The sequence below is a fragment of the Manis pentadactyla genome, chromosome 12 (genome assembly GCF_030020395.1).
Source record: "Manis pentadactyla isolate mManPen7 chromosome 12, mManPen7.hap1, whole genome shotgun sequence".
Lineage (NCBI taxonomy): Eukaryota > Metazoa > Chordata > Mammalia > Pholidota > Manidae > Manis > Manis pentadactyla.
In genome coordinates, this window is record NC_080030.1 from 107,206,311 (window position 1) to 107,494,668 (window position 288,358).

Genomic DNA, 288,358 nt, shown 5'->3' on the forward strand with positions numbered 1-288,358 from the left:
CTGGTGAGATAAAACAAAATTTAAACCTTCCTTAAATAGGGAACAATACATTTTCACCTTTCTCAAACAGGAACTAATGATCATAATGGTTCATAAAGAGTATTTTGCAAAGACATTTCAAAAGGATTTTTCATACTAATGGACATTCTGAAAGGGTATCTCGCCGCGACCCTCCTTACCCAGAATGACTCAGGAGACACGGGCCCACGCAAGAGACTTTATTATCTGAAGGAAAAAGTTGCTGCCCCAGATGGGGGTCGGTGGGGGGGGAGAGAGAGGGAGCAGCAGAGACAGGGGGCAGCGTGGTGCCTTTTATTGTGGCGGATCCGCTCGGCCTGTTGCTTTGGGGGAGGGTCGGGATGCCCAGAGAGAAGGCGGGGGAAGCCCAGCAAGCCCCAGGCATAATTCTCACCGGCTTATGTGCTTGGGACCATGGGGTAAATGGAGGATAAATTACTATATTCTTACATTCCTCCCTTTTCTGTTTTATAAGTGGTAGAGGACTTGGGAAGGGGTGCAGGTCAGTCTTCAGTAACTGTTTCCTGCTGATTAGGGGCGATGGAGTTCACTTTTGTATCGATGGGGGGTGGGCCTCAGATGAGCCCTTGGTCTGCAGTGGCGATGGCATTTTCCAGGTTCAATAAGGGCCATTGTCTTTGGAGAGGGGTTGGTCATCCTGTAATATAAGCTGGTTAAAGGTTTGGTCAGAAATTTTTTGCATTTGGGCTGATTGCTGTTTACATAGGGTGGCTGAATTAATAGCATCTTTGGGGACCTATGTGTAGGCAGCAAAGCAACCTGTAGGGCAAAGGGAATCCTTGATGGTGCAATCTTTTGGACAGTCTGAAAGAGAAGAAAGGGCTGGTGTTGGGAAGATAGGTCTGGTGAGAGAGTAAGTGTTGAGACCAGGGTTAACTATCCTGAAGCATGACGCATGGCGGTTGCAAGGGAGGTCTTAGGACTCTGTGCTGGAAGGAACTTCTTCAGTGATGAGTGGAAGTGGAGATGAGCAGCGCGAAATGCGGAGAGTAAGAGGTCCCATCAGGGTGGGGGAGTAGGAACCTGTGGGAGATTTGGGGGGAGGGGAGTAAGGGGAGACAAACGGCTTAAGGTGGGAGTTGTGTATCCAATGGGGAAGACCCTGGAGTTTAACTGCAGTTGGCGTGGAAAGGATTACTGTGTATGGTCTTTGCCATTTGGAGTTAGGGATGGTGTTGCTTGGTGTTTGGAACGGGCATGGTTTGGAGAAGTTTTTTCCTGTCTGTGGTAATGGCCTTGTAGCGCGGGGAGAGCTGAACTCCCAGGTTCGTGACCTGAGCGGCAGACAGCTGAACTTTGGAGCGTGAGACCCGGTAGCCGTGTTCTGAGAGAAAGTGTAAAAGGAGAAGAGTATCCTGTTGAGAGGTTTGTAGGGAGGGACTGCACAGAAGATCATCTACATATTGAAGGAGGGTGGAGCTCGAGAGAGTAAGGGATTTGAGGTCCTGTGCTAGAGCCTGTCCAAAAAGGTGGGGACTATCCCTAAAGCCTTGGGGAAGGACTTGTTAAGTGTTCTCTGAATATTAAAAATTAACTTAACGTAAGGAATCTCCTGCCTTGATTTTTCTCTGGGATACCGGCGTCTTGGTCTGGGAGCATATCACAAGGCTGCCTGCTCAGCTCCCAGGTGGGCTGAGGTATTGTCTATTTGCTAAAGAATCCTGCCTTTCACTATGCCGTCTACAGCTGGGTCTGCAGGCTAAGTTAGTTGCTCAGCTTGCAAAATTACCTCCTCAGATCTGAAGGAGGAAAGACAGCACATAGGCCTGGGCCTTTTAGTATGCTAAAGTGAATTTTACACATGGTTACAAATTATTAGCATAATAAAACATGTGCTACTCTTCTTTATCTGGGGAACATTAACTGATCTCACTGAAGAATGATTCTAGAGCTTTATGTTCAACATAGTTTTAGTAGGGGGGGGGTTCCTAGCCTGTAGTTACATAGCTCTGACTGCAGATATCCTGCCTTGCTTTCTTCAGAGGCTCTCACCTTATTCTAAAGCCTATGGTCCCTGTCTCATCCTCCCCTCTACAGATGGAGACTCTAGCTGCTGCTAGGGAAAGGGGGCGACGACCGCTTTGGCTGCTTCATGCTGAGAGGGGGCGCAGTAAAGGGTGCAGCTAGGTCTCCATCACTGGTCAGTTGAGAGAGCCTCGGAAGGTTGGCACTTCTATTCTGAGTTTCATTTCTATTACTATTTGCAGTTTTGTGGCTTCTAGGCAAGATAGAACAAATTGTTATTAGGTTAAGTAGCAACACCTGGAGTTGGATTTTCCATTCTGGAAGGACAAACTTGACGAGATTAAGAATGCATGGCTGAATATGAGAACTAGAAATATGAAGAGTCTAATTGAGAATCATAGCCAGGTATCATGAGGAAACTAGAATTCTTGATCGAGTTTGCATCTCAATGACTAGTATTAGGATTTAGTATAGATAAGACTGCATTATTGAAACAATACTTTTCTCTAAAATCACCCTCATTTTTATTAAAAGTAGCCAGATTAAGAAAATAATTAACAGTTGGCTTGATTATTTGCATAAGTGCAGCAAGAAGAGTAATTGATAACATGGGATCTTTTAAATGTGCTTTGCTGGAACTTTTTGTAAGGAATTTCAGATTGAACTTTTAAGGACTTCTTGAGGCCAGAAAGCTAAGCCAGACTTGCCATCAGGTTGTGCCTGCAGTACCTGTAGATTTGGGTGAATTCCTCTCTTCTTGAAGTTCCCAAGACATTCGAGGTTCCTGCACCTGCTAGGAAGTGACCTTCCTTACCTGGTCAGGCTGCTGGGAACCCTGTAAGCAAGGTACCAGGCCAGTTCTTCCAAGGGGCTTTGTTGGCTTTATAAAGTCAATCTTAGTTCCTTAAAGCTGTCTGTTCATATCTGAGTTTACACACATGTCTCTCAGGTATTACGTTCCAGTCAAAGCCTTGGTAATATAACCAGTGTTTTTAATTAGTCCTCTTACAAGGAAAGCAGATTCTTATTGAACTTGTGCAAATAAACATACTGTCATGAAATATAAAAATAGTCACTGAGAGTTTTTAAATTCTGGAGGGATCAGGTAGAGAGAAAGATAAAGTTTCAATTCTGCTTATAAAGGCAGTCATTTACTAAACTGTTGTCAGCTTAAGAGAAAAAACTTAAAACACTTTATCAACAACATTTGAAACAAAAGCCACTAAATCATCTTCCTTAGTTTACTTAATCTTATGTAACTAAAACCTGTTCTGCTGAAATCTAGTTTTTTACTAGTTTAGGAGTAATAAAACACTGAGTATAGATGACAGAAGACTTACAAATGACAATGGTTAAAGATCTGATGAGAGCTTACTGTAAGACAGTTGTCATAGGAAATGTGGATATTTTTGTAACACAAAACATTCAGTAACACAGTTTAACATCATTCCCTGTGACAGTGCCTTCTAGGTAATTAAGCAGGTAAATAAGCTAAATTAGGCAAATATTTTCTCCAATGAGAAAAAATTCCTCTGACGTGTTCCAGGGGCCCTCTGGAAAATATCAGAGTGAACTAGAGGTAAAAAGTACTTTTTTGCATTTGATTTGGGGAAGCTGTTAAAAGTTTTAAGGCACTTGCTTGAACAGTTACTCAGATTAGACAAAGCTACACTTCACTTGAAGCATTTTTCTTTGAAAGATTTAACAGATACCATCAACTTAAATGACTTTAGGTAAACTTAGGCAGCTGATAACCATAAGGACATGTCTATTTCAGTTCAGTTCAACTTAAAGTAGCATTAATGCTTAATATCTTCTATTAGAATTTTCTGGAAGTTTTAGAATGCCCAATTTTTACAAGCACTTGTCTTTAAATCAATTTTTATTAATATCATCCGCAGGTAGAAAAATATTTTTCATTTACACACTTAGACACAAACATACAGATTGAGACATAATGATACAGTGAGAGGACAGACAGAGCTCCTGGCGTGAGCCAGGAGGGGACAAGAGAGCCCGTGGTGGTGCATTGTCTAGGGGTTTTATAGGCAGTTGAGGATATTTGGGAACGTGAAAAAAGCTTAGGGGTGTGGACTTTAAGGCAAGTAGTAGGTGTTTAGGATTGCACAGGGGACAGAGAGAGGGCTTAGTTCGGAGGTAGGAGAAAGCCTGGATATATGGGATCTCTTTCCATTTGCCTGTATGCTCACAGAAGTTGTATAAGTCGCAGAGAATTTTAGGATCTAAAGAGCCGTTTGGGGGCCATTTAGACTGATTGTCCAAGGGATATTGTGGCCAGATCTCATTACAGTAGCGAACAGGTTTGAGGTCTGGAGTGAGGTGGAGGGGCTTTAGATTATTGAGTAAGCACCCCAGCGGTGAATCTGTGGGAACAGAGGGGCCAGATCCCATGGTGAGAACGAGACCATTCAGAAGTCACTGAGGCATCCCTGAGCAATTGAGAAGGTCGCAGAGAAGACCAGGCACAGTTAGGGGGTCGTCACCACCTCTAACTGTGGGGTCGAGGTGAAAACGGTGGGGAGGCTCGGTACCTGGTACCAGGAGTTTTCGAGTCAAGTAGAAACATAGATAAAGGGAGACCAGGCCTCAGTGAATGAGGATTCTCACCATGGGGAGGCAGAGAAGGGTTGACTATGGGGATCAACCGTGACTCTGAAAGTCGTGGTTGGGGGTGCCCCTGTCCCAGAGGAGCTCTTGGGGGTGCCAGACACTCAACGGTCACTTCCCAGGTTCCAAAGGGACGTTTAAGTCGACCATGAAGGGGAGACTCACCAAATCGAAGGCTGGTGTTGGGTGAGAAGACGAGCGACCGGGGAAATGGATGGTGAGCCCGTGGAGGAGGATCGGGCAGTGAGGGTTCCCAGAGCAGCTCAGGTTCCCAGAGGAAGAGCAGAGTCAATGGGAGAGCCTCAGCCGAGTCACAGCACCAATGAGAGGGTATCTCGCCGCGACCCTCCTTACCCAGAACGACTCAGGAGACACGGGCCCACGCAAGAGACTTTATTATCTGAAGGAAAAAGTGGCTGCCCCGGGGGTGGGGGGAGAGAGAGAGAGAGAGAGAGAGAGAGAGAGAGAGAGAGAGAGAGAGAGAGAGAGAGGGAGAGAGAGCGGGGAGAGCAGGGGGACAGAGACAGAGACAAAGAGAGAGAGGGCGGCAGAGAGACAGAGAGAGAGACAGAGAGAGAGACAGCAGAGACAGGGCAGCAGCGTGGTGCCTTTTATTGTGGCGGATCCACTCGGCCTGTTGCCTTGGGGGAGGGTCGGGATGTTTAGAGAGAAGGCGGGGTAAGCCCAGCAAGCCCCAGGCAAGCCCAGGCATAATTCTCACCGGCTTCTGTGCTTGGGACCATGGGTAAATGGAGGATAAATTACTATATTCTTACACATTCTATTTCCTTTGATGGCTGTCAGGAGGATAAAGTCACATAAAATATAAATGCCTCTGGACCAACAGACTGGGGTGACATGACGACACTGCCATTTTTAAAGTCAACATGCCATGTGCCACTTTTCATTATCTTTATGATAATTTATATACAAAGCAGAGAACATAAAATAATCTGAGAGGAAGAACATCACATTTGGAAAGTCAGGAGTAAATAAATCGCCTTGGTTTTCAGGGCTATCGATTTTATTCCAAATGCCCCCAAATAGTAAAATGCAAGTTAAAGCAAATAGTTATTAGCTGGTTGAACAGAAGTGCAAATAGATTTCAACTTGTGTGCTGGCTCTGATACATTAAATAGTGACTTCCTGAAGTGCTGTGTTGAGGAGGATTTTGAGGTTCTAGAGGGAAAGGGGCTGTGATGAGGAGCAAACATCTGGGCGGGCTGCGAGGGAGACTCAAAGGTAAGAGCCTGCTTCAACGAACCGAGGGATGTGCTTAGCTCAAAGCACCCAAATACAAACTTTACATTTATATTGGTCTTACATTTTTATATAAAGTGGATGCAAATCTTACATTCAATTTCCTAAAATATATTTGGTATGCTATAGAAGTTTAAAAAATCATTTGTAATTAAGTTACCTAATTTCACTTTGTGGGGAAAAATATGTTTAGACAATGTGTGTTCATTCTATGGCTTCCCATAGCACCTGACAGGCTGCTGACTATCAGAATGGACAAGAGGCCTAAACGTGGGAGAAAAGAACACTGTGGGTAATGTTTTGAGACTTTGGGTTAGGCAAAGATTCCTTAGATATGACACCAAAAACATGATCTATAAGAGAAAAAATTGATGAATAGGACTTCATCAAAATTAAAGATTCTGCACTTCAAAAGACATCATCATGAAAATGAGGTTAAGCCATAGACTGGGAGCAAATATTTGCACATCATATATCTGATAAGGACTTGTATCCATAATATATAAAGAACGCTTACAACTCAATAATAAGAAAAACAACCCAGTTAAAACATAGACAAAAGATCTGAACAGACATTTCAGCAAAGAAGATATATAAGTGGCTGATATACTCAAGATGCTTAACATCATTATTCATTAAAGAAATGCAAATAAAAATCACAGTGAGACACCATCTCATTCCAACTAGAATAGCTGTAATAAAAAAGAGAATACCAAGGGTTGGCAAGGATGTGAAGAAACTGGAACCCACATATGTTGCTGGTGGAAATGTAAAATGATATAGCTACTTTGGAGAATAGTTTGTCACTTTCTAAAAAGTTACATTTCGTATAAAAAACAAACTTACTCTTAAGTTTTACTCCTGGGGATCTACTCAAGAAAAATGAAAACTTACGCCCACACACAGACTTGTACCCGGATGTTCATAGCAGCATTATTCATAATATATAAAAAGTTGAAAAACCCAAATGCCAATCACCTGGTAAATGGATAACCTAAGGTGGTCCATCCCTACAATGGGATACTGTTTAGTAATACAAAGGATTAAGGATACAACGTGGATAAATCTCAGAAACCTACTTACTGATACAAACCAGATGCAAAAATCTAAGTACTGCATAATTCCATTTATATAAAATGTCTAGAGAAGGCAAATGTATACATAGAGAGAGTAGATTAGTGGCTGCCTAGGATTGAGTGTAGGAGTAAGGGTGATTGCAAATGGGCACAAGGGACCTCTAAAACCGAATTGTAGCGATGTTTGCACAATTTTGCAAATTTACTAATCATAGGGTTGTGTACTTAAACTAGGTGAACTTTTAGGGTATGTAAATTATACCTCAATAAAGCTGCTCTTAAAAAAGAAAGCACTTAAAGCAGTACTTATCTTCAAAAAAAGAAGGAGAAAAGGAAAGAGAAGCCTGTTACAGAACTGTGTAAATAAGGAGCAATTAGGAAGGTCACAATAAATTGATCATATTCTGCATGAACAAGTAAGTTTAAGTTACCTTGCAGTTCATGATAGCTGGAGGCATCGTTCAAATCCCTAGAAAGGGCAAAGTAACGAAAACAGTAGTTACAATGATTAATTTAAGGAAGGAGGGTTCAAATGTAGTTTAATTCGTAGAGGATGATGTTTTCTAGTTCATTTGAAGGCTTAAAAAAAAAAGACCCCAAGCAAAGCAAGATAACAGCACACATAATAAGCTCACACTGCTCTGAGAGATTTGCTCAGATGAGGGTTATTTTGTTTCCCTTTTTCCCTTCTAGGTTGTTTGACTGGCCTAATAACTAAATTGACATAAGACAGATAAACAGTGGAAAAACAAATTTAATTTCGCATGTACAGGAGCCCATAAAAATAGGAGACTCAAAGACGTGACCAAAAGCAGGCAGCTTTTACACCTTCTAGAAAAAGAACAAATAACATTTGTGAAGAACTGACAAGACAACGGGGTTGGGGCCAGGGTGTGAATCGGAGCAGCGGCCCTGCATCCCGCTCCCTCGGGCACAGGGAGGGCGCCTCCCCGCGGGACACCCGTTCCTGCTTCCAGGGGCCAAGGGAGGGGCGGGGAGTCCACCCCCACTCCGAAGGAGCCCAGGCGGCTGCTCATCTCTTACAAAACGCTCTCTCCGTGGTGTTGGCCCATAGCAGAAACCACGACAACTGGCCGAGAAGCCTTCCCTCCCGAGGAGCCTGTGACCTTCAGTGGGCAGAAGTCAGCCTAGTGACGTGTGGCTGCCTGAGCACCTGCAGTGGAGCAAGAGGGAAACATGCAGAGGTGGGAGTCCATCTTGGGCGCCACCGTGCAGGAATGGGGACCACCAGCCGAAAAGGTGAACCATTTAGGTTGAAGAATTTTAAGGGAATTTGTTCCGCATCTTTCACCTGCGGTTGTGGAGAATCTGCAGGGGCATTTTTACCAAGTCAAAGACTTTCTTGGTTGCAGGCTGGGAGGCTGACTTAGGAAGTGTTTTCTGCACACTCCTGGCACCACAGAAACCAGTCGGGAATAGGAATTCAGATACCTTGTTGAGAACGTAAGCTACGTAGTAACAGTGGTTATGAAGACGGCAGCAGCACAGGGAAATGTCCACGATGGGTCAGACGGAGACAGCAGAGCCCGAAGTCGAATCTGTACGATAATTACAACCATGCAAAAAAAAGATACGCGTGGAAGAAAACGCCGGGAGAGAGACAATGAAATGGTGATACCGATTATGCTGGCACAGGGAAGTTGTGAAGGATCAATTTTTTTGTTTTCCAAGATTTCTTTAAGGGGGTTATTTACTTAAATGTGTTCAAAAAGTTAAATTTAAGCCACACCAGCAGCCAAGGCAGCGGAGAGCCCGCTTGTTTGCACGTGGGCCGCACAGCGAGGAGCACGCAGCCTGAGGAGTGGGCAGAACAGGCTGGGAGAAGGCCCTGCAGCTTTTCCATGAAGACGAGTCACCGTCTCCAGAAAGAGAGAATAAAAGCCTTTTCTAAAGAAAAGAAAGAAATACATATCAAGGCAGAACTTTGCTCCACCAGGAGGTGGGGTGCGGGGAGGGGACGCGCTCCCCCCTCTCAGGGGTGGTCCTCCTGGGGTCTCCCACGTGCCCTTTGACTTCAGTCACTCTAGAAGTACCTGATCTCCCTTATGGGAAGGCAGGGCCCACTCTAAAAGAAGGTTAAGTTGAGAGGGAATCAGGACCCGACGTAGAAAAAGAGAAAGAGGGAAATGATTATCTTGTTATATTGATTGCTTTGTTTTTAAAAGAAAGCGCAAATAACTTTATTATTACTAAACACGATGAACAATAATGGAAACTGTTGTTACTACTAATGGAATAACAACGGTGTCCTCACACTTACATGGCTTCAAAAGCCAATCCCATCTATTTCTGCCCTTGTGGGTTTTAGTAAAGGTGTGGCTCATCTTTTCTAGATTGAGAGGCAGTCATGACAGATTCTAAAGATAAGGCCTAGAGCTTCTTTTGGTAAAAAGGCGATCTTCAAAATAGGACTTCAAAGTAGGAAGACAAATGAAGAGGCAGGAAGGGCTCTTACTGAAACTGAGAACTCCGGGGAGGAGCTTGAAAAGGGTTTTCTGAAAAGCCAGGTTCTCCTTATCAGGAATGAAACTGCTGATTAGATAGTCTAAGAAAGAGAAAGAGGAAGAGGAACCAGGCAGCTGCAGTTCTGGTGATGAAGCACAGTTCTCCCAAACCTACCTGCCCACGGGCACCCGCTGTGGCCATCCGTCTGGTTTTGGAAGGAGCGCATCACGATTCTCCAGGTTACTTCCTGGTGACCTGCGTCGTGGGTGTTGTAGCTACTGGGCCTCAAATGGTCTGTTTTCGTGGAGCATGTTGCACTACCGTCCGTACACGTGTCTCTGACCCCGTTTGCAGGTCAGCCACGTTCTGGGCAGTAGCAATAGTGCTGTGGGGTAAGAGAAAGTCTCAAGGGCTGGAGAGGGAGACCTGGACGGGCAAACAGCGGCACCGGGAAGTCAGTCTTAGGTGTGGCTGGATAACCACATTATATGACAAGAACGCAGGACGAGGATTTAGTCTTATCCTCAAGGACAATCTGCAACCAAGTTCCAGGAGAGCCACAATCCTTATTCTCTTTCAGGGCAATTGTCAATGGCCGATAGCGCCCTGCCTATGTCTAATTGATGTTGTTTTTTTAATGCCAGAAAACAGTTTTTTTTTAAAGCAGACTTAGTGGGGCAGGAAACTGCTTTACAGTTTCTGGGGAAATACAGTTAAATGTTTAGACAAATCCCTGGGGGTGGGACTAAGATGTGTCAGCCAGGATCCTCGGACCGCAGGATGGTCAGAGAAGAGGGGACGAACAGAGGCGGGTCACCGATGGGGGGCGTGTTGTCCGCAGCTGCACTGGGCAACGGGAAACGCTGCTGGAGGTCTGCGTGGGGGGTCCGGCTCCCAGCATCCCAGCAGGGCCCTGAGGGAGGGGCACGGACACTCTGTATTTAACACAGAGCGAATGAGCCAATGGGCGAGGCTTAACAAGCTTTCCGGGCCGAGGAAGCGAGAACCCCGCTGAGTAAGAGGCCAGCGGAGGGGCGGGCGAGGCGCACAGTCAGTCCACCGTCAGGGCGGCGCCGTGGGAAGGGGTGCAGGACTTGAAGGCGGTGAGAGGTGGAAGGGAGGGAGCGAGGCCCCCAGGGAAGCAGACAGCCTTTCTTGAAACAGAAGATTCCAGGACGACACGTTATGCAAAGGAGGGCTGGGAATACGGCGGGTCTAAGGCAGCTCAGTCGGAAGCCCGCCACGGAGTTCTGTGGTTCCCCCATCGCCTCTCCGGGTTCTACTCTCTTCCCTGAATCTCACGTAGATGGTCAGAAACGGCAAATTTTAGAAAGTAAAACAAATCTGGAAGGGCTTTCATACATTCTCCTGTTCAGCCTTATTTTGCAGATGGGGAAATTGAGGCTCAGGGGGAAGTGACTTGCTCAAGATCACACAGCAAGCCAGCCGCCAACCCGGAATTCCCAGAGCCCTGGGATCCTGCCTTGCGCCCTGAAGTACACCCCCAGCCCGCCTAAGCCCCCGCACGCCCAGAGAGCAAAGCAGGGCTCCTCCTTCGTGGAGGTTAATGATTAAAACCTAGTCTGATCTAAAGCATCGAGCCCTAGTTACTAATTAAGCCAATGTCTGTGAGAAAAGGCATTTCAAACAGAAGAGTGGAGTGTTCTCTTAAGCTAAATCCTTAGACCTTCAAATTGTAGCAGCATAAACTATACAATTATAATATTGCAAGTATATCAAATATTTCCTAACACAATACCTTAACTCTGCAGCTGACATTTCCTCTTCATTGCGTGCCACATGCTGGGTCCTGATAAAAAGGTTTTGTAACTTTTGTGGGGGAGGAATTTAACTAAAATAACTTCACTCAGTGTTTGAGTGAATGAGGTAATAAAATCTGTTTGCTGGGCTCCAGATAGGGCTGTAATTACACCACACAAGGAAGAAAGGTGGCTGCGTCTCCACCTAGATCATTTATGTAAACTCAACCTTCTTGTCAACGGGATTCTCGTGTTGCAAGCCTGCAAACCGCGAAAACCATCTCCTATGAACCACACGGAGCCCGGGTCTGATCGCAGGCCTGTGAGATGGTTTACATGCTTTCTGCAACTGGATGTCTGTGGTTCAAGACCAAAATCTGACATCCTGAGGTTAAATATGTACCACCAATGAATTATGTACAATTATGTACAATTATGTAGCTGACACTTGTAAAAATTAAAGATAGTTGCTACACCAAAGTAATACAGACGAACACATTTTCTTTGGAAAAAGCACCCTGCTCAGCTTTAAAAAAAAAAAATTTTGATTCTTTGAAATGTGTTTGACAAAAAATTGGTCTTTAAGAAAGGAAAACAGGCATTTCCTACCACAACCAAGTTCACATTTGATAACTTTTAATTCCTGCTTCCAATATTTGGCATTATTTTTTTCAGTATTTTTTCTCCCCCCCAATCTTATGAAAACCAGGAAGCACCAAGTATATTCATACCGTATCTACAAACACACAGACATGGCAAGGAGACGAGGCACATTTTTCTTAATCACTGAAGTACTCCGTGATGAGAAACTGGTCACAAGTCTTGGATCTGACAGTCCCCCTGGCCGGCACCGGTAGTGCCTCTCCTGACACCCGGAGCCTCCAGCCTGCTCTGTCCTCTCTGGAAGGAAAACCACAGGCCGCCGCCCTGGAGCCATCGCTGGTTCAGTTCAATCAATAAGGACTTATTTCCTGTCCATTTGCTGAGGTCACAAGAGCGAATCTCATGAATTATTTCTGCCCCCACGGCCTCCGGAGCGCTCCTGGCATGACAAGCGAATGCTGCTTGACCTTTTCCCTTCTGATTTTGTTTGCAGCAGTTCCAAAAAGGAGTCAGTACTCATTTAGCAATGTGATAAAAGGAAGGAAAAAATAGTATATGTTTTTAAAGTCATTAACACATTCAGGCATTTCGTCGCGGAAGCCCTCCCGATCACCTTGTTCCCAGTTTTTTCAGCTCCTGAACAGCAGTGTCTTTTTAATTTGGTGTCACGAAAATCTGGTCACAGCAAACACCATGTTTTGTAAAGCGGATCTGGCCTCCGAGGGAGGAAAGCTCTCCAGGGCCGAGAGGGCCTTGTTTCCATGGTGACGACACAGGTCAATAGCTGAAGTCACACCTTTGCCAGCTTTGACCGTTTCTCGCAACTGTTAAGAAACAAACGCACAATAAGTCAGTTTTTAAGGTACCACAATTAAATCGGGGAGGGGAGGTGGGAAACAAAGACGGGGAGAAACAGTACAGATGCATCGTTTCTGCGGTTCTGTGGACACTCACTCCAGTCCCCAGCCAGTCTGAGACGCTGATGCCCCCTCAGGCTGCATGCAAGGGGTCTCTGGCCTGCTCATCACACCCCCTCCCCGACTCCCACCCCCTGAAGCCTTGACAAGTGCCCTGCTGGGGGCGGCAGCGACGAAGGCGGAGGCGGTTACATCTCTGGCATTCGAAATTCAGCGGCCTGAGCAAGGCTTCGTTAACGGCCTAGTTAAGAACCATTTTTTTAGCCTATGTTGACACAATAGTCCATGTGAAAAATTCAAGGACGACAGAGTACTAGATCCGAGTGCTACGTTTTTAAAACTAAAAAGCTTTGTTTGGGAAGGATGAACTAAAACGCCTTTAGTAAAAAGTAAAGGCAACTCTAGCCAACAAATGGAGTTTGTTTCCCTCCGTCCAGTGGTGGGAAAGGAAGGACCGACAGAATAGCTACACTTCAGAGCTGGAAAGTACCTGGAGCGCTTTGCCCCGTCTGCGCCCCCTGCCCTGATTCCATCTTCCCTCCCGAAACCAGAAGCCTGGGAGGCCCCCTCCATCCCCTCCTAGCGAGTTGGGCACCAGGCAGATCAACTGTTGGTCGCCCAGGATTGAATTTTTTGCCCCCGGCCCCCCAGGTTGGGCGCGGCCAGGTGACAAGTTCTAGTCCATGGGCTGGGAAAGATGCGTGTCACTTCCGGCTGCAGCGTTGAACTGCCCATGTGAGTCCCCCTGAGCCTTCGCTCTGGCATATCACCCAGGCCGCCTCAGGGAGGCTCCCCAGGCCGCAGCCCTGGGTGGCCACGATGGGCACATAGTGCCTCTTCAGTCAGACACGCAGCCTGGGCAGGACACACGTATTGGAAGCCACAGAGATTGTGAGGTCGTCTGCAGCCATCTCTGCTGAGACAGCCACTGAGTCCCAGCCATTTCATCTCCTCTCTAGCCCTCCCATCTGGCCTCCGCTCCTCATTCTCGTTGCCACTATGCTGCTCCGGCTGTCTCCATCCCAGCCTGGTTACCTGGCAATCACCCCTGAAGAGTCTGCCCACCACCAGTCCTTGGCCCCTGGACTCCATCTGTCCCACTGCCAGGAGGGGGTCTCTATCAAATGCAAATACGGTCTTGCTTAAACCCTTCACTGCCTTCCAAATAGCCCTAAGAAGGAAGCCCCGCCTCCTTCCCGAGGCAGGGCGGTCCTTTTGCCATCCAGCTCCTGTCCGGACTGTTTTCTCCCTTCGCCCTGTTCATCATTTTTGGGGGAGACAAATTGCAGCTCTCTTTCTCCTGAGACTGTCTCCACCCCACCACGAAGCTCCCCAAATTCCACGTGGGTGGAATGCACTCGGCCCAGGATGACACCTTGAGAGGCCAGATGCCCCACCTTGCAGAGCTCCCGGAGTGCCCTGTGCATTTCTGGGGCACAGCATCACTACTACACACTGTTGTACTTTAAGTCTCTGTTTATGAACCTCTCTTCATTAGACTTTAAACTGCTGCATAAAAACCGGAGGAGCAAAACAGCAGTCGACTCACAGACTCCAGGAAGGGACCAGTGGTTACCAAAGGGGAGGGGTGGGGGAAGGGGACTGAGGGGTGTTATATTTAGTACACATGGTGTGGGGGGTTACGGGGAAGACAGTGTAGCTCAGAGAAGTGGCTCTGTGGCATCTTACTACACTGATGGACAGTGATTGCAATGGGGTATGGGGGGGACTTGGTAACAGGGGTGAATGTAGTAACCACATTGTTTTTCATGTGAAACATTCACAAGAGTGTATATTAATACCTTAATTTTAAAAAAGAAAAAAAAGCTACTGCATAATGCACAAAATGGAAAGGAATAAAAGGAATAACCTGCTTTATTCCTCTAATTATGCAGATGAGAGAGCAGAGTCCAGGGAAGCTCAGCCGCTCACCCAAGATCACAGATGGATGGTGGCAAAGCCCTGATCAGAAGCCAGGTTTTCTGATACGCAATCCAGTGGTGCTTAATACTGTACTTCACCAGACTCTCAGCACTCCCAGATATTTCCACTCTTTGGGACAATTTCAGCCCAGTCTCATGCCAATCATTGAATGCACGAATGCACTAAAATGATGCTGGGCATCAGAAGTAACAAGATTCAAACTTCCATTCTAGCTTTATAATCTCAGGGAAGCCATATTAGTGCTCTGAGTTCTAAAAGGGAATAATATCAATCTTGTAAACTGTTGGGGGGACTACATGAGACACCAGTGAGTACTTGACAGTGTTTAAAACACCACAGATATTCAGAATGACTTAATTCTTCTTCCTCCTCCAGCCCTTAGCTATTGCCAAGAAAGTCACCCATCCAAGAAGATCACATCTATTTCAGCTGATGCACAACCTCAAAGGTAGCAGGAGTTGAATAAGAAGAGTCTTAAATATAAGAAAGGAAGGAAGAAGGAAAGAAGGAAGAGCATGCCACCAATTTCCATGATCTTTAATGCCCTCAAATCTAAATTACACATTTTCTCTGCTAGATTTCAAGGTTGGTACCTGCGGGCATATGGATATGTGCATGACTGGATTTCAATTTACAAATATAATTGAGCACCGATTATGTACCGCAAAGAGTCCAGTGATCCTTCTCTGCTTTATGGATCAGGAACTAATTAAGGGTATACTGCGAAAGGCAGCAAAGCCGAGGAACAAATGTAGGACTGCAGATGATCAGAGAAATGAGAGATCAGATTTAATTAGTAGAGATTCAAGAATCCTTACAGAATCAGTGGGATTTGAAGCATGTCCTGAGAATGTTGACAAGTAGTTTTGCAACCCTGGGGGTTGCAAGGGAATGACAGGGAGAGAGAAGAGCTTGAGCGAGGGCGCGGAGGACACCAGAGTACAGTGAGTGGGAAATAAAAACAGACGGTGCGGCACATGTTGCAGGAGGAGGTGTCAGGACACCCAGGAGGGCTCTGGGAACCAGGCTAAGAAATCTGAACTTCACTAAAAAATTTTTTTTTATTGTCAAATATTTAAAAAATATAGAAAAGTTGAAAAACTAGCACAGAAGTTGGCAAACCATGGCCCTGGGCCAAATCTAGCCCCTATTTTTATAAACAAAATCTTGTTGGACTGTAACCTCTCAGTTCCGTACTGCCCATGGCTGCTCTTTGCTCTAATGACAGAGCTGCAGAGTCGTGGGGCCGCCCGCAAAGCCTGAAATTGGACCAGGTGGACCTTTATAGAGAAAGTCCTGGAATGAATGACCACATGTCTTCTACCTAGATTCAACAACTGTTAATGTCTGGCCATTTCTGTTCTATCTACTTGATGTGTGTGTTTTCTGAACCATTTGACTGTAAGCACTGGGCCGTGGTGTGCTAGTGAATTAGCTCTCGAGGGGAGGAAAAGAGCCCTATTTGTAGCATTTGCTGATTTTTGTGGTATAAACACTCTCATCATGGTTGATTCACCCTACCAGGGGTTGTGGAATCTCAGACTCTTGTGTATTTAACAACAGGCTCTGAGCTGGTAGGATTTGGCTTGGACATACCAAGGGCTGCGGGATGCCTCGCTCTGGCTTTGAAATGCACCTCCTGAGATAAGAACATTCTTCTACATCAGAATACTATTATCGCAGCTAGGAAAGCTAACAGTAATGCATCTAGCCCATGCACAAATTTCTCCAGTTGGTTCCCAAATATCTTTCTTAGCTTCTTTTCTTCCCCAAACCAGGAAGAACCCTGGTTCCCACACTGTATCTTTTAGTTATGAAACTTTAATTTCCCTCTGACGATGTTGCCATTTTGAAATGACCAGGCTGTACTGTACAATGTTCTACCTTCTGCATTTCTCTGATGCCTTCATTTAGTTTGTTACTGTATAAACTTATTCAGATAGGCTCAACTGAATATTTGATGGTGATTTACCCTTCAGATTAGGGCAAAACGGAAGCCAGGAGGGCATCATGGAAAGTTACCCCAGCCTGTGGGTCAGTTTCTCTTACCCAGTGGCTGCTGTATTTCCAGCCAATACTCAGATCTGCTCCACAGAGTTGGGCTCACAGAGCTTTGCATACCAAGGGACCTGGTTCTTCCATGTGCAAAATGCCCATTTCATGGCTACCAGTAATCTAAACCTTCACGGGAGGTATTCCTCACAGACATCGGCGCACACTTCCACCAACTGAACATAAACCACTGCTTCCAAAAATATCCTTTAGATACAATTAATAGCCCATAAATGAGACTCATTGTTACCATGAATTAGAATGGACAACGGGTCTATCCTGACAAAACAATCTTGTCCCTTGTAAATAAATGTGACAAAAAATATATAAAGCTGGAGTTCCTAAACTTGGCTGACTGTAAGATTCACCTGGGAAACTTTAAAATGCAGATACCTAGGCCCAATTCCTGGAGATGGATTCCATTAAGGCCTAAAAAATGCTCCTTAGGTCATTCCAGTGATTAGCCAGATCTGGGAGTGCCTCACGAGGTAGGGCTTGGATTTTGAGTTACTGTATTTTAAAATACTTGTGTTGGGTTTATACTGTTTTAATCACACTTCCAACTGGCTGTCTTTACAATGATCAAATTCAATTCAACCAGCATTTATTGGGTACTTACGAGGCCTGGGCATATAGGGGGGGCTGGAGATGCAGAGAAAACCCCAGCTGCTATCTCCCAGGACCACCTGGCAGAGGGACGGTCACAGACCTGAAGAAACACAGAGGGCTGAAGGGAACACGGGGAGGGGGTTGGACCCATGACCTTGGTTCTAATAGCTGAAGGAGAAAAGACCACTGCTAAAACAATTCTTTTTCCCGCTTTTGCCTTCACCTATGCTTTGATTCAGAAATCCCAAATGGATGCATAGACAGGACTTTCCATATCAGGATGGGGCTAGAGGTGCTAGTGTGCCCACTCTGGACTTTAGAGCTTGAAAAACACTTCAGCCAGATGGTAAATAGCACAAGAACAAAAAGGTGAATTATCAGGCTGTGTTTTATTTCCCTGATATAGCACTTTGGAGCACTAATATAATCACATCTGTAATGAAGTCAGCTGAACAACTGTGTAAGTGAAGCATCACCTGAAATAAATTAAGCCCAAATCCCCTGCTACAGGATCCAATTAAAGATATGAACACAGAGAGGGGGATGCAGGGTACTTAAAGTTAAGTGCATTATTACTTAACATTTATTAAAACGTGTTATTAAACGCCTTTTCAGTGGTAAACATTGCTTTTATGAGACCCTTTTGAGAAATCACTGCATGCCCCTGAAACTGGTTCAAAGTCCTCTTAAAGTACTAAAGACAAGCCCCTGCCGGGAGGGCTCAGTGGCTTTAGGAGGGGAGGCAGTGGCCCGTCTCTCCAGCGCCACCAGAAGACCAAGACCTAGAAGAAACCCCTGGCACGATCTCATCTTCTCACCTCGCTGTACAGGAGAAACTGGGATGAGAGAGGGTATGTGATGTGGACAAGAACCAACAGCAAATTCTGGGGAATAGCCTGGGCTTCATTCTGCACGCCCAGAGCCCACCCATCGACAGCACTGGAAATGACCTGGAGATAAGCCCCTGTTTTCTTTCACCCGCGCAGGGAGAAAAGGATGCTAGAACTCGTCCGGAACGCAGGCTAGATCTTGCTCTGAAGAAGCTGTGCAACACAGAGAAGGGCGTATAAAACAGCATGTCAAAGCTTCTCTAAGGGCTGAGAACACCTGAATAAGGGCAAAGGGAAATGGACAGGGACCACCTGCTGTGGGAGGAGACCACATGCTCCGAACCTATCAAGATCATGACTCTGGCAGAAGGTGAGACGCAGTGATGACAGGGGACTTCACATCTGAACGTCTAAAACTCGCCTTCCGTGGCTGACGCGTTCTTGGTGCGGCTGACTGGTGGACAACCGTACGGGTCAGAAGACAGATGCCGCCCCCTTTGCTTACCTACGTCAATACAACTGGATGTAAAGGTGACAGGAACCTGGCAGAAAAGGAGGGCCAATGCCATGCCCTTGGCGTCAGAAGAAGGGAACGAGAGGACTGGCGAGCATGGCTTTGGGACCCCCAGCCCGCACACGGGGCAAGTGCGCGGCAAGAACAGTTCCTGGGACCGGCCTGGCACGGATCCCAGGGACCCTGGGTGGCGATGTCGTTCAAGGGCGGCCGGAGCCTCTGGTTAACTGGATTCCAACAGCGGCCATAATTAATGACGGAAGAGACCGAAGTCGGCGGCCACAGAGTAAGTTCTCCCAGGGCTCGGACCCGACACGGTCCAGGAGTGAAGGGAGGGCCGCCCAGCCCCTCGACGCCGGCCCCGGGGACGGAACGCTCTCCCTGATCCGACGGAGCCGCGATGGGGAGGCACGAGGCCGCCAGGACCGTGGGCATTGCCCGCAGGTCTGTTTCGGCGCCAGCACTCTCGTCCCAGGGGTCGTGGAAGTGCCGCTTCCTGCAGCAAGACGTTCACAGGCCAAACGCCTGGTCAGAACCTGCTGAGGGCAAACTGGGGCGCACGGGGGGGGGGGAGGCGAGGGCAAAACTCAGGGGCGCCGGAATGTAAGGGCCGAATGTCAGATAAGAACAAACGTGCTCGAAGATCTGCAAAAGATGTAGATTATTAAGAGAAGACAAAGAGGACACAGAACAACTAACGAATGGGTAAAAAAAAACATTGTAGAGATGCAAATAAATGGCACGAAGAGGGGCCCTCAAGGATGACACGGGGTCCCACAGCGCATCGCGGGTTGCGAGGGGGCCGCGGAAGCAGCTGCCGTCCTGGCTTTCATCGGGCGGCGGGTGCCCTTTGTTTCCCGAGGCCGCCCAGCCTCCCATCCAAAGGCCGGGTCCTCCTGGCGGGCATGCGGGGCGCTGGCCCCACGCCCGCCCCCACGCCCAGCAGTTTCCCTCTTCTGTTGTCTGAGCTCCCGCGGCGCCTCCTGCTGGCACCGGCCGGCTCGGTCTTCCTTCCCCCTCTGGGGACCTGATTGCCAGGCTCGAACCGGGACAGAGGGACCCGCCCGCTCCCGGCCCGCTCCTCCTGCTTAGAACGCACGGAAACGTCCTCCCAGCCACAGGCCGGAGCCTGGGAAAGCCCAGGGCGAGTCAGCTGACGGTCTGCGAACACAGGACGGAGGGAAATAACGAAGACAGAGGTGCATTCTGGAGCGCAGACCTGTCAATTCGGGGACAATTACGGCAAAATTCCGGGAAAGGTTGTCAAGTAGATGGTGTGTGAGCTCCAGAGAAAAGGTGTGGTGATCACAGCCCTAGGATAAGAGGGTCCCAATGAGGAAATCATGACAAAACACTAATTTTCCTTTCAATTTGGCTCCTTGGCTGTTAGCTCAGGAAGTACAGATGGATTATACTCCGATTTTGGAAATGTAGTCCTTCCTGGATAAAACAGAGAAATGGTTCTGGACTAGAATATGGTAATATGGATCCACATGTAAAACTCTGGCTCCGAAGAAAACGGTTTATGGATTTACACACTTAGCAGAAAAGTGACCTCTGGAGTTGTGCTCAGGACCCAAGACTTGGTCTCTTTCCCTTATCAGAGCAGAGCTCTATGCACCACTTGAATGAAGACAGAGAAGACATGAGTATTAAATTTTAATTTTTAGATGTCATACAGCCGAGAGAGAAAGCTGACACACAGTCAGTGTCACAATTTTCATGACTTTGACATGCTGAAGACTGATGTCAGCAGAAAAATGTAACAGAGAGAGTTGAATCGTTGTACATTTAGGTTGCAGAAATTAATTGTTAAAGTGTAAGCCTCAGTTTGGCAGTGACTCATAACAAAGGGCTGAGAATCTTTGAGAACCACATTCTTTATATAAGCCAAGACTGTAGATACAAAAAAAAAACAAACCCAAAAACAAAACAAAATACAAACTTTGGCAATATCAACAGATGTCTGTGCCCAAAACCCAGGCGGGAAGGGCCCCACAGCACTGTTTGGTGGGAGCTCATGTTCAGAAAACTATGTTCAGTCCTGGGCACCGTGGCCATGTGTCAAGAGGGGCATTCGAGAGACACTGGGTCTGCATTAGGATGAAGAAGTGTTTGGAACACGTCCCCTAAGGAATGTTCAACCTGGAGGGAAGGATTAATGGAGGGCATGGCCGCTACCTTCAAGCACCCACAGCAGAGAAATGCAAGGGACAGTGTCCTTCTCCTGTGCTTCGGGGGACAGAACGAAGAGCAGCGGGTGACATTTCTGGGAAGCAGATTTCAACTACGAATAAGAAAGAGCTTTCAAATGACTAGAGTTGTCTAACAACAAAAAAATTATTTTTTGACAAGCTACGAACTCCCTATTATTGCAAGTCCCCAGGGACTGGACGGCCATGTGAGGAAAAGCGTGGATGAGGCTGCAGACGGAGAAGGGAGAGGAGCCCCGTCCAACTCCAAGTTCTCGCTGTCGGCGCTCAGTGGAGCCAACATCTGAGTGGTGAGACTCGGTACAGAAGGAAAAGCTACAATTAAAACCTTTCTCCCAAATAAACTGTGAAATTGTATTGCAAACAACATAACAAGCAATCCTTTTCACAAATTATTTGCAAGAGTCTATAGAAAAAAAACCTACAGACCTTAAATATCTCCTTTTAGCAAAAGGGGAAGTGTCCTCAATCACATGAATTTGCGTGTGAAAACACCACCAACAGTAGTGCTTCTCAATATTAAAATGGCAAATATAATAATAGCAATACAAACAGGGCAACGAAGTCAACTCGTGTATAGTGCTTTTGTGTGTCCAGCGCTGGTCTAAGATATATATAAATAACAAACACCTTCAATCCTCCTACGGATGAGGCGGACACTACTCTTCCCATTTAATGGATGAACAAACTTAGCAAGAGAAGCTGCCTACGGTGACACAGAAGGTCAGTACTGGAGCGGAGATTCCGCTTTGCTCTTAGCCAATGACGCTATAATTCCTTTTCTCTTGCTCCAACATAACTGGAAAGCATTACAGTTTTATCTGAGAAGACAACACATACCTATGTCAAAAATATCTGTCCTGTGTATGCCTATGCACAAGGGCAACATTTTCTAATACACATCACGAATTTTTAAAAATACACTGAGTCAAGTGACCTTGGATAAAACCATATTTACAGAGATGACAGAGAACTGAAGCCATCATTAGGTATGGACCTCTATTACAATACACAGCCACAACTAAAACTGCCATATGGTTGGAGAACCAAAGTCAGTAAGAATGAGAAGTGGAAAATGTCCACCTTTGTTGCTAAGAAAAAGGCCAGAAATATCTCAACTGATGAGTATATTCTTCTAGCATACTTTTTTTTTTGAAAAACAAGGCACTGAACAAGACTCAGGTATTGAGTCTTATCTCATTATATCCGCTATTGAGTCACAAAACAAAACTAGTGTGTTTTTACTTGAATTCTTAATAATAAAAATTTATTTTTACTAAGAATCTTAACCAAAGACTGACTGTAGTAAAAGTAGTTGGGGTTTTACACAATCATAGGCTATTACCCCACGTCCTTTTCAGTATTTTTGAAATCCAGTTTCAGGGTTCAACCTACTATATTTAAGTCATTGGGATAAAGGATTAATGGGTTCAAAATGACAAATGTAATTTAGCTCGTGCTTTCACATTTTTACTGTTCTCTAATAAAATATCAGAGTATTTTTATTTTGTAAAATAGCCTGTAAAATTCCTGTGATACAGATTTGCATTGAGTTTTAAGATACTCACTTACCAACTTCTACTTATTCTTCTGCAGAATTAGAACCATGCTGGGTAACTGTGAAAACACATGACACCGGGGCCATTTGTTATGTGGCTCCCCTTCTCCTGTGCTGAGTCACAACCTGAAGCCCATGCAGAAGGGAGGTAAGTGCAAGGTGGGCCCTGCGAGGGAAGAAATGCTAATATTTCCAGTCACCATGGCATTTCAAGTATCTTGTAACAGATCTCCAAGATGAAGCCACACAAGAAGTTTTTTTTTTTCTTTATCTTATAATGGGATGAGGCTTCCCCCCCCATAACTTATTAATTCATTTCTGCTCTTTCACAATAATATAAAAATAACTGTAGAGAGGCAGCAAGCAAGCATTAGTAGGGATGTAACAGTGAAAAAACCTGGCATCTCTGCCTTCACACTGTATCTGCCTCCTTTGCTGTCTTAATCTTTGGGTAAAAAAGCTTCTGCTCAGCCCTACAGCCCTGCATGTAGGCTTGTTAATCATCAAAAGGAATTTTGCTCATGACTTAAGATTGATGCAACCAGCCCCTTACCCGAAACTCCCCTCCCCCGAGGAGATAAGGGGGTATGTGCAAAAATGAAGGCTGGCTAGTCAAGGACTTACACGCACATCATGGCCAGACCCACGTCAACAAAATGACTGGAGACAACTACACAAGGACAGGAGTGTCACCTCCTCCTCAGACCCTTGCTGACGTCCAGACGGCTGAGTTGATCATCACGTCCTGACCTCAACCGCCTCCTGGTCCCCCTCTTCCCTAATAGAAAAGAAGCTTGAAATCAACCCTAAGTTAAGACGGTGTTTTAGGGCATGGGTCTACCACCTTCTCGGACTGCTGGCTTTCCGAGTGAAGCCGCTTTCCTTGCTCCAACAGCTTAGCTTGTCTTGTGACCTACTGGCACATAATGCGGCAAGTGGTACGAGCGTGGACTCGGTGATGGGGACTCTGGACCTGGATGACATGTGCGACCTTGGGCAAAGCAACTTCTCTAAGCCCAACCCACTGTAAAATGAGAAGGATAACATGTATGCCACATGGAGCTATCATGAGGAACAAATAAGAGAGTACATGCAATTCCTTTGACATCAATAAAATGCTAGACGAATGCAAGGTCTGAAGAGGAAGGGAGCATGGAGTTCACTGCAGAGCTTACATTTAACATTTGCATAAGGCACTTGGCTTAATTATAAACATTCACAGATCGTTTTACATAGATGCATGAAGGTGTTTTAAATGCTATTTTAAATCGCAGATGACTAGTGAATTGGAAACATGCTTGTTTTTGGAAAATGAATTTCCAAATCATCTTGACCACTTAAAATTTAATCTATTCCTCTTAGAAGAAACAATATGAAAAAGACAGTTCTGTTGTGGTTTTCTTGCTCTCTCCTCCACATGTATCACTTCGGGCCGGTCTAGGTGGTGTGTGGCCTCCTGTTGAAAGTGAGCTATGAGTCTAGGGCCGCACTGCCCCAAACACGCCCGGTCGCATTGGATCTCAGATGCTTAGCGGGGCTGGGGCTGCTTAGCACTTGGACGGGAGAGTGAGATTTCAGAACTGAATTCAAGGCTCAGCCTCTCAGTTAAGTGCATTTCTGAGCCCGTGCTGTGGATGACCACCCACAAAACGCTTTATAACTGATAGCTCATTTCATGCAGATTGTGGTGTCTGAATGCATATATCCCTATTCTCTGTCTAAATAACCCTAAACCACATCTACATACATAAAAATACATATAAACCCATAGGGATTATTAGGGATATTTTCATGTAGTTAAAAACATTTTACTGGCATACTCAAAACTGCCCTAAATAGTTGACTCCACAGCAGAGAATTCAGGCCAAGCAGTGCCTGCTACTTAAGAAACCGAGGTCAACTTCTAGCTCAGGGTGTGAGCAGATGGGCCCGATTTAACAACGTAATTAACTGGGACAGAATGACAGTTTACTTTTTAATCTACAAACTTCCATTAACATCTGGCAGGTTAGGTCTTCAAGGTTAGTAATATGGAATTACATTAAGTTGAGGCTTAATTCCGTAGGAAAAGTGACCACTGCTTCTTGGTTATGTTTTCTGAAGGAAAATTTAACAACTTATAAATCATCTCAGATTATCCATAATCTGGTTCAAAGCTAATTTTTAATTTTACTATCATATTCCAAAAAGGAACTTAGTTCCACACATTGAAATTCAAAAAGCAAAATGGCCCCTGTGAAGCTTTTTAGCAAACGTAATAGAAATGCAGCCGGCAGAACAGATCGGAGGTTGTCGACCGCAGCAACAAGCCCGTTCTGCCTGCAGCTTTCTGAGGAGTGAATCAATAAACAGTAGGCTCTGTAACCTCAGGACAAACACTATGCTGGTTATTTAATTAAAAAGAACACTGTGGGACAAAAGCCCTTGCATCGTGTAGGTATCCAACAGTCCCAGGGTTATTCAAGAAATACATAAACTACGGAAGACTGAATTCGGGTTCTGCTATTGTACTTGAGTCCATGTCTTACTTACATATTTCTTAAATCCTCTTCCTGTCCCAATTTTTCATCTGCTTTAGTATCTGACTCCTGGGGATCACTTACGTCAAACTACCCCTACCACTGGCACCCACAGGACCCCCTATTCCTAACATCCTAACATGCGTCCAGATACTACACGAGCTTAAAGCCCATGTATGACTCCCTCCCTCACTAGGAAGCACTTCAAACAGGAAGACTATGTATCCACTGAGAATAATGATAATGAAATAAATGTTTATCTCAGCTGCCTTAAAGGCAGGTTGCATCAGACTGGGGGCTGTCGCAGGAAGCAATGTATGGGGTGAAGAAATTTCTCTCTCTGCCATATAAATGTAATCATATGGCAGGATTACACCTCTTCAGGTGTGGGAGGTCTCCTGCTATGATGGTACGGAAGCTGTACTTGTTAACACAGATCCTTGTCTCCTTGAAGAGGATGGTGATGAGAACATATTTTAAATGGTTGTATCTATGAAACTTTCTTGGGAGAGTCAAGAACGCTTACCAGTTAAAAAAAAAAAAAAAGATAAAGATATCACAATAATTACTGTACAGGTTCGGGAAACGTAAACCTGAAGACACTTACTAGACAATCACTATTTCTGACACCAGAACTGTTAGATTTTGTAAGACCAGCGTCTGCATACAAATCCCCTTGCTTTTTGCAGTATGTCTGGGGCACCTTGAGAAGCAGTATGGTGGCAAAGATTACAGTGAAGTCGGCAGATCTGGACGGAATCATGATTTTGTGAGATAGTAACTGTGTGAACACTGTTAGGTCACTCAGTCTCTTCTCCATAAAAGGAAGGTATTCAGATAAGATCTGATAGAACCATTTGACTGAAGCGCTTAGTGTGTGTCACAAACACAGTGCACACTGAAAAGCATGCAGATGACGGCTTATGTCATCAAGAGATCGTGGCACATTAGAAGGCCTATAGCCTTTCCTAACAGGGGCACACAAATCTCATTAGCAATGAATCAAAGATAAACATTAGCACAATTTTCTTAAATCTTGAACAGGGAGAACTTCCCCAGGGGGCACCGTTGCACCATGCACGAATCAATCTTTGGAGGAACATCCTTGGCTTTACTTTGATCTGGTGACTAGGTAAGCTCTTTCACCAAGCCAGAAGGTCAAGGACCTGGGGGATGGGGACAGGATCCACTCACGCATGACCTTTAGGAGCATCTTACTAACCAGTGTTGCTGGTCCTGTGATCTCTATGGTTATTTCAGTGATTCTGTTTGAATATCGAGGTGGCACTACATCCTGCTATGTCAGGGAAGGTGGTTACACACATCCAGGATCAATACTCTGCCTGATGTGGTATTGGGGAGGCTGAGCAGTGCTTAGGAAGCATGGAAAATGGCTTCAGATACACCAACTACACAAACTGCAGCTTGCTGATGGATCAATTATCCTGAAATCACAAAAATCCTCAATTCTGTATGAAATCAGGCTAAGATTAGTGTATGAGTTTGGAAATATCAGTTTGGTAATGATGAAGACTTCTAATTCACAAAACCACATTCTGCATCTGCACAGTTTGCTTCCCTTTTCTTTCTCTTCAAAAATACCGTTTTGGAAAACCGGTGCCTCTGCCCTGCTTTTTTATGACAAGGAAGGATGAGTCTTCCCTTCAGCCCTACTGAAACACTGTTTTGGGGGACAGAAGGCTCCGCCCTCTACATAAAGGCATATAGGCTCTGCCTGCGCACAGGTGGCCCCTGAGGCCACCAACTGGGAGCAGTAATTGAATCCAGCTGCCCCACAGTGCACAGCCTTCACCTGCAGAGCCGGCCCAGAGGGCATTTTTAGTTGGCTTTCTAGACTCAGATTCAAAAAGTTACCCCGATTGAATCTTTGTTTCAACTCAGGGAGGGCAAGGCATTGAGGATATAAGCATTTGATTAAAAATATACTTGGTGCGGAAATAAGAGGAACAGGGTGGAGTCACATGCCTTAAGAATGAAAAGAACAGAATGTAGTCACAAACATTCGGCCTGTCTCGGGTCATTCATCCATTCATTCAACAGGAACTCACCACACACTGACTGGGCGCCCAGCATGTGCTGGCACCATGTCGGGCCCTCAGAGATAACGCTGGGCAGACGCAGACACCATTCCGGCCTTGCAGCTAAGGACTGGTCTTCTCCAGCGATCTACGTCTGCCTTATTACCTTCCTGATAAACAGTAGATATCATGCAGACATGTAATTTCTTAGGGGCTAGTAATTCAAGATGGCAAACTTAAGAATGGGAAAGATTTGCCCCAGTAAATATTACTGTTATGAATAATTTAATATTTCATATATAAAATTAGAAACCAAAGATTAACAAGCTAGCAATATATGATTTGAAGAAAAATAAAAAGATCTACAACTGCCTGGAGGATTGAATTCAAATAGTATCAGTAGTATTTGGACTGATGACTGAGAGGGTAGCATATTTTATGATGTTATAAAGAGAATTATCATTTTTATCATTTAATAATTTTATTTATGGTCCACAAGGGAAGAGATCACAATCATTAATCTGTTGATGCCACTGAGGTGTGTGGGACTGCTAACACTTCAGAGAACAGAATCTGATTTTAAAATAACATTAAGAAATTAGAGGAATAGATCATCAAAGCAAGATGATAGTCACTGGGGACAAATGCAAAATAATATACTCGGAGACTTAAGGCAGAAAAAACACTAGCCTGATGCTGGCGAAGGAATGAACGACCAGAGGGCACCTGTTCTGCAAAATAGACTTGAGGGCTCAAGAAGGCCACATTCTGGTCCAAAATTCTAACTACTGCATGTGTGATTAGACTTTATTTTTGATGAGAAGTTTCACATAGTACAAAAGCTCCTGTACATTATTGTGAACAGAAATTCATCAATGATTATTTTCCATCATTAATAATTGTGTTTTGAAGGAGATCTGAAATTGAAGCAGTAGTTGCAAAAAAACCCCTGACTTTAATAAGTTGTTTTGAAAAACAGATTAAACAAAATCTATTTGTTATTGCTGCAAGGGAAAACATGCGTTGGAAATGTGTCTGCCAAAAGGAAAGAACTGGCTGTGTGAGATTTTAAGGAAATGAGGAGTGGGGGGTTTGAAGCTTTCGGACGGCAGGCCTGTGCTGCGGTGGGGTCATGAGACCCACCCCTGCAGTGTCCACTCGGGGCCCTGGGTTCCCGCCTTCCTCGACGGCCACCCAGAACGGCAACCACTTGCTTGAGGCCTCGCAGAAAATTCACAGTGTAAAAAAATTATTTTTCCCAAATGGTCATTTCTGTCTATTGCCATAGAAGCAAGCGATTGTTTAGGAGCCCACAATTAAATTCTGGCTCTGTCACTGAAAACACGACTTCATGCAATGTATTTTTCAATTCTTAGTAGCTCAGGTCATAATCTGAAAAAAATCCAGTTCAAATTAGAGTCTACACTTTCAAAACAATTTTTAAAAATTACAATGTATTTCTTCTTTAAAATGTGCTTAAATGTTATCACCTTGAAGCCCCTATTTACATTTTTACATGTTGTCTTCTAGTCTTTATCAAGCATATGAAACTTTCCATGGTTGCATCCCTGTCATGATGGCATTTGGATTTTTTTCTTTAAATTTTATTATAAACATCTTGCAAGTCCTTTATGGAGAAAGACGGGAGAGGGGGGAACTCGATGCTTCCACAGAGTCTCCATTATTATCATTACAACAGAAATCCTAACGTTAAGACAACACCAAGAGGTTAGAGGGAACAGGGATCAGCGCACACAGAGATGCTGCATGGATAGTTGGACCCAGGAGCTCATGAAAAGCCCCAGCACCTGCCCGGGGAAGGGTGCAGGGAAAAGAAGACGCGCCAACATCTGGCCTCTCCCTGTGCCAACGGGAAAGACTCCCAGAGCCGGGCAGCTGGGGTTGTAGGAAAGAACGGGCAGGCAAAAATGGTCTGCCAGAAAAAAGAGGGCACGAGCCTGGCTTTGTCAGTGAAGAAAGGACAATAATATGTACAGAAAATCTTCTATACTTAAGGTTCCACAAAGTAGAATTTTGGACTGAGTATGCAGCAAAATGGCTGGGGCAGTTTAGGTATAAGGAGAGAAAAAATGGCTACAAGGGGCAACTGGGGAAAGGAGACCATGATGTAAAAGGAAAGGCTCCTCGCTGTCCTTAGAGCGCAGGGAGGGCAGGTGGCTACGCCAGGGCAAATGTCCGTGCGCTGCCTGCTGGTGGGAGAGAATTCTAAGTGTACTCCATGCAAACATGCTTTATAATAAAGCTAAACATGCAGGGCCTTCAGAGGGTGGAGGGGAAGCACGGGGCAGCTCTGGACGCCGTGCCCAAGCAGCGGGCAGCTCTGGATGCCGTGCCAGGAGCCTGCCACCCCAAAAACCCACTCCTTTGCCAGATCTTTCATACGTTTGACTGAGAACTGGATGCCTAAAGAATGAACATCTGCAAGATCTTCCTTTACCTGGTGCTGAACCTTGAGCACTTCTCTGTGCTTAGAGTGAACCTCACTCAGTAAGGAGACATTTAAAAAAACTCTCTTTTCTGTACTGAGTCATGGGGAAAATTATAAGAACTGCACATAAAGACTGGGGATGAATATAAAGAATGCCCCTGTAAACCATTGAGAGTCTTTGTGTCAAAACTAGATGAAAGTCAAAGCCCATTTACAGCCTAGTCTAGGCGCTTGAGGGAGAAAAAGTGGGAGGCTGACTCGTGAGTTGACAGAGTCTGGTTTTGACCAAATGACTTTTATTCATCTCTGAACATCTGAAGCAGTTATTAAAAAGAAATTGGGAAAAGGTCTGTGCTTCTGTGATGGAGATACTGAAGCAAGCCATTTTGAAAGTGTTAAAAAAATTAAAATTGTGGAAAACCAAGCCCTAGGTGCCACATTTTGCCTGAAAGTGGGAAAAACGCCACCTGCCTCCTGTCTCTTAGCAGCGTGCCCACGTCAGCAGCAGTAGGCTGAGCGGCAGGCACACGCTAGGCTCCAGCTGGGGGAGACACATGGACATTTGTAGATGTTTTTCTAAGCAAGAGTAGCCAACATATTCATTTTCTTTCAGACAATATATATACTCCATGGCAAACCAAGTGTGAACGTGGTCACAGGATTTAGCCATCGGCCCCCAACACAGATCTATGAGTCCCTGCGATTCAACAGGTGTTTTCTCCCACCTCTAGCACTGAATCGAGCCAGGTGTGCTTACTGTGGGGCCAGAAGCCCAGGGAACATGGAACAGCCTGAGAGAGTGACACTGAGGGCTGCAGACCAGTCAGTGTAATTAGGACCAGCTCTGTGCACAGGAGCAGAACCATCAGCACCAGCCGTGTGACCATAGCTCACATCCAGGGGTTCTGTTCTCTGGCAGAGCCCCTGCAGGTCTATGTAGGCATGATGATCCTTGTTTTCCCAGTTTTGGAAGCTACTGGGTGGAATCACCTCCATCACACCCCCACCCCTGCCAGCTCCCAGGGGCACCAATTTCAGCACTGGGGACAATGCCCTTGTGCCGTGCTCCCCGCCTCCCAGAGGCCACAGAGATGCAAGGAATGACCAGCTGTCAAGCATGTTGTGGCTGAAGATGACAGGGCTGCCACAGTTGCTGCCTCTACGGCCAGGCTCTGGCGCAACGGGAACTCAACTGAAAGGTAATTTGGTGTCTCATCTGAGTGTTTGAGCACCGGCCAGTGTTTTGCTGAAGGTGACAGACATCCTCAAGGTCCAGCGGAGGCTGGTGTTGAAAAGACCCCTCCTCTGCCCCTCCCCCACTTCCTCGCCAAGCTGAGACTGACAAAATCTGAGAGATGTCCCATAAAGCCACAGCACACACAGCCGGAATAATTCTCCATAGTTCTTGAAATCTGATTTTTCAGATAAAGTTTGGCTTTTGAGTAAATACTCACCACCTAGAAATAATGACATTTTTGCACAAATACATTTCATGACAGTCTCCAGAAATGGCTGCCGAGGTTTTTCAAATGTGGTTTTACAGATAAACCCACCTAGGGGAACCCAAAGCCACTAAGCATGCCACCCACCTCAGTCGCAAGAGCACCATGGACGTGATACATTGTTACTATGGGCACGAGACACCACCTAAGGGACAGTAAAGAGCTGCACCCTGCAGACATCTCCCCGATACTCAGTAGAGCTGGATGTAACCTTTTCTCCCCAGGTTACTGGGGTTCAGTAAGTCTGTGTAAGGGACAGTCTGGAGGCAGTGCCTAGGTCAAGAAGGGCACCACATGTCCCAGGAGGGTGGATTTCTATTCACTGGCATGAGAAATACGGTCACTGAGCACATGAGAAGGCAACCTTAGGGCTCCCGGACATTGGGATGGGCTGCGTTATATAGCTGACATTTTCTTTCAGTGGCTAACTGCTGTCCACAAGCCTCGATTCCAGACCTCTCCCAGCCCCCTGCCCATCTTGCATGACACTAATGCAACCGCCATCTGCACGCGCTCAGCAAGCACTTCTGCATGTGGGCCTGGGCCGGCACAGACGGTGCAACCCTGAACGAGGCCGTCAAGGCCCTGTGCTCAGGGCACTTACATTCTAGTGGACGAGGAAAACAGAAACAAGCAATAGAAATGACAGCTTTAGAGATGATAAACGTCAAGAAGAGAAGAGCAGGACACAGGGGGAGTGGCTGCTTTGGCTGGGGGGTCTGAGTCGAGCAGCGGGATGGCAACACCTGCCTCGGTTTTGCTGGTGGTGGTGGTCAGCACTGGCCCAGAGCCTCATGTGTGCTGCATACAAACAGTGGCTGGGGGTGACGTGGATGAAGGGACGCACGGACCTCAGCGCGCTCAAGAGCATGAAGTACCAGACCCCAGTGGTACACAGAACAGATGGCAGCCTCCCCGCCAAGAATGTCTCCTTGCAAACCCGCAGTGGGCCTACAGGGTGGGAAGGTACTACTCTAACCTGCTTCTTGCACACTCAGGACCTGAAGGAAGGCCCCCGAGGGTAAGAGATCGACACTAGGTTTGGCAGTGAGATGCTAGTAGAACCACCGCTGGGTCCGGGGTGCTCTGTGTGCCACATTTTTGTTTTCTTTAAATCTCATCAGCTGTCACGTGCCTCTGCAGTAAGAGACAGCAGGGGCGCTCTCCGAGTCACCCACAGGCGTCAACGACCAACAGGCAGGTGATCGGGAACTGGGATGACTTTCCCTTACTTCCTTGTTCACAATTAGCTCTCTTCTACCCTCCCAGTGAAATCCCAGCCTTTCTCTCCAAGCTTGTCGATTATAATCGTCTTAAGCAATCTTTTTAACCCCATTGGTACCTGTGACATGTGTCAAAAGCTCTTTCTTCTGAGGTCAAAAACCCCAGGCCAGATTTTCTCCTGCACCTAACCTCACGTGTCTTTGGTTCTCTTCCCTGGCCTCGCTATCTCTCCATTTATGGAGCCCTAAGCGCTGTGTTAGGTGCCAAGTATTCAAAGAAAGTAAGACACGGTCGCCGACCTCAAAGAGCTCACTGTCTGCGGTCTGTCTCATAAATGGTCATTCCAATACAACGGAGGAAGTGCAGTGACTGAGGGAGGCAGTGTAGCAAAGGATGGAGGACACCCCCTGATCCGGGGAGCTGGGGAGGACCTCCTGTAGGACATGATCCTAACGGGGCCTTACACGAGGCGCAGAGGCAGCTGGATAAAGGCGAAGGGCATTCCGAGCACTGGGGCGTGAGTCAGGCAGAGAACAGAAGCGGTAGGTTTTGAGTGATGCGGTGCCACTGGAGCACAGGGTGGGAGGGTGCAAGCTGGGGAGTCACTCTGGGAGACAGGATCCCATGGGGCTTTCTCCGCCCATCCGGCAAGCTTTCAATGTGCCGCAGAGACAACGCGGAGCCACCGAAGGGTTTTAAACTGGAGTGCGAAACTTCTGGATTTGTGGTTTTAATAGACATTCTGGTTGGTAATGGATTTGTGGGGACAAAAGGGAGGCAGGGAGACCAGTCAGTAGCTTTCCAGAGGTTCCGATGAAGAGACTCAACATGAACAACGGAATAGAGGCCAAGGGGAGGGGCTGGATTCAAGGAAACCTGGGCCATAGGACTGGCGTGCCTCGGGCATGGAGCGTGGGGTGAGTGAGCAGGGGCAGTCAGGGGAGACTTCCCAGGTTCTCACGGGGCTGCCTGGTGGGTGACAGTGCCAACATCAGGACAGAGAGTAAGTAAAGAGGACCAGAGAGTCGACACCAAGAGTGACCCTAATGCGAACCATGCACTTTGGCTGATAATGACGTGTCAGTGTAGGGTCATCGATGCCACGAGTGTCCTGCTCTGGTGGGGGCTGCGGATAGTCAGGGAGGCTGGGCTGCAGGTGGTCGGGGAGGCTGGGCTGCGGGTGGTTGGAGAGGCTGGGCTGCGGGTGGTTGGGGAGACTGGTCTGCAGACAGTTGGGGAGGCTGTGTGCGTGCACATGTGGGGTCAGGGTGAAGCGGGAACTCTCTGCACTTCTTGTTAAATTTTGCTGTGAACCTAAAACTCCTCTAAAAAATTCAAGTCTATTACAAAAAAGACCAAAGATGTCATGGAGGATGGTGAGTTCAGTTTAAGACACACTGACCTTCTCTGCTTGTGGGAGGCCCGAGAGGACAGGCCCACAGGCCGTGTTTGGGAATATGATCCAGTTCAGGGGGACGCCTGAGACAGAGCGGCAGACACGGAAGCCCTCGGTTCAGAGGGGCTCCTATCGCCTAGGTTTTCTTGGAGGAGGCAGTACTCAGACAGAGCAGGAGGGCCTGCACTCCTGTCAAGGAGAAGGGCTGGGGGGCCGGCAGGCAGCGCGGTGTGCGCCTCGCGGCTGCAGGGAGGGCACAGCCGCAAGCACCGAGGGTTTCACGGTCCCACTACGAGCAGGGCCCTTCCAGGGCACATCCCCTCGTCTTTGGGGCGCAGGCGTGCTTGCACCTGGTCACTCCTGACTGCTGGGTAAGCCAGATGGCTAGCATGCTCCCTCAGCCAAGAGCTGCATGTGTCCCACACACCCGCTACATGTGCCATTTGTCCCCGAGGCGAAAACAGAATGTCACCTCAGTGTGTTCATGGGCGTGCACTGTGAACTCCGTGGTAGTTTTTAAACAGGACTGTGTCAGGACTGCCTGTGGAGCCCCTTTCAGCCCTTCCCTCCTGCCCCCACGCTGCTCTCCCCACCAGGCGACGCTGGTCCTGCTGAGAGAGGGTGCTATCTGTGGGCACCAGGCGCGCGCGGTGTCCAAAGCCCCACAGGCGAGGGGAAAACAGTGCCTCTGGGCGTCCGGCTCTGCCCTGTGCGGTGCTCTCAGGTGCTAAGAGCTGGTTTCTACCCAGAGGCCAAGGGCATCTTTCCAGCAATGGTGAGTGATTTCACTGTTTCTTCACAGCACTCGCCACCCCATGGCATTGCATCATGCACCCATTCAACTGTTCCTTCGCTATCTGTCTCCCGCACTAGACTGTAATGTCCTGAGGGGAGAGGCTTCACTGGGGTTCTACTGAACCCCCACACCAACGCAGTGTCTGGTGGAAGCAGGCACCCGGCAAGGACCACTGCTGTGGAGTGAGCCTCACTTTCCCTGCGAATGCCTGTTACTCGACAGGGAATATCCCTCAGCTTTGATGGCGATGATTTTCTTTTGACTTTTCAAATATGAAAAACCGAACACCAAACTTAAATGTATAAACCCGTGTAGTAGATGTAAAATCCACCTACCTTAGCATAGTTTAATCTTCCTTTCTCTTGAGCCTAAAATAGAAAAGGGGGGGAAATTAATTCACTTGTCCTTTAAAAATTACTTAGTGCTTCTATAACTTTTGCTTCTGAAAGAATAAAAGTCAAGCCTCTCCCTGTCATATACGCACCTAAAGATCTGTCCCGAGAACTGTGCGGGCAGACCGTGGAGACGCGGCGGGTGGGGCTCACACACACCGCCAAGTGTGTATGAAGTGACGTTTACACTACACTGCAGTCCGCTGGGTGTGCAACAGCACCCTGTCTGAACAATGTACATACCTTCATTAACAAATATTTTACTGCTGAAAATGCGGGCCATCAGATGAGCTGTCAGAGACCGTAATCGTTTTGCTGGTGGAGGCCCTGCCTTCCTGCCGCGGACAGATCAGGGTGGCGGATGCTGTTGGCCGGGAAGGCTGGGGCACTGATCCCTCCTCCACAGGCGGTTTCTCTGCGGCCTGCGAAGCTCTGCGATGGCACCGCACCCACAGTAGTTCCTTCACGATTAGTCAGTCCCCTCAAACGCTGCCACCGCCTCATCAGCTAAGTTCACGTCATATTCTAACCCTCTGTCATTTCAGCGAAGCTGTCTGAGAACCTGCTGCTTAGTGCCACCTTCATGAATGACGCGAGCTGGGTCCGCGGGGTGACTCGGTGCAGCTTGCCCCTCAGCACCCGCTGCTCCACCTGCTCTTTCCCGTCACGGAGGAGCTGACTTCTCTCCGTAAACCTCGCGAACCAACCTCTGCGGGCTTCGACTTTTCTCCTGGAGCTCCCCCGCCTCTCTCAGCCCTCGGGGAATTGGAGAGGGTTGACATTAAGCTTCGGCTAGAGGGGATGCTGTGGCTGGTCTGACCCTCTACCCAGGCCGCTCAGCCTTCCTCTGTATCGGCAATAAGGCCGTTCCGCTCCCGTACCATTCGTGTCTGCACCGGAGGAGCACTTTTAATTGCTCTGGAGCACCTGCCCTTTGCGTTCACAGCGTGGCTGTCTGTCTCAAGAGGCCCAGCCCCGGGCCTGCCGTGGCTTTCCATGACTTCCTCACTGAGCTGACTCATTTCTGGTTTCTGAGTTAAAGTGAGAGATGTTATTTCTTTCACTTGAACACTGAATGGCTGTTGTAGGGTGATTATTTGGCCCACTTTCAATATTGTTTTGTCCCAGGGAACAGGGAGGCCCGGGGACAGGCAGAGAGACGGGAACGGGCAGCCGACGGAGCAGCCAGACACACGCATTGCCCGTTAGCCTCACTGCCTCACACGGGAGGGCTTGCGGCTCTCCAGACAATCGCAGTAGTGACATCAAGGGTCACTGATCACAGGTCACCATAACAAATACAAAAGAAAGAAAATCTACTAAATATCAAGGATACTGATTAAATAATTAAAAATATTAAAGTATAAAAAAATATGATAATGAAAAAGTTAAAAATATTGTGAGAATTCCAAAAATGTGACACAGACACATTTTGTCACATTTTGGGAGTAAAATGCTGCTGGGAAAATGGTGCTGACAGACTTACTTGACATAGGGTTGCCACAAGCCTTCAATTTGTTAAAAACGCGGTATCTGTGAAGTGCAGGAAAGCAAAGCGCAGTAAAATGAGGCAGGCCTGCATATACACACGTCAGACCCCGTTGTCCTGAGCGGTGAACGGGCAGCACACGGAGCACCCGGACGCTCTCCGCCGAGGTCTCAGAGTGGCACACAGCATGAGTTCACTCTCCCATGCCTCAGTGCGTCCCCCTGCAAGCACAGGACATCTCATGCATGACCATGTGGCCACCACGAGATTAAAAGCCTAACAATAATGACTCACCACCTAACATACAATCCTTATTCACATTTCTCCAACTGTCCCAAGTGCATCTTTTCCCCCAAAACAGAATTAATCAAGATTCACTCATTGCATTTCGTTTCTGTCTCTGGTTAGACTTCTAAGCCCTAACTAGCCCCTCCCCATTTTTCAAGAAGTGAAAATAAAAGCCACTAACTTTTTTCATGAAAACCATTGACTTTTTGAGGAGACCAGGGCAGCTGTCTTAAAATTTAAAAATGTCTTTCTGGATTTGTCATATTCTTTCTTTCTTGTGTCATTTAACTTATTCCTGCTCTGCTTGCAAACTGTTAAGTTGGATCTGAGGATCGTTTAGATGTAGGTTAAACACTTTTGGCAAGAATGCTTTATGTGGGACATTATGCACTTTATATTTCACTGATCCACAAGGAACAAAATGTCAGGCTCTCCCGCAACCCTTCAGAATGCTATGAACCTGATCCTTTGGTTAAGGTGGCAACTATCAGATGGTTCCATTGTAGTGACGTGTTTGCTCTTGTATAATTAGTTCAGTCACCTGTGGGGTCAGTTTTTTTTCCCAACTTCTTTTGGCATAATTTTTATTGTGTTATTATGTCAAGAGACTCCCACCTCCACTCACCCTGACCAGGGATGAGGATAAGACGTGAAGGTAATAACCTGCATGAGGTCAGATTTTATCTAAAAAATGTTTTTCATTATTAAAAACAATGAAAAATTATCACATAAACTCAAATGTGTGACATATAAAATCTCAACGCAATAGAGAAAACCCATGTGTTAGTCTTTGCTAACGGGTCAGTTCTTTGCAGACTTCGGAATAAAATTTGAGACCATTTTGTTTCTGGGTCCAAAATAGTGAAATAGATAATGAAGGCAGGCAGGTTACTTTCATGAGAGAAAAGGAGACGTTTATAACCTTGGCAGGGCCCCCAATTTGTGCAGCATGTGGGACTCTTTTTGCTTCTATATAATCCTTCAAAAATTTATCCAAAGATGCCTGCATTTCGTTTTTCTTAATAATAAGCAACTTACAGGAAGCCACTAGTCACACACAGCTGTTGGCACCACTGCAAACAAATTCTAAGTGAAAATTGTGACTTGAAGGTTTTCTATGAGACAAAAGGCCTCTGCAACCAATGAACTGTAAAAAAGAATTTGAGGTTTTCAATCTGCTTTTCAAATGTTTTAGGGATCTAGGACATTCAGTGAACTAAGAAGAGTTCAAACTTAGCCCTGAGGTGCATCACACCAAAAGGAGTATGAATCAGGTTCTTACAGAAATGTAAAAACAGGCTTACTCTGCCTGCATAGACACTGTTTGTGGGTCTATGGACATCTTTTCCCAAAGTAGTTTTGTCTGCACTGAAAATCCCCCCCACCAGCACCGTGGCACCTGCAGTTGAGGGAGGCCCGTCTGTATGGCGCGCTCATGATGTGGCTACTGAAAGCTGTTACCGTGCAAATATGAACTGGTCTTGATCCCGTGAATAATCCACAGCTTGCGACCAAAATCTCAGCAGTAGCATCTCACATACGCCCCGTCTAAAAGCTCGCTGGCCCCCCGCTCCCTCTTGGACCCACTCTAGGTTAAGAGATGTCTGCCACAGACTGACCCTGGGCTGGCACCTTTCCCGCCCTCGCCTCACCTCTTGCTGGTCAGCATGCTTTGCTCAAGCACAGCACCTCCCACGTGCTGCACAAACTGGGGGCCCTGAGGGATGCCTCCTGCTGTCAAACACCTCACTGCTGAAACACAGTGGCCATTTCCTCACCACGGTCAGTTCTACTTCCGTTCTAAGCAGCTCTTCATTCTAGCTTTTTCAACGTGCTCATCTTTCAGTGTTTCACCCAAAGGATGGGTTAAAAGTGTTGCAAGTGGCACTTGTTCAAAGTTGGGATGCTGAGCAGCCTGTGTGCCTCAGCTGCGAGGTAGGGTGCGGAGGGCCGATGTGACCCCCCATGCAGGGTGGACTTGTGCCTGGACGGATACTGTGCTGCTTCCCAGTTTGTCTCATTAAAGAAAAACGCAACAGCAGTTTCTTCCGGTGGGAAGAACGAACACAACGCTGTGAATGCTAAAGTCACCTAGAGTAGCAATATCACAGTTTTTTGTAAAACCATTTTCCCATCACATATTTTGTTCATAAACTAATTATCTTAGAGAATTCTGTTAATTTGAAGTACTTGTACTTCATCAGTCATAAACTATTTTCAAACTCTCTCATTTTGTTTTATATTTCTGGCCTGGCCACCACCCTTTCACCCAAGAGAAATATACTCAGCTGAGGATGACAGCAGGTATGTAACCATATCTGTTCAATATTAGCCCTTAAATGTTCTGAAAGCTGAGAGATCAGGTGCTTACATAGAATGACAGCACGATTATCACAACCTGAACACATTGTAACCGCTGACAGGCAGCTCACCTGATGCCCCCTTTTTTTTTTATCACAACAAACATCCTACTTGGGAAACCATTTCAGCTTGTACATAAAAGTATAAACTATTTTTTAAAGCAAATATTATAAATACTTAAATTGTTATGGGGATATAATATACAGTTCCAACTACCATCTGGGTTAATATCTATAGATGTCATTTACACATCTGAGAGTACACATTTTGAAATAAAACTTTTTTTTCACAAAAAGCTTTTAGAACTTACAAAAATACAGCAATTTATAGCAGATGCAAATGATGGTGTGATCCCCTACATAAATAATCCTTCTCATTAAACATCTCCTATTCGATTTCTTTTTGTAAAATAGTTAAATTTGGGAGGTGCCATAGTTTCACCAGACAGTTGCTTATTCGTGAAACAATCACCCACTGCACACCTGTTACATGTCCAGCATTGCGTAGGTACCAGAGACGGAACCATGAGCAGAACAGATAAAAATCTGCCCTCAAGGGAGATATACTCTGCGGGGCTGCACGGTTTTGTTTTAGACAGGCTTTGCATACAACCTCCCTCTACAACTTAAGTGCCATGAGAGCAGAGAGCTGTTCTTTCCTGTTCACAACTGTACCCATGGTCAGAGCAGTGCTGGTACATAGCAGATGCTCAATAATACCTGGTGAATGAACAGGTGGATAGATTTGAACTAAGCTTTCAACTATAACCACTACAAGAGGCACTGTGACCTCCTAGGAAGACGGATATGCTAGGAGCCAGGAACTGGTTTCTAGTCCATAATAAGGGAATGCCTTGAATAGTTTTAAAATTTTAAGTGGGTCATTTTCTTATCTGTAAAATAAGAGTACTGGGCCAGACCAGATGTTCCCAAATGCTGGGTTTTTACAAATGCTGGGTTGACTGTATCTGTCACCTGGGTAGGTTGTTAAAAATGCAGGTAACATCCTAGCCCTGGGATTTTGACTCATTTGAGGGTCACTGCTTTGGTCCATGCCTAACGTACTTTTCAATTTATGCTTCTGTAGGTATCAGCATTTACATCAAAGGCTAAAGGAGCACAACCATATAAACTCCTTAAGTCTCAAGGAGAACAGAGCGCTGTGACTTTCTCCCTTTTTCTGACATCTGCCACTTATCATGTATATTTCTAGCAGAGGAAGATATTATTAAAATAACTTTCTCACTGGGGCCCAAAAATAAGCTGATATAAAATAAACGCAGTGTGTATTTCAGCAGCCAGCAGTCTTGAACCTCTTTCTGCCACACTGCTCACCCCAAGAAGCCACTGTAGTTTCTACCGTACATGGCGATTCCCTGAGGGCTTCATTATGAGGGTGTTTAAGAGGGACTCACTCATCTTTCTGTCTCTTGTAGGTGTGCTCCTTGTCAGGCCGGGTCATGAGAAAGGAAAGTCTTTTTTCCAGTCTTTAGCAGTTCACAGAGAATGTGTGGTTTGAACCTTGTTTTATCTTAAAAAAAAAAAAAAAAGTGAAAACAGACAGGATGCTGGGCCAGTGCTCAATGACACCGGGGGCCTCCTCAGAGAGCTGCGCGGAGCGCCTGAGACAGTGTTCCGCACAAAAGCAGAGAAGCCAGCACCCCGACACGCACAGAGGGATGGATTCCGCAGGTTCACACGCCAGGCTCGGCCGACCAAAGGCAGATGGAGTCCCTGTTGGTAAGTAATGGAATGTACAATGTGGCCTTTTACTTGAAGAAACAAATGCTTTTATATAAGTCTGTTAACAAAGAAGATTGGATGACATAAATGAACTGTTGCCAATTTTCAACTACTGTTATCTGGACCTGAAAGCTGGTTATGGAGAAACCTTTTCGTAAAGCTAGAAAACTAGTATTCCGCAGCAAGGGGTCTGGCAATTGCTAAAGACAGCGCATCTCTACTTATTACCACATTGCTTTTCCCAAATGCTACAAGCTGTATTTTGGAATAACAGTCTTTTGTTTTTTTCTTTTTAAAGATTCTCTTTATAAACCTTCAAGCCTTAAAGGAAAACTACCTTTCTCTTCAAATTTTCCTGCTGAAAGAACACAACGAGCCCCCATTCGCCCCCCTCCTGGGTCAACCAGTTGCTGATGTGCCGTCCTTGTCTTCTCTCCAGACGTCCCAGTACACACTCTTTGAGAGTCAGCAGGACGCATCGTGATGCCTCATCCTGAACTACTTCAGCACCCGCCTCCGAGGAACGAGTCATCATACCCACAAACCCACGATCACACCTAACGAGTTTTAAACGCTTCCTGTAATATTAAAGATATAAAGTCCATATTCAAAATATCCAAGTCCAACTAACAGTGTCCTTTAGAGCTGTTCCGATCCCATGTCAAGATGAAATTAAAAATCATAAAGTTTTAACCTCTTTAATCCCACAACACTCACACCTCCGCTTTTTCTGCTCTTCATCATATTGGCATTTTTTAAGAGTTCAGGTCAGTCACCCTGCAGAAAGTCCCTTATCCTGGATTTGTCTGATTGTTTTTTTTCATGTTTAGATTAAGATCAAAACACTTCTGGCAAGAAAACTATATAAGTGATGTTGTACACTGCCTATCACGTCAGGAGTGACACAGTATGGGTGTGTCTCATCACCAGTGAGGCTACGTCTGTTCTGTTCGCTGCTGCCCTTTGCATTTAGGACATAACCGGTGGGGGTGCTTTGAGGCCGTATGAATAGTTGGTTCCCTACTAACCGTTCACCCAGTTGTCTTAATTGACTGCCCATTAACGATCCTATTGGATTAAAAGATTACATTGGTGGCTGCAAAAATAATGACATTTTAAAGGTCTTCCGCCTCAGCACTCATAGCACCATCATTGGTTTCTTTAGGGAAAACAGGTCTTCTGAAAATAAACTCTGCATTTCTATCGGTATTGAGAGATGGAGTTAGTTTACATATAAAAAGGTTTGCTGGGGGTCAGAGGAAGGGTGGAAAGACACCTCCAACCTCATCCCAGAATGGTTTGGGTGTATGGGGATTTAAAAAAAAATCACAATCAGAAATGTCCCAGCTCTGTTAGTCCAGAAGTTGAAGCAGCCAGTTGAGTCTTGGTTTGAGAGGAAGTATGCCTTGTATTGCCGCCTCTCTCATTACAGAGCTGGAAAGTTATCAGAACATAAAGGAACAGGGGAGGCTCTTTGTTACCTTGACCATTCTTGCTGACGCTAATGAGAGAGCACAGAAGGTGCCTGCCAGGAGGTCCTCATGCAGAACAGGGCCGCGTGCGTCCCTGACTTCACCATTCCTTTTACCTGGCAGAGCTAATCTGTGGAGGCAAATGTGGTCTATGGAATTAACCTTCACATATTCCCTTCCTTTGGTTCACTGGGAAGAGAGCAAGCAACAGACAGGTGCAGAAGACGTGGGGGCCCAGTTAAAAGAAGAGGAGGGCTTGTGTTATCTACATAGTAAGTCTTTCTCTGTCCAGAAGTCCTGTTATCCCTTTGCAAACCATTTTTCTTGCCATGCTCCTGGAAACGGAAGACCCATGAAATTTAAAATTGCACAGTTTGATCAAGAGAAGAGACTCTATCCAGACCCCAGAGAGGTCATGGGCAGGGAAATCAGGCTGAGACAGAGCGAGCTGTTCCCCCAGGGGCGGAGCCCCAAGGCGGGTGCCATCAACCTTGATGGAGCACCTCAAGCGCACCATGTCAAAAACAAAACTCACACCAGTTTTTTCCATTTAACTTTCCTATTTCTACTGATAACACAATTCTTCCTGTTATCCAAGTTCAAGACCCTGGTTTTTGCTCTGACTGCCCCTCCCCAGTACACACCTGCCAGCTTCCCCCGTCACGTCCCTTCCCAGGTCCTAATTATCTTTTCTCTGAAATGAGTTTTATGTTTAACCTCCTTATCTTCCCGTTCTTGTTGCCAACACTCTGAAAGGGACTTTTCTCCTGCCCTTAACAAAAGGTTCCTAAAACTTCCTAATGCATCTCTTTTTCTCTGGTATTTCCTTGTCCCTTAAGACCTATAATGTAGCCAGATACACCTCCCTAAAACACATTTCAGACCTTGACATTACCTGGTTTAAAAGGGTTTAAAGTCTGTTTCAGGACTTGTGACTCCAGTTCATTTTCCTCAGGCAAATATCCCAAAGTCTTTTTTTTTTTAATTGTGGTAAAAGTCACATAACATAAAATTCCTCATAATTTAGTGCATTTAGTACATTCCCAATGTTGTGCAACCATCACTACTGTCTAGTTCTGGAACGTTTTGGTCATGTTGTAGCATGAATCAATACTTTATTCTTTTTTGTGGCTGGATAATATTCCATTGTATGGATATATCACATTTTCTGTTCATCATTTGATGGAAATTGGGTCATTTCCATTTTTTTGGCTACTGTAAATATTGTTTACCTGAACATTCATGTAAATGTTTGGTTTGAACCAAAGTCTTTAAATACATTACATGTGATTTAAATACATTATGTATGTTATGTACTACTTCCAAGCAGTTCTTCCTATGTCCCTATTCTACCCCATATTTTTCACACTGTATCTAAATCATAACACTTTTTTTCCTTTGAATTCATGGTCCACCTGCCTATCTGTGCACCTTTCTCATGGTTTCCATTGCCGAGGAAACCCTTCATTCCCATCTTTGCTGTTGAGCTCTTCACGGTCTGTCCCAGGTACCAACTACTGCGCAAGACTTTGTTGACTTTCTCAGCTTGGACCCCTCTTCTTCTGAGCTCCCCAAACGGCACGACTACAGAATTCCTTGTATTTGTGTTCTTCTTATCCTCTCTTTCCAAGGCCACAGACAACCTTCAAGGCAACTGACTGCTTTCGCCTCCTGTAGTCAAGTGCTTTGTTTCCTTAAGTGCAACAGAAAACCTTAAGACATTTTAATTTAGGAGACATCTAGACGCATCTCAGAGTCTGCAGGGTCTCACATACAATCCTCTCAAATGCCCGCACTCTACATCCTCTGTGGTAGAGGACGTCAACATTATTCCTTCTGAAACAACTCAAAGACTATAACGTGGCCTTAAAGAGGGCTCTCTGAACGTGCACTTTTTTCTTTTAAGAATATACATGTGTTATGTTCATGCAAAACACCTTGCCTAAAAACCTTTGCTTCACTTTTTGACTAAGAAGTAATATTAGGATATATGGGGACAAGTGAGTTATAACTTAGTGTTGATAATGTCACTTGAAGTATTTTATGGCGGGTTATGACAGTGTCAGAATGTCATAAGCCTAAGTGACATTTCAGTATTTTCGGAAATAGCCAGGAAAACATAATCATGATTCTTGTTTCTTCAGGTGACTTACAATGGCAGCAGAAAGCAAGAAGGGTTATTAAAATAAGGCTTGCTGACCTGCCAAAGCCCGGGACTCCCCGACAGGCAGAGCTCTGTGGTTCTCTGAAGGATTCTACTTCATTTTATTAGGAACCAAAATGATACCTGAGTAATGACTTCACCTCCCCAGCCTGAATCACCCATTTACTATCAGTATTTTCCCCTGATCATTATTTTTTAGCAGCCACAATTTTAAATTTAAAACTAAGAAGGGGGAACTATAGAATTTAGTATGGAGACATCGCTCAACAAATATTTTTTAGCTATTTCATGTCTGGCCTAGTGCTCTTAACTGCCTCTTGTGAGAAGGCATGGTGTGTGTGTGCCCAGGGGTGTGACACAAGAGTGCTACCTAGGCTTAAGATTTTGTGAAATGGGGAGGAGGCTGTCTTCCTCCTGGCTACACAGCGATGCGGAACGGGCACTAATGATGTGATTTCCTCCTCCCTTCCTTGTCTAGCCATTAATTCTCACTCTCCCGAAGCAGGAAATCAAAAGGATAGACGGGATAGAAACCTGTCTGAGCACAGCAAGTAATTTTACATGTGATAATAAGAAATCATAGGTGACTTCCATCATTGGGAGCAAGACTTTTCTATTTCTCAGTGTCAAAACTAGTATTAAACTTCTAATAGAGATAAATATTTTTCTTATAATGCATTTCCTACCTAAGAGACCTATTTCTAGATTTATTTGAGAGCTGAAAGGGATCTCAGAAATGATCTAGTTCAATACCATCATTTCACAGAAAATAGTAACAAGGACATACAAGGTGATTAAGGTCATATAGCTGCTAGCAGAGCCGGAACCAGAATCCAGGTCCCCCAAATCCTGGTCCTCTGTGGGCCGTTTCTGTTATACCAGCTTGACTCTACTTAACGAAACCGGGCTGCCACCCAACAGCCGGACCCTGTGATGGCCGTACCACACGCGCGTGCTGACAGATGTTGACTGGATGCCTGACCACCCCAGGTCAGTCACTCTGCCAGGACCTAAGGGGGGTCCAAAGGTGAATTCACTCGTGTCCCGAAGGAACTTGCAACATAACAAAACCCAAAACCTTGGGGAGGCAAGCATCACAAAAATGCAGTGGAGGTAAATATCATGAAAAATTGGAAAGAGAGACGGGAACTATTTTCAGGATTAATAAGCAACCTCCCCGAGATTTAGGACAGACTGTCTGTCCCGCTCAAGCGTCATGCAAAGTGTTTTCCCTAATTCTGAGTAAGTTGCCATTTAGAAGATTAAAATGAACTCAAGTAAGGAGTCTTCCACCTGAAGATGTTTCCCTGTGCGTGACCGAGACCGACTTGTTTCACACTGTTTGCGATGAATTCACCTTCTCCTCGCGGGCGCCCCGCTCCTGACTCAGACCTGCAGATGGAAGAAGGGCCTGAAGGCGCGGGAGCGAACCCGGGGCGGGCCCCACAGGTGGGCGATGCCCCGCAGGCTTTTCCTGAGGGTTGAGGGTTGAGGGAGGACCGCAGGGGATCCGGGCTGGGGGGCAGGACCCCGTCTGCTCGCAGACCGCGGCTCGCAGGGCTTACTGGTCTCTGGACGAATCTATCCGGTTTACTTGAGTTACCGCCTAACGCATAGACTATTCGGAAGGGATGTCCCTTTGAATCTAAGATCAAGTTGGAGACAATGATTTGGGAATACTTCCCCCGCTGTTTGGGAAATCCTGGACTCTCATGTTGTCTGTATTTATGACTTTGTATACTTGCAAAGAAACTAAGAGTTAAATATGTCCCTTTTGTGTAAAGCTTCTTGAAAATTCGTATCTATGCCACTCCTATATGTGTGTGTATATGCATATGCGTATGTGTATGTGTATATGCACAGCCAAGGGAAAGTTGGTAGCTTTCATTCAACATATTTAGCTGGATCTTTTCAACCAAAATGTAAATCTGCAATGTATCTAATGTAACCCAATTAGAGCAACTAACACCATCTGTATATATATTTTTGGTTCAGCTGTCAAAAACACACAAATACAAATACAATATTCAGTAGTGGTGTGATGCTTCATTGTACTATACATCATTTAACCGTTCCTTATTTTTAAATGGGTCAATTTTCACTTTTCCCTTTTAGAATTAGTATTTCAGTACATATTTTAATGTGTCTTTGTCCATATTTCTGGTATTTTTCTTGGGCTGGATTATTAGAAATAGGATTACTACAGCGAAGTACATAAAATTTTAAACTAAAAGTTTTAAAATAAAAACAACCATGTACAGTATCTAAAAAGTCAAATAATACAAGACTTCTAACAAAACAGCCTAGTACTCATGCCATGTCCCTCTCTCTAGCCGTTTCTTCTGTTGTTTACCTTCAAATATTGCTCTTCCATGATTTAAAAATTTTAGACATTATGTATTGATCCTACCATGAAAGGAATAATTACATTTCTTATATTATGAAACATACTTATCCCCCCCTACCCTCCTCCCATTGGTACACTTTTTGGTTTAAGTCAAAAGCCCTGTAGCGTATTATGATTACACATTTTAAATATTTTCACTATAGCTAATAACTGCCTCGCTTGCTCTGTATGTTTGGTGTGGCCCCCAGATTCTTTGATACCCTTCCCATTGATAGGTGAGGTCTACAGCCCCTGTCCTTAATTCTGGCTGGGCTTGTGAGTGTTTCGATGGGGGGTCATGGACATGGCTGCGTGACCTCTGCGGGGTCACAGAAGATGCAGCCTCTGCCCTGTTTGCTGGAACACCTGTGATGGAGTCCTGAGTGAGCACGTACGAAGTGTGAACGCTCTGAGGCTGCCACGCTGTGAGGAAGCCAAGCTACACGGAGGGGCCGCGTGTGACACGCTCAGGTTGGTCAGCAGCCCGAGCTGCCCGACGCCCCGGCCCAGGTGCCAGGTGTGAGTGGGGTCTCCGGAAGATTCCCGTCTCCGGCACTGCTGAGTCGCCTCCACCCTCTGGTTCTTCCCAGCTGAGGACCCAGACATCACGGAACAGCCATCTCCTCTGTGTGCTGTCCAAATTCCTGACCCACAACATCCATGATCATAATAAAATGGTCACTTTAAGCAGCTAAGTTTTAGGGTTATACAGCAACAGTAATGGGAACTCTTAGTTTTCCGGGTACCCATCATTAGTTGGTCTTTAAATTCTCCGTATGGTCCAGCACACTGGTTCCATTTTCTCCTGAGAGGTATTCTCCCGGAGATCTCTGTCCCCTGGTCCCAGTCCAGACTGGACGCACAGCCATCAGCCTGGGACTTGCCTGGGTGACAGACAGAGCAGCATGTTACTTAAGGACGCGGGCCCTGCGGCCAGGCTGCCTGGGTCTGAATCCTGGCCCCACACTTGCTTAGTTCTGTGACTGGGCACAAGTTAGTTAATCTCTGTGCCTCAGATTCCTCCTTAGAAGTGTGCCCAGCACACAGTAAGTGCTCTCGGTGTTGGCATTATTGTTTTTATTGTTGTTTATTCCTCTTCCCTTCACACTTGATAATATGACAGGTATAAAGTTCTGAGTTGGAAACAATTTTCTCTTCCAATGTTGAAGGCGTTTTTCATTGTCTTGAAGTTAACAGCGTGAAGTTGAGTGCTGAAAGGCCATTCTGACTCCTGACCCTTTGCATGAAAGTTTTTCTTTTTCTACCTGGAGGTATTAGGATCTCTTCTTTACCCCCATTGTTTCAAAATTTGATAATGATGTGACTTGTTGTGTGTCTTTAAAAATTCATGATTTAGGGTATCATTTTAATTTGGAAATAGGTCCTTCAAGTCTCAGAATTTTTGTTTTAAAAAGATTGCTAATTTTCTCACCTTCATTTTCAGTTTTCTGTTTCTGGACTCATAAAAGGTATATAGGATCTGTTCAAGTGGTTCTCAAATGTTCTTATTTTTTCTGTTCTCTGCTGTCTTTTTGCTCAATTTCCCATGAGATGTTCTCATTTGTCCCTCCCATTCTTCTGATTTTTAAAAAGAAACCTGCTCTCATGTTTTATGTTTTATAAACTGATTTATTCTTGGGTTGTCCCCTTTTATGTATCACCTGTTCTTACTTCACGGGCGTGACACCTTTTCTCCCTGAAAGCACCGCTTACAGTACGTCTGGTTTGTCTTTCTGTCCTTCCATTGTCCGTTTCCTCCAAGTTCCCTTTTTATCAGCTTGCTTTTGGCCCATCTTCCACGGCAGGGGCTCTTCTCAAAGCCCAGGGCCCCACTGTTACTCCTCCTACTTCAGTTAGACGCTCTGTGCTCCGGACGCTCCGCGGCCTGTCAGCTCGGCGCCCAAGTGCTGGTCAGGCACAGGGCACGCTTGCTGGGGGTGGCCCAGACACCCCCCTCTGTGCGTCTTTTCGCCTGGGTTTGATGGTCATCCTGAAAAGGAATCCTCTTGGTTTCCGCCTGGTGAATATGAGGGACTTTAAGCTGGCTGCCAGCATTTTGAAAGCCAAGAAGGGAAGCGGGTTGGGAGAGGGGAAATCTGACCTTTCCAAATGCAGATACCACTCCGGCTCCCTCTGCTCTAAGTTTGGCGGCTACCCCCACCCTCCGTTGTGCCTGGTTCCCCACGTCCAGAGCCTCAGATGAACCCAATCAGTCAGAACCAGGAACTTAAAAGAAATTCCATTAAGCTTTGGATGAAAGGGCAAGAACTTTTTGACCTGAGTTTCTGGATTAAATGCAAACCAGAATAGCTCCCTCTCACCTTCTATACCTTCCCTCCTACCAAAGAGGGGGAAATCTACCCAATTCAAGCCCCTGTATCCCTCCCACTTGCCCATGCTTTTTTCTCTTGATAATGCCGTATTCAGGGTCCAAGTTTGTTTTAAAATAACCCAATGAGCTGACAGACGGAGCTCCTGGAATTCTGCGGCTTGTGCTTAAGTCTCCAGATGGGAAGTTGTTGTCAGTTAAAGGGTGGTGCTGTTACCAAAGCCCAGTTTCTCAAAGGCATTAGGAAAAAAAAATCATCTAAGCTAATTAGCATTCACCACAGGCACTAGCTTTATGATGCAGTATTCTAAGAACTCAAATAACAAAAAAACACAGTATTGCAATAACTTTTAACTAACATTTTTGCCCTTTAAAAGTGCAGACTATAAAGTGAGAATTTTACCTGTTACATGAATATGGCTGATCTATGGTCTTAGATCATCAGGAAATACAAATTATGTTCTAAAATTGACTAAATACTACTGGTACCTTAAACAGGAGTAATTTCATTTTACCTCTCTGATCTGCTTAATCCACAAATCTCTTCCAAGAAGCTCCTGGTGTAAGATTACAGGAGCTGAATTTAGATTGAAAGTCATATAGTCGCTGGTCTTTTCTCTAACAAAAGGCTGGAGATCAGAATGTATCTAAAAGGAGAATTCAAAAAGTTAAAATCAGTGAAATGCATACATATGAGTACATTTCACTCATATTCCGAAAGCACCAGTTCATGCAATGAAAAATGAAAGCATGCAGTTTTTAGATATACTTTAATAAGCAGTTTGTATGATTAACAATAAATCTTTTAAATTCTTTAAAATAATTTTTCCCTTGCACATTCCTTTTTTATTTGGCAGTGGCCTTTTTTTTTTTTTTCACTTTTTAAGTTAAACACAAGGATTTAGGGAAAGTGTTGATAAATACAATTGCTTAATAAACAAATACAAGAATTAATAAAAAACATAAAAAGCTCATCTGGAGATATTATATATGTATATATTTTCCCCTTTATGAGATATTTAAGTAACATTTGAGAAATATGTATTAAATGGAATTTTAAAATTACATATACATAGAGGCAACTGTATAACAGCTAATCTGGGGTTATTCTGTATTCGGTATGCCCATTCAAAAGAGCCAGTTATTAGAATTAAAGCTTTCAATTTGAATCAGTATATTTCTAAATTTCATTAACTTTCCACAATTTGTTTTACATAAGGAACCATACAGGAACTGTAACAAAAATGTAAATATTCTTTCATTCTGTGAATGTTTAATAATTTGCAAGAGTTCTCTCAAGAACCCTTTCAGGTGGTGAGAAAGGACAATCACCACAAATATGGTTTAAGTAAGCTGGAGCTTTCTAGCAAATTGCACAGGAGTCACCACTCAAATGGTTTATATTATACAACAATCACCATCTCTGGCTGACAGATTTTAGGCACACAATAAGCATTTTTTGAGATATAAAAGCAGCTTATTAAATGGCAAAAGGTTTTCCGTGTCCCATCTTAGCTGTTTAAGTACTGGAGAAAGAAAATGCACGAATACCTTATGACTCATGGCCATGTGCTCCCCATACTGGAAGGCCATGTCCTGGACCTCAGCACCATGCTTTGCTAGTTCCATTGCAGCCCGGCAGCTCTTTGCTAGCAAGGCACCGTGGGAGAGAAATGCCTGCTCCTTCCAAGTCGCTATACCAATATCATCGGTAATACAATTTTTCTAAAAAATGCAACAAAAGCCAACATAAAAAAAGGCATTAGGAATAAGTTAATTGTTCTGGTTTTTGAAGAATAAAAGAGTGAAGAAATGAACTATGCAAAACACTCAGACGATTGTAGCAAGACAGAACTAAAAGGTGCGGAAACTCGGCTTTATCTAAAAAGAACCAAGGGAGTGGGAACTGCTTTTTTGGGGTAGTAGGGAAAAAAATGGAACAAATGCTGAAGCAAATTTCATTCTGAGCTGGGGGACTTCCATTAAAATATTATTTGGAGGATAAGGCAAAATCAGAAACTCGGACCTCCTTACTAACCCCCGCACCCCCTCACGTCAGCTCCTGAGCGCTGCGGCTGGTCCCAAGCACAAGAAGCCCACTGCCTTTACCTTGCGTGGAAACGTCAAGGGCATAACAGACGAACCACATTCTCTTAGAAACGGTCAAAGAGAAAAGCCGCAGAGGAGGTAGCCCATCATAATGGAGTGTGATCAGGCTATTTATTCACCAAAACTTATTCCCATAAGAAGAAACAAGGAGAAAAAGAAGGATATAACTGTAGTTTATTTAATTTCATCTTTTAAAATTATGAAAATCATTATAGTACCTGTAAGTATACATACTCCTACTGCCTTTAGACCAGTGATATCCAATAAAAATATAATGTAGGCCATGTAGCAAATGAAGATTTGCTAGTAGCTATAGTAAGAAGTTAAAAAAACAGGTGAAATTTATCCTAATGATGTATTTTATCTATCTCAATATATCCAAAATATTTCAATATATAATCTATATAAAATTGTTGAGATATTTTGCCTTCTTTTTTTATTCCAAGTTTCCAAAATCAGTGTGTGTTTTACCCTTAGAGCGCCTCACCCACCCACCTGCCCACCTGAGGTGCTCAACAGGCACGAGGAACCGCAGCCGCCGCAGGGAGCAGACTCTCAAGGGGACGCACAGAGCACTGTCCATCCCATGGGGTTTCTTCGAAACCTGAAGCTAACAGGACCTCCCCAGAAGGACTGACTGCCTGTACTTCCTGCTGCCCACACCGTAATCCTCCTTCCATCATTGGAGGATAAAGTAAAAAATAATAAGAAAACTTAAACAGGGGCCATTAACAGGAGAGCTCAGATTTAGCCCGGTTCTTTCACCTCGCTGATAAGGGATCTTTGGTCCACTGGTCAGATCGAATTCTCAGATTCGCTTTATTACGCCCTTAAACAAAAAGAAAGCTCCACTTACAGCAACAGTTACAAATGTGCAACATTGCATTATGTAATAATTAAAAGAGCTACCCAGGGGACAAACAATGCATAAACTGCTTTACAAAACAGGCACAAACAATAACGTATTTAATTTTAGGAACCCGAGGATGTATTTTTAAAATGTGCCAAGTTAATGTGTCATATTAATAAACCTAAGATAAAAGCCATGTTATCTTTCCACATATACTAAAGAGGCATTTGACAAAATTCAACTTCTATTTTTGATGGGAAAAAGCCCTGAATAAAATAAGAAAAGATGTGCATTTCTTTCATATGATGTGTGTTTGCGTGTTTGTGTGTCTCAGTGTGTCAACCTGAAAGTCAGCAAATGCTTTATGAGGAAATACATAAGCTTTTCTTGCTAAAGTCAGGAACAAGAGAGACACAAAACCACTGTTATTTAGAAGGACAGACGTATAAAAATCAGAAAGGAAGAGTTTAACTATCACTGTTTGAAGACAATATAACTGTATATTGGAAAAAAGTGAGAAACTTAAATAGAAAACTCTTATAAACAAGAAGATAATCCAGTAAGGCATCAGCCTATAAAATTAATATAATTTATAACCAATATAATAAATGTATTAACCATAGCTTTCATGCATAAAAATAATCAGAAAGTATTATAGAGGGTATTTTCTTTCATTATATCTATGAAAAGAAATGTTAAAAAGCTGGGAATAAACTTAGTAATGCGCAAAATTAATATGAACAAAATGCCAAAATACTCCTGAAGGAACAAAAAGGGAAACTGAATGAATTAAAAAAAATGTGTCATGTTTAAAGACAGTAAGATACTCCTGAAGGAACAAAAAGGGAAACTGAATGAATAAAAAAAAATGTGTCATGTTTAAAGACAGTAAGATCCAACCTCATAAAAGTTTACCTCAATAGATTAAAAAGACCTTTTTGCCCCCTGAAACCAAGCAAGCAGATTCTAAAGAACAAACAATAGGCAGGTAAAACATGAAAAAGAAGAGAGTGTGTGTGGGGAGAGGGCAGGGGGTGAGTGGTGGGGTGGCAGACAGTGACAGTGATAGATATCTAGACCTACCGGGTATTATAACACTACAAAGCCTCAGTAATTAAAAAAAAAAGAGTATACTTTCGAGAGAAAAAGATAACTGGATAAAATATCATCAAGTCAAACTAGTTGCAGGAATTCACTGTATTTTAGTGAAAAGCTGGACTTTTCAGTAAATGGTGCTAGTACACCCAAACAGCCATCTGGGAAAAAAAAAAAATCCAAAACGCGGATATGCATTTCACGCCATTTACCAGGATCAACTCCAAGTGGCAGAAACAACGACAAAGCAAAGCACCGCAGAGCCCAAGCAACGCGAGTGGATGGACGCAAGGCGATGACAAATAGTTGTGTGTCCCCCATGCCTTGCTGGAGCCTGTGACGGTCACCTTACGTGTAAGGGACATCACAGATGTGATCACACTCAGGATGCTGGGACTGCCCCCGGGTCACAGACGGCCCGAGGCAGTCACAGCATCCTTCTGGGAGGAGGGCGGCGGAGGCTGGGGGACCCTGGGCTGTCCGGGCGCCAAGGATAAAGGGGCAGGTCAGAGAAGACGGGGAGACGCAGTCCTGCCTAGAGCCTCCAGAAGGAAGGCGGCCCTGCTGACATCTTGATTTGGGGGCATCTGACTGTTAAAAAGGTTCTCCGAAGCTTCACCAAGTGTCGGTGAGGCTGTGAAGCGACGGGCCTCCACACATGGCCAGTGGGAGGACGGCCTGATGGACACCGACAGGCTGGCAGGGAAATGACAAACCCGTTTATCTGCCCCAGGGCCCGGGACTCCTACGGGCAGGATTAATCCTACATACAGGGCCCCACCCGTGTGACAGGAAACACACACACACGTTTGCAGTCTGTTGCTCGCCCAGCTGCCACGAATATCCTTCTAAAACTCAAGGCAGACACACCCCAGGGCCTCCCTGCCTCCCAGACCCCAGCAGGTTCCTCGGAGGCCGCCGTGCGCTCTCCCAGACGTGTGCACCGTTTGGCCCCTCACTACTTCTGCATCTCTGTTCAATAATTTCAACCCATTTTTAACAGCCCACGTCCTTTGCCCCTTCATTTCCTGTTTACTCTGCTTTGTGCACTTCTTGCCTGACGCCGCTGGGCTCCCGAGAGTTACTTGTTTGATGCTTTTGCTGCCTGCCCCCCCTCACAAGACGGGGCTCCCTGAAAGCAAGCACTTTCTTGTGGCGCAACTGCTGAATCACCAGCATCCAATCTAGGTGTGTGACAAATATTTGCGGGATCTTTCTCTCTTCTGGTATTTTTCCCTTTCTTTTCCACCTTTCTCTAGCCTGCCTAACTTGAACATAAGAAAGAATTGAAATAATTCTCCTTAAATGTAACTTACAGAGTCTTGCAACTCACAGAATCAAGATGAGCTCTGTAGCCTAGCATTTAAGGTGCACCTTTTTGGTACCAAGCAGTATTTCTAGCCTCTTTTCCTACCCGAATATCCCCTTTCAGGCTTCATTTCATTGGCACAGGGCAATTTCCCATTTCTCGAATAAAATATGCACTTCCCACTTATGTGCATTTAGAAATACTACTCCCTTCAAAGGGAATTTCACCACCTCCCGCTGCCTGCCTATTAAATTGGACATATCCAGTTCAGTATCGCTTCGTTGAGAAAGAAGCTTTCTCAACTCCCACAAAGCCTTTCCTCTTTAGCCTAATGTTACCTTACTTACATTACAACATAGCACTAATTCTCCGAATTGTATGGCTGCTTACTTATCTGTTTTCTTGACCAGGCTGGACCTTGTCTTAGGCATCTTAATGCATTTTCAATCACTTAGGACATTTTCATTTCCAACAGATATTTTTTTAAATGAAAAGAATCACATTTATCTGTTGTATTTATTTAGCAGTTGCGTGTTCTTTCTAAAATTTAGAAGCAAATGAGTAGATATATACCTACAACGAATGGTATTCAGCAATAAAAAGGAACTATGACAGGTGAACCCCAGAACAACAAGCCAACTCAAGGCAGTGGGACACCAGAGACCACAGAGCACGTGAGTGCGGGTACAGGAGGAGCAGGCTAGTGGTGGCCCGGGCTGGGAGGGAGCTACCGGAGGGCAGGAGGGGCGGTGTGCGGTGCGCCTGAGAATGCCCTGAGACTGGGTCATGGGGGTTGTGCTGCTCGACAGTAATTAAAAATCACTTAATTGTATGATTGAAATGGGCTAATTTTATGATAGGTAAAAATCTCAATAAATAAATAAATCTCAATAAAGTTGTTAAGAAAGAAACACAAGCAAATGAGCATAACAGTTTCTTGGTCTCAAATGCTTACACTCACATTGAGAAACCTTTATCTGACTCTCAATTAACTTTTTTTGGTTTGTATTCCATCCTCATCTACTCACACAACCAACATTTATTCAGGTTCTGTTGTGGGTCAGATTCTCCATGAAGCACTATAGATATGAAGACTAATAAACAGCCCATCCTCAAGAAGCTTGCAGTCCAGGGACAGCATGTATAATGTATCTATACGTGGATATAAATATATAGATAAGTCAGTATAGTTCTACTTCAGAATAATTTTTGCAGGATCACCAATGATTACAGATTCAGTTTTGTTCATTATATTTTCCTTATTGTGATAAATATATTTTATTATTCATAATTTCTATAATTTAAATTATGCAAGTAATACACAATTGCTATAAAAAGATTAGAACATTCAGATAACCAAGAAACAATTAACTTATAGTCCCTAGAAATACCATAAGTTAATCAAGGCATAAGTTAATAATTTGATTCCTAAATTAACCAGAAATTTGATTCCCTGAACATTAAATTATTAACAATTGTGAGCTTGGTTACAAATGAAACAAAGTTCCTCCCTTCTTTTCCATCAGCTTGCCATGTATGTATCACAAAGGGAAAACTGATGTACAATTATAAGATATCAAGAAACTGGTTTGATAACCACATCCAAATCAGCATTTTCAGATGTCAGATTTGTAGAGTTGGTGTGAAGTGAATGAATGTAGTCAGAGTAAATGAGATTTAGATATTCTTACTGCATCAACTACGTATGTACAATTTTTACTGAGGAGTTATTATATATAAAAGGAAGAACAACAATGGACATTTCCTTTTGATGGGATTTCCTTTTTCACAAAAAGATAATATAGGCCAACATACCTACATAGTGACCGTCAGACAGAATTACAGTAATTTTAAACATGTAGGTGTCTTATTCACTGTCACATGACATTTTGCTCAAGTAAGGCTGGTTCAAATAAGACACAGGAAAAACCTTTGAAGCCTGCACGACAATGTTTGCCTGAGGTTGTGGCCCTGGTGGTCATGCTCAGATACAATGTGCTGTCCTGCTTCTGAGCTGTCGGGGGGCGTGCACCTCGGGCTGCTTTCCTTACGGTAGGAATATGTTGGGACAGAGCCACTCACGAGAGGCCCAAGTGCACTTACGAGGCGGCCGCTTGAGGTCAGAGGCTGGTCCACAGCCACAGAACCCAGGGAGATGTCGAAGTCCCAACTAGGACCTGCCAAATCAAACTTCTGCCTTCACAATACCAGAAAGCAAGAGTCTGCAAAACTACGAAACAGGCTCTCTGTTGAGATAAAAGTACCTTAAAGAAATGTAGGCAAATATTTCCTGTTTTCATGCTTCCGACTTCAGATTTGTGCTCTGGGCCGGTGCCGTCACAAATGCAGCATGAATCTGGGTTCGATGAGAGGCCAGGTCTCTCTAGTGCCACATTTCACCATGCTAAATGCTTGCTTTGAGTTGTCCTTTCCAGCTGTTTTGAGAAGCTACACAAGAGATAAACAGTTTACCCAGCCTTATTAAAAAGGTCAAGTTCAGGAAATTTTCAATAAAGACTCTCTGAGTTTAGGGATAAAAAGGAAGCACGGAGGGGAATGGAATCCCATACTTCCCGGGAGCTGACTGTGTGGTGGCACTTCCACATTCATTATTACCTAAGTTCTTAAAAATCTGAATTAACACTGTTCCCATCTAGTGGGTAAAAGAAGGTTTGAAGACGATTTTGACCAAGATCAGACACTAGATAAGTGGCAAAGATGGGTCCCAGATATACAGCAATTGGATTCTATTTTGCTTAATACATAATAGAAGCACACATAAAATGTCTTTTATAGTTTAAAAAGTACATTGTATTTAAAAGTAAATAACATGCTTCATCGCTGTATCAAAAAGTATCTCAACCTGTAAATTAAATCTTTTAATAATACCCATTGAAGACATCCAAGAGTCTAAAGTGCAGAAGTAACAAGATTAGAAATAGTAGATATCAAAAATATTTGTTTAGGAATCCTGAGGGCAGATAAAGGGTATAACATTAAACAGCAATCATCTAATAGCATGAAATAATTTGCTTTGATTTATAATCCAATCACATTGGAGATAGTAAAGTAGGCCTTTAGAAGCTTTACATCTATATGAATCATGGGAGAGAAACTGGTAAGAGTCGGTAAATGTGCATAACTAAAGTGTTTTAAAAAATGCTTCTATACAATAAGTAAAGCTATTAAAACTTTGTTCCCAAATTAGAGAGAAGAACTGTCAGGGACTTTCAAAATCAAGAATTCTTGGGTCTCCAGCCAGCCAGCGCCTGCTCGCCCTCCTCACTAGCCAGTTCCTGCTGACGTGCACGGGAATGACCTGGCTGCAAAGTGGCCAGGTTGCAGAAGGGAGGCCTGCTTGGCAGCCCACACCCTTCAGCAGGCGGTGTCCTTGGGCTGTGGGAAGCTCTGCACTGCTAGAGGGCAGCAGAGAGTCTCCAGCTGGGTGGCACGGTAGGCACAGTGGGGAGCAGGGAATACCTCCGTGAGACGGACACACCGGGCGGCCCCAGGGGAAACGCGCGCTGCTTGGAACGCACAGCATGGGCTGGTGCTCTCCACTCCTCACCGCGCCACGTAAACGCGCGGGACACGCGGCTCCGCTCGTCTGAGTGCTGACTCACACCAGGCATCGCGGGTTTGGACATGAGGCATTACCCCTCGGCATTCAGGAGAGGTCCGGCAGGGGAGAAACTAGTAACTGGTCAGAAAACAGTTCCTATGTAAAGAGAGAACTATGCTTGTGTACAGAGGAAGGAGTCAAGATTTCTATCAAGGAAGGGTAAAGAAGGTTCAGTGGCAGGGGGGCTGTCGGCTGGGTCAGGATGTGAGTACTAATCTGGGACCCGACAGGAAGGTAAGGCCGAGGACTCCGGGGGGTCTGATCAGCATTAGTCCCACACTGCTGAAACGTACGGTGGGAGATGAAGAAAACTGCGTCAGGTGGGTAAGAGGCCCAGAGGCTTGAACCCTATCATTTAGGGGCCAGGAAATGATACGACTAGATGTGCAATTTAGACGGATTGCCCTAGAGGCAGTTTGGACCGGAGGGCAGCAACTGGAAGGTCCATTATGGGGTGGGGTGGTTCTAGGTGGGCGTGACGGCGGGGCTAGAGGGACTGAGAGGCAGGAGCATTATGAGCTGGCTGCTCAAAAAGGGGAACAAGATGGCTTCCTGTTGCGGACATGACAGATACTCACCCAGATCCTCTCCTCTCTCCCTCCCTCCTAACAAACCCCAATTTTGTTCAAGTATTCGCAGCTCTTGGCGATGATTAATTTAGGAATGGGCATGTGGTCCAGTTCTAGGCACTGAGATATTCACCAGAGGGCTCCCAGAAAGGCCCAAGGAGAAGTGGCAATGGTCGCCTCTGGCTGTTGTTCTGTCCAGACACAACCCCCGGCAGTACGTGGGACACGAGCAGAGGGAGAAACCGTGGTGTTGTGGAGTTGCCCCCGATGCCCAACCGCCTCTGCACATTCAGCTAGAGTGTATTTCTTTACTTTTATACCTATTTAACTGGATTTTTCATTTTTTGCAGCTGAAAACATTCCAATCAATTCACTCCTTCAGATGAAAAAATGTGCCCACTGTACAAAGGCTTGCCAACATTAACTAACTACTAAAACAATTTAGGAAGAATTTCCTTTGGATGGTGTATTAGTTATCTATTGCTATGTAACAAATTACCCCAAAACTTGGCATCTTAAAACAACAAACATTTATCATCTCACAGCTTGTTCAGGTCAGGAATCCAGGAATGGCTGGGCTGGCTGCTCTGCTCAGGGTTTCTCATGGGGTTGCCGTGGGGCCGGCAGCTGGGGCTTTGCAATAGCACGGGGCCGGAGAATGCACTCCCACACTCGCCCAGGCGGCCACGCCCTGCAGCTGCTCCCGTGACATGGTGGCTCACGTCCCCCAGAGCACATGCTCCAATCAAGTGAGAGGGGGAAGGAAGCCTTTAATTCCAGTAACTTCCACGGCACTTCTCCTGGCGCCCTCCCTCCAGAAGGAAGCTTCCCAACCTTCCATAACCCAGTCCTGGGAGTGACACGCATGCTTCTGCTGCAGCTGCTGGTCACACAGACCCGTCTGGTACAGCGGGGGGAGGATGACAAGGACTCCAGGGGCCGGTGCTCACCGGGGCCGTCCTGGAGGCTGGCTACACAGGTGCAAGTCGGTGCTTAGAGTTGACGGGAAAACAGATCTGAACATTTTCAAGTTTCTTAGAACATTATGCCAAACTGTTTTATAGAAAGTTCTGATGAGCACACAGACCAGCCGAGGTTGAGGCTGTCTTGCCATTGGGCAGAATTATGGTTCTACTTGCAAATCGTATAGATAAAAAGAGGCATTTCATTGATTAGCCATTTATATTTCCTCCACTTATTCATTTGTTACAGATTTCCCGAGTATCTTCCATGTACAACGCATTGTTTTAGGGGCTCATGCTAGTGAGCAAAACCTGAGAGTCCTCACACTCACGGCTCGTAAGAGTCTTGGGGAGAAGCAAGATAACCATGCAAATAAATACACAACTACAAACTAAGACGCTTCCAATGGGGGAAGATACTTATATGACAGCATGTACTGAAGGGAGACTGGGCTTTTTGGGTTGGTTTCCCTGCAGAAGTAACACTCGAGCTGATGTGGGAGGATGGGTGGAGTGAGTAGGAAAGAAGGTGAGTAAGTGGGTCTGGGCTGCCAGGGCCGCGCTTACAAGGAGATGATCTCTCGGGAACCCAAGAAGGCTCCTGGGCTGATACATGGACAGCGAGGCTAAGGACGTTACGAGGGGAGGCTGGAGGCGCAGACTGGGCTCAGGCCATGGAGGGTCCCTGTCAGGATCCTGGTCTTTATCCCAAGAGAGGATGGCATGTCCCTGGGATAGAAATGGAGGCACAGCATCATCAGGTTGGCATCTGAGATCCTGGGAGGTGCAGAAAAGACTAGACGATGGGAGGATTGTACCCAGCAGACAAAGGAGGAAGTTACTGGAGTGGCTCAGGCGAGGGAAGATGGCATCTTGGGCCGGGCAAAAGGGGCACCAGGTTCCAGCAGCGGGGGGGGGGGGCCTGGACCACTGACGGTGAGGGAGTGAGGATGCGAGCGGGGCCGCTCCTGACCGCTGCCCTGGGTTCAGCGAGTGCGTCCCTGCCGATTCGCGTGTGGAAGCCCTACCGGGCGGGGTGCTATATTTACAGTGAGGAAGGAATTAGGATGAAGTGAAGCCCCGGGGGTGGGACCCTGATCTGATGGGATGGGTGCCCTCATGAGAGAGATGCCCGAGGACCCACGCAGCCCCCTCTTTTCCCTTTGAGGATCCAGAGAAGAGGTGGCCGTCTGTAAGCCAAGAAAAGGGCCCTCACCAGACACAGAAATGCCTAGAAGCTTCATCTTAGATTTCCAGCCTCTGGAACTATGGGAAAATACATTTCTGTTGGTTAGGCCGCCTGGTCTATGGCATTTTGCTATGGCAGTCTGAGCTGACCAATGTAGCTCCCTTCTCCATAAATTTGGGGATTCAGTCAGTGTTTTGGAAGCACATCTACACTGTCCCTTCAACTATCTTTTTAGCATGGTCGAAACAACCACCATGTTAACATAATGCCTTACATTTTGTTGCAAAGATCTACATTCAGGTCATCCATATCTGCGTAACAAACGCCCCCAAACCTTAGCGGTGCAAAAACCACCACCACTTTATTACACTCACAGATTCTGTGGGCCAGGAATTCAGAAAGGGAACACAGAAGATGACCGTGATATCTGGAGCCACAGCGGGAAGACCCGAGGGCCTGGGGGCGACCTGGACCGGCTGGGGGCCGGGACAGCTGCGTCACCAGGGGGCCACTGTCACTCCACCGGCTTGGCTACCCATGTGTGAGTGAGGCCTGCCTGGGACCAACTGGAGCCCCTTCCCACGGTCTCTTCACACACACGACTTTTCACAGCTGGCCGGTGAGTTCTGAGACGGGGCCAGGTGGGCGGGCAGTGCGTATTCTAAGGACCCCTGTATGGCCGCCCGAGAAGTCATGCCCTGTCACTTCCGTGGCACTAATTAGTTAAGGCTCCCATGAGCTCGCTGGAGCTCAAGGGAAAGGACACAGATCCTCACCCCTCAGCAGGGGCGGCGGGAGGGGAGTCAGAATCTGTGGCCTTTTTGTGTGTTTTAAACCACCGCAGTCTGTTGGTGAAGGGAGCGCTCAGGAGAAGGGCTGCTTTCTCCGTTCCCTTCCGATTATGCTTCGGGCGAGGTGACAATACAGGTGGGGGAGGAAGGCAGGCAGGTGGGGACCTGGTGAGGGGAGAGGCATTAGGGATGACCCTTATGTTTCTGAGTTGAGCATCTGGATGAATGGCAGTGCTCTTTGGGAAGATAGAGAAAACGGAATGGGTTTTGGGGAAAGAGCAAATATCTGGTCCTTATGCACTGAGTCTGAGAAGCCTGCGAGACCTCCGAGTGGAAATCCTGAGTCGCAAAAGATTCAGCTCTAGAGCTCATGAGTGATCTGGGATGGGGATAGAAACTGGGACTCACTGGCCCAGAAACAACGGGTCATTGAGGGCTTGGGCTTCATTTTCTGAGAGGTCTTTTCCTGTCCTATGACCAGAATGGTATTCTACCAAATAATTCACATGCTTACTAGTGATGTTCCATCTCTCAGGCAAATAAATTGCCTTTTAAGATGTTTTTCTGTGAGAGCTGTCAGGGAGGGACCCCGAGTCCCTCTAAATGGTGTACAATTCAAACATTTAACACATAAAAACATTTCCAACCAGACCCACTCTAAACCTGAGGGTCTACTTAATCGAAAGGACCCTCATATGGGTTAAGCTTTCTTGATCATCAGTAGCTTTTCTGCCTTCTCAGTATCTGGATCAGCCTTCACTTTACACCTCTGCATATCTGACCAAATATTCCGATGTTTGATTTCTGTCTACTTCACAATACATTTGCTTTTTCCTTTCAATAAAAACATTTTGTGGATTAAGAAATATACACACTACTATTTCTTAAATGTGCTGGGAGATACCTGGGTATTTCACTTATCATACTTCAAATTGTATATATCTCCCATATATACTTTTTTGTATGACTGACACGTTTCACAACAAAAAACGTTTTAAACCACTCGCAGTAGCCTTTAAATCTGAGTAAACTCAACATTTTTATTTCCAACAAATGATTTAAGACTATTTATAAAAGAGGATATTAGTCCAATTACAGGTATCTATTATTACCACCACCAGCACCTTTCAAGTCTTGGATACGTGAGTGATACAAGCTTGAACAGATGTCCAGCAAACAATAAAACATGACATGGCATGTTTTATTAGCTCGTTAATACATGCCTTAGGTACAATGTGAACTCCAGGTTGTGAGTAAATGTACCAATGAAATACACCCCAGAGTATCTTAATGCTTTTACACACACTCACTGTTTCAATTTTAAATCTCTTAAAATATATGTTTTCTTTTTAAGATAGTTTTTATGTGTATATATACTTGAGATATTTTTTAACTTCCAAGAAAGAAAACCTTCACTATGAACTCCCTTCCACTGTCATGAGGTTAATCAGCTTCTTTCAACCCAAATTCATGGGTTCCCTCTAGTGAACCTCCCTTGCCCACCTTCACCCGTTTCACCCGCAAAGCCCTGGATTTCCCATCATGACTCTGGGCTTCTGTGCACGGCGCAATGATGCCTCTATATAAAAACGGGTCCTCTCTGGCTGCCCGAGGATCAACGTGCGATGTGAACATTAACAAAGGGAAGCCTCGCCCGGTGCAGCGGGGACGCCAGCAGGGGGGCTCCCAGGCCCGGCGCTTCCCGTCAGCAGCAAACGCATCCTGAGCAAGGGCCTTCGGAGACCACGGCCTCACCAAGCCGCAGCGGGAAGGTTTCTCCCCGAGCCCAGCAACGGCCCAGTGAGCCGCCACCATGCTTGGAAGTCCCAGTTCACCCCAGCGGACTCCGTTCCCAACAGCGCCTCCCAAGCCCGCCCTTCCCTCCACAGACGGGCCTCCTCCTCTGTTCTCAGGACTGGCCGTGCTCTGCTGTAGCTTGCTTGTCCCGAATTGCAATTCTCTGCTATTCCTGAGCAAACCCATTTTTGCAGGTAAAATAACTGACAGGTTTACTGTTAAGGTTAACAACAATATGGCAACTATCCCATCCAGGACGTTCACGACCAGCAGCACTTCAGTGGGAACAAAGGGCCGCCGAGGTCCTTCACCCTGCGGGGTAACAGTGCCTATGCCAGAAATTTGGGACAAACTCCCTAAATGTGCAAGACCAACTGGATGTCATCTTTGTACTTGGATTCAAACCCCATTTTGGCGGCAAGACAACTGGCTTTGGCATGATTTACGATTCATGGCCCCAAACACAGACTTGGGCATGACAGGCTTCCAGGGAAGGAAAAAGACCTCAAGGACACAGTGGAAGACATACAGGAACGGACTGGAAAGTCGGGAGGGGGGTGTTAAGGCCAGTGCTGGTTGCCGGCAAAGGCGCAGAACTGCAGAAACTTCATCTGCAGGCTGTGCAGCTTTTTCTTAAGAGGATTAATAAGCTATGAAAAGTAAAGAAAAGCACAAAAAACCCTTGTAGGGGCTTCGTGAACAGCCCTGACATGGCTTTCCTGAAATTCTAAGTGCCACACCTCTGGTCTCTCCAGCCTGGGGTGCTGGCATTTATTACTTGGCAGGTTCTAGCCCCAGGAGGCAGGGTTTGGGTCCTCAGGCTAGAAGCCCCCAGTCGGCTCCTCACAGCAGAGCCCTAGTGATAAGCATGGCCTACACCTCCAGGCCCACGGTCTCCGATGCCATCTGCCTCCGGCTCACCATTTGGAAAGCTACCCCCACTTGGGGGCTTCAGTGGCAATCATTTATTATTGCTCATGTATCTCTGGATCAGCTGTGAGCCAGCTAATTAGACTGGCCTCTGCCCCTCATTGCACAGCTCTGGGTAGGCTGGAGGGGCTCTGCTCCAAGCAGCTCTCATCCTTCCGGAGCAAGCAGTCCAGCCAGGGCAGCCTTTTCTCATGCTGACGGCAGAAGCCCAAGAGAGCCTCCTATCGGCCAAAGCATGTCAATGGCTGAGTTAGAGGGCACGTAGCACAGCCTGTCCACAGTGGGAGGCACCGCAGTTACACAGCAAAGGACATAGATGTGTGTGTCAGTTATCTACTGCTGCTTAATAGATTACCCCAACTTAGTGGCTTAAAACAACAAGAAACATTTATTTTGACTCACAATTTCTGTGCTTCAGATTGAGGATGACTCAGCTGGGTATGCCAGCTTGGGGCTTCTCATGAAAGACTAGAAATGTTACCAAAATGAAGCTGTACAAATACCTTGTATTTCTAATTATGGTCTATTATTTTTAAAACATATTTTTGTGCAATGCAATACATTTTATTGGAAAATGCCATTTAGAGGTAACTTAAAACCAAGATAGAAGACTATGATGCGTGAAGGACTGGTTAAAAGATGGTGAACATCGACTCAATTCCTCAAAATACACAGTAAGAGAGTAATAAAAACAGGAGACATAAACTGCACATGACTTAATAAGCTGAGAAACAGAATACCGGCTGAACTCCTGGGCCCTTGCCCCACACGTGTTCCGCTGCCAACCATCCTGTCTGTTGCTTCCCACCTGTGTTACTACCACAGTCTTCCAGCTGGTCTCTCTGCTTCTAATTTCTTTGGCTTCCAATTTATCCTATTTACAGTTTCTACAATAATCTTTATCAAAGATCTTCTCATTGCATAAGATCCTATGATACATTCTTCCTGCTTACTACTTTAAGTCCAAACTCCCCAATACAAATGTTCAAGATTTACCCACTGATTCATTGATCCTTTTTAAAAGTATTACCTCCTTAGCAAGAAGGCCTTTTGCTCCAGCTCCAACTACCTTGTCTCATCTCAGCTCTCAATATACATGCACCCCATGTGTCTAGCACAGATGCTAGAACAGAACAGGTGCTCAGTAACATGTGCAAAGAGCAGGCTTGGAGTAATAAATGGTTATTCTAAAACAAAATTTCTTTTTAAATAAGTGTCTTTAAAAATAAGTTTCTTTCCTTAGTTTTAGTTGAACCTGTGTCCAAAGCACTGTCATGTTTTTCATCACATGTGTTTTCATAAAACCTGCCTGCCTTTCTGAACGCACCTCCAGCCACCCTTTAACTCCCATGTTCCAGGTGGTGGGCCTTCCTCCTATTTCTTGGATACATTAAGCTGGTTCCTCCCTTAGGCCTTTGGCTAAATCACTTCTCTTCCTGGAATGCTTTTCCCTCTGTTTTTTCACCAAGCTAGCTGCTGCTTGTCATTCAGATCTCAGCTCAAAAGTTATTTCTGCATGGAGGACTTCATGAACATCCATCTGTCCTGCCAATGGATTTCAGCCCCAGGCAAGTTTGCTATGGACTCAGTGTGACCAAAGAAAACAACAGCAAAACGTTCTTGGGGTGAAAGGGTTATACCCAACTTTATTTCCAGATGGCAGGTCAGTCACTAGAATCCCGTTCACTCAGAGTGAGTCTGCACACAGCAAGACAGTCTCTGCCTCCGGGCCCCTCTGTCTGCATAGCCATCCTCTGGGTTTCTCTGCACAGTCATCCCACACAGCTGTCCTCTGAGCCCCTCTGTCCTTGGCACTGCCACCACTCCAGCCTCTGCTCTGCTCTCCTGCAGCCTTGCAGCCCTGCCACTGTGTCGTGCCCAGAGCACTGCACGGAGCTCTTTATAGAGTCCACAGCCATGTATTACCCACAGGTGTGCAGTGAGCTAGTCAACCAGGGCCAGGTGAGAATCCTGGTCACAGGAACTCTCACTTTATCCACACCATCTAAAGTAACTTTCTCAGTCCTTCACCATCACGCCTCCCTATGTGGCTCTCTGTTGTGGAGAACTGCCATCAGTTATTTCTCTCATCAGCCTCTCCACCAAGGTAAGCTTCACGAGGGCAAAGATGCCTTGTTCCTGGGCACTTGTATCGCTAGTGTCTGCCACACAGCAGATGCTCAAAAGATACGTTAAATGAATGAATAAACAAATCTGACTCCCATCCAATGTGCAAAGCCAATTTCCTGATCTCAACAAATCTCAACAACTTCTCCTAATTCATTTACTATACCTCCTAAGATTCAACTTAAAGGAAATGACCTCCCCCAAGAAGCCTCCCCTGAAATCTTGTTAATTCTTAGTGTGTTATTTCTCCTACATATTTAGCTTGTACTTTATCATTTTACACATGGTTAAATGGGTAAATTGCTCTCCAGTGGTTTCCCGAATTTAATCTCTTTATTATGTTGAAGTATCAGGAGACAGAATCTTACTCTCTGTTTTCCATCAGAATAAGTATCTTCACTGAGATATGAATTACTATGTATCTATCCTTTGATTTTGAGTAAATGTTGGCAGAACTGGCCGTTTGCAATTTTATGTTGAAGGGTACTATTCACTATTTTTGACAATATCCCTGGCACAAAGGCCCATCACATATACCCCTATTTGTTTAATTTTAAGAAAAAATGTCTATACCCAAAGTATCAGTAGCATTAGTCATCAAATAATGAAAAATTCAGAACACAACATACTTCTCTTAGTTTTTGTTAGGAAGAAACAGTGTCAAATTCAAAGTCCACTTATAGCACATCCTAGAAGTACTGACAACCATTTCAACTTCCTTTTTATATCCTCCACTCTATTTTTATTTTCCTAAACTTTGTTTCTTTGTCTATCAAAACTCATGTACCTATTAATCTATAAAGAGGAATTCCCTCATTACCTCTCTGGAGCTCTTAACTCTCTCATCTGGAGAGTCTGCCCCACCTCAACGTTAATCTGATGCCAACTAAACTCATCCATTTCTTTCTATAAGTAACCCTCTTTTGGGTCAAATACATCATCATTTCCTTGTCAATCAGGTGCAAAATGGTGGAGCCACTTAAATTTCTTATTCTCATGGCTGAGTAACAGACCCACTAAAATAAGACTTCGGGTGCCAGCAACTCAAGGGAACCATAAAATATAGGGGATTTGTTGTTTTTTAAAAAGTCATTACGACACAAATCAAAAACTAAAGTCACGAGGACAGGCAGTTCCAGCAAGATGGAAAAAGAGGATTGGATTTACCCTCCCACCTGATAACAACAGAAACACTGGCCAAAATATACAAAACAACAGCTTTTAAGACATTTGAACTCAGGCAACAACGGACAGTGATCTGTGAGAGATGGGGAAGAATGGGGCTTACAGTTGTTCCAGCTTATTGCCTGGAGGGAACGCCAAGTCACTGCGGCCAGCAGTCTCTCTGAGCTGAGGAGGTGGACCTCGGTGTCTAGAGAGGTCAGAGGGGTTGGAGTCAGGGGCCAGAGCTCACGGGGCAGAGTATTCAGGATGACGGTGCTCACAGAGAACTCTGGAGGTGTACAGAGGGTTTCCCTGAAGTCTCCGGTTGGGCTTTACCAATGCATGTGTTTCAAAGAAACTACCCAGGTCTGGGGAAAGAATCATTCAGAGGGAAAAACAGGGCTGGACACAGCTGCCGTTCCTCACAGTCAGAGTGGGAAAACTCATAATTCACAGGGTGTCAGCGGAGAGGTGGGGAAAATAAGCCTTAGACTAAATAATACTCTTGTCCTGCCTAACAAAGCTTAAAATTAAGACCTGAAAGGACCAAACTGTTTCCAGTAACAATTGCATTCCAATAGAAAGCTCAAGAATATTTACAGAGATACAAAAAATCTAGCACCCAACGAAATAAAGTTCAGAGTATCTGGCATCCAATCAAAAATAACCAAGCATGCAAAGAAAAAGCAGGAAAATACAATGCATAATGAGGAGAAAAATCAGTCAACTGAAACCAATTCAGAAATGACACATGATAGAATCAGTAGACAGGGATATTAAAAATTTTCATCACTGTATTCCATATGGTCTAGAAGCTGGAAGAAACATTAAGCATGTTAAGTAGAAACATGAAATATACAAATTGGTGAACTTGAATGCACACAAACAGAAACGATCCAAAATGAAATGCAAAGAGAAAAATATTAAAAAAAAAAAAACCACTACAGAATCAATAGACTCTGGGATAAATTCAGGCAGTCTATTACACGTGTAACTGGAGTCCCTGTGAGAGAAGAGAGAGGAAGAAAGAAAATATATTTGAAATAATGACCAATATTTCCCCAAATTTGAGAAAAAAATAAACCCACAGATTCAAGAAGCTCCATGAACCCCAAGCACAAGAAACAGAAAAAAATAAATAAATAAAGACACCATGGTGAATCATAATCCAATTGCTCCAAATCAGTGGAAAAGAGAAAGTCATAGAAACAGAGTTGTATGTATGTAATGTACATAGGAACGAACACAAGGATGACAGCAGCTTTCTTGTTGGAAATAATGTGAGAAGACAATGAAGCAACATCTTTAGAACACTGCAAAAAAAACCCTGTTAATTATGAATGCTATATCCAGTGAATTTATCTTTTAAAAACAAAGTTGAAATAAACACTTTTTCATATACACAAAAGCTGAAAGAATTAATCCCCAGGAGACCTGTACTGTAATGTGAAAAGAAATCTTTTAGGAAGAAGGAAAATAATGCCACATGGAAAACTGGATGTACACAAAGAAATAAAAAGCACTGTAGGTGTTAACTATGTGGGTAAATATAAAAGGCTTTAAAAAAATTTAAATCCCTTTGAAATACAATTGAATGTTTGAAGCAACCATAATAACAATGTATTTTGAGATTTATAATATGTATGGAAGTAAAATATATATAATGGTAACACAAAGCCTGAGAGGGAAGAAATGGAAACATACTTCTATAAGATTCTTATACTATAAGTAAAGGTATACTAGAAAGTAGACTGTAATAAGTTTAGCACATATATTATAAACTTAAGAGTGTATTATATAAAGTAATCAAAGAGTTACAGCTAGTAAGTAAAAAAGAAGACAAAAAAAGACAAGATTATTTCATGAAAAATAATCTGAGATAAAGAAGGGAAGAAAGGACAAATGGGACAAATGGAAAACAAATAACAAGATGATAAATTTAAACTCTACCATATCTATAAGCACATCAAAGGTAAATAATCTAAATACACAAATTAAAAGGCAGACATTGTCAGACTGAATGAAAGAGCAAAATCCAACTAAATGCTGTATACAAGAAGCCCACTTTAAACATAAAAAAGTAAGAAGATGGAAAAAGATAATTTTAATCCAAAGAAAGTTGGAGTGATTATACTAATATCAAAGTATATAGCAGAGAAAAAATATTAAAAATATTACCAGGGATAAAAAAGGTCAGTTAACAATGACAAAGGGATTTAATCATCAAGATAATATAGTGATAGTACAAGTTAATGTGCCTACAGCAGAGGCACATATATTGAAATACAGGAAGGAAAACTTGAGGACAACTGCTGGGAGGAAGAGAAAAATCAACAATTTCAGTCAGAGACTAAACATGCTTCTCTCAGTAATTGACAGAACAAGGAGAATGGAAATAATTACAGATATATAAAACTTTCATGACACTCTCAACCAATATCACCTGTTATTTACAGAACACCTCATGAACAATAGCAGAATATTCTTTTTAATATTTACCACAATAGATCATATCTGGGTCATATAACAACTCTCAATAAATTTAAAATAATTCCAACAGAAAAACATCTGGAAAATTTCCAAATACTTGTAAACGAAATAAAAAACTTTTAAGTAATCCATGAATAAAAGAAATCAAAAGAGAAATTAGTAAGCAGCTTGAACTAAATGCAGATTTAAAAGCAACAGAATGAAAATTTGTGGGATGCTGCTAACATAGCACTTAAAGGGACACTCATTGCACTAAATGCCATATTAGAAAAGAAAACAGGTCTCAAGTAAATGACTTCAGCATATAAAAATTTTAAAAATTAAAGAAGAGGAAATAAAACCAAAGTAATCAGAAGAAAAGAGATAAAACTCAGAGTAAAAAAAATCAATGCAATGAAAGGAGAAAAATAAAGTCAATGAAACCAGAAACTTATCTTTTGAAATCAATAATACTGTTAGAGACTATGAGAAAAAAAGACACAAATTACTAATATCCAAAATGAGAGAGGTGATGGCACTACAAATTCTACAGGTATTGAAAGAGAAAGGGGAGCCCTCCTACACTGCTGGTGGGATTATAAACTAGCGTGGCTGCTATGGAAAGCAGTGCAAAGGTTTCTCAAAAAAGTGAAAACAGAAATACTATACAACCCGGCAATTTCATGTCTGGGAATGAACAAATCACTGATTTGAAAAGATACATGCACCTCTGTGTTTACCGCAGCATTATTTACAATACTCAGGATACAGAAGCAACCTAAGTGTTCATCAGTAGATGAATGGATAAAGATGCGGTACATAGACACAAAGGAATATTTAGCCATAAAAAAGAATGAAACCTTGTCATCTAGGATGGACCTAGAGGGTATTAAGCTAAGTGAAATATAATCAGAGAAAGACAATTACTATACGATTTCACTTATTTATAGAATCTATAAAAACAAAACAGAGGAACAAACAAACAAAACCAAAATGGACTCATAAACCCAGAGAACAGACTGGTGGTTGCCACAGAGGATGGAAGTGAGGGCATGGGTGAAATAGGTGAAGGGCATAAAGAGGTATAAACTTCCAATTATCAAATAAATTAGTTACAGGGATAGAAGCACAGCATAGGAATACAGCCAATAATATTGTAATATCTTTGTATGTTGACAGATGGCAACTACACCCATTGTGGTAAGCATTTAACAATGTATGTAACTGTCAAATCACTACGTTGTACATCTGAAATCAATATATCAACTGTACTTCAATAAAAAAAAGAAAAAAGAGGAAAACAGTCTAATATCCCTTATGAACACAGATGCAAACATTAACAAAATTCTGATGAATCAAATCCAACACATAAAAAGGAAACTGCACCATGATCAGCAGAGGTTTATTTCAGAAATGCCAGGCTAGTGTAACATCTGAAAATTATTTTATTTATATAATTAACAGACTGAGAAAAGAAAAACCTAAAAGAGAAAAATATGATCCACCTCAATAGCTGCAGAAATTCAAACTGTCAAAATCCAGCATTAATTCCTGATCAAAAACTTTCAGGATATTAGGAATATAAGGGAACTTCTTCACTAATCAAGAGCTTTTACAAAACAAAAACAAAAGCCTACAGCCAACATTGCACCTAACGATGAAATACTGAATGTTTTCCACCTGGCATAAGAAACAAAGCAAGAATGTCCATTTTTACTTCAACATTGTATTGGAGGGGTTGGGTCTGAGATTTGATTTTACCCTAAATATAAACTAGTGAGTTAGCCTATTACTGTTTTGTGGATGCTAGCAGAAGGCATAAGACTCCTGCGTCAGAGACAAAGGACTTCATTATTCATGGCACAGCGAGAAGCATGTGCACCGGCATATCTGTGTGGGCTAACCTTGGCCCCCAGTCCTGCAGGGACAACACGGTGGCTCAGATGGATGCTATGTCTTCAGTGGATTTGTGTTACAGCTAAAAAACACTGAGTTTGTGGGATCACTGCTTCTGTAGCATGCAGTAAGCAAGCCTGCTCTTTGGGAGTGATGGATATGTTTAGTATCTTGATTGTGATGGCAGTTTAATTGGTGCATGCATATATCAAAACATATCAGACTGTGCACTTTAAACACAAATATTTGCAGTTTATTGTACATCAATGAAGCTGTCCAAAAAAAAAAGAGAGAGAGAAATCTTCCATTCCAAGCATTCTAGGCCTTTCTATATCATATTTTTGGGCTACTATTAATATGCTGGGCACTGTCCTGGTACTCTAGAATACAATGGTAAACAACCCCCTCACCCCCATTGAGCTTTTAGTCTTGTAGGAGAAGACTGAAAATAAACAGTTAAGAAAAATATCAGCTGGTGACAATGGCTTAAGAGAATTAAGGAGGGTGGCTACTGCAGACTGGTTTTGGGGGACTAACGTCTCTGACAAGGCGATACTGACGTGGAGATAGGGGTATCAAGAGGGGGCCCACAACGTCAATGTGGGAGAAGCGCACCTCTGGACTTCGTTATTTTGCTGTCCAACTGTACTCATTTACCTCCAGTTCCTGTGAACCACCCCAATGACCACTGATCAATTAACCTCCCCAACGGTTAATCTGATCACATAATTCGTTTGTTTAAAAATCTTCAACTCCTCGCCTACCTCTACTAAATATCTCATTAGCCCTGTGTTCTGGCATGATGAGTCTTCACGCATGTGGTGAAACCGCCATTTCCAGTCTTCTCACTATTCCATTATCTTACCTGGAGGAATCCCTGCTCTTCAATATGCTTCCCTACTTTTGGTCACGCTACTTTCTCTGCCTGGATGTCATCGGTCGCCATCAGTACGTCCTTTCCATCCTTAAATATCTATCTCAAACACCATGCTCTCCGTTATATCTTCTCTGAATTCCCCAACTAGATGTGACTTTTGCCCACATTTCCCTCGCTACATTTCTCAATGGGAAAAACTCATCTTGGTTATCTGTTCATTATATTTTAGATGATGGCCTAGGGCTTTGTAGGTGGGAGATAATCCGTAACTTCTTAGTGGACTAAGTGAACTTATTTTTATAAACTGCCTGAGAGCCAAGGGAAGATAAGCATAAAGATAAAACCAACATATGGACAGAAGTTATCTTGCCCCAGAAAAACACAATAATGTTCCTCATTGGAGAAAAATCTACTGAAAGTCTAGTGTGTGCTTGGAAAAAAAATAGAATGGCTCTTTGGAAGTTCAGTGACCCTGTTAAGCCAGTTCTTTTCCAAGATGACTGAATTGTCTTTAAAACCCTGTCACTTGCCCGAGACTGGGGCCGACCCAACACAGCAGGACCCTGAGGACTGGGAAGAGGGGCCTGTCCCCCATCTCTGTACCGTCATGAGCGTCTCAGGGGACCTTGATTAGATTCTGGAGGAGGGAACAAAACTAAGTGGGAAACAAGGAAGAATCAGAAGAAGAGGGTGTTGGGGTCCCCAAGACCACCCCCAGGTTTGATGATTTGTTAGAAGGACTCAACAGGGCTCAACACACAGTCAGACTCACAACTATGGTTTATTATGGCAAAAGGACGCAGAACAAACCAGCAATGCAGAAAGGTGCAGGGCGAAGCCCGCGGGGGACCAGGTGCGCGCTTCTAAGAGGCCTGCACCAGCTGAGCCACACGGGATGTGCTGAATTCCTCCAAGACCTAACACACGTGATGACACATATGGAACACCGCCTACCAGGGAAACTCCCTGGGACTCAGTGCCCGGGGTTTCACAGGGGTTGATCATGAGGGCACCCTCCAGCACGTATCAAAATTCAAGACTCCAGAAGGCAAGCGGGTGTTCAGAGTAAATCACATGATTACAGAAACAGTTCAGGTACAGTGAACTGCCCTTATCAGTTAGGGAACGGTGGGGATGCTCCTAAAATCCAAGTTCCCAGCCTGTCAGTCAAGGTCCAGCCTTACAAGCAAGCCTTTCTGAGGATAATAATCCTTTTCTGCATAGAAATATACTGAAATATTCTTACTTTTTGACTGAAGAATCTTGCTTTCAGAATTTTTTTAAACAAATAGTGTGAAATAGGACAAAGTTACATACATTAAGATGTTCTCACAATACTAATTTTACAAAAAAAAAAAGGAAACAAGGTCAGTATCCAAAAATTGTGGGATGGTTCAGTGAATGATAGTACAGTAGTATTAAGATATTAAGAAATATTAAATGGCCATTAAAATTGTATTTTGAAGATTTTTAATGATAAAAATGATTATCCTAGGGAGTAAGTCAGGACAAAAAATTATATATAGAATAATAGCTCAAAAATTGGAGAAATACAGAATGAAATCTGCAAGGAAATATATAAAATGTGATTATGGTTCATTGCTGGGGGATGGATTATATAAAACAATTTTTATTTTCCTCTTGACCTTTTTCTGCACTTTCAATTTTAATTAGTGAACACATTTATTTTTCTAATTAGAAAACAAGTTATAATAATAAGATAATTATGTTAAGATATTTTAGATATAAAGGATTTGTACTCAAAGTGAATTTTGCTAAAGCGTAAAATATTTGGTGTGTACAGTGATTAACATGAGTATAATGTATAAGTCAGAGTGTGACTGGAGAACTCTTAGAATGGCAAGTGACTATTTAAAATACAATTTAATATGCTTCTTTTTTCAATCAGTTAACAAAGAAATGGAGAGAGGGGAGATATTATAAATACCAAAGAAGCACAACGAGAGTTACTGTTTTAAGAAATAAATGGTTCACAAACTAGCAAACACAAAATAAAAACGTTGTCTTTCAATGGGTACAACAAAGGATGAATTTCCTACATTACTTTGAATGTTTACACAACCACAATTTACCTACAATCTGTTAAGTACTACGAACATAAGTCACATAAATTTTCAGTTTTAAGTTTCCTTAAAACTTCTCTTCAGAAGAAGGTGATTTTGAACATGTTCAGTTCCAACTCCCTGCCGTTTGCTTTTCTGCATCCGTCCTGTCACAGAGACGCTACTCCACAGAAAGCTGGTTTTGTGCCACTTAGATTCTCCATCACTGCATTAAGTAGCCGTACAGAAAGCAGATGACTGGTGTGCCCTCTCAGGCCCAGAGAGGTGAAATGGCCTGCAGCTTATTGTAAATCACAAGGTAATTTTCTCGCACTGAATCGGCTCCAGGCTAGGGAGGCTGTGCCCTTACTCCCACATGCCCTGGGCTGTGGCCGCTCCCCAGCAGGCCAGCACAGGGGACCCCGGGAGGCGCTCTGTGCGGGGCCACACTCTCTCTGCCTCTGCGGTGAGTCCAGGGCCAAGTGAGAAAAACTGAATTCTGAAGGGCCACTGCAACGGCCAGGATGCTTGGGGGAGTGGGGCGGGGGTGGGGAAAGGCCAGACTGTCTCCGGTCAGGAGGGGAGACGCAGGTACCCGAATCGGACCTGGGGCACCCAGGCGGGCGTCAAGACGCGCCCCCACCATGTCAGTCCCACTGGCCCCTCTGTGTCCATCACAACAAGAGAATCGCTCCTTACGTGGTTCGGCTGTACGGGAAAGGTAACTGCCAGAAAAGGTCTCTGGCGTTGTAAAGGCCTGGGCGTGGGCAGGACGGAGAGAACGGGGGACATGGACACACATTGCTACGGATTCCTTCAGGCAGAGCTCAGCGGCTCATCCCAGTCGGGGACTGCAGCTTGCTAAGTGGCGGTTTGCGTGTGATCAACAGTCCTGCAGTGACTTTGTTGCTTCCTCTTCTCTCTCCCAGGAAGAAACAGATCACATGGGACTTGGAGTCAAAAAACACCTGGGTCCAGATTATGTCACTGCTGAAGATGCACGAACGATTTCCAGTCACTATGCTTTCCTGCCACTTGTCATCTCTGAATTTCAAACTTCCTCAGTAAAACGGGCACACCGACAAACATCACCCTTTCACAGAAAGGAAGTCTGAACCGACTGTACAGCCCGACCTGAGCACTTGTTATTGTTGCTGTCAGTCTGCCTGGTACATAGAAAATATTTCATGGGGCTAACTACAGTGGACAAATGCTAAGAGTGGATGGATCGAGAACCTTAAGACCAATAAAAATTGGTTTTACTTAAAAACTAACAGATATTTAACTGTGGAATATTGTATCTTACATGGAACTACACTGAACACCTTAGAAATATCTTGGGGAAAACAAGGCCTCAACCACCAGAGGAGGCCACTGCTGTCATCATATGTGGTGGGGACCTCAGGTATGGCCAGGGGATGCTAGCAAGTCAGGTTTCACTGAGGCACTGGAGGCAAAAAATCAGAGTTCAAACCTCAACTAACACGTTGTGCAACTGTAGGCAAATTAATCTTTTCTAAACCTTGGTCTTCAAATATGCAAAATGGGGACAGCAGTAGTATCTGCCAGTAGGATTTCTGTGAAGAGTAAATGAAGAAACACAGGTGAACCACTTACTAGTGCATGGCACCCTCTTCATCGCGCCATATGTACAAGGCGACTTCCTGGGAGCGGAACGAGGCCGGGATCCTTCCATTTTACCATCTATCAACCCTCAGACAAGGTAGTGAGCGCTGGTATGTTTCTGAAATCCCCAGAAAGGGGATCCACTACGGTCATATATCCTGCCAGGTCCCCACATGCCACTATGCTGCTTGGGTGAAGTTAGACATGCCTTTGGGGAAACTGTGGTTCCCCGAACCGAATGTTAACAGACAGCCATGGTACAATTTTCCATATTTCACTAACCACTCTGACCATTCAGAGTCCCTAGGTTACACTTTGAAATTTCTTATCCCAGTTGCTCATGCCCTGTGTTTCATTTCCAGTAAAACCTTCCTTTTTTCAAGTGAAAATGTCAAAAGGCTTAAGATGTACATACATGCATATTTTTTTTCTAATTTGCATGAGTGACATCTTGCTAATACAGAAGCTAAAGGAGTTAGAATAATGAGGAGCTAAGACAGGAGTCTCTTATAATAGTATACGCCACGGTAAATGATGGTGGTGGTCAATGAAGCAATCGCTTCACATCCAATATCCTACTAAATGAAATAAGTGCATGGTAAGGAAATAAAGCCTAACCCTTCGAGAGGTCCTGCTAAATGAGTCAAAGAACCTTAATTCCAGATCTGTAAAATTAATCAAAATAATCCCACTGTGCAACCATTCTACTTCTCATCACAGAGAATGTAAGTATGCAGGACACCCTGGATTTGGGTATAAAAGACATTCATTCCTCCCTCACACTCCCCGGAGTCAGCTTCTTGGGACCTGCCCACTTTTCTGGGACTCGGAAGGCGCCTTCCTCTGGGGACAGGCTGCGCCCAGCCAGCCGGGCGCGCGCTGCCCAGCCTGACAGTCTACCTGGCAGCGCACGGCACCCTGGTGCCCGCTGGGCTGCTGACCGAACAGACTGTGCCTCCAGCCAGAGGAGGAGAGGCTTTTTTAATCGGCCAGATCTGCTATGTACTAAGCGTATGGCCATGAATTTGTAACCAAAACACTAATCTAAAAAAAAAGTCACGTACAATTTAAACATAAAACAAGAATGACATTTTCCCTCGTCAGTTCTAGTTTTGCCACAAGGGTTTTTAACCTAACATTTTATAACGACTACCAAATCCTTACCTTGGCTAAAGTGGAATTTTCATGGTATACGCCTTGTACCAAGTCCATGAGAGCACTTGCTAACAGTTCCACAACCTGAAAACCAAGAAAAAGATATAAAAGAGGCAATTCAAAAAATGTATCCCCATTTTTACCTCAGAGGCTTAGTAGCAAGGCAGTATTTGTGATTGATAGGAAAAAAATGGGGTCGTGTACAAAGATCCTGGCAAATGGCACTGCCCACCTGGATATTAGAGCTGTTATCCCATTTTTTTTGAGTCATAATTCATGCAAAAAAAATCTTATTATGCATGTCATTTATACATGAAAATCCAGTAAAGCCATTTTGAATATAAGCTTACATTTCAGATACCTAATGAAATCTTAATTCATTTTCTGTAAGTTTATTTCTGTCAGGTGGGTGCTTTTTCAATATCTTCATTTTGGGAGCCATTACAATGCTAATTTTCATGCTTTATGCAGAAAAAGCAAAAGCAAAGGAATGGTTAACCTTCAGATGTGTTTGTTCTGTTGTATGTAGGATGTACTGCAGATATATTTGGTGTAGGACCCTTGAGTGAAATGTACCATAAATACTGAAAATTTTTACAGACCTGCAGTACTGAAATCACATTCATCAAACCTATATTATTTTCAAGGCTCAGGCTATTAAAAAAAAAAAAAGGAATATCAAAAGCTTTGAACTTGTTCCAGGACAAGAAGAAAACAGTCTATTTGGAACTACTGTGCAGTTCAGAGTTGTTTGCACAAACCATCTTAATTTAAGAGGGTAAAATAGTGTTATTTATTATAATGTTCCATGCAGCCATTTCAGACAGGACTTTCTCAAAGTGAACCGAACTGCTTCTTACAAAGTCTTAATATCTTGTATATTTAACTTCCTATGTTATGCAGTCCTAGATCAGATTCCCACTCCCTGCTTCCTAAAATTTAGCTCACTTTCTGATGTAATTAAAGGATTTTGTTTCAGCTTTTATCATTCTTGTAATTGAAGACATTATTAAGCCAAAGGACATAGACCCAAACAAGATGATACTTCAATCTTAGGTACCCTGGATTTAATAAACATTTTCTTAGAAGCAAATTATGTTAATCTGTGGGAAGATTTTACAATTTTAACACATGAGCATTTAGCTCCAAATTTATATTTACATTCATACTGCATAACACATACAAGGCTGCTGATAAGGAAATTTTGCTGATTAAAGGCATATTTTTTTCTAGCTCTGCAGATGGGTTAATTTGTAAGCCCTATAGAAAGTTTTTTTTTTTTAAATCACATTGCCCTTTAGGTAACCAAATACTTAAGAAATATTGTAGCAAATTGAGCTGCAGAGGAACTGCAGGGACAATGATCCTACAGTGTTAGCAGATGTGTTGAGTTATTTAAGTAGGGAAGAGAAAAATGAACGGATTTTTTTCCCCTTGAAGGTATCAGATAAGCCCTGTTCCCAAATCCAGGAGGATCGAGTATCACCAATAGGTCTATGAAAGACTGTAACTAAATGCAGAGCCTCAGACTGGATTACAGTTACACAGGCAACATCCCAGGATCCCCCTGATGGCTAGACACATAATACAGATCAGTCACTCACTAAGAAATGCCATGTTTTTGAAACAGTTTGAGCTCTGAGGCCAGCACTGGTAACGTGAAGAAAGATTTGAAAAGAAAAGGCCTGCCACTAAATGTCAAAATGATGGCGTGAGGGTTAAATAGTGGATCTGGCCCTGGACAACCAGTGTGCCTTTATTTCCCTGAAATTCCAGACCAGGCAGAAGCGAGAAGAACACTTCACTCTCTGACTCTTCTCTCAGTGCAGTTATACAGGCAGACCTGTACTTAGAAATTCATGATTTACAAATGACCTAGATTTTGTATTTCCAAATGGTCATATTTCAGCAGAATACACCTCCATAACGAATGACAGCCGTCAAGGAAAAAGCTTTGGACTTCCTTGGGTCAACAAGCTGGGGAAGGTATGAAATCATGAAAAGCAGGAACAGCCTAGGGAGGCGAATGTGTTCCAGGCAAGGGCGACTTACCCAGGGCACACACACATCTCCTTCCATTGCCCGAAATGTTTACTTTTAAAATTATACCAAAGAGACAGGGGTTTTACGTATCATCCTCCTTTAAAATCTCAGTATTTCTAGGAAAACCACAGGGCTACCAGCCACACATACTTCACCAAGGCCATTTAAGGATCTGTTTTTTTTTTTTACTTTTTTTGTTTTTTTATGACATGGCTTACTACAGCAGGCGTCCACCTGTTTTGGTACCTGCTGTGCTTTACGTACAAGAAAGCACTTGCTTAATGACATCCCCTCCCCACCCAACTCCCCGATTCCTGAGGAGTATTTATTCAAGCAGCCCAACAGGGTAGCAAGGGTGACAGCCAGAAGAGAACCCCCAAGCCTAACGGCCAGACCTCCGGAGGCTGCGAGCCTGAGCCCGGCCCTCCTGGTGCCCGGGACGAGGGCAGCCGTCCCCATGACACGGATTCACGGGCTTCTGCGGCTCAGGCCCGGGGCCCGCAGGGCAGCGACAAACACTCCTCCGGGAAAGAGACCGGCCACGGGCCTCGGTGTGAGCGCCTCCCGCGGGCCCAGCAAGCCAGAGAGCAGTAAGGAGATAGAGCCGCAGGGCCTAGATCACACATCAGGGGCTACTGCTGATGTCACTGCGACATTTGGGGCACATCAATTAATTTCTTAGAGTTTTGGTTTTCCTCGACTATAAAATGAGAGGAGTTGCAAGACCTAATTTCTTCAAGTCCCTTCTAGATCTAAGATTCTGTGCTTCTAGAAATGCAAATCTTAGTGTTTATAATTAGGCATGTAAATTTAAAAACTGCTTTTTTGTCGACTTTGATGAGACATCTTTACTCATGCTCTTATTTTTATCTGTTCTCTTCACATATACCTTTCCCTCTGAACTTCACTGATTACTTTCTTTGTGAAATTTCTTCGTACCCCAATCACCTTTGATTCCAATCCCTGGGATCACAAGGAAACAATTTTCACTTTTGAAGGCACTTAAAACCATTTCCATCATTATGACTGGCAGCCCACCCCACTAGCTGGCAAAGAGGTCCCAGTGGGGTCTGGAAGGGTGCTAATGCTCGGGAATTCACAGTAGCAGATTCAGAAGGGTATCAGGTCTAACTGCGAAGCTGTATCAAAATATAAGGGCCCTCGTTGGCCTCCTCACTTCCTTCTCTAATGAGTAAACACATGGAGCACTTAGAGGAGAGCATGGGACACACTAACCCAGCGTGTTAATTCACTACTCTTCTCTATCATTATTCTCTATTCGAGACAAGTCCTCGGTAGATGAAGGGCCCAGTATGGAAACCAAGATTAGTGTTTTTAAAATTGTTTGCCCAAATATTTTAGAAGAAAGAGGGTCTTAGTTCAACAACAGAGCACATGCAAAGATTCTTTTAATCAAAATCAGAGCTCTTTAAAATTGACTTGTTGCATCCTAAAACATTCTCTCAGATTTTAAATACTGTTACATAACACCGTCACCGTCGGTGTTATAAAGTTTACTTTGGCTGTCTGTGGAGTACTCAGACAGGAGACACAATTCTTCATTTCCACATTTCTGGAGGTTTCGAGATTCGCAGAACTGCCTACCCACACACGCAAATACAAAAACACTTCTCTCTTTGATTTGTGTCCCAAGTTCAAACGTGACTCTACAGCGATGCCACACACTGTCCCCCAGCCGTCTAAGCGACACCTTAGATCCTGACAAGCAGAACATTCACAATGTCAGTGTGTGGAGCCGGCTTACCCTGCCGCCCATTTGGGGCTGCCAGGGGGGGTGGTTGGGTAGGACGGTGGGTGGGCCCTGCGCATCCGATGGCCGCTCTCCCGCACACGCGGTCTCTCCCCTGCCACCAGCACCCTCCCCGCAGCTAAGGAGCAAGCGCTCTCCCGATGCCCGGGGACCTTGGCACAATTACAACATGTACCTGACAGTGTATTACAGTGATGTAACTGACCTTTGGAATGAATTTCTTTATTATTACTTTTTATTGAGGTATGACTGAGGGAATGAATTTCTTAAATGATTAATCTACAGGACAAATCCTGCCAATCTCAGGAGAATATGTAATTGCTTCAACTCTATCTTCTGGCAAGTGTAATGAGAATTGAGTGATTTTTTTAAACCGAAACACTCAAGTGATGTATACCCTTACAAAAGGTGTCGTGATGATCATGCCCTGAGCTATGTTAACACTTTCATCATAAAAAATAGAAATTGAGATACATAGGGAAGAGAGAACAATGAGCAAAAAGCACCCTCACTTACATGGTGATACAAAGGTGTCTAAAACATTCTTAAGGAAAAAAGGGCTGGTTATAAATCAGGGCAGCATGATAGGTATTTCTAAAACAAAAATGAGGTCAATCCATGTGTTTACCTATGTAGAGAAAAAAGTCTGAAAGGAGAGACAATAACACATTAGTTATAACCATAATGTACAAGTCATAAGATTCTGGATGATTTTTAATTAAAAATTTTTATTCCTCAACTTTTCTGAACTGCATGAATTTATAATTGCTAAATTTACAACTGTTTAAATTCACAATGTTTTACAGCCCTCCCCTTTTATAATTAGATAAAGCAATGAACCTCCTTCCCTGGGGTGAGGGTCAGGGAGGCAGACTGCTTTTAGTCTCAGAGAGGCTTCAAACTAAGCCATGTCCACACACTGGCTTATGGACTGTATCAGTCAGGAGTCCCTGGATAGGCAAAAACACGATCGGTGAGTGGTGGTTAGCAGTCTGTGTAGGCGGCTGGCGCCTGTCTCAGCAGACGTCATTCAGGAGTACTGTCAGCATCTGACAGACGGAAAAGACTCGGAGCGGTAGCTGTTTAGCTAGGAAACCAGACCCTTTTGGTTTTAGCAAAAGAGCACCTATCCTAAATTAAAAGTAAGACACAACTAAATCTTTAAAAAAGTAACTGTAAGCGAATGTGGCTCAATGAAAGCCCCAGCCGGCATAACCTATTTGAGCTGATGTAATAGGTGGTACAGTTGTATTTTAATCCACTTAAAAAAGCTTGCCCTGTACTTAATTTGTTTGGATTATAAAAACATGGAAGCTATTACAGATTTACAACTGCCTTTCAAACTCTTGGGCTGCAAAGGTTATCTTAACGATGGCTTGTACTCAGCCATGGAGCGAGCCGTCACTCGAGGAGGCGAGTGAGCCCCCAGCCCCTCACCTTTCCTGCTCCCTGCAGCTGCTGGCAAAGGACACGCTGCCCTGGGAGCGCTGCCTCTGCAGGCTGCGGCCTTCCCGCCGCCCGTGCAGGGGACAGAAGTCCTGCAGGGCAGTGGCCGAGGTGAACCCCTGGGGAGGATGAATTCTCAGACCAAGATGGGCTGGGCGTAAGTAACGTCCTTTTCAAAGGGCTTTGGTTTGAGAAGGGATATCAGCAAAAATTCTTTTAAGCCACAAAAATTGTACCGTCAGTGAAAAATGTGTCGCATCCTTTTATAAAGGGCGCCAAGCGGCCTGCTAATGGTAGCCAGAGAGGACAGCGTCACTGCCTAGATCCTCTTCATACAAATGAAGCCCAAAGCAGTTGAGAGATGCATTTAGAGATGGAAAGATTACTGGCTAAGGAGTAGTGTTCATCCACAGAGACCAATAAGAACATCTGACATTTGTAAAGCATTTGATCATTTACAAACTGGGTTTAAGCAAACCATCTCGTTCCAGGGGGATCCAGTCCCTGGTGCTCAGCCAGAGCTCCTGGCTCGCGGCCTGGGCAGAGAAGCGACCTGTGAACACGGGGAGCAGAATGGCCAAGTAACGGGTGAATGTGCTCCCCGCCACCTGGGCACCACAAGCCAGATGAGCCCTAGCCTGCCTGCTGATGAATACAAACGAGGGGCTTTAACAGAGCCATTGACGAAGCCTGAGAAAGAAAGGTTCTCTCAACTCCTTCCTATCAGACAAGGACCGGGTTTAATGAAGACAATGATGAGAGGCCTGTTAAAATAAACACACCACCAACAGGAGTTGGGGAGGATGCATCTAACTCGGCTGTTTGGAGGGAGCCTCTTTGGGGCTGCCAACTGTGTAAAGCCGTGTGTATTTGTGGGAGGGATGGCAATCTGTTCCCTGAGCTGGACGTTCTTTCTGGCTAAGGGGGAAGAGTGGAGAGAGAAATGGCACTACCAGTTGGACAGGTGCAGCAACAACCAAGCAAATTGATCATCTTAATTTTTAATTTAGAACAGCTGATACACTGGTTTATAAAATAACTACTGGTAATATTTGTCAAAGAGGAAAACTGTGAACTAAAGAAAAGCATAAAATCACAACTGATAAAACTTAAAATAGGCCACGCGGTCTGGAGGACGGCTTGAACACGAAATGACTGAAATGTAGTAGTACACTGGCCAGAGCACTCGGTCCATCAGCATTTGCTGGTGGGCTCCTAAGTGCCTGGCACTGAACTCATGAAATTGGTAACGACCTCACAAAGATAAAAGCCATTAATGTGCTTCTGGCCAATCAGAAGGTCCACCCAGAGATGAACTGCACGACCCCGGCCCAGCCGCCTCACTTCTCTGAGCCTCCGTTTCTTGTCCAGGCGTGAGGCGTCCGTGCTTTATCAACAGCAGGCCCCCACGGCCAGAAATACCTACATGGGCAGCTGTGTACATTTTTTATCCCCAACAATTTTAAGGAATAGTGAACTAGCCAAAAATGTGGGTTTCCTTCAATAATGATAAAAAAGGGAGCCGAATACACTGAGCTCACTTTCTGAATAAAGGTCCACAGTCCTTGGCCTACTGGGTCACTGAACACGGACCAAGAATTCGTTGATTTAAAAAATTGTTAAGTTCCTAACAAGTGGCGGATAGTTAAAAATGCTTACATCAAGATACAACTTTTCGTAAGAAATAAAGGAAAAGGATGCTTCCCGGTAGGTTAGAAAGTTGGCTGCATCAAACGTCTTGCATTATTACAAAAACTAACTAGTTATGAGAATTGAATGCTTAGTTGTGAAACAAAGTGATTCTGACATGATTAGACAGCAGTTAGCTGCTTATTTTCTGCCTATTGGGAACGGGAGCCCCCGCACGGGAGGTGTGGGGTGGTCAGGGTGTCCCGCCCTGCCGCGCCCTGGCTGGCTGGCCTTCCTCCACAGAATCCGGTCTGCCCTTTCAGTGGTCTGCCCGCTTTTTCCCACATGGCCAAGAGTCTCTATTCTGCTTTCACTGCATTCTCAGTTGAGGGCACACCCAGTGGTGTTAAGTGACACGTTCCAACTGTCATTTTACTTAACAGTGAACCCCACCTCTGACTAATACAAGTTCACAGTGCGAAGCTCCAGAACACCGGAGTCATAGTACAGTATTTCATTCAACCGAAAAGATGCTGGTGGTTACAGCACGGCCTAATAGTATTGACTTCCAGAATTTTTAAATTGCAAGCCACAGTGAGAACAGTATCACATCATAGACGCAGAACATGCATGTATGCATATGTATAAAAATGAGTGAAATGTTTCCTAAACACAGGTTTCATTATCCCTCTATGTTCTATTATGTTCCATTAAAAAAAGTGTTGGTGCCTAACTTACGTTATCTTTGCCAGCCACAGTTCCTTTCCTCCTCTTCTGAATATCCATGCTTATCACGAAAGGGTCCGGGTTATGGCCCAAGAACTGAGAAGTCTACTGGAACAGATCTGGTAAAGGCTGTCACTCGGGTGTTAGCAACACCCAGGCAGGTTGACTTAAAAACACGGGCCTTGGGACACAAACTCCTCGGAGCCCAGGGCTGGGTGCCATACTGGGGGCCACACTGGGTTTCCCCGCCACCTCCCCGCAGGAAGCAGGGCCCGGCAGGCAGTGCGGTCCTTGTGTCTGAACGTGCTCTGAAGACAGAGCCTGGGTCTGAGTCCCAGCGCTGCCCCTTCTCACTGTGTGATCCAGGTACATGGCTTCAGTTTCCTCTTCTAAAAAATGGGGTCTAATCCTGCTGTCTACTTCATACAGTCGTTGTGAGGTTTAAAGGACTTCTGTATGCAAAGCGTAGGAGGTGTTGGGTGCAGTAAACCGCCAATAAATGTTTTTTAAAGTGAAAAAATTGTTGATGGTCATTTGCTAGATTGGTTTCACCACCCACCAATAAATGGGGTGTGATCTGTGGTTTTGAAACATTCTTTTCTGTCATGCTGGTAGTATATGTCATGTAGCTCATACTTTGCTCAGTCATCCTAATTGTACACGAAGGCCCCAGATTTGGGACATGCAGTTTAAACTCTGTTATTCTGAAATGTACTTGTAAAGCATAAAAACATGAAAATTAACTGAACATAATTAGAGGCAGGAAGCAAGATAAAACAGAATTATTCTTGGGTACTAGGAGGTATATTCAATTAGGGTGCATCTCAGTCTTGTTCATTTATATCACTGATGTTGGATTCTTGGCTTTGGTTTTACTAGAACAAAGAGTTAAAAATTTCAGGATTTTTCTAGAATTCACACATGCATCCTCCCAATTCCAGGAACCCCATGTCTTTTGAGTAACACAGTTCATTTTCCAGCTCAATTAGTTCCTCTTCAAATTGGGCCACACGAAACAGCAGATGTTTGTCATTTAGAGACCTCCCAAGGTTTGCACTTCAAAACTAGCTGCAGAAATAGAAGCATGACTTGTATGCACTAAAATCCATGCATTTTGTCTAAAACTATAATGCATTTCTTCCAAGTACCTTCACAGCTCTTCAAATTTGTGATTCAGTGGAATTCTCAAAAGAACTGACCCTACTGTTCTAGAAAATTAGGTAATCACTTTTCTCCCTCCTTCAAAAAAACCAGGTAGTAGAAACAAGACAGACGGTCTCGTACCTTTGAATCGAATAATGGATATCCCTGGATTAGAAATTCTCCAGTCTTTCAAGATATACAATTGGCTTTTAAACTGGTATCTCCATTGCTTAGCACAATGCACACAAATTATTTTGTTGAAATTACCAATAGTATTCCAATATGTGAATTAGTTGCATAAATCGTAACTATTTCAAAATAAATTTGCAGTTACCACTTGGTTTAAGCACTATTTTCAGAAAGGTATGTTTGCATATAACTTTGTATATAATTTGTATATAATTTGTCGGCTAATGGCCTTCAGCTTTGCCCTGGGCACACCGGTCCTCCAGCAGGTCATTAGCTGCCAGGAAAGGGCTCTTCCGCATCACTATTGCTAAATAAATAAAATCTGCTCCTGGGTTAAGGCTCCATAAGCCGACCTGGGCTTAGAGTGAATTTTTTTGAGTATGTACAACTCTGAGGATTCAAGAAAATGATGGAAATGTTAAAGCCAAAATCATATAAATACAACTAAGCTGTGGCTACTAATGAAAAGTAGTCACAGGGATCCTTTGGGTGCTCTCAGTTTCGTTTTGCTAGTGGTGTTCAAACGTTGTAAAGCACATGAACAAATAGATCCATATAGTTTCTCATCACAAATCTGCCATGAAGGTGAGTCACTAATTTGGGGTATTGCTTTCAATTGCTGAAATGTACATATACATCTCTGGATTTCTGACATAAAAGATTTTGGACTCCCTATTATATCTCTGACTTCATCAATGATCTTTCTTGATTTCTTTGTTCTTCACCACATTTCATGCTATTTTCAGGACCTGTGTGTATGTTTTAAGTTGAGGCTCTTTCTTATAACACTCAGAATTAAAGAATACTGGAACTGGCAATGATGTTGGGGATGGAGATGATGCTGCCTTTATTTTACAGATGATGACACTGAGTAAATGAGTGGCCTTTGCTTACTAGTTATTTCTCTATAATGTCTCATGAAGCCCCTATAGATGTTTGTATTAAAATATTTATTCAAATATTTAAAAACTGTTCAAGGTATTTGAAATTCTAGGATCAGTAACTGCAAAATTGCTGGCAAACAAGGTATCATAGTTCTTTGCTGGTTTGTTTGTTTTCTACTTCAGTTAAGCATAAGGATTCTGGAGCCAGAATGCCAGCACGTAGGCCGCGGTTCTCCATCACTAGCAGGTGTTACCATGAGGTTACTGAATCCTTTCCTGTGCCTCTGGAGAGGTTAAATGGGGTAATAAACATAACACACTTACATCAGAGTCTACTACATAGCAAGCACTCAAAAACATAAGCTGTTAATATTAGTTAAATGTCTGCTACTAATTTCAATAAATATTAAAGACTCTACATTATGAAGTTTCTAATTTCATTTGTAAAATGGGAGTATCGGGACGTTAGGTAAGTAGTCTGGAGAAAAAGATGAATGATCTGAACTAGAATTCTGAGAGATCAAATGAGCTGTCCAATGCTAAAAGGCTAATTTAGAAAACTGAATAGCTGGTACAGGAACGAGGTCCACAGACTTCTACTGTGGGACTCTTTCTGCTTGTCTCTGTAGCTTTATTTGTCATACACATAAAATAGAACAGTGCTATACAGCTCAACACACTACGACAACATCAGTGATCCACAGGACTGCAAGCTGAAGCTGCCCAGTAATGAAATACTTAATCTGATATTCTAAACAGAGAGACTGTCCTTTAAAAACTAAAGATTAGACATACAGTAGTTTTGCTGTTTACTGACGTCTGACTGACTTGCTATGCGCAGTGAAAATGGCTCCAAAACAAAGACAATTGAGCCACATGAATAACAAACTATTTAATGCATTTCCCAAAATGCTTTAAAAAGGAACTTTCTTGGTGCAGCCATACTTTGCAGCAAACCCACTCTAATGTTCCCACAGCTTACAGTGTCAGAAGCGACCTCGGGGTCAGGTCTGCCGGTTAATGACCTGTCGGCTAATGGCCTTCAGCTTTGCCCTGGGCACACCGGTCCTCCAGCAGGTCATTAGCTGCCAGGAAAGGGCTCTTCCGCATCACTATTGCTAAATAAATAAAATCTGCTCCTGGGTTAAGGCCCCATAAGCCAACCTGGGCTTAGAGTGAATTTTTTTGAGTATGTATAACTCTGAGGATTCAAGAAAATGATGGAAATGCTAAAGCCAAAATCGTATAAATACAACTAAGCTGTGGCTACTAATGAAAAGTAGTCACAGGGATCCTTTGGGTGCTCTCAGTTTCGTTTTGCTAGTGGTGTTCAAACTCAGCATTAACCCAGGACAGTGTGCACAAGATTATGAGCGCACTGCATGTGGGTCTTTAAGTGTTGACAGCTGTGGGGAAATTTGGTTTAATAAAAGGATGAGGGTAGAGACGGGTTCTCTTATGCCTACTTCATTTCAAATGATATAATTTCCCCTTTTCTTAATACAAGAGTTTACCAAGCTTTAAAGTTTTTCATCTCCAGTAAAGATTTTTGGTTTATTTTTCCTCTTGAAAGGAGCAAGAAGGCAAGAGGTGGATGGGAATTTTTCTGAAATAACATGTAAGAGGAGAAAGAATGAACACCTAGAGGAACAGGGTTGAAGAGGATGTGTGTACACTGTGGAGAGTGCCTGAGGGGAGACGGACTGACTTGGGGACAGGAAGAGGCAAGGAAGGTGAGGGGGATAAAGGGGCACAGAAATTCTCAGTCATAATGTAGGCTGGCCACGGGGATGGCAGTGCAGCACGGAGAATACAGCCAGTGATTCTGTGACATCCTCTGTGTTGCCAGATAGTGGCTGTACCAATGGTGGTGAGGACTTAATAGGGGTGACTGATAAACCACTGTGTTGTGTACTTGAAACTAATATAAATTGACTGTACATCAATTTTAAAAAAGGGGGGGGAAAGACAGAGACAGGGAAATGGGTACTGTGCTCAAGCCTAGCCGGGTAAAGAAAGGATGGGTGGAGGAGAGACGTGAGGTTAGGTAGCGGGGGTCACAGATGAAGGGGTCAGCTGTTCACCTGCCCAGCACTTCTGTAACCTTCTAACTCAGAAAGTTACTTCAGTAAAATTATTGGAAAAGCAAAAGAGTGCTGAGTAACTCAAGCCAGAAAATAGATTTGTTTTTCCCTCTGGTTTTGGAGAAATAGCAATTTAAGTTGGTGAAAATAGGAGGAAAAAAAGCTGGTTTAATTAATTTTATTTCTGGAAAGTCAAAAAAGGGGTTTACAAAAATTGAGGTTGCTAAATGTAGTAAAAAATGACCACATTCAGTGTTGTCTCTACCACTCATGACCAAACACAGTGTGGGGTTGAGTTCTACCCATTTCAGAGGATGTATTTTTGTAGAATACAGGCTTTAAAAAAAATCAAAGTATCATTAATATACAGTCTTATGTTGGTTTCAAATGCACATAACAGTGGTTCAACAGTCCCCATAATCAACTTATATTGTGACTGCGAATTATTGCGCCCCTTTATCCCCCTCTTACTACCCTCTGCAACCACCCCAGCCCCTCCCCCTTGGTAACCACTAGTCCCTTCTCAGTGTCTATGAGTCTACTGCCGATTTGTTCTTTCTGCTTTGCTTTGTTTCTATATTCCACAAATACGTGAAATTATATGGTATTTGTCTTTCTCCATCTGGCTTATTTCACTGGGCATAATATCCCATAGCTCCATCCTGTTGTTGCAAATGGCAGGATTTCTTTTCTTCTTATGGCTGAATAGTATTCCATTGTGTAAATGCACCACGTCTTCTTTATCCATTCATCTACTGATGGACGCTTAAGTTGCTTCCATAGCTTGGCTATTACAAACAGTGTGGCGATAAACATAGGGGTGTATATATCTTTTTGAATTAGGGTTTTTGTGTCCTTCGGGTAAATTCCTAGGAGTGGAATTCCTAGGTCAAATGGTATTCCTATTTTTAGTTTTTTGAGGAACCTCCATACTGCTTTCCACAGTGGCTACACCAATTTACATTCCCACCAACAGTGTGGGAGGGTTCCCCTTTCTCTGCATCCTCGCCAGCATTTGTTGTTCCTTGTCTTTTGGGTATTGGCCATCCTAACTGGTGTGAGATGATCTCTCATTGTGGTTTTAATTTGCATTTCCCTGATGATTAGTGATGTGGAGCATCTCTTCATGTGCCTGTTGGCCATTTGTATTTCTTCTTGGGAGAAGTGTCTGTTCAGGTCCTCTGTCCATTTTTTAATTGGGTTACTTGTTTTTTGGGTATTGATACACATGCGTTCTTTATGTATTTTGGATGTTAACCCCTTATCAAATGAGTCATTTACGAATATATTCTCCCATACTGTAGGATGCCTGTTTGTTCTGCTGATGGTGTCCTTTGCTGTACAGACACTTTTTAGTTTGATGTAGTCCCACTTGCTCATTTTTATTTTGTTTCCTTTGCCCGGGGAGATGTGTCCAGGAAAAAGCTGCTCATGTTCATAGTCAAGAGCTTTTTGTCTAGGTTTTCTTCTAAGAATTTTATGGTTTCATGACTTATTCAGGTCTTTGACCCATTGCAAGTTTATTTTTGTGTATGGAGTTAGACAATAATCCTGTTTCATTCTCTTATGTGTAGTTGTCCAGTTTGAGAATACAGACTTTTTTTAAGTGGGCTTCTCCGAATGCCAAGCTTAGAATAAATGCCTCTCTGGCTTCTCTGGCTTCTGGTTGACACAGAGGACACCTGGAGAAGTACCCATTTTGCATGATGGTATGTGATCTTCCTGTGCCAAAAAGATACTTCATTCCATTGTTTACAGCATCAAAAGGGCAAAGTTCAAGGTTTTAATGAGAGAATAAATTTTAAAAGAACATGGTATTTTCTTATTTCTAGCACACTTCTCAAACACTAATTAATCATTTATCACTTTTGCTGTCAGGATCAAGGAAGCAGGCTCAGAAATGGATACATTAATTTGTGGCTATGGTAGAAAATCATAAGAAAACATTGGAAATATTAGTTTGGGATTTTGAAATTTTAGTTTTATGACAGCATTTTGACATCTCTATTTAACTGATATGTAGTTAGTTTCCTTATTTTTTATAATATTTGACACCCCGCTTAACTTCCACACACATTTACGTTAGTCGTGAAAATCTATATATATACTTGAGTGGGTTATGTGAAGTAAAGAACATTAATCTTGGTTGTCAAACTAAGAGGCTAAAAGACATTAATTCAATAATTTCCACTAGTAAAATAGTGTTGACAAGAGTGTAAACACACAAGGTCATAATAATGTCTACTTTAAATGAATATGATAAAGAAAACTTGAATTTCATGATACAGCATGTTTTTTAGGTTTCACTTTTTAACATGAATTTGAAATTAAAATTGATATAACAGATAAGGCAAACAACAAATAATCAAAGCAGCCTCTTTATTTAAAATATATAGATGGTATAAGAGGAGGAGATTTATATGCATAAATTGAGCATATTTATACAAACAAAATTCTTCCTTGTAAACAACATATTTCTGCCTTTAGGAAAACAAAGTTAACATACGGAACTACATCAGTTATGTAGGGAGTACATCTGTGCCGCTGGTTACTTAGAAATATGAATCACTAGTGCTTAATAGAACAGCCCCCAAGAGTGATGTCAGGACTGGGGTGTTAAGACAGGACCCAGGCTAATTCACAGCCTCCTATCTGATGTATAGTGATAGGTCCATTCAATGCAAATGATTACAGAGATCAACACACACACACACACACACACACACACACACACACCCCACATATACACACAATGAATTCAGTTCCTTAACTATTAGAGTTATCACTATATATGTAAAACACTGTTGTTTGTTTTTTTAAGGTGAAAAGAAGTAATCCACACAGTCTTAATTGCACTGTGGCTTAATCCTAAAATACAAATACAGTCTACAAATAAACACAGAGACCAAAGAAAACCTGTCATGGCCAACCAGATATCTAAATTATAGTGCCTTTCCATTTCATGCTTTTTCCTCCAATTATTCAGTATATCTCATTGACAGCTTGTTGCTCAAACACTAAAATTTTAGATTCTGGCATGATCTCATCCTTTCAACATTCAATGATGTTCTACATGAACACAATTTAGAGCAATTTACAGCATGAGGGAATTTATGGCTTAAAAAGAGACATGCTAAGGTCTCTTGGTGGAGGGTCTTTCTCCAATGAAGGACTGAAATAAAAAGTTGACCTCAGTCCACATATAAATCAAGTATAAAAACCAAATGAGTATTCATATTTGAACTGACTGTTTATAGTTCATAATGCATGAGCAAAACCAAAAGTTTCTGTGATGACTGCCCTTGTACTGTTCACTATGTAACTTATTCATTATGTAAGAATTTGTTCTCCATGTAAGAACTTGTTTGTTATGCCTCAGAAGATTGGAGACTGACGAAAATTAGGCTTGGGGTGGATTAATGATTGTGCATTGAGCACTGACTCCCCTATACAGAATTTTATTGTTGTTAACAACCATTTGATCAACAAATATGAGAGATGCCCTCACAAAAAAAAAAAAAAAAAAAGTGCAGACTTCCAATGGTAAAATAAATAAGTAACCGGGATGTAATGTATAGCATAAGGAATATAGTCAAGATATTGTAACAGCTTGGTAGGGTGATAGCTGGAACCTAGAATTGTCATGTATATAAATGTTTTATCACTGTGTTGTACACCTGAAACTAATGTAATGTAATACTGTGCGTCAACTACCCTTCAATAAAAAATAATTATCTAAAAAAAAACAAAAAAAAAACTTAATAAACTAGATACAGATCAACTGAATAAACTTGCAATGGCACAAAAATACAAAAAAAAAAAGTTGACCTCAGGTTCCATAACTGAAAATGAATGAAAACCCAAGCATTAATTTTTAAACTCACTCTTGAGTTTAAAATCTTGTTAACTCACCTTTATGTGACTACAGTTGTAATAGTAAGAAGACAATTACCAGAGGATTAATATACCAGTTTCTATACTTAAAGATATTTAACAATCTGTTACCTAAGGCAATTACCTTGAAGACCCCAGATATCTTCAGGGAAAAGCCAAAGGGAGAATAATTGGCTTTACTAGTTTTACCCTTGGCTATTATAAAACAGCTCTGAATTTCATATGACTGCAGAACCCTTCACCTAATGCTCTGCCCCGGGAGAAGAAGAGGTAAACACTTAATATAGAAATTCAGGTAAGAATCCAGTAGCACAAGAAAACGGGAAGTTGGTAGAATGAGTAAGTCATAAAAAATTAAAGTTGCTACAGATATGCTAACTTCAATTGCCAGGTTAAATATATACCTTCGAAGTAAAAGCAGGCTGTCACTGTGAAAAGGCAGTGACATACTATACAGAAATTCTGTTGTAAATTCTGCCTGCTCCCTCACTGCCGCTATTTAGGTTGCTTTGCTGACAATTTGTTTCTTTTTTTAACTGATGTATAAGTGACACACAATGTCCTATTAGTTTCCGGTGTACATCACAGTGATTTGGTATTTTCACACATTATGAGATGATCCCCAGGATTAATCCACTTACCATCTGTCACCTTACAAAGTCATTACAATATTATTATGTTCCTTATGCTGTACTTTACATCTCCATGACTAAGTTATTTTGTAACTGTAAGTTTGCACCTCTTGATTCCCTTTACCTATTTTGCCACCCTCCAACCCCTCCCAACGCTAACTAACAGTTTGTTTCCTGTATCTGTGAGTCTGTTTCTGTTTTGTTTAGTTGGTTTTCTAGATTTCACATATACATGAAATCATGTGGCACTTGTCTTTCTCTGTCTGACTTTTTTCACTTAGTATAATATCCTTTAGGTCCACCCATGTTGCTGTGAATGGCAAGATTTCACTCTTTTTTATGGCTGAGTAATATTCCTCTCCCTCTTTCTCTCTTTCTGTGTACCACATGTTCCTCATCATTCACCCATCAACACTTTTTCTTTCTTATAAAATAAAATTAGAACATCATTATATAGAAAACTAAATTTATCAAAACATTATCCATAAAGTAGAGAATTTATGAAAACTTAATATAAATATTGTCCCAAGGAAATTTTATCATCACCACTTCCTCCCCCAAAAAATGCCTATTAATGGTTAGTACTGTCCTTAATCAACTTAAGTTTCTGGGAACTCACTGAATAGAATTAATCCTCTCCTGAAGTATAACTTCACTTTCCTTAACAGAATATTCTGACGGGAACATGTCAAGTATTTAAATGAAAGGCACCGGCTCTGAAAACAGGAGATTCTCTTTGTCAAAAGCAATTCTTGGGTTTCAGCTGTTTAGTTGCTCCCTACAATCTCTTTGGTTTAAAATACTGTTCACACAATTTGGAAATCATCTACTTTGTCTAAAAAAGGGCTACTAAAGGCCTAGCCTTGCAGAACATGAATGACTGACTCCTGGACATGATACTAATGGTCTTTTACAGTAAGTCAGACAGTGAAACATCTCCTGAAACTGATCTTGCAGAGCTTTCAATGACCCTTTGAAGAATGAGGTGCAAAAGATCCATGTTTTAGATGAATAGGAGGGCTGCACAGAGTAGAGGCCTCAATTCAACACACAATTATCAAATTAAAAAAAAATACCATGTCCTAAAAAGGAAAAAAAGTCCTCACCAAAGGTTGATAAAATGCACATCTAGAGGTGCACCTGTGCAGAGACCATGGTGTGGAATGCACTGGCGGGGAAGGAAACGCCTGGTTATTCTTATTTCAAGGAGAAGCGTCAGGCTGAACTGGTGCTTGGACATGCTGGGGTTACTGTTGTGATCTTTCTGTAAATCAAGTAGTGCTACTGAAATCCAGGGCCTAAGGGAGCAGATGGTGGAGGTCTTAGGCTCTGCGACATTTATAGTGATGCTTCCAAATGCAAAACACAAGAGTGGATTTCACGGGCTGTGAATCTGATTTGATTTTGATTGGAGTAAAGCCTCTATTTTCTCTGAACTTGAACCACTGAAAGAAATAATGCATGGATGATACAAGCTAGCTAGCTGAGAAAAAGGAGCACATTAAATATTATTCCCATAAAGTGAGTAGTTAAAGCGAATGAATACTTGCTTATGTCATTACACCAGGATTACATTTGTACCTAATACCACCATTTTAACCTATATAAGATTTCATCAGAATAGCTTAAAGTAAGTTAAAACTTACTTTTTTTTAAGATAAAACAGAAATTTGTCTAAGGCAATAAGCCTTGTTTTTCTTTAAAGGCAGGGCCACGCTGCAGGCTAATTACTGAAATGTGCACTTAGTTAATACGTCCAGAACATCTCTTCCTCTCAGGTACGTGGGTCTAAACCATGAGTGGCCAGTGCACTGACTAGAGCTGGTCCCGTGCAGCCCCAGGCGCCCAGAAAATGAACCAGCCCTGTACCTTCCTTGGCCTCCTGCCCCTCCAAGTCCCCAAGTTCACCAGAGCTCACGGCAGGGATGGCGAGGAGAGAAGGTGGGAGATGCAGTCGGAGTGGCCCCCAGGGACAACGGTGGGTCCCCGGCCTTGTGCTAATACGTGCATCCAGAAAAGGGCAGGATTCAGTGAGCTCCATCACACTAGACTCTACGCAGAGAACACAGAACAATTTGAGGGCGAATAAAAGGAATGCCCAAATGGTAATACATCTCTGGAGGGAGATTTGAGATGACGTATATGTCCAGTTCACTTCTTAGTTCCTTTTCATGTGAATATAAACTATATGATAGTGGTAACATATTATCTTCTCCCTAAAAATCAGCAGGTTTGTCTAATGAAAAAATGTGCTAGCCAGCAGTGTGAGGGAAGGCAGGACAGAATGGGGCTGTCTTCCGGTATCTGTTCTCTGTATCCTCCAGATTTTTGGCTGGGCACATGGCTGCCCACAATAAAGTTTACATTTCCCTTTCCTAGCCTCCCCTACAGCTAGGTACGGCCGTATCATTAACTTCTGGTCAACAGAAGAACATAGACAGAAGGATCTCTAACTTCCAAGAAATGTCTTTAAAGTCGTGACACTATTATCATCCAAACTGGGGCACATCCAGTAAAAAGGAGTGCTGAAATGATTTAAAATGTATACTTTTTGAAATCTGTATTTATTAACTAGCTGTTGATTTTATTATATTGGTGGACTTGTTAACTAGTTCCAGTCAAAAACTGTTTTCAAAAATAAAATTTCAAAGGAAATAAAAATAATATATATCCATTAAAACAAAATTAAAAAAACTTTATACTATTTCAATATTAAAAAACAGCAGTAGAATAGTTGTTCTTGGTACATATTCATGTACTTTGTTTCTTAGCTGTGTCTGTCTCTAAAATACAGTGTAACTGGCATATTTTTCTGCAGAATGTATTTTTTTTAATATGGCATTTTAAAATAAAGCTGCCAGCAATATTCTTCACAGTTGCATTTTATTAGGGAAAAATTCCAATGGAAGCTTTGTTTTCATTAATTGTAATTCCCTAAAAGGTCCATTCATTGAACACTTTGATTTAAGATTTCCAACCGACTTTGAACAAAATGTCCCCAAATTTTGACAACCATTTATAACAAAGTTCAATATCATTGCTGGTATAAAGATTTCTAAAATCTGATTAATGATAGGGACAAAGAGAGAAGGTACATACTGCGGTGCTAAAGTATATTTTTGTATCCAGCATCAACAATATCCCCCAAATCTTACAGTTCTGAGACTCTGGTTATAAAGGTATTTGTAAGTTTTTATAACAACACCTTCTTTCTATTTCAGTTAGCAGAATGTTGACACGTTTGGGTGCAGTTATGAATTATGGGTAAGCCACAACCAATTCCAAACACTCGACAGGTTTCTCAAGGTAGTAAGAACCCTGTTTCTACCACAACAGCATGTGTACTTCACCAAAATTTGTACTTCTATTATGATAAACTAAAAACTTCATCTTCCATTTGAACTTTTAAACTGAATTTCCAATCTCACTCATAATGGTTTTATACCTGATAGAATGTACTTCCGAAAGCTTTGCCTTGATCCCATGAGTGGATGGAATCAACTAAAATGATTTGATCACTTGCAGTACTGATAACATTCAGCTAAGACTGGAGTTACTTAACTGTTCGCCAAGTTCCTCTTCTGCCGAGGGAACCAAGAAGCATAAAGCTATTGCTCCCCTTTCCTAGGTGCACATAAAAACTGGTAGTTGAAAATAACTGAAGTTACTTTAGAAGAACAGGTAATTATCTCAATAAAAGTTAGGCTCACAGAGTGGTATGCATATGTATCTTCTGTGGCTACACGTGGTAAGTCACCTTGAGTAAGTCTCCCACCCACCAGCTTCGGATGTGGATCCTGACACTTACTTGGTCAGCACGTGCAATGTGTCTTGTTTTCATGGGGTCAGTGACACCACTACGTCCTCCACAATGACTAGTGCATGCCAACAAACATTCTGTGCAAGTTACACATTCCTTATCAACTTTATCAAGGACCAAAAATTCAGTACTTTCAACAATGAAATATATACTTCTATTTTCTGAGCTTACTGCTGCCAAAGGGCTTATTGCAAAAACAAAGTGTCACCCAACAATGAAATAGTTGTAGGTTTACATCATACAAGCAACCGTGCTCCGTCTCCTCTCCACAGCCCTGCACAGAACTGATTGGCCTCGATTTACCCTACACATTTCATGGACCCTGAACCTCCAACTTGCTGTTTCCCACTGAGCTAGTGGACTGGCACCTGGTGGCTTTGTGGCTCTTGCAGGCCACGCACAGGACACGGTACAGTTGGGTGGTCCCCCAGGCGAGCGGCTTGGGCATGACCCAAATGAGACAGGCAGGAGCTGACTGTGCCTAGTTCAGCGCGCTTCCTTGTCGCTGCAACCGCCCTGCGTTCTGTCCTTGCCTGGGAGCTGTCTGAAGGGGCTGGGAGAAGAGATGAGCTGTTGTTCATTGTCTTGCAGATTTAACAATACCTTGACGTGAGAACCGTCTCCGCTGGACGTGAGCCTCACACAGTAGGAGCCAATACCAGACAAAAGCTGAAGCAGAGGCTAAAAGTATTAAGTGGAGATCTAAGAAGCCCATCGCGGCTTATTCTAACACAAGTATTAGTACTCATTCTTTGCTAAAAAGTGAAGAATCCAGGAAAAATGCTAAGTCGAGCGGGACTCCGGGACAGCAGGCTTGCGCTGAGACTGCCCTTACTGAACCGGGACGTAGCCCTGCCTGACCTTCAGGGGAAGGACATCTGCCTTTCTTCCTCCTCCTTTCCTATTGACTGGACTGAGGATGCGATGGCGACCATTCCGGGGCATGACGTGGTAAGAGGGACGGCGAAGCAGGGTGGCAAAGGGGCTCGGGCTCCCAGCTGTGCGGAACCTCCGCACCAACCTCCGCATGCCGAGTCCTGGGTGTTTTTACATGAGGAAAAATAAACTCCCATCTTGTTAAGGCCACTGTTATTTTGTAGCCAAACCTTCAATTGTAACTGATATATAAGGAATACCTCTAGAATCTTTGATACTACATGTATCAAGAACATGAAAAATGTATCTTAAAGATATAATCTGGAATGAGGAAAACTGATGTGTAAAGATACTGCTATTTATGATAAAAAAATTAGAAGCAATCTAAATTCAAAATATGAGGGACCTGTTAAAGAAATGATATGACATCTAAATAAATGAATACTATGCAACCATTAAAGAGTTTGTGAAAAATGTTAATAACATGGGAAAATGCCCACATCATAACACGAAGTGGGAAAAAATAGGCAGGATTTTAAAAAAACCTTACACATGCAAGTTCTCAGCTGTCATAAAAAAAAATCTGCCTATATAAAGTAGGAATAAACAGCAACAAAACAGACTGAAAGGAAATACATCATATTGGCTTACAGTGAATATCCCTGGATAGTGAGAGCATAGATAACATCTGTGTATACCTTCTTTATGTTATTATTTAACAGTATCCTATGGTTAACAAATAATTTCTTCTACAACTAGAAAAAAAATCATTTCAAAACTCTTTCCTAGCATTTGCCAGTTTTGTGGTCACCACCGGTTTTACTGAGCATCCACGTGTGGGGAGCTGGGGCGCAGGGTGCACAGACCTCCTGGGCCCCCGCAGGGACCAAAGCCGCCTAAAGGCATCCAGCTACAAGCGAACCCCGCCCGGCCTTACCTTGGTGTTCTGTAGCAGAGCTAGTCCGTTGCAGGCATTTGCTAGAAGGAAGTCTCCACTCAGGATAGCTACTTTATTTCCAAACTGCATGTCTTTCAGTGGCCCATCGGAAGATTGCAGTTCATTTAAATTTACTATCCCACGATGCACAAGGAGAGCAGTATGGATAAGTTCTGTAATCTCTGCCAAACTTCTTTGACTAAAACATAAAGATAAGACTTGTCTGAGTGTCAGCAATACCATCTTACCACAAACGTGAGACTGCACTTTTCGACAATGAAGTATTTCAATGATTTGTCTCTCTCTCTCTCTCTTTCGGATGATTCCTTTTTGATGGAGTTCTTTATGAAAGTCTCTCCACTGAGTAGTTTGGGGACCTGTAAGCAGATCTTGACATGTTCCTTCTCTAAACCATTCCTTACCCTCTAACCCATGAGTAACAGGATTCCCCAGAGAGAAGCTGTCAGGTGGAGGCCACCCTCCACAGTTCCTCTTAGATACTTGGTTCTCAGCATACCTTCTGTAACGCAAGGATTTCTGAGAATCCTTACTGGCATTCCACAGAACTCCAGTCTAAGTGGGAACATAACCAGAGTCAGACATTAATTAAGCTAAACACTTTCACACTTTATCTGTTTTATCCTAAATACAAAGCTGTGAGATTTACAGAGATGTATAAAGTGCGGTCTCTTCCTTCAAGGACCTTACTTTTCAGAATAAGAAACAAGAGAAATACCACCTATATCAGATAGGATTTCAAGAGATGTTTCTTTCTCTTTTTTTTATACTTTTCTATAGTTTGTACATTTTCTACAATGACAAAACTATTACTTTTGTAACCATAAAAAGTCAACAATACTAAACATTTTAAACCTCACAACCACCCTTTGGTAGGTATAACGAACCCCTTTTGATAGGTGAGAAAATTGTTGCTCCTGGTTAAATGACTGGCCCAAAGGTACACAGTAGAGCAGAGCGGGAAATCTGTTGGAATCCGTTACAAATGGCCCCAGGTGCATCATGCCTCTTTGTTTCCATGCTTTCTAGTTCCCGCCACACTAACTCTGGGCTTGGCTACGGAACTTACTTTGGCTAAAAAGACATTAGCAAATGTGGCATAAGTGCTTATGCATTAAGGCTTGGACAATGTGGCCACAGGAAGACCCGGGCAGAAGAACCAGCCAGTCAGCCCACAGAATGGTAAGAAATAAAACCGATGTTTCAAGTCACTAAATTACAGGGTAGTTTGCTGTGTAATAATAGTTATCTGACCCAAATACTGGTATGATACGGAAACAAGGGTGCTGCTCAACAAAGCCTAAAATACGTGTCAATGGCTGTGGGTCTGAATGGTGGGGGCTAAAGGTAAAGGCTGAAAAACGGCAAACAGTAGTAGCTGGAGAGGCAGTGAAGACACTGTTCCTGGAAGACTGAGAAAGGACACACTGTGTTGTAAGACTGGGCAACAATTGGCAGAAGGGTTTCTTGTGGTAACTTGAAAGACAGAAAAATATATCTACTAAGTCTGTGGATCTGGATAAGATTTCCAGGCAGAATGCGGAACATGTCAGCTGGATTCTTGCAGCTGCATATAATAAAGCGTAAAAGAAGATGAGCTAAAGAGAGAATTGTTTAGTTTGGAAGCACAATGCAGAGGAACAATAAAGGAGCAAAGACTTGCTAGGTTGAAAATAAAACTTTCATTTCCAGTCTCTCTGGAAAAAGATTCTGAAATAAGAAATGGTACTAGGAAAAAGATCAAATCATAAGAGTGGCTAGAAAAGGACCTAAATTTTTTCAGGTGATGTCTAGTAGAACCCATAGCTAGACAAAAGGTCTCTTTAAGAATTTTAAGGGTATTGTCCCATAGCAGCCACAAGCCCAACCTAAAGTACAGAGGTCTACAATTACTAGGATGAAATTGAATCAGTAATCAAAAAACTCCCAATAAACAAAAGTCCAGGTACAGATGGCTTCACAGGTGAATTCTATCAAGCATTTAAAGAAAAGTTAATAGGTAGCCTTCTCAAACTATTTTAAAAAATTGAAGAAGGAATACTTTCAAACTGATTCTATGAGTCCAGCATTACCTTGATACCAAAACAAGACAAAGATATAAAGAGAAAAGAAAATTATAGATGATGAACAGATAGGCAAAAATCCTCAACACAATACTAGCAAACCAAATTCAACCATGATCAGGTGGTATTTATTCCATGGATGCAAGGATGGTTCAACATTGACAAGTCAGTCAACATGATACACCATATTAACAAAAAGGACAAAAATCATATCATCATCTCAATAGATACAGAAAAAGCATTTGATAAAATTCAACATACATTTATTATAAAAACTCTCAACATAATAAATATAGAGGGAATATACCTCAACATAATAATGGTCACATATGACAAACCTACAGGTAACATTAGCTGAACAGATCAGGAACAATCAACGACGCCCACTCTCTCCACTTTTATTCAACATAGTATTGGAAGTCCTAGTAGCCACAGAAATTAGATAAGAAAAAGAAATAAAATCCACATCTAAACTGGAAAAGAAGTAAAACTGTCACTATTTGCAAATGACATGATACTATACATAGAGAACCCTAAAGACTCCCTCCAAAAACTATTAGAATTAAATGAATTCAGTAAAGTTGCAGGACACAAAATTAACACACATAAACTGGTTACACTTCTATAGACTAATAATGAACTTTTGTTTGAAGAATTTGAAAGACAAATTAAGAAAACAATCTCATTTACAATTGCATCACAAAGAGTAAAATAGCTAGGAATAAGTTTAATCAAGGAGGAGATATCAAGCTAATAAGTTTAACCAAGTATATGCTAGATATCAAGTCATTTTATCTGAAGGAGATCTGTACTCTGAAAACCATAAGACACTGATGAAAGAAATTGAAGATGACAAAAATAAATGAAAAGATATACCATGCTTATGGATTAGAAGAATATGACCAAATAAAATGACCAAACTATCCCCCCCACCAAAAATCTACAGATTCAATGCTATCAAATATGGCATTTTTTTCACAGAACTAGAAGAAATAATTCTAAAATTAGTATGGAACCACAGAAGACCCTGAATAGCCAAAGCAATCTTTGAAAGAGAGAACAAAGCTGGAAGTATCACACTCCCTGATTTCCAAGTATATTACAAAGATACAGTATGGAACTGGCACAAAAATAGACACATACATCAATGGAACAGAATAGAGTCTGGAAATAAACCCATGCTTATATGGTCAATTAATCTTTGACAAAGGAGGCAATGAAACTGAAGATTAATCAATGTTTTTACAAGAATTTTCACCAAATAACTTTCTTTCAGTTAGATGTTAAGTTAATATGCTTTGATCCATTTTCTTCCAACATTCCTCCACGTTTTTAGCCTCCTAAGCTTTCTAAGTGAGGGTGACGGCATTGCCAGCCACCTACCCATTCTTTCCTTCCTCACTACCAACATACCTTTGAGTACACTTGGGGTGACAAATGACCTCACTTAAAAATACTCACCTCTCCGAGAGCCCCTAAGGCTAGAGGTGATCGTGTAGCACTGTCTGGCCAAAGTTTAGGTAGATATCCACGAGGTGCAGTTTCTGGGAAATCTGCTGAGCTCCTGATATAAGGGGACAGATTCCACTGGTGTTTACCTTTGGCATTCTGGGCTTCCCCCGTCTCCTGCCTGGAATATGGCCCAGCTGCCTGGGGACGCAGCAAGACTTCAGGATCCCGGAGGGCCCCAACCTCAGGACGGTAGAGCAGGAAGAAGCCTGGGCCCCGATGACTTACTTCTTGGAGGGCCACTAGCTCTGATGTGACCATCTCTAGACTACTCATCGTCTGACATAAGCACTGCACTCTTTTAAGCTAGTGTTTGCTAGAGTCCTGTTACATGCAGCTAAATAAATTCCTGAAAGATATGGTCAATAAAAATTATATCACAAAAATGGCAAAGACATTTTATGTTCCTATTTCTGCACTCTGGTTTTATTCACGAATATTATCTCTCAGAGATAGTTCCACATTATTTACAAACAGAAACTCCTTGTTCTATTTAGCATCTCTATAGAGGTCCATTGTATGTATGGATGTGCCATACAACTTCTGCTGCTATAGGGTGAGTCACAAATACATTTTGTTAGAAGAATTTTAAAGAATCAGTCCATGTGTTACTTCTTCCCAGAGTTAACCCTTTCTGCATTTGAAAGCCTTTGACTAAAGCTCAGTCTTATTATATATAATTCTTTCTTTAGCCATCTATCTTCCAGACATCTCTCTCCCTCACTATATTGTAAGTTATATTATCTGACTTCCCTAGGCTGCCTATAAATATTTGCTAAATGAGTAACTCTTTACTTAGCAATCAATTTTATAAAGGTATAGGGGACTGTTACCATTCTTAGTGTCAAAAGGGAAGGAATGACATAAACTAAAAAGTCAGGTTTATAGAATCAGAGCTTGAAGTGACCCCAGAGGTCAATTAACCTCACTTGGCCCCTGTGAGGAATGAGTGATAACTACCTCGGCAGAGCCAGGTCTGCTGATAAATAGGTTTAATTATCAGAAATTGTTCCTCATATGAACTTGAAATCCCTTAGAACATTTTACACGTTTATGTTTATGCTGCCGTTATAAGAGAAGAGTCGTGTTTCCCCACACAGGCAAGAGAGATAAAACACAATGGGGTCCTTTTCTTATTCCATTTATTCCCTTTTCCTTCCTCCTTCCCTCCATGCTTTCCTTCTTTTGAGAAGTTTACAAATCCCAGAAGATATAGAATAATGTAACAAACGCCTAATATTCCATTTGGAAATAGCAAAGGTCTACACTTTTGTCATTTTTAACAGTTTAAAACATGCATTAAAGAAAAACTTTTATTTGGAAAATTTTCCATCATACAAAAGTGGAAAATACAGCAAAGAGAACCTCTGTGGACCCCAATCTGTTTCAGTGATGCCTTTCATGCTCTCTGCAGATTATTTTGAAGTATACGCCAAATATCAAGTCATTTCATCTGAAAATGCTTCAAATATCCCATTTTTAAAGTGCCTAATAGAGATTACGGCCCTCACTTACTAAATTATTCATTACTAAAAATGAAAAAGATCAGAAAGTAATTACTAAATGGATTTATTAATTACTTTGAGCCAATAAATTACTGTCTACACGAGCACTTTGCATAAAATTATTTTGCGAGAAAAACTCAGTTAACAGATTAATAAGCAAAACAATGTAAACCTATCAACAGCCCCGAGGTAAGCACTGCTATGGCCAGGGTACAGCAGGGCGCTGAGCTGGCAGGCTGGGTAACCTCTCAGGTTCCCGGACCTGGGAAACTCCAGAGCTGGACAGAAGCTCAGCGCTCTCTGAGTTCTACAGCCTGTTCTTTGTACAGCAGTAGAAAACTAACAAAAATCCCAAACACAAAACGTACCAAATTCAGGGTGTTTCTGAAAGTATTAAAATCGTAGGCAGCAGTCATTTATTTAAGATCATTTAAATTGAATCCTAAAATATTTCTATATATTAAAAAACTGACTTTTATGTTCATGTGAGAAGAATAAATTTGAAAATTAAAAGGAAATTTTCGAAAAGAAAATAAGAGGCCTGCCATTGCAAATTTTACAACACATTATGAAGCTACTGAATTTTTAAAAGTACAATAATATCACGAGAATAAACAAATAGATCAGTGGATTGGAATCCTGAAAGAGATCCAAATATATTTGGAAAATTAATTCTTTATTGCAAAGACAACATTTCAAATTGTTAGGGAAAGATGGATTATTCTTACAAAAGCTGTTGGGGCAAATGGCTACTGATTAAAATATAATAAAGTTAGATCCCTCTCTTACACCATAGATAAGAATATATTTAGATGGTTTAAAGATCTAAATGGGAAAAACAAGACTACAAACTTAAGAAAACATTCTTATGACCTTGGGGTGAAAACCTTTATAAAATAAAACAGGACATCAAGGAGCTATAAAGAAAAGAGTGGATAAATTTGACAAATTAAAATATTTAAAAATGTCATTAGTAAAATTAACCATAAAAAAGACTCAGGTAAACAAAAACTTGAAATAAAGTATTTGCAACACACGTAACAGACAGAAGATTATGTCAAAAATATGTGTGAAGGGTTTTGGACAAGAAATTATTAATAAAGAGATAAAAGCTCAAGCATAGAATGGAAAGGATTCGAAGAGGTAATTTCAAGAAACACAAATGGCCAAAACCATAGAAAATGATTCTCAAACTCACTCATAATTTGGAAGAAGAATATTATAACAAAACGAGGTGGTATTTTCAGTCTGTGAGATTTGCAGAATGAGAAAGATCAGAGAAGAGGCAGGAAGATTGAGAAGCATGTGGCCTACCACCTCACTCTGCTCAGAGGACACCCCAGGGGGGGTCTCACCTCACTCAGGGTGGAGGCTAACGTCCCTGCAACGGACTCCGAGGTCCCCCACCGACCGCCTCAGCTCTCCGCGCTCACCGGCCGCCCTCTTTCCTCCCTGCCCGCTCTCCTCTACCAGCATCAGCTGCCTTGGTGTTCCCTGAACACGCCGGGCCTGCTCTCGCCGCAGGGTCTTGGCCCGTTGCTTTATCCGGCCTGATCTTCCCTTACTATCTGCAAGGCTTGGTCACTTGCTTCCTTCCGGACACCCGATCAGTGAGGCCTTCCCTGGGCACTCCCTTCATAGTAGCAAGCCTGCGGTCCCCACCCCAACTTCCTGCTCCCCCACCTCCCCCAGCACTTCCTGCCACCTGACAGAGGGGCCCTGTAGGAAGCAAGCCCCCTCTATGGGCAAAGAAAGAAGGGGGAAGGGAGAGAAGATAAGAGCAAAAGAATTTCTAAAATATGCTTCAAAACTAGCAAATTTACAGTAGTGAATATGGGAGGACTTTGTTTTCAAGATTTTTGTTGAAGTGGTACTAAGAATATTTGTCCTGTTTTTCTACTTCCAGACCTTGTGTTTTCACAGCACAGCAATATTCTTTCCAAAAAGAAAGTCAGTATTTCTTAGATTTTAAATAACACTTTAAAAAATATCAAGGCGTATGTACTATAGTAGAAGAAAAGTGTAAGTTTCAATGCCAGGAAAAAGAATCTTTTATGGTGATAATCTTAAACTAATTACAAGTTTATTAATTCCTTTTAAGTAGGCCAGACCCAAAGTTCCAAGAAATTCATTCAATTCATTGCAAAAATTACAGAAATGCAAATGATTTCTCCTATTTTGCCGTTGATTCATGTTGATAACCTAGGTAAAAATGGAACTTTGGATTTTGTATTGTCATGATCACAGCACTGAACTACTCTTGTTTCATTCCTGCATTTGGAAAATGAGCATTCTGATTGAAAGCAGGCTACTGGAACCCAAAATCTCAGCCATTAGAAGCAAAATGCCAAAGCTCTAAGCCACAGTAATGGTGATCTCCAGAAAGAGATGAAGTCACCCGTTGAGGGGCAGAAAAGGAGGGCCAGGCCTCGGCTCCAGCCCTGGCTGCGCTGAGGGCGCTGTGTCTGTTGGGGAAGCTCGGCTGACGTTCTGAGGTGCAGTCTACAGAAACCGGAGGGCAAATGACAAGTCTTGGCGGCCGGCCTTGTTCACAGAGGTAAGACACCTGAGTCTATGCTAGAATACTGCCGTGCCGTGAAAACACAAGGTCTGGGAGTAGAAAAACAGGACAAATATCCTAAGTACCACTTCGACAAAAATCTTTAAAACAAAGTCCTCCCATATTCACTACTGCAATTTTGAACTGTTGGTAGTCTTGCAGAAATACAATTTTAAATTAATCACAGCTTAACACAAGGACTAATCTTTCTTATTTCCAAAAAGAAAGCTCAGTATTTCTTAGATTTTTAAATAACAATTTTATGTGTTTAAGGGGTACATCATGCTTTGAAAAACATATATAGCATGAAATGATTATCCTAGAGTCAAGCCATTCCACATATCTCTTCACAATTATTTTCTTTTTTCCAAGAAAGCTCACTATTGGTGTGCTCTGTTCTCAGCACCCCCCACTCCTGCCTGCCCACCTGCGGATGGGTGTGCTGCCGTCACAGCCGGTCGCCGTACTTGGGAAAGCAGAGGATGTTGGGGCTCAGTGAGGAGGCATCATAGTCATTACTAGAAATAACCAACCTGAACAAAATTGGCAACGCATTTTCTCTTTATACACGAACCTAATAAAGCTCTGCGTCGTGATGAACACACTGACACAACCAATAAAGCATAACCAAGCCAGGCAACTTACTGTATGCAAGAACATCTTAAGAAACATTATTTTGAATAACTAGGCACAAACATGACTGTCAACACACAGTTATCCTGCAGGTCAGCGAGATGCTTATTATGAGGGAAGGGGGGGTAGCTAACTAATAGTATCTGGTTTCTGCAAACTGTCAGCCAAGCTGTTTTCTGCCAGAAAAGCAAAGGGGAAGCCTGGCTAGCCATCCTTGTCTAGGTGCCTTTTGGCTTGGGTATCACAAAAGGGGTTAAAAATGCTTGAGACAAGCAGAAAAAGCCTAACAAGACACCGGGGGTGCTGCGGCTGTCACTGCCAGGCGGCCCCGGGAGGGAAAGCCCGCATCAGCCGGCTTTATCAGACGGACAGCTGATCGACATCAAACAGACTCGCTCTGGGCAGGCTGAGCTGAGCCTCCTGACGTGAATTCTGATGAGCGCCCCGTGCGCTCTGCCGCTGGCGGAGCTCTGCCGTTTTTCACGGCTGCAGCTCCCTGGACATATGGGAATCCCTAGTGATGAGCACATAAGGCTGCCTCTAACTCAGGTGACGGCTCATTTCCCCTGGCTGAAGGCAGACATTAATATCCTGAGGAGATCGGTCCCGCCTCTCTGACCCCCCACCTACCGAGGCAAAACGACTGTCCTGTTTCTTCATTTAATAAGCTTTTAATGAAGAAAACCCAAACCGCCTCTCTGACTGCATCACAGTTCTACATCAAAAGGTTACACAAACACATCCAATTCCAAGTCGAAGTTTCCCAAAATATGGGTCCCCCACCCCACCGGCGTGTAGATTCGTCACTCGTCCTGCCACAGCGATTCGTTCTGCAGCAGCCCGGGAGCTGGGCGCTCTGCGCCGGTAAGTAGGAGCTGGCGCCGCATCACGGCAGGTGCAGGATCAGAGAGCCGATTACAGAGAGCTCACGGGGGTCTCCGTTTTCCTCCCGAACCTCCTCCTCCGAAGGTTCATCATGGAGCTCCGAAACCGCTTCGGGCACAAGCAGCTGGGAGAGAGACCGGCCGAGCGACAGCCGGGTAGGTCACCGGGAAGTGTTTCTGAGAGCTAAAGCAGCCGCTGGCCCGGGGGCGGCCCGCACACCCTGGCTGTAGGAGGGGTAAGAGGGCGGATGCATGATGGCAAAGGAGGACGGCAAGCAGCTTTTTACCCGTGAGTCTCGGTGCTTGCTGACAAATGAGGGCGATCGGAATCACCGCCCAAGTTCAGCGTGGGGCCCCTTGCTGGTTGTACTGCCACGGCCTGTGAGCCCTCAATCGCTCCATGAGAGGCTGAGGTTTGAGTTTTCTCCCCTTTGGAGGGCGAGTAGGGGTCAGGAGAAATGTGGAGACCGCACGTTAAACAGGGCACAGGCCACGCTGCAGGAGGGTAGCGCCACCCTGCAAAGACCTCACCCACTAAGTCCCAGGCAGCAGTGGCGGGCTGACAAGGGAAGCCTGGCCGGGGTCGTCTGGACCGTCAGCAGCGTCCGAGGCTGGAATCGTGAAGTTTAGGGGAGCATCAAGGGGCAGCGATCTGTCCCCCATGAGAAGAGCGTCAGGGCACAGGCTGCAGGCTGCAGAGTGGCTTCGGCTGGGTCACTTCCACGGCCACCGCACCAACCAGAGTCACAAGAGCAAATCCTAAATGTTCCCTCGAAGAGTTCACCAGGTCTTCTCATGTAGGGAAGGACAGTGGGTCCCCAGCACGTGTGCACTGTCCACAATAAAAGCAGCGGGCAGGTACTGACTGTGCGGGTTACACGACTCAGACCCTACTACATCCCAGATGCTACTATTTTAGATACAGTATCTCATTTAATCTTCACCAAGCTTAGTGATTAGCCCTATTTTATAGATAAGAAAATGGATGTCCACAGAGGAAAGAAATGTCATGTCAGGGAGCCTCTACAGCAGATACTTTCCGGGAAATAGAGGACATACAGTCTGAACACTGAATGGAAGGAAGATTTGAAAACCAAATGGCATCTCCAAATATCTCTTTAATCGGATTCTACAAAACACTCCGATGCTATGCATAAAATTATTTTCAAACTACAGTTATGGCTGTAAAAATTCTTAACAGGGTCACAAAGGGCTATTTTATATTTTTAAAAAAGCCAGCTTTATTGAGCTATAACTTATATATTATAAAAGTCACCCAAATTTAGGTATATGATTCAATGAATTTTAGTATTTACAGAGTTGTGCAACCATCACCACAATCTAATTTTAGAATATTTCCATCACCTAAAAAATAAACCCTGTGCTCATTTAGCATCATTCCTTATTTATGCTGTCTTGATTTTCATTTTAATTTTTCAAGTATTTGGAATTTTTAATGAAATTAACAATAAAAATGGAAATGTCTACATACTTTTACTGAAAAAAAATATTACAATCTGGGTCAAGTAGTAAAATGTCCATGTGACACACATGTTCTCAAAGCTCAATATCAGTATAAATGACAGACCTATTAAGTATCTGAAAATAATGCTTGGTTTTAAAACACTGACCATAAGTTATTTCAAAGGATGGATGAAGAAAATGGTATCCATATATAAACTTTCAAGCAAATTACTTTGAAAAGCAAATGTATACAGTTTGTTTATACACCAAAAAACAAACCCTATCACTTTGTAACCACACCTCACAGCCCAGGCAACCCCCAAGCTGGACATTTCTTCTTCAGTGTGATTTTTGTTTACGTCCCCAGAAACAACAGGCATATTCCAAAGGCCGCAAGGAAAGGAGTAATATGTACACACAAAGTAATGAGAAAGTCTGTGAATCACAGTTTAGATGCTATAAAAAGCTACCTCTGTTTATTTTTTCCAGTTTTATCACTTTACTTAATTCCACTATGGTCTTAATGTGTATTCACTAGGTTGAAAATCCATGACTACTAATTTCAAGTGAATCTACTGTGCCATCCAAATTTCTTTTTCACAGAAAAATGGTACAGGAAGTTTAAAAGGTGAGGTTAAAACTCATCTTTCAAAAACATCACAACTATTAAATGGTCTACTTAGAAAAATATATCATATAAGTCAGATGGGAGCATCGTCTTACTGTAAAAAAATCAAAGCGATATAAAAGCACATAGCACGGAGCTGCTCGCTGTGGTAGACACCAACCTCTTGCAGCTACTGAGCATCTGAAACATCACTGGTGTGAATCTGGATGTGCTGCGACTGTTAAAGACTTAGCACAAAAAATTCTTTAAGAATATCTCAATCTGTGCTTTACAATGATGACATGCTGAGACAGTAATATTTTAGATATATTAGGTTAAATAAATATATTATTAACATTAATTTCACTCACTGTTTCTTTTTTTATTTTTAGTGTGGCTACTCGAAATTTAAAATTATATTTCTATGGGACCCCACCAGGTTTACCATCCCTCCATCCTACCTCCTACCCCAGAAGTTATCGCTTATAGCTCAGCGTATTTTCATTCAGACTTTAGCTATATGTTTTGGTTTTTTGTTTTGGGGGTTGGGTACAGTGTATTTTATTGACAGTCCATGACAAGGCAGGGCTCCCTAAGCCCCAGCTATATGTTTTTAACATAGGTTTATAAACATATAGTAAATGTAATGTATTTACTAACAGAGCAAATGCTATGCATTTTCCCACAAAAATGAGTTCAGATTATACATACTGCTTTATTCACTTAATACAGTTTGAAGAATTTTCTTCACTATATATACCTAATTCTTTTAAATGATGGATATTTAACCACAGTATGGTATACCATAATGTTCTCCAGACCCCATTTTTCTATCACGATGAACAATGCTGCAGTGAACTACAGTTATGGCTGTAAAAATTCATGTATCTATGTATATATGTGAGAGTATTTTTGTGGGCTATCTCCCAAAAGTGAAATTACAGCATCAAAGAGTATGTCCTGTAAAATTATGTTATTTATTGCTAATGGGCTGTTGTACTTTCAAAACAAAAATATAAATGACCTGGTTCATGACAGTCTATAATTTCTCCATGAGTTTCTGAAATGACAAGGATATAAGCTTTATGTCAGGGATTCAGTGAAAAAAAACAATGGTAGCCCAAGTCCTGAAGTCAGCCCAGGCTTAGCCCAGTGATCACGGTGGTGGGCACCTTCGGGGTGAACGTCCTGGTGAGGATTCCCTCTTCTCTGGAAATGCCGCTCCCCACCCCCTACAGAGGTCACAAGTGGCTGGTAGCTGCCACGTCTGTTCTGTGTGGCCCTCAGCCTCCCCTGCCCCGGCTGAGGGACCCAGAGCTGAGCACGTGGCCTAAGCAAGGGCAGTCAGGCTCTTTCTCCAGGGAATCTGCAACCAGGGCTAACCAAGGGTTGCTAAGGGTAACGCACCAAAGCAGCGTTTATGAACCTCAGTTATTCATGCACCACTTCTGTCATTTCTGCATCTACTATACATACTCTTCTGTCCTTAAGATTTTTCTTTAAATCCTCTTTTAGCATTTTGTCTAGATGCCACACAGCAAAGAGCGTAAGAATGCAGATTCCAGACCTAGACCACCTTGATCATACCCAGCTTTGCCTCTCGTTAGCTGTGTGGTCTTGAACAATCTGCTTGACCACTCTCAGTGCCCAGGGTTTTCCTGCGTAACGTGGTGATAACAACGACACAGATGTCAGTGTCGATGACACAGAGGGGATGAAATGACAGCATATATAGTTTTTAGAATGATAACTCCATAGTAAGTGCTCAATGTACTAAATTTAACTACTACGGCTTTTAAATCAATGCACCTTTCTAGTTCAATAAACCTTTAGAGGAAACGTTATACCCCAACTCTCTGGTTAGTACAGGTCAGGAGTGAGTCGCCTACAGGGCAGCAAGACCTGAGCCTAGGGTGACAAAGGTCACAGCCATCACACTGCCACAGGCTCTCTTCCCAGGGCATCCTGGGCTCAGGGTAGACCTTTCCTGACCCTCCAGTCCCATCTCTACACTCTACCCCTGACCAACCCTTGAAGTTCTTCAATGAATCCATAAAAAAATCACTGATCTAGATGAACACATCTGTGTCACAGATGAAGAACCAACCACCCAGTAAGGCCTGCTGGATCAGGGTCCACGTGCTGTGGACAGGACTCAAGGCCGGGTGTCCTAACCCCCAATCTAGTGCTTTTTCATGTACAGTCTGTAAGTGTGTTTTAGGAGCAAAGAAAATATTCTTTCTTCATAGTGATACCTTAACTTCCTGGAAAAAAAAAACCCTGCTGAATATTTCAAGTCATCTCAATGTTGTTTACCCATTTCAAATAAAAGGAAACCAGGAGTAGGATGGGGGTGGGGGTGGGGATGAGATAACCTGGAAGGTTCTGCAGCTCTTTGGAAACGAAGCCAGGATTTAAAGCTAGAGCTTTCTGATAACAAAACTCACTGTTTGGATAATCTTAACTCACCCTGCAGTATAATGAGTCACGACTGTTGCCAAAGGTTCTTGATGTGGGAGGCAAGGTAGGAACAGGAAGGCAGGACGTACTGGAGGGGGAGGTGATCAGGTGCTGCGGGGGGACAGGGACCTTCCAGGCCTGCGCCCGCCCGGCCACTAAACCCTCTCTACCCCGACGGTCACCTTCTCCTTCCGTGGGTCTGCACATGACTGCTCATCCTGGCCCTCTGGACCCACAGTGCCCATCTCCACTTCCGTAAAGGCAAGTAATATGGCTTATTAAAATATATGCGCATTTTGAGAACATGTATTTTTAAAAATAACTAATATGTACTTTAAAAGGATGGCCAAATGTGCACGTGGCCCAACGGTCGGGTGTGTCGTGAGCTCCGGTGACATGCCGGGTGCTGGCCTGGTGATGCCTGTACGCTGTGAGCACAGCACAGTCCTCCTCTCAAGGAGCTGAAATCCCGGCAGGGACAAAAGTAATGAACAGAAACAGAGACATCTGAAAATGTGTCCTGTTCACCTCAGAAAAATACATTAATTTTGCAGAAGGATAAAACTACACATTCTCATCAGCAAACATTTCACTCCTGCTTCCAACTGAAATACTAGGCAGCATCTTATAAAGTCTGGATTTAAAGAATTAAACAGAGAACGTGAAGCTTATCCAATATACTTCCAGCTCACAGACAGAAGACAGACACTTCCGCCCCACTGGCTTTCTGTCGGCAGGCAGGTGGGCGTGCGGCTGCCTACACTCTCACGCTCTTTCCGACCACACTGTGCAATGTCTCACTGATTTTCCAAGTAATCTGACCCTTTCCCAGTTCTTGTGGGTTCTATATTGCCTTTCATACATCTCCACATTCAATCATCTTGGCACTCCACTACCATTACTGTCTTCTCCAGGCACCTGTCTAGTCGATTCTCTGTCCACAGTATGGTTTCTTTAAAGGAAGCCAGCTTCCTTTCACTCTGCATTCTTAGAAGTTCTTCTCATCAAGTCCAATCACTTAAAGAATAATCTAGCCTATAGGAGCTATTTTTGAAATATTGATGATTCTTTCTTTACAAATGAATGTGTCTGTGAGTAGGCTTTAGAAGCAGGAAGGCTGTAAGGAGTAAGATAAACTGACACATCTGAATACAAGCCATCAACTTCTCCTGTTAAAAACCTTCCTGGTAATTGAAGAGAGCCAATAGTTCACAAGACAGTTTGGAAGTCGAAGGTCAGCTGAGCAAGAAAGGAGAAAGAGTAATTTAATAAGCACTCACTCCATTCATATTACATATAGTGCTATTATAACAAGTAAAATATGTTCATCTTCATATATGTATTTCATGACCACACGAAATAGCCTACTCTTGAGTTAATTTATGGTGAAAAAGCTTTAAAAACTAAATATTTTGATTGATTGTAACTGAAGAGTCAGAACAGGTTAAAAGTGGGAATACTGCTAACCTTGATTATTGTCATCATTCAAAGTATTAATATACTACTAGTAATTCTTATGCATCAGACCCTAGAAATACAAAGTCAAAGTGATTTTGTTTTATCAATAAATACATATCAAAGTGTGAGTGTTCATGTACTCCTTTTACGAAGTGGTGTAAGACATGCTCAGGGCTTGTAGTTTAGTTGGGGATAAAGTACAATGACACAAAAGGATTTAATAAGAAAACTATATATTATATAATAAGAATAAATGAATGCCGTAATCTGTAATTGCTGGAGCGATACACAATTACCACTGAGGATTTGGGAGAAGTGGGAAGTCCCTGTGGGCAAGGTAACAGGAGAGCGGGTTAGAGTGGCGGGGGCACTCAATCAGTGACTGCAGGGAGCCACTGCTCATCCCCCCCAAGTGGGGGTGCCTGTGCACTTCCCATCGCCCCTGGTGCCATGGGTGGCTCCCCCCAAGGCCCCCTGCCATGGTGGCTGCCTCAGAAGTGCTGGGGTGGGAGGGGAGCATCTCCAGTCAGCGTGTGCTGCTAGTCCCAGCAGGGCTCACTGCCCCTGCCAGACAATGAGCAGAGTCGACAGCTGTCCTGGAAAGGTGGAGAATGGCTGCGGCCAGAAGGCACAAACAGGAATATGGGCGGAGCGTAGCTTTAGGACAAAGGCGTGGGTGTCTCCTCTCACACAGGCCCACAGAGGAAAAGAAACGAGAACAATACCAGAAAGGAGGAGAGAAGTCCAGCAACATCCTTCATTGTCTGGCCATACTCTCCAACGACTTGGATAAATTAAGGAGAACAAAATGATTGAATTGGTATTATTTGCCAAAAAGTCATTTTCACACAGAGACAAAAGAAAATTAACATGCTTATTTATATTTTACTTAAGTGAAGTTACCTACACCAAAGAAATGTAAGTTAACAACTGGGTCTTAGACACCAAAGTAAAATACTCACTGCCAGTTAATTATCAGAATGTCAAGCCATTGTACTACCTGATTTCAACAGCACGCTTTCATGTGGACACAGATGCCCTGCCGGGCCCAGAGCAGAGACGGACATAGTGATCAGAGTGGTCTGACAGCACTAACTCTGTCTGAGAGAAGAAATGAGTAGGCTAACCTAGCCCTTTGTCTTCGTTCTCTAGAATTCTAAAGGAAAGAATGAAGACTTTATCCCGGGCGGTGACATGGACAACATCCTGTCGTGCCCTTGCAGCTAGTCTTCTGCAAAGACAAAGATGAACCCACAGTTTTCAGCCTCCCTGGGCCTTAAGTTTAGGTAAGAATTTAAATAGTCCACAACTGGACTGCCTTCCAATCTTGAGGGCCTCGTCCTACCACGAGGAAAGGACCACGCCAGGGATCCCGAGAAGCCCTGGGGTCATCCCCGAGGCAAGGGAAGGATGCTGGGTTATTTCTCGGGGCTGAAGGTAGGTGGCTGTCATTCTGAATCTCTGACAACATCAGCAGTTTGAGTCCTCTGTAATTCTATAAAGACCGTATAATTGTTCTTATTATTAATGGCATAGCCTGAGTTATTCAGGACTACCCTTTGTAGGATATTTATCATGTTAAATTATCAATTACAAACATTTCATTTAATATTTGATTAAAATCCTACAGCCAGAAGACCTAGAACAACCTACCCAAAACTGTCTGTAAGTGGTTTTCTCAGTTTGATATATTATTAAGTCAAAAGAAAATTACATGTAAACTCATTAAAAATACATTTAAATTCAAGTACATTTAGCAAAAATAAGCATGTTTTACTATTCCATTTCTTTCTTCTCTAAAGCACAATTCTGATAAGATCTGGAGTTAAAAATAAGTAAGACACAGTGTAGTCCTTGAAGGGTTTGTAATCTGGTTGTAAGAAAGACAAAAGCAGATGATGTCAACAAAATACGGTATGTACACTGCAGCTATTAAGAATAGGAGTTCGGAGTAAGAAAGACCTGGTTCAAGTCCCAGAACTGCCACTTATTGGCTGTGCAATGTTGGCTAAATTATTTAACACCCCCAAGCTTTACTGTCCTCATCTCTATAAAGGGGATATCACTACCGACTCTTTAAGATTGCTGTGAGGCATGAATGAGGTCACAGTGCCTAGCACGTGGTCTGTGCTCAGCACACGGTCTCTATTACTGCCATCGCCACTGGTGAACAGACTCACAAAGGGAGGTGGGCCGGGTCTCTCTAGAACCCGACCAGGACCTGCTCTTTCCCTTTGTCTTAGCAACACGAGAAGACGTGAACTGCTCAGACGGTGCAGCCGAGTGGCCCAGATCCAGGCTCTGGCGTCAGACTGCGTGGCTTCAAACGCTGGCCCTGTCACCGTGCTGCTCCAGGCAGGCTGCTTCACCTATGTGTGCTTCCGTTTCTTTCCATTTGTTAAATGGGGATGATGATAATTTCTTAGGGTTGCTGTGAGGATTCAGTGAGTTAATGTAAGAAAAGTAGAATAGGGCCTGGCTGCTAGTAAGTATTAGCTATTATAACCTAACAAAATTAAAATAGTCTGTTTCATGGACAGAACACCCTTGAGAGAGCAGAGAATGCACCAGAGATTAGAAATGTGGTCACCTGGGGAGGCAGAGGGATGAAGGGAGAATAAAGGGCAAGGAGAAATATAGTGTTTATTGAGCACCTACTAGGTGCCAACAGTACTGCCTTAAGCACCTCACGTGTTTTTCACACATGGTCCTTACAGCAGCTGTGCTACGTAGGCAGTATTGTCTCTATTTTCACACATGGTGCACTGGGGCTCAGAAAGGTCAGGAAATTTGCCTAGACAAATGGACAGGACCACGATTCAAAACCACGGGTGGACGAATACAGAGCCACGCTCTTCCAACAGGTACTGTCTTCACTAGACTGGTGAAAATGGGCCTTTGTTTCCTTAGCCAAAAAATTATGGTATCAGTCTTCACATTGCTAAGAAGAAACCTGGGGGCTGCCAAAGTTTTCACATGATTTTCTAGTCCTACTCCAGGAAATAAAAACATTTGTTCATGTTCTACTTTCATGTGCTATGCTGAGGATTTCGTTTCATAAAAACCACAAACTATAGTATATAAATCAAGAGTACATTTCCTCATCCAGAAGTTCAGAGTGCATTATAATTACACAGTGGATAACAAAAATATTCTCTAGGATTCCATCTACATTTTCAGACATAAATGGACTAGGCCTACATCTATTTTATAACATGAGATAGGCACAGTTCTAACCTTTGATTCATATTTTTTCAAGCCCAAATATTATGTAAAGTATTCTGTGGGTCTTTAATAGCCTTGTGATTCCAATTTCATAGTAATTTGGCTTCTTGGTTATCCTTTTTTTCTACCACAGAACATAAATTTCTTATAACAAAATGAGAATAAAGTTAGGAAAAAAGTAAAGTCAAAGAAAACCATAGGAAAGCCAAATAATATGAGAATGTCTGCCTTTTTAGGCATTAACTTTATGAGCTGAACCCAGAACTATAAACTACAGCCTAATGGGACTTATACATACACAGAAGAAGCTATTCATACTGTCACATCTTTGTCAAAGTGTGGAGGAAAATCTCTCTCTCTCTCTCTCTCTCTCTCTCTCACACACACACGCACACGCACACACACGAGGGTCCTGTCACATGTTGGCCTTACACTGACAAAAGAGCTCCAATCCTCAGGGGAAGCTTCAAATGCTACAGGACAAGAAGCTGCAAAGGTGGGGTGGGGGAGAGGGGATGGTGCTGGCGAGCAGGCAATTCTCCATAGAGACATTTTACATACACAGATACAATTTTTTAACCTAAAATATATACCATTTTTTTCTTTAATTACAGTTTCTCTATAACCATTAGTGGGCTCCAGTGATGCAAACCACATTTATTAGGGGCAGCATGTCAAATAGGAGTTGACAATTACAGTCTCTATCAATACATATTATGCCAGACGGTAATGAGCCATCCACAAAGGGCTAGCCATCCAAAATAATCACGCCGCTTTCCAGAGAAATGTCGAAGAGGTTACGGTTTATCACACAGTGCTCATTAGATATACAGTGGCAGCAGCAGCAATTTTTCCTTCATTTGCGTCTCATTTAAGGCTCTGCCCCCACAAGCACAGTCAAATTAGTACACAAGGTTAAAACCATTACGCCCAGAAAAAAATTAAGTTCTATTTTATTTTACAGTAATGGTGGATCAAAGGTCCCTGGAATCTATTATTTGTGAAATGATTACCTAACACAGGACACTAACAAAAGGGAAAAGGAAAGCAATGTCTGGCCTGCACGGCTTTGACAGGGACAAAGACAGACTGTTTGAAATAAGCAAACACCACATTACTTAATTAAATACCCTAAAAAAAAACTATTTTAAAAATAACACTAAGGTTGTGACATCAACTGACAAACTCACAAAATTAAAGTTAATGATGAAGTGCCAACCTATACTTTGAAATGCTTCATTTACATCAACTTATTTTTAAACACTTTTTACACTGCCTTTGTGCAGTTTGGTTACATATTCACTTACTGCTATAAATACTTATTTTCTTAAAAGGATAACCTAGTTTGTCATCTTTGTGGTAACCCCATATTTACTCATACTTAATAAATTATAATTTTGGAATATAACTATTATAACTAGAAAGATCTGGTCAAGAAGGCAGATCTTAGAGCAAGCTACAAAAACTAAAACAGATACTGCTAAATAATATCTCCTTAATGGAGTCTGTCAAATCATCAGACAGCTGATGAACAGCGTTTGAATGACTAACATGGTAAACAGTTGCACCAAAGGATCTTTTAAAGAGATTTCTAAGTCGTGATTAGTTGTTAATAAAATGTTAAAATTCATTACAGTTAGAAGGATAATAGTTCAAATACATTTTGCCCATATTTTATTATTAACAGACTGCAACTGCAGTGGATATTCAAGGATCCCTTGTTTTCATTTAATGAACATTTCCTGAGTGTCTGCCACATGTTAAACTCTATGATAGGCTCTGAGGATTCATAAAAAAAAAGAACAAAAATGGAAGAAAACCATAGCTCAGGTCTCAAGAAGCCCACGAGCAGATCAGTGAAGGATTCAGACAGGAAACCAAATGGTTTCAGTTCTGGGCGGTGTTTGCTGTCACAGGAGCAGGCACAGAGCGTCAAGGCAGCCCAGAGCAAGGGGCCCCAACCCGAGCCCCATGGGGTAAGGGAAGAATTCCCACAGGAAGTGATGCACAGTGGGACCTCCAGGGTGGTTCTCCTTAGCAGAGAACTGAGGGGGAGAAAGACACGGAGCATGTGGAGTGGAGAGGGAAGTGGGATGGTCTACCTCATAGAATCAGAATATACGATTTTAAGGAATCTCTTTTAAAAGCTGATCCAAATTAGAAGAAAGCTTCCTGAAGTTGAATGATGGACTTCATGAAATGAATCAGGAAGGAAGTTCTAGAACAGTTTAGATGATGATGCTTTAAATGTTAAAAACATGTACCTTAAAGTAAACCTTCCCTAGTTAGGTCCAGGTCTGGTCAATTAAATTTCAGAGTGATAAGTGTATTGTCTGTTTAATGTTAACCAAACATAAAATATCGGTCATAAGTCTCACTGAATCAGTTGCCATGCCCAAATTTTGAATTTCGATGGCTACTCCAATTGGTCTTTATCCCAGCAAATGAGTTAAGTCCTTGTTGTGTTCCTTGTAAACTGACAAAAGTGTGAGCTATTTTATGTCTAATAAATGTGTACCCAGTCTCAGAATACATGTAAAAGATAATAAACTCTTAGAGGACAGAGAATACATTGACTTATTTCTTGCGGTATGGTACCCAGTTCAGGTATAATCAGATTATTACAAAAGCATTTTTCTTTTTAAATGGAAGTGCCAATCCCTCCCAGAACAGTGACCATATACAGCTATGGTATATATGCCATATACCAAAGACTTTAACAACTATACATGAAACTACGTGTATAACTATGTATATATTACGTATGCATAGCTTTGTGTAAATGGTTGCAGCATCATTCCTGACTCTTGAGGTTTGATTGGTTCAATCTTTTCCTACCAGGAAACGCCTCAGGACGTCACGAAAGGTACAGAGCACCATGAGACGCTGACCATAACACAACAGTAAGAACTTGTGTTGTTGAGCCACAGACAGGGAAAAAGCCATGGGGCCCTGTACTGGTCGTTTGTTGCCCTGAGTTCATTTCGTTACTGTGTGTGATGATGAGTTTCATGGAACAAAACAAGGATGAGGCTGTGAAGCGTTGGACAGAGAAGGACATGGGCGGCCACTCCATAGGGCACCCAGAGGCCGGCCGGGGCCACTGCTTGGCAGTGCGTCTTTTCTTCCCACTACTTTACAGACTGTAATTTATCCCCTTGCTCTCACCTCTGCCTTATTCCAGAGAGTTTAAGGTGTTGAGGTATTACTACATGATATTCAGTAACAGACAAAAAGCATCATTAGTATATGTGCGGAAAACAAGAGGCAGGAGAGTGAGACAAGAGAAAGTGCGATGAGCTGAGAAGACACGGGCCACCCAGCGCAATAAGCTCAGAGCCTGAATCACAGGCCTCACGAAGCTCCTAGAAGTAGAGCCTCCTTCTATATGTGTGATGGACCTACTGTTTTATCTCAGATGTAAAGATGTCTGAGATCCAGGTTTGATGACCACGTGTTCCCCAAAGATGGTACATAGATTAAAACCTTGCGTGACCTCATAGCTTCAGGAAAGAGCACCTCTGCCTTGGAAACCCTTAGGGCCTTTGGTTTCATCTCCAGCTCCTTATTCTATGCGTAAAAATAAAAGCTTCTGATACAGTATTCATCACTTACAGCAATAACAAGGGGTAGTCATTTCTACTGTCTGAAATGGCACTGAATTAGTAATCTGTACCCACTTGGCCTGATGAGACTGTCTAGCGCAGAGGTTCCCTGTCTGGAGTTCTGCACCTTTAAGGATTCTTCACAGCAGGTGAAGAAGTCCTCACAGAGCTGAGTTACCTGCCTCTTTCCAAAATGTCTAAGGAAAGCCATTCATTGGCCTCTGGATAAAAGCAGATCTGCTAATGCAAATTTCGGTTTCCTTTAGTTTTGTACACATTGGGATGTGATAGCCACGTTATCTCATGGTCATTATACGCTCAGGTTGTTTCAAGTGTAACAAAATGGAAAATCCAGTAATCATCATTTTACACGTAAGTGTGTTTGGCAAACAAACTCTTCTTTCCAGGCGGGTGGGAGTCCTGGGGGGTAGAGCGGTCGGGAGGTTACCACCGCAAAGTCTACCCGGGCTAATTTCCCTCCACTTTTCCTCGGCCACCCCCCTTCACCGCCCCAGGCATTCCCTCCGCAAGGGAGCGGCCGTCCCGGCAACGGCGCACCCGGAGGAGGCCAGGAGAGGTCAGCGGAGAGGTCAGCGGAGAGCGACGCCAGGCACCCATCCTCCCACCCCGAGGGCCGGGCTCCCGCACAGCTCGGGTCTCTGCTCACCCAGAAGGAAGAAGCCAAGGAAACAGAGTAAATCATGACGCTCAATATTTTATTTTCACACCATCAGAGATGACTTGAAGGCTCTTGTAATGTTTAACTTGGAAAAAAAGGTTTGAAGCAGAAAACAAGGAAATTGTCCTGTGATTGTAAAATATGTCTTTATACCAAAAAGTTCCTTAAGGAGAACAATGACAACAGAGACGATAAAGCCTTGATTGACATAGCAACCCTGCTTTTCCTAAGGTAATAATCCATTTTTTCTCAAAAACATGAGAAACAATAAATTTCCATTTAAATGTGCTCAGTATCTGATGATTTGTATTATGGAAAAGAAAGAGTATGTGATTAATAAGAACTAATCAAGTATTACAAAGCCCCCAGCTTCTCAATTAATTCTAAAACGAAAGAGAGAACAGAAAAATCGATCTCCCTTTTGCAATCAAAAAAATGTTGTTTTGAATGTCCTGAATACTTAAGTATGTGTAATTGTTTCCTCTCTTATACCTTCAGGGAAGTGCGAACAAAACGGAAAGCTCTCCCCCTATTTAGAGCCGAGGAATAAAAGGAAAAGCCTATCGACCTTACGCACCGTTCCAGGCTTCCACTTGCCTCGCTAGGAACTTCCTTCCCCGAAGGCCGTCCCACAAGGTGGAGCTCCGAAAAGCCAGCCTTGGGCAGCTCTTCACAGAGAAACCGCTTTCCCACCAAAACGAAGGTCCTGGTCTGGGGCATATTCATTGAGTGTAAACTTGCAGTAGCGCAGGAGGCACACGGAGAATGTGCACCAGCAAAGACAGTGTGCTATCTGATGCTGGGGGCTTTACGAATCTCAGATGGGAACCAATAAAATTAGAAAATGTTACGGAAACCCTAAAACGGGCGGATCTGTTCGATGGATTACAGAGAGGTTCAAGTTCCTTGCCTACCCTTCTGATTGTTCCCGATGAAGATTAACTTCCAGCCAAAGTGCTCTAGACAATATACAACAAAATTTGCATAAGGTACTTTCGAAAATCACAAGCCATTATGCACTGCAGGTGTGTCAAAAAGAAAAACAGGTTTTGTAAAACTGAAGCCATTAATTGAATTAAATCCTCATAATTTAGTACTATTCCACCAAATTCCCTGACAATACTGAATTTTCAGTTTATTGTTTTCATTAAATTAAAATTGTCCTGGCCTATCTATAGAGATAAAAGTAAATTCCTAATTTTTTAAAGATCTGAATTGAATGATATAAAATTAAATGCAGTAATGCATTTTAAGTGCAAAGTATCCTTCCTCTGTTGCCAGTAAACAACTAACAAAGGGGAGTTCAGTAATTTCACAGCCGTATTTTCTCACTCTTCTTCACTGAGAACACAGTTGCTCGCATGGCATAATAAGCTGTAAATTATAAACATTTTTACATAGCCTGCTGCAAAGAAAAGTCTGCCAGTTTTCTACTATATTGGATAGTGTTCAAGTGATTAACTGTATCTTTGGAAAGAAAGGGTGGAAACTGTTTTGCATCTGAGTTTGTTGGTTCTCTTCTGCACAGACTTTAAAAATCCATCACATCATTATTTGCAATGAATATATAAGTAATTAAAACAGAGTAACTACAGATTACTACAGCAGAGTAAGTTCCACATTACTGCAGTATGTGAATTACCCATGGACAGCTACGGGGCTTGTAGATGCATAATTATTCAAGTGTTTCCATGAAACAGTGTCTCCAATGAGTACGAATGTAATGGTCTTCAGTACCAAAATTTGTAGCACTGAGCATTTCTGGACTAATGACAAATGAAATACATTTGGTTCTCTGTCTAAGGGGAAGCCCGATTGATAGAACATCTGCTTTTTTAAAAAACGGTTCCTGTGTCAAAGAGAATATGCAGGTATCTGTATTCACCACCAGATAAAGAATAAATCTGTGAAAGGAAATGTACAGTAAAAGAGATAGCGCCTGCAAACCTAAGTTTTTATTTTCAAATTGTATAGAGCCCTGCCATGAGCCACACTCAACCTCAAGAGAAAAGGAAATTTTGTCTCAATAATCGACATAATTCATGGTGCACTTGAGGGTCCACGATAGCGCTACGGCCCTGGAGGCCCAAGACAAAGTTCATCACCTGGTTTCTACCTGCTACACCAAACACAGAACATAAAAATTTGTGTTTAGTAATGAGGATGTCAAGAGGAGTAAGAAAATATATTGAGGGCACCCTAGCCCAGAGGCTGTCTATAGGGAGGGACAGAACATGGATTCTATGGTCCAGTGGGGTTTAAATGCCAACTTGGCCACTTACTTATACTATAAGCTTGATCAAGTTATTGAATTTCCCTAAGCTTGTTTCCAAAGTGATTTTTTTTGGATTAAATGAATTAATAAAGCACACAGAACAGTACCACACATATAGAACACTTGATTATATGTTAGCTACAGTAATAATTGTTATTTTTCTGTATTTACCCCAGCCAGTTTTGCACATAGCAGGTGCTCAACAAATTATTATTGAATGAAGTCAGTGAGTGAATGAACAAATCTAGCAGAAAGATAACATAGGTGTACAACTTACTACTAGATGCACAAGTGCCTCAAAGGCACAAAACGTGACAGAAGGCTCAAGTGGTGAGGAGTGCTCGGCTGGCAGGTGACTAAAACACAGGCCCTGAACTCTAGAATGTACGGCCTAGTGGGAAAACATATAAATCAGTCATCACAAAACAATGTGCGAAGTGTTCTGAAGATTCGTTCACAGGACATTCCCTCTAATTCTGGCTCTAATTAAGCCATGGCTCTTTCTGGAGCCTGGAAATCCCTGCACCTGCGTGAGTAGATATACTTAACTTCCCACAAGCCAAGGGCCAACCTCCTACAGAAACCATGGAGCTGGGAGGTGGGACGAGCGCTCGCCTCACCTCCTCACCCTCCTGAGAAAACCACTATTCCTCTGAAGCCAGCCCCGCTTCCCATCACCGCCCCTCCTCGGTCCCTCCCAAGTCCCCAGCACCTGGCTCAGCTCTGCTGTCTCCCTGGGCGACTTCAGCCCCGAGAAGGGCCCACCCTGTGCTCTCTCAGTCTACTCGGTTCAGCCTCTACTACAGTCTGCCAGCCTCACTTAACCATTTACTGCTTCTGAGCTCTTCACTTCAGATACCCCACTTTCCACCTACAACCCCTGCTGTCTCAGCTCTCTCACTGCTTTACTGCCTCTACCCCTGTGATCTGGGCCCTCAAAATCGCCAGGCCTTGACCACTATTCCCTCCCTACGCTCGGACTCCCTCAGCCTACCCTCCTGCCTGGGCAAGTCTAACAACTTTACTAAGCTGATCATTCTTTTGCAGGTACCCTTCCCTTGGAGGCAAAGAACAACCACGATCGTGCCTTTCCTTTCCTCACTTTTACCCCAGGGCTGCTGGGAAGTGCCTGCTGCTGTGCTGAGGAATTTTGAGAATCGGAGCTCTTTGCCTCTGTCATCACCACTAACACCCACACAGTCCGAGACGGAGAAGGAAAGTCCAGGGGCACAGAGAGAAGAAGTGCCTCAGGCCCTGAGCCACCTGTAGGTGTCGGTCCTCTCTCAGCACCTTATGAGAGGGGTGTCAAGGACTACCTGTCTTCAGTAAAACAAAGGGCGGCCAGTGGACACGGTTGGATTGTGGACCCAATAATGAGTATGGTTACGGCTCTAGAAGCTAAGTTCCAGAAACAGAGTTCAAGAAATGAAATGGCACCAGTAGTGTCAGAAGGCTACTAGTGCATAAAATTGCTTCCTACGCTTGTCACCTGAAGTCAGACTATCTCTTACTGATATTTACACTTCCCTCAATGTTCAGCCCTGGCTTTGCCGAGGGGAGATGGTCAGGATGTGCTGTACTGGACCACATGCTACCCGAACCAGCCGAGTACGTGCTCTGCTGAGCTCCCTGACTTGAGGGCCAGTATCATCCCCATCTTACAGATGAGTAATCACACAGAGTGATGAAGTGACTTGTGTAAGGTCAGATAACTAATCAGTTACAGATTTCAGACAAGAACTCAGGTCTCTGGCCCTCTACGCGTGTCTCTATCACACCGCACTGTTTACCACTGGGCGGGCCTTGAGTTGGGATTCAAAGGATCAATATTAAGTTATCAAGCTATTAAGCAAACTCTGCCACTAAACATTTTAAGTGACTCCAAGTCTTCTACTACATAAAACTAACATTTAGTCTGGTGAACGTCGAGAACCACGCACTGTTTAAAATGCAGCCTTAGTCCCTGGACATGGCCTTTGACTGTGGCTTCTCACTACTCAACGTACAACCCTTCCTTAAGGAAAAGGCTTAAACTTCTTCACCATTAACAAAACAATTTACGCAGCTTGTTTTTTGCTGTGATGTAGTCGGGCAAGCTAAGCTACAGCGAGACATTTATATATAGTAAAGTCTCAGCTGAGTAGATGTGTAGCTGGGCCCACATCCTTTTGCCATTAATTACACTTGTTTTGTAAGAGGCTGTGCTTACTTCGTGTCTCTCCAACAGCTCTGGTGAAGTGATGACTTCCGATGCGCAGTATGTTGAACATAAAGAGCCTCCCCCTTTCTTGCCCAACATATAATTGCTGCATTTGTGCGTGCTGTGTAAGTTGAAAATAACAATAAAAAGTTAATGAAGAAAATAAGTACTGCTTGTAATGAATTAGTAATATTGCTAGATTTGTATCTGGAGTTTATTGTTGTAAGTGGAATACAATCAATAAGAATATGTAATCAACCTGCATATATGTCCATCTCTTGAGATTTCTCTGAAAAGGAGCGGAGATATCTTTAGGAAACTATCTTCAAAAGCCTACTCTAAGTTCAATTATTCAGCATAATTATTTTAAAAGTCACCATCAATAAACACTCCTCATTTTCAAGGTTCTTGTAGTACAAAAAGATACATTTCTTAAATAGGTTTTATAGCTTTATAAATATGAAATATAACTTTCTTTGACTTTTCAAGTTAATTTTAATTACACAAAATAATATGAACGGATTTCTTTATAAAAAATCAAACATTACAAATAAAGTCCCCTATGACGATTTCCCTACACCTGATCCCAGACCTTCCCCCACCACTTCCTGCAGCCACTGTTATTATCAGACGGGTGACGTCCCTTCAGACTCTTTCCTAGCATTTACATGTCACCTTAAAAAAATAATAACCATAACTATTTTATGTATTTATGAACTATGCTATGCATTTCAAAATTAATTATTACATGTTATTATAATTGAGCCCTAAATAAATAATAATGATTAACATGTTCACACTTAAGTCTCATTTCTGAAGGTGTTTTTGATTTGGTCAGTCCCCAAGGGAATTGTGGTTTCTTAATTTTGTTAGACATTTTTAAGTGCTAGACACTTTTTTTAAGGCAGTACTTTAAAATTAACCCATTTAATAGTATAGTGCTAGACAAATTCTAATGTGTGGTGTGAAGGTGAGAATTGGCAGTCACAGCCTATGGTTACCATGACTAGAAGTCATCAGAAATGAATCAGGACCACTTAAAATGATAAATCATGAACTAAAATATTTACAGCTGAGACCAAGAACAATTCCCTAAATTTAAAGATTCATTAAAAATAAACCACAAAACTTGCTTCTTTCACAGCTTTTATATTCTCCACTTCGTTCCTTAAATTAAGATTCCACATGAGCCTCTACCTATCCTACCACCACCTCTTCTATACCAGCACACCGAACCTGACCAATTTTCTCTTAGAAGAGAAAGTCATGTTAAGGTCAGTAATTTTATTAAGACGTTTTCTAGATTTAACCTACAGTTTTGTTTATAATGCTTCTTCTGTGATTAGTTCTTGAAGCTCAACAATTACCTTAGCATAATAAATCATTAATTTAACTGTAATCAATTGAATAATATGCTGACTTGCAAAAGAATTAGCACAGTTACCAAGACATTGATGGTGTCATTTTAACAAGGACACAAAGTTAGTCTAAAAATATCATTCTGCTTCACTCCTTTATTTAAAAAAATCTATAGTTTGTGCATTTTCATAGGATATTTGGTCTTGTCAAAGAATGCAAAAGATAAAAGTTCAGGTCAGCTCAGGGATGCTAAGACCCTCATTTTAAAAGCAGGACTAAGCTAATTACCAGTTTTCACCTGGTTTTAAGAAGTCTATAAGTGAAACATACATCCAGTTAAAAATAATTCAGACCACTGAAGAGCACATAAAGTGACCAAAGTCTCTCCGACCGACTTCCCCCTACCAGCTGTCACTCCCCAGAGGTGATGACCACCAATAACAGCTCCCCATGTGTTCTCTGAAGCACTTTCCATACATATAAAAACCCACTGCCCACCCACTCATGACCCAATGGGGACAAACTCTAATACATGTCTGCATCTTGCTTTTTTCACATGATTCTTTGAGATGACATAGATCTCCTCAGTTCTTCTAACCACAGTTTGATACTGCCTTGCATCAGTAACAACATGTGCCCCACCGGTGGACACTTGGTTGGTTCTTTCTGTTTTCTTACAAACTATGCTACAAAGAGCATTTTATACATATATCTTGGAGGCCTTATGTTAATATATCAGCATGCAATTTTGCTAAATCAAAGCTCAATTAAAATAAAATTTACAGCTATTACCAAATTGTTCTCTAAGCAGCTATACCAATTAATGAACATACCTATAAACAAAGAATTTGTGCCTCTTTCCTTACATGCTCACAAATATTTAGTAGCAAACATTTTGATCTTTGCCAAATAGATAGGGGAGAACTGTGATTTTGTTTTAATTGAGCCTTTACGATGAGGTCTGGCCCTTTTTCCCTTTTGTCTGGGAACCATCTATGATTCTTCTTCACTGAACAGCCTGTTTGTGTCTTTTGTCCATATTTGTGTTGTATTATCTTCTTTTTCCTGATGTATAAGATCTTCAACTGATTAGTTTATTAAAAATTGGCCTTTTGTCAGGTACACCACAAATATTTTTGTAATTTTGGCATTTATCTTTCGATTGTATGGGAATTTTTTCTACTGAAGAATTATCTTTTGCATAGTCACCTGCAAATCTTTTTGTTTTTAGGTTGAGTTTTGGAACCTTTTAGGAAGATTGTCCTTACTTCAAGAATAAATGATAATGATAACATATATGTGCTACTATTATTATTATCCAAACACGATCAAATAGTCATTGACTGCCATCTATCTAAGTGCTAGGAACGTGCTGAAGGCTGGGGTAACGCGGAGAAAATGGATCGTCTGAACTGCGTTCGGCAGCACACAGAGCACAGTGTTCTTGGGTCGCACTACAGGTGAACCCAGAGAATGACCAGTCCGTGATCGTTCTTCCTCACCAGGTCACCGGCCGGCCGGAAGGGGCCCTGCCACCGCGCTGGTCCCCAGCAGTGGCTCGTCCTCCTCCCCTGGAACTGCAGCAGAGGGCAACGCAAACTCAGACAAGCCTGAGACCTGTCAGTGACACTGCAAGCCATGTAGTCGCCAGGATGGTAAGTAAGTAAAATGCAGTAAGAAGGAATAGATCAAAAAGTGAGAGGAAAAAACAAAATAAACTTTTGATGGGATTTAAAAAATTTTACAAGATATTCTGCAACACTTCTTGTTTTTTGTGTGTGCATGATATTCTACTAGTACTTTCTTCCTTTCAACATCACAGTATATATTGCTTTATATAATAACTAAGTAAAAAAATGAAGACTTCTTCATGTTCCGTGAAGAGTGAGTGCTTTAGGGTCTGACTATAGCTCACATCCTAATTTAAGAGATTGCAAAGAGCAGAATAAGGTATAGTTACTGCAAGACACAGTCCCTACTGTTAAATGTGTAATTCAAATGTTTATTTTGGTCTAGGCCACTTATGTTACACGAAAGATTCAGTCATCCAAAGATTTAAATGAATACTATGCCCAAGGCACTGGGGAGATAGAAAGATGCACCAAGCTGGGACAGGTCGTCCAGCGGGACACTCAGGACAAAAGGAAAACGAGTTTGGCAAACTTGTTGCCATCTCTTCTACCGGAGTTAACAAGAGATGTCGGGAAATTTCAGGTGATGAAGGTAGAGGACAAAATATGCGGTCTGTTTATAACTGCCAGATAGATGAGAAATAACGGGGTCAGTTCTTGCCAAAACAACTGTGAAAGTGGAATCGTCAGTGAAAAAACCCACCTGAATTTCTTTAAACTTAATAATCATGTTACATTAGCGATGTCTATTACTTTGTAATACTATGTTTTGTAGACTGTAATGACATTTTTATACCCAAAATAAAAATATCCTACCATTAACAGAACAAGAAGTTATAAACATTTTCTCAGGAGTGGCTAGGGATACTTGTAAATTTAGTAAAACTTTTGATTGATCACCTTCACAACCAGTTTTTTTAAAGTCACGGTTGGTGGAATACACCTAAAGCCCATAATTTTGTTAGCAAAAGGCTATGGTAGATATTTATAGTGCATTTTCATATATGTGGCTCTCTTACCTGTTTTTCAAAATAAAGTTATTGCATTTTAGTCCAAATTCTACCTCTCTTGGCCATTCTATAGTAAGTTCCCTAGACACATTCACAAATTATAGCCATCGGTTATATCCTTAGGCCAAACAAGAGGTCACCTAACTTACTTTTGGTCCCTGAGGTAATTACTCAGGTCCCATTACTTGACATCAAAGTCAAGTTTATGAGTGAAAAAACACCAACAATGTAAATCCCAGTAGTTGCAGGTGAATTAAAAAGCTCCCAAGTCAGTATTTCCCTCAAACGTTAAATAATTCACCGTGGCATTATAAATACAAGCCTCCAGCAAAAGTTACACTTGAACAATTAAGGAAGCAGGAGCCACACAAATGACTTCAGGGGGAGAGAAACAAATTAATGGTTTCTCATAATACTGTGCCAATTATGTTTTCACATTAACAAGTGTGTAAAATGCCCAAGCATTAACAATGACTTACCAGATCAAGTTTGATTATAGAAAACAGCCTGGAACCACACAGCAGGATTATTCCCTAAATGTAATTGTAGATTCTATGTACTTGGGTATGAAATGCATTATATTATTTGAAAATTTATTATAATGTACCACCTCCTCTTCCACAAAGCTCATGTACAGTGACCATCTACCAAATGCATTATGTTCCTCTGAAGGATCAGAGGGCAATGCAGCTGTTAGTGGCTAGATGAGAAATCTGAGGTCAAATCACAGTGTACTATGTACATATAAATAACAGCACCTGCAGAGTAGAAAGGGGACACACTTGAGAGTAAAACCAGAATTTAAACCCAAACTCTATTGCTTATACCTAGAGGGTTTTCGATATGTCTTAATCTCAGTATTAGTTGCTTTTTATGGAAAATGGGGATGATTCATTTATGCAACAAGTATTTATTGAACACCTATTATGTGTCCAATGATACTTTTCAAGTATTATTTTAGGATTAGCGATAATAAAACACAGCCAGTGTTCATTAGAGATATGTATGGTTGCCCAACTGCAAGAGCAGACTGAAAGCCAAAAGCTCCTAACAGGAGAGAGATGCACGGGCCCCAGGGTGATGTGAAGTCTACCTGCTTTCAAGGGACTGGCAGGTTACTGGCATTCATTATAGATCTTTATGTATTTTCTCCTGTTATTTCAAGTAAACTCAGTCAAGAGCGCTTTATAAAATGTATATCATAAAGTTCTGAGCTGGAACTCAAATAGGCTGGGGGAAGGCTCCAGATGTATTAAAGATGCATTTACCAAGCTGCTTTCTGTTCAGAAGTTTTTCAAAGATATAATTACGAGAAGGAGATCCTTTTTAGGTCACTAATTTAATGGCTAGTCTAAACTACAAGTGAAATGATCTGAATGAGACTAGGAAAGCAGAATGGAATTAAGAAAGAAAACACCTAAGATTTGAAAGGAAGAGAACTACAGTTAGAGCATCAACTTGCCTCATTTGCTTGTGCCACCTTGAAAAAGTCTCAAGATTTTTGAATCTCAGTTTTCTCAAGAGTGAAATATGTACAATGATAACTCTTACCTGCAGCATTACTGGGGTGACTGTCAGAGAAATGATCAATGACCTACAAAGCACTGTACAAATATAAATCATTTTAGAAATGATCCCAACATATCCTTTCTAGTAAAGACACTTGTATGGATGGGCAGTAAAAGGTTTGCAAAATTACCCTGGCTGGAGGAGGGTCATTTGTATCAACCACAGTAATAATTCTGCTTATTAATGAGGAAGGACCACTGGACTTCCTATAGCTGGCAAGCAATAGTCATCTCCAAATATTATAGCAGAGAAAAACATTTATGGATAAGACCACTAGGAATTAAACAGAAAATCTGAGATGGGGATTGATTTTTAAAGGAAATCAGTAAGACATGTTAACTGTAAATCAAAGTTTCTAGAAATGCTTCTTTTTGTGAGGAAAACTTCCTTGTCACCCATGTTTTTAGGGTGTTTTTAATATCATGTGCCAAACTCCACCTGCAGATCATTACTTCTACAGAGCCTTTTAACACAGTGCCAAGCACACTACTAAGATTAAATAAAATTACTGCTAATACACTGTTACTAAAAAATATGTAACTTTTTAAAAGCAAAACTGAAATTTTTGTTTTTATATGCAGCAAAATGACTTCTACAGTCATAAATTTACTTTTTAATCTAAATGTGTGAGATGTAAACATTTATTTTAGTATTTTCAATAAAAAACTCTTTACCATAAAAATAAACAAAATACAATAAATGATAGAGTATTAAAGTACACCACTTCTCCTAAAATGGTAGTTGTATCATTATTTTACAACTACGTATCACTCTGAGTAGGTTTAAATATAATAAATCTTGGACTAAGGGACGTAGAGGCAGGTCTCTACAGAGATACAATGATACCATGATAGGGCCGCTAAATAGGAAACTTTAAATGCCCAGGATAGAAATGAAAGTATTTGATGCAAATGGTGGGGAAATTTATCAGAGTTAATGCAATAAGCAGCCAAGACTATCAGACTTGTTAAGAACAATAGAAATCCTTTTTTTCTAATCCTACAAAATATTTTAAGCTACCCTTGAATCAGAAAATGACAAAGAACTCAACAGTGATTTCCACTGACTACTGTTCAGTGAAACACCACTTGGAGAGCGAGACCAAAAGACAGACCTCTTCTTACCATGAGTAGATCCCGCTGACCATGTCATAGGTGTGACGCGAAGCACTCGCACTGCCGGGCCCGGCCGCCTTGGAGATCAAGAGCACCACCAGGCCCCTGAGCTGCAGGCTGTTCTGGCTGTCCTGGACCAGCCCCCTGCCAACAAGGGAAAGAGGAGGTGAACACACCCTCACGGGTCGGCCAGATCAAGGTTGGAAATTGCTGCAAGTGCACCCACACTCCCAAATCAGTCCATGACTGTAGAAAAGAAATAGGATTTGGGGGAGGAAGTTAATAGGAGGAAGTAATGAGTTCAGGAAACAAGTAGAGAGACCGGCCAAAGCTGGTGTCAAAGCAATACTCTCGAACTGCGTGACCCGAGGTTCCGGCGTCCCCCTTGCCCTTCCTTGTCCTGGCTTCCCAGTGCTCTGCCCGCTCTCTCAGCCTAACCATTTGCTCTGATACCAAGAAGAACCCACAGTCTCAAACTGCTCTATGGGACGTCACAGCAACTGAATCCAAACTGTGTTGCCTGGACAAAGTGGTATGATTTGGTGATGATGGTGGTGAGGGAATGGTAAAAAGGATTAGAAGGTAGAGAAAAAGCTCTGAGGCTGAAAGGATTAAGTCAAATCCAAATGACTTAGAAATTTATTTGATAAGTAAAATGGAAATGAAAGCAATCAGTGAAAACCTTGCTATTTCCTGTCATGCAAAGCATCATTCTAGACAACAAAAAGGCTTTAATTTGGAATGTCTTTTTTTTGTTGTTACGAGGATGGAACTTATATAATTTCTACTATAACTAAGGCCAGAAATACTTTTTTGTTTTAACTACTGCAGATGGTTGTCATGCAGGAACTAAATGCTATTATTTAAAAAAAAAAAATAGAAGAAACCATGGGCAATATATAATAAATTAATATTTAGAATAATACTCATGAGCACTAATCAAATAAATTATATGGCATAAATAAACATACAAATATAGTTAATAAATAAATATACAAATATAGTTCTTGAATGTTCTAAACATTAATGTTTTAGTTCTAAAGCATTAAAAATTTGTATTATAATATTCATTGAATTATTAAGATTTCCTTAGTGAATTAAAAAAAATCAATCTAACTTAATTAAATTAACACAGCCAAAATTAATGAGTTAGTCCATTACTTAAGAAAAATCTTTGCCTTTTATGCCTCCAATCAGATATTTTAGAAAGGACCACTTGTTACACTTGGTAGTTTTAAGACAAGACAGATCTTCAGGCTTCTCTGCAAAGTAACAGGCGCCACTCTTTCTCTACATGTATGTTCTCCTCCATCCAGTAAGTGATCTTCAGCAAGTTAGAGGAGTTAGTGGTTTTTAAAAAGACATTCTAATTTCCTAGGAAAAGGAAGTTAACCTAAGGTAATTAAGCTATATCACAGCTGAAACAAATAAGGTAATTAAGCTATATCACAACTGAAACAAATATCATCAGAAATGTCCAAAGCTCACTATTTTCACGTAACCATCTACTTAAATCCTACAATCTGAATTGCACACTGGGAACTAGAGGCTGGGAAGCACCTCATTTTGGAACAAGTAAACGTAAAGAGCCAGGATTTGAACCCAGGCCAACTGGCTTTAGGGTCTAGCCGCTCTCAACCATTATGCTACAGTGACTCACTATCTGCTTCATCCCATTTGCAAAACTATTTGCTAAGTCAATTAGAATAGTGCAAAATCCTTGTGCCATTCACCAGCTATATGGCTCAGACTGTCACCTCTTCTAGAAAATGAGATAAATACCTACTTTCCACAGTCATTGTATGGAGGAGGCAACGTAAGCCAAGTATAGAGCGTGGTGGAAGCACACGATAGGTGATCAGATATCAGAAAACAACCTTCTCTTTCCTTACTGATATCTTGCCATCTATGTTTTTCTCCTCTTATATTTTCTCTTTCTTCTACTCCAGATCTCCTACTATCTCTCAGGGTCTTCCTCATTCTACCAGCATCTATAATCTCCTATAAATATTGTTTCCTTGTCTACCTCCCGAAATAGCAAAAGTGAGGGCATCCACTGCTCCCCAATTCCACCTGCAGAGTGCATTACTGAAAAGGCCAGGAAAAGAAACTGCAGGACTGGTCGACAGAAGCCGAGACGGCCGTCAGACCGTTCATCTCCACACGTCCATCTCCACACACGACGGTAGTTAGCAGCCCGCAGACGGATTCACAGCTTGAGCACGTTAAATAACTGTTTTCAAAACACCGCTTCCTTTTTCAGTTTTATTAAGGTATCACTGATATACCCTCTTAAGAAGGCCTCACAAGAAAAACAATGTGGTTACTACATTCACCCTTACTATCGAGTCGCCCCCACACCCCATTGCAGTTCATCAGAAAACACCACTTCCTTAAATTCACTTAACACCCTTAAAAAAAAAAAAAAAAAAGCTATGAAAAATTGATAATGTCCACAGCTCAAAAATCAGCTCATGACCAAGAGAGTAAGATATTTTGCTCCTGAGAAAAAAAAAATCCCTGGAATTCTAAACATAATATGTTTCATACAGCCCGGGTCCTGCTTCGCTTAAACACTCAGCTGTGTGCTCAGCGGCCCCCTTAAGGAGGGACACCGGCAGCCGCAGCACGTGCAGGAGACGGTGCAATCGCGCACGGCCACATGCACCGCGGCGGATGCTCTCGAATTTACTCAAAAATGCAGTGAGCGCTTGTATATGTCAGGCACGGCGGGGGCGCGATGAGCGCCGGGGAGCTGTGGTCTCCCCCCCGTGGACGACGCACTCGGATCAAGAATCCCAGGGAAGTGGGGCCTGTGCTGCTTTCAGTGACGACCAAGGGCTGTGAGGGCACAGACCAGGGGCAGCTGGGAGCTGCAGGCGAGAAGGGGCGAGGCGGAGGCTTCCCGGAGCGGCAGTAGCCGGGGGAGCTGGGGCGGGGCTGGCAAGGGAAAGGGAAGGGTTCCAAAGAGAAAACGGCGTATGAGCAGGTCTGCAGAGCAGGACACAGCCGTTTGCAGAACCAGGACGGCACCAGTGGAGCATGAGGGGGAAGGCCTGGGAGAACCAAAGCCAGAGGAACACAAGGAAGTTGTCTACTTATTTGAAAGGCTTCCAAACAGCCAGGAGATAGGCCGGTAAGTATTGCCTTACAGACCGAGACTAGTAGCTGGAACACAGAGCAGGCCACTTTGGGCTCAAGAAGAAGAAGAAATGAAAAAACAGACTGATGCTCAGTCCCTCGTCAACACAGCTGCTCAGAAGCTGCACAGCCTCTGACATTAGGAAGTCAGGACCATCTGGCGTCTGAAGCTTTTTCTTACTCTGTGATTCTTTCTGATCTCACTTTGTGACATTTGATCATCTAATCACAGTATGTACAAAAGGTAGAAAAACTGGAAAAATCCTTTATTATTAAAGTGTCACAAATGAAAGCAATATTTGGTATTTTGTAATCTTTACCACTGAAGTTCCTCAAAATTATGTTCCTTTTACTACTATAGACAAAGGCTTCATCGCTCATTCATTCAGCTAATACAGGCCGGACGCCTTCCGCACACCAGGCACTGTGCGAGGCAAGGATGTGATGGCGAGCAGCTCGTGGGGTCACCGTCTAGTGGGAGAGACCGGTAAGATACAAGATTTCCAAATAAATGTAAAATTACAATGGCGGTCAGTGCCACCAGGGAAGAAGACGGTGCCGTGAGAGCTTGCGGCAGGGGACTACCCAGCCAGGAAAGGCAGAGGCTTCCCTGAGGAAGTGAGGCTGAGCTGATACCGTAAAAGGGGGCGTGGGAGAGAGCGGCAGAGGGTCGTCGCCCCCGCAAGAGAACGGGCACGGGCACCTACGAAATGAGGCAGGAGGCAGACAGGGACTAGACCTCACGGGTCACGCAGGCCGTGGGAGGAGGTCTGACCTTGATCCAAAGGGCGATGCAAAGCCACTGCAGTATTTCATTAAGCAGCTGGTGACATAACCGGGTATTTTAAAAACAAAAAACAAAACCATCCTCTGTCGTCAGTAGGAAAACCACTTGGGTGGTGGGGGGGGGCAGGGAAACAAAGCGGGTGGGAGGAGACCGACTAGGGGGCTTTGTAGTGGTTGGAGAGAAGTATGGGGTGGCTTGGTGGACAAGCTGGAGAAGGAACAAATCTAAACGGTTTCAATTCAATTTAAATAGATGTCAGATATTATGTAGTTCTCAGAAATTAGCTAGCATAGATATATCACTATTTTAAATAATATAATCCTGAAAAGCCTATTAGTTGAATTCATGGGGAGAGGGCGGGGGGCAGGGGGACTTGGCCTCCAAAATGCTGCTCTAGATCTATAACAGATGAACAGTAAACATTAAAATTCTAATAGTTATACAATTTCATGGAAATAAGGGTTGAACAGGTGGAACTTCGTGCGACCTGGCTCTGTGTTCTTCTCACAGTACGGTTTCAGTGGTTAACTGCAGTTCTCACTGCATCACTCTACCTTTCCATGACTATTAGCTAATTTATCTTCCTTAACCCAGTCCTATAGGTGTCTCAGATCCTCACATCACAGCTGTGGGACCTTCTCATGCCGCCTCTCAAACTGCATTTCTTCAACACATATGTATCAAGCATGCAAGGCATACAAAGAATAAGAGGTTTAATGAGAGAATGATTACAATTGGTTCAAAGTGGCTAAACTGGATATTACAAGGAACAGATAGCAAGGATTTGGCTCAAAAAAAGCTATCAATAGACAGAGGAAGAAAGAAAACTGCTTCTTGTTCCTGCGTGCTGCCCCTGGATGCTACAGTACGCAGAGCCTCAGCAGTGGTTAAACTTCCCTGAGCAGAGAATGGAAGCAGGAGCGGGGCGGCATTTCTGGAATGGAAGGAAGCATAGTTAAGGAGAAAGAAGCAGGTTATTCAGTGACAAGGAGGTAGAAGAACAGGGAGCAGGTTCAGGAGCCGTGGGTCCACCCACTCGGGCAGTGGGTGAAGGTGAGTAAGCCCAAAAAAGAGTCTAAGAAGTGAAGGGCCTTGAAAGTCAGGTGTAGAGTCAGGCCTGGATTCTGCAGACAATCTGACGGCCTGGATGGTTCGTCACAAGGAAGCAATGTGACCAGAGCTGAAGACTAAAACAGTTGCTCCGGGCCTGGTGGTAGCGTGTTGGGGGCAGTGGGAAGGAGAGGGAAGGTTAGTTAGGAGGAGCTTCTTCCAGGAGTCCAGGTGGGAGCTAAAGAGGGCCTCAATTAGGGCAGTGGAGCAGGGAGAAAAGCAAAGCTGAGTGGTGGCAGCAGCGTGGAGGCGGCCCGGGCTGGTCTGGCCAACCGGCTGCACGAGGGAGACACCGGGAAGGGACCAGGACACAAAGAACAGTGAGCGCCGACTTAGGCTCCAAGCCTGTTCCCGGAGGTGGTGACGCCAGCACCAGCAGGAATTGGAAAGATGAGGGCGAGCTGATGGGGAATTAATGACTTCAGTTCTGGACATGTTGACTGTGCAGGACGGACTTCCAGATGGAGAAGCCCAGCGGGCAGCTGGGGATGCTGGGTAGATCTGGGAAGCATCTTCACAGAGGGGATGGCTGAGGCAGTGGGAACCGATGGATGAGTCTCTGTGCGGAGAAAAAGAAGAGCAGGGCCAGGAATCCTTGTACTTCGGGGCTGAGGGAAGATGAGGGACCCACATGAAGGAACACAGTTTGTCCGCGAACAAATAAAAGGGGCTCCCACAGACACACCAGAAGAAGCGTGGACACACATGCCCCACGGAGGCTGAGAACTGTGACGGTGCGGAGCGCAGAAACGAGGGCCGGGAGTTGCCCCTTGCATGGGCTTCTGGTGTTTGTACTTACTGTAAACCTCTATTTGGCACTTAAAACAATGAATATTACAAATGATAACAACAGTGACACAGACAATACTGCCAGGCATGTGCTGTTTAACACAAAAATGCTCTAGTTCTCTCAAAACTCACGCAAGATAACTGGTAATATCTCTTCACAGATAGCGAGAATTAGCGAGAAGTCTTAGGTAAGTTAAATAATTACTAGTTACACCAACCAACCACTATGGAAGTGCCAAGATATAGATGCAAACAGTTTGGACTTCAAGCCCAGGTGTGTGTGTGGTCTGCAGCCTTGAAGGTAATTACCCGATTACAGGTACCTTCTCACAAAGCCGTGAGGACCTTGAGGGCGCTCGGGCTTGCTCGTCTTTGGATGCCCTGCATGCAGCAGAGTAATGGAAACAAAATAGGCCACAAGAGAAAAACCTGCAGGATGACAGAATAGGTGGCTTCGAGAAGCACAGTGGTGGGTGCTCCGTCTCACACATCCCACCCAGGAGACCTATTACTGTGCCCAAGCTCCCTCATCTCTCCTGTTGCCCATTTGCTACATTCAGCCATGCAGCTCTGACGTCTTGAGTCTCTCTTCCTAAAAATCACAGTGGATTCTTTAAAAGTGACAGTCATACAAGAGGAATGCCCCAAAACATCCTAAAAAAAACATGCTGAGATTAATTTTAATGCTATGTCGAAAGGTTACTGCATACAAGAATTACATGGCATTAAAGGATCTATTTCTTAAGCTTTAAGGAGAGAGAACTCAGTGTACTGGAGCGTTTGTTTTGTTTCCTCCTTTAGGGGAACAGACTGAGTCTCCTGGCCAGTCAGTGCCCGGAGAGGAGCTGCCCTCGCTCTGAACGGAAGGGAGGAGTAGATCCACGTGCAGAGTGGGGGCAGGAGGGCCGAAGTGGGGCATGAGAGAAGACTGTGAGATTCATGCTCAAGGGTTCAGGATTCTGACTTAATGCCAGTGATCCGAATTACAGTCTTTTGGTAATTTATACTCAAATCTTGAGGGAGCAATTTACCTCCTACACTAGACTACTACCCTTGAGTCAGCTCAAAGCTCCACCAGGTAAAACTGCTGGGAAAGAGTCAGCGCTGACCAGACCCTCATGAGCAGAGAACGCCCCCCAGTACTTAGCAGAGAGGACCAGGGTTTGTTTTACCGTTTTATTAACCCACTTTTAACACATCCAATTCCAGTAAATCAAACATAAGCATAAAAGATGGCTGTCAAATCTAACATACACGAAGTAAGTAGATTGACAGCATCCCTAAAATGCTTGTGATTATAACCCCTAGTTAAAATTGTAAAAATTTACATACAAGTACTAAAACAAAAGGACTGACTATAATGTGCAGTTTTTGCCAGAGAACCATAGGAATACTCTGATATTTTCTATTATTTTTTTAAAATGCTGACTACCTGATAAATTTGTTTTGTGACCCATTAATGAGTTGCAACCTGCAGGTTTTGAAAAATAGTTTTAAGTCATGTAAAGTATGTAATAATATATTAAGTCAAAAAAGCTAAGTACGATGTAAAATTAATAGGGATAGAATTATCACTACTTAAAAACAAAATCTGCCCATAGAACAGAATAAATTTAGTGTTGACAGAAAGCATTAGTTTTTTTAATGATAATTTAAAACATTAAAAAAATATAGAAATCTATACAATATGATTTCAATTATTTTTCAATATATGCACATACATGTGCATATAAACAAGGCCAAGGACAAAAACTACAAATAAATATGGCAAAACATTAACATTTTAAATCTGAGTATCATTATACAGGTGTTCAATATACAAAGTGTCTTTGTATTTTCCTCTGTATTTAAAATATTTTATTTAAGAACTGAAAAGAAACAAGATAGGAAGAAAATATCCCCAAATGATAACAAGTTCATCAGTGGACTTTGAGATTAAGAGTAAATTTATTTTCTATGTTGTGTAAGAGCACAGATCTCTTTTAAATATGGAGAAAAAATACCATATTTAAAAAATAGCAGAATTTTAAGAAGGCAGATGACTTACTACATTATTTTTGCGTTCTCATTTAAAGAAAATAATTTACCCCACATTGAATGAACCTCAGAGTCCTACACTGGGTGCCTTCTGGATTCTCATCTTTCACTTTTAATTTCTCTAAGATTTAGACACAAGGCCAAAGTTTAAATGTCATCAAAGAAGAGATGTTAAAAATATATATATAATTAGCAATTCATGACAGTAATATTACTCAGTTGTAAGAGAAAAAAATTAACACTCATGAAAACTGTTTTAAAGCACTATAATTTGAGGGAGGCTAAAAATAGTCTGCATGTCACAGATTTTTATACAAAATTAGCAGAAGAGCTGGAGGTTAATTTCCATTGACAAAATGACCCAAATTGTATTATTTCTGCTATATCCGTCCTGAGACTAAAGTGTCCCAGACTTGCAACAACTTTAGGGCCTGAGGTGACCAGCCTTTCGGGTCTGGGAGCTGGAGAAGTCGCTGACATGGCTCGAGGGCCACATGCACACCCCACCTGCATTAATCCCCGAGGAGCAGCAGGGCGACGCCGTGGACTAGCCAAAGCCATCCCCGAGCTGCAATCAGGTGTGACGGGCATGTGGCAGAAGACAGGCGCTGGAAAAAAAAAATGAGAAGAGGGAGCAGATTGGTGGTAGGCACAGGGGTTGTTGAGCAAGGGGGAAATCAAGCCCCGAGCTCTGCAGAAATGGTCACCAAACACCAGTTGTTTAATGACATGTGATTACAATTGAAAAAGAAGTATAAAGTAATGCCATATGCAATCAATTTTGCAGCAAGATACGGGCTGGCTGGCTACTGTACAATCAAACATACCACCAGAAAATAAAAACCCAGCAAAGATTCCCCCAACTCAAATGATAACTGGAGATTCATGTAAAAATACTAATATAGTGAAATAAGGCCATTTAAAAATATGTTATTCTGATGACACTGAAAACTCTGTTAAAATGATCTCGTACAGTAATTTTTACATACAGACCCCTTTTGGTCACATTTAAAAAATTAATCTAGTGTTGACGCAAAGGGTAGAAAACTGGAGTGGGGACTCCAGGCAGCGTCCCACTCCACAGACACCCAAAACTCGCCGCCTCTCAAGCAGTGCCGCCGGCCGAGGTGCAGCACACCTCCCACTGGCACAGCGGGTTCGTGCAGGGCACGATCACCCGGGCGTGCACGAGTGTTCCCTTACAGTCCGTGCTCTTCCCGACTTGCGGTCTCAGCTGCAACAGACCGTGCCGCTCAAAGCAGAACTGCTCTCCGATTAATCTTCTCGGACTTTCTGTGGTTTTACTTGGAAACTGCATAAAGAATGTCTCAATATAAGTAATAAATATCTAGTACTTGGCATATCAGTCGTATTAGCTAATGAAGGCAGTCCGATTGTGCAAAATTGAGAATATTTGAATAAGATAAAAAGGTCAAAGGCCATTCAGTTGGCTTCAAATACTATATTATTAAGAGGCTAAAGCCAAGTGTACAAGATACAACAGCAGATGGGAGAAACCAGAGAAAATAAGCAAACTGGGAAAAAATGATGAAACACTTTATAGGGAAACAGATAATACCTCAAGGGCAAATTGGGGAAGGGCAGCAAAGCAAAACATACCATGGGTTTTAGCAGCAGAAATGAGTTTTTTAAAAATATGAAGGGAAAAACAATCAAAAATCAAAATCTATACTATTGCAACATGAGGGCTCAGAAATCAAGTGCAAAATGTCCAGGAAAATCTCATTTATTTTTCCAAAGTTAACACTGAAATTAGGAAAAGGAGACCGAAATGCGGGCGAATGAGAAGCGGCAGGTGGTAGGTGTCACACAGATGCGTGGGCCCGTCTTCCACCAGAACCGTGCCCACCGCCAGAGGTGCCAGGACCGGACGCCGAAGCTCCCGTCTGTCACCTCTCCTCAGCGCCGAATCCTGCCGCCCGACTAGCATTATGACCTGACAGGTATTTAGATCAGCTACCAACAGAGGCAGTAAAGGGAAAAGATGATTCTGATAGTGGCGTCTCTCAAATCATGTGTGTCAACAGCAAATCCTGATTTGGTTTGGTAAAGTTTCATTTACATGGCATTCATGAATAGGATGGCACCCCCTGAGTGAGGGAGAGACCCTCGGAGTAAATCACACGCAGGCCATTCTCGTCAATCTGATCCTCAAGAGAACGGTAACCCTTGCTCTTCTCTAACAAGCCACAAGGGTCTGGGAAGAAATCTCTGATTTACCAGACTGCCAGCAAGCTACCTGGGGCACTCACGTCCACCCTGCTGTGTCCCCCAGGCTTCACAGGCCAGCTCATCCATCCCGACAACGTTCTGTGAGGCGACAGCTTTCCTCATTTTATTGATGAGAACACGGAGGCTGGCAGAGATAAATTATATTCTCCATATCAGTAATTATTGCTTATCACCTACATATTTGCATTCATTTTCTTGCTTATTACTTGTCTTCCTCGATCAGAATTTTCTTGCTACAGCCTAGTTCCTTGTCCACAATCGTATCTCCAGTGATCGGCAACACACAGATATTCAATAAATACATGTTCACTGAAATAAGAAGGTAACCTGCCCAAAATTATTTAGCCTGTAATTGAGAGACCTGGGGTTTGATTCAGATGTCCACCTCCAAAGCCCATGTTCACCCAACGTAGAGAGAGAAATGATCACAGCAGCATTAAAATACGGAGGAAAAGGAATGACAGCTTGGAATCATATCTTAGAAAGTACACTGTAGATAAGAGGTGTGAAAAAATTTCAAAGTTCTCCTAAGCTCCTAAGCATCTCCTTGAAACTTCTCTTGATTACAGGCCTGGTGCGCTGAGGGCTGGACAAGCAGGAGGTGCGCACTTCCCCACGCAGACAGGTCCCACCAGGCCCCCAGGCAGCGCGGAGCTGGAGATGTGTGGCCCATCAATCACAGGGCCGTGGGGAGCCTCAAAGGACCCCTGATGCACGCAGAGGCTTAGGGAAGTCCGCACTGCAGGCTAAGTGCTGTCCGGGTCAAAAACCACAACTTGAAACCAACGAGACCCTCCCAGCCTGCAGGAGGGGTGGCCGGGGCTACGCCACAGCCACGGAGCCTCACAGGGACGTGAGGATCCACGCTGGCCCGGCTGGGGGCTTACGGCCCTCTTCCCTCCTGGGGGCCTGTGACAGTCCATCTAAAATAGTCACAAAATCACAACTTTCAGGGAAAGAGGAGATCACATATTTCATCATTCTTTACTGAACTCCGTAAGTCCTTTCCTTGAAATTGAGCAGAATGTGAAATTTCTCCATAGAAATAGTTGTTGAAGGGCTTCTTAGTTAAAAGAAATTGTTTATGTACATTTCATGCTTTTATTTCTAGGACTATATTAAAATGAGACAGGAAATTTGTTTATGTTTGGAGATTTCTTCACTCCCATGCCAGCTATATTTTGTCCTAATTCATGCTAAAATAACTCAACTTTTAAAAGGTAAACGAGAGTAAAGGAGGGCACTGGGAGATTGGAAAGTACCCTGCTCACCACCAGGCTTTGCTCATTAGCCACTGCCCTCCACCCCCCAGTTTTCCTTCTGGAAAAGTTGCAGGGCATGGACTGAAAATGATGGCCTCTACTTCACTAGAAATGAGAGAAAAGGAATGAGGTAGGCCAGACCCTCACCCGCTGCCCGCGGTCGGCCGTCTGCCTGCCCTTCGGACTCGGCTGGAGCACGGGGGTGGGCGAGCCTCCCTATATACTCTGCTCCCCATTCAATCTGGACTTGATGTGTGATGTAATTACTGTGCAAGCTAGTGCCTACGTGAAAAATTATTGAAAAGTATGGTTAAAGTGCATAATTACTTAAGAATATCTAAAAGTTCTAATATCCTCATTCTTTCCCCAAAAAACTATTGTTCTCTAGGTTTGCATTCTTCCAAAATGTTCTTTAGTTGACTATAGTGAGATCCAGTCATTTCCTGTCAAGCCGCATTAACGGAGTAATGTATTTATATTGTTTTGAAATAATCAAACGATAAAAAGATATTTTCATATTTTTATGAGATTTTAGGGGAATGGGCTAATAAGTACTTTTTGGTAAAGAAACTTCATGAAGCATAGAGACCTGATGAACTTTGCCCGTTCGGAGGCCTGCTGAGTCCCAATCTGTAATATCCCAATTTTAACATGTTACTAAGAAATGTATTTTGTGTTAAAGCAAAGCCTCACAAGAAAATGAAACAAAAACATCCCTGTTTTCCAAAAAGGGAAAATAATTAACCATGACTATTAAGTAGCATTGCTATTATGAGTTTAACTCTAAAAGATTCTTTGACTCTTTAAGAATAGGCCATGATTGACCTTCTTCTAGTTTTTCAATATCACAGAAAAGGTTCATACAAACTTAACTCTGCTAAATATTCCTCCACAAGTCAGTTATAGGAAAAACTAACAGAAAACCTTAGTTTGGCAGTTATAACTGAATACACTGAAATAATAAGGATCTCTTTCCATTTTTAACATATGAAACTCAACAGAAGATTCTAAAATTCTATTATTAAGAACTTTTATGAATATGCAATTTTCATGCAATCTACAATAATCACTCCATTTGTTTCACTCTGCTGCAAAACAGTTTTCAAAATCCTGAATAAGGAGGGATGTCATTATGGGGGCAGTGGCACGTGAAGAGCAGGAAGTGGTTTACAAACTATTTCCACCAGAAACAAATTAAACTGCTGGCTCACCTAGAGCCGTGGTTCTCAACAGGGAGGTAACTGTAGTCCCCCCAAGGAGGCTCCAGCAATGTCTGGAGATGTTTTTGGCTGTCACAACTTGGGGAGAAGGCAACTAGCATCTGCAGGGCAGACAGGGCTGCTGCTGAGCACCCCACAACGTACCTGACCATTGAGCGCTGAGCCCAGCATGGCAGCAGTGCCAAGGCTGGGAAAGCCTACCTTAAAGAACGCACTGGGCACCTGCAGGACTTCCCTCACAGGAGTCCCAGGAAGCCTACGCAACACTCGGCATGTCAGGTGCTGAGCACACTCCCTGCACAGACTAGTGCTCCCGACACACGGGTCACTACCGTTGTCGGTATTTCTGCTGTTAGCCACAGTCAGTGACTCTAGCTTTAGTGACAGCTGGGACAGATGCGATCCTGTTTTACCTGCCCGAGTGTAAAAACATGAAGAATAACTTTTAAGACATTGAAGAGCACAGCAGAAAGCTTCTTGAATGTCTATGCAGACACAAGGCTTATATAAACAAAACATGTGGATGTATACAGTCATTTTGGATTAGGAAACATTACTTCTAGATTTTTATTTACGGTAAGAACAATGGTAAGATATATTTTACTTCTTTCATCCCAGGCAGGATTCCCAATAATATCAACTGATTTTATTTACAGTTATTATAACAGAGTATTTTTTACTGGCCACACTTTTAAAAGTCAGAACCATTCTGTTTAAAGCCTAGTACTCTCCTGCTGTAATTTTTCTCATATTAGCTAATATGACAGCATTAACCAAACACTGTCTAACTAAACGCCGTCATCGGCTTTCAGAAATTACATTACAGTTGCCTTCCCTCCCCAGATAACACATTATGTTTGTTATCACTTCAGACTCCTTTTTATTGTTACACCAATAAAAAGTTTTTCTGAAGAAGCAAAGCCTTTACTTACAAGAAGACAGGTGGTCCCCCTCAATAGGGTAGTGTTAATGTTTTTTTCCCCCAGTTATTGAAAATGCCATAGATTCTCAAATTAAGAGGTCCTTCAGTTTAATTCATGAAATCCTGAGGCAAAATATCAGCAAGAAATAAAAAATGAATCCTACAGAGAAATGACTTTTAGAAAAATCACTGGAAATTTTAAAATGTACTTTCCTATTCTTTCTCTCAGGAAAAAAGCTTATGACTTTAAAAGGTTGGAGAATTTAAGCAAACACTCAGTGGTTTTGGAAATGTAGTTTCCATAGCAACTAACATGGTCTTCTTTATATAGCATAAACAGATGGTAAAGAGTGGCCGTGTCTGTTTCTTTGCCAGGAGATCAATAAAACTGCTATAATACTATATTGAATACACTTGAACTATTTAATAAATTCAACATACTAAGCACAAGATCTAGTAATTCAGACAAATTAACTATTTTTCTTTTTAATAAACACATGAAAATCTTGAACACTGAAGTCACTATACTATACTCCATAGAGTCAACAGTCTTTCTTGGCAATACAAAGTATCCTCAGAACTTGCCATGCAGGGCACACCACCATAAATAAAATATGATGAGGAGGAAATAATGCATTGAAATAGTAAAAGTGGAACCATATCTGTAAATTATATTCCTTAGACATCTTTTCCTAAAGAACAAATGAGAAATCGGGAAACAAAAAGAGTCTCTCTACAATAAACAATAGATTATAAAGCAAATGGCAAAAATTGTTGTTTAAAGATCAATTTCCATTCCACGTACACAGTAGTGGCTTTCAGAAGAGCAGGTGCACAAATTCCACTAGTCTAACTATGGTAACTTGCTAGGCACTGTTTGCTAGAAAACTAAAATAAGCCAACAAACTCTAAGTGTGATCAGTCTGGCAGTAAGAGTTTGAATAGCCAGTTCCTGCATGTATTATCAACACGTCTGAGGCACTGACCCTGTGTCTGGAAGGCAGGCAGGCAGAACGGGCTGCACATGAGCCGGTGGCTCTGCAGGGGCACTGGTAACCCTTCCTAATATGCCTACTGAGGGACCCTGACATTGCTTCTAAGCTGGGTGAGGAAGTTACCTGAAAAAGAAAAAGACTTGGGACAATATTTACTATTTGTAATAAAATAAGTTGCCATTTAATTACATTTGAAAAACAACATTTGGTAAATGGTACTTGTCCTACATTCTCCCTCGCATGCATCTATCCCTAAATTGGTTGATTCTTATTATTCATAAATCCTTTCTATGCTTTTCACATTAAAGCAAGTTCACTGGAAGTGAGATATTTCACTTTGCAGAATAATCCGTGATGAGCATACGGAAGAAGGGTATGCATATTTATGAAAGGCGTGGACTTGGATGGTATAAAGTATTTCATGGTCTAACTGAAAACCAAAAGAAATCTCAGTTAAAACATTTTAAGCCTGGAAGAGACTGTCCTAGATTTACATTTGACTCAAAACTGGGAAATATTTAAAACTTATGTGTCCTGGGTGAGCTACAGTGAACTCTACAGTCTACCAAAAACTGCTGCCATAATACAATGTAAAGGCGTCATTTAAACCTGGAGAGCCTAGGAAAAAGCCTCCTTCTCCACATGAGGCTGAAGAGCCTCTAACAAGGTACCAAACTCTTCCCCCCAAAACACACGCCTTCCTGCAGCGAGCGGTCACTCCCTGAGTGGTCACATGACCAGAAGCCCTGTCCAGGGGGCTCTCTCACCTTCTACAGCACTTGCAGTACCGGAAGTTACCTAGCAACTGACAGCCCCGCCGTTAGCTTAACTTCTTCTAAGAGTGGTTCTCAGACCTGGTGACAAACGAGAATCAGCTAGAGAGCCTGAAATATAACAACACCTGTATCGAAGCATATGCCAGTCAAGGTAGAATCACCAGGGGTGGGGTCCAGGCATGAAAATTTAAAAAATACTCGTGTGATTCTAATGTGTAACCAGTGTTTAAAAACACCAGACAGACTGTGATTTATGTTTCTCTTTACCCCTGATGAGAAAGAGATCTCAATTCACCACTTTTGTCTTTTCAGGATACACAATCCAGTGTTAGATTTCCTTTTCATACAGAGGAACAAGACTGAAGAAAGCCATTGTTGTACTGAGTTATTTGGTATAGTAAACCTGATTATAAAGGTATGTGGCAAAATGCAAGAATGAGGTGTGAAAAACTCTCCCTGTAACTATTCCAGAAAATGTTAACCTCTTAAAAATATGATCATTACCAGGAAGACCTGTGAACAATGAATTTATTTTCGCTCCTTTTGGGATGCCCTCAGTATTTGAGCTAGTTACGATGTATTCTCCACAAAATAAATGCTTTCAGGGTTTCCAGCACACTTACCAGATATTCTGACTTAAATGATCAGCCAGGTAATTCTCGCTCATTACTTCCAGGATGACATTCTCTTTTTCAAGAATGCCCGCTGAGCTATCACCGAGAGTAGTGAGAACTCGGGCACTTGGAGAGGAAAGAGCTGCAGAAGCAGGGGGACCATCTACATTCTTCTGCAGCACACACATAAAAACCATTTAAAAAACCTGTTTGTAGATTGTCCCCAAAAGAGCGGAAATGAATGCTGCAGATCAAAAATGTTATTTTGAGCCACACTTTCACACCAAAATTCTGCCATACAGAAAAATGCAAATGTCTGGTGGATTGTGGTAACAATTCTCTATATCAGGTTTTCTCCCTTTAGCCTATTTGCATGAGGAGCAATAATTTTTTGCTTCATATGAAATACCTCAGAGAATTAAAGTAGGCAGAGAAAGACAAATACCAATGATTTCCCTCATTTGTGGAGTATAACAATGAAGCAAAACTGAAGGAACAAAATAGCAGCAGACTCACAGACTCCAAGAAGGGACTAGTGGTTACCAGAGGGGAGGAGTGGGGAGGGAGGGAGAAAGGGATTGTGGGGTATCATGATTGGTGCACATGGTGTGGGGGGGTCACGGGGAAGACAGTGTAGCTCAGAGAAGACAAATAGGGACTCTGTGGCATCTTACTACACTGATGGACAGTGACTGCAATGGGGTGGGGGAGACTTGATAATAAGGGTGAATGTAATAACCACATTGTCTTTCTTGTGAAACCTTCATAAGAGTGTATATCAATGATACCTTAATAAAAAATAATAACCAAAGAGAATTAAAGTAAATAAAATAAAACTCTCCAAATTGTCAGTGATAGGAAATAGGGAGAAGAATGTCCAGATAAGTAACCTCAGAGGATAAACCATAATGATACTAGGGATTTGGGACCGATTTCACTTTTTTTTTTTTTTCTTACATTTCCACAGGCTATTAAAATTTCCACAAGTCATTTATTCTTTCCCTGAGAAACTTTATTTGGCTATTTGTGTGTCTGGTGCTATTTACTCATCATAATTTTATATCAAATCCTCATAACATAACATGATTGAGGTTTGATTCTAAAAAAAAAATTCAAAACACACGGAACAGGAAAAAATATCACCCTAATGCATTTGGGAAGAGACAACCTATTAAAGAGAATAAGTGTGTCTGGCAGAATTCTAGAGATGACAGAAAATGAGGAAACAACATTTCTTAATGTTATTTAACTATGCACATAGGAGACAGGGAGACAGGCTGGGACAGTATCAACAGGAACCTCACCTCCCCGCACCCAGGAGAGCTTCATCAACACTAAAGGAACAGGAGTCTTGCAGCTGTTTATCCAGGCTATTAACTACTATGAGTGCTGGTATCCAGATTTATTTTAGTCCTAGGCAACCAATTAAAAATAAATACAAATTTCTATTCCATCTATTAGCATGTGAAAGCAATGCCTACATTTCCAGAGTCTAATTTAACACAAAGGTATTTTTCTATGGTTCTGATTACAGAGGATACTTTAGTTCATATACATTATTTCCTAAGTCTCAAACGAAGACCTTCATATTAAATCTCATTTGAATGTAAAAGAAAAGTGGCTTTTTGTCCTGACCTGACAAGTCCAAACAAGCTGTGTTTACTAAAACCGAGATTTGTATTCATATGTAAGCAAATAATGAAACAAGCACCCATCTATCTTGTTAAAACTGGGGTAGAGACTCAAACACACACACACTCCTGCCCTAAATTCAGTGCATTTCACCACATTTTCTATTACTGATTTTGAAAAACATGAGTGGCAATGGTTATCCTCTGATATTTTTTAACTGTCTCATCTATAAATAATGATTAATAAACTAACATTTGAACATTTATGATGAATCATCTAAATTTTACTAAAAATATATATAGAATGTTAGAGTTAGAACTGCAGAAGGGATAAATTTAGCTCAATACACTTTTTTACAGAATAAGAAGATACAGTGAAGACAAGTAATTTGTCTAAGGTAAACATTTCAACAATTTTTTGACCACATAAATGGTCAAAAGACTATTATGCCGTAAAGTCAGCATGACAGACCTGTCTTCCAAAGATGATGTGAAATTCAATTCATTAATTGTTGTTGTTATATCAAACAGTTCTATTGACCTGCACCTAGTTTGTTAACTTGCCTTTGTTCATTCACTTATATATATATATATATTTCTGATAGTGATATTATTTCTACTTGTTCCAGAAGTATTAAGTGATCACACTATATTTTCTCTGCCACACTCTGTGGAGACTAAAGATAGCAAAACATGATCTACAAGTATCTAATAAAAGCTACTGTAGAAATGAAACAGTGAAAATGTGAAAGATTGATGAGGAAGCCATAGAATCATGATTCTTAAAAATATGGTGATATTTTAAATGGAAATCATTTGATAGGACCAGAGTCTCTCACCCTTAGCACTCTCGGCATTTTGAGATAGCTCTTGATTGTAAGGTTTGTGCACTGCATGCAGTTTAGCAGCATCCCTAACCTGGGATCCACTAGATCTGCATCTCCAAATTGTAACAACTGAAAACGTCTCCAGACATTGCCAAATGTCCCCAGGGTTAAGAAACACTAGATAAGGCAGACTAACAAACCTTATGTTGCTTTTCATTCTATTGTTACACCCTAAATATCACCTAGAGGCAAAGCAAATCTGGAGCTTCTGTATTCTTTTAAAGATAGCTCTGTCTCTTTCAACAAATTCAAAAGGACTGAAATTGTATCAAGCAGCTTCTCCGACCACAATGGTATGAAACTAGAAATAAATTTCACAAAGAAAATAAAAAAGACTTACAAACACATGGAGGCCAAACAACATGCTTTTAAATAATCACTGGATCAATGAACAAATTAAAACAGAAATCAAGCAGTACATGGAGACAAATGAAAACAAAAACACAATAGCCAAAACCTGTGGGGGGCAGCAAAGGCAGTCCTAAAAGGAAAGTATGTAGCAATACAGGTTTACCTCAAGAAACAGAAATAATCCCGAATAAACAGTCAAAAATCATAATTAAAGAAACTAGAAACAGAAGAACAAATGAAACCCAAAGTCAGTAGGAGGGGCATAATAAAGATCAGAGCAGAAAAATAAATAAAATTCAGAAGAATAAACCAATAGAAAAAAAATCAATGAAGCCAGGAGCTGGTTCTTTGAGAACATAAACAAAATAATAATCCCCTAACCAGACTTACCAAGAAAAAAAAGAGTGTACACACAAACAGAATCAGAAATGAAGCAGGAATAATCACAACAGATACTGCATAAACACAAAGAATTATTAGGGGATACCATGAAAAATTATATGCCAATAAATTGGACAACCTAGAAAAATACAACCTTCCAAGACTGACCCAGGAAGAAACAAAAAATCTGAACAGACCAATTACCAGCAATGAAATGAAACTGGCAATCAAAAAACTCCCTAAAAACAAAACTCTACTTCCAGATGGCTTCACAGCTGAATTCTAACCAAACATTTAAAGAAGACCTAGTACCCATCCTTCTTAAAGCATTCCAAAAAGTAGAAGAGGAGGGAATACTTCCAAACTCATTCTATGAGCCAGCATAATCAAAACCAGTCAAAGACACCACACAAAAAAGAAAATTATAGACCAATATCCCTGATGAACATAGATGCAAAAATGCTCAACAAAATATTATCAAACCAAATCCAAAAATACATCAAAAAGATCATCCATCATGAACAAGTGGGATTCATTCCAGGGATGCAAAGATGGTACAATATTCATAAATCCATCAATATCATACACCACATTAATAAAAAGGAGCATAAAAATCACATCATCATCTCAATGGATGCTGAAGAAGCATTTGACAAAATTCAACATCCATTCATGATGACAACTCTCAACAAAATGGGCATATAGGGTCCTTACCTCCACATAATAAAGGACATAACCCACAAGACAAACCCACAGCCATATCATATTTAATAGCAAAAAGCTGAAAGCTTTTCCTCTAAGGTCAGAAACAAGACAAGGATGCCCACTCTCACCACTTTTATTCAACATAGTGCTGAAGGTCCTAGCCACGGCAATCACACAACACAAAGAGATAAAAGGCAACCAAATTCATAAGGAATAAGTTAAATTCTCACTATTTGCAGATGAAATGATATTATACAGAGGAAACCCTAAAGAATCCACAAAAAATATACCAGAACTAAAAACTGAATTGAGCAAAGTTGCAGGATACAAAATTAATACACAGAAAACTGTTGCATTATTATGCACTATCAATGAATTAGCAGAAAGAGAAATCAGGAAAACAACTCCCTTTACAATTGTATCAAAAAGAAAAAAATACCTAGGAATAAATGCAACCAAGGAGGTGAAAGACTTATACTCTGAAAACTACAAGGCACTCATGAGAGAAATTAAAGAAGATACCAATAAATGGAAATCTATCCTGTGCTCATGGATAGGAAGAAAATATTGTCAAAATGGCCATCCTGCCTAAAGCAATCTACAGATTCAATGCAATCCCTATCAAAATACCAACAGCATTCTTCAATGAACTAGAACAAATAGTTCTAAAATTCATATGGAAACACAAAAGACTCCAAATAGCCAAAGCAATCCTGAGAAAGAACAAAGCTGGGGGAGATTACGCTCCCTGACTTCAAGCTCTACTACAAAGCTATAGTAAGCAAGACAATTTGATACTGGCCCAAGAACAGACCCATAGATCAATGGAATAGAATAGAGAGTCCAGATATAAACCCACACATACATGACCAATTAAAATATGACAAAGGAGCCATGTATATACATACAGTGGGAAAAAGACAGCCTCTTCAACAACTGATGTTGGCAAAACTGGACAGCTACATGTAAGAGAATGAAACTGGATTATTGTCTAACTCCATACACAACAGTAAACTCAAAATGGATCAAAGACCTGAATGTAAGTCAAGAAACCATAAAACTCGTAGAAGGAAACACAGGCAAAAATCTCCTGAATATAAACATGAGCAACTTTTTCCTGAATGCATCTCCTCAGGCAAGGGAAACAAAAGCGAAAATGAACAAATGGGACTACATCGAGCTAAAAAGCTTCTGTACAGCAAAGGACACCATCAGCAGAACAAAAAGGCATCCTACAGTATGGGAGAATATATTTGTAATCAACTCTTCTGATAAGGGGCTAACATCAAAAATATATAAAGAACTCACACATCTCAACATCCAAAAAACAAATAACCTGATAAAAAAATGGGCAGAGGACCTGAACAGACACTTCTCCAAAGAAGAAATACAAATGGCAAAGGAACGTGAAAAGATGCTCCACATCGCCAATCATCAGGGAAATGCAAATTAAAACCACAATGAGCTATCACCTCACACCAGTTGGAATGGCCACCATCCAAAAGACAAGAAGTAACAAATGCTGGCGAGGGTGTGGAGAAATAGGAACCCTCCTACACTGCTGGTGGGAACGTAAATTGGTGCAGCCGCTGTGGAAAGCAGTGTACAGATTCATCAAAAAACTAAAAATAGAATAACCATTTGATCCAGTAAATCCCACTCCTAGGAATTTACCTGAAGAAAACAAAAACCCTAATTTGAAAAGATATATGCACCTCTGTGCTTATCGCCGCACTGTTTGCAATAGTCAAGATAAGGAAGCAACCTAAGTGTCCATCAGTAGATGAATGGATAAAGAAAAGGTGTTACATATACACAATGGAATATTATTCAGCCATAAAAAGAAAACACATCCTACCATTTGCAACAACATGGATGGAGCTAGAGGGTATTTTGCTCAGTGAAATTAGCCAGGCGGAGAAAGACAAGTACCATACGATTTCAATTGTGGAACATAAAAACAAAGCAAAACAGAAGAAACAAAACAGCATTAGACTCATAGACACTGAGAAGTGACTAGTGGGTACCAAGGGGGAGGGAAGGGCTGGGGGTCGGGGAGGGAGAGGGGGACTGTTGAACCACTTAATGAGCATAAAACAAAAAAAGACAGCTCTGGCTCTAAGGCATCAATCATTAGGGTATTCAGCAGTGGAATAAAATCACAAATTTAATATCAAGGTCTGGCTTGGGTTTTGAGTCTATGGTTTTCTGCCACTAAGTGCCAAGAAGCCCAAAGAAATATGAATAGGCCATGTTCCTAATGAGAGATAGGTTAGTTTTGATTATATTAAGGTTTTCTAATTAGAAACAGCTCCCAAGTGCCCAGAAACCCTTACCACTTCCTTTCCTACTCTCCCAAAATATAATTTGACATTTTGCTGAAGCACAAATCTCAGTCAAGTACACTTTGAGGCTGATATTCTGGAGCAAGTCATTTAGTTCCTGCATAACCTATCCAGTAGCCTCGGAGCATTAAAACAATGTAGTTTTGTTCTCTGTATATGAATTTTATGGGGAAAATTTGTCATAAAACCATTCTCAAATTTTACACTTTTCAAAGAGCTGAAAAATACTGAAGGTTTATTATATGGAGATCTCTAAAACGTGAGATTGAGAACCAGATACCTGAGGGAAGAAGCAAACATCAGGTCCATGTAACATATGAAGGAAAAGAACTGACCTCCGCCTCACGTAGCTTCTCTCGCCCTCTTCTCTAGCCTTCATGCCTGCAAGTACGAAACTCTGAGCAATACTTGGTAATGATGGGGACACGGGGCATGCGAAAGCACTCTACAAGAAGACCATGAAGAGAAAGATGGAGAGGAATGTGGCCAAGCATGAGTTTGCTTAGGGTTAATTTTGAAAAGAATTTGGGTCCCTGGAGGCACAGTCCACGAGCCAGGCCTGCCCTCAGTGCCCTCTGCTCTGGGCAGCCTGCAGGCCCTACATTCCACACATAGAAGCAGACAAACAAAAGCGGCCTGGACAGCTGATGAGTTTGGTGATCATAACCGTCAAGAGGAGAGTGTTGCTCATTTGGGTTTTGCCTTCACTTGAAAAGTTACCAAGGGGTCTCCACTTTTCATACTCAACCAACTTTTGTTTCTTCAACGTTGTGAAAGAAGAAAGCGGTCTGTGTTTTTGCAAAGGATGCCTACAGGCTGAAAAGTTCTGTTAATACTGTTTTTGTTTTGACTTCATGTATAGTGATATCTCCAACATTAGAAATTTGGACATAATCTGCTAAATCTGAATTTACATACTGGGCAGTATTTCCTTTAACAAAGTCTAATTGGAACAGCATTTTGTGGTATATGAGAATTTAGTTTCAAATGAAAGAGATACAGAAATATCTGATTTAAATAGAAGACAACATATTTTTAGTTGCAAAAAACTGCAATGCCAAAGTATTTTGCATTTAATGCTATAATTTACATATATTACAATATTCATGATATATGATAAACAGCCAAATCCTACTTGGGAAACTTGCATTGTGAAAAAATTAGAATTTTAACAAAATGGTGCTTCATATTTTAAAGAATGTTCTTACTTAAAAACTATAAACATACCAATATGACAAATTATATTAAACCTATTACTAATAATTCATATTCCTTTGATATTCTTTAAATAATTCTAAATATTGATGGTAAGCACCATATGTACGCTAATAACTTTTAAACTTATAAAATAAGTAAGTCAGCACCCTGCATTTTAAGTATATATTGTGAACATTTCACACAGGTACAGAACTGATATAGGATTTTTTAGTTACATGGCAGCACGCTGCCACGAACTAAAGAGGAGAGGGCTCTGGCCCATTTCATTTTTCAATATGTGTTTCAAGGAAAACTTTTAGGGTTGACATATTCTACTTGACCCTACAAATGTCTTTTCTCTAAAGTATTGCCTCACTTGGGTAACAAATCATCTATATTTCAACACAATGGAAATGAACATCCCCCCCCACTCACCCCCCACACACAAAGACCAGCACTGACCAAGATACATTAGTTATACGTGATACCAACATAAAATACAGGATCACACATGTAACAGAACGCTTATCATTAGTCCTTTAAAATGTACAGGGACTGTCAACCGTATCATTATTATGGTGAATGAGGTGGTTGACAAATCCTCCCTCAAAATGCAACCAGAAAGCTGGACAAGATGGTCAAATGCAGTAATTTTAGCATTCTAGAATTCTAAGGCGTACACTTCATGAAAACTATGTAACTTCAGGGAAGAACAGTGCGAGGCTCTGAAGTCCTTGCCGGGGGCTGCTTCCCACGTCCACCCCTGGCTCTGTCAGCACAGCAGCTCAGTCAGAGCAGGGCAGGCTGTGACTCACCTCTGCCAGAGGGGAGCACCTGATTTGGAGCACCCGCAGTGGTGATGTCCCTGGTAAGCAGCCGACTAGCAGGCTAGCCAGGGATTCAACAGGGAGTTACAGCAGATGACACAGCCAGAGGGGGCTTGACCCCATATTTTTTGTATTGACCAGAGACTGTATGCAGTGCTGCAGAGACCAGAGGGGGCCCGTGTGTCACTGGCGGGTGAAGACTGTGGGCATGTGCAGCTGAAACATGAGAGAGCCCAAGAGGAAGTAAAAGCCAGGCTGACCGGGATTCTAACGTGCTTCCCAGCTCACACTAATCCGTCACGAGGGATGAGAGGTCTTCCTGGCTCAACGTGTTTCAGCATAAGTTCTGATCAAACTGACTGATCACCAAGCCATGCAGACACAGGGACAGTGCCTAGGAAGCCAGGCTCACAAGTAAAAGGAGGGAAAAGGTAGGGGGCATAGAAAGCAACTGCTGTGCACTGTGGGGGATACAGACATCAAAGATGAATACAATTGACAAACTTTTCACTAAACTGATCAGAAATGAAAGAAAAGACCTCATTACTGACCATACAGGAATTAAAAGAACTCTGAGAATATTATGAACAAACTTATACCAGCAAAATTAGACAATTCAGAAAAAATGGACAAATTCTTAGAAACAAATTTCAAAACCTGAATCAAGAATAAACAGAAAATTATGTATATAGGCTTACAACAAGTAAATACATCGAATTATTAACTAAAAACCTTTCCACAAAGATAATCCCAGGCCCAGATGGCTTTGCTGGAAAAATATCAAATATTTAAAAAAGAAATGTCAGTTCTTCAAAACACTCAAAAAACAGAGGAGAGAAATGTTCCAACTTATCTTCTGAGGCGAGTACTTCCCAAGCACCAAAGGCAGACAAAGACATCACAAGAAAACTAACAGATCAATATCTTCATGAATACAGACACAAAATTTCTCAACAAAGTATTAGCAAACTGAACCCAGTGACAAATAACAAGGACCATACATGATGAGGAAGTGGGGTCCATCCCAGGGACAGTTTGACATCCAAAACCAAGTTATATAATAATTATTACACTAATGATCAATATGTTATAATACATACTAATAGGATATAATACATATTAACAGAACAAAGGACAAAATACATGACCATTTCAAGAGACACAGAAAAAAGCATTTACCAAAATCCAACAACCATTCATGATAAAAATTCTCAATGAGGAACAAAACTTCCCTAACCTAATAAAAGGCATCAGTGAAAAAACCTACATTTAACATCACAAAATAATTAAAGACTGAATGCTCCCATCTAAGAATGGGAATAAGGTAAGAAAGGCAGTTCTTGCTACTTCTATTCAACACTGTATAGAAGTTTTCAGCCAGAGCAATAAAAAAATTACAGGCATTCAGACTGGAGAGGAAGAAAAAATGCTTTTATCCAAGGATAATCGTCTATGTAGAAAATCCTAAGGAATCTATAATAAAAATACTAGAATTTATACATTAATTTAGCAAGGAAGGAAGTTTTATAGTGTTCAGTGTCATATATTGCCCTTCTTTTGTTAAGTTTCTTCCTGAGTATTGTTTTGATGCAATTGTGAACAGGATTGTTTTTAAAATTTTTGTGTACAGTTTTTGCTACTATATAGAAACACCATTGATGTTTGTGCATTTATCTTACATTCTGAGACCTTTCTTCCATTAAATATTTAAGTTAGGGGACTTTTTAAAAATTACAGCTACTTTTTAAGAGCAGGTTTAGGTACACAGCAAAACTGAGGTACAGAGATTTCTGTTACACCACCTGCCCCCACACATACACTGCCTCTCCCATTATCAGCATCCCTTACCTGTGTGGTGTAATAGTTACAACTGACGACCCCATACTGACACATTACAATCACCCGAAGTCCACAGTTCACATGAGGGTTCACTCTTGAAGCTGTACATTTTATGGGTTTGGACAAATGTACAGTGACATGCATCCATTATTATGTATTAATACAGAGTATTTTCACTGACCTAAAATAATCCTCTGCACTCTACCTATTCATCTTTCTCCACCCCCTGCTCCCCAACCACTGGCAACCACTGATCTTTTTTTCTGTGTCCAGAATTTGCCTTTTGCAGAACTTCATATAGTTTGAATTAAGCAATATGTAGCCTTTCCACACTGGCTTCTTTCCCTTAGTCATCTGCATTATTCCATGTCTTTTCATGGCTCGATAGCTCAATTCTTATTAGTGCTCAATAATATTCCATTGTCTAGATGTACCACAGCTTACTTATCCATTCACCTATTAAAGGACATCTTGGTTGCTTCCAAGCTTTGGTAACTATGAATAAAGCTGCTATAAAAATCCATGTACAGGTTTTTGTATGGATATGTTTTCAATTTCTTTGGATAAATACCAAGGTGTGTGATTGCTGGATCATACGGCAAGAGTATGTTTATGTTTGTAAGAAGCTGCCAATCTTCAGAGCGGCTGCACCATTCTGCACACCCACCAGCGATGGGTGAGAGTCCTCTTGCCCCACATCCTCGCCAGCATTTCGTATTACTGATGTCCTGGATTTTGTCCATTCAGTAGGTGTGCGGTAGTAACTCACTGTTTCAATTTAGGTGACTTTTCAAAATTCCATGTAATAACTTAAAAAGATTTCAAAGGTAAAGCAATACTAATTAAACATGACAGCAGTGAGAAATACTAGAAAAAAGTGTTTTATGAAATATACTTCCAAATAACCAAATTTGGTATTACTGCTTTCTTTTACTTCTAATCTCAGAAATAACCTTCTACTACAGCCAGTAAATCTGAACTACACTTGGTCTTCAGGCTGGCCCAAGTTGCTAAGACCTGAACAATCCTGAGTTTATCCAATTAAAAGAGAAAAAATCAGAATGGACAACATTTCCTCAGTTAGTTCATTCCCCATGCTCTCCCATACAGTTTTCTTAAGCTATTATTGCTACAACTACCTGGACTATGAGCCAATGGATACCTACTTTTGGTCATTTTGGGCTTACCAAATTTCACTTGAAATAAAATAACTTCAACTTAACTCTGCCACTTAATAAACTTGAGCATCAGTCCAAGACCATATACCACAGACAGACATACAACAGGATCCGAGATCTCTCTGCTTTTTCATTCCCAGGTCCTGTTATTAATCAGAAACAGTCTATAATCTTACCCCTGGTTTCATGTCAGAATCTAGCAGCCAAGTAGTTCTACACCCATATCACCCCAGCAATTTCCCTTTCTCAGTTCAACATCTGTCAATCTATTTGTGTCATCTGGTTAAGTCTGTCAGTTCCATTACATTATAAGCTAAATGGAGGGGGAAGATTATGTTTTATTCATCTCTACATCTCTCCTGTGTTAACAATGCTCTGTACATTACAAGTTTAATGTTTAGAAAACCTCAATGTATTCTTTGTATGGTTTCCTTATACCAAGATCTTTGTACATTTCTTCTTAACAATTTACCTATTGCTTGAAAAACAATGTCAATGTCTATTGCTTATCTATTTACTTATGTGAGATAGCTTCTCCAGAAACATATTAATAGAATGTTAGAACAGGAGGGTACTTCAACTTAGAAAATATTTCTCAGATACCAAAGGCAGCTATGGAATACAAATAGGGCACTGGATTTTAAGTCAAGCATTCTGGGCTTGACCTCAGCTTGACCATTTACTACCTGGATAGTTCAGCAGAAATCACTTAACATCTCTGAGTTTCAATGTCCTTATTAGTAAAATTAGGAAAATCAACTCACAGTGTTCTGAAAATTACAGGAAATTGCCTGTAATTAAACTCCCCTAACCAGCCTTTACTGAATCTGAGGAACAGAGAGCTAAGCTGACTTAACCAAGAACTCAGATCTCCATTACTTCATTAAATGGTGAGTACCACATTGCCAATACATTCAGAGCCTTCTCTTACACAAGAATAAACATATTTCACCAAGTGTGTGGTGTACTTTGAGGTAAAAAGAAAACAGACTTCTTATAATATTAAAAAACAATCAAATATCTTTCAGATCCAGCTTTTTACATGTTCTTTAGACACTCATTTGTTGTCTAGGCTCAACCATCTCTTTAAGTAGATCAAGTGAATTTTATGGTACTGATAATTTATTAATACACCACAATGTGTCTGAGGGTGTTTCATTATTTCTTGTTTCACATCAGATAAATTTAGAGTACCCACAAGATGTGCACATGCACAAGCACTCACAAACACTAAGGGATAAGCATAACGTACGACTAATATATATGGGATCATTTGTAATTGAGAAGCTGGAAGTAAAATGTCAGATAAAAAGGAAATGGTTAGATTCAACTAGACAGAATGTTAGACAGTCATTAAAAAAATATGAGGACTACTGTAATATGGAAAATGTGTGCATTTAGCCGAAATGAGAAGTTAAACACAACTGCATATACACTATGACCTCATCTATGTAAAACATAAATAAATATGAATAAATTTGTAAAGGAAAAATGTTGGAAGGCTGCCCAGAAGTATGTACATATGTTATATTAAATTATGATGGGATTATAAGGAAATTTATCTTCTTTAAGTGCTGATATGACAAATTTATATCATACATTTGTTTATTTTGATCCATGAAAAGCTGATTACTTCTTTTTGCCAGATATTTTTAATTGCTAAGAAAAAAAAAAATTAGCCAAGAGAAAACATATATTTCTACAATACTTACTACTTAATGTGCTTTTAAAGAACTTAGTACACCTAATAAGTAGTTTTAAAGCACAGAAAGAATCCTGAAAGACCAACAGTAAGAAATAGTTTTCTCAGCTTTGAAAAATAAACCACAGTTCTGAAATTCTGAGTTATGGAGCCACTGAAGAGGTAGAGTGGTAGAGAAAGAAGACACACTCAGGGGCCTTCACCTGACACCCCGCAGCGGAGTCGGCTCTGGATCACCCTCAAGAGTTGCGACAGATTTGCTAAAACTTTACAGAATCATCATCCTGAGGTCCAGATCTTTTTAGTGTAACTTACTGGCAAGGTCTTGAGTAATTCAGAGAATATTTACCAGTAATTAGTGGGATATGTTTCAGCAAAAGCCTCATCAACTCTTCACTGGATCATTTACATAAGATCACCTTCAAAAGTGGTCCCAGTTCAAAGAAAACCAGACCATGTGGAGATCTGAATATTAGTGCCAGACTGATTTCTACAGAGAATTTAATCAGGAAAACAAAGCTTCCTGATCCACAGTCCCCACTGGGAACTCCGCACTCAGTACCATCTGCAAAATTAAAGAATCTCCAAAGACAGCATGGTGTGGTTTACAGGGCTGAATTTTAAGTCTGCCCTGTAAGCATAACAGGAGTGTATTTCAAAAATAAGGGAATATATATTAAAGAATAACGAAATTTTAGTTTCTCCCTCTCCAGTTACAGTGCAGGGTATTCAAGTATCAATTTTGCTCTCTCCTCACTAAGCAAACATCAATTCTAGACCTAAAGAGAACAACTCTAGAACAATGCATTTTATCACCTCTTCTCAAGAGGCAGAAGGCAAGATATAGTTCTTTCTGATGCTAAGAAAATCTGGGTATCTCTGAACGTCCAGTTCCCAGTTCATAATCAGAGCAACCCTCTGTCTCACTTCTTTAATAAATGCAGATGAAACGAATGCTTTAGAAAATGCTAAATGCCAGAAGCCAAAGAAAAGCACACCGAGTGTGAATTTCCCTGCAGAGGTCTGCTTACATACCATTTACCACCAGCCATGCACTATCTATCCTAAGCGTTTTCTATAATGCTCAGAACTCATTTAATTCTCAAAACAACATAATAAGGATTCCTCACTGAAGTCGCACAGCTGGTGACTGGTGAAGCCAGGATTCAAATCCAGGCAGTTTGGTTGCAGAGTCCATGCCTTTCCCTGGAACAAGGCACCTTCTGCCTTACTTACCACGTATTTTTCCCTCAGGAAGATCAGCCTAATTTCTAAGTCAGTATTATCACCTCAGGGCTGAAGATGTCCAGATCTTTATCCGATTGACAGCTTGCTGAACTCAAGCTGGGTATGCAGTGTCTGTAAAACTGACGCACCCTCTTCTCCCCCGGAAACTTCCTGGCCCGAGGGTTGCCCTTTCACTAGCACTAGCGCTTCCTTCATCCTTTCCACGTGTGGTCAACCAGGCAGTTATGATTTTCCTTTCCTCTAAATTTCAAGAACATTTACGTCTACACCAACAATCCCTGAACACTGATTCACAACTGAGTTCACAAAGGTACACAGAAAAGTAGAAATACAATGTGCTGTTCTATTTAAACACCTGCCCATAATTCTGATCAATTCCTATATTTTAGTGTGTGAGTGTTTTTCCCTTTATGAAATAGTTATCATAGGTAATAAGTTTTTAAAACTAATTTTTTCCTCGGTGAACTAAGAAAAAATGACACTATTAATGATTCCCAAAGTTACTGGCTGGTCTATTTTGAATTTTTACTGTACCAGGAAATTCAAAAGTCTGCAAACTCTTAGGCTATACAAGCGTTGTCAGTGTATCAGGATTCGCCTTTGCTCCCCCACCTTCTCTAACACAGTCGGGCACATCAAGTCAGGCTCCTGCCCAGACAGGCTCGGTGCCCTGTACAGAACGTACTGACATTGGTAGCGAGCGCTATCAGTTGGCTTTGCAAAATGCTCTAAAAGATACTTTCTTACTGCTCTTTGAGCCCGATTCCCTTCTCACTCACCACGCAGGCTGCTCATCTAACACAGTAAGGAATTAAGTCACTCCCAACAGCTTGGTACAGAAACCTTATAATAGTAGTAATTATGGTAAAAAACCACCTTCAGGTCAGGGGTGGAGCCAAGATGGCGGCATGAGTAGAGCAGCGGAAATCTCCTCCCAAAACCACATATATCTATGAAAATATAACAAAGACAACCCTTCCTAGAATAAAGACCAGAGGACACAGGACAATATCCAGACCACATCCGCACCTGTGAGAACCCAGCGCCTCGCGAAGGGGGTGAGATATAAGCCCCGGCCCCGCGGGAGCCGAGCGCCCCTCACCCCAGCTCCCGGCGGAAGAAGAGCAGGCAGAGCGGGAGGGAGACGGAGCCCAGGACTGCCGAGCACCCAGCCCCCGCCATCCGGGCCAGAGAGCAGACACAGTACGTGCCCGGAGGGGGCCCTGGATGCTAGGAAAACAGGGCAGCAAGAATGGTGAGCGGGCACCGGAAGCCTGGCGCTGGAGGACATAAGAAAAGCGAGTGGCTATTTTTTGTTGTTGTTGTTGTTGTTTTGTTGAGGTGAGTGCTTTTTGGAAGTCTTAAAGGGACAGGGACCCCAAGACTAGGGAAACAGGGCAGAAAGACCGGCAAGTGGGTACCGGAGGCCTGGCGCCAGAGGACACAGAAAAGCGAGCGGCTTTTTTTTGTTGTTGTTGTTGTTGTTGTTTTGTTTTGGCGGGTGCTTTTTGGAAGTCTTAAAGGGGCAGGGCGGGACACTTAATCCAGAGGTAGGGAATCCGGGATCTCTGGGCACCCTAACCCCTGGGCTGCAGGGAGCAGGGAGGCCCCTTACGGAGATAAATAGCCTCCCAGCAGCTCCTGCTCCAACGCGACTCCACCATTTTGGAGCAGCTGCCCGAGCCAGGCCACGCCCACAGCAACAGCGGAGATTAACTCCATAGCAGCCGGGCAGGAAGCAGAAGCCCTGTCTGCGCGCAGCTGCGCAGCACAAGCCACTAGAGGTCGCTGTTCTCCCAGGAGAGGAGGGCCACAAACCAACAAGAAAGGAAGTCCTTCCAGCCGTCACTCGTCCCAGCTCTGCAAACTATTCCTATCACCATGAAAAGGCAAAGCTACAGGCAGACAAAGATCACAGAGACAACACCAGAGAAGGAGACAGACCTAACCAGTCTTCCTGACAAAGAATTCAAAATAAGAATCATAAACATGCTGACAGAGATGCAGAGAAATACGCAAGAGAAATGGGATGAAGTCCGGAAGGAGATCACAGATGCCAGAAAGGAGATCACAGAAATGAAACAAACTCTGGAAGGGTTTATAAGCAGAATGGATAGAATGCAAGAGGCCATTGATGGGATTGAAACCAGAGAACAGGAATGCATAGAAGCTGACATAGAGAGAGACAAAAGGATCTCCAGGAATGAAACAATATTAAGAGAACTGTGTGACCAATCCAAAAGGAACAATATACATATTATAGGGGTACCAGAAGAAGAAGAGAGAGGAAAAGGGATAGAAAGTGTCTTTGAAGAAATAATTGCTGAAAACTTCCCCAAACTGGGGGAGGAAATAATTGAACAGACGGAAATACACAGAACCCCCAACAGAAAGGATCCAAGGAGGACAACACCAAGACACATAATAATTAAAATGGCAAAGATCAAGGACAAGGAAATAGTTTTAAAGGCAGCTAGAGAAAAAAAGGTCACCTATAAAGGAAAACCCACCAGGCTAACATCAGACTTCTCGACAGAAACCCTACAGGCCAGAAGAGAATGGCATGATATATTTAATGCAATGAAACAGAAGGGCCTTGAACCAAGGATACTGTATTCAGCACGATTATCATTTAAATATGACAGTGGGATTAAACAATTCCCAGACAAGCAAAAGCTGAGGGAATTTGCCTCCCACAAACCACCTCTACAGGGCATCTTACAGGGACTGCTCTAGATGGGAGCACTCCTAAAAAGAGCACAGAACAAAACACCCAACGTATGAAGAATCGAGGAGGAGGAATAAGAAGGGAGAGAAGAAAAGAATCTCCAGACAGTGTATATAACAGTTCAATAAGCGAGCTAAGTTAGGCAGAAAGATACTAAAGAGGCTAACCTTGAACCTTTGGTAACCACGAATTTAAAGCCTGCAATGGCAATAAGTACATATCTTTCAATAGTCACCCTAAATGTAAATGGACTGAATGCACCAATCAAAAGACACAGAGTAACAGAATGGATAAAAAAGCAAGACCCATCTATATGCTGCTTACAAGAAACTCACCTCAAACCAAAGACATGCACAGACTAAAAGTCAAGGGATGGAAAAACATATTTCAGGCAAACAACAGCGAGAAGAAAGCAGGGTTTACAGTACTAATATCAGACAAAATAGACTTCAAAACAAAGAAAGTAACAAGAGATAAAGAAGGACACTACATAACGATAAAGGGCTCAGTCCAACAAGAGGATATAACCATTCTAATATATATGCACGCAACACAGGAGCACCAGCATATGTGAAACAAATACTAACAGAACTAAAGGGGGAAATAGACTGCAATGCATTCATTTTAGGAGACTTCAACACACCACTCACCCCAAAGGATAGATCCACCGGGCAGAAAATAAGTAAGGACACAGAGGCACTGAACAAAAATGTAGAACAGATGGACCTAATAGACATCTATAGAACTCTACATCCAAAAGCAACAGGATATACATTCTTTTCAAGTGCACATGGAACATTCTCCAGAATAGACCACATACTAGCCCACAAAAAGAGCCTCAGTAAATTCCAAAATATTGAAATTCTACCAACCAACTTTTCAGACCACAAAGGTATAAAACTAGAAATAAATTCTACAAAGAAAACAAAAAGGCACACAAACACATGGAGGCTTAACAACATGCTTCTAAATAATCAATGGATCAACGAACAAATTAAAATAGAGATCAAGGAATATATGTAAACAAATGACAACAACAACACAAAGCCCCAACTTCTGTGGGACGCAGCGAAAGCAGTCTTAAGAGGAAAGTATATAGCGATCCAGGCACACTTGAAGAAGGAAGAACAATCGCAAATTAATAGTGTAACATCACAATTATTGAAACTGGAAAAAGAAGAACAAATGAGGCCTAAAGACAGCAGAAGGAGGGACATAATAAAGATCAGAGAAGAAATAAACAAAATTGAGAAGAATAAAACAATAGCAAAAATCAATGAAACTAAGAGCTGGTTCTTTGAGAAAATAAACAAAATAGATAAGCCTCTAGCCAAACTTATTAAGAGAAAAAGAGAATCAACACAAATCAACAGAATCAGAAATGAGAAAGGAGAAATCACGACAGACTCCACAGAAATACAAAGAATTATTAAAGACTACTATGAAAACCTATATGCCAACAAGCTGGAAAACCTAGAAGAAATGGACAACTTCCTAGAAAAATACAACCTTCCAAGACTGACCAAGGAAGAAACACAAAAGTTAAACAAATTACGACCTAAGAAATTGAAACGGTAATCAAAAAACTACCCCAGAACAAAACCCCTGGGCTGGACGGATTTACCTCGGAATTTTATCAGACACACAGAGAAGACATAATATCTATTCTCCTTAAAGTTTTCCAAAAAATAGAAGAGGAGGGAATACTCCCAAACTCATTCTATGAAGCCAACATCACCCTAATACCAAAACCAGGCAAAGACCCCACCAAAAAAGAAAATTACAGACCAATATCCCTGATGAATGTAGATGCAAAAATACTCAATAAAATATTAGCAAACCGAATTCAAAAATATATCAAAAGGATCATACACCATGACCAAGTGGGATTCATCTCAGGGATGCAAGGATGGTACAACATCCGAAAATCCATCAACATCATCCACCACATCAACAAAAAGAAAGACAAAAACCACATGATCATCTCCACAGATGCTGAAAAAGCATTTAACAAAATTCAACATCCATTCATGATAAAAACTCTCAGCAAAATGGGAATAGAGGGCAAGTACCTCAACATAATAAAGGCCATATATGATAAACCCACATCCAACATCATACTGGACAGCGAGAAGCTGAAAGCTTTTCCTCTGAGATCGGGAACTAGACAGGGATGCCCACTCTCTCCACTGTTATTTAACATAGTACTGGAGGTCCTAGCCACGGCAATCAGACAAAATAAAGAAATACAAGGAATCCAGATTGGTAAAGAAGAAGTTAAACTGTCACTATTTGCAGATGACATGATATTGTACATAAAAAACCCTTAAGACTCCACTCCAAAACTACTAGAACTGATATCGGAATACAGCAAAGTTGCAGGATACAAAATTAATAAACAGAAATCTGTGGCTTTCCTATATACTAACAATGAACCAATAGAAAGAGAAATCAGGAAAACAATTCCATTCACAATTGCATCAAAAAGAATAAAATACCTAGGAATAAACCTAACCAAAGAAGAGAAAGACCTATACCCTGAAAACTACAAGTCACTCTTAAGAGAAATTAAAGGGGACACTAACAAATGGAAACTCATCCCATGCTCGTGGCTAGGAAGAATTAATATCGTTAAAATGGCCATCCTGCCCACAGCAATACACAGATTTGATGCAATCCCTATCAAATTACCAGCAACATTCTTCAATGAACTGGAACAAATAATTCAAAAATTCATATGGAAACACCAAAGACCCCGAATAGCCAAAGCAATCCTGAGAAAGAAGAATAAAGTAGGGGGGATCTCACTCCCCAACTTCAAGCTCTCCTACAAAGCCATAGCAATCAAGACAATTTGGTACTGGCACAAGAACAGAGCCACAGACCAGTGGAACAGATTAGAGACTCCAGACATTAACTCAAACATATATGGTCTATTAATATTTGATAAAGGAGCCATGGACATACAATGGGGAAATGACAGTCTCTTCAACAGATGGTGCTGGCAAAACTGGACAGCTACATGTAGGAGAATGAAACTGGACCATTGTCTAACCCCATACACAAAAGTAAATTCAAAATGGATCAAAGACCTGAATGTAAGTCACAAAATCATAAAACTCTTAGAAAAAAACATAGGCAAAAACCTCTTAGACATAAACATGAGTGACCTCTTCTTGAACATATCTCCCCGGGCAAGGAAAACAACAGCAAAAATGAACAAGTGGGACTATATTAAGCGGAAAAGCTTCTGTACAGCAAAAGACACCATCAGTAGAACAAAAAGGTATCCTACAGTAAGGGAGAATATATTTGTAAATGACAGATCCAATAAAGGCTTGATGTCCCAAATATATAAAGAGCTCACCCACCTCAACAAACAAAAAACAAATAATCCAATTAAAAAATGGGCAGAGGAACTGAACAGACAGTTATCCAAAAAAGAAATACAGATGGCCAACAGACACATGAAAAGATTCTCTGATCAGGTGAGAAATTGGGGATCAACAGAGGTGAGGCTTAGAACCTCACCCCTCCTTTTGAGAGAAATCTTCTGCATCCGTGGATGTTTTGTTGCCCTTGTCTAGCTTGGATTAACACATAGTCTACAGGCACACACCTGATCATCTACATTTGCCCTCTTACACCACTAAACTATGTTTTCTACCTTTATCTTGCATCTACCTACCACTTCAGCATTTTATTAAAAATAATAATAAGGGAGAAATGTGGGATTCACATATAAATCAAGTATAAAAATCAAACAAATATTCATATTTGAACTGATTGTTTAGAGTTCTTAATGCGTGATCAAAACCGTAAGTATCTGTGATGACTGCCCTTGCACTGTTCACCATGTAAGAACTTACTCACTATGTAAGAATTTGTTCACCATGTAAGAACTTGTTCGTTATGCTTCAGAAGATTGGAGACTGATGAAAATTAGGCTTGGGGTTGATTAATGATTGTGCATGGAGTCCCCTATACAGAATTTTATTGTTGTTAACAACCATTTGATCAATAAATATGGGAGATGCCCTCTCAAGGAAAAACAAAAAAACAAAAAAAACCACCTTCACCAATCACTCGCTGATATATAGCTTATTTCATTCACAAACTCCTAAATGGATTTCCATCAATTTTTATTTTTTTACCACCAGGTTGATAGCAAGTAGCATGTTTTGAATAACAGAATATGAGTTGGAAGAAATGTGAAACATCATCTACTCCAAACTCTTCATTTCCTCATTAAGAACAGTGTAGCTTAAATTCACAGAGCTAGTTAGTGAATGACACAGCTGAGACCAGAAAGCTAAGCCGAACAGACACCTAGGGAGCCGTGGGAAGCTCTGATTCCCAGGAGAAGAGCCAACAGTCAGACGGAGCCAACATGGCCATCAGCACACTCCTGGAGTTAAGTCAAGAGGACAGGAGGGCGAGGCGGACTACATACAAGCAGTGGTGCTGACAGCCAGAGGAAGCCAAACTGCTGTGCGTTCAGGAAGCCTGCGGTCATGCTGACGATGCCAGGCTCCCACCCAAGGGGACCAGGGAGGAGGACCACCAGAAGCCAGTGAGGATGAGGAAGCGAAAAGAATCTACCCTCCTATTTAGCTGCTCGTGGAAGGAGCAGTGCAGTAAAAGATTATAGAGTTTTGGTCCATCAACAGATAAATGAACGAACAAAATTAGGTACAGTCCCTATAATGGAATATTATTCAGCCATAAGAAAGCATGAGATTCTGACACATGCTATAACATGGATGAACCTTGAAAACACTACGCTAAGTGAAGTAAACCAGACATATTACATAATTCCACTTGCATGAAATACCTAGAATATGAAAATTCAGAGTCAGAAAACAGAACAGAGGTCACCAGGTGCAGGAGGCGCAGGGAGAGGGGAGTCCCTGTTCAATGAGCACACAGTGTACATCTGGGGTGATGAGACCATCTGGAAATGGGTGGTGGTGATGGTCGCACTGACAGTGAACATGCATGCTCAGTGAACTGCACACACTCAAATGGTTAGAATGGTGAGTTTCATGTTATGTATATTTTACCCCCCAAAAAATGGGAAAAATTAGAATTTTGGAGGTGTGAGGAATTTTGGTTCTCCATACCACTTACCAACTTGTCAACTTGTTAGTGATGGGTTATTTGCCCTTTAAAACTCTCCTTGAAAAAAAAATCTAAACATTTTCATCAACAGGTAATGTCTTTCAACGGACTTAGAGGAATTACAGGAAGCGCCAGAAAACAGTTCTGGCGGTAAAACCAACCCTCACTGGTTAGTAGTGCAGGTCTTATAAATGGCTGTTTATCTGTGCCAGACTCATTTCTACAAGACACCCATTGCCATTTTTAAAATGCCATCTATCAGGAGAAGGGAACAGGACTCCCTTGATCAGGATGCCACAGGGATGGGAAAACTTGCACACTTGTATATTTTTGCTTTTGTTTACCTTGCCTGGGGAGATGTGTACAGAAAAAAATTACTTATGCTTATCTTCATAAGATTTTTGCCTCTGTTTTCTTCTCTAAGAGTTTTATGGTTTCACGTCTTATATCTAGGAATTTAATCCAGTTTGAGTTTACTTCTATGTATGGCATTAGGGAGTAATCCAGTTTCACTCTCTTGTATGTAGCTGTCCAGTTTTCCCAACACCAGTTATTGAAGAGACTTTTCCCCATTGTATATTCATGGCTCCTTTATTGTATATTAATTGACCCGATATGTGTGGATTTATATCTGGGCTCTCTATTCTGTTCCATTGATCTATGGGTCTGTTCCTGTGTGAATACCATACTGTTTTGATTACTGTAGCTTTCCATCAGGGAGTGAAATACCCCCAGCTTTGTTCTCCTTTCTTAGGATTGCTTTGGATATTTGGAGTTCCAAATGAATTTTAGGATTATTTGCTCTTGTTCACTGAAAAATGCTATTTGTGTTTTTAGGGGGATTGCATTGAATCTGTAAATTGCTTTGGACAGGATAGCCATTTTGACAATATTAATTCTTACTATTCATGAGCATGGGATAGATTTCCACTTATTTCTGTCTTTAATTTCTCCCAAGAGTCTTATGGTTTTCAGAGTACAGGTCTTTCACCTCCTTGGTTAGGTTTATTCCTAGGTATTTTATTCTTTTTGATGCAATTGTAAATAGAATTGTTTTCCTGATTTCTCTTTCTGCTAGTTCCTTGTTAGTATGTATATAGGAATGCTACAAATTTCTGTGTATTTTTTATTCTGCAAGTTTGCTGAATCTAGTTGTTAGTTCTAATAGTTTTTTGGTAGAGTCTTTAGGGTTTTCTCCATACAGTATCATGTCATCTGCAAAGAGTGACAGCTTTACCTCTTCCTTAACAATCTGAATGCCTCTTACCTCACCTCTTTATCTTATTTGATTGCTGTGGCCAGGACTTCCAGTACTCTGCTGAATAAAAGTGGTAAGGGTGGGCATCCTTGTCTTGTTCCTGATCTTAGAGGAAAACCTTTCAGCTTTTTGCTATTGAGTATGATGTTAGCTGTGGGTTCGTTGAATACAGCCTTTACTATGTTGAGGTATGTTCTCTCTATACCCATTTTCTGAGCTTTTATCAGAATGGAGGTTGAATTTTATCAAATGCTTTTCAGCATCTATTGAGATGATCATATGGTTTTTATCCTTCCTTTTGTTAATGTTGTAAGCACACTGATTGATTTACGAGTATTGTACCATCCTCACATCCCTGGAATAAATACTACTTGGTTGTGATGGATGATCCTTTTGATATATTTTTTAATGGTTTGCTGACATTTTGTTGAGGATTTCTGCATCTATGTTCATCAGAGATATTGGTCTATAATTTCCTTTTTTTGTACTGTCTTTGTCTGGTTTTGGTACTAGAGTGATGCTGGTCTCAAGTATATGTTTCTTTAGGTTGTTCTATACTGTTTTCTATCCCCCATGCTTTGTCCCCAATGTCCACCCAACACAGTGGTTTTGAAAAGATTTAGGTCAACTGAGGAAATATAATGCTGTGAATATCTAAATTGTTTTGTAGAACTAGTGCCATAGGTTGTTCGTTCTGCCATCAGCCTTATGTGGTAGACGTACAAGAAGGTATTGCATCAGAGAACTGTACTAACCTGGCAAAATCTTCTTAATGATATCAACTTTCTGTACAAGGTTGTCTGAAAAGAATCAGGGACGAGCTATTGTTGCAGTTCAATTTGCATACCTCCTTTTTGGAACCAGGGGGAAGTAATAGAGAATATTAAAGAATGTGGTGGCTATTCTGGAGGTGCAAAGTTTTTATTTCTTTATAGAATTAGAATTGTGCTAGTTCTTGCCAGGGCAGCAAAGAGTAAATCACATGGTAGCACATCACGGTGACAGCTTACTCCGTTTACTGCTACGGGGGGCAGGGAGGATGCATTCTATTCCTATGGTAAAGTGACAGAACTCAGTTCCCAGGCATGTGACTAACCCTTGTTTGAAGAAAAAGACTTGTAAGCACAGGATTCTACCAACTTACAGCAGGCAGATTAAGGGCACATAAACCATGAAATAGGAAACAAACAGAAAGAAATCCAGCACAAGCATTTGAGGGTGATAAATATGATAGCAATCTAGAAGGTGAACACTTCATGTTGTTTATGATTACAGACTGATTATTCCTCTAAGTGCAAAGGCTATCCAATAAGTCATATATGGGTTGATTTGTTAGCAAGGTCCTTTCACCAGATAGTAAATTAGAATGTAATTAAAGTGCATTCTGTCTGTTTATCATGGACAAAGATAGCTTACTATAATTCTCAATTATTTGCATGAACACACAACATGACAGCATGGTGAATAAACCTTCTAGCAAAGGGCAATAAACACCTTAGGACTATACTAAATTGCTGGATTTCTTCTCCAGTCCTTTAAAAATTTGTTTCTAATTTTTATAAATTACGTAAACAGAACCAAATTAATTTGGTACTTGCTTTAGTACAGTAAGTCACACATTAAGTATGGTTTCACAAGTCCCCAAACTTCTTAGCTTGTTAGCAATTTGCTAAGGGTAGTGATTAAATCATGAGAGAGGAAAAAGAAAACAGAAGTATTTACCACAAACCTTTGTTAGGTGGAAACACTTAAGCTTAGAAAAATAAAGGAATCACAAAGGAAAAAACAGATATGAACATTCAAAATATTGAAATGTGTGCTAAAAAACATTTGTAGCATATAAAAGTAATTTCATCATATAAGGAAGTCATAAGGGTTAATAAGAAAAAACAAGACATGAGAACCAAATGAACAAAACACAAAAAGATAATTAGAACACATATAGATCTAAATAAATGGAAACATTTAGAAAAACATGAATGTTTTTTCATCTAATTAGTGAAAAATCATTTTCTAAACAATAATGACCAATATTGGCAAAGACATAGTAATACTGGTGCTCTCAAACATTGCTGATAATATTGCAAACAGATTAGAACTCTTCAAAAATACAACTTAGCAGTTTGAATTAAACATGACAAAAATGTTTATGTTTAGCTCAGTACTCCCATACCAGAGGATCTACCTAATAAAAATATTTATTACAGCTTAGTCTAATCTGAAACATAAAAATCCAATAGTAAAGACAACGTAAAATATGGTATAATGAAGGATGGACTCTTATGTAGTTATTTTAAATGATGGTTATGAAGACTAAGTAGAAAAGGATAGAAAGTGTATATTCAAGATGATCACATTCTAAATAAAATATGCAGATTAAAACTAAGAAGGAAAATGCCAAAGTGATCATTGTATTAGGCTGGAATGGTAGGCTGAATAATTGTCTCCCCTACAAAATGTCCAGGTCCCAATCCCCAAAACCTGTGAATGATACTCTACTTGGCAAGAGGGACTTTGCAGATGTGACTAAATTAAGCATCTTGAGATGGGGAGACGGTCCTGTATTACCTGGATGGGCCCAAACCATCACAAGGTATTGGCCCCATAAGAGGGAGTCAGGAGGGTCAGAGTCAGAACAGGATATGTGACGACATAAGCAGAGGTTGGAGCAATGTGGGCACGAATCAAGGAAGGTGAGTAGCTTCTAGAAGTTGGAAAAGGCAAAGAATGGCTTCTCCCTGGAGTCTCTGTGCTGTGCTAACACCTTGATTTTAGCTCCCTAAGGCCCATTTCAGACTTCTGACCTCCAGAAAAGTATGATAAACTTGTGTTGTGTTTAACCAATAAAAATTGCGGTAATTTGTTACGAGGGCAAAAGGAAACTAATATAGATGGTCCCCTTTCTAAACTTTCTAAAATGTTTGTATCACTTCAACTGATGCATTCTAAGACAAATTTGGCTAAAATTTAAGATTCTAGACAAAAACTTACTTTGCTGCAGTGGTTCTCAGACCTGGCTGCATATTAGTATCAAATAATCAGCTTTAAGAAAAAAAAAAAAAAGAATACCAATGCCATGCTTTCTCCTTATTCTGAGATTCTGATTTGATTTTTGTTAGGCTCAAGCATCAGTACTTCTTAAAAGCCCCACCTGCTGATGTGCAGCCAGGGCTGAACCACTGCTCTAGGATGTCAACTCATAACCGACAGGCTTCTCTAACCCAAAGCAGGAATGTGCATCAAACTAAAACTACCTTTCTTTCAAGAATTCTGCCAATGAAAACACTCCCCAACATTCTGTCTTATTTTAAATTTAGGGCTGGCAGCTGCATCTTAGTTTAACTGACACAGTCAAAGAAAAATTAAATCACTACTCCACTTCAATGTTTCTTATTTGTAGAGTTCAAAGGACTCTTCAGAGATACAGTACTCCAAGAAAAAGGTTGTTAGCTGTTACCATATTTATATTAGAATAATTCACAAGAAAAATTGTGCTTCCTTCACTTTGCTACTGACAACTGACTTTATTATATAAGGCTACTAAACTAAAATTATGTGAGATATTTAGTCTTTGCATTTCTATAGTGTATTTTAGAAATGGTGTAGACCAGCCAAGGGAAGGAGTCTGTCAAATTCCATTCTTTAAAGGCATATTTTCCCTCTATTCTGGCTATCAAACATATATTAAAAAGAAAACACACACACTTTACTATGTTTGTAAGCAAACGCGTAACTTAAAATTTTCAAATGTGAGTCTCAGCGATAGCGAAATTACTAGCAAAGCCTTAAGCATCTCTTGGTCAACTCATAGCACCACTTTATATTCTTTCAGCTGCAAAATCCACACGTGAGAGATATTGCTACCAATCAAGTGTGTCCAAAGATTGATCTCCATAGCAACAGCAGCTCAGCCACATGTAGAGTGAAAGGCTTCAGAGTTAATACCACATGCACACAAAGTGTTGGTATTACGTAGTCCAGGCTGTCGTTGCTGTAGAAACCTAGACCCAAGTCCCTGACAACAGTGGGTAACATGGAAACACCAACAGAAGGCTCCCTGAGTACTCAGCCATCTAGTCGTTGCTTTCAGGCAGGACGATGCCATTCTAAACACTGTATAGTAGCCTAGTATTGATATCACTGAAGGAAAATTTTCTACAAAAATAATTTTAAATGAGTTATGTCTCTGTTAAAACATCAGAAACCATTTCCTATTCTCTTAAAAAATTCTCCCTCTCGCCATGTGCTCAGCCGGACATTCAGAAGCTCATCCTAACGGAGAGCTGCCGCCTTCTCCTGCCCTCAGCCACAGCTCGTCCCGCACACAGGCAGGCTGGAGAGGTGCCAGGGCTCCCGCCCCCACAACTGTGAAAGGCACAGACAAGCTTACTCGGAAGCAATTTTCAGAAGAAGAGTAAAGCAGGAGGAAAAACTTACTATGTTAAGTCTCACTATAAAGCAATCGTGAACAAGACAGTGTGGTATTGGCAGAAGGACAGAAACACAGATCAACATTTCTATGTTGACAGAAACACGGAACGGAGAAGTCTGAAAACAGATCAGTACGAATACACTAACTGGTTTTGACAAGGGGCAAAAAGCAGTTCAATGGAGGAAGGAGAGCCTTTTCAACAAACGGTGCTGGAGCACCTAGACATTCATGGGCAAAAGTAATAATGAGCGGCGACTGAAAACTCATGCTACATACAAGAGCCAATGCAAAATGGACCATGAATTTAAATGTGAAACATGAAACTATAACAAAACTTGATGAGATTTGCTTTAAAAAACAATCCATGTGAAAAACCACATGATCATCTCCATAGATGCTGAAAAAGCATTCGACAAAATTCAACATCCATTCATGATAAAAACTCTCCACAAAATGGGTATAGAGGGGAAGTGCCTCAACATAATAAAGGCCATATATGACAAACCCACAGCTAACATGATACTTAACAGCGAGAAGCTGAAAGCTTTTCCTTCAAGATCGGGAACAAGACAAGGATGCTCACTCTCCCCACTTTTATTCAACATAGTACTGGAGGTCCTCGCCACGGCAATCAGACAACACAAAGAAATACAAGGCATCTAGACTAGTAAGGAAGAAGTTAAACTGTCCCTGTTTGCTGATGACATGATATTGTACATACAAAACCCTAAAGAATCCACTCCAAAACTACTAGATCTAATATCTGAATTCAGCAAAGTTGCTGGATATAAAATTAATACACAGAAATCTGTTGCATTCCTATACACTAATGATGAACTAGCAGAAAGAGAAATCAGGAAAACAATTCCATTCGCAGTTGCATCAAAAAGAATAAAAATACCTAGGAATAAACCTAACCAAGGAAGTGACAGACCTATACTCTGAAAACTAAAAGACACTGAGAGAAATTAAAGAAGATACCAATAAATGGAAACACATCCCATGCTCATAGATAGGAAGAATTAATATTGTCAAAATGGCCATCCTGCCTGAAGCAATCTACAGATTCAATGCAATCCCTATCAAAATACCAACAGCATTCTTCAATGAACTCAAACAAATAGTTCTAAAATTCATATGGAACCACAAAAGACCCTGAAGAGCCAAAGCAATCCTGACAAGGAGGAACAAAGCTAGGGGGATCATGCTCCCCAATTTCAAGCTCTACTACAAAGCCACAGTAATCAAGACAATTTGGTACTGGCACAAGAACAGACCCATAGATGAATGGAACAGACTAGAGAGCCCAGATATAAACCCAAGCATATATGGTCAATTAATATATGATATAGGAATCATGGATATACAATGGGGAAATGACAGCATCTTCTACAGCTGGTGTTGGCAAAACTGGACAGCTACAAGCAACAGAATGAAACTGGTTTATTGTCTACCCCTATACACAAAAGTAAACTCAAAATGGATCAAAGACCTGAATGTAAGTCATGAAACCATAAAACTCTTTGAAGGAAACATAGGCAAAAATCTCTTGAATATAAACATGAGCAACTTTTTCCTGAACACATCTCCTTGGTTGGGCAAGGGAAACAAAATAAAAAATGAACAAATAGGACTACATCATGCTAAAAAGCTTCTGTACAGCAAAGGACATCATCAGCAGAACAAAAAGGCATCCTACAATGTGGGAGAATATATTTGTAAATGATATATCTAACAAGGGGTTAACATCCAAAATATATAAAGAACTCACACACCTCAACACCCAAGAAGCAAATAGCCCTTTAAAAAATGGGTGGAGGATATGAACAGACACTTCTCCAAAGAAGAAATTCAGATGGCCAACAGGCACGTGAAAAGATGCTCCACATCGTTAATTATCAGGGAAATGTAAATTAAAACCACAATGAGATATCACCTCATACCATTTGGGATGGCCAACATAGAAAAGACTAGGAACAACAAATGCTGGTGAGGATGCAGAGAAAGATGAACCCTCCTACACTGCTGGTAGGAAGGTAAGCTAGTTCAACCACTGAGGAAAGCAATATGGAGGTTCCTCCAGAAACTCAAAATAGAAATACCATTTGACCCAGGAATTCCACTCCTAGGAATTTACCCTAAGAATGCAGGATCTCAGTTTCAAAAAGACATATGCACCCCTATGTTTACTGCAGCACTATTTACAATAGCCAAGAAATGGAAGCAACCTAAGTGTCCATCAGTAGATGAATGGATAAAGAAGATGTGGTGCATATACACAATGGGATATTATTCAGAGATAAGAAGAAAACAAATCCTACCATTTGCAACAACATGGATGGAGCTAGAGGGTATTATGCTCAGTGAAATAAGACAGGTGGAGAATACCAAAGATTTCACTCATCTGTGGAGCATAAGAACAAAGCAAAACCTGAAGGAACAAAACAGCGGCAGAATCACAGAACCCAAGAAAGGACTAACAGTTACCAAAGGGAAAGGGGGACTGGGGGTGGGGGTGGGAAGGGAGGGAGAAGGTGAGTAAGGGGCACTATGATTAGCACATATAATGTAGGTGGAGGCACGGGGAAGGCAGCATAGCACAGAGAAGACAAGTAGTGACTCTACAGCATCTTACTATGCTGATGGACAGTGACTGTAATGTGGTAGGTGGTGGGGACTCAATGATGGGGGGAGTCTAGTAACCATAATGTTGCTCATGTGATTGTATATTAATGATACCAAAATAAAAAATTTTTTTAAATGCTAAAAAAAACAACCCCCGTGACCCTTTAAGGAGTATGTGTGCCTATTCACCATGAAGTTGATAATCTCTACATCTCTATTTTTGTCTAATTGTAAATAACAATGAGTAAAGATTTAGGTATTTTTAAACAGATAATTAAAGCACACTGACAAGAGTACTGTACAATAAATATAGTAAAGGAAAGAGGGACAGGAGAAAGAGAATAAATACAATGACAAGAATGACAATAGTATCTACCTTAATGTGATCTTGAGAAAAATGGAATCACTGTAGCTCTGAGGATAAGGGGCAAGGAAGGCATACAGGAGACCTTGTACTCGTTAATATAATTTCTATCAAGATCGGAATCTCTGAAGGCTTCTTTGATGCTCTGGAGTTAGGAAGATGCATCGTGCAGCTGAAGGCACAGCCTCTCCAGTGCGGGCACACGGCAGAGGTGCGCGTCCTTTCCCTCAGGTTAACTGCTTGAGATGCCCAGGAGTTCTCTCTGCCCTCCCAGCGTCCTGAAAACCTGTTTTTGTCTTTGTTTCCCAGGCCTGAATCGGGGCAAGTACAATATGCTGACATCCAATCAGGAGCTCTCTTTGGGCTCCTTGAGCTAAAATGATCCCACACGGTGAACTGCTGATTCTGACTCAAAATTAACTGACACTAACTTGCTCTTCCCGACTTCCACACGTGGTCTTCCAGGTAAAGGGAAGGGCAGAAGAAACAGCTGCTTATTTTCCATCTATCCAAATTTTACCCTTTCTTCAAGCAGCTGCTCAGAATTCTTCCATGACGCCCTCGGGTTGAGCCAGGCCACAGTGGTCTAGGCCTGCCCTGAACTCCTGGAACCCTTAACGAAATCTTTCATTCGGCACTTACTAACGATGGAGGTTACATTTTTTTATCTTACGTCATCATGTGAACTTCATGCGCTCACGCCCGTTTCCTGGGAGTCATCCAGTCTCTGAGCACAGGAGCACTTTCCGCCTCAACACGGCACCCATTGTGTTTTAACGCACAGCTCCAGGGTCAGTGAATACCGGTTGGCTCAGGGCAACACAGCTCTGCCTCTCGCTCCCTCCTTAATGATGCCAGCTTTCTTCTGACGCTCAGCTATTATTGCTCCTCCCTGCCCTGCTGACAGAGGGACAGAACAAAGAACCAGAGGGAGAAGATAGGGGCTTTGAAAGGCATTGTTTTCTCTTTGTCTCCCTGCAGCAAAACTTTTCTAAACGTGTGAAAAGAGAATTAAACTAAATGTATACCTTTCACACATGTCTTTGGACGTAAAACCACCATCATTTCACACGAACGAAGCTGCCTTTACTGGTGAATATTCCCAGGGAAAAGCCGGGTTGCAAACGGCCCTGGAGCCCCGACGGGTCACCGCCTCGCCTCTCCAAGCGCACGAACTCCAGCCGGCCGGGTCCCACTGCTTCCTGACCCTGCACTCGTGACGTGTGGGAGACTCCACGAATTCAAAGATATTTTTACCAGTCATGTGAATTCTATCTACCCAAAGCATTTTTTAGTGCCAGAAAAGTTTTCTGATTAGGAGCCCATTCTTTTAAGAATATTTATAGTGCCTAAATAACTCCAGATGTTTTGCTTTCGTTTTTGGCTTAAGGGATGGGGCAGGGAGGCAGAAATCAAACTGAGGACCCTCCCAATTCGAAATGCTTGCCATTCCATCCGAAATGAGCCCTTTCTTGTATTTCTGCTTGGAGGTTCCAGAATTTAAACATATGACACTCATGTGTAACGCCAAAATACCAGGATTTAGATAGGACTGTCACCAAAGGAAAAAAAAAAAATCAGTTGTGGATAACTTCCATTTGAATTATTTTTTACAAATCACAACCCCATGAAACAGGAATTGCTTCCTGCATTTGTAATGAATTTGCCAACAGAATGAAGCACTATTTGTAGACAGCTGTTTTTGATGGAGGAACAAACTATGAAACAACAAATCCCACGTTTTTTTGCAGAAGTTGCTGACTAGAATTTGCTCTTGAATTCTAAATCTACAATGTCTTAAAGAAATATATCATCATACTATGTTACATATAGTCAAAATTTTCTGAAACATTCTCACCACTCACTAGTGCACTGCACAGAGGGAATTTTCTGTTACCCTTCCCTCTGTCTTCAAGAAGGTGTAATGCAATCCCGTGGAAGACTCCAAAAATAAAAGGATGCAACAGCATCTCCTGCTAATACTTTTCTAACAAATGTTATAGCAAGGGGAAGTTTCCCTACCTAATTTTAATCAATCCTGTTACAATTTAAGTGCATTTTTTCTTCCTGTCTTCAGGAAGAGTTGATCACTATCTTTAACCACTATGTTCTAGGCTATGAACAATGATACATAAGATAAACACCAGGATCTAATTAAAGTAATGATAAAGCAAAGACCAGGAAAAGGACAAAAGCCTCTGGTTAGGAAAGGTTTTACTCCATTCACTTTGAATCTGCAAGTACTTACTGAAGGCTTTCTATGTGTCAAGTATATATACTGGGCAATAGGAATACAGCACTATAAAGACGAACATCATTTTTCAAAAAGTTTAGTCTTAGAAACACTTATCCTTAAATCAGAGGTCTAAAATAAAGGATACAAATAGACCAATGAACCCACGAAGTGGCCAGATGTAACTGAAATATCTCCAACGGAGAGCTGGAGAACATATGCCCAATCATTTTTTTCTCCCAGCTTTACTGAGGAATAATTGGCAAATAAAACTGCATACATGTTAAGTGTACAACATACGCCCAGCCACCACCTGACACCAGCTGATCAGTGCTGCAGAGAACGCAAGGTCTGTGGCATCACAGCTTCTGATTTTTAAAAGAGACACAAAGCTGGAGGAGGAATGAGCAATTTAACCTGCAGGAATCAAGGAGTGCTTAGCAAAACAGCAAACACTGGAGCTGAGCCCCCGAGGGGCAACAATGCTTATCAGGTATGACAGGAGATGATTGCCTGTGGAATGTGGAGAGCGACAGGAGTGACTGGGAAGGAAGGTAGGGATGTTGTGCTATGCACAGGCTAAACTGTCCCCTGCACAACATGGGAAGCCACTGAGGAGTCTATGGCTCCACATCACAGAAGGGTAGAATTTATCTGTCTGCAGGAAACTTCACCAAACTGCCATTCAGTGAGATTTCAAGATTTGCCAGTCACATAAAGAGGCAGGCACCTTGCTTGCAAACCATAAAGCTAGACTGGGCATCACCACACCCGTACGTCTGTCTTGGGCCCCTGAGCAATGAGGCATCACAGTGCTCATGAGGTCCCAGAAACAGCAATGGCTGCTTCATCAGAGCGCAGCCAGTTTACCCCCAGAGAAGAGCATACCAGAAAGAAGGTTTTGTCGTTTGCCATCCCCAGATGCTTCCTCTTTCCTCATGGCAAAGGTAAAAAAAAAAAAAAAAAGGCAATACCTTATTCGTGGCTAAAATGACTTAAGAGTTTACAAACCCCTGACATATATTATTCTTGCGCACCTGAGACCCTCGGCTCCCTCTTTTCTACCTTGCCTAGGTTGATGACACAATTCAGAGCAGCCAACTGTGTTCACATTTTGAACTTTTTTCTTTATACTCTTCAAACCCCTTAAATTGCAAGAATTCTAAAATCTAATCGAGGGCCACATGTTCTTCAGACCTTTGTCCTCTTAATCCATTAGCCAGTCCCATTTAACTTGCACTGAAAATAGAAAAAAACTTTAATGCAAAGTTCACCTACATTTTGCTTCAAAAAGGATGTTGTTTTTGCCAAGGACATTTCCCGGTCTCCAGGTAGGAAGGGGCAAAGGAAACTGTTGGCCGCCTAGGCCTTTCACTCAAGCCTCCCAACATGATGGGTATGATTAGTCTACAAGGCGGGTATTATTCCTATTTCTGCTGATGAGAAAATGGAAGGTCTGAGCAAACCGCAGCCAGTAAATGACATAAACCAGGTCTGAGCCCAGGTCAGCCCGTGCCCAGAACAATGTTCTTCCCACTATACTTCAACTGCTACTATTTCTAACGACAACTATCACAATATTCCAATTCCACCTTTGTATTTGCTCAGAGCAGCATACCTTTCAAATGCTTTTCATCTGTAATATTTCTTTGGGTTCCAGAAACTATACTTTAAGAAAAAAAATGACTAACCTAAGATCACAGAGAAATGATGACTGGGCACAAATAATATCTAATAACAACAGCTGTGTTTGTCGAGCACTTCAGCTAAACATTCTACAGCGTGTGGGCTCACGTCGTCCTCATTGCAATCCCGTGAGACAGAAATAACACAGATGAGGTAGTAAGTCCCAAGGAATTCTCTAGTTCCCACAAACAGGGAATGGCAGCACTGGGACTTAACCCACTGGGACACAAGCCCACGTGCATCTATGGCTCATGCAGCGCGGCCTCCCTAAATTGCAGTCTTCTTCATAGACTACTACTCCCACTGTAATTAGGCAAGCGAAAACTAGCTGGAATTCCACAGTAAAATTAAAAACCAGTCTGCATTCCCTAACCCACTACCAAATGAAGGTGGTGGAAGCAGCCCAGGCAGCAGGATGATATCCACCAGGTACTTAAAAGAAACTTTTTACTGGATAACTGTGGAGAAAGTGAAGGTTCCTGTGGCCAGGACTCTCCCCTGGCCCTGGTCGGCTTGCTCACTACATATGTGAGGGCGAAACATTGTTACTGACTCTCTGTAAAGAGCTCTGCCCAGGGCTCTGGGCTGCACGGTTGCAGGAGAGCAGAGGCTGGAGTGGTGGCAGCACCAAGGACAGAGACTGAGACGGCTGCAGGGGCAGAGAGGCCCAGAGGCAGAGACCGGCTTGCTGCGTGCAGACTCGCTCTTGAGTGGACAGGATTCTAGTGACGGACCTGCCACCGTGGGAATAAAGTTGTGTATAAACCCTTTCACCCCAAGAATGTTGCATTGTCATTTTTCAGTCTCACTGAATCCACAGTGAACTTGTCCGGGGCTGAAACCCATTGGCAAGACAATAACTGACACATAGATAACCAGAAACTCAGTATGACCTGGGGGAAATTAAACCAACCTCCCAGCATTAGCCTCGATATGACAAAGGCATTACCCCAACCGTGCAACAAATGAACCCATTATTCTAACACACATTCAAAATCAAAGACTTTTTTTTTAGTATGAAACAGTAAAAATTATCCAGGATGGAAAAGCTCCACCCCCATTTTTTCCTAAGTTGACGAAGTATATTCATAAATATCTTTCAAGTCAGATTAAAATGCTGGGGCCAGGACCACCAACTTCTAGGTGTTCATTTTGAGAGCTCCTTTCTGCATACTCATGAAATTGTGCCATGCATACTCAATTGTCACATTTGTTTTTTAATCACGCACACTACTGAATAATGTGAGAAAATATATAATACTTAAAAATAATTGAACTACATACAAATGCTTTTAATAGAATCTTTGTATACAGAATAGCATTAGTCCTGTAAAACTAAATAACATTCTTTTAAAATACACAAAATAAAAGAAAAAGCCTGAAGTTTGAGAGAAATCCTGAAGTAGAAGATTCATGAAGCCATTTTTATTCGGAGGATAAATTTCATTTACTTGTTAATGTTTAACAATTTAAGATGTTGAAAGCATATGTCACAAAACCCCAGTAATTATTAAACACCATATAGAATATGCACATGCAAATTATCAATGTTTGCAAAATTCAAAACACTGCTGCTAAGTTTTTAGAATATGACATAATATTCACTAGATCTACAACTAGCCTCACAATTCTGGAAATAAAACCGATTCCGTGTGCAAAAAAAAAAAAAGAAAAGAAAACTTGGGAGCAAATGTAACAACCTTCCAAGGAGAGATTCTAAGAGAATGGTGATTTTTAAAGCTATTTAAAAAATATTTGTTAAAATGAATTCCAGTACACAAAAATAGAAAAAATTGAAAGGCTTTGAGAAGCCTTTGGTGAGTCAGAGGAAGAAAATAAAATCCAGCTGCACTCCATGAACTAAAGGTTTGTATCCAGAATGTTGAATCACTATTAAGTCAGGAACAAGTATCTGAATGGTTAACATCTAGTACCTATTTTAAAAACATACTCTAGGGTAGCTATTTTTGGAAAAACATTCATTAAACTCTCCAAATCACAAGCACAAATGAACATTTCTTGGTAACTAAAGGGCTTCCAAGGTTTTAAAACACACATACACATTGAAAATTCTGAATCCTATGGAAGAATAAAGAAAGGGCAGTTATAGAATACAGAGTGGATGAAAAGCAGTTGCCAAAAATCAGTAGTAATGAGAAATATGAGAAGAGAGATGTGGGTATCTGAATCCCAATTCATTCGAATGTAAGCACTAAGAATTATATAGTATTACAGCCTGTGGAGAAAGCGAACGTTCCTGTGGCCAGGACTCTCCCCTGGCCCTGGTCGGCTGGCTCACTGCACACGTGTGGCCAATACATTGTTACTGACGCTATATAAAGAGCTTCTCCCAGTGCTCTGGGCTGCACGGTGGCACAGCTGCAGCAGAGCAGAGGCTGGAGTGGTGGCAGCGCTGAGGACAGAGACTGAGACGGCTGCAGGGGCGGAGAGGCCCAGAGGCAGAGACGAAGGAGGATTACAGACCTGCAGACTGTTGGATGCAGACGTTAATTCTAGTGCTCGACCTACGGCCGGGAGAACAAGCTGGTAATAAACCCTTTCACCCCAAGAATGTTCCATTGTCATTCCTCCATCTCACTGAATCCATAGTGAACTTGCCCGGGGCTGAAACCCACTGGCAAGACACAGCCTTAAAATCCTATGACCAATTTATCCTTATGAACTGAGCCCCAAACTAAGAATACAGACTAGTTAGTATTCCTCAACCTTAAGTAAATAAAATGGAAGGTCTTTAAAGGGCAAAAATTCAGTCACCCAGTATTGCCTTAAGTGAGTTTTATTAAAATAGTATTTAAATATGTACAAATATAAAAATGATAAACACTGTATGATTTTAGTTCTTATACAACTAAAATAAATAAAATTACAAATTGAATATAATACTGTGGGGAAAATGGAAGTCTCTATGGTCAGTGTGTATAAAGTGAAGGTTCCTGTGGCCAGGACCCTCCCCTGGCCCTGGTCGGCTGGCTCACCGCACACGTGTGGGCGATACGTTGTTACTGACTCTATATAAAGAGCTCTGCCCAGGGCTGTGGGCGACATGGTGGCAGGGCTGCAAGGCTGCAGGAGAGCAGATACGAGACTGGAGTGGCGGCAGCGCCAAGGACAGAGACTGAGACGGCTGCGGGGTGGAGAGGCCCGGAGGCAGAGACCGGCTTGCTGCGGGCAGGCTCGCTCTGGGTGGATGGGATTCTAGTGATTGACCTGCCACCGTGGGAATAAAGCCGGGTAATGAACCCTTTCACCCCAAGAACGTTCCATTGTCATTCTTCCGTCTCAATGAATCCATAGTGAACTTGCCCAGGGCTGAAACCCATTGGCAAGGCACCCAGGATCCTACGCTACTTGCTGATGTCACTGGCCTGCTGCTAGGCTACTGCTTCCACACCCATGGGCAATGAGCAATTACTGAGTCACTAGATAAAGAGCCCTGCCCTGCCCAGAGACAGGGGAGGATTACAGCCCTGCAGACTGCGCGCAGATGTGATTCTAATGAGGATAATAAAGCCGGTATAAACCCTTTCACGGCAAGAACGTTCCATTGTGTTTCTCTGTCTCATTGAATCCATAGTGAACCTGCCTGGGGCTGAAACCCTGAGGCAAGACAAACACCTATTTAAATTGGCATTAATTTACTATGACAGAATGATGGTACTTGATTGACCCTAAATTGTGATTCCCAATACGAAAATGGTCCTGACTGTCGTGGTAGGTTCTTAGGAATAAGGGAAGCTGATGGTGAAGATATTATTTTCCCAATTTTCTCTATTCAAACTATATAAACTTTTTTTCATACAATATACTGCTTTTAGTAGGTCCCCCAGTTGGGCCCAGAAGATCCTCCTCTTTGGACCCAAGGTGCGGGTGCACCAACACTCATCACGTTGGCGGCGCTGGTTGCTGGGGCTAAGGCCCCACCACCGGCACGGACTCCCTGACCTCAGAGCAATGGGAGGGGACCAGGGTAGGCGGGGGCAGTTACCTGGCAGAAGCAAAGTGGGCAGGTGTCCTACCAAGCAGCAAGTGGACACAGGAGTACTAGGTAACCTCGGGCTTTGCTGTGATAGGCAGAAATCCCTGACCATGTTTAATTAATCAGACCCAGGAATTCAAATGAACAGGAATCCCACTAATATCTGTTTTCATTACAAAAAACAAAAAAAAACAAACAGCTCCAGAAGTAGTGACTAGGGACTCATCTGTGATACTGCAGAAGAGATCTGCTGGCCTCTTAAGCACACACAGTTCTTGAATAGAGCGACGGCCAAATTCCTTGGGCAAGATTTTCTTTCCCAAACAGACCTCTGGACATTTACCCAGATAAGCTGGTGAAAGGGAAATGCCTTATCTCTTTGAGGATTATTACCTACTGGCTCTGAGTTAACATGAATTCTTAGAAATAAGAATTCCTCTGGTCCACAGGTCAGGCTGGCAGTACGTAGGAGTCATGTACGAGGGGCGGAGCTCTAACCAACCTCTTCTCTCAGTAGCCATCGTGACAGCCCAGGTGTTCTGCAAAACTGGCAGAATCCCCACAGCAGCTCCCTGGCTCAGGAGGAAGGAATATTATGGAAAGACGTACATAGTAGAAGTTGATCAAATTCCCTTTCCTTATCAAAATCATTGCATTTCTAGGGGAAAACTTCTGAAAGAAAAGTGACACTATCATGAAACAAAGGCATACTAGGTTCCGGGGGGAGCACCCTCCGCTTGAATCGCTTGAATAGTAGGTGCACACACTGCCCTCCTCCCCTGTCCTACTACTGCACAGACAAGTCAGAAGATGCTTTTACCTCAGAGACTGTACTGAACTTGTGAAAAGGCCCACGGAAGACAGCACAGCCCTGTAACCTTCTGGAATACGACCCAGGCCCTGTCAGCAAGCAACTGAAACAACAACTTCCTTTTGAGAAACAGCTCCTGTCTTGCACTCTGATGAAAACTGAATAGAAAAACTTTTAGTGACCACGCAATCTAGCAGCTTAGCGTGGCTACTGGATGCAGTTAGTCCTAAATTCCAGCAGGACATCGTCAAAGGAGCAGCAGCAGGCCCAATGGGGATCTGAAAGCAGCTATGTAGCACATACAGTCCCTGTGCCTCGTGCCCTGCTGCGTGACAGCTCCCCCCCCAAGCTGCACCCATGCTTTATGAGGGGTACCCTTTCCCCAGTGAGCCTAAGACTGAGGGGAAAGAAGTTCCTTCTTGCTTGCGGAGAGACCTGAGCTATGTGTTAGCAGCAGCGACAAGTGCACCTCTGCTACACGACAAGCCCATCCAGGGGTGATTCTGAGAATAAGAAGAGAAACCCTTCCTGTGGGCAGAGAGGACCTAGGGCACTACAGCTCACTACTCTCTTTGCCTGGAAACAATGTCTAATAGGCCAGCCAAATGATCAGGACAAGAAAGGAACATGTCTGGTGGTTTGGGGAAGGGACATTTTGATAAATCTCTGGGAATGGGACCAGCACCTGAGAATATCTGTGTTCCATGTGACCCAACAAAGCTACCACCACGGAGAAGGGGCTCTTAAGGAGCAGATGGGCGGGGTGACTGTTGCCAATAGAGTAGACCATTCTACTTACCTTGTCAAGTCAGCCCGACAAGGTGGGAGTGGGGGCAGGTAGGGGTGGCTGTGCATGTGCTCAAGAGCAGGGACTTCCTCCCGTGAAAGCCGACCCGACAGCTGTGACCCACACGATACACTCCTGCAGATGAACCACTGACCTTATAAGGGACAGACCCCAGACACCCTTTTCATCCTGGAGAGGCGACAAACTTGTCTTCTTCAGAAGAGATGTTTATGCTGCTTGGATGCGATTCCCCCGTCACACCACTGCCCACACTGCCATGTGTGGACTGACTTGTGTGCCAGCATGCCATCCCGTCCAACAGTGCCTCTGATGAGTAAAATCACTTCCCAGCAAAAGTAAGGCAGCTGGGCGTGAAGCAAGGGCTTCTCTTAACATGAACCCTTCCCCATCTTTCAGGAGCAGCCAGGCCCACACGTGGTGAAACAGCTCATGACCGCCCAGGCCCCCTCTGGGAGCTGCCATGCTGTGAGGCAGGGCCCTTGCTGCCAATTGCAGCTTCCTAGCTGAACCAGCTCTATTCCAACTGGGTGCTGGACCTCTATCTTACACCACTCACAAAAATTAACTCAAAATGTTTCAAAGACTTAAAGGTAAGACCTGAAACTGCAAAACTCCTAGAAAAAAAACAAAGAAAAGCTCCTTGACATTGCTCTTGGAAATGATTTTTTGGATACGACATCAGAAACAAAGCCAACAAAAGTTAAAGTACACAAGTAGGACCACGTCAAACTAAAAAGCTTCTGTACAGTAGAGGAAGCAATCAACAAGATCAAAAGGCAACCTACGGAATGGGAGAAAACATTTGCAAACCATGTATCCCAATAGCAAAAAACAAACAAACCAAAACCCCCAGTCAAACAAATAATCCAATTTAAAAATGGGCAGAGAATCTGAATATACAAGAAGACACGCAAATGGCCAACAGTAACATGAAAAGGTGCTTAACATCACTGATCATCAGGGAAATGCAAATCAAAACCACAATGAGATACCACTTCACACCAGTGAGAATGGCCACTATCCAAAAGACAAGAAATAACTAGTGCTGGCAAGCATGTGAAGAAAAGGGAGCCCTTTTACACTTCTGATGGCAATGTAAATTGGGGCAGCCACTATGCAAAGCAGTGTACAGGTTCATCAAAAACTAAACATAGAAATACCATTTGACCCAGTAATTCTTCTAGGAATTTACCCAAAGAAAACAAAATCTCTGATTCAAAAAGATATGTGCACCCCTAAGTTTACTGCCACATTATTTAAAATAGCTGAGATATGGAAGCAACCAAAGTGCCCATCAATAGGTGAATGGATAAAGATGTGACATATACACAATGGGATATTTGCCAGCCATGAAAAAGAAAGAAATCCTGCCATTTGTGAGGACATGGATGGAAGTAGAGGGTATTATGCTAAATGAAATAAGCCAGGTGGAGAAAGACAAATACTGTATGATTTCACTTACTTGTGGAATCTAAAAACAAAATAAAACAAAATGAACAAAACAGCAATAGACTCAGACACTGAGACGTGACTGGCAGTTACCATTGCAGAGGGGAGAGGTGTGTGGGTATAACAGATAAAGGGGATAAAGGGCACAAAATCCCAATCATAATATAAGTTAGTCAATTAGGGGATGAAAGTATAGCATAGAGAATATAGTCACTAGTTTTGTAATGCCTTTCTATGCTGACAGATAGTAACTACACTAGTTGGGGTGAGGATATTATAACGCATATAGCTATTGAATCACTATGTTGTATATTTGAAACCAATATAATATTGTTTATCAACTAAACTTCAATAAAAAATATTCAACAACAACAACAAAAACTTGGTAAGGATGAAAAAAAGCATATTTATTCTGGTCTCTCTGCTATTTAACCTTTATGGTTGCCACTAACCTCAGAATAAAATTAGATTTCCTTAACATGACATACAAAGCTCCTCACATCTGGCCACAACCTTTCATTTTTTAAATTAATGTTACTTAGTTTATAGCAGCTCTATTCACAGTTGCTAAAAACTAGAAACAATCAAAATGTTCATTTAAGGTAAAGAAACAAATTGCTTTATTGCTCATGCAAATGAATACCCTTTGACAATAATAATGAATCGATTAATGATACACTCAGTAACATTTAGATAAAATAAAATATACCAATTTTAAGTGTACAGTAAAATGTTTTGTCAAATGTACCCATCTGTGTAACCACCACAATAAAGATATAATACATTTCCAGTACCCTAAAAAGCTCCCCTGTTCCCATTTGTGGTCCCAAGCAATCAACCAAGGTGGATGCTTTCTGCCACTATAATTATACCCACTGTAGATTTTTCATGTAAATGAAATAATACAGGATCACTCTTTTATATCTGGCTTCTTTCACTCGGAATGTTAAGATCCATCCATGTTATTGACTGCATTATTAATCTATTCATTTTCTTTCTGAAGGGTATTCCATTCACCTTAGATAGAAATATGCATTGTTTTTAGTTTATAGCTATTATGAATAAAACTGCTCTAATCAATCATGTTAAAAACTCTGAATGCATATGTTTCCTTTCTCTATCATTTCAATACCCAGGAGTGGTACTGCTAGGTCATATGGCATAGGGCATGCTTAACTTAAAAAAAAAAATGATAAAACACTTCTCCAAAGTGGTTATACCACTGTACATTCTCATGAGCAATGTTTAACAGTTCCAGTTGCTCCACATCCTAATCAACATTTATTACAGTCAGACCTTTTAAATTTAGCCATTCTTATTTGTATATAGTGGCATATCATCATAGTTTTATTTTGCATTTTCAGATAACTAATCGTGTTTAGCATGTTTTAATGTGCTTATTTACAAATTTCTTTTGTAAAATGTCCACATCTTTCCCAATTTTTAAAATAGGTTGTCTTCTTATTGAGCTACAAGATTTCTCTATATGTTTTATATACAAGTCCTTTATCAGTAATGTACATATTTTCTTCTAGTCTGTGTCCTGCCTTTTTAACAGCATCTTTAAAAGAGTGAAGTGTTAAATTTTGACAAACTCTAGTTCACCAATATTTTCTTTTATACTTCATGCTTTCTGTACCTTATGAAATCTTTGCTTACTTCAAAGACACAAAGGTTTTTTTTTTATGGGGGAGCCCTGTTTTTATTTTTTATTTTAATTTGGCATCATTAATGTACAATTACATGAGCAACATTATGGTTACTAGAATTCCCCATTATCAAATCCCCACCACATACCCCATTACAGTCACTGTCCATCAGCGTAGTAAGATGCTATAGAGTCACTACTTGTCTTCTCTGTGCTATACTGCCTTCCCTATGACCCCCCCAAAATTATGTGTGCTAATCATAATGCTCCTTTCCCCCCCTTTCCCTCCCATCCTCCCCAGTCCCTTTCCTTTTGGTAACTGTTAGTCCATTCTTGGGTTCTGTGAGTCTGCTGCTGTTTTGTTCCTTCAGTTTTTCCTTTGTTCTTATACTCCACAGATGAGTGAAATCATTTGGTACTTGTCTTTCTCTGCTTGGCTTTTTTCACTGAGCATAATACCCTCTAGCTCCATCCATGTTGTTGCAAATGGTAGGATTTGTTTTCTTCTTATGGCTGAATAATATTCCATTGTGTATATGTACGTCTTCTTTATCTATTCATCTACTGATGGACACTTAAGTTGCATGCATTTCTTGGCTATTGTAAATAGTGCTGCGATAAACATAGGGGTGCATCTGTCTTTTTGAAACTAGGCTCCTGCATTCGACACAAAGTTTTTTTTTCCTGTGTTCCTTTTAGAATCTTTAGTTTAGTTTTCATGTATAGGTATACAAGATCCATTACAATTTAATTGTTCTTTATGCTGTGATATAAGGATTAAGGATTTTCTTTTTCCTCAGCACCAGTTGTTGAAGATACTATCATTTGACTGTTGAATTAATTTGATACTTTTGTCAAAAATCAATTGACTATTTACATATGGGTCCATTTCTGAACTCTCTATTCAGTTATATTGATGTATATGTCTATCCACCAGTCCCACAGTCCTACTTATTGTAGCTTTACAGAAAGTCTTAAAATCATATAACGTAAGTGCTACAATGTTATTTTTCAAAATTGGTTTGGCTATTCTAGATCTTTGCAATCAAAGATGAACTTTAAAAACTGTCAGTTTTGACAAAAAAATCATCTGCAGAAATTTTGATTGGGATTATGCCAAATCTGTAAGATAGATTTGGAGAAAATTGACATTCTGATATTAAATTTTCCAATTCATGAACATGGTATATTTAGGTCATCTTTGATTTCCTTATCAATGTTTTATAGTTCTCAAAATACAGATTTTACATGTACTTATAAAATTTATCCCTCAGCATTTCCTACTTTTATACTATTGTAAATGGTATTGCTTTGTGAATCCATTTTCCAACTGTTCACTCATAATATAGAGAAATACAATTGATTTGACATTGTGTCCCTCAGCCTCATTATACTTATTTAGTAGTTCTAGTAGTTGGTTTTTTGTGTGTGTGTAAATTGCAAAGAACTTCCTAGCAGATGGACATTATTTAGAAATAAAGACTTGCTTTTTTTCTAATCTAATATTCCTTTAATTTCTTTTTTTTTTTTTTGACTGGCAAAAGCATCTGGTAAAATTTTGAACAGAAGTGGTGAGGGAGAATATCCTTCTCTTGATTCCTCTCCTAGGGAGAAAGCATTCAGCCCTTCGCCACTAATAATATTAGTTATAATTTTGCACAGATCTCTTCTATCAGGAGAAAAGAGTGCCTATTGCTAAGCTCTTACTTCACTTGTCCTTTCTTCTTTAGGATCTCATCTGCTGCTGAGCCAGTCCAGATGATTTTTTCTTTTATATACTGAACTTTTAGTTACAGGACTTACATCTGATATATATTTTTCCATCACTTTTTTTCATTTTTCACATTTTCCATTAAATATTTGAGCATATTTATAATAAGAGTTGTTAATTGCATTGTCTCTGTCTCTTACACATCTGTTTCTACTGACTGATTTTCCTCCTGGGTATGGGTCATTTTTTCTGTTTCTTGAAGTGTACTAATTTTTTATTGGATATTGGGTATTGTGATATTTTGTGGCTGAGTGTCTGGATTTTCCAGTCTCCCTTTAAAGGGTTTTGGGGTGCTGCTGGCAGTTCATTAACTTCTGGGTCAGCTTGATCCTTTTGAGACTTGCTGTTTAGCTCTGTTAGGGAGGCTCAGGAATACACTGTACTCTGAAGCTGGTTCATCCCTGTTACTAAGGCATAGCTTCTCTGGGCCACCTACCAAGTGCCCAGCTGTTCAACAAGGTCTTCTCACACTGTCCGGTTAGAATCCATTATCCCTTAGCTCTCCGAGAATTACAGAGCTTACAGCTCCCAGGCCTCGCGAGGTTGCATTTTATTCATGTGATGCTTAGCTTTCAGCAATGGACTGAAGTGGGCACCTCGGATTTCTGGGAACTTTCTCTGCATACTCCCTTCTCTTCTGTATGCTGCCCTACGATATCCAGCTGCCTCTGCCTCCCCAAAATCTGATTGTCTCCTCAACTCAGTAGGGCCACCACCCTCTGCTTGAACTCCCCCTCTCTGTACTGCTATGTGGAAAAGACCTCACAGTTCTCACCGCACTTGTTGTTCCTCTCACAGGGATCACAATCTTGTGCTGCCTGTACTCCAAGCAGAACATAGTTATTTAATACACTTCTCCCACTTCCTAGTTATTTACAGTGGAAGGACAAGTCTAGCATTAGTTACTCTACCTTGGCAAAAGCAGGCATTTCCAGCCTATCTTTTTCACCTCATCCCACCCCATGTTGAGCTCATACCAAACTACTACTTCCCTACACTTCATTAAGCAATTCCTTGTGTCTTAATTTCTTTTCCTGCTTTGGTCATTTTCTTCTCATTCAACACGACCCAACTCTAATGTCACATCACCTTTGAAAGTTTACAATTTTCCAAAGAGAAAGAGATTTTCTCCCTCTTTGCCCCTACAGCATGATGTTCACACATACTATAGCATTTCTCCCAAGGTGTACTATTTGCACATCTCCTCCCTAAAATGAATTTCCAGTAATAATAATTGCTAACACTTGGAAATTTTCCATGTTCAAGGTGCTGTTCTAAGCACTTTACATATATTTACCCATTTAATCTCCATAAAATGCGAAGATACAGGTACTTATTCTCATTTTACAAATGAAGCAACTAGGACACAGAGAGGTTAAGTAAATTGCCTGATATCAAATAGCTGCTAGTGGTTAACCTAAGTGTCCATCAATAGATGACTGGATAAAGAAGATGTGGTACATAGACACAACGGAATGTTATTCAGCCATAGGAAGAAAACAAATCCTACCATTTGCAACAACATGGAAGGAGCTAGAGGGTATTATGCTCAGTGAGATAAGCCAGGCGGAGAAAGACAAGTATCATACAATTCCACTTATTTGTGGAATATAAAAACAAAGCAAAACAGAAGGAACAAAACAGCATTAGACTCATAGACACCAAGGTGACCAGCAATTACCAAGGGGAAGGGGAGGGGGAGGGGCAGGGGGAGAGGGACTGTTGAACCACTGTGACATACATTTGATAAAATAAAAAAACTAAAAAAAATGTTTTAAATAGTTGGTAGTGGTAGAGCCAGGATATGAATCTAAACAGCCTGACTCCAGAGCTCATGCTCACTCTACCGTCTCTCACGAATTCCTGGAGGATAGAACTATGTATATCTTAGTTTTGTTTGTACACCTCATGCACCTCAAATATTTATGGAATGAATTAAAATTTATAATTTTCTCCTAGTCATCCAAGACAACATCCTTCCTAAGTACTGGAGGTTTTCAGTCAGTAATTACAGAACCGAATCTAGAAAAGGTCTTTCATAGACATGGAAGGGACTAAAATGAAATTTCTACTAATAAATTCAAAGAGCTCTGAAGAATTTTACCATGAAGAAAAGACTACAAAGCTTTCTTCTGTAGCCAAGAAACTGTAGAGAATTCTGTCACGATCTACGAAGGGATCAATATCTGCTAAGAGGGACACTAAATGTCATAATTTGTCTCCAATAAATGTACACTAAATTAATCCCATCTATCTAAATCTGAAATAGAGATCACAGTGTTTTGAAGGCAAAAGTATTTACACACAAATTTAACCCAGAGCTAAATCTGTCAAGAGTGATCAATGAAAAGTAATAAAGCCACATTGCTCAATAAAATCAACTGTTTAAACAACAAAAAGTTAACCAATTCTCTATGAAGAAGGTATTAGTCATCACGTTAGAAACAATTATGTGTCCTCATATGATTATTACAAGCATTCATGTTCTTGACAATATATGGTACATGAAGTGAATTTATAAAATCTGAAAGTATTATTAAAATAATGATTTGCATAGAAATTTAAGCGATTAAAAATGAAACTATACATTTTGCACAAGTAGACAATTACATTTAATTAGCAAGATAGCAATGAAACATAGAGTGCAAGGTGTCCCGGGAGGAAGTGCGGATCGAAGCACAGCAGCTTACTGCCGCACCTCCCACACTACCGATCTACAGCACGTACCTGGGCTTCTACTCCATCCTACATACCACTGTCCAGCTCAGATAGGTCCACAAGTCCTCAGCCAAAGTCCTTGAAACCAAATGTTTCTCAGAATTCAAATTCTTTCTGTTTTTGGGAAGGTGCATTTTACCCAGCACCCCAGCAGGATCTGGGGCAGCACCCTGTAATCAAAAACATTGTATTTCTGCAGCAAAATGCATGACCATTCACATTAAGTGGATAAAAGAAAGACTACAAACAATCTCACATCTGTTCAGGTCAGATTTATGAGCCTGAAAAAGCATTGTTTTTGGAACTTTTAGGATTTTTAAACAGAAGGAAAGGACTATAAATTTGTGTCACCACATTGCAATCACTCTACTCATTTCCTGCTTGAGAACTGACAATGGCTACCTTACCTGCCGTATTTGGTCACAGAACTAATTTCTACACTAGTCTAGAATTGGCAACACCTTTGAAAATCATTTAGTGAAACTCCTTGCTTCATTGTTTAGGAAACTCAACCCAGAGGGATGGAATAACTCGCCTAGGACCCCACTGTTATCCACTGACAGAGATGAAATGCGGAAATACAGTTCTGTCTCCCAGGCCTACTATTTGTCCATTTCTTCATTCATTCGTTCATTCACTCTCTTTTCTAAGCAATATTCTTTAGCTTTTCAAAATTATGAAATAATTAGAGTCACAAAAAGTTACAAAAACAGTACAAAAAATCCTGTGTATCTTTCATCCAGCTTCCCATAGTAAACAGTTACAGAACATTAAAAAAAAAATAACATTGGTACAGTAGAGCTAACATACTATAGGTCTTATTCCATTTTCAGCACTGCGTTTGACCTTCACTCATTTGTGAGTGCTGGGGTGCAGCTTTACCCCACGTATAGACTAATGCAGCCACTATCACAAGCAACCAGGTTGCTCCATCACCTCCAAAGACCTCTGCATACTTACAACCTCCCTACTACGCATACTGCCCGAGTCTAGCCAGCACCGTTCTGTTCTCCTCCTCTCTGTTTTGTCATTTTGAAAATGCTGTATAAATGGAATCACATAGTACATAATCTTTTGAGATCAACTTTTTCTTTGTAGTAAAATACACATAAAATTTACCATTGTAATCATTTTTAAGTTTTCTGTTCAGTAGTGTTAAGTATATTGATTGTTGTGCAATCTCCAAACTTTTTCGTCTTGCAAAACTGAGATGCTATTCCCACTAAAAAACAACTCCCCATTTCCCCCTCCTTCTAGCCCCTGGCAACCAGCATTTTACTACTTCTCTGAATGTGTCCACTCTAGATACCTCATATAAATGGAATCATACAGTATTTGTTTTTTTGTGACTGTCTTATTTCACTTAGCATAATGTCCTCAAGGTTCATCCATATTGTAACATGTGCCAGAATCCCCTTCCCTTTTATGGCTGAATATTCCATTTACACACACACACACACAGTGCATTTTGTTTATCCATTGGTCTATCAATGGACACCTAGGTTGTTTCCACCTCTTGGCTATTGCGAACAATGCTGCTATGAACATATGTAAACAAATCTGTCTTCACAAGCCTACTTTCAAATCTTTTGAATAAATGCCCAGAAGTGGAATTGTTAGATTACATGGTGATTCTACTTCTAATTTTTTGAGGAATGAGATTGACCTTTTCCACTCAGTGTAATTCTTTTGAGATTCATTCAAGTTGTTATATGAATAAGTAGTTCATTTTGTGTCACTATTGAGAAGAATTCCATTACATGGGTGTGCCAGTTTGTCCCACTATTCACCATCAAATGACACTTGGGTTGTTTCCAGTTTTTGGTTATTACAAATAAGGCTGCAAAAACATTTATGTATAGGTTTTGACATAAATCTTTATTTCTCTGGGATAAATGCTCAGGAGTGTGATTGTTAGCTTGTATGGCAAGTGTATGTTCAACTTTAAAAGAAATTGCCAAGCCGTCTTCCAGAGAAGCTGTACTAGACTTACATTCCCATCAGCAATATACGAGAAATCTAGTTTTCCTGCCTCTTCACCAGGACTTCGCGCTGTCAGTCTCTTTAATTTGTGTCATTCTAACAGGTATGTATCTACTAGCAGTCATCTCATCAGTTTTAATTCATAATGGCTAATCATGTTTTATGCTTAGCACCTTTTCATATGCTTTTGCCATCTTTATAGCCTCTTTTTGTTCATTTTTTGTTTTCTTACCATTGAGTCTGGAGTTCTTTTCATATTCTGGATACACATCCTTCTTCAGATATGTGATTTGCAAATATTTTCTCCCAGTCTGTGACTAATCTTTTTATCCTATTAACAAGGTCTTTGGCAGAGCAAAGTATTTAACTTTGATGAAGTCCAATACTGATTTTTTCCTCTTATGAAAAGGGCTTTTGGTCTCAGGTCTAAGAACTATTTACTTAACCATAGGTCCCAAAGATGTTCTCCTATGTTTCCTTCCAAAGCTTTAAAGTTTTACACTTCAGAGTGATCTGTTTTACATTGATATATTTTTAATATGGTGTGAAGCTTGGGTCAAAGTTCATTTTCTTGCCAATGATGTCCAATCATTCCTGCACCATTTGCTGAAAAGACTATTGAACTGCTTTTGCATCTTTGTCAAAAATCATTAGGTATATTTATGTAAGATTCACTATGTGAGACCTTGGTCACCACGTAAGAACTTGTTTGTTATGCTTCAGAAGATTGGAGACTGTTGAGATATAGGCTTGGGATTGATTAATGACTGTGCATTGAGTCCCCTATACAGAATTTTATTGTTGTTAACAACCATTTGATCAATAAATATGAGAGATGCCCTCTCAAAAAAAAAAAATCATTAGGTATATATTTGAGTTGATCTATTTCTGTCTGTTCTGTCCCATCGATCTGTCTATGCTTGTGCTAATACAGTACTGTCTTGATCAGTGAAGTCACACGTAAGACTTAACATTAGGTGGGATGATTCTTCCCACTTTCTTTTTTGCACTAACATTGTTTCAGCTGTTCCAGCTGCATTTTGGGCCACTCGCTTTACTTTACTCACTGTTCATCCTCACTTTTTAAGGTCCCCCCTATACCTAGTAGAGGTAAGACAGACTGGGAAGGACAGAGAAAAAAGAACCAGGGAGGAAACAATGCATAACATACTACCAGCACCCAAAAACAGTACCTGCGCAATTTCTACCCATCCATCCTAACGGCACCCCAGTTCCCTTAGGTTCTCCGTTATTCCAGGCCACTTCAGTATTTCTAAACATGAGAGCTAGTGCATCACTACTACTCATTAGCCACAGGTCATTAACTTCCTTCTGTTAGATGTTTGTAAATATATTTGTGTCCAACATAATGTCTATGTATCAAGGGACATAGTCCATATCCTAGATTTCTTTATATTCCTTCAATAAACACTGAATTAATTAATTGAGAATTATTTATCTAATTGGAGCTTACAACAGAGAGCTACTAGAAAATCTAGAACAAAGGCAAAAAAAATTAGCTAACTGCTACATCATTCCCAGGATTAAGATCATTACCTCACCAAACCTCAAGATTTTAAATTTAACCTCACTTCTGAATTAAACCGTTAAGGAGTATATATACTTTTAGGCTCTTTCCCCCTTTTTATGATGGGATGGCTTAGGTACAGAAAGAGAAAGTAATAAATAATAAATAATTGTGATTTCCTTTTTGTCTCCTGCTATTTGCCAAAAATGCCACCATTCACCTAAGTTTTAGGGTTATTAGACATGATTCATCCCTAACATATCATGCAGATGTACTCAAAAAGTAAAATGACCCAAGGGGCAGAATACTGATTTAAGTAAATAATGAAACAGAAAATGTAAAATGGAACTGTAAAAGAGTTTACCAAGTCGTGTTTACTCTGGTCCTAACTAGATCAACTACAAGAGTCTGTGTGTCCTTGGCTGAGAGGTCTTCCTCTTAATTATCAATGCTTTGCTGACAAGATTTCAACACAGTAAGGTGTGCTGCTTTTGCAGTTACAGTAACCACAATCTGCCTACCCTGCAGATCAAATGCCTGCTTTTTTACTAAAACAGATACATACATGACTCCTTCCCCAAAGTGTTTTGTTCATTGGCTGCCTGTGAGTTTAGACTGTTTAGATGATTTGAAAGACTATCAAAGTAAATGTATAAAATAGCATGCAGATTATCTCTCTTTTCTAATGTAGTAATTCATATATGTTCCCTCAACAGCTTTCTGAAACTTATTTTTTTCCTTTCCAATTACTTCACTGTTGTATGGGACTAGGTAGGCAGGGTAGGCTACAATCAGCAAAGTTTCAAAGCCATTGGTCTTAGAAGCTTTCTTCTAGTGTGTCTCTGGGGTTTCAGAAAGGGTCTTCTCCAGGACCCCATCTAATGCTCCGGCAACTAAGCAGATGAACTGCAAATCTCAGAATACACACATTAATAAGGCTCTTTCTAGTGCTGTCTTTTTCACTTCAGTGATTTTTACAGAGACTACAATACACACAATGTAATATAGGACTACACCCCCCACCACTAATAATATAATTCCCACCAGGCACAGAAAAACCTACTATTTAATTAGCAAAAATTAAGAAACCTCATGTTTCTAGTGCCATGAGAACATGGAAGTACACTGAACTCAGACACGGCTCATGAGAGTGTAAACTGGTACAACCACTTTGGAAAACAGTTTGGTACTACCTACTAAAGGGGAATGTATGCGTACAGTCCTCAATCTATTCTCTCAAGACAAGAACACCAGGAGACATGCATCTCTCAACAGAGTTTTTCATAATACAAAAATGCAAACAATCCAAATGCTGATGGAAAGAGGGCTGTGGCATATTCACATACACCAGCGAAAAACTGATGAAGTGCAGTCAGACCCAGCATGGATGACTCTTAGAAACGATGATAAATTTAAAAAAGCAAGTCATAGCTGACAATACACAATTAACTACCATATTAATAAACTTCATAAATGAGAATTAAACATGTTATTATTTAGGGAAACACTCGTATAATTTTAAAAAGGAAAAATAAGCACAAATCCAGTACAGTGGGGGTCAGGGAGATGGACTGGGGAGTACACAGGTCACTTCAACAGGACTGGTGAAAGTATAGTTCTTAAACTGGGCAATAAGCTCATTAGTTTCATCACTAAGCTTTAGAGCATATATGGGTGGGGGGCAGGGGGTGGATGTTTTGAGTGCATCACCTAGAATCTCTGGGAAACTAACATTCCAGAAGGACAAATTTAGCTCACTCATAAGACGATTCCTGATAATTGGGAACAACGCCAAGAAATAAAATCACTTTAATACTGTTATTTAGTAACCTGTAGTAACAGAAATAACAGGTGTCTCATAAAAAATTACAGCGAGGATGATTCTTCCAGGTGGTAAAGATACCTCAAGACAAATGCTGGGCATAAAAGCCACAGGGCATAAATCTGCAAAGAAGTAAAAAGCTAACCTTTTCAAACAATAAGGCTTCTCTCTCACTTACCAACTTTACATTTCCCTGTATGGCCCCGGAAGATGACTGGTTAGCCAGAGACGGGTAAGATTCCTCAAGGGAGGAACAACCTAAGACAGGCACAGTCGCAGGGGGGCCATCAGGTGAGAAATTGGGGATCAACAGAGGTGAGGCTTAGAACCTAACCCCCCTGTTTTGAGAGAAATCTTCTGTATCCGTGGATGTCTTGTTGCCCTTGTCTAGCTTGGATTAACACATAGTCTACAGGCACACACCTGATCATCTACATTTGCCCTCTTACAGCACTAAACTATGTTTTCTACCTTTATCTTGCATCTACCTACCACTTCAGCATTTTATTAAACATAATAATAATAATAAGGGAGAAATGTGGGAATCACATATAAATCAAGTATAAAAATCAGACGAATATTCATATTTGACCTGATTGTTTATAGTTCATGATGCGTGATCAAAACCAAAAGTTTCTGTGATGACTGCCCTTGCACTGTTCACCATATAAGAACTTACTCACTATGTAAGAACTTGTTCACCATGTAAGAACTTATTTGTTATGCTTCAGAAGATTGGAGACTGTTGAGAATTAGGCTTGGGGTTGATTAATGATTGTGCATTGAGTCCCCTATACAGAATTTTATTGTTGTTAACTGTTAACAACCATTTGATCAATAAATGAGAGATGCTCTCTCAAAAAAAAAAAAAATTACAGCAAGGGGGCAAACAAGGAAAGTGGGGGTGGCTAGATAAAGGCAACATGAGGGACCCTTCTAATAATGTAAATGTCCCTCATCTTAACTATATCAATATCAGTACCGTAGTTTTGATACTGTTTCATAGTTGCACAAGATGCTGCCATTGGGAGCAGCTGGGTAAAGGGTATATTAGATCTCTATCATTAGATCTGTATTATTTCTTCCAACTGTATGTGAATCTATAATTATCTCAAAATAATGTTTCATTTTTTTAAAAAACAGGGAAAAAAAAGATAATTTTTGTGTAGGGTTTTTCTACCTTGGTACTAATGATATTTGGGGATGCATAATTCTTCATTGTAGGGGCTGTCCTGGGCACTGTAGGGTGTTTAACAATACCTATGCCCTCTGTCCACCAAATGCCAGCAGCACGCCTCAGCTGTGACACCTCCATGCACTGCCAAATGTTCCCTAGAGGGCAAAACTGCCCTGTATGAGAACCACTGCTCTCGTCATAAGTGCAGAGTTGTAGAAATGTTCCCAGCAGGAGACAAGAGAGACAGGACAACTACATGCAATACTAGAGAGGAAAGAATGTGATAAAGAACGTTAGGGTCAATCAACAAAACTGGAATATCAATGGCAGATTAAATGAAAGTATCGGTATTAAAAGTGCCCAAATTGATTATTGTCATGTAGTTACGTAAAGAATGTCCCTACGCTTAGGAAATAAACAAAAGAGAATTTAGGGTCAAGGTACCATGATGTATGCGATCTACCCTCAAATGACTCAGGAAAAATATGTGTATTTTACATACACATGTTAAAAGTATGTATGTAATAGATGGATCTAATGAACAGTATGTAAGTGTGTTCTTTGTTCTGATTGAAGGGTATACTAACGTGTTTCATTTTTATTCTTGGAACTTTTCACTATGTTTGAAATTATTTACAAATAAAAAGGTGTTTGTTTTTTTAAACAGAAGCAAAAGCTATGGTCCTTGAAATCCTAACGGCAGGTTTCACAGTAGTCGTCCATCATAAGTCATAAAAATTCCAAGAGGTTAATGACTACTGACTGGATAAATTCCTACTATTAAGCCCCGGACATTCGTGGGAAAGAACTGTCTCCCTTCAGCCTATCTCTCCCTCTCCATTCTTTCTGGAGGTGATTCTTGAATAGTGCGGAAGCAAAAGTCAATCTATTCCACTTTTCAAAGACTATTTCTAGAAAGTGACTCAAACCCACATCCCCACGCGATTTCTCCACAAGTCACTGAGGTACCTTCCCCCTCAATAGTTAAGATGCAAAAACGCGAGAAGAGTACAAGGGTTCGCAAAAGAAAACCACTTATCCGCTCAGTTGAGCGAATGGAGGAAGAACGTGAGGTTGGGTGAACTACATAGGGGAGAACACCGACTGTCAAGGAGGGCCGAGGAAAGGAAAGGGTAAAAAGAACTAAACAGAGAGCCAGACTGAGCGAGGCTGGAAAGGTGTGTTACAGGCCAGGAAAAAGGACTCGAGTGGGTGCGAGAGTGTCGGGAGTGGGGGAGTAGCTCACCTGGCTGTGGAAAGCAGAGGGTGCTGCGTCCCCACCAGCTTCCGCACCTGCACAGCGATGTTGCTGAGCTCGTCGCTCAGCAGGCAGCGCAGGCTCATGAAGGACGTGGGATAGCCCACGATCTTCTCCGCCTCGGACACCACCTGCTTCCAATGGGCCGGGGACCGGGGGAACTGACCGTGCCAGGAGCCCACCGAACAGACAGGGTCGAGGGACTGGGACCCCAAACGACGCGGGGGCCCCGAGGACCCGAGATAACGGGGCAAGCGCAACAGCAGCTGCCGAAGACTCATGGTGTGAGCCTGGGAGTGTCAGGGACCTGGGGGAGTCCGGCGGTGGCACGGAAGACAAGCCAGGGGCACAGCGGGAGCTTGCAGGGACTAGGAGCAGGCGGCGGCTCCTGCCCCTCGGAGGAGAGTGGGTTCCTGGAGCTGAACCAGAAACGGATTGTAGCTGCAGCTTTCTGAAGCCTGGGTTCAACAGACAGCACCCCAGCTCAGCACTGCCCCCCGGCAATCCGGGTAGAAACCACTGGGACTGCCCACATGGGGGGCGCCATATTGGCAGCGTGGAATGCGGCCTGCCGCAAACACAGAGGCGGGCTGTTCGGGAGCAAAAACCGTTCCTTACTTTACGGCGCAGCCCCCTTGGGGCGGGGCTACGGAAGAGCCGCGCGGAAGGCAAGGGGCGGGGCGAAGGCATGAGCTCCTCCCGTCCCGCTGCTCCGCACCCGTCGGGGATGCTGAGGGCGCCGAGGCCGCCGTGCCACCCGTGGAGGCCGGGTCTGCGTGCGCGGAGCACAGAGCGGGCGCACAGAAATGTCTGCGCGGGGCTTCGGCTTCACGCGGCCCGTCCGGGAACCCCTGGCTGCGTGCGCTGCCAGCCCTCGCCGAGGGCCCGACCGGCAGGAGGGCCGCGGGGGCCGCGCGCCACGACGCAGTGGGGCGCTCGGACTCCCGGCGGGCTGAGCCCTCGTGCCTCGGCTCCCAGCCAGGCGGAAGGTCGCGTGACCGGCGGCGGGGAAGGTGCGCGCTCCTGGTCGCTGGCCTCCTCCTCGCGGAGCTCGGTTCCTGTGCACGGCCGCGCCGAACCAGCTGTGCCCCACGGTGCCGGGAGGCCCGTGCGCAGCCTCCCTGGGCTTCACAGGGAAGCTCCGCGCCCAGCCAGAATTCAAAACGATCACTGACCCACTGCTCTCCACCGAGAACTCACGTATCAGCTCATGAATCCTCGAAACAACTCCGTTAAGTGGGTAGTGTTCGTATTCTCCGCGTTTCGTATGAGGAAACTGAGTCAAGTCGTGTAAATGCCTAAGGCCACACTAGGCGGGGATGCGAACCCAGGCAATCTGGCTTCTGCATGTGTACGTTTGTTTGTTTTCACTGAAGTTTAATTGACATCAATATTCTATTAGTTTCATGCGAACAGCAGTGTGAATCCATGCTCTTGATCACACCCTCACTGGTTTCTAGGACAAGCTGCCAACTGCCCTTCTCCCCGCACCGCTGAGCAGAAGCAGTAGAGGTGGTTATGGGTTCTGTAATGCTGCTTTTCCTTCTGCAGGTATGTACCCTCCTGCCCGCCTTCTCATCGCCCAGACAAGCGTCAGCAACCCTGGTTAATAAGGGATGTATTTACCCAGTTTTACACTCCAAAAAACAGCCTGTAAAACTCAACTTTCAAAATCCTTTCAAATTCATGACTGATGTTTTTTAAATCAGCATCATGCTAAATATTGTGCTAGACACAAGCTACATATAAAAATTTGGGCTTAAAAAAGGGCAAGTTGAGGACTATTTGCTTTGCAAAATAAAATGGTTTTCTTTACAAAGGCTTAGCGTCAGACTCCCTTTGAATGGCAAATTTCCCTTCTGATTTAAAAATTCGATTTTATTTCCAAAAATTCAATTTAGGCATAACTTTCCAGGGGTGCATTTTATATAGACACTTTTTTTTATTATCAAATGTACATCACAGTGGTTCAACAGTCCTCTCTCTCCCCTCCGCCCCGGCCTCCTCCCCTCTCCCTTGGTAACCACTAGTCACTTCTTGGTGTCTAGGGTCTCATGCTGTTTTATTCCTTCTGTTTTGCTTTGTTTTTATATTCCACAAATAAGTGAAATCATATGGTATCTATCTTTCTCCACCTGGCTTATTTCACTGAGCATAATACCCTCTAGCTCCATTCATGTTGCTGCAAATGGCAGGATTTCTTTTCTTTTTATGGCTGAATAATATTCCATTATGAATATGTACCACATCTTCTTTATCCATTCATCTGTTAATGGGACACTTAGGTTGCTTCATTATCTTGGTTATTGCAAACAGTGCAGCGATGAACACAGAGGTGCATATATCTTTTTGAATCAGGGGTTTTGTTTTCTTCAGGTAAATTCCTAGGAGTGGAATTCCTGGGTCAAATGGTATTTCTATTTTTAGTTTTTTTGGGAACCTCCATACTGCTTTCCAGTGGTTGCACCAATTTGCAGTCCCACCAACAGTCTAGGAGGGTTCCCCTTTCTCCGTATCCTCGCCAGCATTTGTTGTTTCTTGTCTTTTGGATGTTAGCCATCCTAAGTGGTGTGAGGTGATAGCTCATTGTGGTTTTATTTTGCATTTCCCTGATGTGGGTAAAATGAAGGTTCCTGTGGCCAGGATTCTCACCTGGCCCTGATTGGCTAGCTCACTGCACAGGTGTGGGCAATGCATTGTTATTGACTCTATATAAAGAGCCCTGCCCAGTGCTCTGGGTGAAACGATGGCACAGCTGCAAGGCTGCGGGAGAGCAGAGGCTGAGTGGTGGCAGCGCCGAGGACAGAGACTGAGACGGCTGTACAGGCAAAGAGGCCCAGGGGCAGAGACCGGCTTGCTGCGTGCATACTCGCTCTGAGTGGACGGGATTCTAGTGACTGACCTGCCACTGTGGGGATAAAGTTGGGTATAACCCTTTCACCCCAAGAACGTTCTGCTGTCATTTCTTTGGTCACATTGAATCCATAGTGAACTTGCCTGGGGCTGAAACCACTGGCAAGGCATCTGATGATTAGCGATGTGGAGCATCTCTTCATGTGTCTGTTGGCCATCTGAATTTCTTCTTTGGAGAACTGTCTGTTCAGCTCCTCTGCCCATTTTTCGACCGGGTTATTTGTGTTTTGGACATTGAGGCATATGAGTTTTTTATATATTTTGGGTGTTAACCTTCAGGGGTACGTTTAAATGAAATGAATTATGCTTGTAAGTGTTAAGCACACTCTGTACCCACAAAATATGTAAAACAGACTGATGTTCAAAAGTAGTTCCTGTGAATGAGATAACAAACTCCTGGCAACAAAATTCAGGTCTGTACTAGGTGAAAGTAAATGTGGAGAGTGAGATCCTTACCATCCCCAAACTTCCGAGACCAGAGCTTCTGGGTTACCCAGGGTGAAAGAAGCCATGAGAAAATGGAGAGAGATGAAGACTGACTGTGATGCACTGTGCACCCGAGGTTGCTTCCTCAGCATCACGGTGGCTTAGGATTAACTTTTCCTGCAGTTTCCTTTATACCAGCACAGCATGTACTTTAATTTCTCCACGGCAGCCAAGTGCTTTGTCCCCTGGTCATCCTCTATTAGCCAAGTTTTTGATTATTCACGGGACATTGGGTCCCCCTTCCTTTAAATAATCAGCACTTTCCTAAATACTTACAGTTAAAAGGTTGCATTCTACCTACAGATAATCAGTTTTTAGAAGGTTAAAATGTTATTTGTGCTTTCATCTTCCACATAAATATATAACTGCTTAGAGTCTTTCTGACTAAAGAAATTTCTGAATTGCTAGTGACTTTCAGAGGAGGCGGGAGGGGGTGCCTGTGATTCTGCCCTTCCTTCCGCTGCCCCCGATATTAATCATTTTGAGGACGTCTGTCAGTCAGTGTGTGCATATAGAAAGAATACAGTAGGGTCACCCTTGGTGCTACTGACATTTGGGGGCATGTAATTCTGTGTTATGGAGTGGGGGCTGCCCTGTACGTAGTAGGATGTTTAGCAACATCCTTGGCCCCTACTCACTAGGTGCCAGCAGTACCCCTCCAAGTTGTGGCAGCCAGATGTCTCAGGACATTGCCAAATGGTGTCGGGTAACATCGCCCACGAGAATACAGGCAAATGGGAAATGCTGAGAGAAAAAGGTGGTGTCCATCCATGACATTTACTCCTACAAGCACAAAGGAAGAAGTCCTGGGTGTGAGCGAGCGCGCAGGAAGAGGGCGGTCGCTCCACAGCCATTGGAACCTCCACGCACACACGGGGCCTCCTCTGCCTTGGCCCCGGGGCTGCTCTGGAGACAGCAGGCAGATGGAAGGTGGCCAGGGTTCCTCCTCCACCCTTCCCAGGATCCTGAAGCTGGTGAAGTACCCGTGGGTGTCACTTGCTGTCCTCTGCTTTCTACTGACCTTAGAAAGAAGTGAGGTCATATTGATGTCTGTTCTCTGGTTGGAAACCTGAACCCGCCTTTGGAAGTTCAAGGTCTTGACAAGGATGGTGTATGCCATGGGCTTTGGCATTTCCATGATGAGGGGAGTGGAAATATATAGGCACACTGCAGCCACCCTCCTTCTGTCACCCCAACATAGTCGCCTATCGTTTATGCTAAGACAGCTCTTCCAAAAGCAGATGAAAGCATTGTGGGACATCTTGGGGCAGAATGATAAAAGAAGGCAAGTAATCAGATTAGCAAGAATCCAAGTGTGCCCACCTACAGCGCCGGCAGGCTGTAGAAAACAGGGATGGCACATGCTGCCAGTGAGAGTGTAAAATGGTACACAGCGCCTATGGAAGAGAATTTGATAATCCCTTGAAAAATTAATGCACATTCACCCTTTAACTCAGAAATCCCAGTTCTAGGAATCCTTCCCAACATGCAAAATGACTTATGCACAAGGTTATTCATTGCAGCATTATCTGCAATAGCAAGAGCTTGGAAACAAACCAAATAACCCGAAGTAAAGAACTGGCTGAAAAAACTAGGGCAGATCCATATAGTGACACACTGTGCAACTCTGAACAAGACCAAAGGCCATCTCTTCCCACTGATGTAGGAGAACCTCCAGAATATATGTTAGTTTTAAAACAACAAAAACTGGGAGGGATAAGGTGGTGGTGGGAAGAAAGGGGGCCTTACGATTAGCACACATAATGTAGGGGCATGGGGAAGGCTGTGCAACACAGAGAAGACAAGTAGTGATTCTACAGCATCTTACGCTGATGGACAGTGACTGCAATGGGGTATATGGGGAGGCTTGATGATGGGGGGCGTCTAGTAAACATAATATCGCTCATGTAATTGTAGATTAATAATACCAAAATAAATAAATAAAAGAAAGGTGCGGTCAGGTTACACCTGCAGAGAGCAGTGCTTCAGCAGTGGCTCTGGGAAAAGTCAGGCCATGAGGATGTGAAACAGGAAAAGCCGCCTCTACTGTGGCAACCGAATGGCCCAGGCTGATGAGGGAAAGGTCTTTGTCACACAGTTCCATCTCATCAAAGAGGAAGAAGGATAGAATTAAGAATTTATCATATTGTAACTCATTAAAGAAATCGATTCAGGCAACAATCACCGACAGATGAGGGAGGGGCTGCTGGGGAACTCTGCCGCGGCCGACGACGCCTGCAGCCACTGACCATCTCAGTGTCCCTGGGGGTGGGGAGTCCATACAATGTGCCTCCCGCTGGGCGTGGTGAAGTGCACAGCAGCACCCATGAAAGGTTTTTGCCAAAACAGTTGGATCTAAATCTCTCAAGCCTGTAGATCTAACTTCCCATTTTCTAGAGGCGTAGGGGGGAGCAGAACATGTGAAACAGCTTCACCAGGAAGCAAATTGAACCGTCCAGCATGTCTGATATTCTACAAGCCAACCGGCTGGGGTTCAACCAGACACGGGCACGGGGTGGGGGTAACAGGACTTCGCTAGGTGACAGACTCTGGGAGGCACAACATACCAATTGCGAGGTGTAGATCTTGTTTAGATCTTGATTCTAACAAACCAACTGTAAAAAGCAAAATCTGAGACAGTTTGTTTGGATTACAGTTTTGATACATTAGATATTACAAAGGAGTGACTATTTTATGTGTACATCTTTAAGAAAATATCCAATGTTCTAAAGCAATGCCTGCTAAAGTATGCAGGTGTAAAATAATACAATGTCAGGAATTTGCTTAAATACGCTTCAGAGGGGAAAAAATAGCTGAAGCAAGTGTGCTAAAATCTAGAAAGTTCTTGAGTCCGGATAGTGCGTGTTAAGTATTATTATACTATTCTATTTGTATATGTTTGAATACTTTCACAGTAAAATTTTATATATCCTCATTCCTTTTTACAAATGGAAGGAAATCAAATGACTTGCCCAAAGGCATGAAGCTGGAAAGTAGTGCAGCTAGAATCTGCTCAAACTCATCTCACACCTTCCCGGTTTCCTGCTACCTTCAGAACTGAATGCATGTGTTTATTCACTTATTTTCCAACCTCAAGTACACACCAGTGTTTCTTAACACACTTCATCATTGGTCCATCATTGTTCTTTTTTGTTTTATTAGGATGGTAGGCAGCCTCCAGGACGGTGCACGGTCCCCTTCCACCTTGTCCCAGGGCTGGTCCGTGTGGTCAGTGGCATCTGGCAGACGTGATGACATGTCACTTTCAATGTTTGCTTCATAGAAGACATTGCAGCTCCCAACTTGGGCTCTTCCTTGCCCGTTCTCTCTCCTTTGTGTGCATTACTTGCCCCAGAAGAAGCCCTGCCGCGAGTAGTCCTGTGGAGAGGCCCATGGACTGAGGGACTGAGTCTCGGGCCACCCTATGTGAATGAGCCACGTTGGAAGCAGATCCACCGGCTGCCTCATTGACTGCAGCCCTGACTCAGCTGGACTGCAACCTCGTGAGGGACCCTGAGCCAAACCACCCGGCTAGGACGCACCCACATTCCTGACCCTAGGAACTATGTGAAATAACAAGTATTTATTGTTTTAAGTTGCTGAGTCATGAGATAATTTGTTATGTTGCAATAAGTAACTTATACAATAGATAATAATACTGTTATCTATCAATCTTTATGTCATGTAATACAGACCATGAACCCATCACTAACACAAGAACTAGAATATTGGCAATAGGCTTCTGTCTGTGTGGACTTTCTGCACCCTGGTCTCCTTCCTCAGCTTCCTCCAAGGCTCTCTTTATCCTAAATCTTGTATTCCCATGATTTTTCAAAACATAGTTTAATAATACATGTATTCCTAGAAAGTGTATTATTTAGTTTATTTTTAACTTAAAAAGAAGTTTCCACGCTAAATGTAGCTTTCTGTGACCTTTTTAATTCAGTCAGCATTCGTTTACTGAAACTCACCCATTTTGGTGTGTGTAGTGGCAGTTCATTTGTTTTGACGGCTGTATTATGTCCATTGAGGGAATATACCACACATAGCCCATTCTCCTGTCAATGACCATTTGGCCTGCTTCCAGATCTTTTTTCTATTCCAGCAATGTTGCCATGAACAAGTTCATAAATGCCTCCAAGTTCACAAATCAAGAGTTTATATCTACAACTGGAATTACTGGGTTATAGGGTATGTGGATATGCCACTTGGAAAGATAATGCCAAGCAGCTTTCCAAAGTGACTTTACCGGTTTGCACTTCCAACAATGTTGCCAGTTCCTAGCCATTTATGAGAGACTCTTTTCATCTCAACACTTGATATTGCTAGACTTCTTTAATTTCCACCATTCCCATAAAGGGAATCCCATGACAGTATGGATCTTTCTCCTCATCGCTAGGAAGACTGCTGAATGTCCTTTCTGTCTTGCCAATGAGTTCTCAAAGATGATGCAGGAAAGCATAGATGACTATACTTAGTCATTGTAATTTTTCTTTTTGGTTAAAGTTTTGGGTCTTCCCTTCTCACATCCTCATGTCCCATGTTCACAATAGTCCTTTCTTGCCATCTCCTTCTAATGTTCTGAATATTTGACCTCAGAACAACTGTAATTGGGGAGGAAACAGACCAAGACCCACTCTCCTTTTTTCCTAGTTTCTCTCCCTACAGGGCAGCAATGTCTAATTGACTAGCGATGTTGCTAGTTAATTTCACACTAGGATTAGCTCAACAGGGGAAGAACTTGGTCCTTCTCTTTTATGAAGTCTCTTTCTAAGAGACTATTTTCTTTCAGGAATTTGGGAGGAAAAAAGAATCAGCTGAGATGGTTTTTACATCAACATAGTCAGCATTCTTAAATGGCCAGTGATCTGGGTTCTATAGCTCTGTCCTATATGATCATTAACACTTCTGAGTTTAAAATTACTCAACTGTAAAGCACAAGTAGATGATATTTTGGGCCCAGTTAAGTATCAGAATGTTTTTATTCCATGAATGAAATTAACTAGTAGACTAATCTGGCCCTTGCTGTCCTTTCGCTGCCTGTCTCTGTCTCTGTGTCTGATCCAGCAACCTGATTCATCCTGGCAGTGACATCCTTGGAACTGGAGGCCCCCAAGGAGGGTTTCAGAGAGGTGAAATGTATCATTCTTCTTTAATTGTTGTGTTTGCCACTTCACCTCCACTCCTAACACAGCATCTGTTGTTAGAAATATCTGTTGGTTAGTTGAGTGAAGAATGAATGAATGAATGAATAAGCTAGGTCTTAGTTCTTCAGTCCCATCTTCACTTCACCATCGCGCTCAAAATCAGAAGTTATTCCAGTTGTATGTTATTTGTGGTAAGATCAGGAAGTCCGGAGCGAAGAATGTCTCCCGCAGCACAAATCCAGCTGGTTCTCCACGGCTATTTAAATAAACATGTCGCATGACGACCAAGAAGTCACCACAAGTGAATCAAATGCACTGGGCTTGAGGACCAGGTATCAGGACTTTTTAAACACTCCTCAGATTATCATATGCAGCCAGGGCTGAGAATCACTATTCCAAAATAATTCTGATCTAGTCTTTTCTGTTATTTCTTGTTGGTTTTTCCTCTTTCTCTCTTCCTTTCTTTTCCTCTTCTTGACATTTCTTTTCCTCCCTCCCTTCCCACTCCTTCCCTGCTCCCCACCCTTCCTCTTTTCTTTCTTTCTTTAAGAAAATTAATAGGTCAGAGTCCATTCCCTAGGGCTAGAGAAATTGCAGTAGAACTCTATGTACAGAAACCCTCTCCTTTTGTTTCATAGAATGCATGTATAGGTAGTAGCAGGTAAAAGGGAGTCAGGACATAGGCGTTTATTACATGTATAAAGACTGACAACCTGAAACTGTAGAGTTGTCAATTCATCTTTTCAATGCTGCCCTAAAGAGGCACTGAAAAAATGCCTTGACAACTCTACAGTTTCAGGGTATAACCCCTAAATCACCTGAAAATATTTCCCGTCTTTAAATGCAGTTTTCTCCGAAAATTAGAAAATGTTTCATTCAGGAATGGATCTATCTATGGGTGAACAATCAAATCAGTATGGTAAGTTAATTCTAAGAAATCACTTTTCACAAATTTACTTATAAGACTCAGTCAAGCCATTCTTTTTATACATTTAATGACCAATTCAGTTATATAAGTCAATTTGAGCCCCCTGCAAACTCACATTAACTCCTTCCTGGAAATCCCCCAAGCCACCAGAAGTCCCCCAAGTCAGTCACCATGTTCAAAGGCTATTATGATGTGGCCCATAGCAAATGGACCTTTAAAAACTACTTTTCCCAAATAAAGATAGTATCTCTGCAGGGAGAGAGAAAGAGAAAGAAAAAGAGAAGAAGATTCCATTATTAACCTTAATGCAATATGGAAGCAGTGATATCAACTTACTGGGCTGTAAAGAATTTGTGTGAAGAATTTGAGGAAGTCAGATGATTAGTAAAAATCATGTAAGGTCATTTCCCAGAAGCTCACACCCACATAAGAGAGATGTCCCTGTCAGCTACTACAGTGTCAGAGCCGTTTCTCAGAATAATCCCAGTTTAAATCAATCAGAAGAGCTGGCTGTGATGTTTCCTGTCCTTGGAAATCATGCCATAAACAAACATCTGTAATAAATATGTTTGAATATTATAGGGTTGGTATGACTATGTTGGGAGACATAGGTTTGAAGCACATGATAAAATAAAAGGAATAAGCTAATGTCAAAGGGAGAAAGACTGGCTTTATTTTTCTCAAATAAAAGAGACCAGGTTCCCAAAATCTAAACAAAGAACAACTCTACTGGACGCTCTTTCCGTGGAGAGTGGCAGAACTTGGTGATTAAGGGATCAGACACAGAAGCCAGACGCCCTGAATTAGTATCCCAACTTTGCTATTAACCAATAGTGCAGTATTGGGTAAATTATGTAATTACTCTCAGTACTGTGGTTTTCTTAGTTGTGAAATGGGAAGAACAATAACATCCCTATCAGTGGATAATTTCGGATATTAGCATGCGTTTGTACATATAAAGCACTTCGATCAGTGCCTGGCACTCAGCAAGCTTGCAGCACGAACCCCCATCCTTCTCCGCTCTTCAGCCCTAGGTAGGTCCTCTTAACTTCAGATCAATAAAAAACATAGATATAAAATGCTTTTACTGCTTCTGTCTCTAGGAGAACAGCTGTTTTTTATTCCAGATCAATCATATAATTGACCCACGTAGAATAAGCATGTATATACATACAAAAGACAATCGAAATGCTGTGTTGCTTACGAATATTACGGTCATGATGTTTTAAGATGTTGTGAGTTATATGGCTTAGAACTTCTTTTATTTCAGAGAGAAATCTACCCACTACTGAAGACATCTTCTGAACTAGACTTCTCTTTCAATGGCCTTTTAAAAAAATTTTTTTCTTTTTACTACAGTTCTTCAACTATGCAAAAGTAGAAAAACATAGGATTAATGAGTGTTTATGTACTTGTTATCTAGTTTGGCAGTTATCAACATTTTGTACTCCGCTTCACAACAGTGCTGGAGTATTTTGAAACAAATCCCAGATAGTGTAATATTTTGCCTGTAAATATATTTCAGAATTTATTTATAAGAAAGAAAGGCTCCCTTTTTTAAAAAGGTAACCACAATACAATTACACATGACAGAAGTACCAAAATTCTTAATATTCAACTAGTCTCAAAAATGTCTTTGTGTAGTTGATTAGTTTAAATCAAGATTCAAACAAGGTGAAATGGGTAGTTTAAGTTGAAATTATTTGGTTTTATATTATGGAAGGCATTTCAGCTTTATTCTTACTCTAAAAAGAAATGAATGGCCATGGCTGTGATTTGAAATTGAAATCCTCTTACCAGGGTAGAGAAAGCTAGAGGGGGAAATGGGAGTGTCACAGGAGGTTTGGGCTTTACTTATACCACTGACCTAGGGTTCAGTTTCATGACATTAGATTCTTTTGCTACTGTGGAAAGAAGAAAGAGAATCATTCTAAAGCGCTTGTGCTATAGGAGGCATACGGAGTTCAAAAACAGCCCGTCTGTGGGTGTTCCAGCACTCTCTGGCTGCATGAACTGGTCAGCATCTCCAACTTTGAAGTCCCCTGGGTGTGAAATTCCCTCCTGCTTCTCATCTATCCAACTATGTCTCTTCTCTTCCTTAAAAATATTTCCACAGGATTTGTACCTTGGGTCTCATATTTTATAATCATGTCTCAGGGTCTGTTTGTATTTTCTCTCTTTGAGTGCCTCTTTAAGGCTTGAATCTAATGTTTTATTGGACTTCATTGTTTTTAATATTGATTTAATGTGACTGCCACTGGAGCCCCCAAGTGTTTTTATGAAAGAGACACTTTATATGATAGCTTTCTCATAATAATCAGAATAAATGAGATCTCTCTTTCAAAGTAGGTGGATAGAAAATAAGTAACAAAGGTAGTACTTAAATAGGTAAAATGTTAACATACTTGTATGGTGGGGGGATCTAAAAATAAATGAAGCCGCATCCTTCTGCGGGTTCCTACCATATAATCTCTTGCAGCTATGAAGGCTAAGGAGAAAATTATCTTTATTGATTAGGATCTCAAAATAGAGTCCTTTACCTTACACACTTCTTTCCCTCAGGTCCCATTTATTGCTGTAAAATCACCAGGGCTTCTGTATTTCCCTTTGTAATGCCTTCTGGAGTCTGGTTTGTTAAAAACCTTGTGGAGTAATAGTTAAGGTCCCAGGTTCTGGGATCACACAGGCTGGATTCAAATCTCAGCTTCATCATTTCTTAGCTGTATGTCTTTGGACAGTCACTTAACCTTTCTGTGCTTTAGTTTATTCATCTGTAAAGTGGGTGTAAAATACTGATATACCTACCTTATTATGTAATATTTGATTGTAGTTCGGCAAATATTCACTCTCATCTCCCTTGTGGTAGTGTTTCTTCCTCCATATCCATGTTGGCCTCGGTATGGGCTGTGGGTAGGGGTGACAGCGTGCCAGTCCCAAGAGTGGCATCGTGAGTTCTCACTTGCCCTCTGGCACTCCTGCATCACTAGGAGAACATGCCCTGGGAAGCTCTTCCCAGAATGGCCAGAGACATGTTGAACATGTCTGAACCCCACCCACAGCCTGGGGCCAGGCCTCCCTTGCGCCCAGCCCTGGGCCGTGCAGCAGAGCTCAGCCTGCATCGCCCAGGCCACAGTCAGCCTGCAGCTCAGTGAGAAATACAATACATGCCTGTTGCTGTAAGTTACTGGGTTTCAAGTGGATTGTTACAAGGCATTATTTCAGCAATAGCTAATACATAAGACTATTACCAAGAGCAAATGACATCATTTATGTAAATCATTTAGCCTAGTGCTAGGCATGTAGTCAGCACTCTGCTCAAGTCATGTTTACTGTTACTATATCATCACCATCACTATTATTTTGTTTCTGGGTAAGAATATCCAAGTTATATATTGTGATCAATGTGTAACATAGTGTGAGGTCATACACAGTGGGCAATACTCTGAGTTGGCTTCCACACAGCTCCTGGCGCTGGCCACAGATGGGGCTTCATCTGGCAGATGCCCACATCTCTCTGATGCTGCTTGTGGATCGTGACGCCCCACCCTTCTCTCTTTCGGCCTATTTAAGCCTCTTATCTACTTTAGGGGGATGTGAAAAACATATTTCACAAGCGTGCATCCAGATATTTTGTCTTATGTTTATGCCAGTGGCTACTCAACTCCATTTTTGCTAGCTTTGCTCTCTGGTTACCCGTGAAATAAGAGAAGACTACTGCCTACCTCTGTGGGCTATGGAGACAAAGGAGGAAGTCCTTTGGGATGTAATTCAATAAATTACCTGAGGTAGTAGGGAGGGGGACAGAGGAGAGCTAAGGGAAAGTCACAGCTTACCTTTTCCTTGGGTTTGAACTTGACTTCCTATGTGAAATTTACATGTTTCCCTTACAGTTAATGCCTAAGGTCATACTGTTACATACAATATGCTAAAAAGAAAATGTGTTTATCAAGAAGACTCACTGATATATAAACTGCACATTAGCATGTACATAATATTAAGTCAGCAAGTCTTTAGTGGATGCTTGCTATATGTCTTGTGCTGATACATGATAATGTATATAACACATACTATATTTCATTGAGTCTGAGATGCTTATATTGTTCACACTCTGACATCTCTGAAATCCAGGTGCAGCTCGCAATTGGTGGCAGATAGTAGTTTAATTGCCATAGCGTTTGCTGGTTAGTCCCTTCAGTGGCTGACCATGGCACCTATTTCTTGTCCACATTCTGCAGGGCTGTGGCTTGGCTGTGGCCCCCGGGGCCTTTGCTGTGGTTGGTTTGACTGATTCTAGACTGTTGTTCTAGAATCCCCGCGGGAGGGCTGGCCACTGCTTCAAACTATTCTACCACCACCTGATGACTGTGGCAGGAGCAAAAGCCGAATCTAGTCCTGCGAGCGCATTTAAAGCAGCCCAGACACGGCCCTTGTCATAGTTTCAGGCAGAGGGGATAGCGAGTGCGAGGACCTCAGAGTCAGAAGAGAAGGAAGATCAGTACGGCTAGAACGTGGTGGACAAGGATCTGAGAATCAGTTAAAGTGTAAGTTGGACTGTTGTCATAAAGAGGCCCAAGAAGTATAATAACTTAAGTACAATATATAACTTTATGTCTTGCTCTTGTGAAAAACCAGACGGACAGTCCTGGCTTAATGGTACTGGGGATATGGGCCCTTTCTATCCGGTGGCTGTGCCGTGCTCACCGTGCGATTCCATCCAGTGGCTTGAGTTGGCTAGTCCAGCTTCCCCCGTTGTCCCATCTTACTGGCATTCCAGTCAGCAGGAAGGAGGAGAAGGGGGACCGAAGGCATGTTCCTTCCATTTAAAGGCACCGCTGGAGGGTTGCACACATCACCCTGCTTATCCCATTAGCCAGAACTTGCCATATGACCATATCTCACTGTGAGGGAGGCTAGGAGATGTGGTCATTAGCTTGAATTCATGTCCCTGGGTGAATGTTGATGACCCATTTCTAAACACAAATAGAAGAGACAAATAGTTGCGAAAGGACCAGTAATAGTCTGCTCCCCAAATGAGTGACAGACGAAGTCACTCATACAGGCAGAATCCTGAATACGTAAGGCCTTGTTGGCCGTGGCAAGGAGTTTGGATTCTCTTGTAAGTATGTGTATCAGTAATTGATCGTTGCTTTATAGATTTCCCCCAAAATGAGAATGCTTGAAACCAACATTTATTTTTAAAATTTTTGTGTCGTTAATATACAATCATATGAGCAACATTGTGGTTACTAGATTCCCCCCATTATCAAGTCTCCCCAACATACCCCTTACAGTCACTGTCCATCAGCGTAGTAAGATGCTGTAGAGTCACTACTTGTCTTCTCTGTGCTATACTACCTTCCCCGTGCCCCCCCACATTATGTGTGCTAATAGTAATGCCCCTTAACCCCCTTCTCCCTCCCTTCCCACCCACCCTCCCCAGTCCCTTCCCCTTTGGTAACTGTTAGTCCTTTCTTGGGTTCTGTGAGTCTGCTGCTGTTTTGTTCCTTCAGTTTTTGCTTTGTTCTTATACTCCACAGATGAATGAAATCATTTGGTATTTGTCTTTCTCTGCTTGGCTTATTTCACTGAGCATAATACCCTCTAGCTCCATCCATGTTGTTGCAAATAGTAGGATTTGTCTTCTTCTTATGGCTGAGTAGTATTCCATTGTGTATATGTACCACATCTTCTTTATCCATTCATCTACTGATGGACACTTAGGTTGCTTCCATTTCTTGGCTATTGTAAATAGTGCTGTGATAACATAGGGGTGCAGATGTCTTTTTGAAACTGGGATCCTGCCTTCTTAGAAACCAACATTTATTACCTGATATTTTCTGTGGGTCAGGAATTCAGGATCCACACAGTCACATGGTTCTGGCTCAGGGTCAGGCTCGATTGAGGCTGGAGGCTCTGCTTGCAAGGTGGCCTGTTCACATGGCTGTTGGCAGAAGGCCTCAGTTCCCTGCTATGTGGACCCCTCCACAGGGCTGCCTGACCATCATCATGACATGGTAGCTGGCTTCTGCCACACAAATAATCCACGAAAAGAGAGCCAGAAGGCGACCACAATGCTATTTATGTTCTCACCATGGGCATCACAGACCATCACTTTGGTACATTCTTCTTGGCAGTAAGTCACCAAGTACAGCCCACAACCAAGAGAAGGGGAATCAAGCTTCCTTTGGCCAAGGGAGAAACATCAAAGAATTCATCAACGTATTTTAAAACCATCACAGTAGAAAGTCACTGGACCATTTTTAAACAAGAGAGTGCAGGGTCTGTTTTTCATTTCTAAAGAATTGGTCTGGGGGCCTTCTGGAGGACGGGCTGCACAGAGCAAGAACGGGAGCAGGGAGCCCAGTAGGTGGGCAATGGATACAGGGGCCTAAGGTTCATGTGGGTGCAGTGGAATTGGAGAGAAGTGAGCTTCAGGATATGTTCAGACAGGACACGATATGATACTGCTGAATCTCATGGTAGGTGTCACTTCCTTTTCACATCTTGAACTGCAGTGCTTTCTCAAACTGACTGATCATCAGAAACCTTAGAAACTGTTTAAAGTATGGACTACGGTCTTCACTTCCAGATGATCTACTTCCATAAGCCCAGGTGGGGAGATGATCAGTCAAACTGAACACCCACTGCACCACTTATTCAATGAGCTAATTAGAAGTTTCTGCAAAATAGACAGTTACTATGCAGTGGACTGCCTTTCACAAATACTCGTTTCTGCACACAATTCCCCTTCCCCATTCAGTCAGATAATGGTTTCTGTGGAGTCTGCCTCTGAGGTAACTTAGAAAGAATTCCTCCCAGCCGCTGCTGTCTAAGCAATCATTTATTACCTCTTGGACTACTGCAAGCATCTCACATGTAATTTCCTACCTTGGGACCCTCCTCTTGTCTTTCACCTGTAATCTGGGTGGTCTTCCTATCCCAGTGCTTCCTAGGACCCTCAGAAAGTAGTCCACACTCCTTTAGGATGGCATTTGAGGCCACTGACAGTCCGGTCCGATCCTGCCCCTGGGGTGACCTCACTGTCCCCTTTACACGTTAGGCATACTGATTACTCACCCTTCCCTTAACTCGGGTTACACCTTCCCATCTTGACGTCTTGCTTCATGTTGCTCTCGCTGTCTAGAACGCTCCCTCCCTCACCCAACAATATTCCACTCATCAGCCTTCAAGGCGCCACTCAATGGTCACTGTCTCTGTCTCCCTCACTCGGAGTTGATCATTCCCTTTTCTTAATTCCTGTCTCAGTTTTAAAACACCTCTATCATTACGTTTCCACTGACATTGCCGAAGGTGTGCTTTCCCTTAGTAGGTGCCAGTAAAATGTTTACATGGACAGAATTCATTTCCTCCTCTTTATCCAGCAGTGGAGAAAGCAAAAGACAAACCCACACGAGAAGTTTGGTTAATGAAATGTACATATGGCACATATGCCCGGGGACTCGTATACATTTAGCACAGTCTACACTCACTGCACTTTACAAAGATACATGGTGGCATTGATAAATCTGAGGCGCTGCAGAATCTTCAGAACCCAAATATTCTATTAAGAACTCCGACGACAGGATCTGGAATATAAAGGTCTGTGAGTCTTTTAAAAGGTTTCATCACATTTAGTTAGAAGTTTAAGTTGACAAGAACATTCCATTCCCTACACATTCTAATTAATTGATGTTTAGCATATGGGTTACCAAATTTATCTTTTCAAACTTTGCATCTAGAGATTGCAAATACATCTATTAGGATGAGTTTCTAGGCCAATCAGGATTTGATTTGCAATATTTAATGTTTGCACAATTCCACCTTTGCCTGACCTTTCAAAATTATTTTAACAGGTATACATTTCCTTTTCTAATGGAATGATTTGCTATTAAGTGGCTATAGTGGGTAGTCTGGGAGAACTAATGTTCTTTTGGCAGTCAAAACCCATCTGTCTTGACATTTGGTGAAGTTCTTCACTGAGTGTGATCGGATCCCATTGAGTGGGATATAGGACCCCACCTTCCACGGTGGAAACCAAAGAGTCTGAACTCACTTTCCCTACACTCTGACATTTGAAACAGGGGCCCCAATACCTGGCAATGGACCCTTCTACCCAGGCCTTGCACCCTGAGATGGAAGAGCATCTGGGGCAGCTCAAGGAGTAGCATGATGTCTAGTGGTGGTTTTGAGACAGTGTGGTTCAGCTGAGGCAGAAATGGTGGCATCTGGGGTATGGTCTTCTTGTGGCTTGGCCTCCTGGGGCCCTGGGTAAGTGCCTGTGTCCCAAGCCTGTGCTCAGCCTCTCGGGCTCTATGAATCCTGTTTCCTCCAATATCCGTTTTTCCTTTAGACAGAGTTCATTTTCATTGCCAGCAAGCATGAACCCTCGCCGATGCCCTTGGTGCTGCAAGGCGACAAGGGGGAGCCCTGAGCTCTGGAGTGAGACTGCTGGCCCTCACCAGGCCACTGCCTAACGCCACGAAGCCTTTACTTCCCGTTTGTCAAACAGGACCAAAACCAATAATTCTGTCAACTGCATGAGGATTGAATCAAATAATCTGTAAAATATTTAGCATGGTCCGTGGCATAAAGAGGCATTCAGTAAACAGTAGCTTTGTGTCACTAAATTCTGCGTGATTGTGTGTTCAGGCCACAAAACTCTACTGCTCACCACAGAAAAAGAGTGCCCCGCTGCATCTGTGTGTCAGGACTGCACTTCATTTTTCCCCATGCTGGGTTTTTGTTTTATTTAGCTTTGTTTTCTAGCTTAGGACTTCGGTGCCTTCCCACACTGAATCTCCCAAGCCTTTCTTGGGCACTGCCGCTTCCAGCCCCTGTACCCGACCTCACCCCTGCCAGCTCCCCCTCCCTGCAGGCCTTCAGAAGGAGATGAGCTGCTCTACAGACCCACTGCCTTCGATGGGAAGGACAAGAGTGAGGCGGAGCAGTTCTTCAGTGTCTCGTACACAGAGGTAGAAACTTTAATGGAATTTCAAAAAAATGCGCAGTTCTGTCCCAAGACTTATGGAATCCTTAATTTATCTACTTAGCTTTCGATGAAGTCTTTTTTCTTTCACTGAAATGCATAATGTCTTCTCATAGTTAAACTGGGGAATCTTCTCCCCCTCAGTTTCCTCCCTCCGGGGTGTAATAAAGGGGCAACGTACAGCCCACCAGCACACCGGAGACAAATTTTCTGTGAAAGAAAACTGTTTTTTACTACATGTAATGTTTCTCAAAAGAGGTGGGTCAAAACAGGTGTCAGTCCTGCACAACCGTTTACTCAATACCCTGTTTGGTTAGAAACCATTAAAATGTTGTACAGTATTTTTGAAAGGTTGAATATATTGCTGGGGCTGTTGTAATTTCCACAACAGCCATGTGTAAATTAGAATAAAGAAGAAATTAAAATTATTTACCATTCCTCAAGCTCAATTCACACCCCCCCCCCCACAAAAAGGGTGATAAGATGGCTTAGCAGAGAGGAGCAGTGTCTGGCATACATCACATCGCCCTGTCTGGGGATTTTTATCCTGGATCGGCCACTTCCCAGGGTGATCCTGGGCTCAGCTCCACTCTCCTAAGCTGTGAAATGGAACAATTACACTTTCAAGCATGGTTGTGAGAAATAAATGACATAAGACATGTAAAATATTTGGCTCATAGCAGGAATTCAATACACAATAGTTGATAACATTGCTTAACAAAGGGTTGTCAGAGTCCTGCTAGTGTTAATGGCATTTGATTATTTATCTGAAGGAAATATGATACTATTATAAGCCTGCATTAGTATCTATATAAATCAACAAAGAGGAGAGTCCTGATGTCATCATGGAGCTCACCGAGGAAGGCAATGACAATTTAAGATAACTCAGATACCAGGTTAGGCTTTATATTCGCCACAACTTTGGCTAATGACTCAACGTGCTCAGCATTTAAGCTGGTCTTCTTATGATATTAAGGCCATGACCCCAAACTGTTTTTATTTCGGTGGTACTATTTAGATATTAAATAATTAGTCAGATAATGCACCAAATTATTTCAGAAGTCAGAAAACTCCATTTTAAAGTTCCTTAAAAGCAAATTTGAGTTATAGGGAGAACATATGTGTGAGCTCTAAGTGCCGGTGTGAACACCTCCGGTATTGGCTACGTGCTTCCTTATTTCTTTACACCGGAACTCAGTCCGCTTCATGAGACTACTCTGCCAGGAGGTGGAAATGAAGCCTCCAGGTCAACCCGGTTGCTTGGGCTTCTCTCATGCCCACCCTACACTTTTGTCACTGGGCTGGCAGCTACCTGCGTAGGGTAGGTGGGAGGCACTAGTCCCTCAGCCACAGTCACCTCTCCAGCTGGCCTCCTCTGAGATGGAGTCTCCAGTACAGCATTGTGGGTGCAGGACTCATCCAGTTCTGTGGTCTCTCAGAGCCCCACCTGCTCCATGCTCAGCCGCACACGGAACACACATATACGGTGAGAGGAGAGGATTCACGGCCACCCTAGGACCTTCTGCCCAAGCTCGGGAACACCACTGTGCCTGCCTGCTCCCGGCTGGCCGGTCTGTCGTAAGGTTCCTGCTGTCCCAGGCTCCATCTCAGAAGAAGACACAAGCCACCCCTGCCCTCTGCCTTCAGGTGCCCTCAAACCTCCCCAGTGGTTTTCCTCCTGCTCCCCAGGGAAACGGGACCTGGTTGCGTCCACAATGAAGCTCCTTCCATTGCCTAAGCTCCTTTCTCTGTCGCTCCTTTCACCCAACCAGACAGAATCACTGGGAGAACTTCCTTTGCATTCCCGTATCTTTCTCTAAAGCTACTTTTTACAGCATCAACTTTTAATTTAAATCCTTCAGGTGGTTCAGTCTTGACACTCAAAATCTCAACCTTCAAAACAAAGAAAAAAGTTTTCTCTCAAACCATTTTTTTGGCCTTGAATTTCACAAGTCCAATTTAAATCTCAAAAGTCATGGAGAAGTCATATTTTTCTATAAATTTCTTTTGTAGCATTCTTACCCTAAAGCAATGGACACCAGTGACGTCTAGTTTGAATGAAAGAGTGACTGGGATAGAAAGGCACAAGCAGGTACAAGGAAAACAAAACACTTCTTAAAGCATCAAAATATTTTCCCACCACAAATGAGATAATATTTTACCCCCCCAAATGGCCTTACGCCTTGATCTAGTTTTTTCTCGGTTGTCTGGACTAAATTATTTTCTAGCAACGGCTGGAGAGACTGACTATACAAATGGACAACAGCCAGACCATATATGACACAGACGTCTCTGACCCATAACCTCTGAAGCAACGAGCCTGCAAAGCTGAACCACCTTCTCTGTCACGATCAACGCAGAATAGTCAGGACTTGGCCGGTGAATGCCAGCTTCCTGACGACTCACCACCACCACCACCCCCTTGCAACCCAGGGCCAGCTGCAGAAAGCCAGATGTGCTCCCCAAACGAATCACATAGGAGGCCCTGCCTTTAGCTGGCCCACCTTCAGGCCAGCCGTCCGGCAGCTTCTCCATGCCAACAATCTCCAGTCAGAGGATCCCTGAAGGCTTTTTTTTTTCTTTTCATTGTAAAGCTTTCTCACTCCCATGCCTGCCTTTGAGTCTGCCAAATGCAAGTGATGCAGGCTGACCTCCTTGCTCTAAATAAGTAGGCTCTGTTTCTTCTCCTTCGGGTGGTCTGCATTTATCTCCACAGCTTACTGCACATAAAGCATACATATTGATAGCTGATCTTAACATCTTAACATTGACCTTTGCCTCGAATGCGTAGGTGCCCATATACTTCCCTCAATGGACAGAGTTGAAGTGTGCTTGAAAGCACATATGATAATCTCATTTTTATGAGTTAAAATTATCACATTCTTGCAAATTACTGTTAAAAGGGGCCTTGTTGTAGATTATTTTGGAAAGAAGAACACATTCATTATATATAAGGTTTCCTTAAATTGGCACGTCTGTCTTAGTCTGTGCATGGGAACCTAAGGCCGATGTGCAACAACCATGATCCTCAGGAGAGCAGGTAACACATAACACACATTTGTATACGGTTCACATAAATTGTGCAGTCTTATTTTTTTAAGTTCACCTTTATAGACATTATGTGGTCATAACAACAATGCTCCAAAATGTCTTGCTCTTCTCATTTCACAGATGAAGAAATGAAGGCTGCAGTAAAATGACTTGCTCAAGGCCTCCCCAAAGGCTGAAGCCCCTTACTCTCCTGCCAAGAACCTTGAGTTTGCTTGAAGCTGCCAGCTGGGGAGCCTCTCGTACCCTTCTGACTGCAGGCAGGCCCCACTCCTCCGGGAAGGCCATGGTCTCCTCCTCGACATCATGACAAAAGGGGCCGGGTGTTCTCAGAAGAGCCAGAAGGGAAGGCGATCCCCACGCAGGGTTGTGCCCAGATGGGTTAACCTGCAGCTGGATCTCAAGCACCCAGCACAGTGCTGGAATAGAGTGGGCCCTCAATACCTGTTTGTAGAATAAATCATGAATCCCAAGGGAGAATCTGATTATACATATGTGCCTGTTCTTCAGAAAAAATGCACTGAATGTTTTGTGTATGATTTTAGGACCCTGGACTCTCGCCCGCAGATGTCTGGTTAAAGCCTCTGCATTATAGTTATGCTGTTTCATAGTGTTCTTTTTGAAACTGATTGTGAATTTTGTTCTTTGACTTTGAACATGAGCATAGACTTTGAAAGTATGTTTTTGATGGAGCATAACAAATCACAGGCCAATTGCTGCTCATTGGTTTAGAATAAAATAGATCTCTGATATGTACATTAATTGACCCCCGTGACCATATTGCGTTGAATGAAGATGCCTTTGTAGCATACATGTTAAGTGCTTACCCATATCCTGTTCTCCTCTCCTCTCCTCTTCACTGGGGAACAGGGGAGGATGAAACTTCCTAGCTTCCCTAGCAGCTGGGCACAGCCACATGCCTAATTCTAGCCAATGGGTTGGATGCAGGGGTAATGGATGTCACTACCAGGCTGGAGCATTTAATTGTTGGTGTGATGAAGTCCCCAGGGCTCCTTGATGTCCTGTAGTAGTGACAGTGCGAGGCATGCACATGGAGGTGCAATGCCAGGCTCTCACATGGAGGACAGTTGCTCTGGATAGCACCCAGATCTTCAGCAAACTTGGTGTGAAGAAGAAGTATAAACCTTTGCTCTTTTAAGCTGCTGAGATTTTCTGATGATTTGCCATTGTGGCATGTGGTTGTGACCTAACATAACCAAATATGCCACTGATTGGAAAATGTGCTATTATTTTATATACCATTGAGAAAGAAAAAGCTATCATTTATAATTGCAAGAATTCATCGTGAGATACACCACAATCTCAGGGACGTTAAAATGTGAAAAATGTGGGCCTTAGAAAAAATACAGATTGTGAAAAGGAATTCATTAAAGCATATTAGCATAGTGTCATGAACCTCAAATCTAGACATGGACAGAGTTATAGATTCAAATTCCAGTACTTACTAGCTTGTGACTTAATAACTCAGCTTGTGTAAACTTCAGTTTCCACATCTGTGAAATGGGGACGACAGTAGAAGCTGCCGCATTGGATTTTGTGAACTCAATGAGATACTTCTTACACTATGTTTGGCATATTAAATATTCCACATAATTTAGTCCCCATATTTAGTTAGATCACAGGACATGCTCAAAATGAGCATTAACTTCAAACAATATACTGGAAAATCTCTTTGAATTGTCTATTATTACGTCACACAAATCAATCAGAAAATATTTATTAATTCTTCACTAGATGTGAGGACTGGGCCTCTGAGTTAGATGTTCTTGGAGATAACAAAGAAGCAAATCTAAGGATTGGGGCCCAGGGCAGATCCACCTGGGATCTTCCCATCTGCTCTCTGATGTATTTTCTGGGTGAAACCAGCTAGAATGAGTATCAAGAGAATCTCTGAGGAGTGAAAGAAGTCACAACAATATACCTGAGGAATGTGCGAAGGTCAGTCCGGGACCTATTTTGGTCTCTGGCAGGGATAGTAATGGGAGAAGTGAAGACGTTTTCTAGGTCTAGGTCTAGGACCACGCACGCACACCTGGGCAGTGGTTCGGAGCATAAGATTGAGTCATAGCAGCGAAAGAGTGGCTCTTCCAAGATCTGCATGAGACTATTTCTGTCCAACTAGGGTCACACTCTTACAGACAGTATGAAGTCATCCAGAGAACATTACTGGACTCACGGTATGTCCAAATTCCTAAGGCAGCAGCTCTTTGCTATAATGTCTTCATCTGTATTACCTCTTGTCATTAACAAGGTGTAACGATCATTAGTTCTGAAGTTCATTCTAGACTGAGTTTCCTCACACATTATGAGCTTCCATTCTATCCCTGAGGATATGATTGTGGATTCTAATGCAGTGTTTTCACCTCAGTTTTCCGGAGAACAGAAGCCTGTGAAGGGACAGGTGGCTGATTTTGTGAATACTAAATATTACTTTTAATTAACATCATTGCTTATTAAATGCCTGAGACATTACAGAGTAGAAATTTTCTTTAAAGGAAGTATAGCTGCCTCTAACTCTGGGCTAGTTCACCTTTTCTGTTTATTTTATTCGTAACTTGTGAAACTATCGCAGGACCTGGGGTATATAACTTGGTATTTGATATCTTCTGAACAACAGTGAATCAATTGTAGTTGTTCTGGCACCAGAGGAAACAGAGGGGCTTAAATATGTTTCCAGAAGACGAGAAGCATCTCTTTGTATACACTTTACGACATATGTCTCCGCAGTTTTACAGTATTCAAAAGTCCATAAAGTTTTCTCACTACTTCTCATTAAAGATCAAGAGGACAAAACAGAGGAAACAAAGGAACTCCAGCCCACATAGTATTTATCAGATGTCTGGATGAAACGCATATGGAAAACCAAAAAGGCCCCCTCTCCGTCCCCCCCGCAGCCGCCCCGGCGCTGCCCCCGGCTTCCGCGCACACCCTCTCTCACTCACTGGGGGGGGGGGGGTTCCCGGCCCGGAAGGCGGGGAGGCGGGGAGAAGGAGGGATGCTGCCCGTGCAAACAGTTCTGGGCTCCTTTTCCCACGTCCTCGCTGCTTGCGTCGCGTCTGTCTGCTCTGGGCTGCAGGGGCGGGAGTCTGGCCGGAGGACCGGCTCACAGCCTGCGGGTACCTGGGTCCGCTCAGAGGGCACCGGGGAAATCTCGAGCGGGGGGCGCCTGCACTGCACGGCGCTCCCCGAAACCTCAGCAGCCCTCCTCGCCTGACTTCTCCGCTGCCGGGCGACCGCCCCGGGAACTCGAAGTCTCCTCGGGCGTCCGGTCGCCGCACTCGCCCCGCTGGCTTCGGCCTCCTGCTCGCCTGGGACGGGCGGAGCGGGGCGCGGCTTCCCTGGCTTCCCCCGCCCCGGGCAGGGCAGAGGCGAGAGGAGGTGCCCCGCTCTCCTGGGTCCACTCTCGAGTGTTTGTAATTTAGCGTTTACGAAACAAAAAAATAATGCTAAACTGCAAAATAGCCGACGTGGAGGTGCTCGGGCCTCCTGAGCACGCTCCCCGATATCTTTAATTTGACGGTTCAGAAACAAAACATTGCTAAAATGCAAATTAGGCAACGTAGCACCAGAATGAGCCTCGTTTGACAGGCTAAACTGAGATTTTAATGGAAAGCTTACTCATACCCCCACACCGAATTCATTCTCTCTTTAAGTGCTTAAAAAATGTGTAATTTTAACTTCCACCACTGTCATAATGAACCCTCCGCAATAACAAGCAGTGGAACAATGGGCACCCCCATATCGCATTGTGTCAGGTAATTACCAAGTGTCGCGGCGCGGGAAAGCGAACCGGGAGCGTCAACGTGGCCCGGGCAGCACGTACGGGCTTCGGGGCTGCGGGTCTCACAGGCCGTTCCCGCCAATGTCTCAGCCGGGAGAGGCACAAACGCGACCCGGGCTCAGCCCCGGGCGTGGACCGAGAAGGGCAAAGAGGGGGCGCGCGAGCGCAGGGCGAGCGGGCGCAGCTGCGGGCAGAGGGACGCGCGCGGGGGGCCGGGGACAACCCGGCTGGGTGCGAGGGTCCCGCCCCGCGCGGCGAGGGGCACGGGTTTCTGGAGAACGGAACCCGACGAGGGCCCCCGCGCTCCCAGAGCACCCCTTTTTTTGGGGGTTAAACCCAGGGCTCCGGGACAAGCCTGCGCGCGGGGCACCGGGTAAAGCCGTTACTGGTAGTGAGACGCGAGGGTGCGAGTGCGGCGGAGAACCTGGGGGGGGGGTACGGAAAGAACGGGGGGGGCGAAGGCCGAGACGTCCCGCCTCTGAGTGGTTCTCGGAGGGCAACAGCATCCCTGTAAGCGCAGTCGAGGCCCGCGCCGCGCTGGGACCGGGCGAGCAGCGTGCGGGGTCCTCGCCCACGGCCTGCAGCCCCCACGCGCCCTCAGAGGGCGACCCGGTCCGGCTGCTGCGGGCGGCTCAGGACTGTGCCCGCCGCCCCCCGAGACCCCGCCGCGGCAGCCCGGAGGTGGCGAGCTCGGGCCGCCTTCCCGGGGAAGGACAGCGGCCCTGCCTCCACGCGCCCTCGGGGCCCCGCGGCCCCCGCCCCCCGCGTCCTCCCTTCTCCCCATTCGCGTTTCCTCCGCAGCCGCCGGGACGGGCGCAAAGGCCACCCCGAGGCCCCCGGGCCCGCGTCACGGCGCCGAGGACAACGGCCGGGCCGCGCGTCGTCTCGCCGAGGGGGCGCCCGCCGCGAGCAGCCGCGGCCGCGAGCATCCGCCCCTTCCGCGCGCCCAGGCCCCGCCCGCCCGCGCCAGGGGCGGCCCTGCCCGCCGCGCTCCCCCGCCCGCCGCCCGCCCCCGGCCCGCCCCCGGCTCGGCTCGCGGGCGGCGCTGGGCGCCGGGGCCGGCGCGCTCCCCGGGCGCACTCCCCGCCGCGCACGCACGCCGCCAGCCGCTCTCTCCGCGCCCGGCCCGCTGCCCTCGCCCATGCGGACGGACGGGGCGCCGGAAGATGGCTGACGGCTCCGCGGGGCCCCGAGGATGCGGCCCGGCGGCGGCGGCGGCGGGAGCGGCAGGAGCGGCGGCGGCAGGGGTGGCGGCGGCGGGCGCAGGAGCGGCGGCGGCGGGCGCAGGAGCGGCGGCGGCGGCCTCCCCGAGACTCCCTGAGCTTCCTTCCCCCCTGACAGCCTCCGGCGCCCTCCGCCGCTAGACCCCGCTGCTCGCGCGCTGCCCTCCCCGCGGCCCGCGGCCCCGTCGCCTCCGCCGGCGCCGCCGCCGCCACCGCCACCGCCGGCGGCGGCAGCAGCCATTTCGTCTCCACAGAAACCAGACACAAAAACATGGCAGAAATGGAGAAAGAAGGGAGACCTCCGGAAAACAAGCGGAGCAGGAAGCCGGCTCACCCCGTCAAGCGGGAGATCAACGAGGAGATGAAGGTGCGTGGGCGCCCGGGGCCGCACAGGCGGGGCCCCCTCCGTCCGCTCCCCGCGGGCCGCGGCGTGGGTCTGGGGTCGGATGCCTGGGACCTGGGCGCCCTCGCCAGGTGCACAGCAGGCCCGCCCGCGGGCTGCCTCCCCAGGATCTGCCCGCCTCGGCTGCGCTGCGGGTGGGGCGCCCCCCGCGGTTCACCCCCCCCACCCGGGTCGGCACCGGCGCGACCAGGGGGCGGTCCCGGGGCCCCAGCGGCGGCGGGGAGCGGAGAGGAGGCTCCGCTCTCGGGCGGTGCAGGTTCCCCCTGGCATCCGTCCCCCGATCCCTGCAAAGTTAGGAGCTGCCGGGCCGGGCACCCTGAGCGCGCGGGGCGCCCCTCTCCCCGGCTCGCCTCCTGCGCCCCGCGCGCCGCCAGCCGCGACCGTGCAGAGGTGCGGCCGAGCGGCGCGGGTATGGGTCCCGTTGGACGGCTCGCCGCGTCCGCCGCCGCCCGCGCCCCTGCCCGGCCGCCTGCGCCGTGCTCGCCGTCGCGGGCCCCGCTTCCAGCTGAGCGGAGCCCGGCCAGCCCCGCCGAGTACAGCTGTTTGAGGGGCGGCCTTCGCGGGGCGCCGGCCCATTGTTCGGAAAGGCTCGCCGGGCTCCCCGCCAGGCCAGCGGTGCCCCAGAGGTGGCGGGGGCAGCCGCCCGCGCCCCAGCTGCTTCGCGGGAGCGACTGCACGCGGGCGCCGCTCAGCTCCGTGCCCCCTCGCACCCCATTATTTTTCGTGAAGTTGAAGCTTTTGCCCGGCCAGGGGTTTATTCTGTCTTGATTTCATGAGTCCCTCTTGGATTTGAGGAAACATCATTTCATTTATATATTTTTCTTTCTGTGAGTTACACACAAGTAGTGGATTTGGGGGTAGGGTGGGGGGACGTTAGCTCTTCATTGTGCAGCCGTTGTCCTGTCCCCCATCTTCTGCATGGAATCCTTCACATTGCCCACTGACTTGGTCAGGTTGGTTAGGTTTGAATTTAAAAAACAAACTGGGTGAAAACGACATGAACTAAGTAAAAATTATAGTGTTTTGACGTTTTCTTGATTAGAACAAGCATATTCTATGAGTGCCTTGCGTGAAGCCCATGTGTAGAAAGGGGCGCGTGGGTAACACATCCTTTCTGTGTGTACCTAGGTGCACTGCTCAGCTCTCCTTCACCAGGACATGTCTGTAACAATCTAAATTTTGGAATTAGGGTTTTATTTCAGGGAGAGGAACTTAGTGCTTTCACGGGGTGCAGCCCCAGTCCAGAGAGAGTTAAGGGACTGCCTTGGAAACCAGTGCCATTCCTTGTGATGGAAACCACCACTGATTCTTACGATAGACAGTTCATAAAAAAAGAGGCCAGTAGGAGCTGATGCCCTCTGATGGGGGTGGAATTCAAACAGCCTAGAGTAACCATTCTTCCTCGCTTACCCTTCCCTCCTGTCCTGCATTCCCAGATCTTTTCCGTGTCATTTTTAAAACTGTGGGTGGAGGAAGAAGAGAGGGGCGAAGCCAGTTGCTGGGAAATCACTGTACCACTGGCCCTTTAAAGCACTGCCTAATGGGATCTATATGGATGGCAGCTTTTAAGTTTCATAGGTTCTCGAATTACAAATTAGCTAATTTTAATCAAAACATGTGAAATGTTATCCCGGCTGGATATAAAGGATGACTGTGCTCGGTGCTTGGGGCTGGCGCTGTTGACTTTGGCTGCGGGCGCACTCCGCGGTTTGGGAGATAGTTGTCCTTCTACAGTAGAACAGATGTTTGTCTGAACTGGTGAGGAAGAAACAAAAACAACATTGTGTGAAGAGGAAAAATTACACAATTTTTAGCCAGTGCTGCAGGACTAAGTATGGAATTAACCTTCTTGCACAGAATTTCCTCTTTTTAAAATGCTATTTTCTTGCAAATCACTATCTACTGTTTGAAGTTTTAATCCTCAAGATTTCATTACAGAGTAGCATTAAATAAGAAGTTTCACGCAGCAGGTAATTCAACTGCCTGCAGGCTTGGTGTTTTGTCTCCGGTTTGGAACAATGTGTTAGAGACCCCTAGCCGAAACCTTCAGTCATGTCAACACACACCATGCCAATAAGTTATGAAATCCCTTTTCTAGTGGAATTGTCTAGCAGGCATTCCTCTAATATAATAGCACCAAAAGTCCTCACTTAAAAAGGGATTCCTCATAGTCAAAAGGCAGAAGGGTTATTTTGCTCTCTTTAACATTTTTCTGCCTTTAATATTAGTAAGTACATCAATAAGACCCCACCCCAAACCTCACGGTATTATTACCCCGCCATCTCCCCAAACGTGAAGTGTAGAGTAACATGACAAGTTGGTTGCCCTGTGTAAAAATATGTGCAACAAAATGTCAGCGAGAACACAATGTGGCCTTGTGCAGCCTCCTGTCGGTGGTGCTGGGGCCGCCTGGCTGTATTTGCCTTCATCTGAACGGCTTTCATCTGGACCAGTGTAAACTAAGCCCTGGTAAGTAATCACTGCCCGGCAGAAAGAAAGGAATGTATACAGCTAGCACGGCCTAAGCTGTAAAAACGGAAACCTGAGCCCCCACCGCGGATCACATATCAAGGCTGGAAGGTAGGGGAAATGAAAGAGGGAAAGAGGAGAGCGCGAATGGAAAAGTCAGCCTGGGAAGTGGGGGCTCGGGAGGAGGCCCCCCTTCGGGAGATTTGGCTCAGGGATTAGGGAATTTTATCATGGTGTACAGTGACCTACTCAGGTTTCAACACTGGTTGGATCAAGTTGCTTCTCTGCGAGCTGAGAGAAAAGGGACTGGTGTGTATGTGATTTTTTTTTTTTTCCCCTTCGGGTAATAGAAAGGACATTGGTACAAGTGTCTATTTTAAGTACAGCAAATGCAGGGCACTGAGAATGAGCCACAAAATCGCCTCATCATAGAGACTTCCTTCAAGATTTCCTGATTGAGATAGTCACACATTTATTTAAAAATGGCCGGAGAAGGCAAACGGGCTGAGGTTTAGCTGACACCAGTAATGGCATTGGAGATTGTCTTCATGTGGCCGGGAGCTAATGTTGGTTGCTGTTTCACTAGATCAGATATGGAGTTACATTTTTGTTATCACTGGTTTAATGTGCACGGCAGTTGTAACAAATTTAAATTTGATACAATATAATTTTGTGTGTGAGAAGTACATGACTTGGCATAGCTTGCTTATAGTGTACTTGAGAGAAGATACCTTCAGGTAGAAATGTTTGTCTCCTTATGACCTTTACATGTTTCTTTATCTTTCCTTTTTTTTCCCTCCCTTCCATTTTGGTTTTTCTTGATTAAAAAGATTCATTAGTTACAACCAGTGTGCCTTATTTAATTAGTGACTAACAGGATTTCAAAAAGTCAGATGGCAATGCACTTTATATTTTGGCTACTTCTGGTTTCTAAAGTGAATACTGTGCTTGTATCTAATGTAATATGTCTTCAATATCCTGTTGGTTGACATGAATCATAATAAATGGCTTGTAGGGGGGAATTCTTACATCTGGAAGGGTTAGGAGTCCATCCAGAACATGGTAGATAAAATATAAAAAGCTAGTTTGTGTTATTGGATACATAAATGTGAATGTATGTTGAAGTGTAAATAATTACAAGTGTGAAGCCGCTTGAGGGTATATATTTTGTGTACATAGAAGTGAATGTGGTTAGTGGCTGCCGAGCAGTAATACAATTCAAATTCTGAACTATGAGTAGAGATGAGTCTGATTTTTCTCTCTCAAGGTTCTGACAAAACCAAAGTGATTAGATCAAGCCCTCTATCCTGAAAACTTTCCTAAAAAACCATAGTTAATGTATTACAATGTTTGGCTTCTTTATCAGTTGCTAAACTACAGGAAACTCTGTATTAAATGTCTTAGGGTCTCCTTTGCTGAAGAAGTTTGCTATCTGTAAATATTCCCAGTAAGTCAGAGTCAGGCCCATCTGGTAGAGTTAGTAGTAAACTCACCACAAGATTTTCTAGTTTGGTTTCTGATGGTCTCCATTTTGGCATTAAAAATGACGTATGTCAGTTGCATAGACAATAAAACAAGTTGCAGAGTCAAGCTGGTCAGTGAAGTGAGGTGAAGAGCTTGCCATTATAAAGAAAACAAGAAAGAAATTAGAGAAACCAGAGTGTGGATTGGAAAAGTCAGCATGGTTAAGGCGGAAATCAGCTCATTACTAAAACAGGTATATTTTAAGTTTTGCTGCTGAAACTCCATTCTGATGTCAGACACAGTAAGTCTCAGGAACCTAGAAAGTGGGTTTGGGACCAGATGTCATGGTAGCATTCACAAATGACGTCAGATGGCCCCAGCTGAGCAGTGACCTTAGGTGTGCCACGTGGCAGAGCTGGGGAGCACTGTCAGGTGGGACAGGACCCGTACTGTGGGAATTAGTATAGGATATTCCAGACCCACCAGCCTTGTCCTCTGAATTGCTCTCAATTGTCTTGCTCAAGCCCCCAGTCTAAACTCATAAGAAATGGTCCTGGGAGTGCGCGGAGAGCTATGAATTCTGCTCTGTTCAAGTCAGGGGTTTTCTGAAAAGAGTCTTTCTCTCCATCTGTGAACTTGTGAATGTGATGTGCAGGAGAGAGAGGTTCTCTAAGCCGTATACAACTCGCAGGTTCCAGAGACGAGGAAATGGAAAGGAACCACTGCACTTCCTCCCAAATCTGAAATAAACATTTGAACTAGAAGAAAATGAGTCTGACAGACTCATTCCCTTCTGCGTTTCCTGCCTCTGTGCTTGCCAAGCCCTGCTCTCCCTGTGTGCAGGACAGACTCATAGAAACCAGGAGGTAACAGTTTTTAAAGGAAAGTCAAAAACAGGGCCTCAAAAGGGGCAGATATCAGGGAGCTCAAGTGCCTTTCTGAGAAAGGAGAATTCCAGGGAAAGGCAGGGTGTTGTTAGGGTGACCAGACTTTTTATATCTTCTCAGGAAGTGTCCTTCTCATTAAGAGTCTTTATACTTCTTCTTTTAAAAAAATTATTAGAAGTAGAAGGTAGATCATTTAAAAATCTCTGTAGTCTAAAACTTCCTCTTCCAGTAGAATGGGAAGTCAGCCACACTTGCACTCAAACTAATAAGATTATTGTGTGTTTTCCAAAAAGACAAGGGATATTACAGAGTAGCATGAGAAAAAAATAGAATACTTTGTTTCGGGTGGTACCAATTGAAATATGTAAACAGACATGAACGCATGTGGTGAATGAGCCCCCCTGAATGTATATTTTAGGCTCTGTAGACTGATGGGTGTCAATATCTCTTATATAACCAAAGGGCTGCTTTGAGTGACTTTGACACGGACGGGAAAGGAACATAACCAACCTCAGTGATTTTTAGGGCCGTCCTGCAGCTGTGTTAGGACACAGCTCCACACAGCTGCACACCTGCTTTGCTTGCCACAGCGAGAGCCTGAGGGCTGGAAGCCACAATTTCACAGCATTTGTCTTCTCTTCTTAGGATATTTGATGTTCTGGCTACAGAGTAAAATGGGAGTTGGGGGTGGGAATTGGTTGCTCTGTGTCACAACCAGACAATACAACCACACAGATTTTATATGTGGAAACTCACGGTTTGGGTTTCATTTGGCAGCTATACAACCATCCAGTTCAGCATATGTCAGTAAGAGAACAAGGCTTTCTCCCCAGGTCCACTCCAGGCTGGAGCTGGGTTTACCTGGTGTGGGTGCCCTCTGCCCTTGGAACCGCTTGGCAGTCACTGTGCTGTGGCCAGGACCAGTGCTGCAAAATGGGTCAGATAGGGTGTAGTGACTGTCTTCAGCGTATTTCAAGCTAAAAGGTTGTGGGTCAGGTAAATAAATCAGGGCTCAATGGGTCAAGTCTGTACCAGGAGTACCAGCCTGGCCACCCTCATAGTGTCCTGCATGTGGGTGACCCTCGGAGGGGTCATCTGTGGGGAGTGGCTCGTCATTAGGATACCATCTCATCCAGTGGGACCATGAGTGTGGAAGTATTTTGTAATCTGAAAAGAGCTCTTTCAATATTTCTTTTGCACTATTTAAACTTTATCCCCTGACCTTCCCAGTAGCGGGCCTTAGCATAAAACCAAACCACTGGGGCCGTGTTAAGAGAGATGACTTAGATTCAGCCCCATGCCAGACCTGGGGATGCAGTTAGAAGCTGACTTCCAATCAATTCCTACTTCCTACACAGGAAACTGCCTCCCTTCCTCGGATTGCCTTCCGCCACACCTTTCAATCTCGATTGGCAAGCCTGGTGACACTTAACAGAAATCCACCTCGGAAGTCAGTCAGAGTACATGGAGGTGAAAAGGGACATGAGATATTTTCCAAAAAATAACCATCATTTTATTGTTTATAACCTCAGCTAGCAGAGATACTATGGGGTCTCTCTCCTTTTCCTTTGAAACTGTTTCTCATAATCACCACTTCCTTGAATAATGTGTGTCAGAATATTTTGAAGTTAAATAATGTACCCAGCGGATCCTTTTTATTTTCAGTAGGATTATGAATCTGGTTGACGTGGTTGTCTGTGAGGAGACTCTGTGTTAATATTTAATTAAACCATTTTTTATTTTTATAAAAATAATACATGGACATGATAGAAATAGTAGAATAAGCAATACAAATAAGAAAAGAAAAAACAAAACCTATAATTTCCCCACCCAGACACAATTACTGTCAACATTTCTGGTGTATTTCTTTTCATGCCCTTTTCTATGGATGATGTGTAGTTTTTAAAAGAAAGCAAAAATGGTCTTATATTGTATTAACTTCCTTTTAAAACTTAATATATTGATAATAGCTTTTCATGGTAGTAAAATTTTATCAACAGCATATATTTTAGTGGTACAATAGTATTCCATTTTAGTCATTCCGTGACTAAGCTGTAATTTATTTAACCAAATTCCTATTGTTTGACATATAGTTTGTTTCTAAGAAAATACCACTGAGATAAACATTCCTGATCACGCATACTTTGCACCTATTTCCTTAGAGTAGTTCCTGTAATGCCTAGAAATAAAATTACTGAATCAAAGGATATGTACCTTTTTAAGGCTTTTAATGCATGGAGTCAGTTGCCTTTTCCTAAAACATTGTTATCACCTTAAATCCCCAATACGATGAAAGTGGGTGTTAAACATTTTTAAATTTTTACATATTTGTTTTCAGAGTCAGTTTGCCTGGATTTTGTTTGATCATTTTTCTGTATTTGCACATTAAAAAAAACATATATGTGAACATATCCAAACATATTAGCACATTTATTGAGGACCTTCTAATGCTAGGCATTGTGCTAGATGAGGCATAAAATGAAATAAAAGGTTTCTGCCCTCAAGTAACTTACAGTGTATTTAGGATAGATGACATGTCTTACTAGAACTGGGACTCAGAGTGCAAATGGGAATTATGTGTGTAGGGAGAGGGAGGGAATGGCTTTTCTCTCATTTGAATGAATGAGTCGAAGCACTTTGAAAATTTTCTGCTCTCTTGGGTAGGATACAAAGTTGAAAACATAAACATTCAATTATACAAGGCCAGGTTATGAAAGGAATCAGCGGTACATACTTATGTTTTAAAATCTGGTATTTTCAAAATAAAATCATTAGTCCTTTTTGAAAACCTTGAAGTACTTACATTTCAGAGGTATCTTGAGAATTTATAATGAGTTCAATTTTCAAAATGCCTGACTTCAACTCTTTATTGTTTACCCTGTAAAATATTCCATTAAATCTCATTTAGGTTGAACTTTGACATTTGCATAGTACCTCCCGTTGGATAAGGAGAGTATCCAATGATTGTCCTGGAATTAAGTTCCAACAGAGATAAATGTCGCCAGTATCTAACGAAGTCGGAAGTCGAGGGGAAATGGTACCATCTCCTGCCTTTCCCCCATCTTTCTGTGACCTTTTTTTTTAATTCTAGGAAGAGATCATGCTTTCAGACTAAATGTTTTCGGATTGTCTTCTGTCCTTAGTTAGGACCTCTGGAGGCAAGAGGGGGGGTTGGAGAGGGCGAGGATGGGGTACTGGGGTAAAGTAGCACAGCTGCAAAGCAAGCCGGGTCAGATGTGCACAAAAGAATTGCAAACCGAGAAGATTAAATTTTCACCGTGGATTCTGAGCACCCCCATTTCCAACAATACCAATAATTACAAAGAGTAGGGGGCCACTGATCCAATCTGAAAGCAAGCAAAATTTAAACATAGGTTGATTGGCCCTGGCTATATGTAATACTGAGATCCTGTGGTATGATTGATTTGCAGCTCTTTGGTCCAGGGAGCTGGTGTCTCTGGCATTGCTGACAGACACATTGTCCTGGAGAGAACTGATGATAGACAGAGGCCCGGGATAAGATTCCGAAGATCTGTAATTCTGTTCTGACTTTATTGGGTGACCTCTCCTGCCTGTCATCTACCTTCTGGATGCTCTAATTTTCTGTTGTAAAATGAGCATATCACATAGGTTCACCAAAAGTTTATTGCAGAAATCAATCCCAAACTCAGGGTAACTGAAAGGAACAGAGGCCTTATAGGATGTGGAAACAATGAAAAGTGCTATAAGGGTGTTAGACGTTATCATTATAATTAAAGTGACCTATTTTCCAGACCCAAACTGGACCACATCGTACGACAAAAAGGATCTCTGTGCCACTTCCAAGGGTGAGAGGCAGTCTGCAAAATGTGATTCAGAAGCCAGAATATTGAAATGTCTGCACATTTTGATGGTTTATGGGAGCAATTGATAAAATATTTGAAATAGTGGCTGTTGAGTAAAATTTATGATGTGTGATCATTGTAATTATGATATTAATTTTTTTGCAGAAGATATTTTGTAAGTATTTATAAGTAGAAGTTCTTCAATTTCACAGACTCTTAGAGTTGGGGGGGACTTTAAGAGGCCCCACTTCAATATAATATTGTGTATCAACTATACTTCAATTAAAAAAAGAGAGAGAGAGACAATGTCCTGCCCCAAGTCTCTAGGATAAATGCTGGGTGAAGATTTGTGGGGGGAGCAGATTTCACCACCTCTCCCTTAGTACAGTAGCTTTTATTATTGAACATTCCTAGCTTTAAAATCTCACTGCATTTTAACTCTTATTTGCTTTATTTTTCTTAACATTTTTTAAAAAACAACTTACATAAGAAACTTATGCAGGAAAGGAATAATTCTTTTATAGCAATACCCCCCTTTTTAAGGGTAATAGTACAAAACAAAGTCAAAAAATAACTGCTGGAATTCTCTATGAGAAGGACCTGAGAACTCCATGGCCAATAAACATTAATTCATTTCTCCTAGAATGCGTCATGTTTCTTGGATGATAACTGCAAAAATCTGTTTCATTCCTTTGGTTTAGCACTATGAAGAGCCAGTATGATATCTAGCATCACATGCTACCTAGAAATTAAAAGTGTTCAGTGATCTGTTCCTTGGAGTGCTTTGATTTCTTGGTAGAGTAGCACATAAGGCAGAGGTGACGGTCTGTTTACTGTCCTTACACTACAAGAAACTTTGCTGTTTGTTTTCTTTTTTTTCTCTTTCCTCTTCTCATGAAAGGTTTGAGATTTATGGCTTGAGGCTTCATAAACCTTTTGTTTTCTGCTTTTGCAACCATATATCAAAGCATTAAAAGGTGCTTATTTTTATTTTCAGTGACAAGAAAGGGAATGTTTTAGAGTTTATTTTCATTGCCATTTATAGAAACTCAAAAATCATAGAACAAACCCAGTTCATACTGATTGTCCCACAGAGCCTCTGAGTTTTTGCACACACTATGAACTAAGTGGTGCAGTTCAGATGCCCAGATAATGTGAATTTGGTGTTAATAATCCACTTGAGGATTTTCACTTTTTACCCAAATGTCTGAAACTTCTGGACCCCATCCCTAGGATTGGTTCTGAAAGGCCGAATGGATTTGCAGTTGGACTAAAACAAACAAACCTATATCCTTGGCTGGGAGGTCGCTCCATGAATTATGCATCTGTAGCCTTTGTGTCCCTTCCGAGGTTCGACAGAACTGGAGAGAGAGGCACCCAGATACAAATGTTCTAGAAAATTGGAGGTGGTGGCCAGAGTTACTATGGGAAAGATTTTCTGTCTTGTTTGCACGGTTCTCTTAGACATTGGGGCAAATGGCACACAACTGTTGGGATGGCTTGAACTTGGCATTAGCGCTGCTGGGAATTGGTTTTTCAGTGTAAGGCATAATCCCCACCCTTGGAGATTCCTGCTGCCAGCGTGCTGGTGGAGGACCATGGTTTTGTGTGCTTAGTGACGGTCATTCTCCAGTCCAGGCACTCAGCTCAGGGAAAAGCCTTGGCTATTGGGGGAAACTGACGCCTCATTGAAGGGATCTCTTTTGATTCAGAAGAGCATCATTTAGCCGAGTCCTTCTCAGCAGTATTACAGAAGTTGCTGAGTTTATTATATGTATTGATCGTATCATCTTTGTACATTCATGAAAAGAATGTCTATTTAATGTGGGCATGACCAACCGTCAGGGCAAAGGCCTCCCGAAAGCTTGATATGACTGTCTCTTGGCCTTGTGGATGGTAACACTGAATCAATCTGGCTAGGTTTTTAAAAATTGCCAGTGCACTATGCCATCACAGACCAACCCACTTGAAGCTCTGAGCTTAAGTGGTGCTAAAGCAAAAAATCTAGCATCCTGGGGGTGGTTTGAAATGCCAGGTTTGTTTTGTGGAATCAGTAGTGTAATACCTTTTCTTTTTTATGCAACCGCTGCTGAAATCTAAAGTTGTGAAATTAAAGAGAACGTGGAACTTGCACATTGAGGCTGTGCACACTCTGGTTTAGCCTCGGTGCTTTGTTTCAGGCATATAAATTATACATCCTAGTGTAATTCAGAAATGACAGCTTCTAGGGAGGATGAGAAAAGATGTGTTGAGCCACAGAGAAGTTTAGAATATATACTTTTTCATTTGTAAGTCTAGGCTCAGGCTGCCTTGCTAGATAGAGATGCTTTTCTTTTTTTTAAAAATAGAAATTCATTCAACAAACATTTATTAAACCCTAGTCTGTAGTATAGGGCCCTTCTTTTTATTTAATTTTTTTCCTGCTTTATTGAGATATAATTGATGTAACATTGTGTAAGTTTAAGGTATAAAACATGTTGATTTGATACATTTACATATTGCAAAATGATTACCACCACAGCATTAACTACCACCTCCACCCTGTCCTGTAGTTACCATTTCCTTCTTGGTGAGAACATTTAAGGTCTACTCTCTTAGCAACATTTGAGCATATAATACAGTATTATTGACTATAATCATCATGCTGTACATTAGATCCTCAAACCTGGTCATCTTTAATTGGAAGTTTGTGCCCTTTGACCACTATCTCGCCACTTCCCCACACCTTCCACCCCCTTGTAACCACCATTCTATTCTCTGTTTCTCAGAGATGCTCTAAGGCATATGCAAGCATTAAGATCATTCATACACGCAGTCTCACATCTTGTTTCCCGATCTAGCAGTTGATACATTTATTAAAAATAGTCAACTAATACGAAAGCTTTAGAGCTGCCCAGCTATACCTATTGTTTTCACAGTTTGATATCTATAGTAGCAATAATAATGATACTACCTTACATTTATATATTGGTTTATAGTTCATAAAGTGTATTCATACATTATACAGTCTCGACTTGCCAGTAAACTTAAAGTTATTTGGGACTTTTATGTTACTTGTCAGAAGATAAATCATAGTGACCTTAGATTTCATGGAGAAAGAACCTGTCATTAATGAAATTTGTTAAGCAAATTATACATTTGTTTTTAAAGTATACTCTTGCAAGAGGGAAAATTCAAAAGGGAGACCCCTGTAGCCTATTCAGCATTCTATATGGTAGTAGTTGACAACTGAGGAATTACTTCCTTACTGAGATTTTGCTTTATCTGAGATAAAAGCCATGTTAAGAAACAATACCTGAATCAGAAAGCAATTCTAATTTAAATAATCTGAGCCACAAAAAAGGTTGATTCATTGTTTTCACTTTCACGATATTTTCTTAGCTGTGTTTGTGCTTTGCTTTTCAATATTTTGGTGTTTAGTGGGGGTATAGACTTTGCAGAAGAATATGCTTAAATACGACTTCCTATTCGTAAGCAAAACGGACAAATGCCTTTTTTTCCTATTATCTTTAAATTGCAAATGTCTGAAGCCCAGTCATAATTAGATGCGTCATCCTGCGACTTAAATGCATTTACAATTTTTGAACGTGATTTGAAAAATGAACATGACTCTGGGGAAGGTGGGGTGGGGCTGGCAGCAAATGGTTAGTGTGAACAGAATGCGATTTATGCATTCTTCTCAGTTATTGATTATGTAAATAAGAAGCCTATGCTTCTCTTTCAGAACTTTGCAGAAAACACCATGAATGAACTCCTTGGCTGGTATGGCTATGATAAGGTTGAACTGAAAGATGGTGAAGATATTGAATTCAGGAGCTGCCCTGCAGATGGAGAGAGCCGGCAGCACATTTCTGTTCTCAAAGGTAATGACATTTAATGTCCCTTTGTTCATGCGAAGGAGGGTTAACTATCTCAACCTGCCAGAACTGAGCTGCTTTGGGACCTGTTTTGTTGATGCCAATGGGTGATTTAAATGTACATCCCCAGTAGTGCTTTCCCATTGGCTGAATTCCACCGAATATAGAAGCACAGCATAGAACAAAAGTAGGCACCGCTCAATTTCCTTCCTGCAATGGAAGAGCTGGCCAGACAAGTACTAGGGGCCTTAAGTGCTGTGGTCCTGCCTGTAAACTTATAGAAAGGGACAATGTTTGCTAACTTCTTCTAGTTTCCTGAATCCTTTGATGTATTATAGCAATTGTTGGGGATTGATGCTTTCTGTTAAGTGAGATGTTAGGGTTAGATTTTCAGACCGGAAGAGAGAATCACAGTTTGGTGGGAATTAAAAAGGAAAGCCCTATTTTCCGTCTTGTGCTTGAAATTTTCCCCCACCCTCACTGCCTTGTATAAGTAAGGAGTAAGAGGGTAGCAGATGATTGGATCCTACATTATTCTGTAAGAATTTTTGTCAAAGCCCAGCCAAAGAGTGGAAATTAGAAGCTTGGCAGAGTTGAGTGAACACTTGTTGTCCTGGGGGATGGTAGTGCCAGCTATCTCATGAAGAAAGTCGAGAACCATTAGTGGGTGTTGATACAGATACTGAACTTATGAACCTAAATTTGCAATGAGAGTTTGTCAAAGAAAATATAAAAAGGCAACCCGTTTGGGGAACTTTAATAACATGTGGGTAAAAACGAATTGTGTGTCACCATTGGTAATTTGCTCAGTATTTGCACTGCATTCAGAATCTGGTGGCATAAACTACCTGTTCATACATCTTATTTCCAGTCTGTAAGTGCTTTTCCGTAAATGCCTAGCAGTGAGATGTGAATGAGCCTTCCTGCAGGCATGTGGACTTGGACGTACATGACAAATTTTATGTTAAGCTTGCTATGAAATTGTACACGTCCTGCTGTGGAGATAGTATCATCCGTTTCACTGTAAACGAAAAATGCAAGTCATGAGTTTATATTCTGAAAGGTAATAGCTGGTGTGATAACTTGGTCTAGGTAATAGTCTTTGCCTCTGGGGAACACGCAGAGAGCTCCAGGATATGCTACTAGAAGGAAAAAATTGTTTTCCATGTTTTTTTTTAAATGATTTATATGCAAGGAGAAAATTCACAAAGTTCACATCATTGTAAGTTTTCTCTATTTTCATTATTCTAAATTTTTAATGGATATTAATGGGTTAATTTAATGAATTTACCCTGTGAAACAAGGCTTTTCTTCCTAATCATTTGCTTCTTTCTCATGGGTTCCTTTGACTATGTTATGACCCAAGTTTACAATGCAGTGGGACCTAGTCACCGTGCTGGTGTTGGGGGCCTGTGTTAGTCGTACCGCTTGGTGGACAGAGAGGGATCCCTGCTGCACGTCTCTTTGAACATGGAAAAGCTTCATGGTGCTCAAGCCTGCCCCTATGACACAATTAGGATGTTAGCTATTACAGTGGAGCAAATCATAAAGGGGCCACTTGGAAATTTTTGGTAATAGGAATACAAAGGTCCAGGATGGTCTGTGGAGTTCTGGTAAAGTGTTGAAAGATTTGCAAAGACGATTTCGTTTTGTTGCATAGCCATGTTACTTGAGAAAATGTGGTCGTAAGGAAATTAAGTCCTTTTCTAATAAGGAATGTGATATTTTTCTTTTACAGAAAATTCTTTGCCAAAACCAAAATTACCTGAGGACAGTGTTATTTCACCGTACAATATAAGCACAGGCTATGCAGGGCTTGCCACAGGAAATGGACTCACTGACTCACCTGCAGGGTCAAAGGATCATGGCAATGTGCCCATTATTGTACCTTTAATTCCACCACCTTTCATAAAGCCACCAGCAGGTAAGTCGCTACTGAGGTTTCCAAAGATAATAGTTCATAGAAAGTTGTTTTAACTATCTCATGAATATTATTAAATGCTCAGGTTAATTGTGGAAAAGACTGTCTAAAGACCATAAGGCTGTCTTATTTGTAGTTAAGAAACGTTAGTGTGTATTATTTAAAGTAGTAATGCTATGTCAGATTTGTCAAATTTAGGCAAATTCCCCAATCTACTTACTTAGGCTATAAAGTTTAAATTGATAATAAACTTTTCCTACCACCGGCTACAAAGAAGATATTTTCCTTCTCTGAAATCATCTGTTTAAAATTTTTTAAAAATAAAGGATGAAGTAATTTAAAAATAAGGAATATACTGACTGGTTAGCAAGAAAAAGAGGAGCCGAGGTTGAACTGGGTGGTGGTGTTGTGAGGTCCAGGTCTCTCCTCCGTGTGTTTTCAGAAAGAAGCGCTTCTGTAAAGGGCGCGTGGAGGCTTGTTCCTCAGGACACCCTCTTCTCTACCCACTTAGGAAACAACCAGATTGCCCGTCTCCACTGCAGAGTTCTTTCTAATTCCTGGAAAGCTCTCTTCCAGAGCTTTAAAAAACAAAGTGGACATCTGAATTTCACTTTCATGAAAATGTAATCAGCAATTCTTTTATGCTTCCAGCCAATTAGATGGCAGTGTGTTAAGCTAGATGACAGCCGCTGAGCATCATGTGGTATCGCAAGCGAGGTTACAGGTACATGCCACACAGAAGAGAAGCTCAGTGATGTTGTATCTGGCTTGCTGGAAGAATTCTTGCTTGGAATTGTGCTAGAATGCTTAATTGCTACACTGGTTATTTTTCTGTAGACCCAACTGAACAGTGATAAACTCCGGGTTTTGATAGCAGTACTTATTGTAACTTCTAAAGGTAGTAGTTCCATATATATTTTTAGGGCAGCTGGATGTTTGGTTATGTTTCCATAAACAGTGAAGCTGTTCGTAGATATAAACTCGTAGGCTTATGCTGTAGATATAGTTATTCTGTATTCAAAGTGTTACTAACATTTTCTTTTGTGGTGTGGGCACCCTCTCTTGCTTGGCTTACTACATTTTAGCAGTAAACATGTCCATTCATACAGAGGTTCTCAGGTATGTCATTAAAATCCATTTACCTGTCCAAGTCACTTGTAATTACGTTTGCCTACCAAGGACTCGCATCAGCTGTGGATTGGTAATGCCCCCATTCTCCTTGGGCTGATTGTTTTGTGATGCGGAGGTGCCCTGATATTTCCCAAGGGCCAAAGACGGGTTTTGTGTAGGCCACTGGAAGGAAGGGGGTGACTGATTTTGTAAATGTAGGTTTCTTGAATGTACGTGCAGTGGCTGACATGACGGCGACGGTGAGGGTGCCCTAAGGCACTGTGACCAGGTCGGAAGAATACGGACTTCACATTCTGATACAGTGGGTTCAAATCTAAGCTCTGGCACCTACCAGCTCTGTGAACGTGGACAAGGTGCACAGCGCCCTTCTCCCCAGTTTCCCCATCTGTGAAATGAGGCTCACAGCTCCACCTCATGGGGTGGTTGTGGCTGAGAGCTGAGAAAGTGTATGTGAAGCGCTGGGGCAGTGGTCTGCCCCAGGAAGCCATTCAGTAAACACCATGCCTCCTTTTCTTTTCCTCAGTCCTTGGGCTGCCCCAGAGTTATCACGCACAGAATTTGTGCATAAGAAGATGTGCGTCCAAATGCAAATTCCCCTCTAAGATTTATTTGAGCTAAGCAAACAGCTTTGGAAATTAGCATAGTTGAGGCTAACAGGAGTTTGGCATGACACAAAACCTGCCCTGGAGTTTCCTGCTGAGCCAGCCACGTGGAATTCAAGCACACAGCTCCTATTTAACTCTAATTCCACATCAGATCAGGAAATAAATATGCAGAGGGATAGAGGCCAAAAACTGAGCCTTGGAAGTCTTAGTCGGAGGAACTCTGAGGAATTAGAAGCAGAGTAACCAAACACCAGTGGTTTCATGCTGTCGTCCATGCAACTCCAAGGCATTCGTCTGTTGAAAACAAAATGTAGGGAAGGACATGTCTGATTTTCTGTGTCTGCTCTAAGCCTTTACTCTCTGCTACCCCAGGGTTCTGTATGACAAGATAACACAGAAGTTCTCTGCTTTTAAGGAGCTTACTGTAGTCGTCCCTAAGCAGAAACTTATAGGAGAAATGAATTTTGATTTAGGCATTATTATTTAGCACAGGGCTCAGCAAACTTTTTCTGTAAAGGGCCAGATAGTATTTTAGGCTTTCAGCTGTACTGTCTCTCTCACAGCTACTGAAGTCCACTGTTGTAGCAGGAAAGTAGCCCTACATAACATGTAAACAAATGGGTGTGGCTGTGTTCCAGTAAAACTTTATTTACAAAAAAAAAAGACAGCAGGCAGAGCTTGGCCCCAGGACCGTAGCTTGCTGACCTTAGTGCCAGGGTAAGATTGTTCTGGGATAACAGAAAGGTGGATAGAATTTCTAAGAGTCCGGCTGTGAGCTTTGCCAAGATGCTCTGTGCAATATCCCAAGGAAGGGACAGTGACAAGGACAGCAAAATAGAGTTTTTAGAGTATGCGGTGAGCTCTGGCACATAGTAGGTGCTCCACTCATAATTGCTGACTGAATGAATGGCTGATACTCAAATCCCTATTGCAGCTACGTAAGAGAGTACAGGCCACTTTGTTGTTGACTGAGAAAATGCGAGTATCTTGTCTGGACTAGTCTCAGTCTGTCTGACCTTGACCCTGACAGTGATGTGAGGAATTAACTGTGGATAAGTAAAGCCACAGATTATCCAAAAATGTCCATTTGGTTAGTCATTTTATTCCTCCTTTTGCTGAAACTTTTACAGAGTTGTTATTCAAAGTAATAGATTGAGGCACACTCCCCATCAATTTCCTAATCGTGTGTAGATTAGCAGGGCATTCTTGAGGGAAAGCAGTAGAAGGTACGAAGGCTAGAAGTAAAAGGCCCCTCAGTAATCAGCCCCTGGGTCATTTGGAGCTGACTGTATCGTGCAAGGGCCCACTTCTTAGGACAGGGAAGGTGAGGACAGTATGTATGTGCTGGATTCCTGGAACTAAAACAACCATTAGCTTTCAGATTATTCCGGCCGTACTGTAAACTGGCTTTGTGAAAAAGCTAATACTGCCTTGTTTGTATTAAACCTTTTATAGTTTATGAAACTCATTCACATTCATTATTTTATTTAAATTTTATTCTTACAGTAAACCTGGGAAATAGCATACTAGATATCATTAGATAAAAAACTGAAGCTCGGATAGGTTAAGTGATCTTCTCAAGGTCAGGTGGCTTCCAGGTGCTTGAGCCAGACTACTACTAAGGTCTTCTGACCCCTAATCCAATGTTCTTTTTAATATAAAGTTGCCTTTCTAGCATATTTGTCAGAACTTCCTTAGATTATAGCAGAATAAGAAAACTTACTAATTTGGAAGACAGAGACGGGGGATGCAGCTTGTTCCTGCAAAACGTTATTTTTAAAAGTCCATGTCTTTGGGGAGACTTTGAGGAGTTTTCTAACCCCAAGAAGCTGTGGTTCTGTGACCCGCGGTGACCTAAGGAGTAAAACCCCAGCTTGGTGGTGAGGGGCCTGCCGTCACGTCACGAGGCAGGCTGCTGCTGCTCCGAGGGGCCGGAGGCTCCATCTGGTCGGCAACTGGTTCCAGAGCGGGTTTCCCACACCCAGGCCGCTCACCGCCGGAGTCCGCCCGCCTTTGGCCGGCGTGGGTCCCCGGGGAATGCTTGTGACTGGGAGCACAGGCTTGTCGCATTTCCACTCTCCTTCTGCACAGCTGCATACAGAGGTGTGGGTGTCGCTTCCTCAAGGGTCTGGGAACTGCTGTTCTGTTCCTGTCCCCCTCTTCTTCAGAGAAAGGGGGCTCCCCGTGCCTTGGTGATCACCACAAACACTGACTCTGCTCTGGCCACACGTTTGTGTCCAATTTTGCCCAATTGCCAAGGGTAAGCTGCGCTTCTCCCCTTGGAGAAGACAGAATCTGGCCCTTGGTGTAAGGTTTATGACATCACAGTTGTTACTGTGGTAACAGACTTGTTATAAACACAGGAGAAGATCCTTTATTTTGCTTTTTTTTTTTTTTTTACTTTCCCAACGGTGAAGGGAATCACCAAGAATCACAGACTTCTTGCACAGTCCAGAAAGTGAACGGGATAAGGCTTTGTCCAACAGAGCCTTCAGTAAAAAACAAAAAAGTGTTATAAGAATAATTTTAGAAAGTAATAGAAAGCATTGACCAACTCTTTTTATGTAAACATTTCTTTATCTTTTTAATTTGAATTAATACGCAAGGCTCCTTCTTGGCTAATTAAAAAAAATCACAGTGTAAGAAGTGGCAGAACAGATATCAGCAAGAGTTTTGAAGGATAACTCAGGTTAACGATATTGTCACCTTGCTGTAATTCTTCTCCTCTTAGAGATTTTACTATGGGTTCAGCCCTTTGGGGCTTCGTCCAAAGAGGGCTGAGCCCGTAAAAGCCTCCCGGCCTGGGCTGTAAGAACAGTGCTACGGGAGCCCCCATCAGAGTGCTTACACCTGCCCTACCACTCCGCACATTGGACTATTGAAGTAAAGCCATTTAAAATGGATGGGAAATACACGTTTTTGAACACAGACTTTATACTGGTCTTTACAGTTTTGCAAGTGCAATAGCGTGCTCAGCCTCACTGACCACCACCCGTCCTCATCTGTGGGCGGGAAGGCTGGGCTCCCCACCTTGTCTCCCTCTAGTCAAAGTACACAGTTGGGTGGGACATGCACTGGGATTTCTATCTCCTAGTCTCAGACTTGCTCCACGACAGCATTTTGCTCCCAATAATTAAAAAAAAACAATTGAATGAAACTATTAGTGTAATTGTTTTTTTTTAAATTTTGGTATCATTCATCTACAATTACTTGAGCAACATTATGGTTACTAGACTCCCCCCATTATCAAGTCCCCACCACATACCCCATTACAGTCACTGTCCATCAGCGAAGTAAGATGCTATAGAGTCACTACTTGTCTTCTCTGTGTTGTACAGCCCTCCCCGTCCCCCCACCCCCTACATTATGTCTGCTAATCATAATGCCCCTTTCTTCCCCCTTATCCCTCCCTTCCCACCCATCCTCCCCAGTCCCTTTCCCTTTGGTAACTGTTAGTCCATTCTTGGGTTCTGTGAGTCTGCTGCTGTTTTGTTCCTTCAGTTTTTTTCTTTGTTCTTATGCTCCACAGATGAGTGAAATCATTTGATACTTGTCTTTCTCTGCGTGGCTTATTTCACTGAGCATAATACCCTCTAGGTCCATCCATGTTGTTGCAAATGGTAGGATTTGTTTTCTTCTTATGGCTGAATAATATTCCATTGTGTATTTGTACCACATCTTTTTTATCCATTCATCTACTGTGGACACTTAGGTTGCTTCCATTTCTTGGCTATTGTAAATAGTGCTGCAATAAACATAGGGGTGCATCTGTCTTTTTCAAACTGGGCTGCTGCATTCTTAGGGTAAATTCCTAGGAGTGGAATTCCTGGGTCAGTGTAATTGTTTTTTATGAGGAAAAGATGAAATGCAGCAATTTTTTCTAGTGGACATTTCACAGAAACCTGCTACAGAAAACACAATGTATCTAGGAAATGACATTTTAGAGCTGTGCCTTCTGGCTGCTTTTCCCAGAGACTTACAAGTTGCCCACTGCAAGTCCAGAATCCCTCTGAATCCCTGGATACTTTAAAATGACATGTGAAAAAATGAAGGACTCTACTTCTCTAGATGCATTTATATGGCAGTTTTGAATAAAACGCCTTTTAGTTCAAATGGTAAGGGACCTTATTCTTATTCTCCGCTGTGTTCCTGTGTGTGAGGTGAGAAGTTGGGTCCATTCGCACAGCACAGGTTTGAATGGAGGGAGGTGAGATCAAGCTCCTCAGACGAGCTTGATTTCCTGTGTGTAGAGAGTCTTGCTTTTCTTTGAAAATAATGACCATTTCCTGCCTTTCAGGATAGTTTGCTTTTGGTGAGCTTTCCAAATTTGTGTTCAGTCATAGTCATGGAAATATGATATATTTTTTCAAGCAAATCTTGAAATACTTAAGGAGCTATAAGAACTGGGCTCTAAGGAATCCTTAGCTTAACTGAGAATATGGAAACAGTCACATGACCTAAGCCCTATGTGTCCGGTGGCATAACCCACAGTTAATAAGCCTGTTGCTTTTCAGCTCTTACGATTCTTACATGGAGTTGTACTTGCAGGGAAGTGGGAATCAGAATGTGGTTTGCATTATGATCATTATTTATTTTATCTGTTATTCAATATTCTCGGGGCTTGCCTATGAGGATGTATTCCAAATAGCCATTGAGAAAACAAGATTTAATCAAAGTTGCTTTGCCATTTATTTATTTGTTCAACTTTTAAAATGTGATTATTAAATAAAATTACCTAGAGTTAGTGGGATTTGGATGACTTGGTATTTATGTAGCAGACACATTTCTCAAAAAAAAAAAGAGGAGAGGTTCACTGAAGCCTCCGATTTAGGTCATTTTCCAGATCAGTTAGGACATGGGCAGGAGGAATCCTGGTGACTGACAGTGATGACATGATCTCATCATAGCTCATAAGCTAATGAGCACTTACTATGGGCCAGGCGTCGTGCTAATAGATTATCTCATTTAATTTTGAGAACAACTCTGTGTGGATGCTGTTATTAACCTTGCTTTACAAATGAGGAAACTGAGACCCAGAAAAGTTAAGCAGCTTGTCTCCGATCACACAGGTATTCCCTGGAAAAACTGATACGGAACCAAGACCCAGGTCCTGCACCCACACCCACGAGCACTGGCTTGGCCGAGATGTCACGTCGGTCGTTCAGCCAATTGCATATTTACTGTATGCTCTTCACATTGTACCAGATAATACAAATGTGTATGTATTTATATGTATATACACAAATACAAATATATATACAAATAGATGAATATAAATATAAATTATATATACACGCAATACCTATGTAATACAGATTGCTTATGTATGTATGTATAAAATGCCAATATTAAAATGTTTATGTAGGTATATAAAGTCATCCCTGACCACCAAGAACTTGACGGCATCCTTGGTGTGTAACAAAGCATCATTCTAGTCTGGCTTCGGGCAGTATAGTTTCAGCAGCATTTGGAGGGTGCTCAGTGGGAGCATTGATGGACAGTTCAAGTTGAATAGCAGAAGTCTACAGGGAGATAATCAGGAGCTGTTGTGTTTGTACAGTTGAGGAGGGACGGCATCCGAAACAATGTAGGCAAGAAAATAGTCATTTGAAATTCAGAGTGATAAAACATATTAGCTACTGTGATATGGGTCCTGTTCTGTCTTTCTTTATACAATCAAGTGGTCTTGAAAAGGTGTGAGGCAAATTTCAGTTTGTTCTGTCATTCTTAATGCCAAATGGGATGTGTGGTTTGAATGGGAGCGTGCTGTGGAAAGACCGCCAGCGCAGAGCCTGGACACTCACGCTGTAAATGTTGGCTCAGCAATTTGCTGTCCATGTCGTCTTGGATAAGTCACTTAGCCTTTCTGAGCCTCAGCTTCCTTGCCTGAAAAATGATGTGGTGAGCTTGTAATTTTCCTACATTTATAAAATTGTGATTTTTGTGACCTGTATAGTGAATTGCCCACCTGATTTTATGATTGGAAAGAGTCTATTTTAAGATGCCATAATACGTGTGTGTGTGAAATGATTAAACATACTTAAAGCAAACTCATTTATGTGTGTAATTAAGGTGGCCAAAAAAGTCTGATGGAAGATTTATACTACTTAGGGCAACTTTCAATGATTGTTAATTTTTACTCTGAAAGAGTGATTTGAAATAATAGATTTAAAATTTAGAAAAAGTACTAGAAAATGTGAAATATGAGCAAATAAAAAAACTGTATCACCTGTATGTTATTAGACCTAATCATTTTGATGTTACACATAAGTAGTGATCACTGGAAGTAATTCCAGAGTTTCTACAAAAGAGAAGTCACATTGTGTCGAATTTAACTTATCAAAACTGGCACAAGAAGAAATAAAAAATGCAAGTAATTCAATACCTGTAAAGGCGTTATATAATTAAAACCCTTCTACAAAGAATATTCTAGACCCAGATAGTGTCAGTGGTAAATTCTACCAAACATTTAGGTAAAAAATAAAACCAAACTTAGGGAAACTCTCCTAGAGAACAGAAAAATAAGAAATACTTTCACTCATTTTATGATCCCAGCATGATCTTGATCCCGTCACATGACAAGGGCATTAGAAGGAAGGAAATGATAATTTAATGTAATTGGATTACATTAAAATGGAAAATTCCTGTTCATCATGAACACTGATTTAAAAATCCTGAGCAAAATCTTAGGAAACCAAAGCCAGTGATAAAAACATAAGGATAATACATCATGACCAATTTGGAATTTTTCTAGGAATGCAAAGTTGATTTACATTTTAAGAACCAGTCAATATAATGAGCCACATTAACAGAATAAAATAAAACTTCATATATAGTATTTTCAATACATGCAGAAACAAATTTGATGAACTTTAGCACAATTAATAATAAAAACTCTTGGCAGAGTAGGAATAGGATGGAACTTCATTAATATGGCAAAAGAACTGCAAAATACCTACAGCAAATGATATTCTTAATGGTGAAAATATTGAAAACTTTCCTCTTGAGGTCAAAAATGAGATGATGGTGACTACCATCACGACTTCTATTTAATTTTATGCTGGAATTCGTAGACAATGTAATAAGGCAAGAAAAAGAAACAAAAATATAAACTTTAAAAGATAGAAATGGCATTTTTTTTTAGATCCATGCTCCTCCACCCATGTCAGGTAAACTACTGCAATTAATGAGTGCATTCATCAAGGTCTCTAAACACAGTCAATGCTCCAAAATTCATTATATCTCTGAATACCAGCCACAAGATAATTTAAAAACAAAACTTAAAAATATCTAAAATACCATTAAATAGCATCAAGCCATCACATATCCAGGGGGAAAAAAATCTAACAAAACATGTGCAAGAGTGTTACACCGAAAACTATATAAATATTGCTGAGAGAAATAAAAGAAGATGTAAATCAATGGAGGAACACATGATTATGGATTGGAGGCTAAATATTCTAAAAGGTAGTTCTTCCTAAATTGATCTATATATTTAATTCAATTCTGATAAAAATCCCAGCATGAAGTTTTGTGGAAATTAAAATCTGTTTCTGAAAGTTACATGGAGATGCACAAGGGACAGTAATATCCAGGACAATCTTGAAAAAAAAATATTGGAAGACTTATACTACCAGATCTTAACATTTATTATAAGACTAGAATAATTAATTAAAAATTAAATAGTCTTATATTATTATTAGCGTTCATCGGTGCCATTTTTGTTGTTATTCTCCTCTTGACTATACTTTAAATTATCCTTTAGGAATCCATTGATCTATATTTGAGGCATAAACAAGAAAAGAATATTTCCTGTTTCTCATGTCAATTTTCTTTTGCTTTATTTCTTTAAAGAACCTTTTCTTATAATTATGAAATATATTACATTTTGGAAAAGTGCATAAATCATAAGTATAGTTTTTTACAAATAATGATACCTGTCCATTCACAACTTCTTCCCTTCAAGATGTAACCACTTTGTGGTGATCATTGCCTTCTTTTCTTTTATAGTTTTAACACCTAAGTATGTCCCCCTAAGCAATTTAGTTTATTTTTTACTATTTTTGAACGTCAGATAAATAAATGAAATTATGGTGGCCAGCTTCTAAGATGGCCTCCAGTGATCCTGACCTCCTGGTGATCTCTTCGGATATTGAATCAGGGTTGGTCTTTGTGACCCACTTCTCAGGCTGGCATAAAAGGTTACTGGAGTTTCTGCCTAGTTCTCTCCGATTGTTCCTGTGGGGGGAATGTGAGGAAACTGGAGCAGTCCTGTGAAGAGGCCCCAGCCTTGTGATTGAACCACCTTAGAAGTGGAACCCCAAGTCCGAGCCAACCCTTCAAATGCCTGGAGCCACAAAAGATATTGACTGTCGCCTCGTGAGCAACCTTGAGCCAGAACTGTCCACACACCTCCTAAATGTCTGACCCACAGAGACCATGAGCAAAATAAGTGACTTCTGTTGTATTAAAAAAAAAAAGATGAGATAATAATACATAGAGATTATTGCAATGGGGGTCTAGAAACAAATCTAAGCAGAGACTTGATTTATGGCAGATGTATTAGCTTGGGTTCCCAGAGCAGAATACTGTAGCCTGGGTATGTAAATAACCGCAGTTTATTTTCTCACAGTTCTGAAGAATGAAGTCCAAGATCAAGGTCATCAGAGTTGGTGTCTGCTAAGGACCCTGTCTAGGTTGCAGAGCTGCCTTTTCCCTGTGTCCTCGCAGGGCAGAAGGTCCCAAGCTCTCCAGTGGCCCTTCTCATAAGGTCTCTAGTCCCATTAGACCAGGCTCCCACCTTCATAACTTCATCTAACCCTAAGTAGCTGTCAAAGGCCCCATCTGCAAAGAGCATCACATAGGGAGGCAGGGCTTCAGAGCAAATCTGGAGGGACACAAATATCCAGTCCATGTCAACAAAGATAATGATGCAGAGCAATGAGGAAAGGATAATTTCTTTCAATAAATGTGTTCGTGGAAAAAAATGTATGTTGATTCTTGACACCATTCAGAAAAGTCACCATTCAAGGTTGCTGATCTAAATGTGATGGAACAAGAGGGCTTATAGAAGAAGGCCTGGGAGAACACATTTATGATCTTGGGCAGGCCAATTTTTCTTAAATCATACACTAAAATCACTAACATTAAGAAAAAGATGGATTAAATAGACTCTATTAATGTTAAGAATTCCTGTTGATTAAGAGACATCTTTCAAAAAAATGAAAGGACAAGTCACTGAGTGGAACATGATGTTTGTAATGCATGTCCCACAAAAGATTCATATTCACAATATAAAACAAACCCTATAAATAAAAATAAAACAGTCCAATAGAAAAATGAGCAAAAACCGTGAATAGGCACTTCACTCAAGAAAATAACCAAGTAGCTCATTAAGCGTATTAAAAGTTGTTCAATCTCATTAGTCATTAGGGAAGTAAAATTTAAAGTCATAATGAGATACTAGTACACCAACATTAATGACTAAAATGAAAAAGACGGATAATACCAAGTATTGTGTAGGATATGGAGCAAGTGGAACTCTCATACACTGCTGGAGAGAGTGTGAATCGGTATGACCATTCTTGAAAGCTGATTGCTAATATCTATGAATGCCAAACATATATATACTATCGTCCAATAGTTTTATCCTAGATATATACTCAACACAAATGTGTATGTATAAGAGCCAAAGACATACAGAAGAACCTTCCTAATAGTGTGTATTCACAGCAGCTATAAACTGGAAACACTCCAAATGTTCATCAGCTATAGGTGACATGGTCTCCTAGGGGTTCCTTGGGTGGCCTTGGGTGGGTGAGTGAGGGCCCTGCAGCTGAATGTGAAATTGTGTGTGTTAATTCAGGGAAAAAGATTCTTGTCTCAAAAAATACTGAGTCCTTGACTTAGAGGCCTGGATTTCAAAAAAAATTTTTGAATTTTAACTCCTCTTGATTTGAGCAACTAAACCCTAGAATGTAATTTTAACATTTTTATCCTATACCTAGTCTGTCAATAGCTTTCTCAAATCAAGTGTTAAAAATTTTAGCATTCCTTATTATTAAAGAATTACCTATTTACATGAAATATTTCATGGTGAAGCATAAAAGTTAAATTATAGGCATAAGACAGCATATCTCTTACGGTGTGTGCTTGAGAGCTGTTTCTGGTATGGTGTACAGTGGAGAAAAGTGAAGGGGTGCTGGGTGAGGGGCTCAGGAGGGTGCACGATGCTGTATACCAGTGGCTCTATCAGGGGCTAGCAGTGGTTCCCAAGGGGCATTTGGCGATACCTGGAGGTATTTTTGGTCATCACGCCTGGGAGCAAGGGCGCTACTGACATCTAGGCGTATGGTGGGTAGAGGCCAGGGATGCTGCTAGACATCATACTAGTGCCTTGGCTTAGAAGCCAGGCTCTACAATGATGACAGATTGGTGTGTGGGACACCTCTTGTGCACCACTTCACATTCTTACTCCAGCAATTCCTGTAGTGCTTGGACAGCTGGGGTGAGCGCATTCTGGAAGGGCCTTGCCTCAGGCCGGCGGCTTACGTCTCCAGCTCCTTGCTCTAGGGCTTCTCTCATGGGCATTGGCAAACCCCTTTCAGCACTCACCAGGTCAGTTAACCCACTAGGTCAGCAGGGCATGAAAGCTGGTGAATACATTCTTCCTCCTTTTGTCCCCTGGGTGAATAGTTATGAAATGTATTTCATAAACTCAAAAGAATGTTCTTGGTGATTGAACACCAGTCTCCTTTAACAGTGGCCAGCTCAGTAACACATTCTTGCACTGGCTCCTGCGTCCCACCAGGTTCATTCTCCTTGTCCCTCATGCCTGCTTCCTGGAATCACATGCCCAATAAGCCACCTGCATGCAAATTATCTCAGATTCTGTTTTCTGGATAAAAGAACCATGTGTGCAGAGGTCCACAGTGAAAGATCACAAATTACTGGAAAAGAATTTAGGTAGAGTAAGGATTTCATGAGCATGCATGTTTGGCCCTTTAAAGTGAATCATAAATATACAAAGGTATAAAAAGAGGGTACAGATCCGTGGTGGTGCAAATATTGGTGAACTCAGAGCCACTTCTCAAACTGTCCTATTAGCCAGAGAATTTTCTAAGCTTCCTGTGGTAAGGGCAAGGGACAACAATGGCTATGTAGAAGGATACAAAAGGGAGAAATTAAGTCAGAAGTTCAAGAAAAAAAGGGAAGGAAAAACAGTGTCCTCTGGCTGTACTTCTTTAAATGGATCTTGTTATTTTGAGAGATTTAGAAAGGATTTTAATTAGAAGTGACAGAGGAGATCATCTCCTTAAATTCCCTCTTTTACAGATGAGCAAAATGAGGCTGGAGGGGTTAAATGACCTCTTGAGGTCACTGAGGAACATTAAAGGCAGAAGCAGGACCAGACCTCAGCTGCCAAGCAGGGACCCCATCTAAGCACGGATCCTAATCACACACCTCTGTGATTCCTGGGGCAGCCTGTTACTTGTCTTTGGTGGGAGTATGTGACCGAGCCAGGATTCCAGAACACCCTCCCCAGGCCACCAAGGAGCTAAGATACTAACAGGATATAAGAGAAAATACCACTCTCCTTCCCCTTGCTTGTAGAGGGTGGCTGTGCTTCCGGAATCAGAGTAGACTTGAATGCACTGTTTGCTGTTATGATTTGAAGATAAAAATAAAGTTTGGTTAAGAAAGAGAAGTGATGGTGAAATTGGTAATTCATGTTATTCTAGGGACGTTCCTAAAGTTCTTGTAAAACTGAGACTTAGTTCATGGACTTGGCCAAGGAGAGTGGAAATAGTGGTTGCATTCTGTCCTGGGCCTTTCCCTGGGGTCTCCCCCTCAGGCAGCTTTGTTCTGAGTGACCCCAAAAGATGGTGCCCTTGTTCCCTTCCCTCCACCCTTGCCCCTGCCCCGGGCACCCAGCCACCCAGCCACCCAGCATGCACTTGGTACGGATTATGCGTTTTCTTCTCCTTCTGCTGAGGTCCAGTGTCGGACATTTATTCCAGTAAACAGGACAGGTGAGCTGGTTCACAGTCTGGCGGAGGAGACAGTTACCAGGAAAGGCCTCCCAGGATGGAGTTGGATGAGATATGCAGGAGCAGTTGGGCCGAGTCGGTTACAGTGAGGAAGTTACGGGTGAGGAAGCAGCACGTAGAAGGGCTCGAGGCAGGGAGAGAGCCTCAAGGAAAGTAAAGGATGCCCGAGCCAGCAGTAGGCAGGATGAGAGGCCGGCCTGGCATGGGAGCTGTGGAGGCCCTGCCAGCGAGGTCCACTTCCCCCTCAGGGACACTGCATGCACTGAGCAGGTTTTAGCAGATGGGAACAGTGATGAGATTAGTGTTTCTGGAGATTCCCCACACCCGGAGTGGAAAGAATGACCTGGACGGAAGTGAGACAGGAGGCCGCCATGTAAGGGCTTCTCTGGAATGGACAGCAGTAAACTCCATAAGGACAGACACCAAGAGCGGAGCCTGTGCATAAATAGATGTGGCAAATATCAAATGAACAAACATATTATCAAACTATTTAGTAGGACTGGTGATCAGTCAGATTGTGGGAGGTGAGGTCAGGGGGAGGCAAGAAGGAGGCCAGATTTCTGCAGGCAGGTAACTGCGTGGTTGATAGGACCAGGAATTGAAATGGAAAACACTGAAGGGACAGGTATGGGGAGGGGTGTGTGTGCAGCCTTGGGCCTGACGAGTTACGATGCTGGGAGGCAGTTGGAGATAATATCTCACGAGAGGTAACGACGTTGATTTGGAAGTCGTCATCTTGTGGACGGCGGCTGGAGTCACAGGAGCACGCGGACGGCATGGGAACATGCAGAGGGGGGAGAGGCCTCTGAGTGATTCCCAGCTGGTGTGGTCCTCCACCTTTCCCGTAGCCGGGCTGCCCTGGCGTGCTACGTCTCATCACATTCCTGAGTGGGGATTGGCTTGGAGCCCTTCAGAGTCCCTCAGCCATTCCTTAACTGCGTTCAAGAAATCTGAAGGAGTGTTTCGAGATGGGAAGGTGGGGAGGGAGCTGACGGTGCCCTGCACGTTTGCCCTGGTCCTTGTAACCCATTGACTTGAATGAAGGTCCTGCCCTTCAACCTGCTGGGCTTGCAGGTCAGGTCGTGGAGAGGAGAAGAGGGGCTGAGGAGGACAATACCACTTGCTGTGAACCCTGACCCGCTCCCAGGTGTCCCTTTGACCCCCTGTCTGGCCTGTCCGTGCGCCTGCCCTGAGATGGTGGCGCCCGTGAGGTCTGCTGCTTGGCTGGGCGGCCGGCGGTGTCGGGAAGTAGGAGATGCCTGCTGGTCATGGTGGGGCTGCTCGTACCTGCTCTGTGGTCACCAAGAACACCTGGCTCTGTGACCCTCTGGTGGTGGCAGAGGCCTGGGAGCAGGTCTGGCTTTTCCGTGGTCCTTTTCTCCTGCATGCTAGCCGTTCACCCCAGGGCGGCCGTGGGAAGCTCCCCGAGGACTGGGGGCACGTCGAGTTCGCTGGTGTGTTTCCAGCTCCGGGTGTAGCGCCTGGCACAAAGTTGAGGAAGTAAATGAATCCTTTGTCTGCAATTAAGGTTTCCCCTCTGGGGAGATTTGTCAGCCACTGTGGGACCTGTTACGTGTAATTAATGGGACAGCCAGATTTCAGAAGGGGAAATGAGCCCTTCGGACAAATCATATGCGGTGGGAATACTTCCTCGTCCTGATATCCTACATAGAGCAGCTTGGTGCTTTCGCTCTAATGTGTGCAGTGTATTTCCTGGAGGCACTGCCCAGGTTTGCTGTGTATGCGCTTTGACCTTGTTCCCTGTCCTTAGGCTCCTGTGCTTGTTGGCTGGCGCAGGGAGTGGACTTCAGCCGCCTAGGGGGAGAGGTCTGGAGAGCAGACCCGTGGTGGCAGCAGCGCTGTCCCTCTTGCACCGGTCAGAAGCATAGGGATGGCGTCCAGATTTTACCAGAGCTCCTTGTCCACGGCAGCCACCCAGTGAATGTGTCCCATCCAGTCTGTTAAGCAATAGAATCACTCTCCTCATGCTTTATCACTGACTTCTGCCGTGGTCTCTGTAGGGCTTTATAGGAGAAGGGCGTTTGAGGCGTGTGGCAGATGCCGCAGGACTGCGGACCCCCTTGGTTCAGGCTGGTGGTGGTGGCGGACCGGCAGGCGCGGGCCAGCACACACAGCATGACCACGCGGCTGCGGCCCTTGCCTTTCTGCCCAGTGCAGTCAAAGCACCTGGTGATGCAGGATCCGCTCTGGGTGAAAGAGGGGAACGCTCCCTGATAATCGATGAGCCACGTGGAAGAGCTCACGCTTCAGGGCTGATGCAGGGCAGTAGGGCAGCACGTCCCAGAGAGACATCCTCAGAGGTCCAGCCTGTGGGTCGCTGTGAGCCTATGCATCCGTGGCCAGGTGTGCGAAGCGCAGTACATTCCCCCTCCCTCTCGAAGACCCAGTCACACGCTGGTGGAACCAACATGTCTTACAGTACAGAGCCTGTTGTTTCACTTTCTTGAGCCCAGTGTCTTCTGGATGTAGTTGACCATGGAGGTCTTTTAACAAACAACAGCCACTGAAGTATCCTGTAGGGTTAGTGTTCTGCGAGATGTGCTCTGGGAAATGTTACATCGAGGATCCTGGGCTTCCTGATTCTGAAGTTCTACCCTTTTCCTTTCTGATTCCGGTGTCTTAGGGTGAGTGCGTAGGAAAGACAGATTCTCCAGGGAGTACTGAGAAGTGGAGGTGAGGCTGTCAAACTGACTTACAAGAAGCCCCCCGACCCCAGCGAGTCAGAATGGGCAGGTGTTCAAGCTGATGTCAAGGAGTCTCAGGTGCTTCGTAGTGTCTTATTGAAGAACCCAGGTTCAGTCTGGCATTCAAGAGAGAATTGCTGTTTTGTGACTTTATGGGATCTCTCCTTTTATTTTCCTTCTTTGTTTCAATGTTGGGAAAATAAGTAAGGAAGGGACAGTGGGAGTAAAGCAAATTCAAATAGTTTGAATTTGACTAGAGTCAGTTTTCACACAGAACTCTGGACTTCTCCCTGGTCTGCTTGGACTAGAAACAGGGAAATGGATTTCTTAAAATTTGGATGATTTCTGGGTGAGTTATATTCCTATATTAGGTAATTGTTTAGCACTCACTCTTAAATCGGTCCTTTCCTTTTCGTTCCCACGGTCACTCTGTAGGTTCGAGACTTCATCTGCATTTCTCTGCCTGCCTGCATGCATGCATGCATCCCTTCGTGTGCCCAATTATTCATTTATTCAGCATAGTGGGAGCCCTGCCGTGTGCCAGGAAGGCACGGTCACACAGAGGTACGTGAGACCTGGGGCCCGCTCCCGTGTTGCTGCCGAGCCTTCTAGATACGGAACGAGATTCCAATCTTTCCGAATCCTGACCCACCCCGATGCGTACCGTTTCTCAGCGCATCTCCGGTCCTGCCGTGTCCTGAGAAACATTCGGGAGCTCTTTATTACCTGTGGGATAGAGAGGGGCCCCTCCTGCCCCACAGTGAAACAACATTCCGGGGCTCCTTGTTCACGCCCCGTGGCCCCAGGCTGATCTCCTGCTTTCTCTTCATACAATCTTGGTCAGTTGGGTGGCTTTGGGCCCCTTCCCCACCTTGCACCCGCCTGCCATACCGCAGCTCCTGCTGTTCCTCCTCTTCTCTGGAACTTTCTACCCCTCCTGATTCTTCAAGACCCGCCTTGAAGGCTGTGCTCACTGGGCTCTCTCAGATTTCTGAGCCTCCCCTCCCGCATCGTGTCTGTTGCGTAATGAGTCACACACTTTTCTGTCTGGTCTCTTGGGAGCAGGGCCACGTCCTAGGCACCCCAGCATTCTTGACCAGTTACCTAGCGAGGGACCTGCATGGAAATGTTTACTTCATTCTCAGGGCACATCATTTACATGTGTGTGTGTGTCTATGTCTGATACATACCTGTATCATAAATAAAATCGGCTGGAAAAGTTCTGTGAGAAAATTGACAATTAATTTTAAATGCTGTCATTTTGTGTAATACGTGCTCATTCCTTTCATTTACTGGAACTACATTTTAGTTTATATATAGGGATTTAGATATTATTTTGTGGTTAAGTGCTGCTCTGTTTAGAGAGGTGTGGCTTATTTAAATTCTTGAAATCACTTCAAATGATTCTATTTCTAAAAGGAAAATAGGGATAATTTTAGGTACTACAAAGAATCATAGTTGATGGAACCTGTATCATTTAATTGCATCTTTCCTTTTAATGAGAAATAAGAGCAATACAATTTTATTAATTCAGCCTCTATTGTTTGGAGATCTTTGATAGTTACCACCATGGCAGACATTTTCAGTTGCTCCCGTGATACTTTTTAAAAAAGCAAACTTCTCAGGCACTTAGAAAGATCCACCCATGTGTGGATAGTTGATGTAATAATTACAAAGAATTCCCATCTAATAATTACAGAATACCTGGCAGTATGGTGATATATTTGGCAACATCTTGTCAACTATTAATATAAGTTAAGTAATTTTTAAAAAGAATAATTGTAAGTGAAGCTTTTATTAAAACTAATAGTTTTACCCTTTAATAGTCTGAGTTAGTGAAATTTAACCGGTGACTGGGTTTCTCTTTGTATTTAAAGATAGTGGTTCTACAGATGTCCGCCATGGCAGGGGTGTGATTGAAGGGACTGGTGCCCACTCATCCAGGCCCCTTGGGGCTACACACAGCTGACACCCACCCTTCTTCCACGGCTGTAAGTGTCAGGAATGCTAAGGGAGGCTCATTGACAGGTGGAGGGTGCCTGCTTCTCTCCTCGATCCTCACCACAGCTGTAGTTAGGGTGGACATTACTATCCCTTGAATGACTAGCCCATGTCACATAACCAGAAGGGGCCGTATTAATACCCTCACCAATGTATTCTGATCAATCTCTCTGCACCTCACCATGCTGTCTTTCAAATGATAACAGCTTAGGTTTGCAGAGCAGTACATATCAGTTTCTTCATCTGATTAAAAAAAAGGTCACCCCTTGAGGCTGTTACAAGTGGATCTGCATGTCACTTTTCTTTTCTAGTGACCCCTCGCTGTGTGCCAGTCCTCGTACCTCCTTCAACTTCTGCACTTCCTATTCACATCTGAAAGGCACCCTGGAAATGTCTGACATGGTGCTACAGTAGGATCGGACAGTGCTCCTTCCTGTCTGCTCTGCCTCTATTTGGCCGCCCCCAGCTGCTTCTGCCTGTATGCCCAGGGAGGGACAGCAGCGAAGGAATGACCGGAGGCTTCCTGTGCCCTAGCCGCTTCCATCGCTGTCCTCCCCCTTTCTCATTAGAACCCTTCCTTAGCCCTTCTCCCCACTCCCTGTGAAAACTCTTCAAAAAGAATGACTCATTTTAAAGCATAAATCATTATTGACAAGTATGTATTGAGTCTTCCTGCTTTCAGAGAATTTGTGCTTTAATGGGCTATAAGAAATATCTAGCTAAGTAAATTACTCTCTAATGGTAGAATTTAATTTTAGTGAGTGGTTGAGGGATAATTTTTGAAGCTAGGAAATTCTTATTGGCATTGAAATTACAAATGTAAGCGGTTCCCCACTTGACCCACATGGAAAGTCCATCTTACCCATGTCCAGCTGTGATCTCCTTACAAAAGAGAAAGCCGGGAAGAGTATTGCTTGCCTGTGGGTAGAATGTCTACTTCCTGAGATTCAGGTATGATTGGTTCTGTCTCATCATTTAATGTCTAAGTGGCCCTTGTGGGTGAAAGTTCAGACAATGTTTGCAGCAAATCCAAGTCTTAGGCAGAAAGCAGTGAAGGCTTGCACTGCAGAACCTTCAACTTATTATTATTTTTTAAAACCAATCAACACATATTGATTGACTAACCCTTCAGCTGTTTCCTCAAAGACAGTTTGGCCATTTTGATTCCATTCTTTTCATCTGTTAGTGTGTCATGGAGTAGTAACAGAATCTGTGACAACTTTTAGTGCTTTTTGTGGAGGGAAGGCTGTGTGGATGGTGTGTAATCCCACACATGTTTGGGAAGGCTGTGAGCGCTTGGGTGTGGCAGTCAGGAGCTTGGGCTCTGGACTCAGATGGCCTGGTCTTCATCTCGGCTTCGGTGTGCACTGGCTGTGTGATTGGGAGCAAATTACTTAACCTCTAAACTTCACTTTCCCGGTCAGCACAATAGGGATAGTGTTAGTATCTGCTGGGGGTGGGGGTGAGGGAGGGGGTGTAGGTGGTGGGGACAGTTGTGATTAAGATAAAGGAGGGATTGAAAGAACTTTGCTCTGTGGCTGGCTACTGAATACTGATAATGGCCAGCTATGACTATTTTCCTTTTGCTCAGTGGTCCAGATTTTCTCTGGTCTTCTTGTATTCTCACTTGTAGGACACAGGGAATTATACAGAAGCTTCTATAGGGCCCTGTAGAGACTTTTAAATCAGACTACTTTAAAGCTTTTGGAATTGAATTATTCCAAGAAGGGTTGCAAAGGAAGTTAACTTTAACCCTAGTTTCTTGCCTGCCTTCCAGGCCATGTCTTTATTCTGTCCTTACATGAAGCCTCTCCAACAGACAGATTGACAAGAGCACCGTCCGGGGCCTACTTCTGTTCCATGGTGTGGTGAACCCACAAAGTCACTTGCAACTTGTCTCAGACATAATTCAGGCCTTGAAATGATCATTCAAATGTGCACATTCCAGGAACTGTTGGAGGAGAGAAACATCACCAGCAAATACTGTGATATTTTTCCTCAGTCCGGGACTCCCATGAAGGTTACAAAGGGGTGGTAAATCTATAGGCTAATCACTTGGGATCCACAAAGGCCCTCCTGGTTTTCTTTGGGCCCTGGTCCAGGTAAGCTAGTCTGCATGTTCACAGCCCATTCAAGTGTCCCTAGAATACCACTGACCAATGGCCATCCTTATTTTTAAAAGTCACCAGATAAGGCAATTTCTCCGAACAACTTCAGCAAGGCATTCCAGAAATGCTTGATCTCATACTTCTCTGCATGATGATGCATAAATACAATTTTGATTTCATCTCAAAGTAGTTAACCTGAACTTTCTCTTCTGGGATGTAAAGTAGAATAATGTTCTACAGCTTTTTGAACATTAGATTGGAAAGCAAATGCCCTAAACATTTTGCTTAATCAGTTCCTAAAGAGGTGGTAAAAACTTTTCATGATTAATGGAAACGTGTGTGTTTTAACTGAAGCGTATGTATACGGTACTACCGTATGAAAATTTCATGTTGGACAAACTATTTGCTTTGGGAATGTGATTTAATGATGTGAATGTTTTTCATTTGTTGAATTGTTCCTTATGAAAAATACACAGGTTAATTAACGGCTGTAAGAGATTTGTTATGTGAATCTGCTTTGAAGTAATCTCAAGTCTCTACCAGCACAGACCTTTGGCCTAAATATAAGCTGGGAAATCAGGTTTTCCCTAGCTTGAAGAAATATTTTTTGAGTAAAAAAAAATTTTGTGAATTTTCAAGTTAGAAAAGCTAAAGTACTGGGGGCCTTCTATTTTGCCTACGCACAGAATTATAAAATGTAAAGCATGCACATAATTCCCAGGTTTCAGGTCAAGTAAAAGATGTGGTTGTTGAACAAATCTTTTTGGCTTTGAGAACTTAAGAAAAGCTCTCTTTTCTAGGTGTATTAATACTGTTAAAATGGGGCATCATCTCACGTCTGTAGTAGAATTTTGAGCTATGTTTTAGCTAGCAAATTAGTTGAGGTAAGCACGGTTCTTTGTTTCTTAGATATAACATTAACACAAATGACTTTTATAAGACTAGAATACCTGAGCTATCTGAAAATGGCTTGTTGAACTTCTGGAATAATCTACTTATCAGACTCTTCTTTGGAGCATTAGTTATTGATAACAGTTTGATGACAGAAAAGGAGAAATCTGACGGAACTTCTCCTGAGTTGGCCTTCATGAAACGGAATTTTATGAAAGCTGGATGGGAGTGCTGAATCGTTTAACAGGACAGATGCGAACCGCCATTCCAGGAGTTCTGTTCCAGTTGGAAAACAAGTGCACAACATCTTCTGTGTCATTTTCCCATCCATTTTTTACTTTGTAGTACAGATGACTTATAAAAATAATCTGCTTTAAAATTCTACTTCTGGTTTACTTGTTGGGTCTATGGTAAGAAAGTATCCTTGCTTCCTCTTAACAAAGTGACGAGGACGTCTACCTGTCTGGTGCTGGCGGAGTGAAGCATGAGAGAAACCAGCACGCTGCCCCAGACGTGCTCCTCCGGGCCAGGCCAGCGCGCAGGCCGAGTGTCCGGCCTTGGGGCCCCTTGTCCCCTGCAGTCCGTTAAAGCTAAAGATCTAGGATTAAGAATCTTAACGTTTTATTTCCCAAACCAGCCTGTTTGAAGGAAGAAACAACGAGGGGAACCTAATACACGTTCTAAAGTGGCTCCTAAGGAAGTGGGGTCTAAGGCCAAATAATTTCGCCCATGGAATTTTTTTTTCCTTGCAGATTTCACCAGAATCAAGCTTCTGGCGAATGGATCACTGTGAGAGTGCTGCTGTGCCATCTTCTTTTTCAGGAATTTAAGATTTTAAAGCAGCTAATAGATCGGGAAAAACAAACTATGAGTTCCAGTTGTTTAGGGATGACAGATGATTATTTTAAAAATACACTATTTCTAATCTAATTTTTACAAACTCTTTTATACTCTAAGGTAAATTATAGAGTTTTGTTAATTTCTCATGCCACGTCTATGTGTAGGCAGAGGCCGTATTAGAAATCAAATAAAACATAAATAAAGCTTTCTTTGAGTAGAACAAATGTTAAATGCAATAATTGTAAGATGTTTGAATTCCTGTTATGACTCCATTTAAAGAAGGTTATGTTATCAGAAATGTTTGTTTCATATCCAAGGTCATTTTTACATGGTCTAGTTAACAATAAATCACAATATGCAATTTGTGAAATAAAAATGGTCGTTAAAATGACAATATCTACTCCATTAAGGTAAATAAAATGCTGTGCATATTTCTGAGCGATGCTCCTCAGGGGGAAAGATGCCATATCGCTGCTCTACAGATTAGTTCGCTTCTAATTTTGCAGGCTGATGATCACTGTGCCTCACACCAAATCTTTTTCCTGGAAATGGAATGATTGCATGACAGACCCTATGAACCATGACTATGTCAACAACTCATGGACCAGGCCTTGCTTAGCCATTAGTCTTTGGGGCATTTTATTCAGAAATCAGACAACACTATACCTGAACTTGTTGGGGATTTTGTGATTACCATTCATGTCTGCAGCATGAGCCTGGGTTAGTACAAAAGAAAAAAATCCATAAAGGAAGAAGAAATGTGGCTAATGGTGGCAATCTGTCATGCACACGCACTGTCAGTTAAGAGGACCGATAAAACTCAGAATGCAGCAAAAACCCCTCGGAGGCAGCAAGGAAGTATTTCGTAGACCTCTATTTAAAGTCTCCTTTTACTCTCCTGCAAATGGACCAGTGTTTCCCAGACTAGCCATTTGCATGTCACTCTCACATTTTTTGTCATAACTTTTACCACCTGCAGTACAAGGTACTCAGTGAATTTTATTCACTAACTTACTTTAAAAGGTTTTCTTTGTTTTAAGCTGCAATATTCGTGATATCATGGGCTTCTTGTGCTAGTTAAATAGTTAAAATGAATGATTGCATGACAGACCCTATGAACCATGACTATGTCAACAACTCATGGACCAGACCTTGCTTAGCCATTAGTCTTTGGGGCATTTTAAATTTGTTATATTTGTTTTCTTCTCTTACAAAGGAAAAGAAATGCAGTATTTTTTAATATTGAAAATTTCTGCATGTTACCTAACATCATTCTGAACGTCCCTGGGGGCATGGGTGACAGGCCTCGTGGGAGCTGCGGGCCCTCCCGGCCCGGCTGAGAATGGTCTGGGCAGCCAGGTGACCTCAGGTCTCGGGGCCGACACCCCATCACCATCCCTCCCTCAAGGGGCCACCATCCTTCACATGGAGGAGAAGGACACCGCGTGGGAAGGCTGATCGTAGGAGGCTGCCGAGTGAGCCAGGCCGGTGCCTTTCCATCAGCAGAATCTGGCCACACACATCTTTCCTTTTTTGACTGGCCATGTCACTTGAGTATCATTATAGTCAACACCCCGTATCATGTAACCGTGTAGGGAACATGCCAGTGTGGGGCCTGGGCCTTTCAAGGCCAGTAAGACTTTCAAGGCTTATTCCATTTGTAGCTTAGCACTGGGCGTCCCACCAGTGAAGATCTTATAGTCTTTCCGCAGTAACTGAAGAATGGGGTCATTTTACAAGCTTCGTTAATGCTGAGCCCGGCTTAACCAGGCCGAATGAGCATCTTCACCAGGCTAAGAAATCCTCGGAACCTTCATGGCTCTACAGTCATGTCCTGGTTTATAAATAAATGATGTCCTTTGGAAATTTAAGAGCTGCCCGCCCCCCACCCCCCCCCCCACCAAATAAAATAGAAAGAAAGAAAAAAAAAAGTGCCAAGTCTTCCCACTATGAGGAGCTGGCGCCGTCCACCAGGTCGGAAAGGGCCGAGGGGGCAGAAATTAACATCAGACCTCAGGTAGCTGTCGGGTTCAGGGTGTGTCTTAAGTTTGAAGGGATGTTTGCTTCTGATATGAACATTTTTCTTATACTTTTATTATAGAAGATGATGTGTCAAATGTACAAATAATGTGCGCCTGGTGCCAGAAAGTGGGGATCAAGCGCTATTCCCTGAGTATGGGAAGTGAGGTGAAAAGCTTCTGCAGCGAGAAGTGCTTTGCGGCCTGCCGGCGAGCCTACTTCAAGAGAAACAAGGTAAGAGCGTGTAGAGAGGGGCGGCCCGCGGGCCGGGCCACGTGCGCATGCGCCTCCTAGCCTCTAGCCCAGAGCCCTGTGCACCCTCCCCCTCATTCTCTCTGTTCTGTCCTCTGCTGTCACACCGCACCTCTGGCGTCAGGGATCCCCTTCTACCCTGGGACCTGCTCCTCAGTTTCTCTTTGCCTTGGTGTTTGAATTCTGAGAGGGTGAATGAATCTGGTGAGGACACGGCGACCGCAGCTGGTATGCTAACTGGCAGGGTCTGTCCAGCTGAAGAATGCATAGACTAGAGTCCATGAAAAATAAGTGGAAGAGATTTCTTATAAAGGCTGAGAAGCTAGCTGCAGCAGCACGGCCACAAAGCTTTAGTCCACTCAGTTTAACACCTGTTCCCCAGGGGAACATCGCTCTGGCTCTTTCCAAATTCTGACCCACAAATTCTAATTGAGAAAAATGTCGAGTCTCTCTTGACACCTTGTAGTAAAGTTAATTGGCATTGGGAAGAGGTGAAATAATGAGCACACGAACCAGCGTTGCTCACAGAGCCGACCGTCTGCGTTGGAACACGGAACAGCCATAGTTACAGTTCTGTTTTGCTGCATTTTTTTTTTTTTTTAAGACATCTCAGATCTGGAAGTGTCCTTTTAGAAAAGTGTTAGCCACTGTTGATGAGAAATGGCAAACACGATGTTTTTACAGGCAAACACACGCATACCCACACAGCTAATTTCTTAATCTTTAAAGAACCGCTGAAGCATTTTGCCACCAATTACTGAAGCGAGTGGCTAGTTCACGGTGATTTTCCATTGATCTGTAAAGCCTCCTTAATTCACAAAATTGTCCACATCTTGCTAAGCACTTCCATTTCCATAATACAAGATCAAAATCTGTCTCTTCTTGAAGCAAACAATTGTTATTATTTTCTAAGTCTGACGTCTTCGATCCTGAAATGCTCATCTTGGGCTCAGCGCGTCGCAACTGCACCTTTGCAGCAAATTATCTCCTGCAAACTTGGGTCACGTAATTCTGCCAAAAAACACAAGGCCGAAAGCTTTAGGCTGCAGGGGTCCGCGGGGTGGAATTTTAGTAGCAGTGTCTAAGAAATCCACCCACAGTCTTCATGGAAACAGGGAGGCAAGCAAGGAAATTACTTGGAATTCTCAGGGACAGTCCACAACTGAGCAACCTTTCCCCCGGGGGGAGCTTCCCAGGAGGGTGGTTAGAGCGATGCATGGGAGATGCATTTTTGTTTGACTCTAGGGGGATTAAGATGATCTCTGAGCCCCCGGGGCTCCCGTTTTGAATGCTGAGCACTAGGGTAGGAGTCATAGAAGTGGACCCAGGGCTTTCATCTTCAAAGCCCTACTTACCACAACAAAATACTTTACATTCCGTCCCAGAAGATGACTAGGGAACAGGGGTTTTTGTCTTTCTACGATTCTGAAGGATTAGGGTCTGAACCTTGATAGACTGCCAGTAGTGAATAAAAATCAAGCAAGAATTTGTCACAATGCTGGTGATACGTGTTATACTTTGCAAAGTGAGTTTACTTTAGTAAGCCTTTGAAAACGGCCCAGCGTACCCTATATATGGTAAAATATATGCCACGTATATAAAATAACACCACATATATAAATTTACATCATTATAAATAATATGTAATATTACATCATTATAAGAATTAGTGTTTGCAATTCCTATAGTGGGTAAAGTCAGAAGTGGCAGGAGGACCCTTTCACTACCTGGAAGGAATTAGCGGGGCAGGTCTTTGAACATCCCCCAAAACCTGGGAGTCGCAGTGGCTTGAAGTTCAGCCAGTGACCTTGACGGCTGATCCCAGCAGCCCGTCAGCGTGCACGCAGTCCCTGGCTTCTCTGCCAGCTTCAGGCTTATTTATGTATTCCTGCGTATTCCAAGGCTCCGCCACACTATGCCTCCTCATTTTTCAAGCAGAGAAATAAACTGGTCACATCGCTTGCTGGATTCTTTTTTATTTTTTAATTTTAAGAGCGTTATCTCTGCAACAGTATCCTATTGTATTACAATAAACATGTACAGCTGCTGCATTTCTGTTAACTGATAGGATTTTGTGGTCATTTCATTTAGGGCTTGAGTTTCCTAATGGATTGTGTTAGATATCAGCCTCCATCCTGCCATTTCTAAGAACTGCTGTAATAAGCCCCAGGGTGTTCCCACCGAAGACAATAGCAAATAGCTCCTTCTCTTGTATCATTTAACAAAGTCTTTAGTCCTCATTGTTAAAATTGTAGACTTTCTCAAACTTAAGGGAAGGGCAGAATTCTTCCCATTCCTATATAAAAGATTTTCTGGCTAAATTCTACACTTCTAAATATTGAGAAGGGGCTGGAAAGGAGAGTGAATAATGTGTGTGCAGAACAGAAATTTGCCTTGGGTATAATGTAGATTTTTAAAAACACGTAAAGTTAGCGATGCTGTAAATTATGCTTTATAATGACAGTCCGCTTCCTGGTGGATAGCGTGCTGGGATCTAAAAATAGTCTCTAAGTTGAACCCAGATTGCATGCACAATTTTACAAAGAAAAATCCTACTAGAAAAGGTAGCTAATTAGGAGCAGGATTCATCCTCTGCAAATGCTTGGGTAAAGAGACAGGGACCCATTTGCTGCTCAAAACTAGAACAGAAATAGCCCAACTATCAAGATGAAGGCCCCCGGAAAACTGGGGTTTTAAATTTCAGTTGCTTCTCAAGCCCTCCTTTCTCCCGGAGCCCCGTGTCTGTGGGACAGGTTACGAGTGTCACGTCATCTCTCACGAACCCTGCATCCTGAAGTAAGGTGGGATGGAGTGAAGCCCAGTTAACTGTATATTGGTTGCAGTTTAAAACTGAACTGAAAATCGAAAATTGTACTTGAAGAGTTGTTTGGATTGCAGCGAGTATGTAGGCTTTCTGCAAAACTCCTGTGCTGGGAGAGGGCTCTGAGTCACAGCTGTATTCATCAAAGGAACCAGCTACTGGCTTACACATTTCAGCATGCTGGCTCTAAGGGGCGTGGAGTGTTAATTCATAATTTTATTTCATAGAATCCTTATCCCCAACAGACTCCATTGCTGGCTCCAAAGTTTTTGAAACAGTGGGTAAGAAACATACTTTTGTGGCCTGCGGGCATTGGCTGAACAACCAAGTGTCAGTCTCATTACTTGATGCCCTAGAGACTTCTCAGGGGGGCGCTAAAGCTCACTCTTTGCAATCCCCTTTGGGGACCACAAGCAGAGGAGGACTTGACAACATGTCTAGCCTAGTGATTTGCCTATAGGAGTCGCAAACTTGAAGAGACTCCTCAGCGGTTTTGCAAGAGATGCTGGAGTGTTGAGTCTAATACATACCAATTTTACTTGCACAATGACAGACACCTTAAAATATTCTTTTCTAAGGGAGTAATGCTTTATAACCATTATCCCTTTAAAAAAAGGAGTAGCAAACCAGATCACAAATAATAATCATTTCCGATTCTCCTTTTTTGGTCCTTTTCCTTCTGCATGGGAAATATCCTGTTGTCTGAATTAATACCCGCAAATCAATGAGGAAATCATAACTCGGGATAAATGGCCAATGCAGGCAACATAAAAGATGCTTGTTTTCTTTCCTTGTTCAGATATCAAATGTATAGTGTTCTTTATGGATTTGTGGTGTTGATACTTGAGTAATAGACACAAATTCTGAAGAGCAGCAAAGTTTTGCTTCCTTTTTTCAGTTTTTCCATAATTTGAAACAACAAGTGATAGAAATACTTTTTCAGTATCATAATGTTGATGTTCCCCAACAGAGTGGGAAGAACGTAGTGGGAAGAAAGCTCTGTGAATAAGAGATAAATATAAGGATGCCTTAAAAATACAAAAGTTATATAGACAGAACAACATTTGCAAATGATGTCATTAAGATTCCCTAACAATCATAACAAATGTTCAACAAGGGAACTCTTATATAATCATTTATTTTACTTGCAAACTATTTCCTCGGAAGAAGACCATTGCTAATTATTATTATTTTTTTTTTTTCCTACCTACATCTATACCTATGGTAAAGTTCAACTTATAAATTAGGCACAGTAAGAGATTAACAACAATAATTAATAATAAAATAGAACAATTGTAACAATACACTGTAATGAAAGTTACATGAATGTGGTCTCCCCCTCTCAAAATAGCTTACTGTACTGTCCTCACCCTTCTTGTGATGACGTGGATGATAAAATGCCCACATGATGGGATGGATGATGAATGAAGAGGGGAATGAGGTAGGTGTGTTGAGCTATTGCTGCCCTTCTGACCACACATTAGGAGAAGGATCAGTCACAACCATGGTTGGCTGTGGGCAACTGGAACCACAGAGAAGGGGGATTATTGTATTGGTCTTTTTATTAAACTTGACTATGTCCTGGGAAAGCGTCTCGGTTTCGGACTTAATTGTAGAACCTAGTAGCGCAGAAGAAACGTGCAACAAATGCCCCGTTAACCTAGTGATAAACCTGTCTACTTTTTTCCTTTTAAACACCTGCATGATTTAATTTGCAAGTGTCTATCATTCGTGAAGGAGGGTTTGGGGAAGGATGTTAAGAAATTACTTGTAATTAGTGTCTGCCGGCCGCCTGAAACTTGTGTCATGGACTAGCTTTTTGCTAGTTACTCGCAAATATTCTTGATCGACCAGTAAATGCACCCGGGGAGCACTAGAGTTCTTCCCGCGGCGTCGCCTTGTTTGGAGGGGACACCAGTGGGCCTTTGGGGCCTGTCCGCCCACACCCGGGCCTGCAGGGTAACAGCCTGGCCCTGCAGTGTCTGCTGGAACCGCTGCAAGGCTGCCCACTGCCTGCGTGTCCAGTGGCCCCCGCCTGAGGGGCTGTGAGCTGCAGGCCCACGGCGGTTTCCCTGTCACGGCGCTCAGGAAGCTCTGGGAAGGAACAAGAAATCCAGCTGTTTTCTTGTTCTCTGGTATTTTGAGACAGGGAGCGAGGTGTTGGTGAGAGCCTGTGGGAAAAGCAGCCGCAGTGGGGGGCAGTGCTAGCTCTCTGAAGCGCATCTGGGGTGGGGTCGGAGCAGGAGAGCTCTGGCCAGTGAAGTAAGACGTAGGTCAGGCTGAAGTGATGATGCCGAGGCCCCTGAAGAAAGAGAGAAAGGGCACCGGGGCTGCGCTTCGGCAGGCCCGGTGGGACACGATGCCTGAGGCATGTGATCTTCGTGTCGGCCAGCACCCTTGAACCCTGTTTGAGAAACACTGATCTGTGGGTACCCGGAATGCAAACACAACAGGGCAAAGGGAAGGGAGGAATAACAGCCCTTTCTTGTTTTTAATGGGGTACATTTTGGGAGGTTGTGGGGGAAACAGAGAGGTAATTCTAACCTATTACCCAGAATGGATGTCAGCTTCTGAATAGTATTAGATATTTTAGATTCAATACGAAGAGATGATTAAAACTCCAAATAGCTTCAAGCCCCGATCTTTATTTAACATTCCTTTTCGATGAGCAGAAGGAAAAGGGGGTGAGTTTTTCATAGATCTGAATCCAGTCACTCGGAGATCGATACAGAGAGCTATTGACATACATGCTTGAATGTTAATTTTCAGGCACAGTCAGTCTCTGGCCATCCTGGTGATAGCTAATGCTTCACACTTAATTCAAGGTTTTCTCATGACCTGCCGGTAATTATGCAATCCCTCTCAAAGGCACGCTCCCTTTTAACATTAACCACAGTGTCAGATCGCATCAGCTGCCTCGTGTCCTGGGGACCGTGGCTGCAGAGCGATGAATGTGCGTGCTTTGAGTCCATTGTCCCGCTGTCCCTCCGCGCAGCAGGCAGTTCGCTGAAACGAATGATCGGGAAGGGGTCCAGGTATTTGGCACATGCGTTCTGCTTGTCGATGCAGTTGTTGGCATTGCCCACTTTCTCACCTTGGTGCTAACAGGGTTCAGGGTTGTCTGAAGAATGAGCTTCTAAAGAATTATCTAGTGGATCTTTTCCCATGTGCCTCTCCCACCATAAACTACATCCAGTACTCTTTGTGCCTGACTTGAAAAGGAGGGTCACGAGACCTTTTAATAAAGACCAGAGGAGGGAGAGGTTTCTAAGGGTCCTCAGTGCACTGTCCAGAGAATCCAAGAGAGAATGGTTGTGCGTTTTCCTAGGATTGTAGCTATGCTCTGTTAATCCAGACGCCTCGCCTTGACTTGTGTTAGTGTGGTAGCCCGAGGCCAGAAGGTCCCTGCGGTGTCCCGGCACGAAACCCAGTACACTCAGCCGTGTGCAGGGCACCGGTCTAGTCACATACCATAGTCATTTTTATTTCCCCCTCATCTCAGTACCTCTGGATAGCTTTTGTACGTATAAGCCCAAGTGTGAACCGGGCAAGCCGTGTGCAGTTCTTTGTTTTGGGGGCTCTTTGCTCTTTGTTCATATCATCACAGATTGGGATGGAATAGAGAAAACCTTGCCGCAGATGGCCACTTGATTTCTGCCTCAGCAGATGAGGCAGGAGGGGAAATGCCCCGTCTTGCAATCTAGTCTTAGTGTGGCCGCGCATATGCTCAACCTAACATCTCCTGACAGACTGCCTTTGGACATCGCAGACGTGAGTCTGCTGCGTTCTCTGTAAACACAGGCTGAGACCAGGGCTGGACACGACTATGAGCACCGGGAGGCAGATCAGTGGTTTAATGAATCCATGAAAGATGCTTGAGCTCCGCTGCAGCTTAGTGAGCACTCTAGTGAAATGAAACTCCTGTAGTCTTTGCAGAGATAGAGATCATCAGTGGCTGCGTTGGAAGCTGAGGCCCAGTAGTCGTGACCTCCCGGAATTGGTGTCCTGGACTCGCTGCTAACGGAGGGTCTGTCAGATCCGGGCTCTGAGGCTCACTGCGTCCACACTGATATTTTCTGAATGTTTGAGCTGAATTTGGCCCAGAAATGACATAATCATGGCAGTGCTGCTTCTGTGAGGACAGTTTTTTTTTTTTAAAGCTATGGAAGATAATTTAAATGACATTTCTTTAAAGCAACCAGAATTAAGCTCAAGAATTATATTTATTCTAACATGTAGTGTCTTTGTAAGGCATCCCCATGAGGAAAAGTAGATAGGGAAATAAAATCCATTCATGGTCAAGTCTTCAAAATGTCCAGTTGTGGGGCTGGGAGAGCCCCGATTAATTCTTCCATGGTGAGATATTTCTCATTGGTTTGCTATGGCTAAGGGTTAATTACCCTCTCCTATTATAAATTCAGACATTAATGTATTTTCTGCTTAATTCATCCTCTAATGGGGGGAATATAGTTAGTAGATATGAATTTTTTACTTCCAAATGTGCTTTGGAAACATTATACTGATTTACGAGAGCTTTGGATAAGGCTTTCATAAATACATTAGAATGTATTTAAAAATATTTAACCACTTTTGATTGTGGAAAAACAACTGCCTTAATTTTGAAATGATTTTATTTTTCACAGAGATCATAGAATTCATGACATAAATCAAAGATTTTTGCTTCTGATTCTTGTCGCACTGACTTAAGCTTTCTTAGTGTTTCACTTTCTTGATTAGCTGATGAACATTAAGACGGCGGGATCCTCCCCCAGGAAGGGTGTGAGTTCAGTGGGTAACAGGAATTCTGAAGTATGATGAGTGGTGATTTCTATATGGATCCAGCAAATGGTATGTTGTCTTGTAATCTGTTTTGATGCAATGATTTCATATTATTAAATATGGTTTTATGACTTCTATTCACTGTACATCCAACGCTTTGGTCTTTGAAAAATCTTTGAAGGTCTAATACTTCCTGTGATCGTCTGTGGGATTATGTTTCATAATTTGGAGCAATTTAAGTTGCTGGGGTCCAAGGATTTAGGAATAAAGAGACCCAGGTGTAGGTGAGATAAAGCTGAGCAAATAGTTAAAGACCGGGAGGATTTGTCCAACAGAAGACACGTGCCTCTGCACTGTTTTTGTGTTTTTAGCCAAGATTAAAAAAGAAAACCAACTTTGTTATTTATTCATCTGTTCATTCTTAAAAGAATAACATAAAAAGATATTTTAAGCCCCTATATATGTTTTTATATGTGCTAGATGCTGTTAGGTTTGGGGGATACATTAGTGAACAAGAGAAAAGTCCCTGCCGTAAAGAGACTTGTATTCTCTGAGGAAGACAGATAACACACAAGTAAAAACAGGTGTTTATGGAACACGGTGTCAGGGAGTGATGGATACCATGAAAAAAGGCAGGGCGAGGGGACGGCTAGTGAGGTGGGGCGCTGCTCTGTATCTGGCGGTCATGAAAGTTACCTTTTTGGAAGTGACACATGGGTAGGGACAAAATGAAGGGATGGAAATAGTCATGAGAAGATCTTGTCACAGAGGGTTTGGAGTGGAGGGGAGCACAGGAAAAGCGAGGCCCTAAGGGAGGGAAGGACCTGTTAATGCAGGCTTGGCATTTTTGAACAGCAGGAAGGTCAGACTGTCCAGAGTTGAACCGTCAAGGTGGTTAGGGGCCGGAACAGCGCTTGCATTCCGGTTGGAGTGTGACGGCTGCTCTGAGAGTTGTGGGGCAGGGTCTGTGCCCGGACCTGATTTTCGTAGCTGCTTTGATCTCTGGTAAGGAAGTGGTACCTGTAAGATCCTGCATGAGAGGGGGATTTGGAGAGTGAGAAAGGCAACAATATTTCCATCAAAGTTGGGTGTGTCTGGCAATAGAAAACTAAAAATATCGTAGCCACTGAATTATTCACTAGTAGTTATGAAACATTTTCCAGTAGCAAACATGTGTTGAACCAATTTAGGTTTTTTTTTTTGAACGTGTGGGAGGAAATGAAGTAGAGACCCACACTGTTGGTGTTCCCTTCTGTAGAGTGGGCGGGGCTTGCCCCTGACCTCGGGAAGCTTAAGGTCACAGAAGGCAAGCTCCGCACAGAAGCCAAGCCTTGGGCTGGGGGACCTGCAGCGTCCAGGGGCCTTCTGAAGCCCTACCCCTAGAAATAGCGTGATGAATAGGAGATGGTGACTTTGAAGGGACCATCTTTGCATAAAGGAATTATGCTGAGGTTTATTTTACTCTTAGAGTAAACTTAATTTGGTTATTACTTTTAGAATGTATCAGGATATTTGATGCAAGCAACAGAAGATCCAACTCAAACATGTTTAGACAACAAAAGGCATCTTTTTCCTACTGGAACTGTAATGTCCTAAGTCACGGTGTGCTTCAGGCAGGTCAGTCCTGTGGTGAGGGATCTTACCATGTCAGTATTCTTCTGCATGGAGTGTGGCTATACCCCAAGGCAAGCCCCCCAGAGATCAGGGCTACGTATGTCCTTGTTCGCATTCAGCAGAAGGCGGAGCACCTGGGCGCTGGCTTTCCAAGCGAGGGTCTTGAAGCTCACACTCATTGTCAATGCTTAGACACATTCTCACGCCTGAACTGGGCTCTAAGACCAGGGCAATGGACATTCTGTTAGCTCGAGCCAGTCAGGGTTTCCCTCTGCCTTTGGAGTTGGGGTCATTTGCCTCTGAAGGCCACGAGGCAGTGCAGCTACCAGAATAAACCCTGGGAACTCTTCAGGGAGGGCAGGAATCAGAGTGATGGTGATGGTAGGTGCTGGCAGATGCCCACAGGAGAGGAGAGGTGATCTCACGAGGCTGGATTCTTCACACATGAATGTTCCATGCCCTTCTGCTCTTGTCTTGTAGAGAAAGGAATCTGGAATCCAAGTGTGGACTGAAAGATAAAAATGCGATTGACATTTATCACAGGGCACTTAGATGAATTACTTCTTCTATCCAAGCCTAGCTGCTTTGAAAACCTGATTATTAGAATACTGGCTTTAATTCCAGCACCAAAGTGCTGACATTTTTCAATTCCTTTTGGGCTGTACAGGACACGAGATTGCAGACGTAAGACGAGGGTTTGTGGGTAGCTCTTAGACATGCTTGTTTATGGAGAGGCACAGTGGTGCGGCTGGAACGCAGATAGCCCGGTGTGTGGTTCCGTCAGCGTGCGCGGCCTGGGAGACGTTGGCCAAGCACCATATTGGATGCCTGGGACTGGATGGTGATGGGATAAGGCTGCTGTTACCCGCGCAGAGTTAGCCTGCTTGCCCACACATGAAAGCTGAAAACTGTGTCCGCTAAACAGAATGGAAAGGGCGGTGTTCAAATCAGTTTTGATTTAGTCTCAGGCTGAATGCATCAAGTTCAGGGGCCTAAGGAGCAGAGACCATGGAGGCTGCAACGTCCACAGTTATTAATTAATGTACTTATTCATTCAACAAATACTTGTTGAGCAGCTACTATGTGCCAGGCACCATGCTAGTGGAGTTACAGTGAAGAACAAAAACCTGGCTCCTGCTATCATGAGGCTTAAAGTCCAGTGAGAGACAGACATTTATTGAAAAAAACAGCAGAAATGTGAAATTGCTACGGTTGCAAGGGCCACGATAGCACGGCACAGCTGCGGGAGCCTCTAACGGGCAGATCTGACTAGAGAGCAAGTCTGGAAGCTTCCCTGAAGAGAGTGTGTGAACTGAAATCTGAAAGGTGGACAGGTGTTCAGTAGGGGCGCAGGGAAGGAAGAGCCTCTTGGCATGAGGCCACAGCAGCATTTTGATTTGCTACCTCTGCTAATTTCAAGTTCTCTGTGAAGGAAAGGAAGTTTACCTATGAACAAGAAAACGATTAATGAACAAATACTGCCGGGAACAGTAGTCCCATTTATCAGTTCATGTATTCATTCATTCCTTCATCCGTTCTGCCAACCCTTGCGGGGCTCATCGCGTGCCCGCTGGCTCAACGTCATGGACTACAGAGTTAGCACCGTATTAGGAATTCACGTCAGGGAGTATATTGACAGCGTGTAACTTCTGAAGGCAGAAGCATTTTAAAATAAGTAACAATAATAAGAATTATTATTACCTTAGAAGAGCCTAAGGGTTTCAAATTGTCAAATGTCTCAGAAAAGCACAATGACTTCAGAGAAAAGATGGGGTCCAAATGCATGGATTTGAGAGTGGAAGTCAGGTAACAACTGTGTGACAAACATGGTTGGAAGATTGGAAGCTACGTGGGGTAAAGTCACCTTTTGACGGAAGAGCGACCAAAAGGCAGACACCCCTCCCTCTGCCTGACTCCCTCTGGCTGTGAGAGGGATGGGGTTTTGCCGTTTAGAGGGAGAACGACAGAGCCAGGTGAACATTAATGCCAAGGCAGACGGGCAGTGAGGGTGATGAGAAATCCCAGGCTGGAGGGACACTCGCTGGCACTCCGGTCCCCAGACCGGACAACTGTGATGGACCGGGAACAGAGCAGCAAGCCTGCCGGCCCGATGCGGAGGGCACCTCTCGTGGTGCAGGGTGCGGCTGGAAGCAGGGAGTCCTCCGCCTTCCTTTGTGTTCTTTGTTCCAGCTTGGCATCTCCCTCAGTCCCTCGGATCACGATAACGACTCCACAGAAATGTAGTGATAAATAAATAGGCGGGTAAGTAATTCGGATTGTATCTCCCTGGGTCTTCACCGGACATGGACATTCTACATGTGTCTGTGTGGCTCTCCAGGATGCCAGATAGAGGAGACGACCGTTATCAAGTCCCCCACTGCCCACACCTGCCTCAGATGCAGAGGCACCCCCCCTCTCTGGTTCCAGTGGCTTCTGAAGACCACATACAGTGAGGGTCATTTCCCAAAGAGGCTGATTTTAACACTGTGATGAAAATGGCTAACAGCAGGCTGAAGGTTAAAGTAAAAAACTTAAAAACCATAAAATCTGCCTGGAGGCTATTTAAGCAAACCGTTTTAGAGGCACAGATGGTTCACATACCTCTCAGCCAAAAACAAAAAACTAAAAAGGGGACAGTAAAGCTGGTGTGATTAAGCAGACAAGTATGAAAGTTTTATTAGTACTAAAAAGGCATCCTTCAGAAAAGTGAAAAATATGTCTCAGGAAACTCAGAAGACATGTTACAGACAGTGGGAAATGGAGGCGGTAAACAGAATACCATTCAAAAAGCAAACCAGAGGGGAAGACGCACGAGGTGCTTACGTACCGCATATCGGGTTGCGCGCTCAGGAGATGTGAAAGCGGGTGAGAGAAGGATGCACTGTGTGGGGAGCTGGGTCGGCTTCCCTGCCCTGTATTTTTGATACAGAGCAATTTTTATAGGGATTTGATGCAATTTCTATAGGGATTTGAATCTCCATGGGAAATCAGTTGGAGCAAATCTGAGAAGCTTAAGTGTCATACATCAGAAGGCCTACAGCCTACGAAGGACGTAAAGTACACAGTTGCTGCTAGTGGCCCTGAAATCAGAAGGACCCCTGAGAACCGAGAATCACTGGTGGGAGGCCCCGCAGCCTCTCCCAGGCTGCCCCACAGGGTTTATGCGTGTCCCTGGGCACGAGGGGCACACAGGGACGCTCACACAGAGTCCGGATTTTAAGATTTCTGAGCTTCTAGTACCCTGCTTTTGAGAAAACTCAGTCAGAAGAATCACAGAATAGGGCAAAGTTCTCAGGGTCGCCATGTGAGAAGCCTCCTCTGAGGAAAAACAAGCAGTGTTGTGTCTCGAGTTAGCATTCAGTATAAACCTAAATAAAAATGACCAAATATAGCCTTGCAAAAAGTAAGGTGAGTCATTTGGATTTTCAAAAATGCAAGTAATTCACTTAGAGTTTGGCTGGTGCCCTCTGAAGGGGCCCTTGAGGAAAATAAATAACAGAAGGCAATAAAGCCTTGCCTTGGGTGAAGAACCTGGGTGAGGAGTGGGTGATATTCCTCAGAGCACAGATAGATTGGCAGCGTACCCTCCCACGGGTTCCCACTGGCAGTGGTGTCACTTAATGTACTGATGACAGAACGGCGGGGCAGGGTTGCCACTCTTTCTAAGTTGCTTTCACTTGCACAACCGCAGAGGATCACCTCTGCTCCTCCCTCCGCCAGAGCCGCTGCGCTGTGCACAAGGGAGTCTCATGGGGCAGCCTGGCAGCAGACGCAGTCGCGTTCACTGAGTAGCTCAGCTAGCACGTGGGAACAAAAAGTCACAATCTTCATACTCCCTGATGTGGGCAGCTTCTCAGCATCCCCAGAGAGGGGAACTTGGTCCAGTGTGAAGGGGGTGCAAATGTGTTCCTTGCCTAGATTTAAAAAAATAGCTTTAACATGTCTGTCTTAAAGACAATTCAGACAAAAATATTTCAAATGATAGGCTGACAATTAAACTTCATTCCTTCTTCGCAGGAAGCGTGTAGTTCATTCTTCTTTAACCTGATTTTTATAAAAAAGGCCTATGTTGAGCTTTGAAAGAGTTGACATAAAGGATTAAACATATTTTCATCAGACTCCAGGCTATCCAAACATGGGATCCATGAACCTGAACGGTGGACTGTTCCTGACAGAAGAACCAATAAGAGAACAAAAGAATTGGTAAAGATAAATGTGCTTGCAGTGCACCTACCTCTTGACACTCGGGGTAACCTTTGCGGTTGGCCACCATGGAGAAAGCCTGGGTCAGACTCCACGGCAGATGGTTTAATACATGATGCACATATTAATCCACAGAGGCAGCCCTGGAAATGCAAGCAGGTTGCTAATGATCATGTGCAGCCGTTGTGAGCTGCTCCTGCTCTTGCAGTAAGGTATTCGGATGTCATGCTTCAGGGTTCAAGTTGATGAGTTTCTGGGCTGGGAAAACATTTCCCCCTTCGTATCACACCACACAGCCGCGGAGGCACGCTCCGGGGAAGGGGTGATTTAGACTATTTCAGGTGAAGGGAGGAGAGAGGAGGTGGGCTCACATCCCTGGCCCATAATTTAGTCTGACAGCTTCTTACCTCTGGTTAAAGTGGTGCCGTCGAAAGCCCATCGAGTGTGAGGAACCCATGAATCCCATGTGAAGGCTGCAGACACCACTCCTGCGAACATCCAGAACTTCAAACCTGATTTTCAAGTCAGTATGGATTGAAAAAAAAAAAGAATCTCTGGTCTTACGGCCTATTGTCAACCAAGAAAGTCGTACCAATGATACGTTTCCCATTTTCCTGTATCCTGAGTTGTTTAATAAGTAGAAAAGAATATTGGCCTCCCAAATGTCAGACCATTAAACTTGACATAAAGAGTGAATTAAAAACAGGTAATCCCAGAGAAATTAATTATGAAGAAATATACTCCCAAGCCCCGATATGGGGGATGGAACTCATATAAATTATTTGTACGTATGGAAGCTTAAATCAAGGCAACCAGGAGATGTTTACGTGCCGTGCAGTGTTTCATCAAGGGCCTTGTTTCATGTTAAATGTGATGAGAGAAGAAAATTAAAGTGCACAGAAGTAAACTTAAGAGGTGGGCTTAGGTTGACCCTTCCACGTTGCCCAGGTAGAAGTCGTGCCGGCCCTTCGGCTCCCGTCCTCTGCATTTCTAAGGCAGCCCTTTCGCCCTTAGCATCAGTGAAATGTAGTTCTTTCTGACCCTGTGACTCAGTCCAGACAAGGGGCCGTTCTGCCCCCCCAGGGCCGTCCCGTTCAGCTAAATGCTCGGTTGGGGCTTGGTAATAGTGATTTGGACTTAGTTTCTTTCTCCCTATATATGTAGGGAGATGGGTGATGTATTGACTAGGATCTTATTAGAGTGGTTCCCGCAGGCAGCCCCATCACCTGTGCCCCCAGCGACATCCAGGGCCTGGCACGCAGCAGCCATCGCCATGTTAGCCTGAAGCAGCTGTACCCAGGAGGGGACGAAGAGAGGGTCCTCCCCCACCTGCAGCCCGGCCCCCGTGGGGCACCTCCTCTCCGCCCCTGAGATGCCAGACTGGCTCCTAGTGGGGACAGGAAGCAAGCTGGTCGTTTCATTCTTGCTCTTGGGTCCTGAGGCTGAAATCACCCCGCCTGTCACTGAGTCCCGCCCCCGAGGGCTGGGGACAGTTGGACCCAGCACTTCTGGCTTGGGCCGGGATACCGGACTAGGTTGGGAAAGCGAAGGGCTGGGGAGATGCACAGGAATGCGTATTTGGGGACAGACTGGCGTCTGGGTGACCAGTGAGGAAACCAGCATCCGAGGTCCTGGGAGGCAGGGGCCTGTCTCGGGCTGTGTGCCACGCGACGCGAAATCCCAGGTGTGGTTTGTGCTGCAGTAATGTCGGCCCGAGCGGACCAGTTTCCTGTGCTTGTGTGGATATTGCCCTCACGGTGCACGTTTATTCACATATTTATTCAGCATCCACAGGATGCCGGGCATTGTTCTGTGGCTGGGGATACAAAGATAACTATGCAAGGTCTCTGCCTCTAAGGCGCTCACAGTTGAATAAGAGAGACCAGCAAGCAATGAGTGACCCAGGCCGAGGCGCGCGGGAACAGTGAGGACCATGGTGTGACTTCCCCAGCCCAGGGCCAGGCTCTGCGGGAGCAGGTGCTGGGACGGAGGCCCAAAAGCAGATTCAGGAAATTCAGGGTAGGAAGACAGCTAAGGATAGCGAGGCGGAAAGAAGGCTCCGAGCCGGGGGTCAGGGCCGCACATGTCACACATTAAAAAGCAAATGGGGAACCCTATTGTCATTCCCACATTCTGTGACAACATTTAAAAATATTACAAACTTTATAGGAATACCTAAAACCCTGTTAGATGACTCAAAAGATTAATTTTTGATATTTTGTCTTTGAGTTATATTATGAAGAAGTTTACAGGAGACAGAGGAGGCAGACAAGCAGAGAATACAGATGGTGCTCGTGACAGACAGGTGAAGAGGTCTTACCTGCACGGCTCCTGGGCTGCATACAGCAGGGGAGTTGTTTGGGAGGACAGCTTGGCTGGCCAACATCCTCCTTTCACAGATGAGGAAACTGTGGCCTCAAGAAGGGAAGTGACTTGCAGGAGTCGCAGTTAGTAAGGGGATGACACACAGGTACTGCTAGGAGGAGGTCTCTGAAGCCAACGGCAGGAGAATGGTGTGGCGGGTGTCCGAGAGCAGCACAGGCTGTTCTTTATGATTAGAATGTCAGTACTTACTAAGTGTACATACAAAGTTTATAAAATTTTACTAATGCTATTTTTCAAACTTTTATTTACCATGAGCCTATAGGAAGAAATATATTTTGCCTTGCAATTTAGTACATGCACACACTCACACATGTACACGCATGTATGTACACAACTCATACCCGATTTCATAGTATCTAAGTCACTTTGATGCTGGTGTTTTCTTTTTTTTTTTTTTTTAAAAAAAGGTGTTTTCTTGATTTTACCAGAAAATGTCAACAGAAGATTTTCACACAGTTACGTCACCACTGCAACCTGGTTGACAACAATTATAAAATGCATCATGATTTCAGAAGTATTGAAGTATGGAAAGGGTTTAAGCTTTAGAGTACAGAAAACAGGGCAGAGCTATTTAAAACTGGAAACAAGGTTTCATGAAACAATACTTATTTTTCTATGTTATGCACTCTGATATTTTCTGATTTGTTTTATTCAGTTTCATTAAAAACCTGCAGGCTGGAACTCATTCATAGGTTGAGAACCCAGTTTGAAAATACTAGATGAATAGATCAGTGTATGAAATGCAGTCACCGCGGCAGGCTCGGGGGGATTTAAGTCCTCACCACTGGAGTGTCCTTGGCCTGAACCCTGCAGTTCCGCCAAGTTAAGCTGAGGTGTTTCTATCGGTTATTTTAATGTTCATCGTGGGCTCTGTTCACCATCATATTTAGCCCTTAAAATGGCCCTCGGCTGCCCCGTTTATAATTTGTCTTGATGGAGAACTGGGGGCCAGGGCTGTGTTGATCAGACAGTGAAAGGGAATATGCTCAGATTTTAAAATGTGGAGGCTCCTGTAGCAGGTGAAAATGACCAAGAGGAAGGCAGTGGTGGGCGGGGTGACGACCCCCCAGTGAGGAGGGCCCCAGCGGTGAAGTGAGGTGGAGAGGAAGAGCCAGCCTCCTTTTCGTTCCCTCTGCAGTTTTGTGCCAAAGGTGGCGAGGGATTCAATGGCGGGACAGACCATCGCCCCGTGCGGCCTCATCGTCTTCACACCGCAGTCAGAGATGATTCCCAGGCCTGTTCCGCAGAGCTGTGCCGCCGCCCAGGACACGAGGCTCAGCCTTCACAAGGACTGGCCCGTGCAGGGGAGTTGTTTGGGAGGACAACTTGGCTATCAAGGAGAAAGAGTGGTTGAATCTGTTTTAAAGTGGACAGATAAGGAACTGATAAGTGTGTCTTCCCTATTTAAACAATCTGATATGCACAGCCTGATGAGTGGCCCATGAGGGTGGCATGGGGCATAAACCCTTCACAGAAAGCGGTCTGGGGCAGCGGTTC

At 42.7% G+C, this 288,358-nt stretch overlaps 2 protein-coding genes across 7 annotated transcripts in view; one reads left to right on the forward strand and one right to left on the reverse strand.

The window, feature by feature from the left end:
* Positions 1-11,813: 11,813 nt before the first annotated feature.
* Positions 11,814-205,675, reverse strand: PDSS2 (decaprenyl diphosphate synthase subunit 2). Of its 2 annotated transcripts, XM_036902896.2 has the most exons (8): positions 205,088-205,675; positions 133,495-133,629; positions 99,657-99,855; positions 77,592-77,666; positions 50,534-50,707; positions 49,498-49,629; positions 34,695-34,727; positions 11,814-12,621 (listed from the first exon to the last, which is right to left on the reverse strand). In XM_036902896.2, exons 1-8 carry the CDS (start codon positions 205,378-205,380, stop codon positions 12,463-12,465), a joined length of 1,200 nt encoding a protein of 399 aa, XP_036758791.2. In that variant the 5' UTR covers positions 205,381-205,675; the 3' UTR covers positions 11,814-12,462. The 2 variants fall into 2 exon arrangements, with proteins under 2 accessions (XP_036758791.2, XP_036758792.2); XM_036902897.2 differs by lacking the exon at positions 133,495-133,629.
* A 26,190-nt stretch (positions 205,676-231,865) lies between these two features.
* Positions 231,866-288,358, forward strand: part of SOBP (sine oculis binding protein homolog) — a 148,480-nt gene continuing 91,987 nt past the window's right edge. For 2 of the 5 annotated variants that reach the window (XM_036902899.2, XM_036902900.2), the window contains exons 1-4: positions 231,866-231,999; positions 244,404-244,542; positions 246,275-246,460; positions 270,890-271,041. In XM_036902899.2, coding sequence (XP_036758794.2) covers positions 231,904-231,999; positions 244,404-244,542; positions 246,275-246,460; positions 270,890-271,041 — 573 coding nt within the window. In that variant the 5' untranslated portion in view covers positions 231,866-231,903. Of the gene's footprint in view, positions 232,000-244,403; positions 244,543-246,274; positions 246,461-270,889; positions 271,042-288,358 lie in introns of those variants that run through there. The other 3 variants (XM_036902901.2, XM_036902902.2, XM_057489464.1) reach the window with 3 other exon arrangements.

Coding starts and splice junctions, on each gene's coding strand:
- PDSS2 (XM_036902896.2), bottom strand. CDS start 205,380: ATGAGTCTTCGGCAGCTGCTGTTGCGCTTGCCCCGTTATCTCGGGTCC. Junction 49,630..50,533: donor ACATGGCCATGAGTCATAAG/GTATTCGTGCAT, acceptor TTCTCCTTTTAG/ATACATTCTGATCTCCAGCC. Junction 34,728..49,497: donor GGATTAAGCAGATCAGAGAG/GTAAAATGAAAT, acceptor TTTCTATTTTAG/GCTCAAGAGAAAGGAAGATT.